The sequence below is a fragment of the Fistularia commersonii genome, chromosome 1, assembly GCF_037954325.1.
Source record: "Fistularia commersonii isolate RoL2024-O1a breed Wild chromosome 1, RoL_Fcom_v1.0, whole genome shotgun sequence".
Taxonomy (NCBI): domain Eukaryota; kingdom Metazoa; phylum Chordata; class Actinopteri; order Syngnathiformes; family Fistulariidae; genus Fistularia; species Fistularia commersonii.
This window is the reverse complement of record NC_141284.1, coordinates 25313551-25521699: the sequence shown is the minus strand read 5'-3', so window position 1 is coordinate 25521699 and position 208149 is coordinate 25313551. Positions and strand designations below refer to the sequence as shown.

Sequence of the window (208149 nt, the reverse complement as noted above, 5' to 3'; positions counted from 1 at the left end):
CTGTGATAAATGCTTTGTTTAGAAACATGAACAAGACAAAAACACATCCCACCTGAAAATATACACCTCGCCAAACCCACCCGGAACATCGCCCCAAACCCTACCCTCCCACAGAAACAGGCTATGGTTATACTTGTCACCTGAAGTTTTCATAAAAATCCAACTCGTCGTGAATCTATACTGCATCTAAAAATATCAACACATACAATATTACATTTCCCAAAGAGCTTATTCATTTAAATGAGCGCCCACATTGTTTTTTCTTTTCTTTTCCTGCTGCGCAGGCCGTCTTCAATCCCTATAAATTGGCTCTTCCTCTTGTTGCAGTTGGAATTTATCCAGATAGCATGGAATTCCAATTACAATGCAACCACAGCTACTTCCAATTCTTCCTATAAGAATGGGAGAGTAATGTGAGAAAAATCCAATTTTTGTGCATCCAGGCTTATCTCTTAATGCACCCCCCCACCCCCCTTATGATTGGATGATAGGAATTGCACTGGAATGACAAGTTTAATCATAGCCATGGCTACATCTACCCCATCAGTGGCCGAGAGTCAATAGTCAAATCAAAAAGACCCCCTGATATGAGTGCAGAGACATTTCCCTTGTGTTTTTATTTTTTTCCAGCCGAGAGGTGCAACACATCTGTTCCACCCAGGCTTGAGGGACCAGAGATGAAGTGCAGCTTCCCAGTCAGTTCAACTCATCTCAGCCAGGCCTGGGAAGGGTGTCCGTGTCTGGGCCATGGGGGAGGCTGGCAGTGGGGGTGGTTGGTGGTCATATAGAGGTGGAGGTGGGGGGGGGGGGGGGGAGGGAGGGGGGGATGGAGACAAAAGGGCTTCCCTGAGGGGTGGTGGATTTAGAGGGACAGCCAGCCCCAGCCCAGCAAGCCAGGGTGGGAGCTCCAAAAAAAAGGGGTAATGGGTCACAGCCTGGAGAGGAGTCCCAGGAGCATCGAGGCCAGGGCGGCTAACGGGGTCACGGACCCCGACCTCCAGCTCGGACCTCCGTCAGTCAGGAAGGGCTCCGGAGAATCGTATCCCGACCCATCTGAAAGAGAGATGAGAGAAAAGAAAAAAAAAAACGACAAAATATCTGAACCGGGAGGGACACGTGGATGGAGCGAATGAGCCGTGGAATGAATTAGAAGGAGAGACGAAATAAGGAAGGTGGGGGTGGAAAGTGAGTGACAAAACACAAAAATTCTCATCCGTCAACAGGCGAGTACAGAAAGAGAGCAGACAGCAGAAAGGGATGGTGACGAGTAAGAGGGAGGAGGAGAAGACGACAGCAACTGAGCTCTGCAGGGGGTTTTAACCAACCTAATTACAGTTTAATCACAGAGACTCGGAATCTGGAACAGCCAACACACACTCTCACACACACACTTGTACACGAATACACACATCCGCACATGTGTAAGCGCTAAAACGCTCACTCTAGTGACAATATTTCACAGATGAGATGGGCTACAATGTCAAACAGATTTCTTTAAAGACATTTAAAAAAAAATCTCCAGGAAAAGTTGTAGGAAAGACAGAATGAGACATAGTATGTTGTCTCAGTCAGTGTGGAGGAGGGGAGAATTTCCTTGCCCCTCGCCTGGAAAACTACGTAGGCCGGCTCGCAGCCTTTTACGAGGCTCTTCAAAGCTGTGCCGTTATCTCGGGAGACGTGCCACTACGCACGTGATTGTACAGTCAGCCTTTGCTTAAAAAAAAAAAAAAAAAATCAGAAAGTTGAACCTTCCTTTTGAAAATGCGTACGGTTCGTTTTTCAAGATAATGCGGGCGTGACATAATGCGATGCGATACCCATGTATACCAATTTTTCTCTCGAGTTGTTTTTAAACGATACGATCGTAGGATGTCTCGCGCTTACGAGCCCCCCCCTCCCTCCCTCCCCCGTCTACGGCAATCAATTTGGGAGACGTTTTCGAAAGAACGTCTCGCTAGCCTGTTGTTAGCCGAGATAAACGTCAGGAAAGTCGTGCTTCGTTTTTCGAGTCGCACCTGGTGAGCGAGTTTTTTTAATTTTTTTTTTTATTTCCAAAAATATGCCGAGTGTTTTACGAGGTTACACTTTTTGCAATTGTTTTATTGTTAGATCGCTCTCATTTGTAATGAACGTATCCGGGGAGCAGACCGATGGGTAATAATATTCAGAGTGCACTTTCAGTCTGTCCTGTTCCCTTCCTGCAAGGACAGAAGGTCTCTCTCACACTCGGGGTGACGTGAGGTGATTTGATGTGAGGAATGCTACACTATGTCTGCGTGCCTGTGCACTTTTTGTATCAGTGTGCACTCCCGCTTGCTCTCTTGTGTGCTTTTCTGCGTGTGTGTGTGTGTTTTGTGTTTGTGTGCAAAGGTGTTAAAGTGTTGCCTGGCTGCTCTGTGAATCAGAGCAGAGAATGTCGCTGGCACATTCTATCAGCCCTCTTATTCCCCCCTAATTTTGCTTTGATAGCCAATCTGGACCTTTGTGCGAGTGTGTACGTGCATGTGTGTGAGTGTGTGCGTGTGCAGTTAGAGCGTGACTTACCTGGAGGTCTGACATACACCTTCAGCTTTAGACATGCCCGCCCCACATGGTTAGGGTGAGGAGACGCTGTAAAAGGCGAAGAAGATTGAAAGAGGTGATTAGTTCAGAGATAAAGCGATCTGTGCTTCTGATTGCACGCGTAAAGTAATTGAGGACATTTAATATACGTTCTTTTTCATCTTGTTCCGAGGACCGCGGTGCTTATTATTGTATTAGATGGTTTGTTGGTTGGTCTCGGGAAAAGACAGACAATTCTGTGACCGAGACTGTGGTCAAATCAAGCAGCGGGTCCCTAATGACTTCTAACCACTCCCTTTTCACTGCATTATCTGTCTCCCCATCTTTGAGTAAACAAATTAAACACAGACCCACTTGGCGCGCACTACGTAAAAGTAGATTTGACACACGGCCCCAGTAATCAGCTAAGATAGGCCATATTTTCGAGGCTCCTCGAGCTAATTGTGAATTCACTCTTATCTAGACTTTTAGCTCCATCCAAAGGCTGATAAAGTGCCCCAGTCTGTGCTACAGAATCTTGTCAAGAAAGTACTGGATGAATTGAAACTCGCTGTGCTCTTGCTCTGGATCCCGTGATCCTTCATTACCATAAACATGAGAATTATAGTTTATTTTGAGTAAATCCCGCATTTACTTCGCCGTGGCCATAAATATTCCCGAAAGCAGCAAATGTGTTGCTATGCGTCGTCATCCGCATCTAAAAATATCCACAAATAGTTATTTTTTTGAATGAAACATGGGGAATATTGTGCCCACCTGTTTGACCAAGTGACTTGAAATGTTTTTTTTTTTTTTTTTTATTTCAAAGCATATCTGCAGTAATGCAATTGGAAAAAATGAGAAGGAATATATTTTTTGTTTTGCTCGACTGTATTTCCCGTACGTCCCTTTAAACGAGTATGAAAACGCGAAGCTGTGAAGGCAATAACCCTCTATTTAATCACTCTCAATCACTTCAGGAGCACATTTATAAAATGTCAAATACAATAAAAACAATTAGTGTGTGGACTTTATTCCCTGGTTGGTGGTTTGGGACTGTTCATGAATATGCAGCCATCTCGTATACGTGTTGTTTCCTGGGCACTCAAACAAAGCCAAACACAATAAGAATATTATCTTACATGATACAGCATTGCAGGACCGGCAACTCGGGTGTGTGAAGAGAGCAAGAATTGAATGACTATTGTCTTGATTTGTCATTCGTACTTTCGCTTAACAGAGTCCTCGTGGTGACATTCACAGCTTTGAACAATAAGAGATTTTCTTACAGTTTGTCTTTTAAAGTTCTCTCAAATCCTCGCTTTCACGCTTGTGAACCCCAGAAAGCATCAGACAACATAAACAAGTCTGTCAGTGATAAGACCACGCTGGGATTCAGTCACACTCGCGTTTATACACCGGAGGGAAATACAGACCTTCAAATCGACCTGATTCAAAAGTCTTTGGAATGGCGACGGAAATCCATGCAAATCTCCCAGGTCCCTCTTGCCGTGAGGTGACATTGCTAACCAGTGAGAAAACCCCGCTGCCCCAGCTGAATGCCAAAAAGCGAGAACATTTTTTAAAAAGTTACTGCGATTCAAACTTCAAAGAGTAAATTAAATTGAATTTGGGTTATTAGTCCCACCTCGCTCGACTCTGAAATGGAACCAGAGACCCTGAAGTAGACGGCGGCCGACACTCTGGACGCTCTGACGCGCACGCGCATCTGTGCGAAAGGAACGTGCGTACGCAGCGAGCAGAAGTGTGCACGGAGACCTATTGGCCTTCTCCCTTGAGGAAGTCTGTACAGGCAGAGCCCAGAGTGACCCTCAAGAGGACCATCATCAAAATCCAAAGCGCACAGGAAATAAATGTGACCCTTACTCTGCCCTCATCTCCCCCTTTTTCTGCCCGCAACTCCTCCTTCCATCTCCCTAGCCGCCCTTCACCTTCGCTACCCTTTCTCCCTTCCCCATTGCCCGATTCGTTTGGCTTAAACGTCTTTGAGTCGTTCAACAATCCTCCTCACAGCACCCAGAAAGCGTGTATAGCCGTTTCCTATGAGGACTTGAGCTTTCTCTCCCGTTGTGCGTCTTTGTTTCTGCTCCCCCACTGTTTCACTGAGAAATGGGTAACACTAGGGGAGAAATGCTAGAAGTGGCCAGATAAATATAACCCCTTCTCTTTTATCCTATCCCCTTTCTCTGTGCCCGTCGATGAATTCCACTTTTGTCATTGTTTTCTTTTTCCCCACTAAAAGTCTTATCGGCTCTCCCATCGCCAAGGTTTCCCAGCACATCCACAATCCAACGTGTTCTGAAAACCCATTGAAAATCACTCAGCCTCATCAGATGGCAGCTGGGAGAAGTAAGGGGTGGAGCTGACCTGTCAACATGTCAGCCACATGACAAACACACACACACACACACACACACGCGTGCTCAAACACACGCGCGCACACACAGCTAGAAACACCCACACCCACAGGTCTGGCTGAAAATCTCCATCAAAGTGAAGTGTCTTTTATTGGACCCACACACTCACACACACAAACACACAGTCACACACACACACAAACTAACACGGACACAAACAAAGGTCTGGAGTTAAAAATGCCAAATGTCATTGTTCCCCATCAAATTTGACCGGAGTATGTATGTGTTACCATGTCAGTGTGTTCATCTGCATGCCAGAGACAAAAAATGCATGTGTAGCTGTCAGTCAAGATGATGGACATGGCCTTTCATGGACTCACAATCACTTGACAACTGACTCTACAACCATCACCACCACCCCTAAACACACACACACACACATACACAACACATGCAAACACAGTCCGATCTTGTAGAGTACACACTAACCTCAGGGGTCCCAGAAACACAATACTATAGTCAGCAACTATCCAGCTCTGGAGGGGCCCAGTCAATCCCTCCTTGAGCCTAAAAACAAAAGTGTGTGTGTGTGTGTGTGTGTGTGCCAAGTGGGAGGAGTGCAGTAGGACATGGAGTGGCTGTTATCCTCACCGCTTTAGCTCCCTTGCTCTCACCTGCTGTGTCTCTGACACTGTAAACAAAAGACTGGGTCTTGGACAAATAAAATCTCAACAAGAAAGATCACTGTATGCATGTTCCCAGATCACTCTATCTATCTATCCATCTATCCATCTATCTATCTATCTATCTATCTATCTATCTATCTATCTATCTATCTATCTATCTATCTATCTATCTGCGTGTGTATTGATATGCGTATATCAATAAAGATAGTAAGAATTGGTTCCCAAAATGCCTTTTTGGTCAGGATCTGAATTTGTGTGAATAAACAGAAAGTAGAGGAAGGGAAATATTTTGAATTTTTTCTCTGTTTGGTCCCGGCCTTGTTTTGAACAGAAAAAGAATTAATGTGATGATATATTAATTGGCAGAGGAAAAAAAAAATTGTCTTCCGTCAAAAAAATATCCCAGTTCAATTGCAACTGCCATCTAGTGTCACATGAATCGTGAGAGGCGAATCCAACATCTTATTCTAAGACGACTAAGGTAGGCAATGTGAGGAAAACAAAGATGGCTCTCTATTATTGACCCAGAACTGTAAAACAGTTACACACTTTTCCCATTTGAATTGAATTAAACACCTGAGTTTATACCAGTAGGATTTTTATCAATAATATGTTGCTAGTTCCATTTTGTATCAATGACCTAAAACTGTTTGGTCATCTGTGGCTATTTTAATAACAAATAAATGTATTACGTGCTGCGTTACTCAAAGGTAAAAATGCAACATCTATGTCTTTTGATGACGATACTTTATCGGCTAATAATTTTGGTTTTATTTTCATTTAAGATTTACACTAGTTTGAAGATGAATTCAATTCTGTTCTAGAGTTTATATCTGGTGCAGCTGACTGTTGCAGACTATTCAATGGTATCGTATGATGTTTTTTTTTAATATGACAATAATTATATGCTACAGAAGTCTAAAAGCCATCGTTGATTTATAACTGGTAAAGCACTTGCGGGCCATTTTACATTCTGGGTACTTTTACTTTGGCTGATAGTTTGAAATAAAATAAATATATTTTTACTCCTCGGTTATCAGCAGCAGAAAGAATAAATTGGTTGAAAAATCGTACGAATGTCTCGAAAAAGGGACAAAACATCAAGAACATCCTTGCTCTTAGCGTTCTATTTCCGCGTTGAACACAAAGCATATTGCTTTAAGGTCGGATTCAGTTTGATGAAAAAAAAAAAACCCTCAACAATAATGTCACACTTCCATGGCAACATGAACTTTTGTCTAATTAATTGTCAGAGGGGAATCCAACATCTCCAGCTAAAAAGTCTAAGGTCAGTTTAGCTGAGCACGCTGCAGTAATGGGAGAAGTGAAGAGAGATGAAATGACGCTTTGGATTTGTCTCCAAAAAGGTCTTCGCTAGAAACCGGTGACAGAGATGTTTTTGGGTGCTTGACTGATGGAAATTAGCTTTTGTTGGTTGAGTTGTTGTAATATTCATTAATTCATTCATGCATTATCTATACCGCTGATCCTCGGGGATGGCAGGGGGTTGGAATCCATCCCAGCTGTCATCGAGCAAGAGGTGGGGTAAACCCTGGACCGATCGCCGGTCTGAGAAGTTTATGGTCTCCAATTATAGCCGCTGCCCCACCACTGCCCTTGTTGTAATACAATGCTGTTATTACTTTAGTAACCATCAATAAATGGGATCTGCTATTTCCACCTGAGTAAATTAATGATGTAGTCGCTCTTCTGTTCTGTGCTTTATGAAGGTCGAACCCAATCGCTTCAGTTAGCTCGGCGAATTGGCCGGACGTCTGAACAACTGCTAAACATGCTTACAACATGCTGTGACCTGTGCATTCGGCACACATTGAAAAAGTAATAGGAAATTGCATCTATATGCAAGACAATAAAACACCAAAATTCAATTTCGTATGAAAATCTTTTGTTTTTCATCTTGCAAGGAAGCTCAATTTTGTGCAGCACAGCACCGCTCATTTGCTTTCTTCATGCCGCTGCATCATGAGCGTGAAGTCTCCAGCAGCATTCACACAGTGAAGCGACAAAAAAAAAAAAAAAAACATTTTCCATCCCTTGAGGGAAAGTTTGAACATTGACAGGAAAAGATTTGAAAGTCAATTCAATGTGCTTTTCTGTGATTACCGACTCATGCGCTAAACTCTACGGATGTTGTAAATCCATCCAACCTATCTGGCACAGCGAGCAGCTGAAAACACAGTTTAAGAGTAATTTGAGGCTTCTATTTGTCCCGTGCCTGGTGGGGGAATGACTGCTTTTTAACTTGGTTCAGAAACAATCTCAGGGGGCAAGGTCCATCTGTGACACTAATACATCACTTGTCAAAGTGAGGAGAAACATCAATACAGCTAATCCAAAAAAAAAGGATTACAAACAACAACTGGTGACATTTTTACCACTTTGCTAAGCGCGCCATTTATGATCGAGACAGAGGGAGAATGATACATGAAGAAATAAAGAAAGTGAAGGGGGGGGGGTGGGTGCAACTGAATGCCCGAAGGTGTATTTTTATGAACAACTGTAGGTGCGCGCACAAGCGGCGGCGACGACGACGACGAGCTTTGTCTGCAAACCCACTCAATCACCTACCGCTGATTGCATATTTATAGTTTACAAATGCATATTGAGCAGAAGGGAGTACAACAATCAAACACAGACACACCTACACATCAATAAGACAAACACAGAGCGTTTACCGCCATCTGTCGCCATGCACACGGACACGGTAACACTCACACACGGCACACACGAGATATGCGCCGCCTCGCCGATGACCTACAGATGTAATAGTACTCGTGTCCGGGCCTGAACTCGAAGCCCAGGGAGAAGGGGGTGAAGAGCTGGAACTTCTCTGAGAAGCGCAGGGGTCCGTCGGGACCGGTCGGACGATTGCACTCCCAGCGCTTGAAGCCGCGCATCCTGTGCTGACAGGAAGTGTAGCCCTCGTGGTTGACCATGAAGAGGATGTAGCGCTCCATGCGACCGTGGGATGGAGGACTCTCATAGAAAGGACAGTAGATGTCCAGATAGTCGTTGATGTTCACCGCCACCCTGTACTCCCCATGCCAGAACCTGCAAGACACAGAGAAACAACACATTCAAATTTGTTTATGAATTTTTATGACCGCACACAGGTTCGGGTCGAAAAAATGCATGGAATAGTTTAGTGAGGTAAAAATGAGATTTTTGACACAAACGATGCAGCCTCTACAAAATTCTGAAATGTAAGAACCTGTGTTGGAATAGAGGAAGTAAGGAAAACTGCATCTTTATGTCGTTTAATCATGCTGAGGACTTGGGCTGTTGTATTCAAGTGAAAGTTGCAAGATGTAACATGACTTGAACTCTTGCGCTGAGGAAGTCAGACATAAGCGTTATAGTGCAAAGTGTGTAATACATTGTGATCACTTGGCGTGAGATACTGATCATTAAGTTTGAAGGATTTGATTAAAATAATCGTGATGAAAAGGAACCAGACGTTGCATTTTCGACCGCCCTCATATATTTACATGTTGGTCCAAGTATATTTTTAAGAGGTGCTTCAAAAGATCATAAAATTGAGATTTTTTTGTCAATCTGACTCAAGTCGTGGATTTCTTTTTTAAACACAAATTTGAAATTGTTGACTGTTGAAGACTTAGATAGTGAATTGTAAAAAACATGCAAAAGAAATATCAGCGTTATGTCAAGCCTTTGCAATGACAAAAATACCTATTGCAAGCGGGTTATCTGTATCCCTGTGATGAGTATACCGGAGTTAAGACCCACTTTGTATTTTTATGAACAATTTTGCATTCTTGCATTCTTGTGTTATGACGCTTGCTGTTGCAATATGACTACCTTGCTCCTGCGCCAGTCGAGCCCTTTGACTTTCAATGAGCTGGACAGAAGACTGGATTCAGACTCCAGATGTTGTGACTTGAGTAAAACCCTTCCGTCTACCACAACGTTTATTAACCGAGATTTTTTTTGAAAAAGCATTTACACATCCCCAAAAGTGTATCAGAGGTCAGCTATAAACCAGTAACCCTGAGAGGTTGGATGAACTACTCAAGGACTTCTGATTATAGTGTACAGTGAAAACATCCCGGAGCGTGTTCTTTACTGATTTAATGAACAAGAGAAGGCCATAAAGATCAATACTGATCCCTCGGGGAAAAAGTTTGCATAATACCTAATTCCCTTTTAATAAAGCGTGGTGAGCTATGCTTCGCTGGGATTATCAGCATGCGTGGAATATAGGGGTTTTCTTGAAATCACAGAAGTCAAAAGCAGTCAAGAGAAGTAGGTCATGCAATGGAGGAGAACACATTATCATCACACCCCCCAAAGCAGTTTATAGAGGCAGCTTTGGTGAACGTCCACTCGGCCCACTGAGGTTGACAGTGTGAATAGAAGTGGGTCAGAGGTTAGTGGCGGAGAAATATTAGTACGCACAGTGTCGAGTGTATACGCTGTGGGGATTTTCCAATCTATATTCCTCCTCCTGGCACCGAGTCAAAGAGCTTGTGAAGTGACTGCAGGTAACATATGGAAATACATACAATGGTGCTTGGTCTCAGTTAGCGTATCCCCTCATCTCCCTCCAGCAGCCTCTGCACATCAGTTTAATACATCGAAAACATATGGCTGCAGTTTTCCCCCTACATAATAGAAGGTCTTTTTATGCTTATATTTTGTTGCCAGCGCTGTTTACACGTCAGCTGGAATGGTGTATACGTTCACAAAGTCACCGGAGTGAAACGACCTCTCGTCGAGGAAGAAAAATGGTGCTTCTTTGAAAAAAAAATCTCATAAAGTATAAAGTAAACACTGTGCTGCAATACATATATATATATATATATATATATATATATATATATATATTATTATTTTTTTTTTTTGTTTGTTTTGTTTGCTGGTCTCAAAAAGATTTGTTCCCACTGAAGATGTAGGCTATTGAAAACCGCTAATGAAATAAATAAATGGAAAATAAATAATAAATCAACCTTGTTGTGGATTTAATCCTAAAATAAAGCATCATAACAAAGCCATTAAAGAGGCTAAACAACCGATGTGATACAATACTTTTCCATTCACCGGCTTTATTCGTTTCATGCAAGTGAAATTTGTGCAGTCTGAAAATGCAAATTATTGAGAACACAACTTTGAACGCTTTCTCCACTTTTGAATCATTTGCTTTATGTACTATCTGGCGGTCCAATATGGATGATGCGTTTGTTTATTTTAGTTATTGGAAAGAAATGGATTTCTAAAAGAAGCACTCCACAGACAAATGTAAATTAAAAGAAAACTGTGCAGTTTAACGTCAAAGTATGTGAGACGGGGTCACATTCTGGATTTATACGACATAAAAAAATCATTCCAACTTCAATCGGTATTTTGTACGACAGTGAATCGATCGTAAAGTGGAGTTTTGATATAACCGCGAGAACTTTATAAATAAATCAGGAATCAGTACTGATTAGCCCCCTCCTCGTGAAACGATCCAATATCTATATTTAATAGATCGCAAAAGTATTGCTTTCAATTGTTTTTGTGTCAATCTGTCTTAAGACCTTTTTACAGTCATTTGTGACACATCGCAAACTATGTTTCTGATGTATGTGATAAAATACTGTAATATCCTTTGAGTGGAAACGTGTCTAGACTACATCTTGGCAAGAACTTCTTGCGGTGCTAGATAATAATACAGCCACTCAACATGGTAGCAATCAATTTACTTTCAAATGCACCTTGTCACACATTTGGAATTCAGGTGCTGCACAATATCAAATTGTGTGCCTCAAAGCTCAGCATTTCTGAGACGCAGGAAAATCTTCTTCAATCAAATAAGCATAAACAAAGCCGATAGTCCGCGTATGTCTATGTCTCAGATGGCTAGCTTGAACTTTTCAAATAAATGTATCATTTTCCTCCCTCACCTTGGCAATAATTGATTGTCTGGGATGAGGATATTTTGGTCTAAGCGCTTATGGTTAGTTGGATATTTAGCTTTGGGACAAATTATCCCAATAACAGCAGTCCTCTTTCTCTCCCAGAGGGCAAATCAGGAAGTGAGTTAGTTGTGAAATGAGTGCCTTCATGCTTCGGTGCTCTATCAGAGCAAGTTTTGCAGGTTCTAAAAGGATCCTTGAACACATCATTTAGAGGCATTGATCCACTGGGGAGCTCCTCTTGGCTCTCTCTGCTCCCAATCAACTCTGATTAACAACTAAAGGGTAAAGCCAGGGAGAGAAACAGAGAAGGAGATATCCAGAATGAGAATAAAAGAACTGAAAAGCGAAGAACGGAGGGAGTGAGACAAAGAACGAAAAGATAGCGGAGAAATGGAAGATACTACGAGCGCGATGGGGACAATAGAAAGACAGAGGAGGGAACGGAGTGGGACCGAGAAAGGCGGATAATGAGATTGCATGAGAAGAGAGTAAAACAAGGTGGGGGGAGCAGAAATGAACAGAGAGGAACGAAAAGAAGAACGGAGAAAGGAAGAGAAGGAGGCCAGCTGGAGGAAGAGCAGATGGAGGGGGACTTTTTTGTCTTTCATTTCAATTTGTATGATGGTGTTTTTTCATCTGAGACAAATGTGCTTTGCCTATTGATTGGCCACTGATATATTTATGGATGACTACCATGTGGCATCTAAATATTCCCTAATTTGGCCGTACAGTGGAGCATGAGTGTGTGTTTGCACTTCGTCCCCGAGATGCATTGCGCAGTTTGTGTGTGCAGTCGGTGAAATGATAGCTTGGTAAAGTGGGTTCCAATGCTCGGGCTAAATGTGTAAGGATATATTAGGTTGTAATAAGCTACGCTGCATCTGTAACAGCATCTGCATTCCTAATATGGCAAGGCAACGGAAAATGTGTGCACGCAGGTGTGCATGTGCACCTGTGTGTTTGCGTCTGTGTGTGTGTGTGTGTGAGAGAGACTATTAACAGTCCATGTTGGTGTGCAATTATGTGTGGAAGAATATGTGTCCCCTATCTCTCAGGCTGTGTGTCATTCGAAATTAAACACACACTGCACTGCCCAAAAAGACATGGAAATGCACTCACACTTAGAGGGATGTCTCTTCCACACAGAAATTATTAGCCTGCGTGAGTCCGTGTGTGTGTGCGCGCACGCGTGCGTGCGTGTCTGTATGTGTTTGTGCGCATGCGTGGGTGTGATTAGTGTAGTACGTTTTAATAATGATTTAATTTTCAGGCCTCAGAGTTGCACATTATTTATAGACCGCATCAAACGTGTCACAAAACTCGCAATATTAAATACATTAAAAACTTTAGTGGGGGAATATGCTTGAACTACTAATACGTGCAAATAAAAATTCAAGAGGTGGATTTCAGGGTTCAGTCTTAGGTTAACTGCATTATTTAATTTTGATTTACTCAGAACATTGTGTTGTCAGGGTAAATAATGGAATGTTAGCCTTAAAGAAAAAAAAAATCCAAAGTTTATTACTTTTTCCACATTTCATAGTGATCTGACACTATTTGCATTGTTTGGGATTTTTTTGTGTTTTCGTGTGATATGTTGTTTCAATATAATGCTGTTTATTGCGGGGATTTTTCAGTTGGATTTGTAAACATGTCTTTTTACTTTGTCACTGCGGTTATTACCTCATCTGCCCTTTACGGCCGGCCACAAACAAGCCTCCTCTTGCAGGACAATAAAATTTGACCTGACTTATCTTCATTTAATTTCAGAAATGATCAATTAATCACCACAGACACATATGGAGAGATAATTCACAATTCTGAGAGCAGTAAACATTGATTAGCGTTGTCTTGTAACGCCAATTTTTGCCACAAGAGGCAACAGCGAATCACCATAATGCAAAAGAGACGTTGATTCTATGCTGCTAAACCTCCCCGAGGCCAAACCCATCCCTCGTTCATTAACCCAAGCTCATTAGCTCTAAGAACCAAAAATAGTAAATTAAGGGTTTCAAGTTTTGGCTCTTGCTAATGAAGTTAGTATTTGCTTATTTTGTGGAATAAGTCTGGACACAATCCTCTGGAGTCCCCGAGTGCACGGGGGGCAAGATCGGAGGCCGCAGACAAAACAGTCTTTGGACATGCAATCAGTCAGAGCAACAGAGTGCATGGCAGAACGCTGAGAATCAATCGTTCTCAGCTTATCGATGATACGATCGATCGGCCGCGTGACGCTTAAATCATGGGAATGAAACACATCTCTTCTCCATAAATGCTGCATTCACCGGTTTCTGTTCATCTAATAGGTCACATATTTGATTAAGGTCACAGCATTGCAGCTCCGTATTGGACTGAAGTCTAGAATTTATCACACAATATGTCACGTAGGCTCGGGGCGATCCACTAAAATTCATATTGCGATATATAGCGAAAAGATACTGATACATTTGTGTGTTAGCTTTCATGCATCCCTTCCTATTTCTGAGCTTCTGACAAATTTCCTCTGTCTCCTCCTGTAAACTCCCTCGCAACCAGAATTGAATCTTTAATGCAGACCGATGACATTTTGGGTCAACAAAAGGGCAGCCAAATAAAACAGTAGCCATTTACATTCTAGGAGTTACATACTGATCAAATGTATCAGCTTTAACATTTGTATACAATCTCTTGCATCAGTCATCCATATGAGGTTGCTGTCAGTGTCACAAATAACCAAATGTTAAATTGTGGTTTATAACCAGTGCCGCTTGTCTCTATCTATGATAGAACACGACAGATCCTGTCGCTAAAACCTATCTGAGATGTCTTGAACAGTCTTTGCTTAACAGCAAAAAAAAAAGATAACCATCCAAAAATACTCTGAACTCACAGTTGCATGCTTTTTTTTTTTTTTCTCCCCCCCAGAGCTCTCAACCACATTTCATCCTCGTGAATGAAGTGCGTTTTTAGAATCGACCTGGCTTTGACCCTTTTCTACCAAATTTTCCCTGACTCCGGAAACCCCGAGCAAAGGTAACAAAATAGGCTGTAGCAAACCCGCAGACAAGACTTTTCCCCTCAGTGCATCTGGATCGAGCGCTGACAATGAGCAAGCAGAAAGCGGCACATTCATAGATTGCAATGTCATCTCTTGGGATTATCTTATTTTTCTGCAAACAATAAAACAATCCCGTGATAGATGTTAGTATACATTGAAACAGAATTGGACACATACGGGCTTTTGAGAAAGCCATAATAAAATAACAATTTACAAATTCCCCCAATGCTTTTGTTAAATTTCAGATCGGCCGGATGAGAAAATTGTATATGCCTATTTATTTTGCCGGCAATGAAGCTTGATTATCTTTCGTTTCCAGATAGTGAAGCTTGTATTTCTAGCCTGTTAACTGCCAATATAATTTTGACACACCCGCGACGTGAAGCTGAAAATGCGGTTCAAGGCGGAAAGAAGGCAAATATTCAAATCATATTTTTCTTATTGCGTTGTCATGAAAAAGATTCTTCAAATGTGCCTGTAAAGCCGCGCTCAGTACATGCTCTTTTTGGATTTAGTTCGGCCTCTTTGGGTCATTTCTTTTTAATACCAACTCAGTAAACTTGCACAATATAACATGACGGTGCGCTTCGATCCCGGTCCTTTGACTTCTAACAAATTTTCCTCACTCCTCCGCCGCAATTGAATTGTCTGGGGAGGTTAGCCGATGCAGCTGAGGGATGCGGATTTGGGCCGCTCCGGCCACAATGAGTTGAAAAGCGCCTGTGTATAACGGTTATCCGGGGCCTGAGAATGTGCGGCTGAATGAAAAATGAAATAGAAATGGAGCGGTGTTAAATGGAAAAAAAAAAAGTTAAATGCAACATTAAGAGAGAGGGGTGATGAATTAAACATTTTCTTTGTGTCTGGGTGTGTGTCGGGGTATGTCTAAGTGGAGTAGAGTGTCTGTGTGTGTGTGTGTGTGTGTGTGGGTGAGGTGACCACTCCTTAGTATTCCGGCACCACTGACTCATCAACATCATCTCTCAGCATGACTGTGATCAAAGCGTCTTGGTTAGCGAAGCCTCGGATGTTTACCATACCTGCCTGCGTGCTAAACAGCATCACGGATCAACCGGCAGACATCAAAGAATGCTTTGCTCTCCTTCCCATTCTCTTCCTCTCACTCTCACCATGTCGCCACTCTCTGCATCCTTGGCTCTCTTTCTGTTTTCGGCAGCTTCACTTGATCTCCCTTTGTCATTCTCTCTGAAGTAGTGTTCACACTTTTGCAACGCCCAAAACAAATATATAAATATATATATATGTATAAAAAAAATAACTGTCCTGGCAGTAACGTTCCAGTCAGAAAAAAAATGTTTTTCCGGACGACTTTCAGAATGAAAGAGAAGTTCAAAAGTTATGTACTGCAAATGGGATAAGGGGTACATAGTATGGACGGTTAGCGGTTCGATTCCTGACTCTGCATGCCAGCGAGGCATTGAGCCCCAAGTTGCTCCTGATGGTCTGAGGAACGCCCAGCATTGCAGCCCCGCCGCCATAAGTGTGCAATGTGTGTGTGTGTGTGTGTGTGTGTGTGTGTGTGTGGATGAACAGAGTCCAGTGTAAAGCGCTTTGAAACTGCAAGCGCAATATATATAATATATATATATGTATAAATATATTATATTATATTATATTATATTATACACAATTTGTATTGGAAAATATTAGGATAATATTTTATACATTATATTATATTATATTATATTATATTATATTATATTATATTATATTATATTAGTGTAAGTGAAGACCGTGTACGGTCTTGAGTGTCAAATTTAAGTGTATGAAGCGTTTTTAGAGGGACAGACAATGTTTGTTGTTCTGGCAAGAAAAATAATGATGTCACAAAAAAAAAAAAATCTGAAAATAATGAATTAAACAAGGTATTTTCATCTTCCTTTTTATTACTCATTCATCTAATGGGATAATAATGTTGTAACAGTTTTGGGACAGTTTGAGGTCGTCAGGTCCAAACAAGGCCATGACTCACTGATGTTGAATTGAATTTACATTTTTTTGGGTTTCAAGTTGTCAAAATTTGTGAGTGTGACTCCAATCCAGGTAATGCGACTCGGTGAGTTAAATAAAATAAAGGTAATTAGTCGACTTGTTTTTGCTCTGATGTGAGCTGATATGTTTACAAACGCGCAGAAGTCTGCGTGCTGATCATTGGAAACCCTGACCTTCCCCCTTTTCACGGAGGCAAAATAATATACAGCATAATTGAATTTCTATTATATTCAAATTCTTATTGCATTACTCTGAGCATATCGGTTGCCATAAGCAAATTGGATTAAAAGTCTACTTATTTTGTTTTATGCATTTGACCTTTGATGCATTCGTCAAACCAAAGTATTATTGAATACTTGATTTCTCTCCTTTCCTAACGGGCTCATTCAAACTTCACTAGTTATTGTTTCTTAATATATATTGTTTAATGTCTCTGTGACTAGTCTAAAAATCCAACACCATAAATCTTTAATACTGAGAAACTTTCTTATTACAATGTATCATTAAATTGTATTATTAACTGTATTAAATATTACTCAGTGATGAGACTTGTTGACTTTTTAGGCAGATATAAAGGAAAATACCTCGACAAACCAGCCACGGGAATTTTACATAATAATGGCATTTGCACAGTATTCACGACATATTATAGCATGTAACTTAAGCATAAATTCTGTTTCAAAGACACAATATTTATAAGACATATTTAATTTGACCCACTGATCCAATATTTTCCCATTTCCACTATTTTGTCTGACATTTACTGGCTACATTTTCTCGCTACAGATTTTGCTAAAGATGCCAAAATACCAGATCCTTCTGAGTTGAGGATCATTTGTTGCCAGATTTTATCGGCTATAATTTTATTATCTTTATTTTTCCTTTTTTTCTTTTTTACATCCCCGACCAATAAACGGCCGTGTCGATGTTTAAGAATGTAAAGTTTACATTCAGCAATTGCAAAAGTTTTTTACTCTTTTCAGCCAGAAAAGACCGCGGGCTGTCTGGTAATGTGTGTGAGTGTGTGTAACTCGTGTTTCTCAGCCTGCTGCAGCTCAGCTCTCTTAAAATGTCTCTCCAATTAACTTCACATTATTCTCCTCTTCTGTCTCTCCATCTTCATCCCCTCCTGTCGTTTACTCGCCGTCGCTCCTTCTTGTTTGCTCCCCTTCCCTCAATCTTCATCTCCCTTCACATCAGCTTCATTCGCTCCCTCTCCCCTCCCTCTTTCTTTCTCCATCACGTTCTTTCCAGGAGCACAGCGGCATCTTTTGACGACGTTACGCTTTCCTATCTTTTCCTCCTTTCTGCCTTTGTGACTCATTGCCTGTTCTGTTCTCTCCTCCTCATCCTCTCCTCTGTCATAACTTTCTCCCCACCGCTCCTGCTTGCTGCGCTTTTATTCCCCCCCCACCACCCTCCCTCCCTCAAAATGAACACACACGCATACACACATGCACATAAAAGACATCCATGCACACACACACACACACACACACTTCCTTTTGCTAAGACTCCTTTAGCTGCTTTTCTCTCAGCATGAGGTGTTCCTTTCACATACTGTCCTCAGTGACTGTGTCTCTCACTGCTGCTGCTGCTGCTGCTGCTGCTAGGTATGTGGGGCAAAGTAAATACATTACCTTCTCCTTTGCAAACAGGAAATCTACTTGTATACCTGCATGAATATTCAATGCTGTCAGAGTGTATGACGCAAAGTGCATGTAGGAGATATTAAAACCTACAGTGCATAAAAAGATATACATGTACGCGGGGATAAACATCAAGGGAAATTCATAACATGCCGATTCATAAAGTGAGTAATTAAATCCGAACCTCAGTTGCACACGAACATATGCAAACAAATCCAATAAATGGATGCATGACATGATCTCACATACTATACAATGACTTCGATAAACACGAAAGATCCCGAAGCCAATTTCGTGTTTTTTTTGACAAGTTTTACATTCGTCATTCCCAATAATGTCTCACATAGATCACCGTGGTGACACTCAGCACATCTGAAAGGTTATTATGTATTTCTACAAGGAGGGCAGGATGGGACCCCTGTGGATTAAGCCAAGAATGTGCCGATCCCTGGTAAATTCTCACACGTGTGCACAAAAACACACGCGCGCATGCACAAACACAAACTCTAGGATCAAAAACATGGCGCCTAAAAAAAAAACCTCACATATCAGACACAAAGCAAATACAAAAACACCCACGCACAAAATTAACATTACAAGCCTTGTCAAAAAAAAAATAAAATATGAATACGGTGGCTTAAATATTTCCCACAAAAGGTAGAAACAGAAGACGCCCAGAGCTAAACAGATGCTGATGGATAGACAAGCAGGAGGAGTTAGTCAGACGGACGAGATGAAAGCGCAAGCGGTGCATCTGACAAGCTGAAAGACAGAATGCATGATATGCTTGTAACGTTTTTTTTTTTCAGAGGGACGCTGGCTATGTTGCAGCGCCGGGTTTGGCAACATCGACAGCACAAACAGTGGTGGGGCTGGATTGGTATCGACAAGCTGGCCCGAAGCAAAGTGAGAAAGAGCCGGTGGCTGGAGTCCAAGCGCACAAGTAGGAATCTCTCACCGCAGACGGGAGGAGAAAACAAGAATAGATTTGTGTCAGCGCCCTGCAGAAATGTCACGTATCCACAGAGTCAATGTTTAAAGAAGGGGGAAGTAATGATTTATTTTCCATTCCACTACCTTGTGCATTCTGTAGATTTTTTTGATGCATTTTTAATGACATTTTTATCCCTGGAGGTTGGGAGACCATTTTGGCTGTCACTCAACATGACCACCCATATTTCGTGTGGACCGGCTGGAAAAGTCTTTAAGGTCTTTGTTTTCTTTTCCTTGTAACATCCAGGGCACGTTTTGCCAGGAACAAATTTGTCCTTCAAGGAGAAGCAACGTTGCTGTAGACCTTGTGAGAGCACTCTCAGGAACACATAAGCAGAAACTTATTGTTTCACCAAATTCAAAACGTAACCACTCTTGGTTTTACTGAAGAGCTAATGCATGCACTATTTACCTTTTATTTGTATGTGAGGGATTTGTTTTGTATATATATCCATACTTATGAGTCCTATAATAAGTTGCGAAACTATCTTTCTACTTGAGTTTATCTTTTTTTCCCAGACATTCTTTTCCCCATTGTTTCTTGCGCTTGCATTTGTATCTCACTTTATTGTCAGAATAATGTAAGCCCCGATGACACATTGCGTTACCGAGCAACAAAGTATAACACCACACGCATATCAAATGAAATGCCACAAGTGAAGGCTGCAGCGCATCAATCCAATGATTTAGCGTTTCCACACAGCAGGACTCTGCAAGACTGTCGCTTCTTGTTCTGTCGGAGCGCTACGTAAACATACTGTTTATATATACACATATATGTATATATAGAGAGAGGGATTGATGGATAAGTAAGTTGTATGTTTGCGTTTGTGTGAGTTTAACATCTATCTTGGCAACATCCCCTCGATGCAATTTTGTGCATTATCAGGTCTTTGGCCAGAAACCATGTGTTATCCCAATAATCTATTCTCATCTGGGTTTTTTTATATCGTGCTAAAAGTAAGGGTAACGTGAGGGTCCTCCGACTGAATGGGCGCGATAAGCTTTCACAGGAAATATTTGCAAACTTCCCTCGGTTTCTGCACCGTTTTTCTCAATTCCTTATATTTGACTGTATATTAACCGTTTGAATAAACTTGTGCTGATAATACCTAGACGGTCTTCTTGGCTCCACCTGCCCAGATCAGGAACGGGTTCAGTCGTCCTCTGTCATGCTCCACTTCCTCCCCTTTTTTGTTTTGCCTTACTTTTTGAACATCCACCTTGCATTAGTCACAGCATCCTCCTCCACGCTCTTTCACGCACGGCTGAGCCTGACATCCGCTCCTCATTATTGTTCCATACTTTGATGAATTGCAGTTTGGTGCTAATAACTTTGGTGCATCTCGCCTCTTTGTCCCCCCCCCCCCCCAAAACGAGCCGGTAAAAATCTAACGGCAAAGCTCTGCTTACAAGGACGCTTCGGAGCAAATTAGTTTATAGGTTTTTATCCCGCGCTGATTGACAGATTAACAGACAGAGAGAATGACAGCGTGGCAACATGATTATGTAACTGGCTGAAAGACTCTCCGGCTTTGTGGCCCACTGACTGACTGACTGACTGACTGACTTATTAACTGACTGTCTGATCGGTGACCGGGAGTCCGTCCATCAGAAAGACTGATTGACTACCAACCTTCCTCATGATCAAACCGTGTGAATGTCACGCCGACCGACTTATCAGCTGTCCGTCTTACTCCGGCATCGCTCTCTGGTGTGAGGATCTTCATCTACTATGGATGACTTGATCCAGATTGATGAGGTGAACTAATCTGTGTAGTTTGGGTCAAAGCGTTTCTGCTGCAGGCTGGAAGTCATAGAGGGCAAGCGAAGCTAACGGGGGAAAGCTGGTGTATAGACTGCTTTGCAGCATCTCTAATGAGTAATTAAACACTTGAATGGAGTCCAATTAAGATACACTATGTTCAAAGGCATACACACACACCGTGCACACACACACACACACACACACACACACACACACGGTGACACCGGCATGTAAACAAAGTCAAAGGTGCACATAAGGGAAGCACACATTTTATACCATAACGATGAGTAAATCAACCATGCACACATTCGGCGGCGCCATCGGTCATCGCAGATTGACTCGGCGGTGACCGATGGTGGTGAGCAGGAGTCTCTTTTTCTCCATGTTTGTCAGCTCTCTCTCTCGTTCCCTCACTCTTTTAACCCCGCGTCCATATGCGGTTTGCGTGCCGCTCATTTTGTTTTTTGAATCAATCCCTTCACCGATTATTCCGAAACAGAAACCGTCTTCACAAATATCTAAACAACCCACGGAGAGTCAGGATGAAAGGAGCCAAAATAAATCTGAACCCAGAAAGAGAAGCTGTTCAAGGTTTTTAAAAAAAAAAATAAAATAATTATGTATCCATTCTATCCACATTCCCTAAAACAAAGAAGGGAAAAAAAAGGGGCCACAGGGAATCTAGACATTCCACGTTTTAACAAATTCACCAAGACATGTCTAATCATTGGCAGATCCGATGTAATACTTGACACAGATCCGACTGGATGTCAAATCACAACCGTACATCAGCGCTCGGAGTCACTGTGCTTTCATTAGTGTGTGACCCCTGAAAGGCTCCGGTGTTATGATTCCTCCTTGTCCAGAGGCAGACAAAGTGGCCTTGGCAGCTCCTCGTCTCCCCGGGATGCAATGCGGTGCTTTATCACACTAACAGTTAGTAATCCTTCCTCACACACTGACATAGTTTTATGTGACATCATTGTCCATTCAGATGCTAAGGTTTTCTGAAATCCCCGCTTTGGCTGCTATAATGTGGGAGCTGTGGTAAGAATAAGAAAAATGGATCATCGTTTTTTTGATTTCCTGTGTCCCGTCTTAAGAAAGTCAACTTCATCGAAAAAAAAAAAAAAACTATGTTTAATGTCCTATATTAAGACCTATAAAACAGCTCTGTTACTCTTCCAAAGATTGTCTGGATTTGAGCATTTCTACGTTCTTGCAAGTCATAAAAGCGTTATTACGTGACGTTCAATCTGATTAAAACGCCTACTGTAGCAACTGAAAATCAACATGGTATAAAATAATCGTGACAAATACCCATAAAGAAACTTTTTTTGAGAAAACACTTTGCTTTCCCGTCTTTTTAATTATCGGTAATTGGAAAAGTGTCTCTCGAAATGATAGCAAAGGGAGTTAGTCGCTTATTAAATATTACTCTAAATGAAAAAGAAGTGCTTCTGTCTCTGTGTCTTCTGGCTCCCTGCCTCCAGCTCACCACATCTTGGAGTAATCCAGCTGCGCTCAAACCCTTCTCTCATCTCTCTCCCTGCCACTGATCTCCCAAAATTCCTCCTCCGCTTCTCTGCTCTTCTCTTTCTCTCTCGCTCAGAATTTCCAAAATGACACTTGGTAAAAATGATAACTCTTCTTGCTCAGTGTGACAGCAGATCATTCTGGTGGGGAATAATGTTTCAAAAAAAAAAAAAAAAAAAAAAAAAAACAACTCTAAATGCATAGACACAGTTAAAGTTTTTTTTTTTTTTTTTTTTTTCCAGTCGAATCCAGCTTGATAGAGAACCTAGATTTGCTCCTTGAAATACACGCCATCTGGATCTCTTTTCAGGTTAAAAAGCACGGCTATCGCAGAGGCTCCCTGCATTCATGGACCGATAACATCCCTGCAAAGCAGATGCAAGACCTGCAGTTAAACTGCACTTGAAAGAAACAGAAAAACGTTATATTTGTTAAAGGCTGAAAGCGACTGAATGGTCAGCGAAAGTGAAAACAGCCCCGCATTCATTGACGATACGGGGGAGAAGGTTCGGCTTGACTGCCAGAAACAAAGAGGCTGCCGGATAAAATGGGCCGGTGATGTTCCGCAGAAGCGTTTAATGAATCTAATATTTCGGTGACAATGAATGATAAACAGCACAATGGAGTAACAAATTAGTCCACCAGGATGATGCGTGTGCTCTTGTTTGATTGCAGATGCTGTGTAGACTGTGTGTGTTGGTCTTCGCCGCGCCCCTCTCACCCCCACGTCCCCAAATACACCAAGCTTTTTCACAGTGGTCAGCCAAATATAACAAACCGTGGAGTTGGATTTTGAATGCATGACTCTGCAGAATGTATTTATGCATCAAAGCATCTTTTTTAAAAAAAACAAACAAAAAAAAAACCACTGCGTGCATATTTACAGTAATGTCTTGTCCAAAAAACTAATTACACTTAATGAGAATCAGATTCATAAAAGCCAGAGTGTAGGAATAGTATACTGCAAACACTGGTGAAATAATAAAGTATCATGGTACCCAAAATCCATCTAAGAGACATTAAGGAATTTCCAAAAATCAATAATCCAATCTGACCCTGATAAAGCTATTGTTTCAAACCCATTACAGACAATCAAAGTCTAATGTGACACATGTAATAGGATACATCTTTCCGTTTTGATGGCTAGTTGGACTAATCAATTTCTGTTTTCTAGAGCAATTTGGTCTAACCAGACAGAAACCACATTCTGTAGCTCCCAGAACATCATTTCCTCTGTAGATAATATTGATTCTAACTCAGCTTTACAAACCATCGTCCTGCCAGTTGCTTTGTTCACTTTGCTTAATAAGTAATGCCACGTTAAAATCCGCGGTTGTACGCTAGAACATGTTTCGACTTTTGTTACATCGCGGTCAGTCAGAGACTCGGTTAATAGACAGCACCACATCCACCCCCCCAAAATTGCAGGATAATATAAAACTTTTTTTTTTTTTACCTCAATTTGACTTTTGCCCTTCCATCATTATGTGTTATAGGCAAATCACTTTTGTCTGTCTACATCCTGCTCCATCGGCCCCTGTCTTTCTCTCTAATCGTCCTCTTCCGTGGTAGCTACTCTTCTCCACAAATCTCCCCCATTATCCTTCCCTTCCTTCACCCCATCTCTCTCTCTCTCTCCCCCTCTCTCTTTTTTTCTCTCTCTCTCCATCTGGTGTCTTTCTATGAGCATTAATCAGTGTGCTCAAGCACCATGACCAAAACAACTCCGCAGAGACTCGCTGCTGCTCTCGGAGTCACTCTACCCAAAGTCTTGCTCAATTTTTTTTTCTTCTCTGAAACAGTCACAGATAGGCCCTCTGCCCCCCCCCCCCTCACACACACACACACACACACACACACACAAATCCATAAACATTAGTCAATCACAGTCATGATTTCAACCTGGCCTCCAGCTACTTTCATCCATCTGAAATACAGTGTAGTGTGCAGGGAGCGGATTTTCATAGAGTATGCTCCAAATATGGGAGGACAAATTTTGCAAAGATGTCCCGCAGTTATGTTTTTCATACAGTTGTTTTGGGTCATCCATCACTGCCAAGTCAATGCAAATCCCTAACTGACTCATGATTTTACATTATCAAATGAACCCTCTGTGTTTATTTATTTTTCAAAATGTTTATTTTATATTATTTATTTCTTCATTTTGCCTGGCAGCGAGCAGAAACACGATGGAGGGTTCAGCTGAATACGCCATTAAAATTCACAGTTGGAATCACATCTGGATGTTCTGAGTCCCACGACATTCTGCAAACATGGTTGTGTTCTTTCGGCACAGCTCCTGGCTTGTTGATAAGGACATTGCCATTTTATAGGGCACAGCTGCAACCGAATAAGTATTCCATCATGGCAGAGGAGCACACATATAAATATGCAACAGGATGTGTTTGCAAACAAATGTTATTGATGTTGTTCTCTGGTTCAGCAATCCTCAAACCAGGGGGAGGATTTTTCCGAATGATTTTCTTTTCCCATGGAAAAACATGATAAGACTTTCATTTTTACATATATATGTAATATTATTGTAAGATATTTATGATGTTCCTATTTTAAAAGTTAAAATGGGAACTGGATTATACCGCTCATTGACAAATTAACTGAAAAAAAAAACAAAATACCCTCAGCCTTTAGGAATACACGCTTTTGTATCTGTAGCAATTTGTATTTTATGCAACCTAACAAGTCATTAAACTGTGAAGACAATGCTATTGTTTAATTATCAAGAGACATAACAAGCAATATATTGACATCATAGACTCATCTGTCCACAAAGCTCCCTGCCCCTAATGCTTCAAAAAATCATATTCAAAATTAATTTTTGCACAAGTATTTATACCAGGGGTCGGGGACCTTTTTGACTGGGAGAGCCATAAAAGCCAAATATTTCTAAATATATTTCATCGAGCGCCATATAGTGTTTTTAAACGTAAATAGATTAAATTTGTCTTACGTTTAATGAGACCTCTGGTGCTGCATGGATTTGTTCGAAGTGCCGCTTTATATTTGACCGTTTCATCAATGCAATTTTATCATAGCATATTAGACATACTGCAGATCCAAATGCAAATTCCTCTTTCCACGCAGCCTGGAATGCACGGTAATAATCGTTTTTTTTTCTTTTCGCCATCTTTTCCGTTACAAGGGTTGACACAAATAAACTAGTCGGCTATCTGATGAAATTAATTTGTTCTCCTCATTTATTTTTTTATCTGTAACTTTATTGGGCTGATGGCGACTCAACCGCTACATAAACTGAATTGAGACGATCCAAATTTCAGTTACATTTCATCTCGTACACAACATTTAACGCTTACTAATTGTCTTAATATCTGCCCGAGCATTGAGAGGACATTTATCTCTAACTGCATGGTAAACCTTTTGGGGCTCTTAAAGAAGTACACATAATTACCACATGGTCCACTAATGAGCCCTAATGTGGACTGAGTCTTTGGGGACACGATTGGACTCGAAGTGCAACGCTGGTTCAGACAGTGGAGGTTATGAAGGTGATATACCACTGAGAAAACTGTGAAGGAATTAAAAGGTGGAGATTTATACTTTTAACACTGCTCTGTATTTGTTACCTCCAAAGTCGTATTGTATTGCGGAAAAAAAAAAAAAACCCAACATGATGTTAGGAGGTGAAAAATATTTCAATGCTTATAACACCTTTTGAATGGTTTTCCCTATACACGCTTTCTGTTACTCACTCTCTGAGGTGCGGGATGTTACATGTCACCCATAAAGACATCATTTTCTGTAAAAATACCTTTGAATCGGTAAATGCACAAAGGGTGTTTTGCATCTAACTTGACCCCCAGTTCTTGTTGCTCCGTGCGCCATCACCCCCCCCTCCCCCCTCCAGCACTCATTTCAGATGTTTCCAGAGACGTTTTACAGTTATTGGATGTAATCTGACAGAGGATATATGCTAAAGTGAGAGAATATTTTTCCACTGCAACTGTCAGAAGCCAGTGTTTCGGATAGCGGCTCCGCTGCCCGATCACATACCTTATTTCGTCTTCAAGGAAATGTTTGCGCCGGGGTACGTATGATCGTCTCCAACCAAAACTCCCGTCCCAGATTATCATACATTATCCAGGGAGGCTGATTAATTTGACTCTGCACCACAGCGTAGTTATGCAGCTAATAACACAACCAACTCCATGAAGGCTGTCTTCGTTGCTGGGTGTCTTTCAAAGGACTGCTCCTGAGCTATTTGGAAAAGGACCAACTTTCTCTTAGGCCAGTAAGCATATTCCATCAGAGTTTTTTGCCAGGGGCACAATCTTTGATGCCTTCCTGTTCATAAATTGGCTGACAATCACGTGACACTGCGCTCATTGATTAGCGTTATGTGTGAATTTGGAGGCGCTGTGCCTTGCATATGCTGTCTTGGGTTTTTAAAACTAACCTTGTTCTTCAATCAGCCATGGCGCTTTTATTTCCAGTTGTTGTGTTAAGATATATTTCTGTGCTGATGATTTTTTAATAAAAAAATCATGATTGCCTCACGCTACATTCTGTATGTTTTCCTTTTTTTTTTTTTTTTATATATGATTGGGTGTAAAGCCTGACACAGGTGATCAAGGTAAGATTGATTCCCTTGGTGTAAGGATGTGGGAGAGGATTTTAATTTTGTGCCTCCACTGTTCTCCATCTATATTACAGCTAGATAGTCAACTGCCGGCTCCAGATTCAGAAGCTCCTTGGATTTGTAAGTACATCAGGAGCTTTCATTTTGTTTCAAAGAGCAGATCTGTGAAATGGCAATAGCCACACTGGATGCTGTGCTCAGCTGCCTGTGAGCAGACATTTTTATTTTTACAATTTTCTTTAGTTAGTTCCCAATACCGCCCACTGACTAGTTACACTTTCATGTGTTTTAGGTATATTTTTTATTGCTATTGACACAGTATTTTGCATAGTACAATCATGATATCTACAGTGATGCCAAGTACATGCTAATGTATATGTATGCATAATTAAATTCGAATGATTGAAAAATACACCTAGATTAAACAAAATTCTTCACAAAGCCTAAATATGGGTACGGAATAAGGGTACGGAATATTTTCTGGAGGCAAAAGGTCTCAACTTGTCTGGAAAAAAGTTAGTATTGTTTAGGTTTAAAGTTTTAGTTGGAAAAAAAGGAGATTTACTTGATATTCAAATGTCTAAAAAAATTACTTGACTGTGATGATAATATATTCAGTTCTCGATGGAAAATGACGTCCAACACACGCACACATATATATATATATATATATATATATATATATACACCCATGCACACAAATACATGTTCCGGGCATGTTAAAGAAATACCATAAGTCTGATTATTTAGTTTTTAGGTTTTGAATCAGTTCTGTACGAGACAAACACAATTATTGTGGTTGGAAATGCTATTGAGAGGAGTGGGGGCAAATTATTTTGCGTAGTCCACACAACATTGCCAACAGGATGAAAAAGTTGACTATCCATCACCTGAATTCTGCTCAGTTGGTGATTTGTTTTGCATGTCAACAACTATAATTTTGAGCACTCGCCGCCTTCCCCCGGTGAAAATATATCGCTGGTGAAAACAGGAGAACCGATGATGAATTGGTTTCCAACTGACACAAAGCTCTCACTCGCACTGGCCTCTGTTTATAATTTACCCATGATCGGGTTGAAATAGCATATTTATGTTAGTTATTTGAGATCAAATCATACGCTCTAGAAACAAACGTCAACACATGCAACCTTCTTACGGTCAAACGCATTAGCTACTCAAGAAGCAGATTTTCAAAATCGCAACACGGCTCATATGTAATTCCGGAGATGTGCGACAACAAGCTCAGGGTGTTACTTGCTTGTAAGTTCCCCTTACGCTCAAACATGCTGCCATGTTAGTTGCATTTGGTTCTCACACATGACAAGGTCGCCGTAAGCAGTCACCCGTACTTCTGGTGTTCTCTTTGGAAACCTCTTGGTGACGAAACACATGCAATACACATGTGACCCTCCTGCAGCCTAACATTGATCAGTCCTGGGTTTAGGCTGTGAGTCAGAGACTGAATCATCCTCATCATGACTAGTCTCAAAAGAACTCCCATCCTAGATGAAATTGAATTAAACGCCACCACAGCGAACATTAGCACCTTTTCTGTATTTTTACAGGATGGAACGATACCGTGTGGGAAGTAGTGTTATGCAATAAGAAAGGGGTTAAAGTTTCAACATTTTATCTTTAAAGAAATTACACAATGCCCGTTACTGTGCTTCTGTTGCCCCCGGCGCACAAATTCAAAAGGGTGAAAGACACATCAACCAAATAGTCAGGGAAGTATCATAATGGCAGCTTTTTCCTTTATTTTATCCTCTATCTGCAGCATATTCATCTCGGGATGATCTTTGCTGTGAGGAGCGACACGGCAGAGCATGGGTTAAGGCGTTAAGAGGATGATGGGTGTTCGGTCTTCTTTTCATTGTGAAGAGACAGTAGAAGCTTTTTTCCCCTTTAAATGGGAACACAGCTTTTCTCCACCAGTGGCCAAACCTTGACCCTCCAACCGATCTAGAAATAGGCATTCGCTGGGGGAAGAGAAACCCACTCTCACAAACACACACATAAAGCCCGCAGCCCTTTCCTTTCACCACACACATGCACTTCCAACCCCGCGCACATCGATGCACGGTGCACGGACACATAGACCGGGACGCACATAGCTCAGGTTTTCGCTTGTTCACTCCGGGGAGAAGGTGAGCTCATATTGTTGACTGCTGAATCAAACTGTGGAATACGCACATGTACACATGGGGGTGCATGAACACGTCAACACACACATTTACACACACGCACACCCTGTAGACATGGATCCAGACTGTTGCTCCATATGTCTCTTTATAATTTTTCTCTAACCCGGTGCGTCCCAGATGATTGGTTCCAGGGGGACACGGCTCTCCGAAAAGACATCGCTCTTGCGCGCATGTGTGTGTGTGTGTGCTTTAGTCTATTTAACTCTTTCAATGGCGATGCATTTCAACAATGGGTCGATGCATTTTTTCCTCTTTTCAGATCTCTTCAGAAGCTTTCGAAAAAAAAAAAAGAAGAGGAAAACGGTAACAATTGAGACGATTTCACTCTCACGGTATCACAACACCGACACGACGCATTTGCTTAACAAAATAAAACTACTGAGGAAACTGTGCGGAGCTTTGCGCGCCCATTCATTTCAGTTGTCACCTTGTTCATGAGGTTCGCCAGTGAAACATGTTGAATTGCACAGATGATGTGATCTCAGAACCCAGTGTTTTAAATAGTGGTCCCCAAACTACGGCCCGGGGGCCGGATATGGCCCGCCCCCACATTTAGCCCGGCCCTTGAACAATACAAGAGATGCATTTTGATTTTTTTTTTCATTCTGGCCACGTAATCGTGACTTTTACATGCATAGAACGTAACATTCTATCCCACCCTTCTTCAGTCAATGTCTTATATGAAATCCCTCCCTCAAAAAAAAAAAAAAAATCCTGGACACACCCCGGTCAGATTAGGTAAGAGAAAAATAGATTCAGAATGCAGGGTATTTAACCTGCAGTGGACAAACGATTGTTTTTTTTGTTCAATTCAAAGAAAAGGCTGTTTGTCTCATCTGTCAAGAAATGAGACAAAGACATTATTCATTAATAATGTTATTATTTATTTTCTACTTTTGTTTTTCTGTCAAGATCCCAGAAAGGGTGCATTTTTGATTATGCGTGGCTTTCTGGAAAACAATAAAGGTTTACGTTTAGACACCTCTGCGATCGTCACACTTTTTGTTACAAACTGGCCCGGCCCCCCGTCAGAGAAGGGAAAAGTTATTTAGCCCTCGCAGGAAAAAGTTTGGGGACCCATTACATTACATTACATTACATTGCATTTGGCAGATGCTGTTATCCAAAGTTACTTACAATAGAGGACACAGGGGCTGCAAATACTCTTGCAAATACACGATACACAGGAAATATACAGAACAGTAAGCTTGGGTTAGTGAGGGTTTTTTTTTTTTTTTTTTTTTTGGACAGACACACAAACGTACACACACACACACACACACTGCATAGCCTGGTTTAAACCTGGTTTAGACCCCTGGTTTAAAATAAGATTCATGCAACAATTTGCTTTTGATGAGACTGTAGCAGCAGACTTAAAAATGTATGTAAACAAAGATCCGCCGCTTTTGCCTCCAACTCCAACTCCAACTCCCGTCTGTTAAATCTATCTCCTCTTCCCCATCTTGTCCTCTCCCCTCCCCGTTGGACCCTGTACTTCAGGCAGGCCTAACAGGAGGAGCGAAACCCGGACAGAACCACCTCCAGCTGGTGGTCGGTGTAATGTAATGGTCGGGGATCGGGCGCCCTGTGCGGCTCTGTATCTGTGGGTGTATGAACAGTTGCGCACTGGGATGCTGTGACATTTGTGCTTCTCGGCTGCACAACTTGTAGCCTTTGCAAAGGTCTCAGCTCGAGTCTCAGGGAAATACAAATGTTGTTTCGGTCAACTTGACCTGACAGGAGCGCATCAAGTGACTGAGCATGACCTCAAAACACTGTGATACTTTTTTTTGATACCTTTTTTGAGTATTTTTTATCTATGATGGAATTAGACATGGGCAGAAAATCATTCACGTCGGTTGCTCTTGATGAATTAAAAAGGGCTCTTTTCCAGCTCTTTTAAACAATGTTCTTAATCCTGCCGTGTCTTTTCGATGTCCGAATGTTCTTACGTTACGTCGTAATATTCTGACGTTTTTAGTGCTTGTTTATTTGCGTAAATTTCAAAGATGAGTTTCCAGTGCTGTTGCGTTACAAATACATTTCTCCGAACGTGAATTCTGAATCTGAATATTACTTTTTAATGTTGAGCGAGATCTTGGAACAGTGTTTGAATGCCTCATATTTTGAAAATTAAAGTAAATAATTCAACTGCAATATTGGTTTGGAGACAAAATTTGGGGATTTATTTATGAGGGTTGAGGTTTTTATTTTTCGCTAAGCACTAAATATCATATGTTGTCTTCTTGCTGACAGTGCCTCTCCTGCGGTACAATTTTAAACAAGCGTTGTAACCGCTGTTATTCTCTTCAAAGGGCTGGTCTTTTTTAGTGCCTCTTCAGTGCTGATTAAAAGTTTATTTAATGTTTCATATTTAAAAAGAAATAAAAAGTATTTTAGGAAAAAAATTCCACTGTGTGGAAAAAAGTCTTACAATCCAACAGAAATTAGATCAAATACAGTAAAAACAGATTTGACTGAAACCCAACAGGAGGGCAAAAGCAAAACTTCATCTCAAAAATACAAAACAAAACACATTTTCCCTCTTGTCTGTCAGCCTTCGGAAAACAACTGCAATCTCCATGTCATGTTTCTTGGAAGTCATGCACACACACACACACACACACACACACACGCACACACACTTGCCAAGAGTGACACACAGACCCAGATCTTATTTTGCATAGATGTTTTTAGTGTAGTACAGTTGAAAGAAAATATTCTCTCAAGAGAAGATGTCAAAAACTTCCTGATATTATTATCTTGAGTAGCTGTGATGAGTTTTCTAAAGATACTGAGTTTTGAGCAGAAGAAAAATATTTGCCACACAGGAGCGTCTTCTGGTGTTAATGTTACGTGTTGCTCCGACTGATTTTATTGAGCCTCACACAGTTTCAGATTTTTAAACTTTATATGTCGTTCACTCTATAATGTCTTCGGAGGTTCCCGGTCGTCTCAGGTTATGGTTGATTCTTGCCGAAATCTTTTCGGAGCAACCGGACTTGAATTTGTTTGAAGATGTCTCTTATTCAGTTCTAACTGCAACAAAATGATTTCGTCTCACTTTACGATCAATGTTAAATGCTTGTGTGGAATTACTTTGGCAAAATCAAAGTGTTTTAGTAGGATATATTTATGTCTGACATCAAACGAGAACGGTTTGGAATTGGAATCATGCCTGTTGAGGTCGAATTAATAACGAATAGTGGATACCGCAGTAATAGATTGTACGTAATTACATATATAACTTCATCAAGAAGCGAGAGACCTGTGACAGCAAGCTCTCACAGAACCACCAACAATCACGACTCACTGTGAGCAAAAATCCAGGATTAAAATGTGCATTATTTCAGCCGATTCGGTGTGATCTGGCGGATATTCAAATTGCACTTAAATAATCTAGAAGAAAATGGATTTTCACTTAGGTTAAAGATCTTCTCATCTCAGAGTTCACCGACTTTTTCATTTAATTGAAAGCCCCCTCCTTGAATACAATTAATTGAAAACGGCATAGAGCCTTAATTTGGAACTAAGGCCCCGTAACTGTGGTCAGCAGTGAGACTAATGGCATTCTGCTCAAACAGAGGAGGCTGAAAAGTGGACTGAGAGTTGTTTGCCTAAAATTCCCTTGGCAAAGAGAGCAGTGATCCTGAGCAGCAAACTTTGCAGTCCTGGTACAAACGGAGACTAAATGGGGGCAGGAGAGAAAAAAAAAAAAAAAAAAAAATCAAGATTTTAGTTCCTAATAGAATGTTGGGCATCAGGGTAAGCTGCATGCCTGAATAATTCACTTTAGCCAAACTGTTGCTTCGGGTTTCATTCATTTTTAATGCCGTCTTTTGATGTTGATTAATTAAGCACTGCTTGCTCTGCTGTTTCGCTGCCGCTGCTGCCTCACACACGCATGCACGCCGTGCACATATACAAACACACCAGTTTCTCGCTATTTTCCTCCTCTCCATCGCCTCTATCCCTCTAAACCGTAAAGCCTTAGCACCCATTCCCCACACCCTCACACACTCACACGTACACACAGTAACACACAAGCATCCAGCCAGCAACGCTGGCATGTGCATACACACAAATTACCGCACTGGTACACTCCCTCTGCACATTGATAGTGTCACACGCATACACACGCACACAAACACACACACATGCACAACCTCAAACACCCCTAAGCCGACCCGAAAAAGTGTTAAGATCCGTAAGTCTCAAAAGTCTTTTCTTTTAACATAGTCTGAGAAGACGATGTGTGTGTGTGTGTGTGTGTGTGTGTGCATGTTTGTGTGTGTGTGTGTGTATGCATGCCTGTGTGTGTGTGTGTGTGTGTGTGTGTAGACAGAGTGATGAGGAGAAGGAGAGAGTGAGTGAGAGAGAAATGGGGAAAATAGGAAAGGGGGTTGCCTCTCAGCAAACACGTAGCGGATTAGTGGAGGTGTGTGTGTGTGTGTGTGTGTGTGTGTGTGTGTGTGTGTGTGTGTGTGTGTGTGGAGGATGAATTCACTGTTTGAGTCTGTACTGTAGGTTACAGCTAGGGGGTTGGATGTTAATTAGAAGACATGCATGCCTAAGCTGCTGGTTGTATATGGGCATATTCAAGTGTGTGTGTGTGTGTGTGATTGTGTGCACATGCACGAACATACGCGTACATGTGCACTCTGAGTCTTTCATGTTTTTCGAACCAATGAAGACAAGCGTAAGTAAGCAGCGTCCAATCAGTGCTCTCAGGTTTATAAATAGAGTTCAGCTAACTGGATCCTTGCTTCCAGTTCTCGCAGCGACCTTCCCAAAGCGTGAATTAATAGTTTGAGTAACTCGGTGAAAAATTCAAGAAAAGTTGTCCTGAAAAAAGGTATTTTAAGAATCTGGAAATGGATGACGGCATGTGCGGCCTCACACACAAATGCGCCTTCACACACACACACACGCACACATCTTAAAGTATCCTTGGTGTGATCAGGGACCAGTTGGAAAAGCAAGTGAGAGACAGTGACATTCTTTTCCACTTTTCTTGACCGGCTCCTCCACATCCCTGAATACATGACGACACCCACACATGCACACACACGGTGAGAGCGATTTGATTTGTTCCTGATAATGAAGTGTCTGCATGAGAGAGCAAGTGAGAGGCCATAACGTGAGGGTCTAAAAATACCTGGCCAAAAAGCTCCCTGTCATGTTACATTGATCTTAGCGTGATGCTATGAGCCCGCCCGATTCCATCAGTATAGCTTGTTACACACAGCTCAGCGCTTTAATAAGGGATTGGGTCAGTGGGGGGAAAAAAGTCAAGATGAGAAGCAAGAGAGAATGAGAAAGGCATAAAAGGATACTTTTGTTTGGATTTTTTACATTCGCTGGAATAGGGCTTGCAAACTTTTAACATCATTTTCACATGATGTCCAAGACTGTATCTTTTTAAGTATAATTTTCGTGACACAACACTGTCCACAAAGTGGAAAGGAGTGTGAACAAGCTTTAACCTTACTTATTTTTGAAATCTTGTATTAGTCTTTACCGTCTGCAGCCCATTAAGATGCACACTCCGATTTAATCATTGTTTATTTTCATTTCGGCTCATTTACTTGTTTTCCCAAGATGTTAGTCAAACCCTTGCAAAGGCATGCAGTTTATGCAAAGAGAGTTAAGCGAGTGTAACTCCAGATATTAGATCTGGGTCTTTTTTAAAAGCAGAGGAAAATATGTAGTCACAACGAATAAAAATTGGGAATCTAGACATGCAGTTCACACTGCTTTTGACAGTAAGTTAATTCAAATTTTTCAGATACATCAATCTTTAAGGAATTACTTGCTTGTTATTTTGCAGGCAGACATGAAAGAAATTGAAATGAAATGAATATTTATTTATTCATTCATTCGTTCATTATCCTGCACTGGAGGGTCACGGGGGTGCCTGGCCTGTCTGGGCTGTCATTGGGAGAAAAGCGGGGGGTTCAACCTGGACCGGTCGCCACATGTGGAGACACATCTGGGCAATTTAGAGTCTCCCATTAACCTCCTGTATGTAGGAAAACCCACGCGGATGGGGGGGGGGACATGCAAACACATAGAAAGGAATCGAACAAGGGACCTTCTTGCTGTGAGGCGGAAGCGCCGACCACTGAGCCACTGTGCCGCCATGAATATTTACGATTCCGCTATTATTTCAGCTTTATTTTGATGTGTGTACATGTCAAGTAAATCACAGCAGTGATCCAAGGGCTGCTCCTGGAGACAGCTGTGAAAGCTAACTGCCTGCATTTCTACAATGTCTGATTCAAAACATATCCAGGACTTGGCAGCAGGAATGTGCTTTGTTCAATTTTGCTTGAGGAATGACAGATAGAAAAAGGTGTACCTATAATGGATGGTACATTTAGTCCTTCGCCATTTCAAGGGAAGAATTGCATTTTATAATCATGTTTTTCTCCAGATCGGCAGCCTGTTGATGACCTGGTGCTTTTGTTAAAAACAGGAAATCGGACTATTATTTCCAATTACACTTTACAAGCTTTTAGACACGAAATAATTTCATGAAAAACCGAGTCATTTCATGCAGAGATCAAAAGTGTTGTTTATTGTTCTTTTCTAAATTCTGAGTTTGTGTTTGTCGATCCTAATAGATGTTTCCTCGGAAATATTTCTCCAGTTGTCTATCACACAGGAAAATCAAGAAATGACGCCACAAATTTGCAAGTAATTGCCCCAAAATAAGCATGAAATCATTCACAAATGTGCAAAGCATTACCCCAAATTACCAATCATCAAGAAATGACATTTAGATTAATGAAAAATGACCTGAAAATTGTCCAGAAAGCAGTCCAGTTATGATAAAAGCGCCACATTTTCTCAGAATTGGTACAAAAGATGAAAAATAAAAATAGCTGATTGCTGATTGTTCTGTTTGTGGGCGCTTGCACGCACCATTTGTACACTTCCAGGATTAGTTTTGAGTCATGAGTCTGATGCACTTAATGTAGGGTTGAGGACCTAAAAAGTTCAAGATTAACTATCCCCAGGGAGGGAGGACAGTCTCCAATTTACCAGCTGGATCCCACATAAGGGCCCTTTAATCTTCAATAATTGCACCATGATTGCAGGTAAAAAAAAAACAAAAAAAGCAAAGAAAAGAGGATGGGAGGTAGTGACATATGAATTCTTTGCAGAGTCTAATCCGAAACATTTCTTTAAAAAAAAAAAAATAGCTCGACCTACATTATCTTTGTATGATGCATAAAAATTCATTATGTCGCCACTGAAGTAAGTGATGCAACCAAATAAATGTCATCAAAACACATCACTGGCTGTTGGTTTAGCAGGCAAACCTCAGCTAATGTGTGGGTTAAAGCGCTAAATAAAAAAAAATTAAAAAAAAAAGCAGTCGTTGCAGGTTAAACCATTTTTTCCCAGGCATAATCACATCACACAATGTAAAAGGAGGTACAAAGGCAAGGCGCAAAGTAGGGCAGAATACTAAACAGCATTTATAACAAGCGTAAAGCAGTTTCATCACCGCGCTATCAACTTTAGTTGCTATGCTCAACTTGTGACTTGTGTGCATTAATTTAAATGTATCCAGTAACACGATCACATTTTGCATGCATGTGATGTTTATCTCAATACATATCTGTATTGTTTTTGTATTGTTCATCCTGCCATTCCGCATCTTGTCTGTGCCTTGTGTTCAGGATACCTTGACATTAAATAGTAATGCAGGTTGCATCACCTTCCATACCCTCACAGACCATCTGACAGCAACAAAACATAGCGGAGCTGTCTCACAACGAGCATGAGATGCGAAATGTATTATTAAAAACAAATATAACCCCGCTGTTGTTTCTCTCTGTTTGTATAGTCACTGCTGAGTTGAAACTTCAGTTTGATTTTTTTTTAACAGATAGCAGTACAGTGATGAGATCAAAATACAAAATAAAAACCGGCAACTATGTTTTTGCATTTGCTGTAATTCTACGTCAGATGGGAAACCCTGGCCAAACTTTTAAATTATATAACCGTGTCATAACCAGTCCATCAAGTTAATGCCAAGTCATGAAGATCTAAATGTCATTTAAATCGATGTGACTAAGCACAAAATTCACAACGTTCGCCACAGGGGGAAATACAACCTGCTCACAGAAATATGAAACGGTGCAACGATGCCGAACGTGGTCGTGACCTTATTTTCTTAGCATGATTCACGTCACCTCTTTTACGATATCAATCAATAGTCAATAGTTTTTGGGTGAGTGTGTGCATCCTGTGAGGGTGTGTGAAACTGCTGGTTGTCACACTCGCTCAATTCCCACATGCACTCATACAAGCGCTGAAATCGGCCGCTAGCGTCGGCAAGGTTAATCACTGTTTAAATCGTTTGTTTAATGAAAGTTAAAGAAATATGTTCTCAAAGGAAACACTGACATGTTTTGGTCTGAAAGACATTTTTATATTTTTTTTGTGGGGCATGCATCAACACTGTGGATATCATTGCGTTTTTTTTTTATTTAAAATGTAAGCCACTTCTTGGGTAACCCATCATTGTATGTATGTAAACAAATGGTGATTTTGATGTTTTTTTTTTTTTTTTTTTTTTTACTTCATTCAGTCTGTCTTGTCGTCCAACACCTGAAGCAGATATAGATTTAATAAGGATATTTCAAAATTATTTTTCAACATAAGCGGCCCCAATAAGTTTGTTCAAAAAGACGCAGTTAAACTTTAGATTAGTAAATGTTACTGTTCTTGTTGTGTGGGATGAAATGGGCCAATGGGCCATGCTTGAGTCTCTAACCCACAGCTTGTGAGAAACCTTAAGTTCAATGCTTTTTTAAATGCACAGCAAGAGTGAAAAATCAAGCTGTGCCAGGAAGGCTGTGTGTGTGTGTGTGTATGTGTGTGTGAGTGTGTAAGGGAAAAAAACTGTCAGGCTCACAAAAATAAGTTTAAATGCTCTTAATGGAGCAGAGCGTGCTGTATCCCTTTGGTGCATGCCAGTAAAAGCTCCTTTTAGGTTTTTCAGTCGCCGTATCTCTTCGAGTCCCGTGGGCCACTAATGGTGTGGCTTGGGAACAGAGTGTATCAGAGGAGAACAGAGAGAACACGGAGATCACACAGGGCTCACACATCACACTGAGATGCAGGAAGACATAGGGGCATACTGCTGACTGATAATGTTGAAACAGAAAGGGTGTGACATGTGAGTGCATAGGTGGAGTGTGCACTGGTGGGTGTGTGTAAGTATGTGTGTGTGTGTGTGTGAGAAGGTGTGAGCGGTCCACTGTGGGGGATAACAGCTGGCATGCTGGGAAGATGCTGTGGCATAGGGGACTGATCATTATGCAGAAACACGGCCTCTACTGTTCTCTCTCTCTCTCTCTCTCCCTCCCACACACACACACACACACACACACACACACACAGTTAAATTGAATCTAAAACGTTGCATGTTTAGAAAATACTGTCACAACCACTTAATGCCTGGAACTAATTATAAATATGCGTAAAATGAATATGCATAATGACGGAACCTCACTTACTCCGATAAAGGAAAAAGCTTGGAAAGCAAAAGCTCCTGTGTTGAGTGTGCAGGTGTGTGTGAGAGTGTGTGTGTGTGTGTGTGTGTGTGTGTGTGAGAGAGAGAGAGAGGGAGAGAGAGAGCTCAAGCAAGAGTGTGTGTGTTCTTCTTTCCCTTTAATCTGCGTATAGGGACAGTGGTGGGAATCTGCACACCATGCTAAATCGATACACTCCTGCCTGCATTAGTATGCCTGTGTGTGTGTGTGTGTGTGTGTGTGTGCGCGCGTTTGTGTGCTTGTGTGTGTGTGTCTTAGTATGCGGCTCAGATACAAAGACAGAGAGAGAGAGAGAGAGCGAGGGGGGGTTACATAAGAATAAAAAAGGACACTTAAGTGGTTTTGACCTTGGGTACATCTTCTCCCCCCCCCCGTCTTCTACTGGCTAAATAAATAAAGTTTATTTCAAGTCTGAACTGTAGACACGAGGGCTTGAGCTGTGTGTGTAAGAACAAGAAGCTGATGCGTTTGTTCATATAGATTAAGAGCCTCAAAGAGAAGCGGCATCAAACCGAGGGGACTCTGGGATTCTCTTTCCCCACTCTCTCCATCTTCATCTTTTTCTCCAATTCTTTCGACTTTTTTTCGGTCCCTCCATCCTTCCCCTTCTGCCAATCTTCCCCTAACCTCCTTTGTTCTGGGGTTGTCGGCCCATTCTTCTGCCCTGCTTAATGCGGCCCGCTTCACTCCGCTTCAATCTATCTCTAAGACGCCCCCCCCCCCCCCCCGTATATCTCCTCATCCATCCAAATCCGTCTATCTCTTACTTAGATTTTTTTTCCCGACCGCACTTCTTTCATCTCGCATTCCTTTTCTGTATCCCTCCTTCCGTCCGTCCTCATCCCTCATTCTGAGTGACCGCTGCTCCCCCAGGCTGTGAGTACATAAGACTGGCAAAGCTCTATCCTCCATCACCCTCCATCTCCCCCTCCTCCTCCTCTTCACTCTCCATCTCTTTCACTTGCTCTTTCGCTGCTGGCAGCATTGGCACCATGACAGTGCTTTCCCAGGGCAAGGCCTTATGTAAACAGCCCCACAGCACCGAGCGGCGTGTCTATGTGCGTACATGTGTGTGAGGAGGAGCGTCTAATTTTCTCGTGAAGCGAAAAAAAAAAAAAAAAGACCGGGACAGAGTGCATTAGTATGTGTGTGTCTGCGTGTGTATGTGTGTTAAGTGGTAGAGACAAAAAAAAATGCCTATTAAAAGCTATGGAGGTCAAAGATGTCGCTATAACATAAAGGTTAGGATCTCTCTCTGCACACGGAGAGAATGGAGTACGTTAACTCGCATTTCTTTTCTTTTTATTCCGCATGCACGTTTAACGTCGATTGAAGATGACAAAGCTCCTGTCGTTTGATTGGATAACAAAGCTGCCTTTTGATTGGCTCTCCCCCGGGCCCGTCCCTGCCACGCTCTCGGACGACCTTCAGGAAAGTTTACCCAACTTTGCTTTGATTTGCCCCCCCCCGCCCGCCGCCCCCCCATTTCCCTCCTCATCCACCAACTCCTTGTCTCCTCCCCCCGTTCCCCCCCCAGATTCCCCAAACAGTCAACAGTCTCTCCATAATAATGAACAGCAGCTCAATCTGTACAGCTGACAAAGCGCAGGAGGAAATCATAAGACTGCCACAGTGGTGCTGCCTTATTGCAATTTCATCTCAATCAGTAGCAATCAGAGCGTCTAGGCCAGAATATTAGGGTCACGCTGCCCTTTTACCGTACAGGACGGAGCAATCCAGAACTCCGGTCTGCAGTTAAGCGCAAGGCTGATGACTGGCAATTTATGGTGCAGCATTTAAAAAAAAAAAAAAAAGAAAGTCCAAAACTCAAAATCACCCGGTCTCACGTGTCGTGATGTTTGGGAACGGTTTCGATCCTGGAAGTATCCACCCGCGTCATTAGAACTTTCTCCCGGGAACTGCGCAGCGAAGAATTTGATACTCAGAATATTCAACTAGAAATCAACGGTTTTGGGCACAAAATGAATCTCAGCAGCACTTCATCCGCCGTCAATTGTTCGTCCGTCTTTCTTCTGCCTCTTTGATTTTTCAAAAGTGTGACTCTGTTCTTCTTGATAATGATGCCCAAAAAAAAAAAAAAAAATGGAGGTAATAGTCTACCTCTATGGTTACAGAACAGATCTGTGAAAATTGCTTTGCTGATTATCCAACAAACTCTTTGTCTCCTTCCACATTTACTTTCACGGTTATTGATAGAAAAGCAGAGGGACGCCTACTGGCATCTAAAGATAGCTGTAGAAAAACCCTTCTAACGCTTTGAAGTGCTAATCGATGCCATCGCAGTTTGAATCAGAGCGAAGTCCTCGGCTACTGCCAATTTGTTGTGGTTTATTTTCCAAGAGGTGTAATCTGAACGTAAGACTTTGATCTACCTCAACCTGGGTCAGCGCCGTGTTCTAACACAACATCTCAGCTGGAGCTTATTAACCTTACCCTTATTTACCACCCCTTATTATCTGACTTTATTAAAGCTTATAGACTACTTCCTCCGTCGTGTTCAATGTCAAAAACCTCAGCGTCCTCTAACCTGGAGAAAATTAGAGTGATACTAAAGGGGCCACCATGCGCGTGCCTGTGCCTGTGTGTGTGTGTGTGTGTGTGTGTGTGTGTGTGTGTGCGCGCTTGGGGACAGAGTAAAGGAGAAAGTGAGAGAGAGAGAGAGAGAGAGAGAGAGAGAGAGAGAGAGAGAGAGAGAGAGAGAAAGAAAGAGCTTTTATGTTCTTATTTGCCAGTGTTCCTGCATCAATTACCCATCTGTGAGCAATTGGGGTTTTGTGTGGGTTTGTGTGTGTGAGTGTGTAGTGAGTGTGTTTCTGTGAGTGCGCGTGCCTCAATTATCTACCTGAGATGAATGTGTGTCTGCACATATCTGCGTCTACACTTGTGTCGGTGAGTGCATGCATCAGAGGATGCATGAATACCTGTGTGCATAAATAAGTGTGGGCAAGCATTTGCATTTGTGTGGTTGTATGCAAGTGTGCATGTGTGTGTGGGTGTGTGTGTGTACAACAACGGGCCAGCCCTGTCTGAGACTGGCAGGCAAAGTTATTCACGGATCACGGCAGACATACGGGCAGACTGGGATTCGACGAAGACAAGCCTTTACAGCTGGGACTGATACAGTGAGATAAACAGATGCAGAAGAGGCCACACACTTAGAGGGATTTGACAGACATGCACTGACACATTTGAGTATCTACCGTCCTCACGGGAAAAATGAATGGATATAAACGCAAGCGCTCAAAAACATCATAAAATAATATTTGAGTGATAAATAAATATTTAGTGGAGATGACATGTTTGAATAGCAAGACAGTATAAGCAAAGCAAAAAGGGGTGGGAGGCAGATGTTTCAAACCCAACTCCTACATTTCAACTGGAGATCTAGAGATTTAGATTGACAAGATCATGGAGGAGAGCCTACGCAGGTTTTTACTGTCAATGCGACTGTAATATTTTTGGGTTGTCGAAATATAGTCGAAGCGAGATATAAATCTGCGTGGGAGTGTAGTGTGTTATAGCTGGACTACGTATCACACATCTATACACATACAGTATCTCTGTTAAGCGTCTGAGGAATAGCCTGTTTTCTGTCGGAAAGTCATGAACGCGAGAATAAGTGTTTTGCGTTGTATGTAAAATAAATCATCTTTTCTTTCTGGAGCGCGGATTTTTGCAGAATTCAACAAAGTCGAACTTTTTTTTTTTTATCCAACCCCAAACTGGACAGTGGATGTGTGTGTGTGTCTTTCTTTTCTAACTCTTTGACATAGCTGTACTACGTGTTATTGATCCTACACAAGGGAGAAATGTCCCACATACAGATGACTTCACGGTTGTAAGTCTGACATCATCTAAAACAGGCTTTATGGAAGAAAAAGCCTAAGTAATAGTCAACAATACCAAAAAACCTTTGTATGGTTATTTCCTTCTATATCAGAAGTGTTGTTGGGCCCTAAAATGTAAGCCTCCGGTAAGCAGAGAGATGTTTCAGTATATTGCAAATGTAGGTACCCTTGCTAGAAATGATACATTTACATGTATTAAAGTTACGCAAGCAACATCATCATCATCTCTCTTCATAAAATAAAGCTGGGTTTTTGACCTCATCCTCTCTCCGTTATGATTTCTCATTGTTGACGATAGTGACGAGTATTAGTGCGATGTTATTAAAGTGTTATTGTTTTGTCGGCTGTTCGGAAAGTTTTGCATAAAGGCGGCAAATAAGGACTTGATGGAGCTTTTCATACACAAAAGATATTCACAAAGAAGTAACCTTTTGAATTTAATGTTGTTCAATATTTTGCAAGGATGAGCTTGTCAAGTTGTCTTGACAACTGGCCAGATAATCAGGTTGAACCCCAAGACACTGTGGGTTTGGCACTGAAAATAGCCGAAATGTTGCGGAGGAATGTCTTTCAAAAGCACCGGGAGCCTGGATGGGTTGATCCGATATGTGCCGGGCACTTAAAAAGTGCTCAGGAACATCGGCTCTTTCATTTTTGCCTTTCGTTAGATGGGAATTGGGAACCGACTCCAGTTAAAGATCTAACTCTTGATTCTCATCCCTAAGGAGACCAGTGTCAATTCCCATCCCCAGCCATGAATAAAGATTGCAGCGGTATTTCGAATGGGGGAGCACTTTTTGTATCTGGTCTGACTCCACATTTTCATACCTCCAGTTACAACGGCTATACAACAAGATAAGTGAGCACATAAAAAAAAAAAAAACACAGGGCTGTGGAACAAGACTGCTGTTCATTTCGGTTTTCGGTTATTATTGTATTCCTGCGAGAGAGGTAACAAGCTTTGCCTTTTTGCGTTGTTGTTGTTTTCACCTCAATCTAACTGGCTCAAAACTGTTGCAGTGTCTCCTCAGGAAACGCGACCATTAGTCATTTCAGTAATGATGATACGTCCATATGGGAGTCATTGGTGAGGCCTCATCTGTCATCAAGCTATTAGGACAAGTTGGAGTGCAGACTTTTAATGAGGACACACGCATATACTGATACCGCAGGCAGCGCGCGCACACACACGCGAAAAGCTTAAAAGATTCACATGAGATAGATTGGTAAAAAAAAAAAAAAAAAAACAACAACCCGAACCCTCGTAGACTGATAACTCCACAGGCAGCTCTTCATCAAAACTAACCTGCCCTTGTGCTCTACTGTTCCAGTTAAGTGGCTCCTGCACACTTTCCAACTGTAACTCCTCACTGACAACCCTATTTCTGCCCGATGCCCCTCGGCTCTCTCTGTAGGTGCAACCGATATGCTTTCCTTTCTCTAAAATCCTTCCACCGGCAACCCTCTCGCCATCCCGCTCTCCCCCGTCTCTTCCCGCTTCTTGTCTCGCTGCCAGCTCCGTTGAATGGTGGGGGGGGGGTGAACGATGCGGCCAAAAGAGCGAGAGGGAGCGGGAGGAGGCGTGCGAGGGTCGAGGGGCGGGTGGGGGGGGGTTGGCGGTTTGCAGCGAGGGTTCCATTCAATATGCCAGCTGTCCTGAGAAAAATACACACTGCATTGACTGGTGTGTTTTTTTTTTTTTTTTCTTTCCTCCCCGAACAAATGTCTCAGATATCGACCATCTTGGTTTTTACCTGTGTGCAGGCTTTACAGACTTAACAGAGCACCCAGAAACAGCTGACTTACAAAAATGTGTTGAGGTTTGCCTTTTTGCAAGACAGGCAATTAGAAAAACCCCAGCTGGGAAAAGCTGGTGGTTAGCATGTGTTGGGTGTGAATGTACCGGAGCGGGAACGGCAGAACTTTCGTTAGCGAGTGATCGATCCCTCGTCGGTCGATAAAACGTTTGCACGGGTGTTGCGTGGGTTACCGCCCACAATCCAAAACTAGGTTAATCGGAGACCCTACTGCCCAGATGTGTGATTGAGAGAGCGAATGGTTGTCTCTATATGTGGCTCTGTGATCAAGCGGCGACCGGTCCAGAACAAAAAAATCCGCGTTCCCCGCATTACAATTAATCTACAATTAATTGTATTATTTTAATTAATTCTAATTAATTATTTTTGATTAATTGTATATAGTCATATTAATACAATTAATTAATCTACAATTAATCGCTTATCATATATCACATAATAGTTAGGGATTTGTTGCATCGTCCCAGTTCCAGGACTTATTAAAAAAAGGCTCAAGCCTGATCTTTTTGTCTTGCATATTTATGTAACCCGTGAATGTGGTTCATGTTTGGGTTTTTCGGTGCATCACTGAACAACATTTTAAACCCAAATCCTCGAGCTGAACGAAGTGAACTTTATCCTCGATGACAGGGGTTTCTACTCCCAGACATGCAATGATATTCAGCAGTTTATTGCCTGATTAAAAGTTATCTAACATACAGTCCCCATAAGATATCAGTGCAAAAAGTGTTTTATATATATATATACATATGTAGACGTAGCTTTGCAGTAAACAGAAGCTGAACAAGTTTTAATCATGAAAAGAATTTCAAACCGAGCTGATAGCTGTCAGACGAAACTTGTTGAACGAACAACTGCACATAAATTTGAAAGAGATGAAAAAGGTTAAGCTGGCTCTTTCGCAACTTTCAATGTAATGCCTGGGTGCCTGGCAAATTTTAAAAGTAAAAGAAAAAACAATTTTGACGGGTGGTCGGGATTCAGGGTTTTAAAGTCAGGAATCTGAGATAAAGTTTTGATCCAAGAAATGTGTTTGTTTTTTTTGATTTCTCAGAAAATGCGATTCGAAAATCAATGTTTGAAATCTAATTATACTGTAATGCATTACATCAACCCCAATGGCTACTAAGACTCACTTAAAGGCTGCCTAGATTGTTGGATTATCATTATCATTTCATTTATTTATATTTCTCACTGACAGCATACTTTGCATTTATACAGAACAATTTCAGGGTGCTGATTACAGTGACTGACTATGTCAGCGAAGTCTAGACGAGGAAAGATGAATTCAGACAAAAATAATCAATGAGGAATGAAGAAAACGATGCGCAGATTAATTGATAATGAAAACTATGTGCGGTGCGGCTCGAAATTTCGAAATCGTGACGCCTCTTTCTTATTAAGATTTCAATATCTCAGATCTATAAAGCAGTGATCTCCAATTTGATATATTTATGAATCCATCATGCCTTTTCTCCTCTTCTCTGTCTCTCCTGATATTTGATTTTCTGCTTATTTGACACTCAGTGGAATTGACTTTAAATGTCTCGCTGTGGCAGGTCATTCTGCTTTCTCTCTCTCTCGCTTACTGTGTGTGGCTAAATTGGGTTTCTGCTCAATATTCCAGGGCTGCTCCTTTCAAAAGATTTCAAGCCCACGCAAAATCGGAGGAGACTCCAATCCAGTCGGCGACAGTAAGACGACTGTAAACCTGTCACGCTGCTGGAATAATTTCAGCAGTTAATTGGTAAAGACCAGCTTGGAGCGGAAATGCCTCTGTGATTAACAGGAGACATGTATTTTTGGGTATTGGGGCCACCGTAAAGCTCACTTATATACTCTTAACACCCGTTAACACCTAACATCTGGCTTCCGGTGTCGGTCAGAAAACAGCATTAGTATCATCGGGTCAGATGATTGTGGATGGATCACGCTGGATTTACTGGACCCAGTTGAAAACGCGAAAAGTGGGAATGCCCAAAAAAAAAAAAAAAAAAAAAGTGTACGCACAGCACATATATGAGCAGCACATTTCTGCACAGCCAGAAAGACAAACTTATTTTCTTACAGTCCACAGGCCAAACTCTGCACGGCCCACTTATGCTGACAGTGCAATCTGAGTTGCCCTCAGCTACCTGCCATTAAGGCCCATCGAGACCCAGTTCTGCTCTAGGCAGCAGGAGTGAGGTGGGGCCCCCCGAAATAAAAACACACCAGCGCTTCCTGCCTTCACGCTTACCGCCTCCTGGATGCTGCTCTATTCTTGTGTATCAACACGAGAGCTGTACTTTCTTATTTAAACACAAACAGAGCACGGGAGCGGCGTGGAGAAATGAGAATTTCCGGTTGTCACTCATGCAGCGATCCGTTCACATCCCCCCAGGTTACTCTGCTCCGAATTGGGCTTAGCGCAGATTTTGCACCGCTCACCTCTGAGTTTTTACTATTAGCCTGGAAAAAAAAAATTGGACGATAAAAGGAAAAAAAAAAAAAAAACATGCGCGTGATCGCCGTGCAGTCAACGGCTTGGCATGCACATATTTTTATAAATTTATTTTTATAAAATCTTAAGTGGAAACTCAACAAGGTTACCGCTTTGTTTTACCAACTCCTCATTACTTTCCTCTTGTTACAGCAACGAAAAAAAAAAAGCAACAACCATATAACATTTCAGGTTTTTTTTATAAAGCACGCTGTGAACTCAATTGTTTCACAGAAAAATGCATGTGATTTCACAGATGGCATTCTGCACCTGGCATTGACGTTTATCGAAAGAAATTGGGAGCGAGATGGAGCGGGGCGGGGAAAGGCGGTGCACCGGCTTATAAAAATATGCTCCCGGCTTCATCCAAAATCTACCCGCTTGTGCTCAGCCTGTACCGTCTGCCCAGGAAGCAAATGAATATTTCAAAAAAAAAAATCGCCCGAACTATTCCTTTAACACCCGGGCCTACAGATACATGATACGTACTTTCAAAAGTTGATGAAAACTTTGACTTTAAGCCCACCCACTCTAGGCAAACATGTGTCTTTTTGTTCATGCAGTTTAATGTTTGAACTTCGAAAAATGTTCGTGCGGTTTGACACAGGAAGGCTGTTTCTCTCATTCACCGCTGAAAGTTTAAATGTAATCACTCTCTTAAGAGGGAGACTGAGAAATGACTTGTGACATCCAGCATATTCTCCAACTACTTCAAAACATGTATTTCGTTTGACATGAGAACTTTGCAGAACTTTGAATTGGAAACCTATTTGCATTTTCGTACCGTCCCGGGTTTGCTCAATTAGGTTAAAGAAATTGGCGTCGCTTTAAGAATTTTAATGTATGCGTTGGAAGATAACTCCAGAACAGTTTCATACCAAACAGCTGTGAAAACATATCGCATTATTATGTAAAACAAAATATGAACATCTAAAAAAGTAGGTCCTCTTCCGCAAAGACTTGTTAAGAGACCTCAATAACTTTCTCAGATGTTTTCCCACAAAACATCCAATAAAATACCCACAAGAGGCCGTGATTCGTGCAGGCTTTTGAAGTTTCACCTCTAGCATGAGAAGAGGGTAAGAGAGAGAGAGCGAGAGGACGGGGGGGGCGGAGGGGGGCACGAGTAAAAATGTTAGAAAAACAAAAAAAATGAAGATTAAGATTCTAAAAAAGAGAGGATAGAGAAAAGGGCACAGTTTGCTGAGTAATTTCCCAGTTCCAGGATTTAATTTTTTTTTTTCTTTTGGTTTCACTTTTCTCCACACAAAGGCGCAGGGAAAAGTAAAACAAGAGACCAAGAAGATGGGAAGGGTTTTGGTGCGAAGCTTCTGTACCTGGGGACCCGCTAAGAACGGAAGCCAGGTTTGGAAATCTTGTTTGAGTTTGAGATAAAGTGTGTGTGTGTGTGTGTGTGTGTGTGTTTACTTGTGTGATGCGTGCGCAAATGTTTCTATTTTGGTACATTTGCTCTGTTTGTGTTCACGCGCGTGCGTGTTTGAGGGACGGGAATAAAGTTTATGCCGGAGATGGAAGAAGAAATTGAAAGCGGAGAGAAAGGGTGAAGATGGACAGATATGGAGAAAGGTGAGGAGCCTGAGAGATAAAGGCGGTAGAAGCGTTAGAGAGCTGTGGAAATGGAGAGGGTGAGCGAGACGGGAGAAAAGGGGACCTTGGGGAGCCTTGAAATCAAGAAGCAGCTAATGCACACATCCATAAGGACCTGGAGCTTCCTCTCCAACTACAAAGAAGTCTGCTGGATTCTCCTTAGAGGATGCCCAGCAGCACTCCTAATACTGTGAGGTCTTTGTTTCTCTCATTTATTCCTCTTTCTCCCTCCCTCTCTCTCCCTCTATACCTATATCTAATCCTCACTCCCCTCTTCCGTCAAATTGCAGGGGCATATCTTTTATTTATTCATTTGCTTTTCACCTCCCCATATCTCTCCTAGCCGTTTTATCCCTTCCTTTTCTCCCACATCCTCCCTCCGTCTCTGCTGGTTTATCCGCGTCTTGCATTGTGTTGCTGTTTGGATTTTGACCGTTAGCTGTGTAAAACCTCTTGTTTATTCGGAGTTGTGCGGCGCGTCGGTGTTGATGATTGTTTACGTGGCTCCGATATTCATCGACACAACCTCGCCTTGGTAAATTGTTAATTTATGTTATTTAGTTCAGGCTTGTATTTGCAATAAATAAATGACTGTTTGCCCCGAAATAAAAATAAAAACCCTCTGCCTTTTCACGATGTCGTATAAGTCCACACACTTCTAATTAATGTAAATATTATTGGTACGGAATAAGATATATCGTAGAAAAATGGCCTAAAAGTCCCACCAACTGTTGGATAAGGACCTTTCCCAAGTTTAAAGGGTGAGATAGAATTCGAAATGAGCCCCGGCCTCGACCTCATCCGCACCTTTGGGATGAACCAGAATGCCGACTGCAATATGGCTGAATGAGAGATCACCTCGCAGCCTGACTGCGGCGCGCTTCTGGAAAGTTCCCATACCAGAGGGGCGGCTGCTTTATCAGTTAGCAAGAATGATACCGATGGAGGCCACAAACAAGAATACCAAAATTACATTGTTAAATCTATGAATTTATGAGTTTATTTCCTGTGCGTCGTGTATTTACAAGTGTATTTGCAGTCCCTATGTCCTCTATTGTAAGTAGCTTTGGATAAAAGCATCTGCCAAATGCAATGTAATGTAATGTAATGTAATGTTATGTAATGTAATGAATTCCTAACTGAATTCCCTCCTGTTTTCCAGATCTTTTAGAATCACTGTGATTTTACTGTAACTTTTGACAAGTGTTTTGTTTCCAGCTATATTCAGGTATTTCTCCGCTAAATTGAGGTCATTTGATATTTCTTAATCAGATGGAGACGATCAGCCGTCTTGGAAAGGCGGTCGCCAGTTGATGGCAGGGCCACACAGAGAGACAAAAAAACAATTCACACTCTCATTCGAACATATGGATAACTTAAGAGTCTCAGATTGCCGGACTACTTGTTTTTTTTTTCTCCTGTGGGAGGAAACGGAGAACCCAGAGGAAACCCTCGCAGGCACAGGGAGGACATGCAAACTGTCAGACTTGAACCATCTTGCTGTGAGACAGTAACCCCTTGGAAAGCTACTATTTTTTTTTACGACAGTATCAAATTCCCTGCAAATTAACTTGTACAAAACATGTCAAGCGTCCATTTGCCATCCCAAAAAACACCAACTGCCTATGTCAGGGGTCGGCAACCTTTACAACCCCAAGAGCCATTTGGACTTGTTTTCCCACACAACCCTTTTGAAAGTTGAAATAAATGAACACGGCATATGATGTTATTTTCGTTTGCCTTTATGCTATGTATAAACCAAAACATGTGTTGCATTTCTTAAAAATCAAAGAACAACTGCAGAGAAAACAAAATTACATTTCCCTCATCTCCATACGGATACTTATGAGCAAAGGCCACGTGTTTATTCTGGAACTGTCTTTCGACATTTGACTTTTTGTTGTTTGTTAGCTTCGCGCTACATATTAAACACATCGGTCAAACCGGTATCGTCAGCAGTGAAAGCAAATGAACCTCCCCACGTCACAATGAAAGTTCTGTTTTTTTCAGACACTTTTCTTTTCCTAGAATTCTCCAAAGCTAGCGTACCCGGGGTTCGAAAAGTTAAAGAAATCGCACACTGGCTGGTGTCGCCACAGGCTGTCACACATTGGCGGTTGTGACACTTCTAAAGAGCGACAAAAAAATTTCAACATGTCATATTCACATGTTACAAGATCGGCATGATCTTCAAATTTTAAAAGACGTTTTAGAAATGAACAAAGGAAAATGAAATAAATTTCAATTAAGTACTCGGGTTGCCGACCCTTGACCTATATAAATGTACAGGAGAACCGTGTCTGATGTTAGCTGTCAGGCAGCTAGCAATGCTAAACAAAAGGCATCACTCACATGGTTTTGGATGTACTGCCATCGGGCTTTGCCTGCGAATACATCCGTGATGAATTCAGAGAAGAAGGGAAAAGGTCTAGCGCGAGTTAAAGCTTTCGAACAAGGCTGCAGTCTCTCGCTGTTTCTCGCGTACCAGTTTTCGGGCTAACCGAGCTCTAGCAATTAGCCGTGAGGTTAATTATTTACCAAATTTAATTCTCCGGGACACGGAGAATTAAATCAGCGAAGAACATTACGCGAAATCACCCGCCATAAAATGACCGAAAAAAAACAACTAGGGATAGACTGAAGCGAATCCTGATGGCTGATTAAGTCATCCTATCGCTCAACCTTACCGGAGACGTACCACTGCGAACGGACCGAGTTTAGCGGCACAAAGAAATTGGAGGAATAAATGAATACTAAGTTATAAAGTTTAGCATGTGAGACACAGGAATTAAACATGAATCCAAATTAACCTTTTATCATTCTATGCTAATGTGCTCACAGACGATGAAATTTGCTATTGAATAATGTCAGATCTGGATCTAACGAGAACATCCGTTACAAGGAGGCCCTCGGTGAAGAAAGGGAACGGTCGCTCGCTCGCGCCCGGCGACTGAGGTCTCGACCGCGAGGTAAATTTCAAACTTTGTCACCGAAGCAACGTGAGACAGAACTGCGAACGTTCCTCTGCTCCCTATTCAGCCGCCCTCTCGTGCAAACGTCGCGTAGACTTCACGAACACTTTTAGGAAAGCGTCTCGATCCCGTACACCTGTACGGGCGACAAAAAACGATAACTTTAACAACCCGAAAGAGCCAGAAGGCTTACACTTTTCACGTCCGAAAGAGGCTTAACAAAGCAAGGTGACGGACGGCCGGAGTTGAAATACGATGAGCCCTCGAGGATTTCAAGATTTTTGTCTGGTCACGGACTTGTAAATAACCCCGCTGATTATCCTAATTCAGATTCCCAACATCCCACTTGATTTGGTTTGCTCAGTCTGATCCATTTGGGTCTCATTGTTTCTCTCTATATCTCTTAATTCCCCGTGTTTCTCTCTCTTTCTTTCTTTCCCTCTATCGTTGTCCTCCTCCTCTTCCGACAGCCCCCCGCTTTTCTTGGTAATCCTAAATCGGGTGAATGGAGATAGTTTTCTCATTCGCTCCCCCGGCCTTTCTGTCTTTTATTCCCTCTCAAATCTAAGGCTTCCTTTTTCCCCCCTCAACCCGACGGGACGCTCATGCGAAACGGCAAATGCATGCCTGTGCACGCAAGTACTCAATGTATGGGCACAGAAAGCCTCGACATACACGTAGCGATTCCCCGAAAGAGCTCTATAGAGGGGGAAATTTGCCCAAATTCCTGCCTCATCCCAAATATTCCAAGCCAAGCCCGGCCCCATGCCTGTTCAATTCCCGCCGGCATCCTCCAATCCTGATCTCTTTTTACCGTCAGAGCATAGGAAGAGCCAATCAGATTAGCCGTGGAGAGGAAATTGGAGAGGTTTTGGCAGCCAGTTGTCAAGCCTTCTTTCCTCTTTCATGTTCTTCTTTCATTTGCACTCTTCCTCACACACTCATATGTACACGCAAGCGCGCACACACACACACTAGCGTTCGAGGATACACACACGCAGGCGACAAGAAAGAGAGTTGCCCTGGGAGACAGAGGCCTGAGTGAAAGAAGGATGCTGGCAGTGAAAGGGCCTGACCCATCTTTTGGCAAAGGAGAGCCTCTCACCCCCCTCTTATGCACTGAAAGGAAGGACTGAACAATGCAGGGCAAAGCATTCTGGGTGATCCCTGGACCCCTGCACGTGCCTTCTTCGGAGGGGGAAAAAAAGAAGCCGGGGAGAGCGCCGCCGGGGTGCGAATATGTGAAAGCAGCGGGGGAACTTCAACCATGGGATTCATATTCTCCTTCGCAGCAGAGACAAGAAAACCTCCCTCCAAATTACGGCTCCTAACGTTGCCGCCAATTTATATGCAAACACTGTCAAATCCCCATAAATTAAGAATTTCTGTCTGAGACGTTTGGCGGAAGATGATGAATGGAGACAAGGGGCTATAAGGTGCGGGAGCCCAAGGAAACAATTAGGCGTTTTACCCCGACGCAGACAGCTCTAACCGGTGATAGCTTCTCTGGGAGGGATGCTTCACCGTACCGCTGACACCTGTCCGCTCCTCTTACCTCCCCGCGTCATGGAGTTGACTGTCGAGCAGGGGCATCAATCCCCGCGGCCCGTGTCACGGATCGATACAGTGTCTGTGTTTTTTTAATAAGTCTAAACGATGCAGTGCCCAGTCAGCCATTAATCAAATGCACCTCACTTTCGTGCAGGGAAGTCTCTCCGCAATCATTTCTGCACCACCCCCCTTCTGTCGGACTGCATTAATCAGCAACTCTTCTGCTTTATTAGATGGAAGTTTTTCTTTACAGAGTGACAAATTGCTTTCCATCATTTATTTTTCTTTACATAAAAAATCATGTAAACAGCAATATTCTCCTCAGCTATTTGGAATAACATGACCTAATCACGAATAGAAGCATAAAAATTGTATTCCGTACTTGTATTCCATACTTGAACTTCATTATCTGTTTTCAATTTCATTTCATTTCAACATAGAACTTCTCTACTTTGCCATTTATAATTTGTTTTCTACAGCTGATATTAGCTGACCTATTTTTTAACTCTCTGTTGTTTTACTTTACTACGACTACAGCAATAGGATGCATTATAATCATTTCAGGGGATCTTAAACGATAAACCAAAAATCTGTAAACTTATATGTAGAAACAATAACAACAACAAGGTTTGAAGGTTGAGTGACGATTTTTTCGGATGTGAACCGGATACGCAATTTATCAAGACCTTCATTAACCGCCTCAATGGCGCAGTTTGAAAATAGAAAAAAACTTTAAATTGAAGTTTAGAAGTCTTTTCTGAAGTTTTGGGAAAGTGCTTGGAAGTGTTGATAGGTATTAGAAACAGTCAGGGCTCCAGAATTGAGCCTTGTGTTACACCAGAGTAAAGAGTAAATAAAGACTTAGCAAATAGGACTGTTTATACTCTATTTCACACACTGCTGTGACTATTTAAGAGAAGAGGTTAACGGGTAGCCCTGTTTTTAACTTCTGAAGAATATAATGTGTAACTTTGTGATTTACTTTTAATAAATCTCAATCCTTGATATAAAATACATTTATTTTTGACAAAGCTGGCAGGATGGACATAGACCTATAATGGTCGATAAGGGATCGGATCATCATCTTTATAATTGTGAAATATCTCAGTCAGCCTCTCTCTATTAAGACATTAAAAGTACGAACTATGGAGTAATCTTAATTTAATGCCAGTTTACTACCAATGGGTTACACTGTTGTACCTTACCTCATAATATGCTACAACTGTTCTATACTCTATATTGGTCAAAATTATATGATGTAGGATTAGATAAAGTATTGTACTCACAACATTTAGATATCAATAATGTCATGATGTATGAAATTATCCATGGGTTTTAGGGGGTTTGTTATACAGTTTGGGGAGAAACCACTTGTAATAAAAAAAAGAAAAGATATACTTGGATAGGAAATAATAAGACAAAGTCCCTTGTGGCTCTACAGACTGAAGGATCCGTTACTTCTCATACACTTGGGAATTTTGTAGAAGTGCAGTCGTCATACGTTACTTCCATGATAAAAGAAGACAGCAATCAGAATTATCCAAACAAAGAACTCCTAATTTAGGTTTCTCGTATCTCCCTCACAAAGTTTGTAATCATTTATGTTTACTTCATCTCCTGTGTTGCAGTTTACCTGTTATTGAAAAAAAAAAAACAACAAAAGATTAAGACCATTTGTGGGGTCGGATGTGAACACGCACATATGGTAAGAACGGTCGTATGGACAGTTTTTGAAATGGCAGACTCAGCAGAATTTATTAAATCATTCCTCATATGATTTTTTTTGTTCTCTATGTAGCTGCTAAAATCACATAGAACTGCATTCTCTTTAATCAGTGTGGTTTCCATTAGTCTGCTTAAATTAAAATGGAAGTTGAGATTTTTGTTAGATAAAGACATCAAAAGCGTACTTTTTTTTTTTTTTGGGAACGTTCATATGAATAATGGAAAAGCTAATCGATTATTTTGAGGGTCAACAGAAGATTTGAATTTTCGTCTCGTTGTAGTAATTACATATTCCAAAAGCAAAGTGTCCCAGCCGGGCAAAGCATTTAATATCATGGTCTTTAAAAAAAGAAGTTTGGATTTAAAATCTTAAGAATCAGATTCTGATTGTTGCAAGGAAAGGTAGAGTTTTGAACTTTGCTTGAAAATGTTATTTAGATGATGTCAAGGTCTGGTAAGTAGAGAAAAAACAGTTGGAAAAAAAAAAATGTCACCATAATATTGAAATCCTTGTGATACAGATTCAGTCATGCTGTGTGGGTTCTGTCATCTTTACAGGCTTAGCTGCTTTAACGACTGATCTGTCAGTTGATGACAGCATCAGTTCCGTGTTTCTTGGTGTGTTTCATTGCTGGAATGAAGTCTTTGCTACCTAAATAGTTCAGAGAAGCGCTCGTAAATCTTGAGCTCTTAACTTAGCATCTGTGAGCTGCTTGGATTTATTATCGAAAAAAAAAAAAAGGACTAATCATAACAACTGATCAAAAGTTATCTACTGTTTTGGTTCAAATCTCCCGAGCAGTGGACTTTTTCAATATTTATAGCCTTCGAATTAATATTCGGTTTTCTCCCCGTTCATTCTCTGACCTTCTGTTCCGTTTCCCGACCCAGACTCAAATACGCACTTTCTCGTGCGAGACCATTACGAAGTGAATTGTTTTTGTCGATTTTGATTTTCCAAATAATCCACTTTCGTCCGTTCCTCCCTTTGCTTTCAGAGTTCCCACACCGAGAGGACATTGCAGGTGTGATTCAAATGAGTGAACTTTCCTCTCCATCTCCCTGAAGCCATCAATTCGGGCTTAAGAGAATTGAAAGCTGGATTTGCTCTCCTGTACCCCTTTCATGATTCCATCAATCCTGGCGGTTGCGGATTTCAGGATCGTCTTCATAAACGCAATGAAATACGCCAGTAGTGTCAGCTCGGTGTTTCCAAATTCAATAGCTTGTGCAGTTCCTTCATCTATTGCATGGTCCCCATGGAAACGTAGTCTTCATCAGTCAAAGTTTTTTTTTCGTTTGCATTTAATCGCTGGTATGGGGACGCGCTTACCAGCGTCGCTGTTGTAGCAGACGGATTTTCCGGCACGGCCGAGGTTGTCTGAGGTCTTGTCGATCCAGAGTGTCCTCATCCTTTGTTCTGATTGATTCAGCCACAGCGGGGTTGGAAGCCAAATTAGATTGGATCCGCAAAACATCAGCAATTGCAAAAAAAACCATCCACATCTTTTAGCACTTTGTCATCCAACTTTTTGTTCAGTCCTCGGAGATGCCACGTATTGAAACATTTTAAAGACGAAATTGGACAATTATTGTCTAAAACAGCGGCGTATTGATTCTCACGTAGCCTAACCTAACAGGAAACAGGATGACAAACAAACAAGAAATGATTGCTTCATTTCACCAAATTTCAAGTGAAAATATTTTTCAGCTCCATTATAATACTATAGCTATTAGCAGATTTTGATCAGATTTGATGATACAAGGCTATCAAACAACAAACAAAGTAATTAAAGGTCCATAGGGTTATTATGTGAGTCTTGAATATAATATTCATAAAAATGTTTTCATGGATTTCTAGTCACCTTCAGAGCTAAAAAACCCTATTGTGCTTTTTAGTGCATACATATCTACACGGGATTTAATTAATTCTATGTGGCGTTATCATCCATCCATCCATCCATCCATCTTCCGCCGCTTATCCTGCACTCAAAGACGTCTGTTTTCTTTCACAGTTACAGAATAAAGAGCAAGAGTCCTTGTTGTTAAAGATGGCGAGCTGTGCAGAAGCAACAAAAGGAGTAAAGTACAGGCAACAGGACAAAACAAAGAGAAATGCTGATGTCTCTCACAAACCAAATACAACGATGAGCGATAAAAGCGTTGCGGAAGAAACCGGTTCTCTGCAGGACAGGTAATTCAGCCCGAAGGCCGTCGTAACTTCTCCTTCACCTTGGAAAGGGAGGAGGAGGGAGTTGGCCGCAGTCTACAAATTCACCAATAAATGACACTAAATCCCACACACAGGTGGACGGTACTTTTACTGAATTTGTGGGGCTTTTTTTTTTTTTTGCCAGAAAAAGAAAGTGTGACAAAGAATATCCGGAGGGCTTTGAGTTATAGACTCACGGTCAAAGTCTGGCCAAAGGTATGTATGAGTCGCCTGGGCCGGCTCTGACCGTTCCTCTCAACGTCTGAAATGCAATTCATTCCTGTAATAAACATAAATATTACATCTGGGGACCGTTTTAGAGAAGTGATTTGAGAGTGGCGCTCACACACAGATTGGAAACAGTGGCAGCATCCCCTCTGACAAATGACTGTTGCCGACAAATTGAAAAATATATGGAATTGCAATCACGGAGCTCAGATTAGCGACAAAATGTCAAAAACGATCACAGGGAAATGATTGCGTATTTCAATAGGGCAGCTTGTATGATGCCAAAATGTGATACACACTCTCAACCACTTGTAATGCTACTATTATACAATAGTATATGGATACTATTCATCCGTATTTTAATACTGACAATTATTACCGCCGCCTGTCCTCCTGTGATGAATTACAAATGATATCTGCGTTATAAGAGTCGGGTGATTCTCGTACAACACAGGAATCAATGGAAATCAATGGCTACATTAAACTCACGACTACAAGGTCTGCATTTTAAATGTGACAAGCGTGTTAAGGTCACCGCGATTCGCAGTAGAGGTTTGACTGCATCGCAGAACCGCAAAGATTGAATATTGCGATATTACAGGATACGCGAGTCCAAAAGGCCTCAGCTGCCTCCGCTTCCAGAAAAAATGGGAATAGTCAATTTGACAGAGTGGAGGAGCGGTGGAAAGCGCGGCTGAGAAGGGAAGGGAAGATGTGGTTTCCCTCTCCATGACGCCCACATGATGGGCTGAGATGGGGAGGGTGGCCAGATTTCCGGAGTTAAAATGGAAGAATACGAGGCTCTGGGCAGGGTATCCATACACACTGATTTTTGAAATTATTTTTCAATATTGACAATAATGAAACATGTGCAGACGCGGATTATTCTTTCGCTATCTTTCGGATCATTCTCTTTTTTGAGTTTTTTTCCCCGAAGCGAGTATACTTTTACGTTGCATTTTAAATGATAGTACATTACTTATACATTTTCAGGGAATTTTTTCTTTTAATCGAGGACAAAGACGAATGAGTAAATCAGTCAAATAGAAATATAAATGTGACATATAAAAACAGTAAATGCACTGGGGAATTTAATAATGAGACATAGCGGAGTATGGTTACAAGGTGTGAAATTTAAGAAAATACTACATTTTGAATACTAGCATAAAAATCTGGCAAAAAAAAGTCAAGTGTTTGGAATATGCAAGACATGATGCGGTAATTTGCAGGGACAAGTAAGAAACAAATTAACTGAAAATCAGCATGAAAGTAAAGTAGTTAAAAGGAAAGTTAGCAATTACAAGAAAATGATTTATTCAAAATAGATATTTATAAGGTTTGATCAGTGATGCTCTGTATAATTAAACTCATCCTAATTATCCTGGGGACAGACTGGCTTAATGTATCCCTGTTGTGTATCCAACACCTAATTTTAATTTAATTAAATTTCAAATCCAAATATCTTCTTTTTTTTTTTTCCACATTCTCAGCTCCATATTAGGGTGACATAACATACAAACCGAGAAGGGAACCTGATGGAGGAAGAGGAGGAGAGAAACATGAGGTAAACAGGTGGGACGGGAGGAGGGAGAGACAAATTGAAAGAACAGGGTGAGAGACTTTCTATCCCACCTCTTGCTGCACTAAGACTCTCATTAGCAGTATTGATTCAAGGCTTTTCAGGTCTTTAGTAGTCAAATGCTCACGGCATACACTCATTTTGCTACATTGCTTGACACACACACACACACACAAACACTGTGGTATTAGGTTGGGACAGGTTATGAAGTACCATGTGGTGCAGCCTTGCATAACACATGAAATTTCAGCTCCATAAATAGCAAGATATGCATTTTTTATTGCTCCCTGCACCGGCCCTCCATGAACGCTACCTGTCAACTGTGGTAAGACGGTCTAAGAGGCTTTACACACAATCTGGTTCATCATTTTCAAAGTTGTTTGAAAAATTCAGTGTTTATCCAACAGCTCAAAGACCCCCTGCAGTGAAAAATGTGTTTTTAGCCTTGTTTTTGGTTGAATGTTTTATCTTTGCCATGTACAACGACGAGGGTGCAGAAAACCTATTTTTACCTTCAGTGATGAAAGTTTCTTTGAGCTTGTTGAAAACCTGATTTTCAGGACGCGGGCCAATGGGCATGATTTGTGAAATCACAAATAATTTGGAGGCCAGTTCTGGTACAATATTTAACTGTACGGCATGGAAATGGGAAGCCTCCAGGTTGCATGCACTCTAAAAAGACTGAGTCTGCGGACTGTTGAATTGATATGCAAAACAAACTGCACAAGATAATAGGTCCTCTTCAACAAACTGGGTTACTGGAGGGAATATTTAAACAAGTTAATGAGTTCATTAATAACTGTCTGCAGGACATCTTTTAAGTTGGTCATTTAGTAAATGCATTCAAGTAATGATATAACTACTTTGATACAAACACATAACACACACTCACAAACACACACAGCTTCACGACAAAACACAGCGACACTTAAAGCGTAGTGATGAATTTGTGAGTGAATTCAAGCAGCGCTATTTGTTAAAAAAATGCAACACCTCCTTAAGGTTTTCCTCATTCCCTAGAATGCACGCTCACACACACACACACAGAGTCACATACAGCTCTCTGTCTTTTTCCACACAACAATGACAGGGCGTTGTCGCCGACTGGGTGATTTCCCAATCGGCAACGCAGTGTGTGGAGTGTGTAAAACAATATTGTGTATTGATCCAGTAAAGGAGCGCTGCAGCGGCATCTAAGGAGGCTTAACAGAGACTCAAACCACATAAAACCAGTGCCTGGTAACCAGCCATCAATTAGGAGGGATGGATATGCGCGCACACACACACACACAAACATATATACATACATACACACACACACACACACACACACACACACACACACACATACACACATACACACATACATACATACATACATACATACATACATACATACATACATACATACATACACACACACACACACACACACACACACACACACGAGAAGCACTCGTTGAAGAAATTTGCTCGCATAATACAAAAAATATGTGGTCATACCAAAAGACACTGTTGCATTGCACCACTATCCATTTTTTTATTTTGAAATATTTAGTCACAGCAGAGTATCTATCTCTTACATTTTAAAAAGGGGAAAATAATGAAGCCTTTGTGTTTTCGTTGCCACCCACATACAAATACTGTGGCATAAATCCATATACTCCCCGGATGAATGACGTACACGTGCACCTATCGCGCGTGCATGCACGCACACACACATGCACCTCAGAGGGGTCCAATGGTAGCTGACAGCTGTTGCGGGTGTTGAGAGACAGAGGTGGGGGTGTGTGTTTTCTCTGAAGTGGTAGACGGCTCTGACTTGAAGGTCTTGGAGGAAGGCAGGAGCTGTGGCTCCCAGCGGAGTGATGCACGGATTGCCTCCTTCCTCTGTTTTGTTCCCCCTTTACTTCACTGGCCTTTCCTCCTACTCCCATCCCCCCTTCCCCCCTCCTTTTTTTTTTCTCACCTCCTCATTTTCTCTCCTGCCACATCATCCCCAAATCAACATGTTTTGTTGTGGTGTGAGCTTTTTAATTGGCAAATTTCTGACTCAGCTCCTTGTGTTTCCACGTTGGAGAGCAGCTGATGGAAGGCTGATAGTATCAGAACGCTTTGAACTCGGTAACCTTGCTGCACTGCAGATGTGCTCTGGTGAATTCTAATATTATCAGAAAGTACAAAACAAATATTTTGGGTTTTCTTTTTGGTGTATTGATTCCACGCGCAAGAAAATACAACAGATAGCCTCACTGAGCCAAGAGATCTCCTGATGACAATTTAAAAAACAGAACACAACAACTTTGGATTTTTTGAAAATCACTTCTGCGCCAACAGGATCAGTTCTGCATTTACTCAGCAAAAAACTGCATCCATGTCACCACGAGGTCAAGTTCATCCTATAGGAGGCACTGTAAGCTCCCTGCAGTTCAGGCTCTTATATAACCGACAAGCAACAGCAAACATTTATGAAAAATTAATGTAAAGCAACCTAAATTAAGACATATGCAAAACAGTAATGTGTTACTTTATCAGAGTGGGTCTAAGGATTAAATGCAGAGATCCATTGAAACCATGCGCGACATTTAAGCTAAATAAATACAAATAAAAGACCAATTCTATTTTTTGAATTCTAAAATAAAGCTGTGATACTTTGATAATTTTCTAAATATTGTATACGTGTTGAGTGTTTCATGTTCAACAAAATGGTAAATATTATTGTTACTACCACTACTAAAATTAATAATAATGATATTAAGAACAACAACCATCATCCTCATCATTATAAGAGGTTTTTGATGAACCTCCAGAATAACAAGGTTTTTATACCTTATCAGGGGTTTAATTCAGTATACGCTTTGTTTTCCTGTTACGCTGTTTGTGTAACACTGGTGCTTGTTAGTTATCAGGTGACAGTGCGAGTTTGAGAAGGAGTGACATTTGCTCGGGGTTGTGTTAAGTCGGCAGTGTGTTGAGTGAAACAAATGACTCAGGAGTGTGATGTGTCATTTCTACTGTGCTTCACATATCCGCGAATAATTCGCCGAATGACGAATGTTTTCCTGACAAAATTAGTTGCTGTGAGAGAATATTCCCTCAGCCACGAAACCATAAGCATAGCACTGAAGGCGCACAAATGCTAAATCTAGGGAGTTCTTAGATCTCATACTGATGCATGTTATCATAATGATATTGATTTTTGTGATCTTTCAATGAGCCACTCCATTAAAGGTCGACGACGCAAATTATTATTGGGTGGTTTTACCCTCACTATTGAGTTGTTACGGGTGAAAAGCACAAAACATGCTGGATTTGGTTATTAAAGGTAATTTGATTATTTAAAAAGTTAAGTGCTATGTGAACCGTGAGGAAGAGGATCTAGATTTTTGCAGTTAAACCAAAAGAATAAAAACTTCCAACTGGTTTTGCTGACTAAGCACAACCACATTTTGAATCTCAAGGTCCCTGCTGTCACAGTTCTGTGCTTCTCTTATAGTTTTGACCTAAAAAAAAAAATAATTGGCAAAAAAGCATTATATAATCACATGTTGAGGAGTTGGCAGAGTCTCAGAGTGCCTTCAAATATAGCTACATGTCATCGGTCAAGTTCAAGCTACAGTTTCACTGCCAGTGACCAGATTTTCCATCATTTACGACTCCACATTAAAAGACAAGATGTATTTCCTGGTTGGCAGCGATGGTCATCTCTTTCCCCATTAGGCACAATGGTTGGCAAGGCAAGTAAAAATGAAAATAAAAATGGGACATTAAAATTCTGCTTAAAAATGCTGTTTTCTGAACTTTTTGTAATTCTTTTTTTTATTGCCTGAAGATCATTAAGAGCATTTTTTTTTTTTAAATGAGAATAGGGGAAGCTACGACCACATAATTTAAGTCTAAATCTGTAAAGTGCGTAAGCTTTGTTTTTCCTTTTAATCTGATCCATTTTGATATATCGTTAATTTCAAGTGTTGTCTGGACTTGTTCGCCATGAAATAATGAATAGAATGAAACGAGATGATCGACATTAAAAGGCTTTTTTTTAGAATATGCTCAATATTCTGGGATATAATCTTAAATGCAACCATGGGGCCGGTATATACATTGCATTTCACATGAATAAAAATCTCTCAAGTCCATGTGAAACCAATAAGCTTCTAGGAAATACACTACCATCATATATATATAGAAAATAGCCATGCTTAATTGGCAAACTTCCAATATTGATTATTAAGTGTTTGTACAAACTCAAATATTTTCATCAGTTCACAGCAGGTCAGCTGAAGAAGCCGGCAAAAGCAAACAGAAAATTTAAACATATGGATAATGATGTTTCAGCCAAGACCCCTCAGGGGAGTTTTATTTCATACCATAATCTTGTGCTCACAGCTCTACTTTAATAAAATATGTCAAACTAGCACCCCTTCAGCGCTACATATTAGAATTACTATGTATATCAGTGTAAGATCTGATGCAACTGCACCATGTGCACTGTATCTCATAGATAAAATAAGACTTTTTATATAAAGGCGCTGTCATAGAAATTATACGAATAAGTACAAATGACCTGTTTTCCCTGTTCTGAGGAGAAAGCCTGATAATAACCGAGAAATGTAAAGTTTCTTTTGCTCACTAGAGTTCTGGGGCGCATGTAGATCTGAGAAGGCTTCAAGTGGACAAGCCAAATTGAGAAACATAAATATTCCTCGCTCGTGCACATTTTCAAGGAAAATCCTAATCCCTCTCCAGCTAGTAGGCCAGTTGCATCCTCCGTCACCGTATTACATATCACGCTGTAAGACTCCATCTTTTTACTGACAACGCAGTCTTTTGGAAGGGAAAGTATCGCATGGGATTGGAGTCCGACTTAAGATCTGCACCAAAGCAAGTGGGTCAAAAAAAAATACAACGCTTTGTGATTTTACCGACAAGACGAGGTCTGGTTTGGTTTAAGTACGAAACTCTTGATTTGGGTTATTAGGGAATGATCAGGGAATTTAGATTCAAATGAGCACAGGCTCAAAGTCACATCTAAGGTTAGATTTGATGGGGAGGAGATAAGGATTATGGGGCCACATGGTCGTCATTACGATGGTGCCGAGGGTTTGGGTGGAGGGTTGGAGACGTGAAGCTCCCTGGGAAAAGTTGAGACGTTTTGTGATTCATTCGTTCGTTCGAGCTGTCCGCAATGAAACTTTCTCATATATTAAAGTTGCATTAAACTCGGATTTATTTGTCTGCCAGTTGCATGGCGTGCCACTTTGAAATGCCTCAAACCTCAGCTGCAAGAGCTGCAAACATATCAAATTAACCAACTTAACAAAACAGAATAACATACTAAAAAAGGTGAAATTACGTTGACCATTTCTCAGGTATTTCTGATAAGGCTTCCAATGATGAAATATTTGCATTCCCCTTTAGGGAAATTGATTTTATTGAATTTGAATTAGGGTAAAAAGAGTAACTTAAGCAAATGATCAATTTTGCAATGGAGACAACTTTTAAAGGGCTGTTGAAAACTGACTATCCACACAGCATTTAAAAAAACCCAAACAGTTTTCCAATGCCTGATCCGTCACAAAATATAAAACATATGATAAAAATGTACTCTTTCATATGAGACAAGAAAAGACATTGGACGTGTTTCGCTGTTTTAACCAGCCTAATGAGTCAAAGGAAAATGTCAGTCTGGAAGGATTCAGTAAGAGCTTGCTCCAGTTCAGTGATGATTTAATAATATTCAATGCGTGAATGAGATAAAACGACTTTCCTCTGTGATCTCCCTCTAATCCACATCTGATAGCAGCAGTAAATACCAGAGCTCACAAATGAGGTCGAGAGGATTCCTGCATCTCCAGTGACTCGTTTTTCATTCAACTTATCTCCCTTGCATCTCTTTTACTCTTCACTCCTGCACATTTTTTTTTTTGATAAAATAAAGAGCCATTTGATTAGACAGAAGTGGAACTGTAAATTAATCCGGAGACACTTTCTTTACCGTTAACCATCAGTTACTGTATGTATGTCCTTCTTCGGCGTTCATTCACACCATCTGAATGCGCTTTCTAAGATACAGTAAGCTGCGACAGATCGAGGGTGTCATTTTTCAATATTCAGCCCCGTGTAAATGTTTTTTTTTTTTTCTTCCCCCTTCCTTCTGTTTGCTGGCTATTAAACAGAAAGCTATTTAGCTACGTTGACAAGGGAACTCTATGCTGGCGGGAGGACATCTCTCTACGGACGTTCCTTTATTTTTTCCCATGCCATCCTGTTACATGGAGTGCAAAGAGAAACTACAGATGTTTTTTTGTTGTTGACATCATCCCTTTGGCTGTATTCTCGCTGCATTTTTCGTCCAAGAAGAACTGTTTGGGCTTCATTTTCATATCTTGGACACTGCAAAGAATAGTTGATATGGTGACAGTTTGCCAGAGAGTTTTTTTTTTTTATTTGTTGGCTATTGGAGGCTTGTTGGCCTGAGTGATGCAGGAACATTATTATGAGGCTCTGGCTTCTTTGTATTTCATGAATGCCCATTCATTCCTGTTGGAGCATAAATGTGTGTATATGTACTGTACCATTTACATCATTGCACAAGATGAGTTCCATATTTGGAGGCGGTCCATCATTATTTGACTTTTGCTCATGAACACCTGAGTAAAGAACGTTTTTATTTGCAACATTTTTAAAATAATACAGAAAAACTGGGTATTCTGACAACTGGTTAAGTGAATTCCCCTTTATGGACCAACATGAAAACCCATTGATGCGCTGAGTTTCGGTCCCAATTCTTCTCTTCAAAGTCAACTAAAATGCCATCATTTGGTAAAATCACACAATTTAACCGGCAAGAAATCATCTATATCTATTTTTTTAGCCATAATTATTGGTGCAAAATTCTAAAGTGGACATGATTATAATAAAACATATTTTCAGTCATTTGAATTATACATTTACAATCCTGTTCAATGCAACTGTGTCAGAATTCATTTAAATAGGAAGTTAATCTAACCCCAGTTTTTTATTTCTTTGTTAAGTAAAAAGAAAAGCAAGACACTATGAGCTTAGTTAGAATCTATAAGTATTAATAATGCATTAATAGAGAACAGAATGAATGATTGTCGTTTCAGTATGGTCGGTTCATACATATTTCAAATAGATTTTAAACCAGCTGAGAAGACCATTACTATCGGAAGTCATTTGTCCGTCATCGCTCGGACATGGAGTGTTCTTCATGTGCAACTGCAAAATCAATATCCCACACAGTGCTCTTTTGTTACTTCACGTCCCTTTATGTCAATTAATTTATCAAACACTGTCGTTACACATTCTCTACTCACCCATTTGTGACCCTGGAAAAAGGAAACTGGCATTTTACTGAGCAAGTTAATTAGTCTCTTAATTAAAAATGACATCAGGACTCTCATTTTCATGAAACAGTAATAACTAATTCAGTAAGGTATGGCAGTGTAATATAGAATAAATATTGAACAAGGAGATATTTACCTGACTAAGTTAATGTTGTGGTGAAAGTTTGGGAAACTTGAGAGTCTCTTCTCTTGTTACCCGCGGTCTCATTTACATGATTTTAGGCAGAATTTTGATGAAAAGAAAAGAATTACCAACTCAGTAAATAGTTTATGGATTATTTGCATTAACTTGACTATGTATGTTTTTAAAAGAAGTGTTTTATAAGATTTAGCCATTTAAATGCAATACAAATGTATTTGTATTAATTGGATTATTTGCTGTAACTTGACTATGTATGTTTTTAAAAAGAACTCTTTTATAAGATTTAGCCATTTAAATTTAGCACCAATTTATTTCCTTTTTTTTATCAGTGCAATGAGATCAATTACATCTAAATGACATCTGTATATGGTGTGTGTGTGACTGAGTGAGTCTGCATGTGTATTTATTTTATATTATTATTGTTATTATTAGCGTTATTATTAATAGTAGTAGAAGTAATACAATGTAGAATGTTTCGTTTTGTTTTCTTTACCGTACTTTTATATTTTAACTGACTGAGTGTTTGTACAAGCAGACATTAAGGAAGTCCTCATATAGCATCGCTAACTGCTCCTCAGCTAATCTGTGATTAGTCCGATTATCTTAGCAGTTAGCTTAGCAAAGCCACAACAGGAGACACATTGATGCGGCTAAACAGAAACCTCAAGACTCCAACATTTTCTTTCAGTTTCACATGAAATTATTACGGGCGGAGAAAATCCCGCTAACAGACGAAGCCAGGGGTTTAGCCTCGCTAGCTGCCTTACTGCTCATCAGTTAAAATGGCCGTGTAGTCCAGTTAGCTTAGCGAGATACACTGCTGCCAAACACTTTTAGATAAACATCATAAATCATCGGATATATTTGTCAAGCTACCCACATAAGCCAGCTTTAGATTTTTAAAAAGTTTCTCCATCTCACACTCTTCCTCCATCTTGCTATCGATTCAAGTGTTTTGTTTTACAGCCCTAAAAAAAAAAAAAGACTTAAATGAGCTTGGAGACACTTTCTCTCCTCGATTTGCTCTCCACTAAACTGAGAAACGGTGCTTTTACAGCGAGCGTCATTGGCTTTGCTACAATCAACTGCGATCAATCGGTCTCCTTGGTAAAAATGTTTTAAAGAAAACAACCCCCAAAGAAATAAAGAAGCATAGATCCCAGGACACGGAGCGGAAATGCTGAAGCTTTGAAATTCCAAACATTGGGGCGGCGCTTATATCTAATGCATTTGTATCACTAGCATTACTTTGATGCAACTTCCCTGCTCCTTTGCTCCCTTCCTGCCATTTATTAAACACAGATACGGCGGTAACTTAGTCGCAAATGAGTGGTGAGACTTTTTAATCAAAGCGTCTCCTGTGTTCATTTCTCTCCGCTTCTCCGTTCGCAACCGACTTCATCACTTAAACCACAGACGTGCTATCAAGGGCTGCGAGGGGATATTTTTTGCCCTTTTCAATTGAAACGTCTCCCTCTGTTATTTTTATTTATTCATTTTTTGACCACCCCTATCTCCGCTCGCTGTCCATTAGCGGCCCGCCTGTCTCCGGCAGTGGAGCGGCGGGCTAAACTGTGCATGTAAAGCTCTGCTCTCGTTTAGGTTCTTTTTCTCTTGACATGGACTCAGCTGACTGTTCCCGATGCTCACTCACCCATTAGAGGGAAAAAGAGCTGATTCTCCTTCTGCAACTCTCTCTCTTTCTGTCTCTCCCTTATCTTTTTGTCTCTACATGTTTTCTCTCTCCGCCTCTGCCTATAGCATTTCGCTTTGGTTCCTCTGCTCTCTCCTCTCAGCAGTACATGTTATTGTAGCGCTTTCTGCCTCGCTTTCTCGTCTGGTTCCCACGACATGTTTCTCAGCGCCTTCAAGTTCTTTCTCTTTTCCATTTCTGCCTTTTTGTTCATTGCAGAACATGTCCCCCTTCCGTTACTTTGCTCCTTGCACCTATAGGCTTGCGTTGTCACCATTTGTGTTCTCTACCCTTTTTCCTGCAACTGCCTCAAAAAAAAAAAACAAAACAAAACAAAAAAAAAAAAAATGCAAAAAAAGTTTCCTTGTGTCTGCGAAAATGAGAACACGCTGCAACGTCTAACGGTGTTGCATTCAAAATTTTACCTTTTGAAAATGTGTAGTGAAACACAAACTAAACACAGTCCCTTTTGGACAAGTATACAGGATCCCATTTTTTGGGGGGGTTACAGGTTTGCCAATCTTCGTCCAGCTTTTTCATGTCATTTAGATGCCAGATCACCGGCTTCACATTGCAAACGCCTCACATTGCAAGTCATTCCAAAGACAGCGACAAACTGCTGCCTGACTTTAAAAAGTCAATCGCAACTTTTATTTAGCTACCCAATGACAGTGTCAAGAATCGGCCTATTGGAAATGTTTGTTTCTCTGTGTGCAGCATGTCGAGGATTTTAAGTGTTTCTTGTCACATTTGCAGACAGGAAACGTGTTTGCCTGCACCATCAACTTCTTACTGTCCACAGCGATTGCCAGCTAGTATGACAAGGTGTTTGGGGACATAGACAATATCTAAGCTGCTTTGGGACAGAAAAGTCCTCAGCCCACAGTTCTGTCCAGCTCGAATTGAGCTTGGACCTCTTCTTGGTCCATTTCTCAAGGGGCTCTGTCCATTACAGTGATCCCTCGCTATAATGCGGTGTACTTTTCACGGTTTTGCTACTTCACAGATTTGCATCGTGCATTGTGTTCTGCATTCTGATTGGCTAGAAAGTCACTCCGCTTCTTCTCTACCTGTGTGTCAATAACATTGCAGTTTTAATATGTACACGTACATAAAACAGCTTGCCAAATTTACATTACGTACGTGCAAGCTCTCTTGCAATTTCTCTAAAACCCATAATGTCGACAAAATGCTCTGGACCAACAAAAGCACCTGCGGCAGGGCCCAAAAGCAAGTGGAAGATGCTATCTATCGCAGATAAAGTTAAACTTCTGGATATGCTAAGGGAAGGTAAAAGCTATGCGGCTGTAGGTCGGCATTACGGAATTAATCAATCTTCCGTTCGTTCCATAAAGAAGGAAGAAAAAAGCATAAGGACGATAGCGGGAATAGGTTTCGCAGCAGCAATAAGGTTGCGGTGGGGGGTGCTAATCTCCGCAATTTGAAGCCTTCTGTTCACATTGATGATTAAAATTATTATTTGACGGTACAGAAGTTATTTGTTGAAAAAAACGTTTCTAAAGTACACTACTTTTATTTGCGAAACAAATGATTGAGCCTGTAAAATGGTTTGTTCTTTCTTTTCAATGTATAATAGAGTATTTAATTGTATAATAATTGTAAAAAAAAAATAAAGGTTATTACTTCACGGTTTTTGCCTATCACGGGTTCTTTTTGGAACATAACCCCCGTGAAAAACAAAGGTATACTGTATATCGCAGGTTGCAAGAAAACAGCTGACCAGCGACTACGATTGTTTTTAAAAAATGGCGTTCCACAGTCCGCCACAACTATCTGGTAATGGGCGTGGCTTATAAGTTTCACCAATCAACCAAGTGCCTATGTCTCTTTGAATGCCAATGGAAAAAAACCTCGCCTCGGGGTAGGAGCTAAAATGGCGAATGTTATTAAAAAAAAATGCCTTGTTCCTGAAAAGGTTCAAGGAACTAACAAAAAAGTTCCTATAATGCAAAAGCGGCAAAAGGTAGCTTAGCAAGGACATAATTAAACATTAACAGCACAATAAAGGGCAGCGAGTCAAAGATGCATTGGGAATGTAAACTTTGCAACTGGACATTTGCTAATTAAAAGTGCAAATACAGGGCGTGTGCGATGAAAGGTAAACAGTCAAGTGTTGACAATCCGTTAGTATTCTGAGGTGTTTCCTGGCTGTTAGATGAGTTGACAACTATCTGGCAAAAAATGTCTCCATGTCCACTTTAAATTCTCCCTGAAAACGAATAGTGACCTCAGTGGTCAGTTAGTTCCCCTTGTTATTAAACTCTCTCATTTTTTTACGATTTTAAAAGACACATCTAGATTGCGTACTGTTGTCTCCCGTCGCAGGATTGCTCCTCTGTCGCACTCAACCCATACCTGAGCAATGAAACGTTATCGATATGTGCTGCGCGTTACTTTTGTTTCGAAGCAAATTTAATTTTGTGGGATCCATTCTGAAATATAGAGCTAGACACAGGGGCATAAATCATTACAGAAAACCCGAGGGAATTAAAGAGTGTTGTGAAAATGCACTGCAGTCACCACCTGGTTTGGGTTTTCTTCTTTTCTTAACTTTGCTCTTAGGACTGTTCTTTGCAGCGAAAATATAAAGGTTGCAGTATTAATCCGCAACAGAACTGCTATTGTTCACGTGTCCTAGAGTAATTATTTGCGTAACACGGATTTGATGGCCTCTGATAAGTGTGACTTTGACAATGGGAAAAACAAACACGGCAACATAATTTGCGGTTTACATCACAGAGCCTCGGTTCCGGCTCGCCTCTTTATTTCTCTCTTTCTAGTTGAAACGCCGGCACGCGTCTGCTCACACAACACTTTCTCAGTATGCTGTATTTGTAACATCTGACAGGATAATGTAGCAGTGGGCTCCGTACTTTTCAACTTCCCCCTCTGATCTGAGGCACCCTGTCAAGAATGTTCAAATGCTTATGCTCTAATGAGGAGAGAAAATAATAACAGACGACACGGGTCAGAGCTTAATACTGTCTCTCGCTCTGACATGTCATTATGAGTGTTCTAACAATGTCGCGCAAACAAAACACGAGGTTTAGTGATCTGCTTTGGATAAACACCTATCTGGTGCCTGGGTGAGCATTTACAGCAGCCCAATGGGAGTTGATTCAAAATAAACTCCAGAGTTGATGTTCGTGTTGGTGAGGGCGAGCGTGTTAGAAATGTGACCCTGGCTCAACGACACGTCAGTAATGGTTTTGGGCGGCAGTTGTGACCCGGGGGTTCAGAGAAAACATCCCAAAACATATTTAATTTGGACGCAAAAACTGCATTTATTGGAATGAGTTTGACTGCCTGTTTGGGGCCTTTTGAAGGATTTGTTAAAATTGCAAACAAAAGGAATGGGGGGAAAAGCAACCAGTAAGTTTTATAGTTGTATACAGAGAATACATTTTCAATTTAATGCAACTTTCTGCTGTTCTTTCTGTTCACTTGCACTGAGGAATATCAAGCATCTTGCGAAATAAATTTTACCATATTGTTTTCCAAAGTTAGGGGGAAAAAGTTTTTGGCAACTCAACCAAATTTTAGCATAAAACCTGTATTCCTGTTGCTGTGTATCATTTTTTTCTCTTCTTTCTTTACTAAAGTACTATTAAGCCCCTATTCTTGAAGTATTATGATCTTATTTTAATCAAAATTTTCTCTTCAATTATTGCAACTTAATTCTCATTTAGTCGTAACTTTACTCTCCCAACGTATGCTGTTTTCTCAAAATTTCTGCCCTTTTATTTTTATTCTATTTATTTACTTATTTATAATCTGACTTCACTTACACAACAAAATGACATTACTATGGTAATATAATTTCTCATAATCTCAATTTTTCCCCTTAATGTGCCTCCCCCACGCCCCACTCCCCTACTCAGGACAGAAAAACAAGCGCCCACCAAATCAAATTAAGTCTATTTGATTCAATTCGGTCTCCGCCATCCTCTTTACTTCCTGCTTTCACCGGCCATTTCCCTGTTTTACCCCACCTTCCCTTCTTTCTCCTTTGCACTTTATGGTCCCCCTACTCTCTCTCTCTCTCTCCTTCCACTCCTGTACCACATCCTCTCCCCATCCCCTCTCCCCAGAGGGAATGACAAAGTGTATGGTTGAGTGGAGAAGAGAGGAGGGTCTTGCCCTCCCAAATTCTATTTCAGAGAAACTTGAGCTCAGAGAGCCATGTCTGCCTTCAGAGAGCAAACGCTGGCCTGCTTTTAGAGTTTCATGAGCAGTGCGGGAGCGCTTGCCACGAGGAGATAAATACAAATCCCCAAACCAATAAATACGGCAAAAGCATCGAAGACTCTGCCAACGCTCGCTTCACTTTACCCTCAGCTACGTAATGAAACGTATAGAACGGTCAACAAGCGAGCGTTCCCACGCCTATACATGATTCATATGAATGTAAAGACACAGAGGTAAACACACTTGTGCACATGAACACACACACGTACTCAGATGACCTGTTCTTTCCGCTTTGCTTCCTTCGCCGTGGTTCGTCTCCTCGGCCTGACGAGTAATGGTGGCAGCACACACACACACACACACACACACACACACACACACACGCACACACACACCAAGAGGCGCATGGCTGGCAGAGGGGGTATGAATTATACATCCTCTCTGTCTCTATGCATTAGATAGAGAGAAAAAAAAGAAGAAGAGATGGAGGAAGAGAAGGAGATAGAAGGACGGGAGGGAGAAGAAATGGCGGCAGTGCAAGGAGACGATGTGTTCTGAAACAGAACATGCTATCTCGTCATGAGGTGAGGGCAGACATGAAAGTTATACCCCTCAACTGCTCTGTAATATTCTACAGTGACGCCCGGAGACAGATAGCTGCATTTGTTTTGGGTGCGTATAAAAGTGTATGTTAGACGCGCACGTCAGGAGCAGGTCCACAGCTGGATGTCGGAATGGCTCCTAGCAACATCTTTCTACTGCCGGGATGCTTATTGGTTAAGAGTTCAAAGGGTTCCTTCCTCTGCAGATGCAGTGGGGAGCAAGAGATGGGAACAAACACACATGCAAACACACTAACACACATAAAACTGACTTATTTGGACAAATCCCTTTCCCCTGAGCACAAATTTCAGACCAGGTTTGTTTGTTTGTTTGTTGGAGGGGGGTAAAAAGCAAGAGATTGAAGCCAAAGTGCTTCAGGGAAATACAAAAGAAGCCTTTGTTTATTTATTTATTAGCATTTTTTTTTTTTTTCTGGAGATGAAAACTGTATTGAAAACACAGGTAGGACTTCCTGTCTGTGACTGACGTCGAAAGTTTTTAATTGAAACCTAACGTAAATTACCAGAAGATACAGCCACTACTCAAAAGGTACAAAACTGCACAGAATAGTAAATATACATGAACACAAATATCATTATAACATCCATCCATCCATCTTTCGCCACTTATCCTGCTCTCACATCACACATCATTAAGAGGGATGCAATCATTCCGTCTCTCATTTACACGCCTGGGCATTCAGGTTCTCCAATGAGCCCGCTGCATGTTTTTGGGCTGTGGGAGGAACCGGAGAGCCCGGAGCAAACTCCACACTGAAAGTCTCCTTGTCAGATTCAAAACCTGCGAGGGGGAAGTGCTTACCACTGCAACCATTATAGGATATATAAAAGCAGTTTTGGCCTGTCCGCTTTTTGCAAGAACCATTGCTCTGATTTAGTTGTTATTACCACAACCTTTTGAGTTCATCTTTGTCATTCATTTCTTTTTATTAATTTTTATTAGAAAGATTAGATTCGTTTTAATCTATTTCTCTCTCTCATTTTCTTTTTTTTAACCAGCCAACCAAATTGGTTATTTTCTTGTCTCCTATCATTGATTCATTAATAGCATAGAATCCACTTCTACCAGAAACAATACATAAGTGACAGATAGAAAAGTAGGCCTCAAAATGAAAATACCTCAAATGTTTAAATCTTAGTGGGGTTATTTAAGCCGGCTTCATGTTTTTATTAGATTTTCTTATACGCTGTTCTATGTTACTGGACCCTCAGATTGTGATCGGTTCAGTATTTCTTTTGTTACCTGATTTGAGGTTAGATATATTTGACAAATCACCCATGGTAGCTTTATCTTCTGTACAAATTATCTTTTAAAACAAAAAAAAAAAAAAAAAAAAAAAACAGATTGCGTTTGTTTGACTGCCCTATCCAGATGAAAAAGTAATCAAACCATCAAATGAAAATAAATGGAGGATTTTTTTTTTCCACAGTTTTAAAGAAAAGAAATTCAAGTTATGAATAATTTAACGTGGTAGAAGATCGAGCCTACCATCGAGAACACATCCGTCGTACAATCGCCACAACACTGCTGGGGCACTCACCCCCGAAATTGCATCATGCAAGCCAAAGGTCTTCATGCAATGATGAAATTGTCTGCAATTTGACATGAGCGTGCAAAACTTTGGGAAAGGTTTTTTTTTTTTTTTTAAATATCACAGAATCCTTATTTGTAGCTCCTTATGCCTATTTGTTTATTTAAGTTTGGAACGCTGCATCAGGAAATTATTATATCCCGAGAGCAGGTAGGCCAGAACGGGGCGGTTGTGGCTCAGTTGGAATTGCAGGCGCCCTTCCAATGGGAAGATTGGTGGTTCAATCCTCTTGTCTGCATTCCACAGAGTCTCCGGGCAAGAAACTTAACCCCAAGATCCTGCAGATGGTCTAGTTAGTGCCTTGAATTGTTGCTCTGCCGCCATTGTTACGTAAATGGTTGAACGCGAGATCCCGTGTAAAAGGCTTCGAAACCCCAAACTGCCGAAAAGCGCTATTTAAGTTGAAACCATTTATGTGCAAAAGCGAAATAACGGAAATATTTAACAAGGACAACTGATGAGACAGAAAATTATATGAACTAAGATGAATTTTTTTTTTCCATTAAAAACTGTGTCAACCTTGTATCTTTAATAAACGACCTATGTCAGTCTGCTGACATTTTCTAATAATTGAATGAAGGCATTGGCAAATGACAATCTCGAACACTCATTTAATATTTTGTTATTTAACAGGTTCATGTCGATCATTTCTTCATGTGAGTTTCAATTTGACCGTAGATAACTGTTGCCTACATCGGGACGGTGTCTTCAATGCAAAATAATTTGAAGAGGAAATAAATGAAACGCCTCCTGGCTGCATGCTAACGCCTGTGTTTCTAAGAATAAGGTGTAGGAGGCAGCATCTACCGACCAGCCTTTGCTGGTGTCGATCAATAGGGATGCTTTCATCGCGCTCTGAGCTTAGAAGACATATGACAGACCGTCACCTTATAACGCACGCGTCACACCGGCAAATTGAAACATGGTTACTAACTTTATCTGGTTGTAGCCAACAGGCTTGTCAAATGTAATTAGAAAACTGTAATTCCCTCTGTACATATTCATTGAAATGAATTTTTACACACATTAAAAATAAATTCATGCAGCGCCAACCACTGCTCCGTCCTCATGTTTGCGCACGTGTACGGGCTGAACGAATTTCGTTCAGAAAGAAACCAATGCCGGGACTTTCTAAAATATAATCTAACTGAAATAATAAGAAAAAAAACACCAATCCTGCACTTAAGGTCACGGGGGGAGATGGAGATGGATTTAACCTGGACCAGTTTCCAGACAAGAAACCTTTTCACTGTGAAGCAGAATAGCGATACCCTGCCTCCAAATAAATATTAATAATAATATTAATCATTTTCAGTCTAGATATGAAACAGTCAAATGTACACTATTGGTCTCTTTGGAAATGAAGCAGAATGTGCCCTCCCATCACACACTGTGTCCCGAAAGCTCAAAGTAATTTAATAGACGGCATAATGTCGATATTTTAAATAAGTTCCCACCCTCCAAACTCAATCTTCTTTTTCGGTTAATTGATCTGGTACATTTTAGTTCAACCAAAGTTGTTTGTAATAATGCAAAGTTAACTTAAAGCATGAATACGGTGCCACTTTTTTTTAGAAGATTGATTAAAAATGAGTTGTGTTGGGTGAGATATTTCAAATCAAAACATTTGTGATATGACTAAAATAAAAAAGTAAATTCAGAGCATAAAATCTACCAACAGTGGACTTGATTTTTCTGTCAACACTTAGCAGTGTATGATAAAAGTTCAGATATCATCAAAAAACACCACTGAGATGGCACTAAGAAACCAGAGTTTATTATAATGCCTGGGAACTAAATGTTGTGGGGAGTAAAAGCGGAAAAACCAGAAGAAAAATGGATCTGTTTTTTGACAGAAGCTTAAATTTTGCCCCCCAGCGTGGCCTGCAGGTGCATGCCCAGCACGCAAAGTCCCAGGATGGATTTGATCTCCAGTGGCTGCCGGGGGACGTTTCAGTTAAATTATTCCAGAACTTTCCCGGTAGGTGTTTGAGTTGATATTCCTCGCGGAACCTGAGATTTCTAACATTTCCGTGAGCAAATGATTGGGATGCAGACGGTGGCAGCTGGTGTCACAGCCGAGAGACACAACAAGGCCATCGACAAACAGGAGGCAAGGTTTCATAAAAGGGAGACGATCTGCTGAGAGCGAAACCACTTTCCACATTATTGACTGAGTTGTTTGCTAAGTAGCTCCCCAGATGCTTTAGTAAGCGTGAGTTTAAGGTCCGGGCGACAAAAGCATCCTCTAAATAAAAGAACCGTACTGTGACGCTCGCAGCCGGCTCTTGTCAAAGACGATAATGAGTTTTATTTATAAATAAAAGAAAACTATAAAAAAATATGGCAACCCGCCAGCCAATGCCGCATCCATGAAATATCGTGACAGACGTCCAGCAATGCATCATTTGCCCCGGCTCACAGACAGCTAATAGGATAAAAATCACAATTTTATGTGACAGCTGCATGCAAATCAGCCGCTTCCCGGTCAGCCGCGAGGCACTGAAGCGCCAGGTGAGACCGGGAGATCATTGAGTCAACATTCAGCCCGAGTCGCCCGCCGTTCATCGCAATGATTCACCTTCCACGTGTCGCAGTGCGATGAAATGAGTTCTAAAAGTTTTGTTTCTCAGCATCGCCGTCACAACTGGAGACGTCGACTTTTGTGCAAAAAACGAAATACATGCAATTCGCGCGAGGTGGAATAGTTAAGGAGACACTTGGGAAAAAGTCTCATGAAACTACTGAATAAAATCAGTTAATGATGAACTTGTAATGGTTCCAATTATATTTACCGTAATTTCCGAACTATTGAGTGCATCTGAATAGAAGCCGGTATGGCTGAAATGTGCACATAGAGTATATCTTCGAGCAGCAAGCGTCCACGTTGTAACATGATATATGTACACAGAGAGATGTTATCGAAACATTTTTTTTTTCTTTTTTACATTCTGGTAATATCCACAAATACACTTTTGAAATGCTTTTTTCTGAACAGGCTGATGAAGATTAATATTAGATAACACAAGGAAAAGTCCATCCGTCCATCCATTTTCTATCTCTGCTTTGTCCTACTCCAGCTAATCGCTATCTTCGTCTTCCTCCTGCGCACTAAAACCATTAAAGTCATCTTCTACGGAATTAAACAGCCTCAGAAATGCATGGTAATTTCATTGGTCCGATGTGACGAGGCCAAATGTTTTGGCGGCATGAAGCTCGAAAGCCCCCCCCCCAAAAAATCAATAAATTAGCTGCATCGTTGTTTAAGCCACAGTAATGCAGCTTCAGGGCGGCACGGGCCAGTGTCTCCCTGAGACGGTCCCGAGCCCGGATAAATGCAGAGGTTTGCATCAGGAAGGGCTTTTAAAAACTTTTGCCGAAACCAAACATGCGAATCAAACCTAACAAACTCGGGTTAACAATGACAACCAGTGGTACCGATGACCTACAGGGTACCAGTGGTACCAGTGGAAATTAGGCTACCGTGGGTCCAAAAAGGAGAGGAGGAAGGCGTGTTCGGAAGCAGAGAGAGAAGAGGAAAGGCAGGACTCTAGGACTGAGAGTAGGAACTTTGAATATCGGGACTATGACAGGAAAAGATAGTGAGTTGGTTGACATGATGCAGAGAAGGAAGGTGGATATACTGTGTGTCCAGGAGACCAGATGGAAAGCTAGTAAGGCTAGAAGTGTTTTATTAAGGAGCAGGCTTTAAGTTGTACTATCGTGGTACTGACAGGAAGAGAAATGGGGTAGGAGGTATGTTGAAGGAGGAGTTTGTTAGGAATGTTCTGGAGGGGAAAAGAATGTCAGATAGACTTAGGAGTCTGAAACTGGAAAATGAAGGTGTGATGCTCAATGTTGTTAGTGGCTATGCCCCGCAGGTGGGATGTGAGTAGCAGAGAAGTTCAAGGTTGAGGTGGGACTTCATCAGGGATCAGCTCTGGGCCCCTTCTTGTTTGCAGTGGTGATGGACAGGCTGACAGACATGGTTAGACAGGAATCTCCATAGACCGTGATGTTTGCAGATGACATTGTGATCTGTAGTGGGAGCAGGCAAGAGATTGAGGAAAATCTGGAGAGGTGGAGGTATGCTCTGGAAAGAAGAGGAGTGAAGGTTAGTCGCAGCAAGACAGAGTATATGTGTGTGAATGAGAGCAACCAGAGTGGAACGGTGAGGCTACAGGGAGTGGAGATCAAGAAGATCAAGTTCTTACGACCAACGGTCCAGAGCAGTGGAGAGGGTGAAAAAAAGTGAAAGAAATGAGTGCAAGCAGGTTGAAATGGGTTGAGAAAACTGTGATGGGTTCTATGAGATAGAAGACTATCAGTCAGAATGAAAGGAATGATGTACAAGACAGCAGTGAGACCAACGATGCTGTACGGTCTGGCGACAAAGACGAAAAGACAGGAGGCAGAGATGAAGATGTTGAGGTTCTCTTTTGGGAGTCACCAGGATGGATAGGATCAGGAATGAATCTATCAGAGGAACGGCACATGTTAGATGTTTTGGAGTGAAGGTCAGAGATGGTTGGGTCATGTAAAGAGGAGGGATAGTGAATATATTGGTAGACGGATGTCGGAATTGGAGGTCTGGAGAAAGACCAAAGAGAATATTTATGGACGTAGTGAGAGAGGATATGAAGCTAGTTGGCGTTAGAGAGGAGGATCCAGAGAATTGGGTTAGATGGAGAAGGCTGATTCGCTGCGGCGACCCCTGAAGGGAAAAGCCGAAAGGAGAAGGAGTTGTTTAAGCCACAGCGTTCAAAGCGTGTGAAAAAAGTAGCGGCTTATAGTCTGGAAATTACGGTATTTGTTTTCAAGGGATTGCTAATTTTAGCAAGGGATGTTGTCGAATGGCCCCTAACAACTATGGATGCTGACTGGATGGTATGTCATTCTAACTATTTCATTCTAACTTGACAGATACGCTCTTCAAAGTTCTTTAAAATATACAATTTCTGAGAAAAGATGTTTATGAGTCCCTCTTTATGGACATTTGGACAACGAAGTTACTGTCAATGTCCTGGTCATTATTCCCCACAATTACCCAAATATCTACATCTAAATAATGTCAGCGTCCAGTTGGGGACCCGCTGTCTGACTGACATGATCTGATATTGATCAACCTCCAAATAGAATATTCAATAGTTTTGTTGAAATGGAATAACTAGAGCACGATGAAAGCACATGACAAATATAAAAGTTTGAACAAAAAATAAAAAATCACAAGGGTTTTCACTCTCTCTCCTTGCGTGTCGTTGTCGATGGAGGTGCTGTGAGTGATATGCAAACAGCCAGTCATGTATTGGAGGTGTTGTTTGGCTGCACCGTTGACATGTGACACTTTAGATGCAACAAGCGTAAAGAGACTGAGCGGTGACAGCGTCATCCGGAACTGTTATAAATCACTGTCCGGCTTGACTGGGAAGAAAACAGTGTAGCTGTGAGGACACCGACAGGTCAGCTCATCTCTATCGCAGTATATTGAATTTTTTTGTCTTATAAGTCAATATTTGATGGGCTGGTGTAATAAACTCACCTTGAAAACAATTGGTGATAAACAAATCCACAGCTATCAAAAAAAAAACATATATGATTATTAATTATTATTAGAATCATAATGATACACTCTCTAAAAAAGTAGTTTAACGCAAATATTTGTATTATTAATAAAAGATTTTTGTTCCAATTTTCATATAATGGATATTAATTTTTGCCCCAGAGACTTGGCGGTGAATCATTTTATTCTATTGTTGCGTCTGCGTGTGTGTGCAGATATATGTGTGTGTGTGTGTGTGTGTGTGCACATGCACGTTCACGCCAAGGCCTGTTTGGGTTGTCTTGGATGCAAGCAGGGGGCTCCAAGGACAAAGAGGTTGGAGACAACGGCTTTACACCACTGCTTTAATTTGATGCCGTCCAGAATGCCTTTCATTTGCCTGCATGTAAAACAAATGGGCGGTTTTAGAGGGGTTTTATTCGGAGGGCTTTCACACAGTGAAACACAATCAGTCACAGAAATTGCCAATTCAATTTACGCCTAAGGGCTGACTAATTTCGGCTCTTGAACTTTGATTCCTATTCTTTCGATGCTTTATTTAGATAGACAAAGAGACCATGTGACCTGCTGTATTCGTCCCCGCTACTCACATTTTATTTATCGATTCGTACTTTCTGACAGCGCCGCATACATATCTTTCTGCAATGCTGATTTTACTTTTGGCTTCGCAACCAGCATCTTTGTACTTACATGAAAACTTCACAGATCAATATTTTCCGTGTAAAACATCTGATCGCTGTTAAATCTACATTTCCAACTGGCCCTGTATGCTTTCTAGACAATGGTGACGTCACAGTCAGGAAGCTTGAAGAAAAGGTGACACAATAATGATTTTGTTTGTGGGGATTTTAATTAGCTAAAGTTTTCACTCCCAAATATTGGCATCTTCTCTCTAAGACTGATTTTTTTTTAATCTGTTTTTGCTTCAGTCTTTTGTCTCTTTTAATAATTGAGATGCCAGCTCTACTCTCTGCCTTCGGGGCAAAGGTAAAACGTCCGCTGCGCAAGGAAAAACATCTGAAGAAATTGTTTTCCTTTTTTGCTCATATATCATGAGGAAACTTTTGACACCTTTCTGCCACTTTGGCACGTGCCCTCTGATTATTTAACCCAGACTCATTGCTCACACCACCCACCGTATTTTAAAAAAACAACATAAATCACTTTTTATTTTCAAAGTTTTATGTAAATATCTTCAAAAGTGATTTGAGGAAGGCTACACAACGCATGACCTGGTGCTCCTTCTAATTTGGAGTCAATTGTGTATGTTAATGCTTTTGAATATGAGACGAGAAAGGGCAAAGTAATGCATAGAACGCGTGATCTTTTTGCAACCGGACAGCGCAGCCCACAGTATTTAAATTAAATAACCCCCTTCTTTAATCCAAACTTTGGAAATCAAGAGCAGGAATCACTGGAACAAATTTCTAAACTGGTATATCGCTTCTACACCTTTCAAAGCGCTTCACACAGGATTAAATTCACCCGTTCACATCGAACTACCATGCAAGGCGCTAACCAGGGAGCAACTCGGGGTTCGGTGTCTTGCTAAAGGGCATTTCGGCCAGCCGACAGAAGGAACCTTGTGTAGAACCACCCACTCGCTTTGTTGTGAAATATTTCTTTTTTTTCCACATCACAAGTGTGATCTGGATACAGAACTTTGGAGTGGAAAAGCTCCCAGCGGGCTCTTCAAGACCTTCTACCAGCCTATGGTAGTCATGGGCGCACTCTTCTTCACTGTAGTGCGCCGGTGGGGCGCTGCCAGGACTGGTGAGGTCAACGGGCTCGACAGTCTGGTGAGGAAATCCCGCTCGGTGGTGGGACTGAACCTGGACCGTCTTAAGTCATTCAGAACTGAACGCTTCGGTTTTTGCGGACCTAGTTTTTGCTTCAGTTTTTGCTGACCGTTCTTTTTGCAGAACGCTTATACGGCCCACAGACTGTATAACAGCGGTCTGGACGGCACACGACTCTGGCTGGAACTATCACAACCTCAAATGCTCTAACACCGTTGTCTATTTTTATCCTTCTTGGTCTCAGCCCATTCGCATCCTGTTTATTTTTGTTTATTTTTTTCACTCTGTTTATGCTCCTATCCTTGTTATTGACATTTTGGTTGTCTATTTTCACCTTGTTTCTTTTTCCATTCTGATGACCATTCTTATCCTTGATGTTGTTGTTGTTGATCTCTCTGCTGTTTACCTTCTTGTGGAGGTCTTTAGCTATCTACTAAGTGTCTCTTTATTTATATTTATATTCATATTTATTAATACTACAACTGTTACACTGCGGTGACAAAAAAAATTCCCCTATCAATAAAAGAAACACACTTGGGGGCTTCGGCGTAGTTCGGGATATGAACAAAACTGAGCTGTTGATGTTTGAATCTAGATTCAGGTGTCTTGTATTACTTGTATTACTTCAGAGAGACTTGTAAATGATCCTCTGAAAGAGAATCATCCCTGACTTACCATCGGCTCTGGTCTGAGTTATCACTATCTGCAGCGCTCGTGAAAACACTCGGTATTTTGTTTCCCCTCGCACGCGGTTCACTCTCGATAAAACACTTCAGCGTGTCCTTGATCGCTAACGCGGGAGCACGTACGTGCCACCACTCGCGCACACACAGTTGATCAGCGGCACGCATACATAATCGATTACGCCCACGCATTCACACACAGCACACATTGCCATCGTGAATCCAGTCCCCGCAGACTTCCCCACCTTGTCAATCAATAATTAATCAATCAAATCTTCAATAATGTCCTTAATTAAACTTTCATGCGACAGGATGACTGAGTGACTTTAATGGAAAAAAATTAATCTTCGCCACCCGGGGTGTGCGCATAATACAACATGCAACAGCTATAGGAGGTCAGGGGCGAGCAGATGTAACTGAGCGGTTCGGTTAGAGACTAACAACTCTGCGACTCGTCTCCGCTAATGCTTTTTAATGAGCTCACTGGAGAGACACCGAGCTGCAGAGGAGATCTACAATGGGGGCAAATGAAGAGTCTCGAGGACATGAAAAGAAGTAGCCGCCGAAAGTGATTGGTGGTAAATGAGTTAAGAGGTGGAAGGAGTGACGGGGGAGTGATAATTACGGGTCCAAAATCGAACCCCCACGTCCTTAAAACAAAAAAAAAAAAAAAAAAAAAGGATGCAAGATTGAACCAGGGGAACGGCGCACCTTGCTGGAAATGAAAAGAGAATAAAATGGCATGAACCATTTTTTTCTGCAAACAAAGCAAATGTAGAGCGCCTAATTATATGAGAAACCCCTTCCAAATAGGCTCTGTACTAGTTTTGTAAATGCCATGCTTTAATTACATCTTATATTAATTTGAGGGAGTTTTCCTTTTAACGTTATCAGTGCAGCCAATTGTCGTGGCCATTGGCTGCCTGATGTTTTTATTTAGTCTCTGATGCAAAAAAAAAAAACTAGTAACCGCAACCTCAGAACCAAAGTGGGTACTAAACATAAATTTCGGTGTTTATACCCAAAATGAGATCAGTGAAAACGGCGCGCAGGCTCACACACGCCGTTGTATAAATACACACACGCAAACGGTAGAGCAGAGGAAATTTCCAGCAGTCAACGGTGCAGCACTAGACACTCCGCCTGTTTTGTGTGGGGTTGACCTATTTTAGGTAAACAAAACATCAATAATGCTTTCCTCAGCAAACACAGCTGTATGCACGTGTATGCAAACGTACACGTGCGAGCAAAAAAAATAAATAAAAAAACAACACACACATGCACACTCATCTCAAAACTCTGCAAGAGGAAGTAAGCAACGGTGTTTGAAGTGTACTTGATCAAACGGACAGTATGCAGCACCACAACCGAACGCCACAGCCCATATTCCTCTCGGCACGGGGAGACAGTGATACATGTCTCCTGTCAATTTTTCTCCTCTCGTCATCCCCGTCTCCACTGTTTTAGTCTATTTTTTTTTCCCCCTTTTTGAATGTTGAATTGGTTTCAAAACATTTGAGCTCCACGCCTTTGCAAATCCCATCGTAACTGCTTTAGACACTAATCCCATTTAGATACAAAAAAAAAGTCAAACTCTTTTTCTTCTATTTCATAAAACATTCTTATCTAAAATTTGAAAAAAAAAAAAAAAACATGAATAAGTTCCTCAGAGCCATATGCATTGTAAGAGATGGCGTTTGCATAAACCATAAATATATTCATGGTTGTACTTTCCATCCTCGTCTCCCGTCGGCGGCGTCACCCGGTCTACCTGTCAGCCACTCGTGTCCGTACATCCAGAGAGGGAAATAAGCACAGACAGTCGCAGTTCCCGAGTAAAATACATTTATTCAGATGCTGTTACCTTCTGTAAGGAGGGCAATAGCTATGAAGGACGTCAACACAAAGCCCAGTGAGGAAGGGAGCCCTCCTACGGTTCCCCCACCTCGGTAATCAGCAACCAGGAGGTGGGAGAGGAAGGGGCAGAGAGGGGAAAACTGAGAGAAGAGCAGCCCAGTGGTCGCCTCAGAACTACACATGAGGCGAGGAAAATTTGCCAGCGTTTGATAAGGCCCTTCAGACTAGTGTAAGATTTTTTTTTTTTTTACCGAAGCCAACACACTCCCTTACCGCACCTAAACACCCACATAAAATGGGCGAGGAGACACAAAGGGTGCCGCACAATTACAAATGGCAGGGAGGCGGTTCCAGCTGCAAACACACACACACACACACACGAAATATTAGGGAAAAAAAAAAAAAAAAAAACGAGTGGACACAAAAGATGAAATGAACAATCATCCTCTCTTTTGTGACACGACGCGTCTCTGTGGCGCGCGCGAGTGAGTCTGGGGTGACGCCTCAAAGAGCGGAGCAATCTCATCAACGGAGTACCTCATTTTCTATTTCCATTCCAAGCTGCCAAAAAACTAATAATGTTCTCACATCTTCTTGCTCCCTCATTTCCCATGGACAGGAAGATCCTTAATGGAGTGCCCCGATTCTCCTCTTGCAAACCTACACAGACAAGCGGGAGGTGGGGAGAGGTGACGGGGCCGGAGGGGCGGCTCCTGGTGGGTGTTATCTTTATTGTCTAATCAAACTGTCTGAAATGTCTCGCCGGCTCTCTAGTACTTAACAACTATGACTCGAGTCCGCCGTTATTTCCGGATATCACTCAACACCATTTAACTAGTTTTGCCTCGGTATTCAAAGCTGGATGACCTATTACACAAATTCCTACCGAGTTAGTCTATTGCCCCCCCAACTTAAGTTACATGCACATTCCACTCCTTTTGTTGTTTTTTTTTAACATTTGCATTTGAAGGCCTGTGAGACGTTCTGAGTCAACTCTACTTGGGCCTGATCATGTGACTTTTCTTTCATAAGTCCGACACTTTGGATTGGCCGGTTGACTCAACATAAACACAGAGGGTTTCGACACTTGACAAAAACCTTTCAAATTGAACCTAGAATACTTAATAAAAAAAAAAAAAAAAAAAAAAACAATGAAATGAATGTATGTATGTATATGGTTCTCAGATGGCTATTTGATTGAGTGGTCACTTCTGACTTCCAACTACTGGTACTTTGGATTTTTGGTGACTGAATTGCACTTTTTGTGAGTCGCTTTGGATAAAAGCGTCTGCCAAATGACTGTAATGAACTTCTAACATGATTTGTTTAAATGTACTATAATGATAAAAAGTAATAAATACATTCACTAAAATGGCGTGCTTGCATGCAAGTTTAAGGTTACTTATATTTAACTTTACGTAACATTGTTCTTCCATTACACGGCGTTCCGTCCAGTACTTTCTACTTCACTGCATTTATATGTCAGCTTTATTTACTTACTTACATGATGACTTCATCAGAAAAAAATGCATGAATATTAAGCTCCACATTAATGAATTACAATATTGAAACAATCTGCAGGGTTTTTTTATAATAAAAACACAATTTACATTCATAACATAGCACAGTCTGAATGAGCTGGAATTTCATATTAATACATTTAGTCAGTTTTTTTTCTCTAAATTATTTACCATTGTTGATTTTTTTGGGGGGGGGTCTTTTAAGTGGGTATTTAAAGACTACATTACTGTTAATTTCCAAACTTGCATGAGTGAAGGACTTGGATCCCGGTACTCTGTCATACAGTCACAGAATACTGTATATTGCAAACATTTGAAATGTTTAGAAACAAAAATGTATTCTGAGTCTGATAAACCAGAATTACGTCTCGTATATGATTTTTTCCGGTCATCCCATCACTCCTCATCACATTACCTGGGATAACGGTGATGCTAATAATAACGGCAGCATTCGTCTGATATTTTGTTGACAATTTAACAGTCATTCATTATGTTTGACTCATGAGGAAGGACGCGGCTCCAAAAGCCGGCCATATTTGTCATAAAATAAAGACTTATTGAGCGGCTGCAACCCCCGAGTGTGTTCCCCCTGTGGAAAACACACTTCAAATACTCTTTAACAACACACAATCATTCCTCTATAGATGACGTTACATTTATGAATATTAAAGTTATTGTTACATGCCTGATAGCATTGTTAGCACCATTGTTATTATTAGGGTGAGCTCATATGTACCTGTCCCTACCGACGTTCGAACACACTGTTCCCCCGGTTCTATCACACATTTGCTTTCTATCTCTTTGTCCTTCTCTCTTTCGAACCCCGGCTGGTCGATACAGAAAGCCGCCTTGCATTCAGCTCGGATTTCTGCTGAGAAAAAGGTAGTGTTTCCTTGCCTCTGAGGGGGGAGTTGGGTTTCTGCAAATAATGTTAAAGAGTGCGGTCCAGACCTGCTCGGCCTGTGATTTGTTGTGATTTTGCAACAAAAAAAAAAAAAAAATCTGACTTGACGTAACAAATACTTGAAGCCGTATTTCATGATTTACTCTTACCCCTGCTCGACAATCACAGAAATTACACGCCACGAGCGAAGTGAGTTTTATTTCTCTTCTTATAATGAAACTTTAGAGAGAGGGAGAGAGAGAGAGACGCTGTTTCCAGCCAACAGGGGGAATTCGTCTAAAAGCTGGTTGCCGTATTTCTATCCTCCACCTTGAAAGAGGCTTCATTCAACTACGACTTCAAACGGGTTTGACTCGGTGACAGAGGGGTGTTGGTGAGCCCCCGTGTCGATATGTCCTTGAGTGAGACACCAAACCACGTCTCTCCTAATGAAATGGTTGGCACCTTGCGCGGCAGCCTTCGCCATCGGAGGGACTCCGAATGAGGCAGAGACCATCGACATCACCGCCGCCCTCATTACCAACATACCAGCCTCATCTGTGACGCTTTATTTTCTTCATTACGATCGACATTATCTGGATTGTAATCACCGCGTCGGTGCAATCACAATTAGCCAGTGTGATCCCCGTCTGAGTTGATGAATCGTCAGCTCCGTTGCATTCGGATTCGTCACTCGCAATATTTACAATATTCATCATTATTTCACCCATCATCTGCATCTTCAGCATAATCATCCTTCAGTTTTCAGTATCATTATCTTCAGCTCACCTTAATCAAGTTCCTTTCTAAGTACAGTGTTATTGTCATTACAATCAACAATACACTAGTAAGCCACCATCCTGCGAGTCAATCTTCCCCATTGTAAAATTAGTATAACCTCGGGAATCATCGTTGCGCTGCACTGCATCCTCACAGTGCCTTTGTGTTCTTAAGCTCATTTGTCTGCCTGCCGACACCTGCGGAGGTGTGGCGTGAAGGCAAGCCTGGCTGCAATTCACCGCACTCTTGGCGCCAATTTGATTTTTTTTCTTAAGCCCCTCAATTTTAGCGGGACTGTACTTCATTAAAACAAAACCTTGTTTTTATCAAATCTGGCATCCGTCTGGTGTTTTCACTGTGGCCCACGGCTATGGTTGCACCAGTCATTTTGCTAACTGTATTTATTATTCAACTTCGGACATATTTTTCACATATATAAAACCGTTGTTGAAGAAAAAAAAGGCAGATGTTGTTATCAGCATTTAAAGAATCAGCTCTATGGCAGGTGCAGTTGAATGGAGACATTTTACGACCCAATGATAGAAATCGTGGCTCATTTTTCTTGTCGAGTGGTTGGCAGGGTAGGGTAACAAATACCTTTGGAAAATAATCAGATTAGGTTGAAATGTTTTTTAATCTAATTAGTAAGAATTATATCAATGTACAGAAGAAGGTCTGCCACCTCACAGCAAAAGGGTCCCTGGTTCGATTCCGACAAGGGGCCTTTTTGTGCCGAGTTGGCGTGTTCTCCCCATTTTCCTCCCGTTTGTCCGGTTTCCTTCCACAATTCAAAAGCATACAGCAGATCAGAAAGAGATCCTTAATTGCCCAGATATGTGAACGAGAGAGTGAATGGTTGTATGTCTGAACACTATATGGCCGAAAGTATCCTCTCACCTGCCTTGACTTGCATATGAACTTGAGTGACATCCCATTCCTAATCCATAGGGTTCAATATGCAACCGGCCCACCGTTCGCAGCCATATCAGCTTCAGCTCTTCTGGGTAGGCTGTCCACAAGGTTCAGGAGTGTATTTGTAGGGATTTTTGACCATTCTTCCAGAAGCGCATTTGTGAGGTCACACACTGATGTTGGACGAGAAGACCTGGCTCTCGGTCTCATTCTAATCAGCCCAAAGGTGTTCTGTCGGGTTGAGGTCAGGACTTTGTGCAGGCCAGTCAAGTTCATCCACTCTGTCATCCATGTCTTTATGGACTTTGCTTTGTGCACGGGTGCCCAGTCATGCTGGAAAAGGAAAGGTCCAGCTCCAAACTGTTTCCACAAAGTAGGGCGCATGGAATCGTCCAAAATGTCTCGGTATGCTGGAGCTTTCGGACTTCCTTTCGCTGGACCGAAGGGACCAAAAACAGCCCCACACCATAATCGCACCTCCAACAAACTTCACACTTGGCAGTCAGACAGGTACCGTTCTCCTGGCAACCGCCAAACCCAGACTCGTCCATCAGATTGCCAGATGGTGAGGCGCCATTCGTCACTCAAGAGAACGCGTCTCCTTGCTCTCGAGTCCGGCGGCGGCGTGCTTTACACCGCTGCATCCGACGCTTTGCATTGCACCTGGTGATGCTCGGCCATGGAAACCCATTCTATGAAGCTCTCTGTGAACCCTTCTTGAGCTAATCTGAAGGCCCCGTGAAGTTTGGAGATCTGTGGCGATTGACTCTGCAGAAAGTTGGTGACCTCTTCCCATTATGCGCCTCAGCATCCGCTGACAGCATCCCTCTGTCAGTTTACGTGGCCTACCACTTCGCAGCTGAGTCGCTGTTGTTCCCAAACTCTTCCAAGTTCTTATAATATAGCTGACAGTTGACTGTGGTACATTTAGGAGCGAGGACTTTTCACGACTGGATTTGTTGCACAGGTGGCATCCTATCACACTTCCACACTGGAATTCACTGAGATCCGGAGAGCGACCCATTCAACAAATGGTTGTAAAAACAGTCTGCATGCCAGGGTGCTTGATTTTATACACCTGTGGGTGATTGGAACACCTGATTACAATTATTTGGATGGGTGAGCAAATACTTTTGGCCATGTAGTGTGTATGTGATTGGCAGGTGACCGATCCAGGGTGAACCCCACCTCTCGCCCAATCCTAATGAATGCTATTGCACGCTTTAAAAAAACTACAAAAAAGGTATTAACCCTCATCAAGATGACCCAAGATAATTCTGAAATAGACAAATATAGCATTATGAATAAGTGTCAAAAACCCCATCAGCAGGCTGGAAATTTCAAATGGTTCTTAAACTTTTGCAAACATAGTATAAGTTACAAGCGCTGGAAATTTGTGCTGCGTATCTTTATTGTGTTTATCGCGTGTCTTCAGGGTCACCACAAGCCATCATCATTATCATTAATGTAATCAACAAAGCATGGAATCATTAAACATGCGTAATTGTCCCTATCACCAGCACTGTCATCACACTCGAAGATTTCATCATCATCATCTTCACAAACATTACCGTGATTAATGCATTTTCGCATTTATGTTTATACACTGACGCATACGGGAGGCTTATCGTCTTGTTTGTGTTTGGAAACTGTAACCTCTAGGCAGAAACGCAGGGACAACCTGCTGGTGATTGAAGAATCCAGGTGAGAATCTGTGGCCCCACGTGAGTTCAAGTTGAAACCCTCATGATGCTATAAATTGCAGAAAAAAATAATAATACTCTCACCATAATTGGACGCCCACTTTCCAGTTTTGATATATATCAGGATATTAGAAAACCACATGTTCAATGCAGAATGCACATTGAGGGTAGCCATTTTCTTTGTTATTTTAAGACAATTAACTTTAACGGTCTAAATTTTTACGACGCAACTGACGTCATAGAAGTTCCGATCATTCGAATTGATTTCATTCAACGGCAAAACACTTCGTCTCTTCATATGAGCATTTTTTTCTCAATGCAAGGTAAATTAAGATATATCAGTTAGTGATTGATATACTGTCCAGCCTGACAGAGAGCATCACTCCTCCGAGTCTCCTTCAATATGTTTATCATCATCACTGTTGCCATGATGATATCGGAACAATCAAATCAACATCATCACAGCCTCCACGTCCACATCCTCCATGTCTGCAGGCGCACCAGATTAGTGGCCGGATTTCTAATGCAGTGCCCTCTGAAACTAGTTTAGAATTAGCTCAGGATTAGACCTGAGGTGAGGATTATTCCCCGGTCTCCAGGGAAAATTCAGGTTCACGTAAAATTGCACATCAACTGAACCCAGAATGACGACTGCATTCTGACATATTCAGAGGGCAGACCCGGTCCTGCTGCTACTCGATCCCGCCGAATTGTATAGCGGCAAAATCCCGAGTGGCGCAACATCTGTTGAGTCAGTCTTATTACATCCCATTAGCGGGGTGTAAAATGAGGGGTTTGTTTATGGTTCTTCCCAATTTGGATCAAACCAAGGTAGCAGGCATCCAAAGCTGGCTTGAAATTAGACAGTTTTTCTCTGCCTTGTCTGATGGATTACAATGCAAATGATTCATTCGCTCTCTCTTTTGTTTGACTCACCGCTCCCACTGTTAGAAAATCTACTGGGGTTTTATTTTTCTTTTTTTTTTTCTTGGACGAGGATAAGAAAAATGATTCTCATTATTGCTCCGCCACATGCCCGTGATATGTGCGCATACACGCCCGACACGAGCCGAGACGCTCGTGACGCTATTGTGTCGTCTCACAATGAGAAGATAATTCCGTCGTACGCGGCACAAACATTTCTGGACTGAACTTTGCTCCCGAACGGTTTGAAAAAAAAACGGGAGGGATTATCCGCCCGGACGTTGCCGAGGCCGTGGGCCGAAGTCTTTACCCGCTCCGATGCCGGGTAGGAACACGGAGGCGATAAGTATTCGCGTCGTCCGGACTCCATCTCATCCCTCCATCTCTCAAGTGCATCGAGTCTTTTCTAAATGCCAAACTTCTCATTCTAAAAGCTGCGAGTGCCAAAGGGCGGCTTTACCGTCCGACGGCGGGCGATGCTAAAGGCCAGTGTTTTCCCTGTAATACTAGCCCCCGGACATCCACCTGCTGGGACCGTCCAAGCATGCGCTTGCATCTGCTTTCTCACCAACCCACGCCACCGCATGTCAGCCGGTGGAACACCTTCCCGACGTACTCGTCCCTCTCCGTCGACTTCCACCGCTACGCCTCTCTGTTTTCCGCTCGACGTCGCTTTACTCTCACCCTTTTTTTTTTTTTTTTTTTTTTTTGGGGATCGAAACCACAAACTCAGCGCCGTCTTCTTGTTTCTTTGGAAATTGAAGTGTCTTTTGTCTTTGTCGTACAGTTTGTCCTTCATATCTACGCACCGACCCCTAATCCTTCAAGTAGACCACTCTATTTCCGTTTCTTATTTTTCTGTTTTTGTGTCTCTCAGGGCGAGACCGAGGCATCGCCAGACAGCGCTGTACGTGTTATTAACATTCTTCGGCTGCCGAATAAAAACACTAAGAAGGCCGAGTCCCTTCAGAGCATCAGGCAGAAAGACCTACTATTCTTTCTCTTGACTAACACAATCGGCACAACCAGTCGGGACCTAAAGAAAAGTACTGGGGGGGAAGCAGAAACAGGGAAGGGGCCGGAATGACAAAGCCCATTGTTTGCTATGTATTGAGTGCAGCCTGACATCTTTCACATTCTTGGCCGGAATCTTGGCCGATTTTATCCTCTCCCATTCATTCCTTCTTTTTTTTTCTGCTAGCCTTTTTGTTCTTTCTTTGAATACCTCCGACCGACAGCCTTCCGTCTCGCAGCTTCTCTCTTTCTCCGGTCGTTCAAACAACAACTCCTGGGATCTCCCCAGGTTGTTTCAGAGTGCTTACATCATCACCGCCATCACCATCATAGTCATTATCATCAACAAACCTCATTAGTATAAGGGAGCAACAGTAGAAGCTGCAGCAACAGCATAATGTCTTCGCTCATTCTCTCGGCTGGCTCCGCCGCATGAACAATCCAATGTAGGGGGGAGTTAAATAAACATTTCATATCACATTACAGATACAGTGGCACACGACTGACATATTAAATAGATCCTTACATTCCCGTGGGCAGATCCTCTGGTGATATTTTACAGCATGCACACATTCTCCAGGACAGGATTGAAAATCTAAAGAGGACAAAAAAAAAAAAAAAAAAGGAAAAAAAAAAAAAAAAAAAACAGGGGAGTGGTCTGGTTTCATGAGCCCTGGGCTTTTTTTTTTTTTTAAGCAAAAACTACTTTGAAAATAATTTCTGAGACCAGGATTACGATTCCAAGGCACAAGCTTAATATCAGAGGGATAAGAAAAAAAAAAGAAGTGAAAAAAAAAAAACTTTAATCCTAAAGTTAAAGGATGATATGGTTACCGCGGAGAAATCAAATCATGAAGCTGGAGATATTTCTCGATCCGACATTGATTTTGAGCGCTTATTATTAAAATCATTTTATGTGATGACGACTGGGTGACACATAACTGGGGCTGGAAATTAGGACACGGGACTGAGCTGCCATCGGCTTTTCATGAAAAGGCTCTCGACACAAGAGGAGGATGTACAGTAAAATAAATTGATTCCTACCCTGGTTAGATCAGTCTTGTTTCATTTTCTAAAAGGGCAACAAGGAGTCGAATTAGAAGACAGGGATGTGACATTGTGACAAATGGTGGCATATTTCCTCTCGACTTTTTCCCATAAGCAGAAGGGCACTCCCTCACCGGTTACTGTTGAGTTTATTTTATGATGACCAGAATTAAAAAGCATTTGCATTTAGCCAAGTCAGGCGGTAAGTGTAGTCTGTCATGACGCTATTTTCTTTTAACTGGGTAGGTATAAGAGTCTTTCTGACATAGGTGGACTCATTTCAAATAAAAAATAATAAAAAAAACAGCTTGTCACAGTGGGAAAAGCCTCAGTATAATTAATCACATTAAAGATGATGTGCCTGTGAGCAGCGTGCAGCGAGTCTGGCTGCCGAACACCTAAATGGGTTATTAATTTCATTGGAACGCTTGTCAAACGTGCGCTGTAAAACAGGTCTAAAATATGAATGAATATTTGGTATGTTTGCCTGATGATTTAACGGATTATTAATGCATGATTTATTTAATGCATATCGCTCGCAATTAATAATGCACGACTCATTTCCGATGTGGCTGCAGAGCTCGTGTGACTCGTTCTCGGTTGTATTTGGCGAGAAAGTTTCGAGAAACGGGGAATCTTTTTGGACAACATGACGAATATGTTTTTTTTTTTAATTAAAATAATCATCAAACAGGCTTGTGCCAGTGTCTGTTTGACTTCCTCAGTCTTATGAAGTCAAGAGACAGCAAGTATTTCATCACACATGACCTACATATAATGTATCTTTGCAGCTCTGCTTTTCAAACCATCCAGTCGCGCTGCAACACTGTTTTCGCTTGTTTTTACATTCGATTGGATGAAAAAATTATTTCGGTAACTCTGCGGATGGACTGATTGTGAGTGTTTGAATCACCAATTTAGCCCGTGGCTAATGCCAGAGGTTTACTGTGTTTTCCTTCAATTGTGCTGTTATTAAGTGCAATAACCCTCTACTACAATCAATAAATCTTGGGCGTCATCTTAAGTATAAATAGCGGTGGCTGGCTCTTACACCTACGATGAGCAGTGGTATTAAAATGCCTGGTTGAACAAGTTAACTCTAGCCATGACACTTATTGGCATCTTCTGCTATTTGGGTCAATGTTCAGGGCTTGACATTAACAACCACCGAGCCACCATTGGCCCGTGGATTTCAGCAGTGTCTGCGGCCGCTAGTCACTTCAACAGGTTGTAGTTTTCGCAAACAGCACCTGAACAAACATCGGAATATGACACCGTGAAACTACATCTTCCGTGAGCACACGCCGCAGGTCCATCTATGAAGCCTTCTTGACATCGCAGTAAACTAAACATATCTGCGTAGAACATGGCGGGAATAAAAAGCAGGAGAGGATGCAGAGTTTTTTTAAATGGTGTGAGAAAACCTGGAAGAAGAAACCGAAAGAGGAAGAGGAGACGACGAAAAAAGAAACGATTATTCGACTAAAGGGGAAGTCAGGATGAGAATGGCTAGTGCATGACCAAGGAGGGAAAGTAATGTCCTGCGTCAATTGCAGGACATAAAGGGGTGAATGAAGGGGGCCTCTTTTGTGATCGGGGGAAGCAATTTCAAAGTTGGAACAATCGAGGACCACGAAAAATTTCCGTCGGTCATTTCCGAAGCACCGCAACCAAACGGTCCCAGGCCGAGCTGGAGAAGACACGGGTGCTGTTTGGCAACATACACGCCGTAGGCCAACCTTTCATTGACTAACGTCATTTTTTTAGCGACAAAATTGTGGCTGGTGAAAATGCTGAGTGGCTTGTAACTTTGGAAAATCACTAGCCGCAGAAACTGGTGAGCAAAAAAAGCTCATGTTGTGCCCTGTAAACATTTCACAATTTGGAATTTGGACCTATTAACCGCCGTAAAATCTTCAATGGTGGCCAAATGGCCTGTAAAGCCAAACCAGTCATAAAGTTGGGCTTCCGAATCAGGACACTGACACGCTGAGGTATTCTTTTAGGGAGAAGGCGATAATTCTAGCTGGGGATATCCATTTTCAAACGTCTTAAAAGGGAGCTTCTGTTTCCCCGTTTCCAGAGAGTTTCTTGAAATTGGAGGAAAGGGTGGCGCTTCCAGTATCTTTTAATCTAAAATTACAGTGGCAAGCATGCTGAGGCATAAAGCAGAAAAAGTAGCTCTTTCACAAGAACCTCGATGACACCAATTTGCCGAATCATTCCGGGACATTCATTTTAAACTCGACTACTTTTGTCCGACAAACCGTTTCGGGCCGGTGTCCAGAAAAAACTGAGATAAACTCCCGCCAATCACTGTTAATCTGTTAAATGACAAAGTTTCGCTGCATTAGGTGTTGTTATGTAACTGCGTCTCCCTCTGACAAGGGGGGGAAAAAGATAATTCGCAAGGTATGAGCCGTCACTGTAATTAAAACTCATTTTCAGTTGATTCGAGAGGCTACGAAGGGAACAAACAGCGCTGGAGGCTTGGTTTCGGCTCGAGGCGGCGACAGTCGAGGCGAACGGTTACAAGGTCCAGCCCTGTAAATCATGGGAGGGACACGTAACCTAATGTAGCACAGAGCTTTGTACATTATGTACAGGGGGAGAGATGTCGCTGGAGGCGGCGTGGACACCACGCCAGAAAAACATGCTAACCCCAGCGCAACAGGGCAAGAGGGGGAGGGATGGAGGCTGCGACGGGCGCGAATAGAGACTCGATAAATAACAAGAAGGAAAACAAGGAAGCGGCTGCGGGTCTGGATGTAAATTGGATGGGAGCGATGTGTGCGACTGCATGTGTGTGGTACAGCTGAGGAAGAGCAAGAGAGCACCACAGAGGAAATCACCAAACAACTGTGTGTTTGGGTGGTTTATGCGCAAAGACTTTTGGTGCGTTCCTTGTAACGTGCTTGTTACTTGTGTGTCATGAATATAGGATATGTGCACATGAGACTTTCTTTGCAAACTGTGTGGATTTTCCCTTGCATAATACACTTCTTCCTCAAAGGCGATGGAGGGGTGGGTTGCGGGAGGGGGTATCTGTGTGTGTTTTCGTCTCCAAGGAGATAGATTCTGTCCCATAGAATGAGAGCGTCGTCAACCATCAGTGCTTCTCACTGACATGGAGTTCCTCAAAGACACAGAGATGAAGAGAGTGGAGAGAGGGGGAACAAAGAAGAGAAGGAAAAGAAAGTCTTTTGAAGGATAAACCATGGGATTAGATAAGGTGCTCCTTCTGGACCACTGAGCCAGCGCTTGTGTGTATGTGACTGTGTACGTATGTGTGTGTGTGTGTGTTTGTGTGTGTGTGTGTGTGTGTGCGTCAAAAAGAGCCCATTGCTCTGAGCACATTAGCCGCACGGGGTGAACAAAGCCCCTAACCTGCAAGCTTTAATATATGCTCCCGAAAGCTAGAAGGGGGCTTAGTGTTTCTGTCCATGCACGTGTGTGTGTGTGTGTGTGTGTGTGTGTTTACATCTGCCCATAATGAGAAAAATGACTGGTATTTATTCATATTAATGCTTGACTGTCTGTCTGATCATATGATGGATACGTGTCTCCCATATTGAGATGTTTACGTCTATGTGTGTGTGTGTGTGTGTGTGTGTGTGTGTGTGAGTTTGCGTTTATGTGAGAGTGCAGTTGTGAAATGGAAAATGGATGCTGGCTCACCCTGCCTTCAATGGGCTCCATTGCACTGTATATGGATTTGTGACCCAAATCTAGCTTCTACTGGTGAGTGTGTGAGCTTGTGCGAGTGCGTTTCTTCTATATTCCTTCCTGCATACGGCACAAATCCTTTTATATGGGTCTGGAAGATTTCCAGATCCTGTTCTAGTATTGCAGTATTGTTGCGATAATATGTCTTATAATACTTTTTTTTTTTTTTCTCCGGGCAACACACACATACTGTATCTCATACTCTCAACAGCAGAATGGACAACACTCTCAGTGTGCAAACGTCGCTCCCTGCCATGACCAAAAGTGGCTGTAACTGTTTGAATAGGATTATCTCTTACATTTTCTATTATCCCTCAAGACTTTGAAAGGGAGATGCCTGCTGAGAGCCTCAGCCCTTGATATCAAGGGTTGGGCCGATTTGTTTTATGCTTCCCCTCTTAAGTGGGAACCTTTGTCTTGCTCATTTTATCAAGCTTGACTTGTCCGTGTTAGTAGCACTGGCATCGAGGTATTCCAAAACCAAGCGGACCAAACAAACAACCTCGGTCCAGAATTGATCAGAAAAGTCAAGAGAGAACAACTTCAACAGAGTTGAACAACAGAGAAGATAAGCAGCAGACACGCAATGGCAGGCAAAGTACATAGTTGGTTGAAGTATAGAAGTCTAAGACTGCAGAATGACTCGAGTCCTAAACCGTTACCTAAGTAAAAGCAAATAAACAAATCAAAATCAAAGTAATCATATATGGAAGACAAAAAAATACATGCAGGAACTGTTTACTTACGATTTACAGTAGATTTTTAGAGTACAGCTATTTTTAGATACTTGAAGCTAACTCGGTTATAGTGCTGCGTCATATTATTTCGTGCATAAGTGTATCAAATATTTGTTAAATACAACCCATACGGCCTCTTTCTCACGGAGACTGTGACCCAGTTCAAAATGAAAACTAAGAAGAAAGTTGGAAAATAATGAAATATTTCATGTCGGTGTTTTTCAAGTAAAAATCGGTCAAATCGGTGCACTGGAGCGGAAAGCACAACTTACTGGTGAAACATGACACGATGATATTGTTCATTCATTCATTTTCTAAACCGCTAACCCTGCACCCAGAGTCCCGGGTTGGCCGGAGCTCATCTCGGTACAACCTTTTACTCTGACGTAGAAGCGATCGCTCTCTTATTCACATATCTGGAGGATTTAAGTGTCTGCACCCCACGGTGCCGCTCATGATAATATTGTATCAAGTGTGTCTCATATAGTCACGATTTATACGCGGCACTTCACCTACAGGAGGACGGACCAACACAAATGCGCCACTACTGCTGAGCGGGGAATAAAAAGTATTACACTGCAACCTTGATTTGGTAATATTAGTTTTATTACATTTCCATGGAAAAGAAAAAAAATTAAATTAGCGAGCTCTTTGCGTTGAACTTTGAGAGCCAAATTGCTCAATGTGGTAACTACTGTATTCTCTCTATATCAATGTGGTAAGATATGTGCCCAAAAGCTCAGAGTGGAGATTTTAATAAATTGTGATTTGGGAAACAAGGACTTTTTAGCAATTTTAGTTTGATATCGATGCAGTAACACAACCATGTAAATGAGACGAGGGGAGACCGATCCAGCCTTTTTTGAAATAATCATTTTCAAGTATTGCCACGCGATTAATGGCCGATGGACTGGATAGAACTCTTTACATCATTTTCAAATCAAACTTAGAAGCAAGATGTATATTTTTCTTTTTTTTTCTTTTTTTAATTTAGACTAATTTAATTTTTGAGGATTTTTTTCAAAAGTAATGTTCCGGGGATAGCGGAGTGGAGTCAGCTAATTGAAAAAGGGATCATAACGGATTTAAAAGCGATCCTCAATTAGTCTTCTTAAAAAGGTATGTAATGTGCCTGTTTTAATGCTGACATGCGGCGTCAGACGTGGTTTTATATATGAAATGAATGTAGGCGGTGACATTGGAAACTAACACCGGCTTCATGTGCAGAATACATTTTTCAGTGACTCTCAGATTTAGGTAACCGTGGCTAAGCACATTGATCCTTCTTTAGGAACAGGCTAATCGCTATGTTACACACAAAATGATTATTACACCTTTGTTGCAAAGCATGGGCGCCAGATGGATCAAGGTCTTTCTGACGGCGGCAGTTTGCAGTTTACAAACAGCTTTTGTGATTTGATTCAAAACAAAAATCACGGTCCCAGGGAATGCTAATAATAAGAAAAAAAAAAAACATCGAAAAAAGTGCACGTATGACACCTGTCGACAAGTGCAATGAAGGTTTTTAGATTTGATGCAAGCGGCATTGCCTCAAATCATGAACGTACCAACATCAGACTCCAGTATTTTTCCAAAGTTTGCATTAGATACTAGTCAGAATTCTGGTTTAAACATTCATAATCTGCCCAGTGCCTGTGGGGATGCCACATCCTCCTCCTACTGTAAGTTAATAGACACTTGGTATATTTTGTGACTTAGCATTTACACCTATACAACTATTTAGTGGCAGCATTGAAAAAAACCTCTGCAGAATGGCTGTTGTAAAATAATATGCCATAGTTGTTTATCTATTTTTGGCATCAGGCTTATAGATATGTTGAATGTTTTGAGGCCACATTATCTGCCAATCTAACCTAAGGCGATTACCGGCTCTTGTTCCTGTGTTTCTGGTCGACAACAGCTTGTTTCTAAATGTGTCTGCTACAGTATAAAGTGATTTGTAACAGATTTAAAGATTATGTTTCAGGTAAGAATTAGAGTTGTACGGGAAAGATGGAAGAAATAAATAAGATTAATGAAGGCCCCTTAATGTATGTAAGACCGAGGTGTCCGGGAAAAGATTGTGAATATAAAGTAAGGACACAGTGCCGCTGCTGTAGCAAGCACTATTTTTATTTCAGGAGAGTTTGAAAACATTGCTCCGCTGTGACTCGTCACATTATGCAGTTTTACACTTTCCCTCCTTTGGACAAAAAAAAAAAAAAAAGAAAGAAAATGTATGCTGGTCCTTAAAGAGAGGAAAAAAACTATTATTAATTCAACAAATTCAAGTCAAGTCGCAATTTGTGACCTTCCCAAGGATGCCTTTTCTCAAGCTACTTCGGCGTGAACAAACTTTTGATGAACACGAGAAGAGACAACCCATCCCGATCGCTCAATGCAAGCTGCGTGCTTGATGTTGTGTGATCAATTAAGACACACAGCTGTTCATTTCCCCAGCGGTTTGTGTCACTTCGCTGCCTCAGACAATAGCTGCTGTTTGGACGTGATGCATTAATGCCTGTATTTAATCTTTGAGCTTCTTATTTGTCGGTGTCAGATGCCTCAGGCATTCAGGCTTGGCATCAACATGTGTTTTGGGGGATCTTTTCACAAACGAGCGGGGTGCGCGTCAATTCACACCAGGCGTTTGAGCGTTTCCACATGTTCGATCTCCCTTCCTGAGTCCACATTAGCGGCACTCTTATGGTCGATCCATTTCTCCCATCCCTCAACCCCGAGCCAAGATTTTTGGACTTATCCCTTATGAATCCATTGGTTGGAAGAAAGTACGTGAGGATAAACTACCGCTTGATTTATTATTTCATGAAATATCCTCTTAGTGGGTTTGGGGTGGCAGCCACTCGCTCATTTCAAGTTATCCTCGGATTAAGAGTGTGTGCGGGGAGGAGTAGACAGGAGGGTGTATCCACCTTGTCACTGACAAGTTGCTGAGTTAGGGCGAATCTTGATAGAGGCGCCCCGTACTCTCGCTGGCCACGCCATGCCAGAAATTTGGGGATCTCACTACCGACCAATCATCTGGAATCAATCGAGCAACTTGGATGGCGTTGAGAGCCGAGGCTCACAACAGCCGCTTTTGGATGGGAGCATTTCTAAGAACGTAGTTCTCAGAACTGTCCAGCTCGAATCTAGCACTAGGAACTCCCCGCCTCCGGGGGGGAATCTTTTAGTTTTGCAATACTACGGGCAGTGAGGGTAAAACCGTAGGGACCGGTGAGGCGAAAACGTCTGCGACCCGCGACTCAAAAAGAAACCACGGTAAAGAAGAGGAAGACAACATGGAAAGCGATGCCACAGCATCCATGTTCTGCCCGGCAAGAAATAACCACGGACCATGAAATGGGTTCGAGTGTTTTTATGTTCTCCCTGCACTGCTTCGCTGTGTGAAAACTGCATTCTTATTCTGGCTAAATTGTTTACGTTCTGATGTGAGCTCTGGAAATCCCTCCCCAAGAGCTTGAACCTCTTTGTTTGTTTGTTTGTTTGTTTAGAAGTTTATTTGGACAGTGTACAATTACATTAAGCACAGAGGCAGAGATGTTTGTACCAGATTGTAGCTCATTGCTAATTTCCATCTGTAGTCCTGGACAATACAAATATAAAACTGTATAAAATAGACAATATATATAAAATATACTGATAGGCAATAAAATAATTATACAATATATAAACAAGCAATAAAATATGTATTTTGCAAATTGAAAGTGCTATTCTTGTAATATTGTTGTGATATTATTACTTTGGTCATCTGGGGGCCATCAGATGTTACCCTTCTGGGTAACATCTGATGGCAAAATACCCGTCTGGCATTGTTAGCGTGAGCATGTTTGGTGCTCCAGAATCCAATTTTTAACGGCCTGTGTAAAGGTGTGAAAATCAGTCATGTTCTTTAGATTGTCTGGAAGCCCATTCCATTCTTTTATGGCTTTACAGGAAAAGGCAGATTGAGAAAAGGCAGACTTTCTTTTAGGAACATTGCAGTCTCCTCCAGACACCGACCTCAGCATTCGACTTGTGAGTTGGGAGCGAGGCTTAATGTGGGTCTTAAGAGGAGGTGGGGCGGCGTTATGTAAAATTTTGTGGACCAGACGGATATCAGAGCACCTGATCAAGTTGTCTGTCCATTTTGTCGTAAGTCATGAGAAACCAGTTTTTAAAAGTGGCATACCGCAAGAAGTATCTGCGTGGCTTGTGAGCTCTACCGATTCCCAAGCACCTACATCCTATGCGTCCCCATGGAAGCGTGAGAAGAAGCCTTGGAGAAGGAGATCAAGTGGTTCAAGGAACTGAGGTCCAGGGTCACTGGGGGGTCTGAATGCACAAAGAAACAGCCAAGTTCCTGAAAAGGCTCTTGGAACAGCAAAATGTTCCTTCCGTGCAAGAAAGGGTGAAAATCAACCGCTGTATTTGGTGAGCGGCGCTCAGGCTTCTCCCTCGTCCCCTCAATAACGACGCAACCTAGAAACATCCCTTTGTATAAAACTTTTTCCAACAAATAACAAAGAAGCTATGAATCAACGCCCCCTCCAAACGTGACACAGAGAAACCCGGTGTGCTAACACCGCTGTAAGTTTGACTTCTACAACAAGTTCCTTTGAACATGGCTGACCTCGCTGACACCGCGAGTGTTACATATTTACATCAAAATGCACAGTCACAATTGAACAATGGGAACGGTTTTAGAACAATTAAAAATGCCTTGAGTCTGTAAATATTGAAGAACAATCAAATATGAATTAACTTTGAATAAGCTCCGGTCCCGGACGCTCTGCAGACACGGAGTCCTCGCACCGACACTTTCCAAAAGGTTTGAGAACTTTTTGGCAGTGGGTCCTGCAGCACTTTTTTTTTTTTTTTTTTTTTTTTTTTCCCACGCTGCGTTTATAAATCTGCAGCCGCAAGCCAACCGTTAGTTTTTGGTTCATCGTGTTTCAAGAAAGCTTTCTTTTTTTTTTTTTTTTTTGTTCTATTGCACTCTGCGATGGAGTAAGTAACAGAGAGAAAGACAGTCAGAGAAGAAAGATATCGACAGAGCCGAGCGAGCTCAACGCTCTCTAGACAGTCGTGCCGCGCAGTGTAGCGCAGTTCCTCGCGTTGCCTTCTCCATACATCATCGAGCTGATTTGCATAATCTTGTAAGGACTTTAGGGTGCCGTCAAAAACTCAAAAGAAAAAAAACGATGGGCTGCAATAACGTTTCACTCCACAGAAGGGACGTCTGTGGAACTGAAGGTGCTGCGTTTCTTTTGCGCGTAGAGGTTGCAATGTCAGGTCTGACATAGGACGTGACAGACAAAGATAGAAATATACGGCCCTGGATGACGGAAACCGGGATTATCCGGTAATTGCTTTGTGAAATTGGATGATTTCTGGATGTTCCGCGATGAATGATGTCAGCTCAAGGTTCTTCACAAGCAGCGCGGGACAGGCTTCACTCTGTGCAGAGAGCGGCAGGATTGGCAATGACAGTGCTGAAGGGTCTGTCAGGAAGAAACTAGCCTCACCACCAGGGCTCCAGAGCCGGGATTCATTGCTTTAGTGGAAATGCATTTTTGATGTGCCCCCTTTTCTGCATCAACCTGTTAAGTTCGACCCTAACGGAAAAACAGCAACTCTCCATATAGGATAAATATACCCGGTGACGTTTGCGGTGTGCATGTGACTTGTATGTGAGACGGAAGGAGCTCGGAGAGACAAAGAGACAGACAGACAGACAGACAGAAAGCGAGAAAGGGAGAAAATGTTCCCCCTTGCCTGTTAAATATTTGAGGAACCCTCTGTAGAAAAGTGATGCAGTCAGAGGCAGGCCTGTTAGTTCAGTGTGTGTTTCGGTATGCATGTGTCTGTGTGTGTGTGTGTGTGTGTGTGTGTGTGTGTGTGTGTGGGTTGTGCGCGTTGGGTTCATGCAGAGAGAGAGAAAGAGCGAGAGACAGTTTGGACCAATTCAGCCGTAAGCGAGCGAGGAGGGAGCACTTTCAGTGTTTATTTATCTACCTGGGCGGGAGGTGGGGGGACGAAAGCTGATGAGGGAGAGAGAAAAGGAAGGGGTGAGAAAAAAGAGAAGGGGGGGAGAGTGAGAGAAAGAGAGTGAGATAGAGGGAAAAGAGAGAGAGAGAGAGAAATGGTGAGGGAGTTAGCCAGGTTGTCACAAACCATTAGACGGACGGACCCAGTGTTCTCTTACCCATGCCAATGAGAGGCCTGGGCCAAAGATGAGCGCGTATGTTTTGTTTGTGTTAGTGTGTGTGTGTGTGTGTGTGTGCGTGTGTGTGTGTGTGTGTGCAACTCAGTGTGTTTATTTTTGTTTATTTATGCATGTGGGGTTGTTTTTTTTTCTTTTTGCACAAGTGCTTGCAATTGAGGGGGGATCGAGTGTGTATGCGCACTGGCACAAGTCGGTGAAATTAGGGGGAGAAAGGTAAGGCTGAGAGAGAGAGAGAGAGAGGGAGAGGGGGAGAGAGAAAGAGAGAGAGAGAGAAAGAGAGAGAGAAAGGGGGAGGGAGAGAAAGAGAGTCTGTAGACACAGATGAGGAGGGGATGCAGGATGCCCCCATTGTCATAGACAAAAGCAGCTCACAGCGCCAGAGCAAACAGCGAGCCTCCACATGCATGTGAACCTCCATTAGTGTGTGTACGTGCGTGTGTGTGTGTGTGTGTGTACGTGCCCGCGCTTGCCTGTTGTGAAACGCATCAATATTATCAACATTCGCTCAGCACACAGTTGAAAGCAGGGAAGGCATTGGATGAGAACGACAGAGCTGCTTAAAGATTTTTTTTTAAATCACACCGAGAAATGCGCGCACACACACACACATACACACACACCTTTGGGGGTTTATTAACACTCACTTGGGGTTGGAGCTGTTCCAGTAGACAGCGTGTCTGTCAAATATGATCTTCTCCTCCGCCCACACGGACACCCAGTACAGTAGGGTCAGCAGCACCACCTCCATCACACACCTCTGCCCGAGCTGGTACAACATCATAGACATCCAGTAGGAGCTCCTCTGTCTCTCTTTCACACACACACACCCACACACACTCTCTGGGGGGGCTCTCAGTATGCCGCTGCAGGTGAAGAAATCCTCGCTAGATCATTAATGTCCGTCCACGCTTCTTTGGACAAATCGAATCGGTGGTTCACGGATCGTTAACCGGCTTGATGCGATTTCCAGTCACCCGGTCGCATGTGGGTGTCGAGTCATGCCGGGATTCACCTTCGAACTCGAAAGAAAATTTAAAAAAAGGAGGAAGGAGTAAAAAAAATGGAAAATGGGAGGGAAAAAAAGACAGGGAGATGTTCATGTTATTTAAAAAAAAAAGCGCGGACTCGGCGGGTGCGTCTCCTCCTCTGCAGGCGCCCAAACTTTTTGTGCCATTACGCGCGGGGAGAGACGCGCCGCCCGGATGAGGCGTTCTCGGTCTCCATCACTGCGGGTTCTTCAAACTCCAAAAACGCACCGCCGGCGTGAGTTTGTATCTGGGATGCGGGCGTTCAAGATCGGACTCGAACCGGCGTCAGCCTTCATTCTTGTTCACCCGCAAAAAAACGGCGCTGGTGTTGTCCGCCTGACGCACGCCTTCCTCCGGCTTGCGTCTCCGCTCTCCGAGCGACAACCGGGACGCGCCGCGCCAGGAACCTCTCCTCCCTCACGGCCGCGCCAGGAGACCCGGCCGGGGCGGACGATCGCGCTCCTTCCCCCGCGTTTTCTGTCCACTCTTCACGCACAGTGACCCCGCGGCGTCCCCGGGCTGCTCCCGCAGCATCTCAACTTGCCGATCCAACCCCCCCCCACACACACACACATATACACACACACAAACACCCCCAAACACACACACACACACACACGCACACTCCTTCGTCGTCGTCCGCGTCACGTCACGCCGATCTCCGGAGCACCCGCTGACGGTCACGGGTTTAATCCGAACACGCTGCCATCACGCACCTATATGGCGCCATTCAGCATCCACTTTGATTTCGTGGAAGTAACCCACGCCTCCCCCCGTCCTCCATCCATCCATCCATCCATCCATCCCTCTCTCTCTCTCTCTCTCTCTCTCTCCCTCTCTCTCTCTCTCTCTCGCTCTGAGTGGGCAGGGCTTAAAAACCGCGCTCCGCCGGGACTCGCGGCTGGCTGACTCATTGCGCACCGGCTCCCCCACCACACACACACACACACACACACACACAATTACAACACCTGGAAGGGACACCTGGGAATAAGCTGAATAAGCTCACATGACAGGTGCATGAAGTGCGGCTCGACTTGTTATTAATCGTAGTTAACTTGCGTTAACGTAGGTTGCGGGGCGAGAGGCGAGGGGAAAGTTGCATCTTGTTTGGAAGCTGCGGGCTGGGAGGGGTGGGTGGGGGTGGGGGTGGGGGTGGGGGGGTGAGGGTGTCTGATGGATGGCTGGAACAGTTGCTTTCCATCAGAGTCCATTAAGGCCCGAGAGGCGCCTGATCTCGAACCCGGAGAAAAAATCTAGGGGGAGTTGAGTCCACCCACCCCCATCCCGCCATAGACGGAATTTATCATTCCCACTAATTGTGTCGTGACCCCCCCGGCCCTCCACGGGGCCAAATACAATTTACACACTCGACAAGAAATGAAACTCCAAACTCCAAATCCTATTTGGGGGTCCCACAAAAAGGACGCTTTTCCATAAATCACAGAGGATGGGGTGGAGGGTGGGGGTCTTGCCCCACCTCACCTCGCCGCCTCAATGAGCTCGACATTTCTGCAGCTCTTATCGTTCCCCTTGTTCGGATCCTTCCCACTCTGTCCTAGATTTCACTTCGGAAAAGCGATGCCTATAATTTAGGCTGCACGGAACCAGACAGGGGAGGGACCCGTGCAGCCCCCTTAACCCAAATACTGTTGCAGTTGTCCTCAACTGATGAATTATTCAACATCCGTCTGAGGCCTGCATATGTAAACAGGTGGATCGTCTCCTGGTGGCTTTTTTTTTTTGTTTTGTTTTTAAGGGATTGACAGCCACTTTAAACCAAAGACGCACATCAGCTCAGCTCGAGGCGTTTTTTTTTTCCTGTTCTCTTTGAAACCATGTCTAAATCACACGTAGGCTTTGTAAGTCAAAACACTGGCGGGTGGATCCGGATAGAAGAGGCACGGTTAAGTGATCTTAAATCTAAAACATGGGCATGGGAGTGACCGGCTGGACACATGCCTTTCCTAAAAGCCTGAAATACATCTGGTTATGTTCCGGGATTAATAACGAGAAACATACGGTACGTCGAAATAATGGCGGTTGAGTCGGTTTCAAGCCGGTGGGTAAATAACCCACGGCGTGAAATGGCCTCCAACTACTTAGCAGGTAAAATCTCATTTTTTGCCATCGGCTAGAAGGATCTCAGATTTAAAACACACTCTGCAAGAAAATCCAGCTAATGCAATCCTGGACGGGGTCAGTCACGAAGGGGGCCTCCGCACGGCCTCCACCTGCGACCTCGTGTCGTTCGAGGTCACGGACCGCGGCCGTTTCAAAGGCCCGGCAATTGAACTCTGCGAGTTTGTGTTGATTTCTCAACCCCCCCACCCGTCTCATCAACCGGTTATTTTTCATCCCGTCGCATCAATTCCCAACAATCATGTCATGCCGAGCCAAGATTTTCAGACATCTGACAGCATTGTTCCTGACAGCTGTCTATTCCGGGGATGAAACATATCAGAGATTATAAATCAGACTGATATTTTGGAATCGCTTGGCCACCGCGCCCCATTTACCCTCTATCGGGATTGTATTTGTGTGTGGCCCTTGGTGTTTGCTTGATTAGAGACCACAGTCCCTGATGTAAATAAATGTTACCAGATGTGGAGGGATCTCCGCCCCCACATGGTTTCGTTTAGGCCCAGGGCAGACGGTGCCGGATCAGACCGGGGGAAGATCCCCAAGGGTCTGAGTTCGGCAAACAAACGGAGAGCTTGAAGAGTACGGTTACACGGATTTCTCACTCAACTGGTTAAGAGCGCTGTGTTGTTTTGAACAGAACTTCTACCGACGACGTTTTCTTTATTCCGTTTTTCACTTGAATCCGGCGCCGACATACTCCGCCTGCTCTCGCCGCGTCCATTGCCAGTTTCGTTTTTTCAAATTTGTCCTGACGCGTTGAAATTAGATTAAGTACCGAATTTTGTGCGCCACTGATTCCAGGAATTTGATAACCCCGAAAAACATCATAAATCTGCACTTGGATCATCTTACTTTGAATTATCCTTCCACCCAATTATGCAATCTCTTTGCATTTCAATATATTCCAAAGAGGATTCGGCGTAGACTGCTCTCTGCTCCAAATTACTCCTGGTGCAGAGTGAAATACTAAGATGCTGCAAGTAAACAAGGGTCTGTGCTCTCAAAACACCATCAGAAGTGCAAGTTCTCGCCTCAGTCTTTTTTTTTTTCCACCAGCAGGGATGAACTGAATTACAAACATCTCGATATATACTTCTTTAAACACTTTCAGTGGGACTGGTTGAGAGCGTCTGTTAAAACTTGAAACCGGTCAAACCAACCATCCATTAGATGTGTTTAAAGTCTTGGCAGGCATGGCGGCATTCTTTTGTACCGCTTTTCATAAGCATCCCCAGAACTTAAATGTCAGCCATGCAGCTGTAACCGGCCAAGTTAGGATCTGCTTTTACCATGAGCTTCAAACGAGTTTGTATGCAAGATAATAACAGAAGTTATACATGTGTAGCCGTGGTGAAATTCAGCAAATTAACTGTGATTAAGACCACCCACAGAGCAGAGGATCAATATTCTCATACTGTGATAATTTACCATGGGTTTTTTTTTGTAAACTGAAAAACTCATTTTACTGTCTAGATCCAGACATGGATCTAAGTCTGGTGAACATTTAATTTTTTTTCCTTTTTCGGCTCATTTGGCCTCCAAAACATCATCTCTTGTTCAAAGGAAATTCCCAAAAAATACACAAATATAAAAGGGACCAAAAGCTGTCCATTTCAATTTAAGCTCCATGTGTGGAGACAGTTTTTGTGTCCAACATGTGCTTTTCCAATACCTTAACATTGTGCTGCATATTGAAAAAAGGGGGCTTACTAATTTCCCACGGTGCACCCAGTAAGCAAACTCTGAAATCAGTGCAAAACCCAGCTCTTCTAAACCGCAAAGATGCCACTGGACTCACTTCTACCTTTCTCATTTGTCCCCCCCCCCCTTCGTCTCAGAGGCAAGGCATGATTTGAGGTTAATCCTTTCTTCTGCTCTGTGAGAAAGTCAGACAAGAGAAAAGAAAAAGTTATACAGCTAATGCCAGAAAGCCTATGGAGGCACTTGAGATTAAGCCTCTAACTATTGACATTGTGAGTGGCAGGTAAAGTCACTTCAGTATGCCGATCCATTACGACCAGCACAGAGCAAGACCTCCTCCTAGTGGTCTAGGGTGGGTGTAACCATGTAGCTGGTCTCTCCTCAATCACCTCCACTTTTCATATCCAAACAGGAATAGGTGTGCTCATGTTTTATAATCATGTTATGATACTGTGATTTCCTTTTCCCCATCGTGACTGGACATAAAGTAGTTAACTAGACCTGCTCATCTGAAAGGTCAGAATGTGAGCGGAGTAAACTGGATACACACTGATTCCTGAACATGGAACTACATTTAGTGATACCACTTTGCTGGGGTTTTGTTTCTTTTATATTCCTGGTTATGTAAGCAGGGGTCAGATAATGCAATTTCTAATATGGAAAGCGATGCACCTGGATTTGCAAACCTTCCATTGGTCAGAATATGCTGGTATAAGCATGAAGAGTTTCCATCTTTCCTACATGTTACCATCCACCAGGAATCCATGCTGGGTAAAAAATTGTAGTAATAAGTAGGGTTTGTCTGTTTCTGGCACTGCAGCCAAGACCACCGCCTCCTTTTTGAAAGCACACTTCCTGGTCTGAAATGCAGAAATTTTCCCAGTGTTAAGCTTCAGTTTAAAGTGGGTCTAATTATTTGCAACAACTCTGGGCCCAGGTAAGAGGTCAGTTGAGTTTTAGATGAGATGAGTAAAAAGCTGGAAATACAGAAGATTTTAAAAATAAAAAAAAGCCCATCAGCAGTAAACAGGATGGGAAGTGTGGAAAATGTTACAAGATGTTAACCAACAGAGTATCAGCTCCACAGGAGGGAAAGAGACAGAAACCAAATGAGGCCAGATGAAAGAAGAAACAAACTTAAGATTTATTGAAGGCAGCGGAAGATGCAAGAACAGAATGGCAGGGGTGGTGAGGGGGCATATACAGAGACACTTGTGTGTTCAGATTGGTTTAATGTTTTTGTGTTACAAAAGTTGTGTTTGTACAGCTCCAGGGAGCTTAATAGGTCTGTACTGTATTTTTTTTTTCTATCAAAATATACATGTTTTGGATGTAATGTTGATATAATCCAAATGACTTTGTGGTACAAAAACATGAATATATACAACCATCGACCCCTGCATCATACAATAACCCAACCCCGCCCCCATATAAAAGGAGAAAAATAAAAGCTTTTAACAAAAAATGGAAAGGCATATAATCTTCTAAACAATAGTTTTTTTCTAAAGCCATCTCTACCAAACAGGCTCTTTGCAACGTGGATCAAATGAAAGGGGTGCAATATACAGTACAATTTGTTACTTAAAACAAAGGTATCTGAAGCCTTTTGTGAAATAGCAGGAATGTGAACAACCCGGTAAGAAAAACACTACAAAACAGCGGGGGTAAAAGATACTTTGGTCCTTAACAACAATAACCGTCTGTAGCTACATGAAATTTCATGCATAAATCATCTTTTACAAAAATAGAGAGAGCGCATCTGTATCTGGTCCAAGACTACAGTGGTTGAAGCTGTGGAAACTGGTGCTTAAGACACTCAGGAATGTGACGTTTAAGACTTCAGCGTGACGGTGCCAACTTGGACCTATCATTGAGGAAAAGTGCACTAAAGAACCTGACTGTGGCGCAAACACACACACAGTGTAATCCTGTTATCCTGACTTGTAGGGAAAAAAAACTGGGCTGTCTTTTTTTTGACACAGTCCAAGACGGCTGTTATGATCTATTGACAAATGCCTCCCAGCTGCCCTCTCACAGAATATACCTGAATATAATGGAGAAAAAGGCATCTTTGTAGTCAGGTTTTAAAAAAGTAAAGAAAGATACCTGAAAGATAGGTAAACAAAGTCAACTAACCTGGCCAGTGAGGATCTCAGCCTTACGGAGTCAAGGCACTATGAAACTGATCAAACCCAGCCACTACATATAGTATCAGTTAAGTTTAGAAGTGATACATGTAGATGCTAACATTAAAAAAGGAAAGATAAATGAATATATAGGTGTCGTCATATAAATGAACATTATATGGTTAAATAAGGCTCCACAAACACCGATGTTGGTGGGTGGGCACTGTAAATCAGGATGGCTAGATACAGCTCTACTCTTGCAACAATACACCTAACAGAGCTACATCACTTAGCAAGGATATCAGGCACCTATCTGACTTACATTCATGTTTCTACATACATATCACGGGGTATATATAGATACAATCCTTAGATAAACACTTTAAGAAGAAACAGAAGATAGAGTAGGCCACTCCCCCCCCCCCCACTTTAACAATGCTGGTACATACTAAAAAGGCATTTTAAGACCGGTCTTTTCCAAAATGAAGTCAAGAGTTATGCTTAAGGCAATCTGGTTGGGGCAAAGTAAGGCACAGGATTCTGACAGAATGAGTTCCTTACTACAGATAGTGGTACAGGACCCCAGAAGAAAAACATGCGAGTACTGACAACATGATAAAATAAAAAGGTTGTCCAGAAAATAAGTTGTTTGGTGGTCCTTGAGCCAAAACGAAATTCTTTGTCTAAAACTATTTCTGACTGGCCAAACAGGTTCAAAGTGGCATTTCAAAAACAAGGCACGCACACATAATCCACGCAACTATAATGGTAAAAGGAATGCTGAAGTGTGTCCGGTGTGGATATGAGTCATCCACATATACATCTGTGGTGGAGGTGACTTTAAGCAATTTGGTCTTAAGTGACAGTTTATGAGCTGCACCTACTTTACCTTCAATTAAACAATTCGTTGTAAAATATTGCTCCCTTCCCACAACTCTACATAAATCCTTTTTTGATTTGGGTACCAGCAACTTGTTCAGAGTTGCGAATTTGATCACACTTGCTTCGATTTCATTTGTTGGTTAATTGGCCAGGCTTTCTTTACCTCGCTCCTTATGCTTGAGTCAAAGCCCAAGTAGAGGGGCAAAATATTTTGTGCACAGCAACATACAAATGTAGCAAAGATTCGAAAGGAAGCAATCAGCAATGGCAAGAACGATAACAGGAAAATGGTCATAGTTGAGACAGTTGCCTGCTATGGAGGAAGTTTCCCTTGCTTACTGCTGCATTTTTGATGGTCAGAGTTACAGACGTAATGCCCAAGAAAAACCCAATGTTGACACCAATATTGAGAGGGGAAAAACATATTACCTTATACAAAGGTGGAACAAACCACGGTTAATGATATACCTTTAGTTAAATGTTTGTCTCTAGTATTCTAAAAAGATTTTAACCTTGATGAAAAACCAGAATCAGTCAAAACTGATACCCAAAAACCATTGACTGAGAAGAGAGCAATTTTCTACAAAGAAACTCAGCTTTAAATGTACGATTTCCACTGAAAGCCACCTCGACAAGAGCGGCGATCAGATTGCAATAGCCTTGAAGGGAGCAAAGGCACTCAGATGGTGGACTTGGAAAAGGACACTCGAAGATGGTGGTTTTCTCCCAGATCGTGGTTGTGAAACTCGATCAGAGACTCAATTGCCTCCTCGACGGAAGCCATCTGGATCAGGGCCATTTTACGGTCTTTCCTGAGGAATAGCGACAAGTGTTATCAAAGTCAGACTTTATCTACATTTGTGTGGAAAGCTTGCTCATCCGAATGCAAAGAAACAGGTCGAGGAAGCAATTAAGAAAACTTACTGAAAGAACTTGAAGGCTTTGACTGTGGCCCCTGCACTGGCAAAAAGCCTTTTGAGGTCTTCCTCCATCACAGAAGGCCTGTATGAAAGGAGGGTGATAAAGAAAAGACACATTAAAGTAAGCATTTGTTTTATTTTCATGTGTCTATGTAATCATTTATTATGATGACTACTACTACTCCTTTCAGTATTTCCCTTCAGGGGTCGTCACAGCGATACAACTTTCTCCATCTAACTATTATCTGTATACTCCTCTCTGACACCAGCTGCCTTCATAGCCTCTGTCACTACGTCCATATATTTTCTCCTTGGTCTTCCCCTCGACCTCCAATTCCATCTACTATCTAGATTTCCCTCAACCTGTTCTCTGCTCTCACTACAGATCACAATGTCATCTGCAAACATCACGGCCTATGAAGATTCCTGTCTAACCTCATCTGTCAGCCTGTCCATCACCACTGCCGATCCCTGATGAAGTCCCACCACTGACTCACAGTGAGCATACATGTCCTGTACCAGTCTTACAGACTTCTCCAGCTACTCAAGACTTCCCCACTATTCATCAGATATTGTCCAGGAGGCCATTGAATAATGAGCAAATATTTCCTTCATAAGGACATGGACAGCAGATATAAATACATGTTTTTGATCATTCTTTGCTATATAATTTGTTCCTTTCCTCAATTTGGTATTAGTATTGAATAAAGACCTTTACATATCACAATAATGATCTCATGCCCAATAATAAATATATAAAAATGCATTGAGGTAACGAAATCAGTCAGACCTTCAAAAAGAAAGGACAGATGCACTTAACAAGGTTTGCATAAACAACTCACGGTATGTTGGAAAGATGGAGTGTTGCAGAGGGTGGGAAAATGTTGGAGTAATTTTTTGACCCAGGCTTCTTGAAACGATGCAGTGGCGAATTGCTGTAATCCTTTGTAAGGCCCTGGTCCTCATGGCCTTCCCTGGGCAGCTGCACTGTGGTGTGTTTTGACAGTGTCACACGCATAGCCCTGCCGTGAAGACGTTGGCCATTCAGGTGATTCATGGCTACAAGGACATTGGAGAGGAGAGTCAGTCATTTCATTAAAGCACAAACCGTTGAGGCATTCCTCTTTAAATTCTGGCATGAGCCCCAATTCGCTAAGAGAAGGGAACTGGAAAATTCTGCATTCATTAAATATTTTCGAGTCAGATTCTTTAACAAAGTCCTATGATCTCAGAGGACTCCGACAAGGAGTATGTGATAAGTAATATGAAGTAAACTCAGATCAATGAAAAGAGGAACATCAGAGAGCAAAATGCCATTATCGTTTTTTTATAACTACCTAGCTGAGCCTGTGTGCCATCAGACATCTGGATCAGAGCATTCTCCTTTTTATTGAACAGGATCTTGACTCTCATCACATCGCCATACACACCTAAGAGAGGAATAAGACGATATCAACATAGGAGTGCAACGCAACCTGCACAGGTGCCAAACAGCCAAACACGGCAAGAAAAACAATCAAAACCATTACATCAGAAACAATGTTCTGTTACCAAATGAGTACTAGATGATTAACATGAACACTACTGTCAATTTTTATAGTCCGTATTGATTCTCAAACTAACATTGCACTTATCTTGCTCAACTGTTAAGAATTAAAACCAAGAGAGGCTAGTGATTTTATGTGGAAATCAATGATCTAAAAAGGGAGTTTTTCTCATTTTAAAACAGACTGATTACTTAATAAAGGAAAACTTGATTTGTCAATCAGACTGAGGATCTAAGAGAAACACATGCAGGAGTAAACTAACCATGCATATACCTACTTTAGAGAAACTGCAAAAGTAATGTAGTGACATGATCCCAGAGACATGTCAACTCACAATAACTAAGAAGGCAGCAGCACTTAATTTTTCAGTCAATCTTTGCACAAGATCTTTGTTGCATTGTATTTTATTACTAATGTGACCAATTGCATATTTGTTTAAATTCAAACTTTTTTCTTGCATTTTGAAATTAGAAACCAGGATTCTGAATAAAAACCTCTGACACACTTTCCAGTCAAGGCAGTTCTCTCTGAAGATTAACCACTTCAATGCTGGACTGCAGACAATAGAACTACCTCTCGAGACAAAATCAAGTGTTGCTGCTTTGTTTGTTCTGACTGTACTTTTCTCACACAAACCCACAAACAACAAAAACAGGTCATACAAACCCCAAAAGAGACAACCCAACCCTTCATATCCCTGTAGCCTGATGACAAGCCATCAGTGTTAAAAACAAAGCCAACAACATGAGACAAGACATGCCCACCTTGCCAGGTAACAGTAGTAATAAAAAAGGAGATGAAAGGATGATAACGTACCGAAAAGAATAAAGAGGCAGTGTGGCGTAACGATCTTTAGAGACAGCAGGGGGAGCAGCGGGGCGGGGGGGGGGCCGGGGGCAAAGGGGAGAGGGAACAGGGTACAGGGGAAAAGAGACGGAGCGGAGTGGAGGACAGTGGAGTGGAGTCGGGACATGTCCGCAGGCCACAGGCAGCGAGGTCCACAGGAAGGCCACAGTACCATGGAGGAAGGAGAGTCATGAGGGACGAAGAGAATGTGGAGAACAGGACAAGAGAAGGATTTGACAGCATGGAATAGGAGAGAGATGAGATAGGGGGATGACAGAAGGTGGTGGAAAGACAGGTGATAAAATCGGGGGAAATGTGCCAATGTGTTTATTTTGTGGTTGTGTCCAAATTTGGGTCAATGGATGGGGGTATGGGATGGGGTGGTGGTAAAAAGGAGTGGTTGTAGTAGTAACAGAGGGGGTGAGGACGACAGGAACAATTGGTCATGGGGTGTGCAGTCAGTTGGCCAGAGTAGGGGGGGGGGTTAAATAAAAAAGAGGGAGACAGAAAAAGGAGAGAGAGAGAGAGAGAAAAAGGAAGTAAAAAAACAAGGTCAGTATACACAAAGAAATGTAGTGCTTCAGACAGTAGAACTGGCTAAATTAAAATGCACTGTCACTATGGGAACACTAGGAGAAAAAGAAGAGAAAAAAAAAGATTAACAATGAAATACAGAAAAGGACAGAGACAATATGTACTTTTAAATTACATCCTATGTTTTATCATTAAAATTACAGTGTATATGGGTCAGTCATCTGTATAACAAATTCCATAATCCTGTCCCAGCTCCAAATTAACAAACTAGACTACAAGTGTAATCACTGTGAGAGACATGCAACACTATCTGAGAAAAATGCCCTAATAATGCACATGTATTTATGAGTACAAAACAAGAAAAAGTAATATTGTCTCTTCAACAACTCAAGAATGATTCAACTAATGGACATAAATGAAGAAATGTAAGTTTTAAAAAAAGAAGTTAGTGTATTGAATAAACTTAAAATTCACAGTGAGCAAACTGGCAGGTCAGAAATGCAGCAGGTTTGGTCAAACACAGAGGTCCTGAAAGAGAGGTTTTGATGACCCCTTTAAGCTAAAGACAGCAGTATGGGTTTGTCAGCTTGTCTGTCATATGGAGATGGTGGGAGATGGAAGGTAAATTTAATTGTTTTTTTTTTTTAAGATAATGGTCCATGAACTGTATGTGTAAGTAAATTACAAAGCTACTTTTTAATTTTTTCTAAGCATTGACAGAGACAGGCTGCAGCGAAGTCATACAGTGAGGGTACTGACCTCAGGGTTGAGATTGCTGACCAACAAAACATTGTGTCCCGCAGAGGCGGTGAGCCCTGAAAGGCCAAGTCGACTGGCAGCCGCCGCTGCAGCTGCCATACTTGTGTGCCCCACACCCAGAGATGCCAAGGCACTGGGAATACCAGGCACTGAGAGGCCTGAGAGGAAAAATGCAATTACTTTTATAATTACCACCGTAAAGGGTACTGGCAGATTTTATATATAAAAATTCAACTATATTCACAAAGACATCTCAGTTTCATATCTTAAAAAGGCAAATATCTAAGTATTGTGCATGTAATTAGATGTATTAATGTACTAACCTGCGGCCTGCTGGATGGCAAAGGTTGGGGGGAATGCATGAGCTCCACCATAGGGAGAGGCAGATATTATACCTGGTGCAGCTAGAACAAAATGAAAATCATTTTTCCATATTTACATTTGACAAAATTAAAATGTTTGGAAAACTGAGGGGTGAGGTATTTCATATCCATTACAGTTGTAAGATATAATTGCTGAGATCTATTGTAAATTTACAATGAGTGATACACTTTGACACAATCAGAAAATATTCTAATGTTGAACTCAAGGTGGTGCAGAGTGTCACACTGAAGTGGATTATAATGAGAATGTTAATGACAGGGCCCCATCCCCCAAAAAATATAAAGAGCACCCCTCAGTGTAATGGTGGAGTTCAACCCCTACAACTGTTAATGAGCAACTGGTAAAGTTATCTTTGAACAAATTACATTGTACAAATATGGATGATAAAATGGCCACAGATTACATACATCCTTTTGACATTGGTAATTGGGATCAGTACAAATACAGATCGGTTACCAAATGCAGCAGCCGCCATGGTCTGATGGTCAATTGAGGGCTGTGAATCTGCAGTGGGGAGGTCTGGTCGGGTGTAGTCCCTGCTCTTGTCATTGTTGTACTTGACATTGAGGCTGGTGAGCTTGGAAAAGCTGATTCTTAGGGTACAGCAAGCGTTGTAGATGTTCTGTCCATCCAGAGACTGAGACAGGTTGACTTGCGTTAGATTGATGTGAATACTTTCCCCACCAGTTGTTAGACAATCATATTTAATTATATATGCACTGGCTTTTCACTCTGTTCCCCTAAAAAATTAAGTCACAATACATTGCACTGCTTGCACAAGTTACCAATTTTGCATGCTGAGCTGTCATGCCATCTGCATACTGGATCAGAGCCTGAAACTGGTTGTTCTTGGTGAAAGTGATAATCTTCAGCACAGTGCCAAATTTGGAGAAAATCTGTGGAACAGAAAACCATAATTAGGCATGTCAACTAAAGATGAAAGAAAACTGTACTCTATTTTAACTGACAGACGATAAAAGCAAAAATATTACAATGCATAACTGGTTCATCCAAGTCGGCAAGCTACAAAATTGCCCTTCACCCAAAGCTGAGGGGTATATAACATGTGCATGTAAATGTGTGAAAAACATCAGGAAGTTTACACTTCAATCAAAAGTTGACCATACCTGATGAAGTACATCCAAGGTGACAGGGTAGAAGAGGTTTTCCACAATGACTCGGAGTACAGGACTTTGGCTTGTAGGTCCTCCCAGACTGGCTGCATCTGCCGAAATAGCCATGGTTCCCATCCCGCCACCGTGGAGTGCATTGACAGCCTGAAGGGCTGCTTGGGCACGCTAAAAAAACAATCAAAAAAAAAAAAAAAAAAAAAGAAGGAACGGAGAAGATACACCGCATAAATTGAGTAAACTCTGTAAATTAGAAAATGTAATGAAATGTAAAATTAAATTACTGTAAGTTAGCATGATGACGTCAGTGCTCTTTCTTACCCTTATAAAACAAAGCCTTTCAATGCAAACTCACAACAATAAATCAAATTGAAATGTGACAAAAAATTCAACTTGCATTTACATAAGCAGGCCCAAACAATCAAAATGAAAAGCAAATGTGAGCAAGTGAGTGAGACCAGACACTTACCACTTGGTTGGGAGAATTATCAGTCTTCAGCTCTTTGTGGGTTGAGTATTGCATGTAAATGGGATGGTTTCTGATGACAGGGGTCACAGAGGAGTAGTAGCTCACCATCGTCTGTGCACATTCCTCACTGTTTAACTCCAGGAATGCCTGCAGCGGAGAACCAGATTTTGCCTTATAGCAATTGCTTCATACCATCAAAATGAACAGGTACTTCATTGAAGCTATTTCCAATTAGGCATCACTAATAATTCTTTATATTTGTAATTCTCATAGCTCATCAATGGTCAAATGCTCGGAATCTTCAGACGACTGCCAATACAACATAATCATTAAGACAATCTGCAATCAACTCCAATTTAACTGCTGTCTTGATAACATCAGGTTTACATTCAAACAGTAGGCTTTAATATAATAGCTATAAATATAAGCAATAGTTTCATTATACGAAAAAAAAGCACCACAGGTTACTGGTAACACTACCTGCAATTCAACTCTTACCTGGTTTTTCCCTTTCAGCATCAGCAAATTGGTAACTTTCCCAAAGGGCAATCCTAGGCCAATAACTTCTGCCTCATTTATGTCATTGGGTAGCTTGCGTACATGAACCACACGTGATGGAACACCAGGACTGCGGACGTCACCTTTGAATTTTTTGCTGTCGTTGCCATTGGCTGCGAGAGAAAACAGAATCAGATACAATCAAGGAAGGAACGGCAGGCTCGGGCTCTTCTTGAATAATGGATTGATCACCATGACAACACAAACAACACAGACAGGATGAGCACTTCAATAAAAAGAGGATTCAGTCTTCCATGGCAACCCCCCTACCTGAGTTCATGATATAGGGCCCGTTGGATATGCAGGAAGAAAACAGTTCGTCGGATCCCCTCTACGGACAGAGACAACAAAGGCTCACTTCAATGCTTTCACCAATGAGAGCACAGCATGGCAGGTGGAGAGCACAGTGCTCAAGTTACCCAGCCATTGTGTGATAAAGCAGGAAGTAATCTGATAGCAAAAATAGTTTAGGAAAATGTGCTTGAGAAAGGAACTCCACCTTCTTCAGCAGGAAGAATGAAGTGACCGTGCTTGTCAGCAGGGAAACTGAGTCATCATATTTCACATTTTCCTATTTTTCCCCATCAGCATTTCCATAAATCTACTGGGGCAGGTTATTTTCTAGCTTAATACTTTAAGTGAAATTAGATAGAAAACAGTCTAAATGGATAAAAACTATTAAAAATGCTACACTTGACCAATTAGCTTTCCTTTTTCTTCAGTTGCATTTGTGTTATGTTAAGTGTAAATGAATGAATGCTATGGGCTGAATGAAATGGATGAAAATGAGACAAGTACATTCAAAGTATGAACCTATTGTCTTCAGAAACTTTGCATCCTAGTGCTTTAGTATATATTGTTCTGTTTAAGGCTGTTCTCACGGCCCTGTGTAATGAAGTATAGCAGTCACAAGAAGTGGCTCAGTAGCCCTAGTTCTACAACACTACAATGAAGGTCCTGTTCAGGGTGAGACTAGGGGCATTGTTACATTGCAGTGCACAAACATATGGAACCCCCGAGGACTCTCTGGGAAATGAAGAGCCTTAGGGCATTAAAACAACCAGTCATGCAGGTTTGCAAGCATTCTTCTCCACCTTGTGAATACTAGCCTCTCTTTAAACAGGGTGGACGATTCTCAAACAATTTGCGATTTTCAAGTAAAAACACAAAGAGGAATCAATACATTTCTAGGATCACTTGGCGAAGCCTATGAAAATTGTATGGAGAAAGTTTGAATAACTGAGGCCACAAAGCATTAACAATCATTAAAAAACAACTGTTGGTTTAGTTTACTCTGCCACTTTAGCTATGTGCCGCACAAAGAGGATTAGCAATCTCAAATAAACCAACAAAAGTAAACAAGAGCCTTTCCCAGGTTTTCAAAACAACTAGAGCACCTAGGGCCAAAACTGAAACAAATGATACTAAACAAATACAGTACAAATGGCTTGTGTTGAAAAACTCAACACGAAGTAAGACAGTTGTATAATGCAGATTGACCTGCCATAAAGCCAAGAGAGCCATAGGAAGTGGCCCCAGTTAGACTAAATGTTCTGGAGTTGGTGGTATCACACTATCAGTCAGCAGACCAACTCATAACAGGAAGAGCAGCAAGATCAGACCTGATTCAAGAGTTTTGCTTAACTTCCTCATGGGGAGTGATATTTACTACTCCATAGCAGAAGACTCGCTCTCTCCTCCCCTACTTCCTCATTCTAAAAATGGCCAGAGACCGAAGAGAAAACGGTGCAACAACAATGTGCCAATGGCTTTAAATGGAATGTTCTGACAGTGATACAGCTTAAATGTAAAGTTTTAAGATTTGGGAATAAAAAGTGTATGGTGTAAGCTCATTCCAACATTGTCAACCAATTCAAAAAATGGTTGCTGACTTATTCACATCCCATGCCTGACAGTGTAATAGTAGTCTTCAGAGTAAGATGACACATGGCAAAGCCATGTGCTGAAGCTGTTAGGTAGCTCCACGTTTCTTTTTGTCATGGTCTAGCTTATAAGCTCAAAAGAGGAACATTGACTGGAGGCTATTCTCCTTCAAACACGAATCCGCACCTGGTTTGCATTACTTTAAGGGCGAAAAATTCTTGTTCTGAGTCTTGATGATAGTTTTTACTCTGTGGCTTCTAAAGTTGCTTGCAGTTTACATTCTCCTCTGGGTTGGTGGGTGGTATGACTAAAATGAATTGCATAGAGTTGCTAGAGTACAGGTAGGGACATGTTTGTTTTGTGATGAACCTTCACCAATGGAGGGGGCAGGGAGCTGTGCCTCACCAGGGGGCTGAAGGGGGGAGATTGGAATGTGACCGCGGAATGCCAGACGCTCTGCCCAGACGAAATAATTACAGATTCCAGCAAGGCAGAACTCCATAACTGCGCATCATGACTACTGCAGTCACCAAACTCCGCAGAGCAAGCATTGTTTTGTCAAGAATCAAAAAGCAAAGACAGAGACTTGGGGTCATGGTTTCATCAACGTGTATCCGCTATAATCAGTAACAGTAATGAGGATGTTGTACATGATCTACAAAAAAGCAAAGGCTGTGCCCCTATAGAAGGTGTGGATATCAAGAGAGCTTTTTAAACAGTGGGAGGAACTTTGGTCAGGGGTGGGTGTGGGAGGATGGTTTCATCCCAAGTTGTCTTCAATTACACAAATGGCACACACTGCCTGCGGCCCCGTTAGGATTAAGTACCTAGGCAGGCATTTTATTAGGGCTGCAAGTTAACAACTACTTTGCAGGAAAACTTATTTTTTTGTAAGTTCTAACACATGAATAACAAAGCAAGGGGTGGTCTTTGTTGCGTAAGCACATGACACTGTCATCACTAGAAATGATAAGATCCAATCTTTACAGTGGGATAAAGAGCTAGACAATACTGTACTGATTTGTTTTGCTGGCACGGGCTGCGTAGTCTTGTGACAGAAATGAGAGTGGATAAATATCAGAGAGAAGGAAGGGTTTAACAACATACCAGAAGTACCAAAATTGGTAATAAGGGAAAAAAGAAAAAGGAGGTTTTTATTTCCCCAAAACACAGAGCCCAAACAACAGTCCCACCAGCACCGGAGGTAATCAATCATAAATGATTTAACACGTATCCAATCCACTGTATTAAGATTTGCTGCATTTTCCATAGGATGGCATATCAATTGCAAGGCATAAATGTTTCAATATGAAATAACTTTTTTTTAACACACACACAAAAAAACTTTGTTTAAAATAAGGACTCAGTCTGTCAAGAAAATCTGTCCTGTCCCTATGGACAGCTCTGGAAACAAGTACAAACATGTGAATACAAGAAACGATCAGAGCTATTTCACTGAGCTGCTTGTGTGACCACAGTTCACACACATTGAAAATGTAATCTTTTAACAGCTATACCTAACATGCTCATGACAGTGATGACATTTAATTAAATGCTTATCTTTCCACGTTCTATTTGGTTAATGGGGGAAGAGTGGAAAGATGAAGAGGTGACAAGAGAATATGGCTTACCTTTGTGCCAACTGATATGTCATGGACACTGCTGGGGAAGAGAAACCAAGATCATTGGACGTGAAACAATCCAAAGGAAACAAAGGTAGAGTGAAATAACAACTGGAAAAATACAGCTCTACGAATCATTGAATATCCTACAGCATGAACACATTCTGCATACAAAAAGAACAACCGAAACCAAATCGACTTCCTCATTCCGAGATGAGAACTCATTTTTGAAAGCACCAGCGAAATGTGACAATCTTTGGTTACTCGTAAAAAACATGTTTGATATACTTACTCAATTTCAGGGACGTAGCCGGATCCCAGAGGGTACAAGTCAGCGTCTAAGCGGCTGCAGTGTTTGACAATACAAGGGAGCAAACTTCAACATACTTGGCACAAATAATGAAGCGACTCTGTAATGTATCGAATTTACGATCAGGGCATCGCTGGACCGATCCAATTAATAATTAAGACATCGGAACTCAACTGAACGCCGAATTTACAAATTTGGTATAAATGTTAAATCTATATTACGCAGTTTACCGAAGCCTTCCCCGTCTACGGTATCCGGAGATAAGATCTCGGTTTCAATCAACGTGAAATGATCGGGCCAGACATCTTCAACATGGCCCTGGTTCTCCACAGACAAATGAATGCGGAAATGAGACACGTTGCTTTAGCCTCGGCTCGAGTTCCCGTGAAACGAAGTTAACCACCGTAGTTAGCCTATGTTAACTAACGACTGTATTCGCAAAGCCACATCGAATTCCACTTCTTTTTCGTAATTATCAAAAGTGCGCTCTTTTCCTCCCTCTAACGAAGTTATGGCCGATATGTGTTCGTCGCGCGTATGCATAGACATAAATAAAACAATTATTTGAAGGTTCACGTAACTAACGTTTGCTAGCAGTAGCGACTGCTAGCAGCTGCTAGTTGGCCTGCGCTCTTGCTAACTGTTGCATGTTTTGGTGGGAAAAAATGTTTTCAAGTTAACTTCTCCGACCCACCGATGTAATAAAACACAAACCCCAAAGGTAACACACTAACGAAGAACTGGAGTGTGAATAGAAGCTGTCCGGCTAAGGTTGTCTCGTATAATTAAGTCTTAAGTGTGGCTCTTTTTTACTCACCCGTCCATTGCACAAGAAAAAAACTGCAGGTCTGAAGCAAAGGTAGGGCGGCAGACTTGCTTGATTTTCTTACAAAATGGCTGAACGTACGGAGGCGAGCGCTGATTAGTCCAGTCTTTTCCAAGAGCAAAAAAGGGGCGGGGACGAACGTATAATCCTGTCTCTGATTGGACAAGACGGCTATCATTCTGTAAAAAAAAAGAAGGCCGCGGCAAATTTCCAGAAACGGCTCATATGGAAATTACGGAAGTTTTTCTACAAAAAGCGAACTTTGAGTCAGCAAATTCGCGATTACAGCAACGTGGTCGACGTTAGGCCGACGGGAAAGTATTCTAAAACGACGGGATTTGAGGACAACTTTACAAAATGTATTGTTTAACCGAGTTCCAAATGATAAGACACGTCATCGGTAAATAACAGTAATCTCCATTAACTTTGTGGCTCGACAACACAATGTTACGTGGCGTGACTCGCCTTCAACATCTAATTTAATTGTAAGCAAAAATATTTCTAAACGCATTCGCAACCTAAGTACAAGAAACGGATATTTGTGATATATATATATATATATATATATATATATATATATATATACACGTTGGTAACACCAAGTATGGTAAGGTAAAATAAGTGCGTTGAAGTAGCCTGTGTACAGGGCTATGTATGCCTTGAGTACACACTTCACTTTACATTATGGAAATAAGATTGTCCAGTTCCTTATCCTTTTCCCTAAATCCTCCTAAAAGGTATTATCTGTGTCGATTTATTGTTATTGTTTGGGCCAACTCCATATTTGCATTTTTGGTGAGGTTTTTACTTTCAGTTGATATGCATGTAGAATCTTTTTTTAAATTTTTTTATTTTCTTAAGTCATAATTGAGATCCTTTTTTGTAATTCTATTATTATGGTTTTCTTTTTTTAAGGGAACCTAATTTCCATCTTTAATGTTGGAATTATCTTGAGACTTTAATCTGTGATCTCAGTTTAAAGTCGGAATTTACACACATTTGTGATGACAAGTTTGTAGATTCCAGTGACTTTTAAGTTGGAATTTATACAATTGTGATGACAAGTTTGTAGATTCTAGTGACTTTAGCTGATAGTGCGGCAGGGATGTGTAATGGGGCATCTTATCTCCCAAATTCTAGTGGCCCTGATTACACCACACGTGTGTTGACAGACATATCAATACCTGATCATGAGTGCAGAACAACCTCTGTCATAGGTTGCGGCTGTGTGGGTGGCAACGCTCTACACCGATCAGCTTAAAAACTATCCTGCTCCATGGTAAAGCCTGCAACACTTGAGTTCGAGAGGAGAGAATTTATATATATTTTTTTTTCTTTCCTGTTGGTTTAAAGTTTCTAGTCAATTTGGCTTCCGATTGATTCAAAAAGGACAGTTTTAATGATCAGGTTCAGTTTTGAACCAGTTCAAAATTTAAGCAATCGTTTAAATTTAGCATGAGATTTTGAAGTTTGAGGAAATAAAATCAAGCAGTACAGGCTTGAAGGTGAAAATCTTCCTGGTAGTAGTACAAAAAAAAGTGGTCAAAGCCAAAGCGTACTTTTAATTTAAGACATTTACACCACCATAGACAAATAATGATTTCATGTCTTTCCACAATTAGAGGAAAGTCTGCTCGTTTAGATCTTACACATTTTACACGAGGCCTTCCATTTCCATTGATTTTTGTTTGTGTACACTTTGTGCTTGTTCGCCAATAAGTATTGTCAGGGGAATGACCTAAAAACAGCACAAAGTATTGCATTTTCCCATGAACAGAAACGACCCCACTTCTTCTTTTCATAGCAAACGGCATCCCAAGGATAGGCAAACTGAAAATGCATCTCTCAAACTTAGTTCTGTAACTGCTGTCAAATAAAATGATATGATTATTTGGTAGCACATCGGTTGTATTTTGGATACCTGACCCTCCCTTCTTCTTTTATTCTCCCTTCTTCTGAGGTTTTATGAATGGCCTATTTAAATGCCTCTTTGGCTGGCTGTCCCAGTACACTCATGTCTCACATCAGAGTTAACCCCGCTCTCTCTCTCTCTCTCTCTCTCTCTCTCACACACACACACACACACACACACACACACACACACACACACACACACACACACATAATTTCAGTATTTTCAACCATATTGCAATGTAATTGCCTTCCAAAATAGTACATGTAAGCCCTCTAGTGGAAGCTAAAGAGACCTGCAAAACACTGACCACGGTCGCCAAAATACATTATTCACTGTTGTGTTTTAATTATCCTTAATAATACAACTTTTTAATTTTACCACAAATGGTTTGTATGCTGCTTTTCCTAAAATTAAATCCAATCATTTCAGTTCTTTTAAAATTAAACTTCCTTTGAACTGCCAACATCTAAGATGTCAGAAGCACTCAGGTGATGGACTGCGGGTTCACAAAATACACGACATGCGTACATTTGCTTAATGACATTGTCTTACTTGCTGTAAACAAACAGATGTTTTATTCAAGATTCAAACATTTAGACGACTACAGAATAGATGAACAGGCATTGGTCTAAACACAAGGTTGCTTTTCCTGCTGCTGCTCCAGAGATGCACAATTAAGCAAAGCTTTATCTCACAAAGTGCACATGTAGTTATATGTGTCCATATGCATGTATTCATATGCACACATAGGTACATGTGTGTATTATGTTTGCAATGTACATAAAAATAACACGTTGAAAATATTTTGTGTCTATCAACTAAAATAAGATGTTTTCGTGGCAACTGGACCTGAATCTCTTCTCTTTGAGACTTCTCAACCTGACTGCGGGGAGTTTTCCGTATATACGCAGATAGCATTTAGCATGCTGGCCAGAGAAGATAGATGGTTAAAGAGAGGAGTCAAAGAAGTAATCTTTTTCCAAATGGAAAAAAATGTCTGAAAAGAGGAGGGGGCCATAGGCATAACGTTTCACCCACATATAACGTCATACCAAGATCCATCCTACACACAACATGTCTATCGGCACCCTCAAAAGTACCCAGGAAGACCCAGCACCTAAACAAGTCCCCGGTGACAACCGCCGTCGCCTCAGTCCTAAATGATCTAACGCATTTCTCTCAATTGTTTCACATGATCAGAATTTTAGCTTACCTCTTCAAATTTTAAGGGCTTACACCTTTCGATCTTCCAATCACAGAGTTCAAACTGGCAGTTTTAAGGAAATCTAATATTTGGTCCCCTGAATGACCCTCCAATTAGCACAACCCCACTCAACCTTGTTTCTGCAAAATAACTCTCGTTAACACAACAAACCGCTGTAACTTAGACCAGCCCCCAACCCTGATGGTTATATATGGAAAACTCCCCACAGTTCAGTCCAACTGAGTCAAGTCCAGTCACCGCGAATAAGATTTTGCCAAGGATTAACTATGGCCTGGATGACAGAATCTCCGTAGACATAAAATACAATGGTTTGCCAATATCAGTAACACAATTCAATAATTAAACAATGTACATAGAGTTATTTTTTGCGAGACATCAACATTTATGTGCATATTAACTTTCTGAGCTGCAACTGTTTCTAGATTGTGTGGAAAATATTATAAACATATGTAAAATGACCCTCCAGATTAGAAGGCTATGTTTCCAGTAGGCCATCATGACCAGAAGCAGAGCAAGAAAAACTCCTGTCTAAAATGGTGGCAGTCCAACTGGCTGAAACAGACAAAGGCACCAACAATACACAGATCGTCATCTTTTAAAAAAAAATACACACATCAAATACAATATACTGCCTTGCAAATAGGCCATAAGAAAGAAAAAACATGAGTCAATAGACAAAGAGGAACTGTACAAATGGAAAGCATAGACTATATTTTTCATCCCTCCCGCCTATTGGTCTCTTTTTTTAGAAAGTCAGAAGTGATCATTTCTCTGTTGGTATGTCCAGGCAGGGCTTGAGAGAATGAACCTGGCACTGAAGGTTGCAAAAACTAATCCAAGAAGTATACAGGAGGCAGTAGATTCCCATAGCTCTCCTCTCACCAACCAACATCAAATTGAGTAAGACATAAGAGAAAAGGATCAGTACTTGGTAGATGGTAAGTTAGAGTAGCACCAAACTTCAGAGGTCAATTTTTTTTTAACTGTGTGTCTCCAAGCATAGAAAGTGGGACTGTGATTTAGGTTTGAAGATGACATGGCATGATGAAAAATTCATGGTAATGCTGAAAAGGGGAGAGACAAAGAACCCTACCAGGAGTGGAAACATTGGTCGCTTGTCGTCAGTGACTCAGACCATCCTTAGGCTCCAGTGTCAGCCAGACAACATGTGGAGACAAAGGCCAAAATTTGATACACTAATCCTTGAACTGCTACAGGGCAGGGGTTCCCAAACTTGTCAGGCGCTGAGCCCCCAAATTAAAAATCTACAGACTTATTACTTCCAATATCCACACAGGTAATTAATAACAGATTTATATAATAATAATAATCAATATTAAATATACATCATTCTAATTAATAATAGTCAATTAAGTTATTAGAATTCATACTTTTTCACATAAATATTGACAAACTGTCAAATAAATGTCACAGAGAAAAAGATTGTTAAGGCATCAAAGGTCATGCACAAGCACTAATAGGATTATAGTCATAATCCGCTAAAATTAAATGTGACATTTACTGAAACATAGATATTCCTGTTTTAGACTATTTGAATTTGATTTTCAATGTATGGCTTGAACAAGCTTTTAGCTAAAAAGAAAGAAAAAAAAAAATATTTGGAAATTGTCTTGCACTTCCCTGCCGAGAACCCTTCCTCCTAGTGGTCATAGCCAGAAATGCATTTCATAAAGGCAAAATTATTTACCCAAACATCTTGCGATAACTTCAGAAAGAAGATGCACATATCCGCTAATATATATATTTCTAAATTACGTTAAATAGAAATGTAAGTCAAAGAACATCTTGGAAAATTAGAAATGCATTATATACTTAGAAACTTCAAAAAATAAAGAAATAAATACGAAATTAAGCTATTCTTTATTTTACTATTAAATCATTTCTTCTTCAGATGACTTTCTGAACCCCTGGCCTCAAAATGAAACCTGTGACAACAACTTAACCTTCCTTGGGGGAACCCCTGCTGCACATACATGGCTTGTACTGTTTTGGCCTACTCCCTAGACCCCCTCCATTGCAACAATTTCCAAAACATTTGACTACCTGGGTACAACGAAACCATCTGTTTCCTTTAGATAGACAGTAAAGATTCAAGATCTTCCAGGATAATCTGTGAAATAGCTTTCCCTTTCCTGAAAATCTGTTAAATTCCATTTGGCCCAGGTCTCCAGTTCAAGCATCAGGGGTTAAACTGGGAGTGAGCAGGACAGAAACCAGCAACCAACCAACACAGTTAAATAACAGTAGCGACAGATTTTATTTGGTTCATAAACAGACAAGGCGGCTTTGCTGGGAGGAGCTGAGCAAACTCAACTTTTCCCATTATGATGGAACAAATCCCAATTTAACCCCTGGATTACATTCATGTGAAAATGATAGCGCATATAGAGACCAGTGACAACATTGACAAGACAGTCCAAAAAGTTGCAAGGCTTCATGCAGTGCTACGTCATTAGATTTACATTGACTCTACTGTTGAAAAAACCCCAAAATGATTAAAGAATTTCTAATTGATGCACAATGGTTTGTCGCGCCATTGATCATAAAATAACAGGATTTGTTTTTTCGGTTTAAAAAATACTAAGGCTGTGATATTCATGTACACGTGTCATATACAGTGCTAGTGAGATGTTAATGCAGTTTTCTTTATGTTTTTTTTTCTAATCTGAATTTTTGTCTTTCAGTTTTGATTTCTCATAAATTATCTGTAACTATGCCAATTATATATACTGTTACTGATAAAGACTTAAAATGAGCACAAATGTGTCTAAGGAAGCACAGACAGTTATGATTGTAATGCAAATCAAGTAGAGTTCCGAGATTACATGCAGCTCATGGTTTGAGATGATTTTGAGAACCAAAACAATAAATACATTGTATAAAACATAATTTCATATCCATATATTAAAATACTATTTCAAATAATATCTTAGACAATATTGCAATATGAAATTGACTGATAAATTATTGATAGGCCTACACAGAGAAATACAGAATCGTGAATCTGTTTCCTTCATGTTTGCTTATATGGACAAAATTGTTTTAATTTTCCAGGTTTACCCAAAGGGCAGCAGAATGATCCAGAGAGCTAATACATTTCTTTTTTTTTTCCCAACAACTACAATGAACTTACAGTACACAGTCCCATAATAAAGATATACATACTGAATACAATATAAATGTCAAGACAGAAAAATAGAAAAATATCAATAGAAATCAAAAGTCAAATACATGTCAGAGAAAGTATACAGAGTAAAGTGTACTTATGAGTCTTTGTGGTTCTTGTAGCTGGAGCTTGCATTGGCTCTCATTGTTGGTAAGTTGGTGGGGTAACGTTCGTTCAGTTTTGTCTAGTCCTGACTGACACTCGCACAGACACACACACACACACACACACACACACACATGCGTATGCATGTACACACCCCAGTCACATGTGCACACAAACACACACCCACAAGCGCACATATAGACGCAAAGCTACGCAGACTTGCCAATAGAGACACATGCAATCAGTGGCAAACAAGCCTTCACAGATGCATGTATGTCTTCATTTGCACAGACTCAGGCTCACCCACATGAAAACACCTACCCACACATGCACACATACGCTCTCTCTCTCTCTCTCTCTCTGACACACACACACAGCCACACGAGAGCACACACTCACACATTCAGCTCACATGACCGTGCAGCATTTGCAGGTCTGTTTCTTCTCTTCCTTTTCTTTCTCTGCCTCCTCCCCACCACCATTGGCCTTTTCTTTCTCTGCCATGCTCCCATTGGGCGGGGCCTGCTCTTCGTTGGCTGCCTCTCCTCCTGCCTTCCCTTCCCCATCCTCAATGACAACAAACTCAGCTTTAACGTTGCCGTCCACCCCTTCCATTCCCAGAGCCGTGCGGGCCTCCTGCTCCTCTTCCACGGTCTTATAGCCCATGAACACCAGAGTGACAGGGTTGTCTGCACTAGCTTGGTCAGGACTGGGGCCCAACAACTTGGCCTCAATTTCCGTCACTTCTCTCTTGGGGGTCTGACCAGTGGCTTGCACTACTCCATTTTCACCTTTAGGGAGCAGCAGAGTGTTGTTGAGAGATTGAGAGATTGCAAAAGTAAAGAAGGTGGTCAGGGTTACTTTGAGACAAAAGAAATAAGGGAAATATTATTTTAATGATCTCTGGCTGAGAAGACAATTTAATAGAGCAAATGAAGGGGCTATTAATAGCTCGCCCTCTCTTCCATCTTCCAGACATTCAATCCAAGTCGCCATGGTTTCCTCTCTGATCTCATGTTGCTATGGGTACTGAACTTACCTCCATTTTCTTTTGCCACACCCTTATTGGCTGGTATACCCGTCTCCAGTTCCTCAATCTCTTGCTCCAGCCTGAATCGGAGACCAACGATTAATTTCCAGTTTCCTCATAACACAGAACTTACAAATAGAAAACCTGAAAATTCAATAAACAATATGATCAGTTTGTTTTTAAAACATATAATCACAATAATTATATCCTAAATCCCCAATTAATATGCAGCCTTATATGTTTTAAAAGTATGTAGAATTAATGCCTCATTTGAATGAGACCAAAGGTAATGAAACAACAATTACCTCATCCTACAAATAACCCATATGTAATATACTCTGATCACAACAGCATAGCAAATGATGGCAGACAGCGACTCATTATGCTTCAGTTTAAGTGTCAATACAGTGTATCCTCTTTCTAGCCTAAATATATTTTTGAATTAATTTGTCTTTGCCACATCATAATACGGGAGGTTACCATGGCAAATCCTTAGGCACGGTAGCGCTCAAATGGTGGTGTGATTAAACATTGAGCAGGTTGTCAAAGATGTATACTTCTGTTAATAATCAAACAAGTACACTGAATTACAGTACAGGTTGTGTGTGGTGTAAACAGGGAGAATTAATGTGTTCCATTACCACTAGTTATTCTTTTCTTTTTTTTTGCCAAGTAAGCCTGTAATGTATCAAGCTGATATCTTTCAGAAAGACAAGACTTTAAACATTCATAAAAAACACTGTCAACAAAAATATTAACAAGCATCATAGATTAGACTAATTAATTGTGACTATCATCAAAGGGAAGTATCATTACATATCATTATTTAATTGGAACGTGTTTTAGTGACATTTGAAATTTATAGCTTACCTATTATACAGTCTTTCATTCACTTAGCTAAGTAGATTCATATAGGGTAAACGTAATTTTTTTTTAATGTCACAGAAGGAAAACCAAAGCGCATCTCTATTATTTTGTCATGGCAAACTGTCAACCATTCCAAAATCAGCATATTCCTTTCAGTGAGTCTATATCTATATCTATATCTATATCTATATCTATATCTATATCTATATCTATATCTATTGTTGAGGCTTGGAGGGAATCTAGTAAATTTAGTATGCTGCAGTTTACATTTTAGAATTGACGCTGAGAAATTTAGCTCTAACATGCGATGCTTTTTTTTAATTTTTCATTTAAAAAAAACTACCATCTGAATGGCAGTTACCCCCAAATAAATCAATCATTTGAACAGCACGTATCAAATTTGAGACATAGAAGCTGACCTGAGGATGACCTGCTCCAGGAGTTTAGTCTTCACCTCATCCTCCTGCAGACGCCTCTGAGTCTCCTCTTCTGCAGGGGCTCCATCCAACAACCAACGCTCCCTCAGGGCCTTCGACTGCAAGGGGACATAATAACTGCAAACATGAGCTTACAAAGGGCAGTGATATTAGGCAACACATTTTATCTATTTCCTCAGTTTATCAAATTGCATAGAAGAAGAGAATATACTCACTTAGTGTCTCAAACACCTCCACGTGTTTGAGTGACATCTATTTGTCACCTTGAAAACATCTGAATTACATTTGATCATGTTTCAAGAGGAGCTGTTGCTTAATTCACTAGCAGCACTGAATGCTAAATGGATCATTTTTTTACTGCTTTTTTTTGTTGACCTACTACTCAAAGTTGTCTCCAACATTCACATTCACAAACGGTTGGCAGAGGAGGCGATGCAAGGTGCCAACATGCAAACGCATTCACACAAATTCATTTATAGCTGACAACATGGCCTCTGGGGGAACCTGTAACCCTTTATTTAGTAGACTGGCACCCAAACGATGCTGCCTTCACTTAAATTTAGTGAAAACAGAAAGCTATAATCCTTAATCTCTTTGTATATTTTCTTTCACGACAAAAGAGCAGACCTTTAAATCTGTCCAGAAACTGTGAGACATACCTTTGAAACAGAATTTTATTATCAATATTGATTGATGTTGATGATTTGACCAGTGCTCTTCTTGTTTGCATGCTAAAGAGCCTTGAATTTGGGATTTTTTGGTAAATCAAATCAATAGCAAGTTTTTCTTTTTTTTCGGAATACATAGTTCCCTTGTTCTTTGTCTTTGAATTGGGTATCAGTATGTTTGAATTATATGACTCTGTGAAGCCCTTTGAGTGACACCTTTGTACTTCTATACAATATAAGTAAAGCTGGCTTGGTTTTTACAGAGAAAAGACCTTAAACTAAGCTGAATCAGAAATCTATCTGTGGGTTCATTCAGAATTTCTCTCTGCTCAAAATTGCCACTCAATATTTTTGTCACACTCTGCAACACCTATCAATTTGTTTGCAAAGTAGACTTTAACATTGTGCCAGAGCATTATTTGCTTTTTTCAATGAGCTGAAAACCCAATACTGATGTATAATTCTCCTGTGAAGCATTAGGCTGAAATCCAACAAGTAACTAGAAAATAAGAATAAGTCTATTGCATCAATTTGAACTTCCATGATACTAGATTCCTTTACCCTAAACTGAACAGACTTAGCGGCAATCAGACTTTCTTCCCTTCATCAAATTCCAAAAAGTTTTCTATTCTTGTTCGAACTACCAGTCTCGATTTAGACCTTTTTTTTCAGAAAAGGTATTATGAAAATCTATATTCAGTATTGATTTGGGATAAATGTAGTATTTGTGTTGTTTGTAGCCATTGGAGCATGTATTGAAAATGACGACCCTGAGTGGTCATTCGGAAAAGTGCTAGTAAAAAGTGCTTGTTTTCACAAGTTGGACTGGGAATCTGGACCTGTGCTTCATGTGAATTCCACTGCAGTGATGCAACAAGAATTTCAAAAGCAAAACTCCCCTCTTTTTTTCACTCCTCTCCCTCGACCCCCACCTCTTGCTCTCTCATATACATCTCTATCTGCATGAAGTTCATGAACTCTTTGGGTTGAGAATGGTATGCTGAATGAAGTTGCAAATCTGGATGGCCACAATTTGTTGCCTATCTTTGTGTGTTCCCTGTTTTTCTGCTTCAGCTCTCAAACTGAACAGTTCTGCTATTGAGCAGTTCAGCTCCAGACACCCAGCTGTATATGACACAAAGACACACACACACACACACACACACACACACACACACACACACACACACACGCACACGCTGAAATTCAACACTCTTCCCCAGACCTGCATGGTCTCATAGGTACTCAATCTAAAAACCCTTTTTCCCTCTCAATAATGTCTCAAAACTCCGTCTATCTCTCTTGCCACACCCTACCACCACAGTGCCTGACATCATTTAATGTACTCACTCATGCAACACACACACACACACACACACACACACACACACACACACACACACACACACACACACACACACACACACACACAGACTGCACGAGCTGGTGTAAAGCTGGAGCTGAAGTTATGTGTCTCTTCATTGTTCTTCGGAGTAAAAGCTGCTTACGTAGCAGACAAAGGGCGGAACTGCTATATGGACACACACATAGACACTTACCCCCCCCCCCCCCCCCCGCCACACACACACACACACACACACACACACACACACACAGATGTTTAAATGTCACACTGAACTGACTTACATTAAAATCCCATACACATCAGATTAACTTCTACTCCCACTTTAATTGAAAATGAAGTATTCTACCAAAACTGGATGATTTACATAGTGTTGTCCATTATTCCTTTTTAAATAGGGCCTGGTCTCCACCCAGTGACACTGCAGACAGATTTATGTCTCCGCCACATGAATAATACAAGAACACACACATTGCAATGGAGTGGGAATGATAATTTTGCAGTCTCCTGTTCCACCTAGTAATGATGCAAAACCTTATTAAACTCATTTACAAAAGTATAAATATTTCCTCTTAATCTACCCTTTCATACCATAACAGTATAGTTTTCCAATACTGTTTTGTGTGTGTATAAAAAAATATGGCATGCTAATTGGTGAGCTGGTGCTTACAGTCTTATTCTGTTACTTTGATTTGATGTGGTAATGGTTATTACTGGCCATTTCCTTTAGTAACATCTTTCATTACGTTCTCCCAATTATTTGGGGGTTGGCATTAAGCTGTTTTAACGAAGTGACCGAGCTGCAGCTTGCAATATGGTCTGAAATGCTCATTTACAACAGGACAAAATGCATTTCTCACATTGTATGACCTCATCGCTTCATTTACTCTGCACTGTGCAGGCGCTAGTCTGTCTATGGGATCGCATATCTGTGCCATTCAATGGTGTGGCAGGTACACAGTAATAAAAACAATATGTAAACTGAGACTTTTATGAGGTTTTCCGCATGAACACTGGCTATTGAGAAGGACCTCTTGCTGTGGCTAGCACGAAGGGCTTTCTAAAGCTCCTGTACTGCCTGATTACACTGCATGTGTCTGTGCATGAAAGCAGGGTGCTATGGGTGTAAGAGGTGTTTCCTGTTGGTGGGAGTGGGACAAAAATCTGTTTCCTCTGCCAAAGCCCACTGCATTGTCTGGGGCTTCTGTGTTCTTTTATGGACTAACAATCGCAAATACACACACGCAATACAGATAGACACAAAAGGTTTGCTATGAAAATAGAAAAAGTGTGAGCATGCTGAAGCAATTGGAGTGACTACTACTGCCACAAACACACATGTGCGCAAGCGCACACACTCCACAACCTTTGCTATTATCTGTGACCCACTGAATTATCCAGGGCTGAAATAGCTTTGATACCGCTGACACATGCGCTGACAAAAGCCTTGGCTCTGATATAATAAGAGTGTCCCCTAGTGTGTGCAGATCTGAACGTGTGTACTTCAGGGAGTGTGCACGTGTCAGTGTGTGTGTGTGTGTGTGTGTGTGTGTGTGTGTGTGTATAAACAGCTTGTTGAGGAGCTGCTGGTGTTATCTGCTGTTCATTCTGAACATTCCGTGACAGCAACAGTCAGAGTATCTCACCATGTGGGTCCGATTTAAAAGGAACTGCTGAGTGTGGTGTTGTTGGCTCGCCACTGAAGTTTGCTCACACGTACAGTGTGATGACCAATTAAAAAACAGAAGTAATTAGCATTACCACCAGTAGCTTGGGTTAACTTCATGATGGGGCAGTTGTTATTTACATATCCATCTTATCAAATTGAATGCTTTTGTGCACTTTACAATGAAAGGGAACTATGTTTTCATAATATGTCAAACACAGTATGATGATAGGTTTGATACTGCAGCTCTGTTAATGTAAGGAAAGGGATAAAAACATGATCCATCGGGATTGCGGTTGTGACTTTTAAATATTATTATTTAAATATTATTTTAATAATAAGAAAATTGTTTTAATCATTTTATTGTAACTGTTACACTGTAACATTAGCCACAGAATAAATAATGATTTGTTTCACAGCTTGCCATTTTATCAAAAGTTTTACACAAATACACAAATGAATTGGTAAATTAAGAAAAACAAGAACCGATTGTGATGTCAAAATATTTATATATCTTGATCAGCTCTACATAGTACTGTCTTTTTAACGGCACTATAAGTTCAATGGAGTGCACATCCTTTTGTCCCCAACAGTAAGGTCTTAACTTTCAGATTTTGTAATTATAGCCCTGACGAACTTAGCCAATACAATACACATCATTCTTCCTCATCTATCTTCTTTCCAGCTGTCTGCTATTGTTCCTTTTGGTCGATGAAATTGCAGCCAGTATGAATAGTAGGAAAGTCTACAATACATCCAACTTTAGCCAAGTTTAGCTCATGAGCAGATACAAATTGCTATTATAATATTGCTGTAACCAGGGTTAGCGTAGAGATGAATTTAGAGAAACACACAAAAGAAGCAACACATGTCAGAAGCAATGCCTAAATAACACCTGTTAAATCTTTGCCCACGTTAAAGTTCACTTTGTCTGAGGTAGAAATTACAGCTGAAATGGAAACATGTGTTCCAAACCCACTAATATGCACATAACATTTACTTGGAAGTAAATGTGTTGGTGAATGGGATCACAGAGGCTTTGCAAAGATTCAAACATTTTTTTAGACTGAATTAATTAAAACCTTTGGGTCTCACAGATGTAATAATAATACAAAAGGACATGAATTAGTTGGAGTGTTGCATAATTTCCTTGTAGCCCAGATGACACGTAGGGAAATAGAGTGCTGTTAAAAAAACTATAAAACGATAAAAATAAATGGCATCTCTTTCCTCTGCTAAAATGAAACTGGTTTCATTCATAGAAACGTTACTGTAAAACCTGGGTATTTTCCCATTTAACACAGCCAATTATGTATTCATTCTAACCAAAAAATGTTGGCGATTAAGACTGAAAAACTTTATTATCGTCAGACACACTTTCTTTTTAGAAGTTCAACCCAGTATGCATGGAAATTAATAACTATGGTAATCAGTTTCTTTAGAGTTGGTAGTGGGGAGCTTGAATTTACCATGTTTTTCAATTGAGTGATCCATTGGTTATTTCTTTTCCGACATTTGCCAGGTTTGCTTGTTTTTTTTTTTTTTTTTAATAGACCAATTTTATGTGACAGCAGGAGTATATTTCTTGAGTTAAGTATTTTTGCACAGATGGTTTCTAGCAGATAGGCTGTCAGTGGGCCCTTGCTCTACTTTTCCATTCGAGACTCATGCAGCATAGAGTCCTATCGCGATGCCGCAGTTGGAAGAGACAGCACAGGGAGTGAGATCAGACCCGACCTCTTTACTTTGCTGCTTTGGGAACTTCGCTCACTTGGCTGTCCCAGTCAAAAAAGAAATATGTACACATATCTATTTACACATATTCTGCCATGTCTTATATTTGCCTAGGATGAATGCGTTCCAACGGCAGATATCATGCTTGACTACTGGAATGACCAACAATAGAAATATAACTGAAATGATACACTGAATAAAAGACAGGGCTTTAAAACCCAAACCAGAGGTCTGATTTAGCTGAATTTCAAATGAAACTCGGATACTAAGCCTGACGATGACATTGCTTTTGACTTAATTAAGTTGCCTATGTTGGTAAGAATGGTGAATACTGATTTTATTTTAAGAAGATTACACTTGAAGGCCTAAATATAATCACTAATACTCACTTGAATTTCTCTCAGGTGACGTAGAACATTACTCATCATCTTTCCATTAGTGTCTTGATATTACTCAAATAATGGAGGAATAGAGAAATGAAAAGCAGGACAAAAAAATCATTTGTACAAACTAAAACACTTAAAATGCAGTTGAGTAAAAAGTGATGTAATGGAAGGGCTTATTTTTGACAATTGGCAGTTGACAGCTTTTTTGATTCAAACTTAAGAGTCTGAGGAAACTATGTTGAATCTAGAGCTGAAGAAGTAGTTTGCATTTCCAGGAAAAAAGAGTCACACTGTTGCTGTACTTGCTTAAAGCCAGATTCCAAACTCTAAGTGTTATCAAACATGTGAAATCTTACTTCCAAACCTCATTAGGCCTAAAGTATTCTCACAGGTATAATGGTTTAGTCTAGACAAAGGAAAAGGTTTTTCCCACAAGCCATCACTGCTAAATGTAAATCCATATAGCTCCTTACATATCTTGTCATGCAAAACAATAGCTCCTGATCATCACTTTCTTTATCATTTTAGTCATCTAATTTCCTTATTTTTGCATTACCTGCTGACCACATTGTTCATGTGGATTATCACCTTGCTACTTAAACAGACACTGCACTCTGCACTTTTACATTGTTTACAATTTTCTGGTCGGGCTATTGTTTACCTTGTCAGTACTTATTGTACAGAGCTGTCAACTGGAGTCAAATCGCTTTTATGTGTGAACATATTTGGTAAATAAAGTACCTTGAGATGCTGGAGCTGCCGTCGGTCATCATCCAGCTGCCTCCTCTTGTTTTCAATCTCTGTCTGCTTCTTCCTTTTCTCCTGTTACCACAGGCAGATTATGAATAATATATAATTATATCATGAAGGGGACACAACAACAATGTGACCATTAGATTAGGGATTGACAAAAGACAGCCAGACAGTGAAAGTAATGTCATTAATAACATATGATGCTGCAGTTATTTGTTCAAACTGATGAATGCTATTATATGACAAAATTGCAATGCGACAATACTTTCAACATGACATGCATTTTCTGTTTATTTATTTATACATATGTATATGAAGACACGTTGTAAAAAGTGTGTACGGGACTGAAGAGCACCTACTATTTAATTGACTTTTTTGTGCAGTGAATTCCGTATAGAGAAGAATCTAAAATTATTATGGAGAATTAAAAATATAGTAATATTGAAACTAACACAAGTCAAATGTGAGATTTGTTAATAATTCTTTAAGTAAGCCATTAGACAGAACATTTCAGATCTGAATTGTAATAAAACCCAATCCATGTACTATTTTCAATAATACAATACCCAGCCCTTTTTAAATGCTAATAAATAGAAGGGAAAACTGAATACATTAAAGCGTAAATATTCAGTTAATGGAACAGTTGGAACTGCGACTGTTCCAGATAATGGAACTGAAAAGTTGCAAAGCCACTCAAAGTTTGTGATGCAGAACTATAAAAACAAACAAAACTAGACTAAAGATTTGTTGCGTATTTAGTGTACTTTATAACTTCACTACCTGAAATACTTATAACACCATTTATTTTGTGAAAAGTCACAGCACTACTGTAGTGTTTGACTACTTGGCTCACTCTTAAGTTGAGCTGCCACAACATGTTAAAAATATTTCAATTGTCCAAATAAACATCTGTAATCTTATGGCGTATAATGATTTTGTATTATCACTTTGAAAGCCATCACAAAAATCCAGTTCAATTTTTTTTTTTCGGTCAATGTGTTTACAAAAACGTAAAAAGTCCTCTCAAAAATGTTTGTACCAGCAATTGTTAGTGAACTGAGAAAACACTAGTCTGTAAAGACCTAGAGTTTATGGGTGAGTGTGCTGGTGGAAGGGGTGGGGTCACCGCATTACAGTTGGACGTCCCCTAATGGTTGAAGGAGACGGGATCTAAAAGGTTGCGGCATTAAGACAAGCAGTCTGATCTTGACAGCAGGAAAGACTGGTTGTTTCCAGCCATCAGCGTGTCCTGATGTGTACTGCGTGTGCTCATCTAGATTGCCTCCCTGGCTTTCTGAGGATGGATAGGTGCAGACAGGACTTATCCTCTTAGCCCACTACAGGAACTTTTCTTTTTTTGGCTCACTTCTAATAGAGTGCTTCATATATAACACTTAAAGTTACTTAGGTCAGACTTAGGATTAGATCTGAGTTTGGGACGGTGTATAGCTCTGGTTTAAAGAGACCAGGATATGTATTTGGTTCATGATCATATGAAGTATAGAAAAACAAAACGCGTATGTGTAAGTGCATAGAACCTACCGCGATGACCTGGAGTCTCTCCTCTTGTGACACCTCAGCCATCCTGATGGGGAGAGAAGTGGCGCAAGTTTTTTTATTCACATATGAGCTCTATTGTCAAAGAGTGACAATAACATTCCTCAAGCTTGGCCATTTCTCGCAGGCCCTGTGCCTTCTAAAGAGGCTTCCTGGTGGCTGAGGTTAAATACATTAAATATCTGTCTGTTTGCACCAAATCAGTGTCTCTTTCCTGTCAGGGGGAGACAGTAAAGCAGGCATGCTAATGTGCTATCAGGGCACTGCTGGAGATTCCTGCTCTAATAGGTTCCAGACAGGGGCTGCGGGACTGAGGATGGACGGAAGCAGAATCGAAGCCAGGGGGGAAGGACTGTGGGTGTTTTGCTCAACTCAGAAAAAAGCCATTATTGTATCGTATTGCCTGTGAAAAATTCGTATTTTCCAACTCTTGTTCCATCTTTTGATGTTGACTGCTGGCATTATCATTGTTATAAAAATAGTCCATGACTCCTGAAGCAAGTACACCATCAGTGATGAGTGTGAACAAAAAGACTGAAGCCAAATTATGCCATAGGGAAAATCAATTACAACCCAGGTTGGTGTGATAGTGTTACTTACATTTTAACACATATGTTAATTCTGTAATATAATAAGACTAAGAAAAAAATCATTTGACAAAAATCAAGGTATTTATCTAAAATGTACTGATTTTGGTGTCAAATTGTTTTAGCTGCTCCGTTCCCAAAAACAGAAAATGACTTCTCTGATCGACCTGTTTAGCCCCTAATATTTTTTCTGTTTTGTGCAGACTGAAGGGGGTCTATGTTGCATACACATCAACAGCAGTGTGGTCTTTCCAATATCTGAGAAACTGTATCTAATCTGTCTAAATTGGTCCACAAAAACATCTGACGCAGAGTAGGGTGAGTTACTGTGTGCACATCCACACCTATATTTAGAACAGGCACTGGATAAAAGAACTAGTGAGGATTGAAAAGAATGAATATCTGCATACTGGATTTCAGCTCTCAGTGTTTAACTCTGCAGGCTCTTGCACAGGCAAATGACAGTTATGAAGGAAATACTGCGACAATTATCATAATTAACTGGCATCACATTGACATCAACGTAAACAGCCAGAACCAAAAACATTTAACAATGTCGTTAACCACGTGCACATTCACAAAAATAATAATTCATCACAACGTTACTTAGTAAGATACAAATTGAATACAAGCGGACCCATGTACATCTCACCCAAAATCAGGATACTCAGTAGCAAAGAATTGTGTTCATTTTTTGATGATTATTTATTCATTATAAATTTCTTCGCCCTAAAATCCAGTGTGCAATCATCCATTACCTCAAAAAACATGAAAAACAAGACCACACTGCATTGGCACCAGAAAAATGTGTACAAACTGTTTGATTGTGCTATTTCTTCGGATGACCAGTCAGGACACATCCTATAACAGTGAGAATCTGTTGGTATCATTTCTAAAACAAACATTTAAAAAAGCCTGTTGTAAAATATCTATGCTTTGCATCTCACTTGTGTTGGTCTTGGTGTGAGCAGACTTTGAGTCGGTATGATCACTGGAATTTCATTTCATTTCTAAACATTAAGGCAAGAAGTTCACCCCTCCTGACCTGCACACTTGTCATAGACAACAAAAACAAACGACATACATCTTTTAGTACTTCAAAGTTCATCATCTAATTATTTTGACAGGAAAAACTTTTGGTTCATTATTGAAGGACATTGTGTCATACGTTACACACTAACACTCTTTCTGCTCTCCTAATAAGACGCCGTCACATGAAGACCCTTGGGTGCAAAAGCAAACCCGCAATCATCTGATCAATCCCCTGCCTGCACAAACACAGACATGCACACACACACACACACACACACACACACACACACACACACACACACACACACACACACACACACACAAGCTGTCTAGATTAATACTTTCTTTTTTTCTGCCTTTCTCACTGATCAAAAAAAAGGAGTGGTTCGACAGCACATGGCCAGCAAATATTGTGACAAAAAGCATACACCTTTCCTGCTTCTATCAATAAATAAATACAGGAAGTATAAGTGAAAATTTCATTTACCATCATTCTATTACTATTATATTGTGAAATGGCAGTACTGATAATCTATTTTCTTGCCCAGTCTCCTTCCCAGCTTGAGGGATGCATTAGAGGCCTGGCTGTTAGCTGACTATGCATCTGAGTACTCATCTGAATCAGTTCATCAAGTGAAGGAGGTCTGGAGGCACCAGCATTTCTCTGCTGTTATTAGATGACTGACTCTCCTGACCTGGCTAAGGTCACTGATGAGCATCATAAGAGGAGAGGTGAAGGTGGCCAAAGCTTAAAAGTGACAGTCAGAAACTACACAGACTTGGACTTGCAGCATAATCTCATTACTGTGTGCTGCTCCCGTTGTAAGTGTTGGTGGTGAACAAGGTGGGACATAATTTCTTACTTCACCGACATTTTGGGAGAAACACTATAGCAATTGAACAGTGATAGCTTAACAATTTTGCCTAATATATAATGTTCAGACGTCCCTCATCAAACTAGACAATCCTGACCAAAGGGTATTTTGAATCAGCTTGTTTGCTGCCAATTACAAACTTACAAATGCAGCGATTAACTGCATTCTTACAATGCTGTAAATATCATTTTAATATCAAGGTGTAAACTATAACTCAAACGTTGTTATTTGGAATTCTCAATCACAACACACCTCTCATAACAGCAAGTTTGCGACCTGCATTAGCCATCTAATGAACCATGTACCTAATATCATATCTTATCGACTGAGTGGACGTTATGGTGGAGACAATTTAATATTCTGATATGAATATTATGCACAGTGGCTATGTAAACTGATCATGTCCTATTTAAACAACTTAACATGGGGGGCTCGGATGCTTTTACAGTGCTGGACACTTACCCCATTTGTTGTTGTGCTCACTCTACATGTACGATTCAATTAAGCACTGTCAGGCACGGTGGTTTGTAAATGTTGGTATAACTATTCATTCACAAAGCTTTCCTAAACAGTAAATATGTTTTATGACGTGTCATTATGATATGCTTTTAAGTTTGCCCAGAAAACATTTGGTCATTTGGTTAACTGCAAACTGAACTAAAGCATGGTTCAAACACTCACCAACCCATTGTGCCAAGTTTTAAACAGGTTATTCATTTACGCATTTCAAGTAATGTTTGTTTCCACTGGGATTAAAGCAATGTTACTGTGTCTTAACCCCAGTAACCACTCTCAGAGCTGTTAGTGGTAATGTAAAGTCTTTCATGGTTGCTACAAGTCAAAGAATTGATCCAAATTGAAATACCTGTCCTTGAAAACTAAATGTGGTTATTTAACTTGTATGCTACTGTGTGCACTTAAAATGCACTCTCATTAATTATGGACAAACCCGGAGAAAGGAGAGCAGACACGTCCTGTAGACAGACATCTTCACTGCATGGTTAGGCCAATAATTACATTTCTGACAGGGAGAGGAAGACATCTAGAGAGGAAGGCCATTGTTAAAGTCAAGACAGCTTGAAACAGATAAACATAGCTTGACAATATCAGTCTCGATCAGTTTTTTTGAGAGAAAAAATAAACCTACGAGCTCCATACTTTGACAAGTGAGATTTTGTCAGTATCTTACAAAAGGTCCACATCAAAAAGAAGTAGGGAGACACACTTATGTCTGGCGATATTCCCTATTAAGTGCACTGTTCCTGTAGCATTTCCAGGAACACATTAACAGTCTACATACTCCCACCACGGCCTAATAGCATTGTGTTCTTGATCCTCTGGCATCAGTAGTCACTTTACACTCTTAAAATTGACACTCAGATGCTCCACACCAGATTACCTTAATGCCTGTAGAGACCAATGGTCAATAATCCTTTTCAGCATACCCTGCGTATGGGTATCATGATGGCTTGAAATCCAACTTGGATTGAAAACTAAATCCTTTTAAGGTCCGGGAATGGATAATTTCATCAAATGGACAGGCCAATTCTGTAAAAGTTGGGTTTAAAGGACAAAATATTTCAGAAAAATTTGTCATAGATATTGGCCTCAGAATATCACAAGCTCTGTCTTTGTTTTCAGTACATGAATCTGTCTTATTGGAAGAATCGTCTCAGATACTGAACTAAAGGAAATTATCTGAGTGTCTGAGCAGTTATAAGGCACAGTTTAATTCTACTTTTGAAGTTGGTTCTCTTGTTTCTGTCTGATTCTTAGATATTTTGTCAGTAACTTTGGGCAATATGAAAATATGTCTGAGAAATCCTCAGACACGTCCTTGTCAATTCTTTTCATGTTTGCTTTTATTATGTAAAGCACTTTGAGCTACACTTTTAGTGTAGATTTGCTATATAAATTAAGTCTGACTGATTTTTTTTTAAGTTGTACCGGTTATTTTAACATAAATTCCACCCAGTTTTTGAGCAATTTCCATATACTTTTTTGTGAAGAACTGTGGTCATTATCGGTAATTGGAAATAGCTGATAATTTCTTGCCAAATAAAAGACTATAATAAAGATCTATGTTTGCTCTTCTTTAATCATTGCATGTTTCATTATAGCATTTACTCGATGCGATGTTTCTAATCATATTATGAGTCATGTCTGGTTGATGACAACACATTTGTGCATGGAAAATTTAGTGAGAAGAAAATGATTCACTTTTCTTTCTTAATTTTTGAATACATCGATATCATCATCGTTTGAAGGTGATACACACACCAGTCATAAAGTTTGTGAGAATATTATTATTATTATTGCCAGACATCTGTTCAGGATGTGCTATAACAGGGAGACTGTTATGGCACATAGGGACTTCCATGAAGGTCTGAACTTTTCAACCGATTTAAGTGCTTGAGTTTGCTCTTGCAAACTGAATGACTATGGGCAGGAAAGTAGGAACGCAACTAATGTATTCCCATTTTAAATCTCACAATCACAGGAATAGAAAAACTTTGCAAGTATATCCTGATCTGCTCATCAGACACAGAACAGCCAAGGGACATCTTTCCATCTGTCAAGCAGGAGTGGCAGAAAACAGCTAATCTCGGATTACTGTTAACCAATACCACAAAAACCTGTAACAGTGCCTAATCGACACATTTGTAAAGGTATATTGAGTTGTCTCACGGCTTGTTTACATACATCTTAACATCTGTAGATGGTGAACCCGTAAATGCACTCAGTTGTTTATAATCAGATAGGACGTGCTTTGAGTGGACAAGAAAGCCTGACATCTATTCTAGTTACTCTAAAACAGGGCACGTAAAGTCAATGTGCCACATTGATTAAATACTTGCTCTTTCTATTCTACAGAAACAAACTTTCCAGTCATGTATTGCCTCTCTGCACTCTTTAGAATCCTATTTCGATGGTCTGTATTGCCTTATGAAAGGACATGTGTTCAGTCAAGTGTTAATTCCCAAGAGCAAGAACATTTGAAATATTATTGTGTTCCTCTAATGGAACTCTCCATCTTATGCATGTGTACATCCATGCATATGACCCACTCGTGTGTGTGTGTGTGTGTTTGTGTGTACGCGCGCACACGAACACGAAGCAAAACAACAAAACAAGAAAGACACAAGAGAAGAAATGAAAAATCAGCAATAAAGCCAGATAGTTTTTTTTAGAAATATAACTAGTTACTGTTTTTCATCAATTACTCTCAGTTAAGATGAAAATAAGGGTGTTGGATTATTCTGCACAGCCACCAACCACGCAGAAAGAATCCCACCTCAGCTGATTGAGTGCTAAGCACAAAATTTCACCCTCCATATGACTGATGACTGTTAAAATGACTCTTGAGTTTAATGACCACAGGCCTCTATTGGAAAGGAGAGAGACTTTGAAGGAGGAAACTAATCTCAAATCCCCATCACAATTTAAGTTGGAGTGGCACTTCTCCTTTCCTCTACTCCCCACTTCCATGTCTTCCTTCCTTCTGGCAAAAAAGCACAAAGTCAACAATACTCCTACCTGCGTTTCGCCCAATTACACCACACTCTCAAACATAAACATCGATTATAGCGAGGACATAAACTGACAGAACGCAATCAAAGTACCACACCTATGAGCCAAAAGTCAATCTTTAACCTACTGTGAACATAATCTCAATATTAACCCTTTCCTATTAGTTAAGGGTCTTAAAAAAGTGAGGACTAACCAAACTATCCCAAGATCTCAGAATCTCCTATGTGAAAAGTTTTGAATCCATATTTGTCCTCACAGATGTAACGGTTCTAGTACAGACACACACACACACACACACACACACACACACACACACACACACACACACACACACACACACACACACACAAAACACACACATGTGCGCACACCAGCACACATACAAGCAAAATAAACGGTGTCAAACATAAACACTACAGTGCCAATAAAAACTGAAGGAAGTCCGCTGAGGTCACATGTTAGTATTTCAGGGGTCAAAGGGGAAGAACTCTTCTCCCTGTAGGGGTCAGCCATAAATAACAACTCTATCAGTACAGCAGAGAGCAAACCACTGAGAAAAGGACAAACACGAGGCCACACACAGACTGACACCGACAGAGTTGGAAAGGAAGGCCAAAAGTAGGTGAGGTCCCTGTGGTCTCTTGAGTAAGTGGAGGCAACAAATGCTGTGAATGTGTAGTATGTCAAAATATAAATCTCATAACTCATATCAACAAAGACAAGAGGTTAAACTATTTTCAAAATCATAAAAAATATGTCAGAAATCTTGCTTAATGCAGTGGAAAGTTCCTTTCCATTCTTCCCTCAAAAGTCCTCTATCCCCACATCAGCCTTTTGTTCTCCCACTCTGATATGAGCCCTGAACACATTTCCCCTTTGCTGGGGACAGGAAACGCATTAGACACTGTGGCCTCCATAATCATTACAAATTAGTGTTTCAAAATAACAGCATTTTATCATCATTAGACAAGTATAGTTACAGGTTCACAAAAACAAAAAGTGGCTTATCTTCCTCACATCTACCGCCTTACATGGACTCTGTCCATGAAAGATTATAAATGATTTTTGGTCAAAATAATTAGTGTTTTCACTATTGTTTGACCATCAAACAATCATCTGAGGTGCACGATGAGGACGTGCTCGCTGGATGGATTGAAGCCCTTGAAAACCCCACGCACGATGAAACATTCCCACCCACTTTCAGCTGTGAGTATCCAGTTGTGCAGAGGCTATACAGAAGGTGGAATTCTCTCTTGTTCCCTCTCTGTTTTGCTCGCAATAAAGAGCCTGTCCTGATTTTCCATTGTAAGCGGCTGGATGACCAGGGAGAGTCTGAGTTAGAATACATGATGGCCAGGGATGCTGTGTGCAGGATGGCTGGACTACGGACTTGGACTTCATCCACAAATATATGGGTTACTCTTTTACATCTATTCTAACCTGTAGGGAAATCGACTCCAGATTATGGTCTGGCTTCGGTTTGCAGCAGAACAATTTATACTAACTCCCTTATTTACAACATTTTGGTTGCTAGAAAAAAAAAAAATCTAATTTGTTTCTCAAATTGTCGTGCAATGTGGTCTGGGGTGCCATTGATGAAAAAACGGGAGTCAGAGTTGGAGGTCTGATGATGCTGACGTTCTCTTTGGGAGTGATGAGGATGGATAACATCAGGAAGGAGTCCATCAGAGGGACAGCACATGTTAGATGTTTTGGAGAGAAGATCATAGAAGCCAGACTGAGATGGTTGGGTCATGTACAGAGGAGGGATAGTGAATGTACTGGTAGACAGATGATGGAATTGGAACTGGCAGGCAGGAGGTCTAGAGGAAGACCAAAGAGAAGATTTATGGAGGGAGTGAGAGAGGATATGAAGCTCATTGGTGTGAGAAAGGAGGATACAGAGAATAGGGTTAGATCGGGGTGGGCAAACTACGGCCCACGGGCAACATCCGGCCCGTTGGTCTTTTTAATCCGGCCCACCAAAGGTACAGAATTTTTACTTGATGTGAATGATTGAATTATTGGCTAAAATGAATGTGGGAGCTCAAACAGGAGATTATTTCATTTTGGGAGCTACTTGAGAATTTTCCTGAGCTAAATGACACAGATTGGCTTTGTGATTTAGCCTTTACTCTTGACATTCTGACACACATGAAAGAGCTGGATGTGACGCTACCAGGGAAAAACTTGTTTGTGCATGAAATGCAAGCAAACGTCAGAGCCTTCAAAACCAAGCTGGTTTTATTTTCAAAGCAAATGTCAAACGAGTCTGATATGTACTGTTAACAAATGCGTTTTTTTCTATATGTAACGCAGCTTGTGCTGACCCAGTCCGTCCGTCAAATTTTAAAAGACAACGCGGCCCCTTAGCCAAAAAGTTTGCCCGCTCCTGGGTTAAATGGAGGAGGTCGATTCGCCATGGCGACCCCTGAAGGGAAAAGCCGAAAGGGAAAGAAGAATGTGAAAGGGAAAGAAGAATCTGGGGTGGCAGTCGGAACACCTGACATCAATCAACCACAGCCAGTCACCGGGCGCTGACTTTTTTGCAGGCGAAGACAACCATTCAATGGGATGGCTGACATGGAAAACGTTGTCATACTGTGTGGTTTGTGAGGCCTTACACCGCATGGTTTACTGTGTGGGAGTTGGAGTTGCTGACTCTAATGTGTTTGTTTTCAGGTAGTGAGGATTTTGTTTGGTAAGTTCTCCTTACGAGGACTCTTTTTTTACTTTCTCCGCATCAGCAGCATCAGCCCCTCTTTCCTTTAGCTTTGTCTCTGTTTGTAACTTTGCATTGTTTCTTACATCCTTTGATAAGTATATTTGATAATACCAGTTCCATCTGGTTTTATGTTGCTTCCCCTATTCCTCTCTCCGAGCCAGGATGTAACATGTGACAACACCGAACAGCACCATGAAAGTGTGATAAAAGCGAAAGCCTGTGGACATTACTGAAATGATTAACAGTTACAACCCCATCAGTCACAAAAGTAGAGGATTTTTCTTGTCAAAGATGTTTTTTTTTTCTGGATATCTACCTCAGATGGTTTTGTTAAACAAACCACATGGCCCCTTAAATTCACAATGGCAATTGTAGGCTTAATACACGACCCCTGTGTTATTAGTCTGTAGTGTTGCATCAGTAGAGGCCTCACTGGTAGACAAAGGGCTCAATCATATTGTAATGAAGATTATGGCTGAGAGAAAAGAATATTTTACACCGCAGTATCACCATCTTCCCCAGCCTGCTGTGTTGCTGTAAAAAGCGAGATGTTTCCCCAATACATCTTGAGTGCCTTTCATGCACACTTCACATGCTGCCATCAAGAATACTTTCATTTCCAATATCAGAAAACCCTGTTAATGTCACTGTTTCAGATTCAAAATGAATTGATTCAAAGAGTGATCTTTTTAACCAGGAGTTGATCTGAAGTGATTTCCCTGTTCAATCCTACTTAATTTGGTCTAAACTGCCTTAAAGCTACTAGTTTGGTTTTCATTAATACTGAAAAGTGTTTCATGAGTGTTTTATGAAAATTACAGCACCAGAGCCAGGACTTGAGGAACAAGACAATTATACAGAATGCAGTTTGTGTGGCTGGGATTCTATGTGAGCACATTTAATGATTTTTTCTAAATTCTCTGCATGAAATTAAACCTGATTGGACTTGTTTTGATTTTGCATGAATAATTGTTATAGCCACAAGGGGAATGGGCAAACATTTTGCTATTTGGTTGACTACGTACTCTCAGTCATGTTTCTTTTCTGTCAGGAGGCTCAGGGAGCAGGGTTGCTGCTTCAAAAGTTTTGCTTTGTTTTGTGTTTCTTTTGTGAGGTTGAAAGGAATATTAGCTCTGAGGTAACAGATCTTTGTTTTGATAGTTTCATTTTTATTCAAGCAGCAAAGTGCAGCGGACTTTGCGGCACCACAAGGGGGCTCAGTTGTATTTTTTCAGTAACAAAAGAATATAGCTGAACATCAAAAACATTGTCTGAAATAAGACTCTCAAAGAGATCAGAGTGATATTACACATTCTTTGAAGCTTTTTAATTTACCCAGTGTTTTTGTACAAACTGTTTTAAACCATGGCACTGAAAAATAGCACCATTCTTCCCATTAGACCCCAAACTGTGTTTCATTACGTAAATTAAAAAGAAAGAAAATGAATAAAAAGGGTCACATTATCAGGTGTCTTATACCTAGTATTTAATTTTCTTATTTTTTATTTTTTGTAAATATATGAAGATATTCACCTCATGCATTTGGTACCTGAAACTAATTTTGTGGTTGTGAGTGCTATTGCCTTGCACTTCCTGAAAAAGTGATAATAGAAATAAGAAAATATTAGTTGCATCAAGTAACTTACCTTATTTCCTCTGATTATTAGCATTATTCATTTTTGGAATGATGACATGAAAACGTTTCAAAAAAGATCTGTAAGAGTATCGACTCAAAAAATTTCTCAAGCATGGGATCATTAAAGTACATCTCATCTCATTTTAAATATGAATCCAATATGACTTTGAATCAGGCGCCAACGCCAAATAAATGCAGGATTCTAACCATCTCCCTTTTAATTGTCAAAAAAATCTGCCTTGTCAGTCACTTCACGCTGGTCCCTAGTCTACCCCATCGACCTTTCCCCCTTTTTAGTTGCCTCTGTGTTATTCAGCATACACTTAATATGGCAATCCATCCTTGGTAATAAGTGATGGTGTTAAATAAATCCATCTGGCTTTATGTTGCTCACTTTACCGCTAGAGCATGCGGCCACAACACAGGATTATTGCTTACATTCATTATTGCACTGCTATTTTAAAGAAGTGAGCACTCAGTGACAGGCTGCAGAAATATTTGTTAGCGTTTCATGGTTTCATGTCATTTTAAGAAAGCAGTAGGCATGATAAACCCAATTTTCAAACAGTACCTCACTGATGCATTTACCTGCCATTGAACTAGCGAACAGCGGTGCTGTAATGCATAAAGACAAGCAATTTAGTGTCTCCGATGCTGAGATGTACTCTGTGTTTTTTCATTTTTCAATCAGCAATTTCCACATGTCCTTAGCATTATTAGACCGGCCTCTCAGCATTAACACAGGAAGCATTAGACCAAATAAGAGTCTTTCCTTATGGCACAATCTGAATCCCAGCTCTCAAGAGGTTAAGGAATTGTTTATGCTCTATATTTCTGTCCGTCAGTCTCTATCTCTCATCTCTTCACTTCTGTGATCAGAAAACATTTTTCATGTGAAAGGCAAGACTTAGTGTTCATTTTGCTTCATATTGAATGTGAATGTGTGTGTTTGTGTTATAGTTCAGGGTTATTTACAGCTCAAAATCCCCTTCTGCTTCTTATCAATAGGCCTTTTGAAATGATCTCAGCAACAGCACTGATGATCGTCATATGAGTGTGTGGGCATCCGCGTGTTTCAAGCAGCAGAGGTGTATAAGAACACATACACACATATGGAAATGTGTGTATGTATGACATATTTGCCTCTCATATAAAAAATGACTTAGTTGCTAAAAATGACAAACTGTTTATCTGAAGATGAAGTTTTTGCTGGGAAACAGTAAAAAAAAAACCGAATACTATCTTGCCTTATCTGTCATGACAAAACAATAAGGAGGGGACTGTTTTGAAAGAAAAATTGAAAAAAGAGCAAAAGTGACTACCCAAGAGGAAAATAGGAAATAGAGTAACAGAAAGAGTAAAAAAAAAAGTCAGAGAGGGCTGGATTGCCCTGCATTATCTAATAATATCTCACATCTACTGTCGAGCCAGATGTTCTTCTTGAATGCTGCATAAGTTTCTGTGCAAGCTTTCACACCCTCTTTTCTTCTACAATGCCATCAATGAGCAAAGAACTGAAACAGCATTTCATTATTTTCCTCCAACTTTTTTCAAACTTGTCTACCAATCAGATTGACCACTTTATGATTCTTAAATGCTTGCTAGGTCAGTTGAGGTACTAAACTATATATCTATCATTCTGGGATGACGAACTTAGACCGAGATATGAACCCAGGAGACGGCTGTCGCCCCCTGATAATGATGCTGTTGCTACCCGCTTCAACACTGAAAAGCTGGCAAAATGCAGTCATGTGACAGCGGTGATAAAAAATAAATTATTTTTGGTGACACTTTAAATGTCAGTTAGTTAGCCTTTCCTTTACAATGATAATATGCAGGATAGACATTAGTAACAATTTACAGTGACTATAATGTCATTCACATTATTCAAATCATCATAGCAAGTGGTGCTGATATACAACAACCAAGTCCTGCTGATACACTTACCAACTATTTACATAAGGCAATTTATACAGTGAATCATAGAGAAATTTTGTAGGTTTTAGCGCAAGATTTATCAATACAGCTGTAAAATTACACAGGCTACCAGCAGTATGAGAACAAACAAGCAAATTTGATGTCACTTTATATTGGGATACAAACTGAGCCATGTGCTCTGGAAAATCACAATCAATTTTTAATGCGATTTCTTTCTAATTTCAATTAATTTCTTGCTCATTATCAAAATGATTGATCTTTGATATATCCAGCCAATTGAGCATTTCACAAAAATATCAGGATTCTCCATGAAAATAGTACTCAGTAATATATCAGTCAACGACTGATCTCTGGTTGTAGACTTAGCATTAAGTACTCCTCAGTATTGCTCTGCTGCTTGTCCTCAAAAATTGAAGTACATCTATATTTGGCATTGGTCCTCAATTTACCGATTTCAAAAATCAATAACTCTATTTAATGTTTATTTCGTTCCTTCAGTTAACAGAATTATGTAACATAAGCTATGTGTCAAGCACTCTCACTTCCTGAGGATTTCTGTCGGAGGGATTAGAGCTCCCACCAATAACTGACGAGTCATTCTGACAGAAATTTATGATTATGATGCATATTTTTTAGCAACAGTCTGAGATTATGGGTATCTGGCTGCAAGCGTCTTTCCACTCTCTAAAAGCAGATCTATCCCCGGCTCCGCCCATCTGGCCCGGAGACTGCCATCAACATACACAATGTACACACCATCTATCCTTTTGTTTCTCTCACGAATACAAAAGCAGACTAAAATGCACACAAAAGCAGAATATACAGCACGATGCAGACGCACAGAAGCATACAAAAACACACAGAAATGTGAGTGTCCAGAGCCGTGAGCCTCTACCGGGAGTCGCTGACAAAACACTAAGCAGCATGACTGAAGCCTCGGGAGGACTTTACACGTCACGCTGAAACAGCACTGGGGATGTTATAATTGCAATGTGAACATGGCAAATGCCACAGATTGTCTTAATTCATACATTCAGTCATGTGCAATGAGGGTGCACAAGGTTTATGTTATACATTGTATTTGCACAGCGTGTCCCTTCAGTTACCATGTACATGTGTCAAGTCAGTAACTTGCTCTATATGCTAAATACTGTTCTCATTCCATTGGGATCTTATTGTATTTTCTATGATCCGCAGCTATTTAAGATGCTCACACATTACGATGCTTCTCACCCATTTGTATGTAATTATTTGTTGCTGAAGTATTACAAAATAAATGTTGTAAAATGTTGATTTTAAGGCTGTGTTTTGTTAATACTCAGTGCTTAATTATTAATGGCACGTGTTTCCCTTGAGTTGGGAAAACGTGACATTTGCTGCCACTTTGGAAAGACTGTCAAAATCTACACCATGAGTTTGTAACCAAACACTGACCCATATCTGTATGTACGTATGTTATATATATATATATATATATATATATATATATATATATATATATATATATATATACAGTTTGGAGAAATATTATAGTTTGAAAATTGACAGAGCAATTGACTGGATTGGCATTCAAGCATGGCAATATGTCTGATTATGAAAAAAACCTTTATAAACCACATAATTCCAAAAATTGTTATGTCCAGCTGAGACTGCTCTGATTGTATTATTTACACTCTCAACACAGCTATTCCCACCACTTTGGAGATTACCTCTTCAGCAAATTAGATGATGGTACGATGGGGGATTCTATGAGCAGCGTCCGAGGTGCTGTGGGGCCACAGATTATTTTTAAATCAAGGTGTAGGCAAACACCTGCTATTTTGGAGGCACTTGGATCCCCTTTGAGAGGTAAGTGCATCCACCATCGAAGGGTGTTAGCATCAATACCCCAGACACAGAGCTTCCTTCATGATTTTTACACTATTACTATCTGGACAGAAGCTGTGAATCCTGAGTGATCACATGTTCATTAGGGCTAATCTATCTGGGACTCGTCCTGCATTATTAGTACCATTATTAGTAACATTCTCCTTAACTAAAACTTTAGCAAAAGAATCACCAGCGATTGAAGCTTAACAATGCCGTTTTAGGACTTTGGAGACACTTGAGCATTTTCATGCAGTGCATTTAAAATAAATGCTACTCCTAGGCATTAAAGATTTTGCTCTTGGAACGGCATGATCATGCATGGTTTGGTCTAAACTGAAATGTCCAGAAGAGAGTACTGCACAAGCAATCCGCTTAAACACAAACCAGTTTTAGACAAACACAACCAGTGGTGCCTAGGGAGGTGCAGGAGGTTTTCCTATGCAGTGGAGGGAAAATAAAGAAATTGCTATTACACAGGTCAAATCAAGCAATACAAACTCCACCTCATGAATAGCCACGCGCAGCAGGTCCAAAACACAGCCCCGAGTGTTCATTTCCCACTGCATCATTTGCCAGCTGGCAGACATCCAATGCATGGCCGTGATCAGAAGTCCATATCTTTTACTTTCTGTGACAACAAGCTAATCAATGAACTCATCTGCAAATTAGTTTCGCCACACAAATGAATGACACAGCTACTTTCACACCCTGTCAGCCAGATCAATCAACGATAAAATGGCACTTTAAAGTAAAATCTGGACACAAACAAGGTGTAAAAGAGGTCTATTTTCATTTCAGCCTCAAAAATATGATTGTCACCGTGTCTGCAATCAGTATTTCTGCAATCAGTTACATCTGTTACAATGTTATAGAAGTCTGCTTGACTGGAAGAGCAGTTTGACGAAGAACTCAAAGTCATTTGTCCATCGACGTCTTCCATTTAATAGTTAGACAAAACACTTTTTTTAAATTTTCCTCACCATGTAAATACGACAAAATACTAGTCTTGGAGTGATGCCCCTTTTGTTACATCATCACTCTCACATCTGGTGTGAAATAAAAAATGATGTGATGTCTTGCTCAACATCACTTGTGTAGTGAGTGCCAATTGTTTCACACACGCTGTAGCTCTTCTTAGTTTTGTTTTATTCTAAGCATATCTAAGAATGAAACAAGTGTACCCGCAGCTGTTCTGCTGAATAATTGATAGAGCTAATGCCCTTTTTCTGTTTTCCAGGGTGCACTGACTCCCCCACTGAAATGCTATGGGTGTGTTGTGTTTAAAGACCCAACTGTCATCCATGCACTGGCTGGTCTTGTCAAAGATGTTGTCCAAAACAGTGTCTGGGAGAGGAAGACTGATCAGACGACCAAACAAAACAGAACACAATGTCGCACAGTCTTTGTCCTCCCCTTATTCCCCGCTGTGGCCAAACACAACAGATCAACAGCAAAAAAAAAAAAAAAAAAAAAAACATTAATGGGAATGGATTCTATTGATATTGTTCTATTCAGAGACAAGAATAGAAAGACAACACATACGAGCCTACGTGATATTGCAGGGATGCTGAAGGAGCCGGATTACATCACGCACTGGCAGCCTCGTCTGGATTTAATTCCAGCAAAAAGTCAGCCTGTGTTAGGGATGCTCGGTCCGATCCCCTGCACCGGGGCCCCGGGGAAAAAAAAAATTCCAGACCCGCGTATATACCGGCCAAGGTTCATCGCCTCCTGCGCGCCATGTTGGAGCAAACCGCTCACATCACAACACGCACAACATCCCGCTCCTCCTCTCCTCCAAAGCCCCGTGGGTTGTCAGCATCCCCCCTCGTCCACGCAGTGACATGCTGTCTTCACGGGAGAATGTGAGGTGGAGGAGATAAAAACAAACCTAGCAAGCTTCTCCTCCGCGCACACACAGATCGATGTGACATGATGGGTCTTCTCGGGCAACCGCGTAAACATGTCGTCCGGTTACACCTGTCGGTGTCGCGGCTTCAAAACTACAGGCGGGCCTGCCGGGCGCGGAAACCAAAATAACGGTATGACACAATAATGCTGGGGTTTCTCCCAGCGTCGCTTCTGCCTCACCATCATTCCGTCGCTGGACTTGACATTTGTTTGTTATTATTTATTTTGTGTTTGTTTATTTAAAAGGCGGAAGGATACTGCGCGCCGCGCACTGATCCAGAGTTGTCAACCGCGTGTTTACGCTAAGGAATTCCACTTCAAGCAGAGCAAGCTAGGTTTTTATTTTGCTGTTTTCTTTTTCTTTTAATTTTCCCCTCCTCTCTTCCCAATCCCGGGAGGGGGAGAGAGAGAGAGGATGCTGCTGCGCTGCTGGACACCCAGCTTCGGTTTAAATCACCGTGAGCAGGTCAGTCAAAGGCGAAAAAGCAAACAAACCGGGCTCACTTAACGGCAAATCACGACTCACCCAGTTGCGGATCCCTTTAGCTTCCCGCCGCGGACGTCTTCCAAACTAGGCGTTTATCACTGCGCGTCAACCGGGAATATCTCGACACCCCCCCTTTTTTTTTTTTTACTCTTTCTCCTCCTCTTCTTCTTCTTCTTCCTCCTCTGACACCCCCCCTACCCGACCCCGTCTGCCTCCTCCTCCGCCTCCTCCTCCGCCGCTGCCGCCGCCGCCGCCGCCGCTGCCGTTAAGGTGATGCCGTCGGGCGAAGTGGGAGCGCGCGTGTGCGCGCGCGCGACTTTTTTGTTTTTCTTCTTTTATTTTTTTTCTCGCGAGAAAAAGAGAGAACGGGAGAAGGAGAGACGCTCGCCTTCGGGATTCTCGTGGACGAACTGGGCGTCGTCGGAAAGCAGGTTGTAATGTTGTTAGTGAACGGTGGAGGAAGAGGGGAAGGGAGGGAAGGAGGGAGGGATGTGGAGAGGAGAGGGAGAGAAGGAGAGAGAGAGAGAGAGAGAGAGAGGGAGGGGATACGCCTCCCTGACTCGCGTAGATAAAAGGGGCCCTGGTTTTAGCCGAGAGGAAGAGGAGGAGAGTGGTGGTGGCGGTGGTGTCCTGCTCCCTATCGAGTCCTGTCTTATCGTGGAGAGAGCTGGCTTAGCGAAGCCTCAACTTGGCATCAAATCCAATTCCTTCTTGGTTTCCGGAGCCCACGTCTGCCACCTCGTGGTGGGAAGGCTCCAACGCCGAGGCTCCACTGGATGGAGTTCTCACCAACAACATGCATGTTGTGTGTCGGTAGATACCATGTACGCCAAAATACAGGGAATCCCATATGCATCGAAAATATCTTATTTTCCTGTTACCTTTTCCTTCACAGCAAATCACGCTCTGTCTAATCCTATTCTCTGTATTCTCTTCTCTCACGTCAACCAGTGATGTGCGGTGAGGTTCATGGCTGGTGAGGCGCTGACTCCCTTGAGGCAGGAGAACCACCTGCCTCACTTAGTGTCTCTTTGCAGCCGTTTTTTGATCGCTCAGCACAAGAAACTAGTAACACACAAAGTTGTTGACACTGTACATTGGAAATGTAGTTCATATAACAAAAGCGGTTAAACATTTTAATAGCAACATACAGAGAGACAGCAATATGGTCTCCAGCAGTCAGCCATCATTGTGCAGTCTATGTTGAGGCTCAGCAGTCTACAGCCTCACCACACATCTCTTCACAGTATTTGAACAGTAAACGTGAAAATCCATCGATTAAAAAATCTGAAACTGGTGAAGTTAAATGAAAAATACCTTTATAGTGCAAATCACTTACAAATATAACTTTCTTTTCTTTCCAAGATTGGCAAGTGAGGCACGGCCTCTCCTGCCTCCCCTGACTGCACATTGCTGACATCAGCGAAGTTTATGTCCTCTTACTACATCCATAAATCTTCTCCGTGGTCTTCATCTAGACCTTCTACATGGCAGTTCCAACCTCAGCATCCTTCTACCAATACAGTATATTAACTATTCCTCCTCTGCACATGATCAAATCATCTCAACCTAGCCTCTCTGACCTTCTCTCCAGAACATGTGCTGTCTCTCTCACGGACTCATTCCTAATCCTACCCATACATTGTCACTCCCCAAGAGAGCGTCAGCATCTTCATCTTTGCTATATCCAGCTCTAGCAAGTAATGAAGGAAAAAATGCTTCATATTCAATATTATTATTTCTCCAAATGGAGTATAATACAGTTCTGTAATATCTATGTAAATCTGTCAATCGTTTTTTCCGCCATCAAAATATGTTACACCTGCGTCTAACGACCAGCAGAGGGCGAATTTGTTCCAGATTTGCTCCTCTGGCTTTCTCAGTTGACCCCCGAGGTGTCAGATACATTTATATTTCTTGTTGGAGGTTGTACCAAATATTTTGATGTTTCTTGACACGAAAGTGGATTTTCAGCATGAGCTCACCTTAGTGATATTTGTACCTTTTCAAATTCTCTGACTGGAATTTGTAGGTCTGCATTGATGGCAGTTCAAACAAGCTACATAAACAAAACCATCCTATTAATTGCTTGTTTGCTCTCAGATTTGTACTTATTATGTCACTAATTAACCTTGTCCAGTGACCCTGTCTAGATTTTAATCAGTTATGTTTTATGTATTTGCACACACAAGTAAGAGGGCAAATAATAAATAATTGTATGTTTAAGCAGAAAAAAATGAGCATGGAGGCACACAATGTCAAGAACAAAAGCCATCAATTTTGTAACAACAGTTACTGTTCATATACGGAGTACCAAAGCAGCATTTTAAAGTGCATTAGCTCATTTAGTTATAACGCCTACAGAGAGGGACACTTGCTATTTTTAATATTGAATGCCAAAAGTTTCAAGTCAGTGTATTGTACTGCTGGTGGTTTGGTAAGCTGATTGCCCTTGCCTTCCTCTTTTTTTATTGTCTAATTGATACTCAACGATTTCCTTTCTTAAAGCTATAACAATGAATAATATCTCAATTTATCCAGTTAAATTTTCAGCAAAAACATTTTTATCTTTAATGAAAGTATGGTTCCACTACCTCACTGCATGAAGATTTCAACAATAAAGCAGAGAAATGTTGTTGTTTTTTTTTCCATCATATTGGTTTTGCTGTAACAAAATGTTACATTGTTAGGTAGATGCAGTTTCCAAGACTACAGATGAGTAGTTGCATGTTTATTCATTGTGCAGTGATGCTCATCCCGACAATCGGCACAATATTTAGACCCATACAAACAAAAACAAAAGACTAAAAATAACCGCTCGTTCCGTCTACTTCGGGGCTTACCACTAAATATTATTTACTGTTTGCACAGATGTCCTCTGTTTCTGCTCCTGTAGAAGGAAGTACGATGATTCAGTACTGATTCATTCATGCATTCATTATCCATACTGCTTATCCTGCACTCAGGATAGCGTCAGCTTATCCCAGCTGTCATTCGACAAGATGCAGGTTCACCCTGGACCGGTCAGCAGTAGATCACAGGGCCACACACAAGCCACATTCACACGTCTTGGTAAGTTAAGGTCAAAACTGATCAAAACTGAGGACCATCTATCGAGCTGTGAGACAGAAGTACTAACCATTGCACCACAAATTCAGTGACTTTTAAATTATAAGACATCGGCCCAATCTATGGTTTATTTATAATTTGTTCTGCAATGTGGATGTCGCTATGTCATTTTGATATCGAGAGAAAGATTCTCAGTCTCACTATTTTGATAGTCAAAGATGCCTGCTTTAGACTGGAAATTTATGTCAAAGTACATAAAGGGATTTTGCGCTGGCTAGTGGTAGCAAAAGCAAATTACACTAATCACTTCCGAAAGACTGACTCACTCTGGAGTGCATCTAGGTCAAAAACGTGAGCAATATAAGGAAATAATCAGTTGGTATATTAAAACATTTTCATGCCAGTTATATAAAATTAACTTGCATACATACCCATTTGGTTATGTGGGGGGACTCTTAGCCCGATAAAATCAAAATGTTGTACTTAAAAAGCACATATATATACTGTATGAATATATATATATATATACACACACACACACGCACACATATATATATATATATATATATATGAATTCTTAAAACATGTAATGATACTGATACGGATGATATAAAATATAGGATAAAAATAAAACATATATTTTGGGGTTTAAATGCAAAACAAAAATAGAGTGGTGGGAAAAATGTCATTATATGATTACATTTTGTTATTGTTATTTCAATTCTCCCAAGGGATATAGAACAATTATTTCAATACTTACCAATATTTTCTGTAGAGTATTCAACACAGCATAATAGTATACAGTATTTACAGCTTGTTGCTTTTCTTTAAAAGGGTGGGGGATGACCACATTGTTTGCAGCCTATAAATGGTTCTTTAAATATTACTGAAGCAAAGAAATTTCCTAATTCAATAATTAGCAATCATTTGACGGCGTTTGTGACTGATGGGACATCTTCCGTTATCATCTGACTGCACACTTTATTGCAAAAAAAAACCCTAAAACTATGGCCCCTTTATGTTTGAGTGAGAACAAACGTCTACACTGAAGTATTTGTTTATCTGCATTCATTTATGGCTGAGATGGCGGCTCCTCCGTGGATAGATGTTTAAAAGAGTAATATGATCTAATGGAACTTCAGACCCTTGCCTATAATAGACAGGCAAGATAGGCTATGGATATGGTCAGTCTGTATTGTCTGGGGATTTAGAAAGAAGGGGGTTTAGAAATAGTAGAGTGGCTGAGCAGATTTGGAAACGGTTGAAGGATTTCAACCTGAGTGCACTGAGAGCAAATACATTCTTTTTCTTTTTCATCTGCATCACTCTCTGCATATCAAATTTCTTATCTCTCTCTCCCTTTAGCCATTTTAACGGCAAATCTTTCTGCATTTGCGAATATGACACACACTCACACACACACACACACACACACACCCACGCATCTGCAGGGAGCAGTCAAGAATTAAACCAAACATAGGGGGGTCTTTAAAATGACAGCCTCCTTAACCGTGTGGTTGTGTCACAACAATGACATCACACTAAACACTGCTGACAGATGAGGGTCTCACACGTTCCGATGGTGACATCTCTCGGAGGACAAAAAAAAGAAAAAAAGATCCTTAACAAACAGAATATTGAAGGGAAGCTGTTTGGTAAGTGTCGACCTGATTGTAAAAGAGGCTACAAAACACCTCAGCTTGTCTGTGATGAGAAAATGACATCATTTGGGAAGATGGCCATGCTGGGCTCTGTATGTGTGCTTACCTCTGCGTGAACACAAACATGTCACCGAGAGGGGTTTCGGTGGATTTTTGTTGTGTTTATTTGAGTCGTGGGATAGCGTATGAGTGTTTGTGTGTGCATCTACGTGCGTTTGTGGAGACTGACTCGGAGCCCCTCTGGGTGAGCTCAGTACCGGGGTTCTTATCTATTTCTCAGAACCATGAATAAACATCACTGGAATAAAAATTGCCCAAAATAAACATAACTGAGAGAAATTTTGTGGGAGGCGGGTGTAAATCCTCGGCAGGAGAAAGTGAATGGATAAGAGGGGGAGTGTGGGGAAAGGAGGGAGATGAAAACCAGATTGAGGTCTAAAGGGGGAGTCTGCTGGGCCAGAAACATACAAAATGCTTTATTTCTATTTAGTCTGTTGTTTGTCTTTTCTCTGTCAACCTGTATGTTTAAAATGTTCCTCTGCGATGCTGCTGGCGCTGCAGATGATTTCATATTCCCTCTGCTAATATGCTCTTGTGCCTGGTATGTGGGTGTATGTGTGTGGGAGCAGGAGAATTTTTTTAGTGTGTTTATATTTCTTCGTTGCTGGCGTTTGTAATGAGCTGTTTCAGCAAAGTACATCAAAAAAAAAAAAAAAAAAAAAGATAATGCCTTCTCTCTAATCCATTTCACCTCATCTCTGACTAATTTTCTCCATGTTCAGATTCGCCATTTTCTCTCCGTCCTCCTGGCTCACTTTTTAAATTCTTCTTATTCTTCTCTCCGGGATGCCACCCCTAAAAACACACAAGAATAATGAGCCATGCTCTGTGTTTGAATGTGTTTAATAGTCCCGTCTCTTCCACGTTTTAATACAAACACAAATGCACATCAGCCTCTTGTCGAATCTGTGTTAAATTTGCGGGGAATAATGAGGGTCACGCGGTGTTGGTCTCGTTATAAAGGCATCGACATCAAACAGTCACCTACTGTTGATACACACACACACACACACACAAACACACCCGGCCACTAATTCTCATGTTTGTTCTCAAGGAGTGGACGATTTTACCATCCACAAACTGGAAAATTGTCTGGGGCTTCTGCAGCATCTTCCAGAAAAAAAGCTCTAAAAGTGAGGTTGCACAAGGAGCTAAAACCTGAAAGCTACACCTTTACATGATTAATGCAACATATTAGGGTGTGAGGTAATTTAGTGCGGCTCTTTAGGATTTTTCAAATATTTATTTTTTTCCTTTTTGTCCCGGTTGCCGGTCGATCTCACGGCCACACATAGAGACATACAACCATTCACCCTCTCACTCATGTCATATAGAGTCATACAACCAGGGATCTTCTAGCTGTGAGGCTGGAGCGCTAAACACGGTGCCACCGTGCAGCCCTTTTGTCCGTTTTATATTTTGCAAATTTTCCGGCTATAACATTGACTCGTAAAAACCTTTCAGGGATTTTTGTATTTTCATCTGTTCCTGTAAATTTCTCATCATTGTTCTCCTCACACCATGCCACATCGCCGGGCGCCGTCCCAAAGCCATAACCCAGCCCGCTATGTGAGCGGGGCGTGTGCGTTTGTCTGCGCCTGATGGATAGTCGGGCGTTAGAAAGAAAAGTATTTGTGCTTCAGAAATACACGGATGCGAATGAATGTAATGTAAATTTCTCGCTGTCCACAACGCGGGCTCAGTCAGGATTCCACAGGCCCTCATTATGTTCTTCTTTTTCTGTCTTCTTTTTTTGCCATCGCGGTGATTTGCCCTCCTTTGGTGCGGGTTCAAGTTGGCATCAGATGTGACAATGTGGTAATCAGTGGCTGTCATGCAGGTCAGCGAATATCAATGTGAAGCCAGTGATCCATTCACACTCAACCCTGGGAGTCACACTGGAGTGACAGCTATTTTACTCCTGTCTTTCAGCCATTAGGTCACTTGTTCTATGTCCCATTTTTTTAATTTACTGTGGTTTTTCCAAAATACATTTTGTCTTTTGCCACAAGTGAATTTTTGCGGTTTCTTCACACCACCAGGGAGCTTGTTATTCTTTATTTTGTATCTGTTTTTTAATTTTCTGTACAGCTCATCCTGCCTTGTCATCATGCACATGTTTAATTCACGTTCCATTCCCTCATTGCTCCATATTTTTGCACCTTTGATTATTCATTTGAAACCGTCTTTCCAATTTATCCCACTGACTAATTTCTGTTTTCAGTTCACTCCAGATCTTCTTATAAGCTTGATTTTTTTTTTGCTTTTCTTTTCTGTTCCATCATTATTTCTTCCAATACTTAATTATATATTTTTTTCATGTTTCTTTTCATCTTTGACGCCTTCCTCTTTGTTTGTTCTCCTTTACCTTCAGTCCATTTAGGGGTGTCTGTTCACGTGTTCACCCTTTTCACATACAATCTTTCGTTCCTCCTTCACGCTTCCTATGTATTTTTTTGTGTCTTTTCTTTCGCCCCACTACTCCATTCCTCCCTCTGCTCTCCCTTCCCTCCCTGCATGTCTGTTGCTCAGGCATCTCCATCACTCCGCGTTCAGATCTTCAGCGTCTGATCCATACCTGTTTGATGCCGCGAAGCGGCAGATGAATATGATGAATGACCACCGTGTTAGAAAACACACCTAAAGAGGCAGATACATCGAGACCAAGTTTGACTGAGCCTTTGTCTCTGCTCTCCTGCTTGTCAGTGTTGTGCAGTGGGATGGATTGCAGGCGCGAGTGACTCTGAGCAGTGTCGCAGTGCTGTGCTCATTAAAATGATCCTCCTATAACCACTAATTGCAAGTGGATTAACAATGTGAGTGCCTTTTAAATTTCACAGTAGCTTATTTGCAGATTTGGTAAAATCTCTGCAAGGCATTTGCAGAGGTATGGTGTTTGGCTGCTGTAACATGTAATGTGGCAGTGTTTACTAAATGTTTGTGTGTGCGCTGACAGACATAATATTCTCTAACATGTTAACCGTGGGGAGGAGTGAATCTGGGTCAGAGGGTTTTAAGAGTGCGCGATCATCCTCTACCAACAGCTTTCATAGGAAACGCTGGCACGTGAAACATGCAGAGGGACGCAAATGATGCTGGAATGGACGGGATCCTTCGACACACTTTGATTTGTTGTATCCACCCACAAAAATAAATAGGTGTGAGAGCAATGAAGGAAAGATGGAGCTCAGAATGCATGAAAGGGGTCAGACATTTCAAGATATGCATATACAAAGGTCCTCCAGCGCGTGCACACATATATGCACGCACACACACACACACACACAGATATACACCCAGTCCCAGACCCAATTAGTTTGGTCTGATAACTGTGTCAGTATATTACTAGTCATTGTGAGGCCTTCAGGGTATTGAAGTCATGTACTGTAAAGTCTTAGTCATGCATGTAAGGCCACAACCGCGTCAGTTAACTCATGCTGAAATAAAGTGCAACTGTCCCCCCTCTCCTCTGTCATTGACAAAGCCCACAAGGCCAAAAATAGGTGTGAATATTGTGGGTCATTGTTGCTGGAACTCGAAGAAAGGTTCGTTGCAACAATGAAAATTTACAAAGAAAACACGGGGCACATTCAAGCTCATTCACGAAGAGTCACTCTCGAAATGAAAAGTGTGTATGTACAGTATGCGTGTGCAGAAATACAAGGCTTTCATGCGGCAGATTAAACACCAAGTCAATTTTCCAGGAAATTTTAAGACACAGATTTATTTTCAGATCCTCTGCCATGTATTTGAATTAATTTGCTCCCCTCTGAGTTACTGTTATGTTGACTTGAGGCAGGTGGACCCAAATGTAGAAAATAAGCAGCTGGAAACTGTAATTGCAGAATGTACTTTGGCAAACTAAAAATACTAAAAAACAAGGCGAGAACAGAGAGGAATCCTGAAAGATAAACACAACTCCAAGTGGGAAATAGGTGAGACTTGGAGGGGTTATCAGCACTGTGCAATGAACATTTTGTCATTAAACTAACATTTTCAGAAAAGTCTGGAATAAAACTTCCCACGGGATAAATCCAGCGACTATATTTCATAAATAATTTATAGAGACTTTAAATAATTCAATCAGAAAAGTGGTGTCTGGCTAGTTTGCTGATGTATATCTTTTAAATACGGGTATTTAAAAAGTGTTTTTAAGCTCTTGGTGATGTCTGAAAATGATATTAAAACCTGATTTTTTACAATCAGGACAGGTTTGTATTTGTAGGCTGCCTCATGGAGATCACCTCCGCTCATTTTATCCAGTTTGCGATGGCTCCACTGTGGCAGCGAGACACAAATCTCCCGTCGTCACAGAGACCAAGTGTTTTGATCACCGAGTGGGTCGAGAGGAGAAGAGCCAATGTCATGTTGGCAACATTAACCGGTAACCTTTCTTTACAAACCCTCTCTCCGCACTCTCAGTCACAGCATGTCCTCCGTTTAAAAAAGCACAGACAGTTGACGGCCATCATCTGACACGACGCAAGAAAGCGGGATCCTTTGATAGAGCATGAAAATGATGAAAAATGTACGGCAAATTTGTAGTCTGTTTGAAATTACAGATAAAAGGGCACTGAAAAATGATCGCTTAGATAAGGTTCATCCAGCATTTCAAAATGTACACGCGCCCGTCCCTCATTTCACACTTTGTCCCATCATTTATTACTCAGGATCGGTCTGGTTCTTTGGGTTGTCTCATGTTCACACATACTGACTTATTCTTCTCTTGGTCTCAACCAACGAGGATTTTCAATTTTAAATGAAAATAATTAGCGTCAAAAAGCAGCCCCTATTTAACCTATTATTTTTTTGTCCTTTTATTTGTCACTGTCACTGCAACACCGCCAATTCTTTTACAAACCAATGCAAGAAAATATATGTGCAAAAGTCGAGAAACCAATCGTCAGGGTGCACGTTCTGAAGGGAGTGCTAATTATGAAGGCTGGGATAGTGTTTGAATTCCATACATGCCCCGTGTTTTTGGATGTGTCTAACATCAGGACCGTCATGCCTCTGGTATAAAATGTTCATTTTCTCCGAAAGGTAATTACACTCTCATCCTGTGAGTAACTGACAAGTTGTACCATATATCCATCTTTAGTTCATTTCCTGTTTTGCTTTTTTATCCGGCTCGCCAAACTGTTTTCTTTGAATATTTTCAATATTGAATTTAGAAACCCCACATTTTTTCCTTTTGTTTAATTTTGTATGGAGGATTACATACAAAATAATGTCGGTATATTTATATGATCATTAACGATTTTTGTTAAAATAGTTGAAATAAAAAAATAAAAAAAATAATTTAGATTTAAATGTTCATTTTGTTCCATTTCCATTATACCTAGTTGGCCCGTGCATAAAAATTGAAAAAGAAATGTGGCCTGCCAGCAAAAATTATTGCCCGTTCCTGTACTAGAAGTTAAGACTTTAAAAGAAGAGTGCCAGGACTGAATTTAAGATAAATAAGAAAAAGTACAAAAAAACAATCCCACCAGAAAGAGACTTGTGTTGCCACATTAGATGAGCCAACGACCTGGCAAAGTGTGTGTGGGTGGAAGAGGAGCCAGGGGTGAAATAGACAAACATGGCGGTGAAGCGCTACGGCAGTGGCAGTTTGTAAACAAACAGCAGGAACAAGGTAATAAACACGAGCTTCTACCGGAGAAAAGGGCCTCCAACACAAGCCAGTTTGTCACCTTGTGTTGCCACGGCCAGCGGGAACATACTCTGGACGCTACGGGCATTAAAGTGCACAGCGCTAGACATGAACTCGGAGCCACCGTGTCTTTTGTGGGACACAAAATGTCAAACGCTGATGTCCGAGTAGCATCACCAGCACTTCTGGCTATAGATAATTGGAATTCAGTGAGCGATTTGGGTGCGATTTGGTTGAAATTCCTGAACCCTAACCTTCCCATGTGGGTTTCATGGATTTGTTTTTAGCTCTTATGAGAATTTGATTCATTCATTTTGTTTGGTAAATGCTATATCAAAGTGGCAACTGTTTTAATGCAATTCATTTTTTTTTAATTTTTTTTAGCAAAAAACATAATTACCATTAGGTTGAGCAAGAAGGTCCTTGGTTCAATTGCGGCAATGGAGGGGCCTTTCTTTCCAGTTCCAGTGCAGGATAAGCAGTCTGATGATGAATAAATGAATGAATGAATAAATGAAAACGGGCAAAAAGAAGAAAATAAATCTCTTGAAAAATCCTAAAGTTCTGCACCAAACTACCTCACACTCAAATATGTCGCATTCATCACGCAATGGTGAAGGTTTCAGATTTTAGCTTTTTGCGCAAACCTCACTTTTGCAGCTCTTTTTTATATTTATTTTTAATGTCCAAACAGCAGTGCAGTGGTACTCCGGACAAGTTTCCAGTTTGCAAATGGTAAAATTGTCTTCTCTTGGGAAGCAAACATGAGAATTAGTCACTGTGTGTGTGTTAGTATGTGTGTGTGTGTGTGTGTGTGTGTGTGTGTGTGTGGATGCCTCAATATGACTTGTCAATGAGAGAGTGAATGGTTGCATGTGTAGCACTTGAAAAAGCTTGTTAAAGATGTAGTTACACATCTCCGCCGATAGATGCCCCTAAGGGGGAATGAGTCAGGGGTCAAAGTGCACAAAAACCTCCTCAGTTTGGCACAAAAACCTCCTTAGCATGGTACAAGGATTTTGTGTATGCTTGATCTGACTGGAAATAGGTCAAAAAAACGATCCGTGTCGCACCAGCTTGTAGCGGTAGCTCTCGCACACTTTCCCTGTCTTTCCCTGTGAGGTGAGTAAAAATCTCGGTGAAACCTCCAAAATGTTACACCACTCCAAAACCAATAGGTATAAAGAAAAAAAAAGGGTCTGTAATCACTCACCACATAATGCCATTTTCAAATTTATTTCTTTAACCATCGAGCATACAAAAAGTCCTTGTACCATGCTAAGGAGGTTTTTGTGCCATACTGAAGAGGTTTTTGTGCACTTTGACCCCTGACTCATTCCCCCTTAGGGGCACCTATCGGCAGAGATGTGTAACTACATCTTTAACATGCTTTTTCAAGTGCTACATGTGTCTCCATGTAACACTTGGATAGGCTCCAGCCCTCCCGCAACCCTGAATTCAGGATAAGCAGTATGGTAAATAAATGACTGAATCATTATCATCAGCATTATTAGCTAATCACTATGTGAAGAAAGTGTTCATATTTAAAAAAAGCTTCAGTGTTAGCAGGTTTAAAGAGCTGCCTACAAAGTCTGTCTGGTAGGTCGGCGAACGGCCGTATATCTAACGAGGATTAATAAGCCCTTGTGAGACCACGTTTCATTTACTTTGGATCCCTGGATGAAAATTCTAAAAGCTGGTACCCAGCGGGGATATGAAACCATCATGTTGGCTTTCTTTTGGTAATTGGCGAAGTCCTGCAAGGAGGTTATTAAAACGGTGGTTCCTAAGCCATTTCGGCAATAGAATCTTTTTAAAAAAAATGAACTGTTAGCGTTAAAATTTTAATCAGTCCCAGCAGATGCTATCCTGAATGAAATATCTCGGATAAACTCTTCATCCCCGAAAGGGATGACGTTTTGAAAAAAACGGGGAATAGGATCGCCTCTATTGAAGAAAGCACAAGTGATTTGATCCCAGTGACCCTTTTGAATCCCATTTCCTTCTTCTAGAATGGACAGTAAGCAGAGAATTGGGATATTCGCTCCCAAATCCCCATCCCTCCACGTGTAAAGGTTCCTGAGGAACTGGTAAGATGGCACTGAGTACAATGAAAGTGACAAAGTGAGTAAGATAAAAGTAGGGCTTTGGATAAAAGGCTTTTGGGCAGCTCTGCAGAGGTAAATCAGAGCTAAAAAGAATGTCAGCAGCTTCCTCTGGACAGAGCAAACACACACACACACACACACACACACACACACACACACTCGTATACGATTGAAGATAGCTTTGTTTGCATTTTGTGCTGCCTCTCCCAGCTACCCACATATATACGTTTGGTTGCGTTGCGCTTTTTCAGCGAAGGAGGAGGAGGAGGAGGAGGGAGAGACATAGTTAGATATCTAGAAAGAGAGAGAGAGCAAGAGAAAGAGAGAGAGCGAGAGAGAAAAATAGAGAGAGAGAGAAATAGAGAGCTATGTTTGGTATGAGTCATGGACTGTCTGACTGTCCTCATGCCTCAGTACACCATCTGCACCTCGGATCTATTCTCTGCAGCCCTGGACACACACACACACACACACACACACACACACACACACACACACACACTCACACACACACACACACATATACAGAAACAATCATTGAAACATGTATATGGAAACTGATGCTCAGTCTCAATGGAAACTTAACTTGCTTTCTCTTCACACAAAGAAGCACAAAATTATTATCAAGGTAGGCGAGCCGTCTCATACGTAAACACCTTAACTCAGGAATTCAACAGCCAACCATACCCACTAATGATATATATATATATATTTTTTTTTTTACAAAAGCCTTTACACACCCTCATTCAGTGAAAGCTAACTCCAGCCCCGCAGGTCATCTGGAATTGAATGACGTCCTCACAGAATTCATTAGAGAAATTTGACACTGGCCTACAGAAATGGAGCGCAAACATGCGCACGGTGGGTTCGTCTGGCCGTGCGCTGGGTGTTAAAGCCAGCATGCGAGTATTCATTTGCCAAGAATCAATGGAGAAGATCATTTTCATTACAGCTAAAAGCTACTCGTTCATTGACCCTCTTTTTTTTTTTTTTTTCATTTCAAGTCATGTCATACGGTATCTGCATGCCGCTTTCAAGTAACACAAAATGAAACCCAGTTATGAAGTCTTCTTTTATTGAATAAGATTATTATTGTAACACGTCAACACAGATAAAAAAACATTAGCCCATTAAAAAGGACTGCAGAATAATAGTATTATTAGTTATGAAATTTTTTTACAGTCAAAATGGGAAAGCAGTATGAGAATCACCAGCACTAAAAAAAATGCAGAATGTTTCGTTTTACAAAAATAATAGTGCACACTTGAAGCGAAAAAGTTAAAAAAAGACACACTCGTACACACATGCAGCACAAACTGACGAGTAACTTTACCTACCATCTCCTCCACAGAGGAGGTCAACTACCAAATACAACTTGTTCCATTTACCAGCAATTCCACCCATTCCTGATCTTACAAAATCAGTTAGCTAATCCTTAGGATAAAGAAATTTTAATCTTAAACTCAGGCTCTTCACCCATGTGTTTATGATTCCTTATTTCATTAAAACATTATACAAAATAAAGCACTTGTCAATTAACAAAACTAATAGAAAAACAGAACCTGAATGAAATTATGAGGTACTGGACTACAACTTTATACAACAACGTATCAATACGAAGAGGCAGAGGTAAGCAGTGGGAACAGCCATTTATGCACTCCAGAGCCAAAAAGGATTATTCAAAATGACTTAATTTGTTCGACCAACGACAATCTCACAAGATTATGAGACACAGAGACACTGCAAATCTGTATCTCAGATGGTGCAGTGAAATTATTTGAGTTTTTCTTTTTTTTTCCCTGAAAAAAAAAAAAGTGACCGAAACAATACAAACATGTGAAAAACAAAAGTCAATATGAGGATTTTTGTTATTTAAACTTTTCAGGATTGACACCTAGTTTGCAAAGACATTTTAGTAACCTCTTGATATTTTCAACGTTTTTACTGGTTTTGACAGTTTGACCCGACCATCATGATTTTTTTTTTTTTTTTTTTTTTTTTTTCATGGATCGATTAGTTTTAACAGAAAAAAAAAAAAAAACCTTGCAGAACCACCTTCTGTTGAGACAGAGATTATTTAACTGTCTGTAAATGATAGCTTTTATAGTACACATCTCTAAAAAGATGATATTTGATGCCAAGGGCTTCAGCGGAACCCCAAGGAGAATTATTTCAGACTCCCCTCCAACATCCATTGGCTTACAAGAGCTTTGTAACATGTTACAGATCATTGGTTTGCTACCCGGCTGCAACTGAATTGTTGGGGATTTCTGGCTGCTCTCATTGTGTCATTTTTAGTCAAAGCAACAGCCTGTTTTTTGAGAAGAATCTCCCAGCAAGCCCACCTGCTCATCAACAAACAGCAAACAAACACCGTAAGCTTCCCCGCTCAGGAGGAGCAGGTGAAGGAAATCACAGTATTTTTCACCACGGTATCCATTGCTCAATGCACACCGGTTGGAATGATAGATAAGAACAAAAATGACCGCAATTGATGCGGTATTGAGCAAAAATGATGACAACCTGGGGGGGGGTTATTGTTCGTGACGAAGTGTATCCGCGAGAAGTTCACGTTTTTGCTGCCGACCATTTTTATCACCGACGTCTGACGAGCTCACATTTTGATGGGAATTGTGCGTTTAAGTATAGCCTGTCCCTGATCTCAGCGGACTTTCACACATGTGCTGGAAACCTGAAATTATCTCGGCTCTTCGCGGACGAGATGCATGTTATATTAAACATCAGAATAAATCTGTTCGCGCATCAAACGGTCTTTATCTTCCCGGTTATCGAGTCTGTTTTATTGTCCTCTGAGCCGCGAGTGTGTCTCACAGCAGAGTGTGTTGATGAGCTTGTGATGTGACTGGAACAATATCAAAACACCGCTGACACACACCCCAATACAATCTAATCTGGGAACTCAGTTGCTTTAAATGAAACACGGCGCTCTATCGGCGTAGTTTTGAAGCGATTGCGAGCATCAGGTGGGAAAAGCCGTCACTGGTCTATGTCCATTTATGTTTTCTGACAGTTTATGAGTGAAGGATGTTCCCAGGCGTTTTATTCGGAGGTCAAAAAGCAGAAGAAAAAAAAAAAACAAACACCCCCAAAAAACCTGGAGAAGAGAAAGCTGCTGCTGCAGAGGAAGGCTATGCTAATGTTGTCAGGTTTTGGTTAAGTTGAGTGGCAGTTTATAAAGCACAGCAGTCACAGAGAAGATATTTGAGAGTGAGCAATATGTATATGAAAATATTTGTCTGTTAGTTAGAAGAGGGTGCTTTGGCACAACCAACATTCTCTGTAGTGGTTAATTCCATGATGTCGTCAGACTGTCCTGATAAAATACAGATCTTTTAAACTTAGCAACGACCAACTGCTCCCGGTCACAATAATATCGCACCACCTGAGGTATTTTTTTTTTTTTTTTTTATCCCTATGGATGAAGATGGAGAGGCGTCGGTGTGGAACTGTAAACATTACCAGTGTGTGAATTAACAGAGGCTGAGAAGACGGTGAGATCTGAAAAACGATGGCGTTTCCGAACACAAATGTTTTTTTTGAAAGACGTTGAAACGGTTATAAATAAAGTGGTGACACCAGAAAACGACGGCATTATTAGAGAGCGGTAATCACTGAAGTAGGGACTTAAGAGAGAGAGCGGTGATTGAAACAGAAGCCAATTAGTTGCGTCCTACTCGCACCTGCCCGAGTCGTGATGGCGCGCACGTCGGGGGCGTCGTGCCGTAATGCGCTTCTCGGCCGGGCAGCCGTCCACCGGCATCGCGGTCACCATTGTTCAATATACAGACGTTAATCTCCTTTGTGCTGCTTGAGACTTGGTGGCGGGTTCTGCGGATAAAACAAAGACAGACCGGCGTTCCTGCTCATTGTGCTGCGAAGCACATTGCGCTCGCGACGCTTTAGGAACAATTCCTTCTCTTCTCCATTGCCTTTCTTGCACAAAACAGTAATCCATTAAGTGACGTCTGTATCTGGGTGCCCGACTGTGCATGATCGTTCTTAAACCAACCCCTTCTCTCGCCCCAGAGAGAGGCAGAGTCTCCTAAGCTGTCTCTCTCGGGTGGATACTGACAGATTTGCTTGGCATAACATATAAAATTCCCCATTTGGTTGGTTTATTCAGAAGGGTAAGCAGACTTTCATGCATTTGTGGCTTGTGGCTAATACTCTTGAACCTTTTGCTGAACCTAACACTACTGCTTTCTTTTATTCTTAGCTGTTTTGGTGCTTTGAAGCATCGGTTTTAGACAAGCAAATTCTCTGTGTGTCAGAGTTGGCAACCTCAGACAGCTGCAGTAGTTTAAAGAGTGTTAGGATTGCCTGTGGGTGTTGTGTTTTCTCTGTCTTATTCCCCCTCTTAAAGGGAACTGGATTTGAGCAAATCCCAGACCGTTCATTGTGATATTTCTCTTTCAGCTGCAGCCTCTTCCTGTCCTCTTTTAACGTGTCTTTCAGAAACATAATGTGTCTTTGAGAAACATGGAGGATGTGCTCGCCGCAACAAGAGGTATCCAAGGGGTATGAAAATCACCTTGCATTTTTTCCCGTTTCTTTGACGTCCCCTTTTCCCCCGTTCTTTGTGCAGTCAGGGCCGTCAAACCCCCTTGGGCAGTATGTATAAGCGGGGAAAAACAGATTTCCCGCCGCGTACGAGAAAGCTCCCAGACCTCCGACTCCGCCGCTTCCTCGGCTTCAGCCTCTTGACTGACGCCGCTGTTCTGGATTCAAGGTCTCTGAACCTTTTTTTTGTCATTTTTTTTTTTTTTCAAAAGTCATACGTCTCTATCCACCTGCCACATCTTACATCTGTCTCTCTCAGCTTAGTCTTCTGATGTACAATCACTGATATGACATCGACGTCCGTTCTCCTCGTCCTCAACTATAACATCCTCTCGTTCTGCATGGCCTTGTAGTAGTGCTCCTGCTCGGCGTGGCTGCGGGCAGAAACGGAAGGCCGGCGACCCAAGGTGGAGGAGCGGGAGAGCATCTGACTGTGGCTGTCCAGCAGTAGGTCGGGGTGGGGAGGAGGGGGAAGCATGCTGGAGCAGGACGGGTGAGGAAGTGGCGGCACGGAGGAGGGGAGCGGCGGAGGAGGCAAGGGGGAAGTGGACGGGTGGCAGGAGGAGTGAGGGGACGGGGGCATTTGGGAAGACGGGTGGGGAGGCGGGAGCATCTGGGTGGAAGAGGGAAGCGGAGGCGGGGGCATCTGGGAGGTCGGGTGAGCCGGGAGATGCACGTGAGAGGAGGAGGGCATTGTCGATGAGCCGGGGTGCGGCGGGGGTGGCAAAGGGGAGGAGGACGAGTGAGGCGGCGGCGGCGGAAGCGGGGACGATGACAGCTGAGGCGGTGGAGGGAGAGGGGAGGAGGAGGAAGGGAGAGGCGGAGGCGGCGGCTCCGATCCGCCTTCGGCGCTTCCGCTCGCCGAGGAGGAGCAGAGAGAGTCTGTTTTCACCGGGAGTGTCCGGTAATCGCGGTAGTGAGTGAGATTTTCCTGTCGCTGCAGAGCTCCGCGATGTTTGTCCCCCGCCGCTTCGGCGCTCATGAAGTTACCGCTAATGGTGTTCCTCCACTCCCAGGGCTTGCCGTTACTGGCCGACACGCGGACCACCGGGTGGTGCGGCGCGTGAGCGTCGATGGTGACGATGCTGCCGCTGCCGGCGATGCTCCCCGGGTTGCTGCCGCCGCAGCTGTCGCGATCGGAGGGGATCCGGTAATAGGGCGACTCGGAGCAGTTGGACCCCCCGCCGGAGGAGGAGCCACCCTCCGATGTCTTGGTGGAGGAAGAGATGGTGGTGTGGCCGTGCTGCTTCGACATAGCTATGACCTGCGGCGGGAACACAAATCACAGAATGTTTCCACATGAGAAGAAATAGCTACATTTACCCGTGAAAATCTCTCTAATTAACGGTCTTCTTCCTCATGGTATGGTTTCCGACAGTTAGCTCCAGTGTTGGAGCCGAGTCGTTTTGAAGACGCTTAAATCTTTTACAATTACCGTTTAAAATATTCATCAAAGTCTTTAAATTAAAATGCCTGAAGAGTCACGCGGCAATTATTCATTCTCAGTCAGCTGACTTTTTTTTTTTGAAGTCATTTAAAGGCCATTCTTGACCTTTAATACGATTGGTAATAAAGCTTTCAGGACTGTCATCGCAACCGGCGCCTCTTTTTTAGTCAATGGATGTAAAAAGATAAAAGAAATAAATCAAAGTTCAAAACAAGCTGATCATGGATTTGTGTAAAATTGTTATAGCCCATAGATTAGCGAAATATTATTATATTGAACATTATATGTAGTCATAATTAATTAATTCTATTGATATTCTATTTCAATTTATACTTGTATTAATATATTTAGATCTGATTCATTGTGGTTATACACACAGACAAAAACATATATTCCTATGCTGATACTGCAAAATGTTTATTATAGGCAATGCTACGGGTGAATAATAATAATAAAAATTATCATGTGTGAATTCACCCGGCCGCTATGAAAATGTATGTCCCTCTGGGATTGACAACATGTAACCATCTATCCATTTAAGTCTGTTAAACTGTTGTAATAAAGAGAGCTGGAACAGTTATTATAGTGAACATTACAAACAGAAATAAGTTGTCATAAGTCAGTATTCATCCCATTCTATATATACATACATAAATAAGTTTAATTTTTAGATCCATCTCATTCTGTTACCACACACACACACATTCCCATAAATGATTATGCTGATGCGACAAAATAATGTTATACTATGTGTGAAAAAAAAAATAAAAGAATAAATAAATAAATAATAACTACTACAGCAATAATAATAATAATAATAATAATAATAATAATAATAATAATAATAATAATAATAATAACAATAATAATAATGTATGGACTCACAAATTAATTTCCCTCTCTGGGATGAAAAATCTGTCTCTCTCCTTGTCTGTCTTCATGTCTCTGTTTGTATCTCTCTCTCTCTCTATGTATCTATACCACCACTGCTAAACAGGGAGGAAAGCCACGCAGAAACGGGTAGAACATGCAAACTCCACAAGGAGGCGTCCCGGTCAGGATCAAACCAGGGCCGTATCCTCCACAGAACCTTTTAAAAAGACTGAATTCCAGCTAAAATTAATGATTGTGCCTCAATGGAAGCATTTATATTGGAAACTAATCAGTGAAACACTCATTCTGCCAGTGTTGTTCGGCTGTGATTTCACTAGCAAAATAAATCATAGATGTCCTGAGCGCCCTGTTTGGCAGCTCTTAAATCTCCTCTCTTTTGTGATCTACAACTCTCAACACTGGCCCCGTGCCACTCTTGGTCTAGTGACTTCTCAAAATAATGCGATTACAGTGATTTGCAGATATGAATTCACTCATCTCCATCTCACCTGAGTGACTCTTTGCTGGGGGGGAGGCTGGCTGGGCTGTGTATTGGGCACCCGAGGAGTCGAAACGGCGATGGGCCCCGTTCCCGGCTCCTTCGCCCCTCCTCCCTCCGTCAGCGACAGCCACTTGGCACGGGTCTTGGCGCTTTTGGGAGAGACGGGCGGTGGCCGGATGGCCTCCTCGGGGATGTGGACCAGCGGCGGCGCCACGGCCATCCGAACGGCGGCCGGCGTGGCGTTGCCCTTGGTGGCTTGCACCTTGGGATAAAGAGAGGAGGGCATCCCGTGGTCTCCTACCTCTCCTCCCGCCGCTGCTCCCTCATCTCCCGCTTCCCCATCTACCGTTTCAATCCCCTCTTCCTCGTCCCGGGAGCTTTGACTGCGAAGCTCCAGCGAACGCTGCTTCCACTCTGACACGAGCTGCCGGGACCTCTGTGGGTCTACGGGCACATGGAACGTCATGTGGCGCTGGGTGGGAACCTCCTCCTCTGAGGGAGAGATGGGACTGTTGCCGTTGGCCACTCTGGGTAGGGTGTTGCTGAAGGTTACCATGGTTTCCTTCCCCATGGGACCCCGGGTTGCCAGGAGCTCCACATCAGCGCTCGCTCGTTTGAGGGAGGCCAGCGACGCTTTCTCTCTCCTCACCTTACTGCGAGCTCCGGAGCCCAGCGCCGCCCCGAGCTCCTCCCTGCTCTCTGACACCCTGGGAGTTTTCCTGTACAGGGAGTCGTGGCTCCGCTGGCTCAGAACCCTCAGGCCGTCCTTGTGCTGCGTCGGGGCCAGTCTAGACGGAGGAGCGTCTTCTTCTGACGCTTTGAAATTTGCCACCGCGTACACAGCCTGGGCGGAAACACGAGGACAGAGGAAGGAAAGGGGAGTCTCTCAGTGTGGTTGCAATACAGAATTGAATATGAAGACACATTTCCTTTTACTCTTTCTTAGGCGATAATGTTGATGAATATGCAATGCTCCTGTTTTTTTTTTTTTTTCTCCCGGTTAAATCTGAGGTCAGCGGGAATCACCCTCCCCTCCAACCCGAATTCACGTCTAATGCGGTGGGGAAATGCTCCCCTTCATAAAATAAAAGAGAGAAAAGGAGCGAGAGGAGGAGGGAAGCATGGAAAATGGTAAAGACAAGTTTTCTTAAATTGAAGTGTGAAATTGTTCTAAAGAATTCTTATCGGATTATTCTCTCGCTCGCTCCCATCTTTCTGTAATAGAAAAGCGCTATATATAGCTGCCAAAAAAGTGCCGGGAGAAAAAAGAAAAAAAAAAAAAAGGTACTGAAGCGACGCAGAAAGGAGACATGAGAACAAAAAGAGGCATTTGTTTGCACATGCTGTGACAGTGTTAGAATAAAACAATGGGGCGATTCAGCCACAGCAAAAAAAAAAAAAAAACAACAAAACCACTTAATTTGAAATAGAAATCTATTTATGTGCAATCTGCCTTTCCCACCACTCCTAATGCCGACTGTTTACTCCACCCTGAGGAGAACATTCCCTGGCAGTAATTTCACTAAATTGAAGCCTCAGAACAGGAAATCTGTCTTCAGATGTATGAATTTCGCCATGTTACATCATCACTAAATGAGTAATTTCAATTCTTGAGATTTGAATTCTGAAAAGATTGAAGAGAGCTCGTCTCCTGATTGACTTCACATTCCCACACTAACCAGGTAGACGCCGATTCCGGCTCCGATGACATAACCCACGTAGACGTCTATGGGGTGACTGCGGTGTTGCGTAATCTGCGTCAGTCCGGCCAGGCCCGCCGCCATGCAGAAGGCGAACACCAGCAAGGGTTTAAGCAGCTTGGTTGTGTTGCTGATGCTGGCGTTGAAATACATCTGTGGATGAAGACATTAGCAAAAACGACACGGTGACTGCAACACGGAGTATGGAGTGGTATAGTAATGCTAAGTTGAAATATAAAATGATTTTAATAGAGGCATTACATGATGGCAAGTTGAACATTGGTACTGATATTTTTACTGAGGCTAATGCATGGAGAGGACGCATTTACAGCGGCATCCGCAGAATGCAGAGTGCTCATCAGTTGCATGAAACGGAGGACAACCTGACTGACGGGAGTGCCAGCTACTCAGAAATATACATTTTAACAATATTCCCCGTCTAGAACTTTGCATAAAAGGCTCGCTTTTATCGAACACAAGATAATTTTATTCGTTGTTTTCCCCCGTCTATAACTAAAACCTTTTGAGCAGAGTGCCTGTACACAAAAAGTGACCCGGGTCCTTACATTTCAAAGTTACCTTTGTGGTAAAGTTATTCATTCGGACTCATAATAATTTCCGAATCCAGGAGCAAATGCAAACAAGGAGCAAATGTGTGACTGTGGGAAGCGAGAGAAAGCGAGTGATATCCAAACGTCTGAGCGGTTGCAACTCTCGCAACACCAAACAGCTGCTTTCCTCCTCGTCTCCTGCCTATTCTCTCATCCGAAATCTGTCTGGTGAGTTTTAATGAGCCCACACTGGGCTCAGTCAGGCAGCAGTGATATGGCCTGTAGCTTGCAATAGCCCTCGGAATAAGACAGTGCATGCGCTTGTGTGTGTGTGTGTGTGTGTGTGTGTGTGTGTGTGGCTGGGGGGGGTGCACTGAGTGACAGTACCACTTTGCCATACAGTTCACATACCACTGCTGTCAGCATCGGCCTCAAGAATGGCAAGAATTAAAGTGATATATATACTGTATATACAGAGACAGGACAGAAGATGCTGAAATCTGGCCTTGAAAAGACAGATCCTCTTTAGTCAGTGTGAAATCGGGTTCTTTGGCACGCAGAAACTCTGCAACCGGTCACGGAGCCTGTGCTATTAAACCAACATGGAAAAGCAGGACTCCACTTGATTTTTCCATTCGAGTCCGTATGGATTTGTAATTGAAATGCAAAAGCAGAAAATACCTTCCAAAGAAAAGCGAGTAACAAAAGTTTGTCAATAAAGGACGAGCGCAAAGCAGTCCCTTGTAACAAGCCGAAAAGCCCAATAATAGCATTTAAGACTAATAGTAAAACCATTTGTGAGTCTTCCTTAACAATATGCTACCATTGTTAAAGAACTAGAGATATGTCACACAAACATCCAGTGAAAAACAAGTCTGGCAAAGACATTTACCATGCGACGCTTAAAACATTGTAGTCAAGTCACAAGAAAAGACACAAATAAAAGGAAGTGCTTACAGAAATATAGACCGCAGCGAAGCCGGAGAGTGTCGCATGCTGTGATGGAAATGTTTTCCTAAGGGAGAGACAAGAGTGTTAGGTGTTAAAGAGTCAGGGCTTCGAGTACAGATAAATGTCTCGGTGTGAGCAAGTCAGTAATGTTTCATGTGATTTTAAGTGGAACTGAAACACTTATATTCCCTGGGACTGTTGTACATCTGGCACTTGTAATCCATGCTTAAACAGATATTATGAGAAACAGTATATCACTATCAGAGGGACTCTGAGTCCGAGCGGAATATGCGGTATAGACAATGAATAAATGATAAAAGTGTCTCCTTCATATCATAGTACTATTTTTTTGCGATCACTTTTTTTTAAATATAAAGAAATGTTGCGCTTCTATTCTGTGTACAGGTGCATTGTTACATTTTTCATACGCTTTTCAGGGTGAGTTGGCCGTTGAGCATACAGGACTGTCTCAGAAAATGAGAATATTGTGATAAAGTTCTTTATCTTCAGTAATGCAATTACAAAAACAAAAATGTCATACATTCTGGATTCATGAAATATTGCAAGCCTTTTATTATTTTTGCTGATTATGGCTTACATCTTAAGAAAACTCAAAAATCCTATCTCAAAAGATAAGAATATTATGAAAAAGTAATTTTTGTTTTTTAAAGAACTTTATCACAATATTCTAATTTTCTGAGACAGTCCCGTATAGGTCTCAGGCGGGAATTCGGTGAGAGATTCTTCCAAAAAAAGCTGAGAAACGTTGAGTTTTGAATTACATTTCTGTCAAGTTGACGTTATTAAGGCATCGGGACACATTATTTCAATAGAGGAAATGCAAATATGCCTTTATAGTAGGATTATCCCAGTATCAGCAGTGTGTTTAGCAGAAATCCTTCTTGTTTGCGTTCACTTATAATTCCTGCTTCGTAGGCTTGTCTGACCGATGTCTGTCTGTTTCACGCTGAGCTGCCGAGGGGGATCGATGAAAGGCCTGCCTCGGCCACGACACCTGCATGTGGCACGTAGCAGCTGACGGTAAATCTCCGTTAAAAAAATAAAGCAACTCACGAGGCCACGCTAGAGAGCACTATCTAGCACCCGTATACAAATGTGTTAAGTAGGATTTATGATAAACCACATTTTGTATGACAGTCAACAAAAAAGCCCTCTAGCTGTGATGAAGTCGCAGATTTTGAGGGCTGAGCAGCAGGCGGCTGATCAAATCCAGTTGAAAAAAAAAATAACAGATGAATAACTTGGAAGGATGCGCTGCGGCTACACAGAGATTTTGGGGGGGATGTGTATTGTTCTTGCAGGCGGAGAAATATGATGTGCGCGTCGAGGGAAGTGTGTGTTAGGCTGACGTGCGTGTGCGAACGTTACCTTGCTGATATAATGGCATACTGGTCTTTCCCCATGCATATATCCTGTGTGATGTAAGCATTGTTGTCACATGACACTCCCGGTGCGGTATAATTGGGCTGGCAGACGGTGAGGAAGAAAGGGGTGTGGTAACCAGTAGCTAACTGGATGACATCTGTCACTAGGGCTGTTGCCAGGAGACCAAACACGTGAACACCTGAGGGGGGAGAGAGCAGCGGTGAGAGACGGCAAGGTAACCTTGTTGAATGAACTGAAAGCCCCTGGCAGTGTCACAGAACTGGGCTCATAGTCTGTCAACACCTGCAGTTTGGGGAACAATGTCGAATTTGCTCCGGCGACCTGAAATACTGTAATACCACGAGCCTTCAATTTGTTACATTACAAAAAGTGGAATTCAGCAAGGTGAATTAATTACTCGTTACACTCCGGAGCTCAACGTCTGCCTCAAGATATTTACAATGGAGTTCAAGTCATGCCTCTTCCGTTTTAGTCACCCTTCATTTAATTTACATAATTAGTTTATTTCCCTTCTTTAAAAAATGGATTAAAATTGGGAGCTCAGCCGTTAAATGGAATAATATGTGTGAGAGCAAACTTATCTCCAATTTTAAAAAGACAAAAAAAAACTTAAGAAAAAGAAAAAACAAAGAGAGGATTTAATGTACAAGTGTCCTGGAGACCTTGAACTCGTGACTTTGCTCCTGATTTGTGTTTAACTCCTTCAAGATGCAAATTTCTTACTGTATTTCATTTGAAATGAAAGAAAATAGAGATTTCTGGTACTGTAGATCAGCGGTCTCCGACCTTTTTTGTACCAGTTTTATGCATGAAAATGTTTCCGCGGATCGGTTAGAGTAGGGTTAGAATAATAAAAACTTTTGTCAGTTCCCAGCATTTAATCTGAATACAACGATCACACATTACATCGGGCAATTACAATAAGGCGGAGGCGGAAAAAGTCGTTTTTTTTAAAATAAGATCCGGAAAATCGAATGAAAAAATAAAATAAAATTTGTACCAAACCCATTTTTCTTTGCGCACCAGTACCAAATGATCCGGTACTGGTCTGGCCCCCGGGTACTGGGGTCCACTGCTGAAGAGAATTTCAATTTAGTGTTGTTATAGCCTTGTAATGATATGCTCTCCTAAGGCTTGAAAAGCTAAACCTGCGACTTGAACATTGTTTTGAACAACTCGAAGCCACTGCCTGGAACAGCCTGAGAACCGCGTCGGACCTCATCACAACCTGCTTATTAGTATAACTGTTTTTTTCCATGCTATTTTCCTGAAACTGAGCAGGTTTATGATGGACTTTTCCACATCATCTCTGACTCAATATACAATAACAAGGCAAGCAGGCCCATAACTTCTTGAAATTTTTTGATGAACTGTATCCCTAAGGCTAAATCTACTGGGTCCAGTCGGGTCCTTCGGGTTTTGACTTTACTAAGGGACCAAAAGTGTGCAGGGAAAGCAACCCCTTGCACTGCCATCCTGCAACCCAGACGCATCGCACCATAAAGTGTTTTTCCGGGCTTAATTGTACCAGGTTGGAGCGCCCGTGCCCTCGTTACCCGAAGGTGATAGTAAATGTGCTCAGCGTGGTCTTCTGTTACCCATCTGCTACAAAATTCAACATGTTCTGTTTTCGTAGATCCTCTCCTGTGTAACTTAGTAGTAATGAATGTGCATTTGGAGGTACTGCTAAGTTTCAATTAGCGCCAATCATTCTGGTCATTCCATTTCCCTGAGCCTTGCCAAAAATATGTTCTCAGAAAATGCTGCTCAGTGGATATTCAGATTTTTTTTGGAACAAACTCAATTAATTTTTCGTGTTAATTGTCCATTGAAATTCCGCTGGATTCGTTTCCGTGACAGTAAAACCAGCTCTATTTTCCCCTAAATTTCACATTGCAAATAAGTTAAATCACCTTGCTTCCTCCCTTTAGCGTGAACTTCAGAAAATCCTCTTTTCTTCATGCATAATTCACTTTGTCTGGGGTAAAATTGATGAACTATTTGCTTGAATAAGGAGCTGAGAAGGTCTGCCTGATGAAGTGATGGCTGACTACATGTATGTTACTCTATACAGGAAGGAACATTTTTCAATAGCAGCTACTGACCTCAGCCCAAGATTGGGGCGGTACAGCGGTGAATGGTAAATGGTCTCCATTTAAGGAGTGTTTTCATAGCGCTTTATACTGGATAGCGTTCACCCATTCACACACACTCAAACACCAACATCCGGATCAACTTTGTGTTCATTCTTCGACATGCAGACAAGAGGAGCTGGGATTCAAACCGTCAAGCTTACGTTCGCCCAGCTGATCCACAGCCGTATATCACCGTCGTAACTCTTTTCTATAGACATTTTATTTTTTTTTTAAAACAGGAAATCCGAAGGATGTTCCAAAAGGGATAAATGTCTCGTCTAGCATCTGAACACTGTTGCGCGGAGAAAATTTTTCATCTTTGTGGGATTGATTCGAGCGTCATGCAGAGAGTGATTAAAGCATTAAAAGCTTGTGCTTGTGACCCTATAAGATAAGCATGGAAGCATATTTGGTGTAGATTAATTAAGTACTTATATTTAATATTCAGTTGCTCCCGAGCCTTTACTAGCCTGAATAGCGGGCTTCAATTTTACTTTGTGCAGATGAGAAATTGCCTTTCAATCCCCGGAAAAGTAATGCATGGCTGTCGACCTGAGAGCCGGCTCCTTCCAGGACGATTAAAAATTGTTGGGCTTGTCGCGACGCGAACAAAATTTAAATTGACTGAAATGGTGAAAACATTCTGTGAAACCCCGTTCATTTCATGGAATACATAATATTAATTATGATGACATTAGCTCACTGATCTTCTCAACCGTTAGCTTACACATCCACACTCTTCACCATATAATCAGCTTTCCTGAAATGGCCTCATTTTTACCCCGTGTTGTACATTAATAGTCTTCCTATTGACCGAGCAGTATGTTTGTTTCTGCATGAGTTCCCCCATCTTTGTGATGCTTATATGACGGCAACGTCGGCCTCGGTTACTGGAAGTGATCGGAAGATTCCTAGGCATTCAGATCAAGTTGAGAATGACCTCATCCATGGTGCACAGCCATGGGACGCCTAGCAACATCTCATTCTGCACATATGTATTGTATAATCCAATTCTTTATATTTATATATATATATGGACTTTCATAAGAAGATTTATGGACGTAGTGAGAGAAGATATGAAGGTAGTTGGTGTGCGAGAAGAGGATACAGAGAATGGGGTTAGATGGAAAAAGTTCGAAATGCCGAAGAAGCCGAAAAGAAGAAGATATATATGTACTTTCATAAATCCACCTTACTCCATAAATTCTGTATCAATCTAATTTCTAACAATATTTATTCCTATGCTGAGAACACTTTTTGCTAATGCTACCTCTTAAAAAATGTGAATGTACCTGGAAGCTATCTATCTATCTATCTATCTGTCTGTCTGTCTGTCTGTCTGTCTGTCTGTCTGTCTGTCTGTCTGTCTGTCTGTCTGTCTGTCTGTCTGTCTGTCTGTCTGTCTGTCTGCCTGCCTGCCTATCTATCTATCTATCTATCTATCTATCTATCTATCTATCTATCTATCTATCTATCTATCTATCTATCTATCTATCTATCTATCCATCCATCCATCCATCCATCCATCCATCCATCCATCCATCCATCTATCTATCTATCTATCTATCTATCCGTCCATCCGTCCGTCCGTCCGTCCATCCATCCATCCATCTCTCTGTCTAAAGGATGAAGCAAAAACTGCAAACTCTCCCTATTAAGGAAGTGAAAAAGAACATTAGCTGGACGCACCGACAAAGCGAACAGTTCTTCTTAGGAAAGAGTTAAAGCCGCAGCCTCCAGCACTGATGCTGCTCTCGGACTTGGGACAAGTCTTCAGCTTGGACTGCATGCAGAACATCAGACCTTCCCCAATCATGATCTACAGGGAGGAGCACAGTAGACAATGACAACAGGAGTCTAAAATTTATAATCATGCAACGTCAATACGTCACTATATCGAACAAGGAAAGAAAAAATGAGAAACAGCGCAGAAAAAAGTAAAAAGTGCTATTTATGTCAGATATCCATTCGTGATTTTGATCTGTGGAGAACACGAGCGGCGGAGATGGGAATGAAGGCAAGGCGCTATTGAGTAGTGATCACTTTCAATCAGAGTGATTGATTACTTTTGGAGAGGTCTGCTCCTTCTCGTGCTACTGATGGATTAGATATGTCTGCATCTGTGTCTGAGTATGTGTGTATTGATTGGCAGGCGTGTTCGATGGCATGTATTGGAATGCCGGGTGTGTATTTATCAATACGTCTATTGATGTGATCCCTTTCTAAAGGGGGATTAAATTTAATGTGTTAAGAGAACCTACACTTTTGCATATTTGTGTCACCTATGTTTTGTCTCAAATGTACATTGGCCCAGGAAAAAAACAAAAACCTGGACACAAAACTATTATGTTAGCGTTCATATACATATACATATACATATACATATACATATCGTCACCCTCTTAAAATAATCGCCTAAGTAATTTTTTCAGATTTTTCAGGAAACACAAAAAACTGAACCATTTGACACACTCTTGACATAGGCAATTTCTACTAAAGGGTTAAAATGGCACAATCTGTTTAACTGAGGATGTAGGCAATTTTACCAGAGGTGGTCAGCATTATGAGGAGATGATTTAGGCAAAAAAAATATTTGTCTAAAAAAAATGACTTAGGAATTATTTTAAGAAGGTGACGATATACATATATACATGTAGATTATTTAAATTCGCATTTATGGAGTATCTTTTCAAAGAGAAAGTAGAGTCAAACCAAATTTAATCAAATTAAACAAGAGCCATGGTCTGGACTGATAGCCGAATAGTAAGATTTCTGTTTCCTCATCCACATTTTAAGCCGGGGAAGTCTCAGAAATATGTTTTTCAGCCAGTTAAAACTCAAAAATAAAATCTCCCAACCAACCCGCCATCGATTTCAGCTCTGATTCTTTGATGTGTCGGTGTGTGATGGACTTACCGATGCTGCAGGACCGGCAAAGGCCAAACTCAGCAACATCAACAGAGGGATGAGTTCATCTCCTGTTTCCACGTAAGGCATGGATAGGTCACGGTCATAGCAACGAAAGCCGACCATTGCCGGGTAAAGCACATCTGTCAGCTCCAGGAAGTACAGAGAAACCAACGAGGACAGGACGATTGGGAGCTGGACACACAACCGCCACCCGCACAAGGACAAGGACACAGGAAAGAGAGACTAGCGTTTAATATCCATTTGTAGAGATGGGTCAATATTACACTACATGATCCACGCTTTAAAATGCACAAACAAAGATGAGAGTGACAGCGGCGTGACGCGAGCGATACCGCTCACGCCATCAAAATGGGCGATTCATCGATCGAAGAGTAATACCTCGACAAAATAAAAACACGGCAGCAGCGTCATGCTGTCTTTCGGGGGTTTCTTCTTGGCTTTGTTTTTCGGGGACGTCATCTTGGGGTGGGCCCATTCACAGGCTGTCGGGAGAAGGGATTTGAAAAGAAACGTGAGAAAGGAAGCCTCACTTTTGAATGCTCACGCTATTAGTGGTTCCGTTCTATCGTTTCCCAAAACTCCACACTGCCCCTCCTTTACTCTCTCATGCATCCCTGACGCACTGGTGTCCTCCGGTTCCAGGATGCCACACACGAACACACAAACGCATTAGTGATGCATCTATCTTTGGGGCCCCTTTTAAACTGTATGAACCCAAACTTGGCTCTTTCATCGAGCTCACCAACATTTTTGCAACGATGGCCTCGTTGCAAAAATGGTAGGGGTATGTACACGGTGTGCTCAAGCAGAAGTACAAATACTTGTGTAAGAAAGAAAGTATTAACTCTGCATCCTTGGGCTGTGAAAGAAACCGAGTGTGTGAAATGAAAAAGTACCGACTTTTGAACCTGCTTTTTCTATGCAAAGCTAAACCTAATAAAGGACATTTATTTGTGCAGGCCAGTTTTTAATGTCAGTCGCAGAACTTATAATACAAATGTAATGGAAAAATACCCTCAAAGTGCTTCTATTTTTTTTTTTTGTTTCATCCATTTCTTTATTAAGGTTTGAGTCTGATTCTCCCTGCACAGTTATATTCATCCTGAGCAGAGACTGAGATTCCTTGCTCGTCTAATGAGTTCGATATATGCATGCATATTTCTGCATGTATCCGGGGGACGGTCTCTTCTATGTTTCATTGTCTGTTCCTTTTATGTTGAAATCCGTCTCGATTTCGGCACCTCTTGGAACAGAAGGCATTAAGTCAGCCCCGATCCCAGACTAAAGAGACCCCGACGATAGCTAAAGACCCACTTGCTGCGGATATTTTGTAGCCCTTGGATTCGAAATCAGAGCCTGGGGTGCAACCGTCTGCCTTTGCTATAGTTACCCGCAGACACAAATAATTTACACATTCAGTAAACACAATCAGTGTCTTACTCACACCCAGTCAGGCAGACAAATGCACACACACACACACACACACACACACACACACACACACACGCAGGGATATTAAGATGCTGTCTGCGTTGAGAAAGTGAAGGTTGGGTCACGGTGCCGTCAGAGCGAGAGCGTGCAGGGTGATAGGAAGGTAGATGCAGAAGTGCAGATCAGCAGAAGGAGACAGAACAGCGAATAAAAAAAGACGCGCAATATGTAGAACCAACAGCCATAGTTCTCGGAGATAAAAGGGCAAACTGAGCGCGTGTACAATAAGGCGGGGAACAATACTTCAGTCAGGAGGGCTTGGAAAAAAGGGAGAAATATGACTCGTAATACTCAGAAGGAATTTTTCAGTGTCAATATATATTATGATAGACATGAAAAAGGTGTTAAAAGTCACGTGCCACGTCTCCGGAATCAGGCGTGGCGTAATTTCACAAACATTCTACTGAGAGAAAAGTCACGGTAATGCAAATGTGCATTGTTTTAATGTAAGAAAATTCACAATTTTCTATCTATCCATCTGACTTTCAGTATAGGTAGAATAAAAATGCAATAAGTAACAACAAATCTTCAATGGCTTCTTTCTGCCAGAAAAAGGAAAACGAGCCGGGCTGTCAGCGAAGGGTTGAAACATAAAAGAGATTTAAATGGAAGTCTTTAATTTTTCCAAAGGGTTGTTAAACACTATATGTTATGGCATCTGTAAACCGGAGGCAATCAAAAGGCCTTGGAGAGAAGTATAAGCCAAGGGCCCAAATGGAAAATCAAACAGAGTTAAATATTCACAATTCTCCCCACTGAGCCTCATTTCTCTGCCCGTCTTTCGAATTCGTCCCGACTTCCCGGTTGAGTCGTTCTCTCCCGCCCCGTCCATCTTTTCCATCTATCCTTCTCTCATTTTACATTATCTTTCCGGTCACCTTGAATATGTCACAACAAAATCACTTTACTCACTTTTTCCCATTCAAATCACACTCATGCCACCCATCTGATCTGTTTTACTACCACAATCAATGGTGTGCTTGTTCACTGTTAGCCAGTTTTAGGTCTTTATTGAATTTGTAATATAAGTCACACATTGGCTTGATGTGTTTGATGTGAGAATATAATTTCGCTAAGGAGCCTCTGGAGGGGTGGGATGGTCCGGACTTAATGGAATTTTCATTGAAACCCGCTGCATGAAGACGCTGATCCACTTGAAAGGGTTGAATTTCCATTTTCAATCAGACACACATGTCATCAAACTACAGCAGGCGGCAAAACTTTTAAATATCAATATAACTGGAGTTTAGGTCGGAATATTGCGCGAGGTTCCAGCTGGGCTGTTGCAGAGAGAATCACAAATCACAAGCTTCCTGTTATTAATCCGTATATTTGCAAAGATTTGAAGAATTTTGAACAAAACGCAATTTCAATCTACACAGCAGAGGTTATGATCGAGTTGTGATTCGCTTTCTTGATCTGTTACGTTTTAATTTCAACATCACTTTCTCGCTGGCATCTCGCTGGGCGAGAGGCGGCGTTCACCCTGGACCGGTCGCCAGCAGATCGCAGGGTCACATGTAGAGTCATCGAACCGTTCATTCTCACAATTGCACGTCTGGTTAATTTATGCTCTCCAATAAACCTCCGGCATGTTTTGAGACTGCGGGAGGGAACCGGGGAAACCCGCGTGAAACCCACGCAAACACAGAGAGGCCCCCTGTCGAAACCAAACCAGGGACTTTCTTACCTTGCTGCTCTTGTTTTTTAAATTGATAAAAAAAAAGAAAAAAAAAAAATATATATATATATATATATATATATATATTTTTTTTTTTTTTTTTACTCATTTAGGTCATTTTGGAATCACAACTTCCAAATCTCCCCCTGGCCTGTCAAAGTGTTGTTGAGCAAGACACTGAACCCCTAACTGCTCCCCTGGTGCGGCCGTGATGGATTAAATGCAGAGGTCAGATTTTGGTGATGCTGTTCTGTATGTATAACTAAATGTGACTTAATAGATGCTTTCTTCGTAAAAAAAAAACAAAAAAAAACTAATTGTATGTATACAGTCTCTCTCTCTCTCTCTCTCTCTCTCTCTCTCTCTCTCTCTATCTATCTATCTATATATGTATATATACACACACACACACATATATGGATGTATGTATGTGTATATATGTAAAAAAATATGTATATACAGCTCAAAAAAATAAAGGTATAAAAATTGTTCTTTACATCGTTGAATGCGCTGACAACAAAATCATACAAAAATTATCAATGGAAATCAAATGTATTAACCCATGGAGGTCTGGATTTGGAGTCACACTCAAAATTAAAGTGAAAAACACACCACAGGCTGATCCAACTATGATGAATTGTCCTTAAAACAAGTCATTCACAAGTGATTTCACTGAAGTGAGATTCCCTTGGAGATACATTGTGTTCTTTAACTGGATCAAGCACAAGGCCCTGACCCTGGCATTCAAAACCACCTTAGGAACAGGTCCAGCATATCTGAACGAAGTGATAAGACCTTATGCTCCTGGCAGAGAACTGCGTTCCTCTAATACAAACCTACTAGCAGTACCTTTTGCTCGCTCTAAGCGATCTCAGGCAAAACTGTTCTCAGTTCTACTACCTCAGTGCTGGAACAAACTCCCGGAAGCAACAAGACTAGCATCATCTATCTCAACCTTCAAGAAACAGGTAAAAACTGTTCTCTTTCAGGACTTTTTACTGCGCTGATGCCCCAGATCAGGTTAGGCAGCAAGTTAGGGTATGCAGTGTGTGTGTGTGTGTGTACGTTTGTGTATGTCTTTGTCCCAAAAAAAAAACACAAAAAAAAACAAAAAAAAAACTCACTAACCCAAGCTTACTGTTCTGTATATTTCCTGTGCATCGTGTATTTGCAAGTGTATTTGCAGTCCTTATGTCCTCTATTGTAAGTCGCTTTGGATAAAAGCATCTGCCAAATGCAATGTAATGTAATGTAATGTAAGATCAGAGAAGCCAGACTGAGATGGTTGGGTCACGTACAGAGGAGGGATGGGGAATATATTGTAGATGGATGCTAGAATTGGAGGTCTAGAAGAAGACCAAGGAGAAGATTTATGGACGTATTGAGAGAAGAGCATCCAGAGAATAGGGTTAGATGGAGGAAGTTGATTTGCTGTGACAAAAGAGGAAGGAGAAGATGTGTTTATAAATGTACAGGACTGTCAGAAAATTAGAATATTGTAATAAATAATTGTAATTTATCTCCTGTAATGCCATTAAAAAAACAAAATTTACTTTTTCATGATATTCTAATATTTTGAGATAGGATTTTTGAGTTTTCATAAGATGTAAGCCATAATCAGCAATATTAAAATAATAAAAGGCTTGCAATATTTCAGTTGATTTGTCATGAATCCAGAATCTATGACATTTTTGTTTTTGTAATCGCATTACAGAAGATAAAGAACTTAATCACAATATTCTAATTTTCAGAGACAGTCCTGTATATATTCGTTGCCTCGTTGTCACCTGTTGTTTCAGTTTGCCTGGGTCCTTTTTCTCCATCGTCACCATCTTTTCACGCTTCTATCCGTGCAAATCCATGTCTCTCCATCACCTCTTCTCCCTCCATCTTCTCCCGTTTCCTTGCACCTCTTTCTTTAACCCTCATATTTTTGCTTCATCCTGCTTCCTGTCTCAGCTTCTCTTTCTCTCTCTCTGTCTCTCTCTCTTTCTCTCCGCGATAAGAGGGCCTGACCCTGAGGCTGTGTGAGGCACAGAGAATCAAAGACTTCTACAGCCCTAATTTCCATGACCGCCAGAACTGTATTGGGGAGGAAAAGAGTAGAGGACTGAGGACAAGATAAATGGAGATCAAAGACGTAAAGAAAAACAATTGGGGAAAAACAAAATGTAGAAGTGTGTGTGTGTCTGTGTGTGTGGGTGTGTGTGTGTGTTGAAAGGGTAGAGGGCGCAGAGGAGAGGGGATATTGGGATGGATGGTTTCCAGTGTTGAAAGCAGCTTAGGAAGACACTGGGACCCTGGTCTCAATCTCTCATCCGTTTGGTCTCAGAGATCTCCTCCAGTCAGTACTTAAACCTCACCCCTGCTCACATCGCACGCAATCACACACACACACACATACACACACACACACATACACACACACATATGCGCCTCTTTGCTGAAGAGAGAGGCTTGTTTATCTGTCACAACAGCATTTGTCCTTTGGGCCACTTCATATGTGTGTGACTTCAAAATGTCTGCTAGGCGCTTGCGCATCATTCAAGTGTCTGTTTGTATAGTCAGAGCATCGTATGTATTTTTGTGTGTGTGTGTGTGTGTGTGTGTGTGTGTGTGTGTGTGTGTGTGTGTGTGTGTCTAGCCTGCAGTGGGCAGGAACAGTATGTCAGTCTGTCTGACAGTGAAGAAGACTCGACATCATTGACCACCATCACAAGAATGCGGGTGGGGTGTAAGAGTCTGGTTTGCGCAGAATCGCAGTCTTTTCCTTTTAAATTCAACGATACATCATTCTAAATAAATCTGCGTGTCCCCGATAGATCCGGTGTTATCTGCACAGATTATTCTGATGAAATCAGACACGCCATCACTGAGCAAATATTTTAAACCATTATTTCATTAACTGTATGTTTTTCTAATTTTTACGCTAATATCCAGGTCATTCTTGATGGTTTTCCGGTAATTTTTTTTTGCAAATAATTCAAACCGTTACGCAAATATTTAGGAGTTTTTTTTGACTGATATTGTTGTAATTATTTCCATTTTTTTTTATCTAATTTTATCTCAATTCTTTGTAAATGTCTTTCTGTTGATGAGGGTTTATTTTGCTTTTTTTTTGGGCTGAATTTTTGTTCCCTGTTCAGTTCATTTATTTATGTATTTTTGAGGCCACTCCAAGTTTGCCCAGCGACAAATGTCATCTATTTATTCCACTAGCCAACAATTGTAGACATCACAAAAAGATTAACCAGATATTATAATCTTAGTGCTTTCATATCCATCTTTGATTATAGGCATTAAAATAGCGCACAACAACACTACTGTTATTACATTGCAGACAGATTTTTGATCATATCCATATATATTTCTAAACATTCATGCAGCGACGTAGCAAATGATAATCTCTGCGTCGGTCAATCCAATTGCTTTTGTTAAAATCCAATTGTTTTTGTTAAAATTTTAAATTACCTGTATATTTCGGCAGAATTTATGTCAATAAAGTAAACTCTGAGCAACAACTAAATCCAGTTGTCTTTGCTAGCTGACGGTCTCAAGGCACCTGCTATTTTTCTGTTAAAAATACAAAATGGTCATAATAAGATTCATCAGTAGTCACAAAAGTGTTTCCCTGTGACGGAATATAATCGTCTTTTCTTTTGGAGGCTTATATTTGCATGGACGGAGGGAATGACGTCTATTTGCGACTACGTGGGATAAACATCAAATATAGTGACGGTTATGGTAAACGGTCTTAAGTTAAAGAGCGCTTTTACGCGCGGCGGTTTCTAAGCGCTTTGTAGAAGATAGCATTTACCCACTCATACCGCAAAACACCAACATGGCCATCGGGAGCAACTAGGGGTTTGAAGTCTTGCCAAAGTCAGCTTCAACATACAGAAAGGGTGGGAATCCAACCTTGCAGACACGGCGGATAGAACTAGATTCCGGTCAGTATCAGTGACACCCATAACCAAACATCGACTTCGTAAATTGTAATTTTCTTTTCTGAATTTGAGGGAGAAACAGAGCCCTGGATCTCAGAGGCCCCCAAAAATGGAGAATCCTCCTGCCGATGTAGTTGATATGGAAGCATCACGGATAAATAAACGCTCTGTTACTGGTTGGAAAAATCCTCGCCGCAACACAGCGTGGAGTGAAACCTTGACATTAATTCTGGAGAAACGGGGAAATCTAGTAGCTGTTTCTGACAGAAAATACTCCTGTTGATCGCGCTACTTTTTTTATGGTAAATAGATACGAAGGAATAAAACTGTAACTACAATTTCCGTCTCACTTCTTGTCAATGAAGACTCATGCTGTATTTCAGTGTCTAAATTTGCAGGAATAGTAAAAACATTGCAGTGTTACTTGAAAATGCTAATAATTACTTGGATATAATACGCTTGAAATATTAGTTAAAATGGGTGAGGGTGGTTTTTTTTTTAAACTGATTTTCAGTTTTACCGCAGCTTATTAAACACTCATGGACGTTACAAGCAGGTCACGTCTTTTATCATTCTAATGATGCAATTAACTAAACAAATCTAACATCTGACAAATGTCCAAGTTTTACTGTCCAAACAACATGGCGTGCTTTGAATGCTAATATCTGTTGAGTGTTTGTCTTTAATAAAAACACGGCTATCACTTTCCAACCCAAACCCAACTGGTGTTTGCAAAATGTTACATTGACATAAAAAAACCAAACAGACAACATTTCTCTGGCTTGAAAAAACCCTCAAACGTCACCTGACCAACCAATATGGTCAATCGCATTTCAACCGAAACCCAACCATTCAGATGTATTGGGTTTGTCTATGTTTTTTTTTTTTGAAATGTTAAATAGACAAAAACACAACAACCAAAAAACATTTCTCTGGCTTAAAAAAAACCCTAAAACATCCCCTGATTAACCGGACTGATAACGAAACCCAACCATTCTGATGTTTGTTTGTTTTTTTGGTGGGGGTTTTCAGAATGTTAAATCAACGAAAAAAAATGTTTCTCTGGCTTGAAAAAACGTCAAACATCAACCGATTGACCGAAATGGTCAATAAATTTTCCAACCGAAACCCAACTGGTCCGATGTTTGGTTGTTTTTTTGGGTGGGGTTTTTCAGAATGTTAAATAAATAAAAAAGAAACAAACAAACACACACAAAAAAACGTTTCTCTGGCTTGAAAAAACGTCAAACATCACTCAATGTACCGAAATGGTCAATCACTTTCCAACTGAAACCCAACCATTCGGATGCTTTTTTACTGGATTTTTTTTCAAAATGTAAAATCGACAAAATAACCCCAAAAACCTTTCTCCGGCTTGAAAAACCCTCAAACATCACCCGATTGACCGAAAGGGTCAATCACTTTCCAACCGAAACCCAACTGGTCCGATGTTTGTTTAGTTTGTTTTATCGGGGGGATTTCAAAATGTTAAATCTGCAAAAAACAAAAAACAAAAAATTTCTCTGGCTTGAAAAACCCTCAAACATCAACCGATTGACCGAAATGGTCAATAATTTCCAAACCGAAACTCGACTGGTCCGATGTTTGGTTGTTTTTTTTGGGTGGGGTTTTTCAGAATGTTAAATCAAGAAAAAACAAACAAACAAGCAAACAAAAAAATGTTTCTCTGGCTTGAAAAAACGTCAAACATCACCCGATTGACCGAAAGGGTCAATCACTTTCAAACCGAAACCCAACTGGTCCGATGTTTGTTTAGTTTGTTTTGCTGGAGGGTTTTGAAATGTTAAATTGGCAAAAATATAAAATAAAATAAAAATATTTTTCTGATTTGAAAAACCCTAAAACATCACCCGATTGACCAAAATGGTCAATCACTTTCCAACCGAAACCCAACTGGTCCAATGTTCGTTTAGTTGTTTTTGGTGGGGGTTATTCCAAATGTTAAATCCACAAAAAAAAGAAAAGTTTCTCTTGCTTGAAAAACCCTCAAACATCACCCAATTGACCGAAATAGTTAGTCACTTTCCAACCGAAACCCAACTAGTCTGATGTTTGGTTAATTTCTTTTGGTGGGGGGTTTCAAAATGTTAAATCGCCAAAAAAAAAAACGTTTCTCTGGCTTGAAAAACCGTCAAACATCACCCAATCGACCGAAATGGTCAATCCCTATCCAACCGAAGCCCAACCGGTCTGATGTTTGTTGCTCTTTTTATCGCTGGGGCTTCTCAAAATGTTAAAGAAACAAAAAAAAATGTTTGTCTGGCTTGAAAAACCCTCACACCTCACCAGATTGACCGACCCATATCGCTGAGCATGGAAGCTGTCATGACTACATCATCATCTCAACAGCAGAGGAAACACTTCCGCGTTAGCACGCTTTAACATGAACGTGAAGGGACGGATGACGCGGACAACCCCCCCCCCCCCCCTCACACACACACACACACACACACACACACACACACAAACACACACTCCTCCACGTCCAATTATAAAGAAAGTTACAAAGCCCTTCCTCTGCAGGGCCCTCAGCACCGCACACACAGGGAGCCAAATGCGGGATCAACCTATTTCAACGCTTGCAAAATGCGAGTTTAATTAAAAAAAAAAAAAAAAAAAAAGATAAAAACCGCAAATTCCCCGTTTGAATATCCAATTGGCTTTAAAAAAAAAATAATTAAAAAATAAATAAATAAAATCGGAAAACTAGGTGGAGGCAGATCCGGATGGTGTGTTGATAAGGGAGCAGTTACTCCACCGCACGCAGGGATGTGAGATCATCAATAATGGAAATGTGAAAACCATGTGCTTTTTTTTTTTTTTTTTTTTTTTTTTTTTGGTTTCCTTTCCCTGCTCAGAACCGGAGATGCGGCGGCGGCGGCGGCTCGAAACACCCAGACTAACCCATCCACACTCACCTCCTCTGTCCCGGGGGCTCCGTGAATTCACCGAGTCCCGTCGCCCCCTTCCCCCCCGGCGTGGTCGTGCGTGCTGCTCCAGTTTGGCGTTTCCCCCTCTCCCCTCCTTCCTTTCTCCCTTTTCTTAATCCATCCCTTCTTCAGAGTCACCTCGAAATCCAAAAAAAGCTCGTATGTGTGTGTGTGTATGTGTGTGTGTGTGTGTGTGTGTGTGTGTGAAGAGCAGGGGTCTATTCTGGGATGGCAGGCGGATGGATGGGAAGAAGTAGGGGAGACCCGGAGAGGAGAGGAGCGGGGGATGGCGAGGGAAGAGGAGGAGGAGGAGGAGGAGGTTGCAGATGGTGGGAAGTCCAGTTTCCTCCACTTGCTCTTGACGCGCTCCTCTTCCTCACCTCCCGGTTTCCCGGGACTGGACCGGCACCGATTTACGTGCGTCCTCCCGGTTCCGATCCTCCTCCCGTTATTTCCAGAAGTCCCGCCGCCGGTAAATAAGAGACACTACAACCGCTCATTTTCCGTGCGAAGCATCCGTCTAGCGTTTTTTTTTTTTTCTTTTTTTTTCGGGTACGCAGTCAGCTCCTACACACACACACACACACACACACACACACACACACACACACACGCACACACACACATACACACAAAGGCATGGGGTGGGGTGGTGGAGGAGGCGAGTAAAGGGGAGGGGGGGTGCAAGGGGAGGAGAGTAGTGATGTGTGTGTATGTTAGTGTGTGTGTGTGTGTGTGCGCTTATGGTGGGGGGAGGAGACAGTCTGGTCCACACACACTCCTCTCTCGCCTTCCCCTGCTGAATTCCAGTTTCGGGGCTACCGCCGTGAGACGACCAAGACAAAGGGCTGGATTTAGGAATTTGTGTATCTGTGTGTGTGTGTGTGTGTGTGTGTGTGTGTGTGTGTGTGTGTGTGGCTGATGCGCGTAGAAGCGATCGGGTGGATATGTGAGAAGAAAAAAAAAATCATTTTTAAGCAGGAGGTTGTAATTCCAGTGTAATAACCCGCGAGTTTTATCTTTAACCCAAAACTTAAATATTCATCAGTCGCCTCCTCTCGGCTTTTGTTTACTCTCAAAGGGTGTGGCGAATGTCTCCGACCACCGTGGGACAATCCGGACACCGCCTCCCTCCCCTCCCACACCTCGGATCCGTCGCAGCCCCCACGCCGTCCACGCACTTGCGGTTCACCGACTCACCGTGAACCTGCGTGGCCGCCTTTATTTTATTTCCTTTTACCGCACACGTGTTGGCCACATGTGGCTGCAGGAGGTTTGGTGGGTGGGGGATCTATCTCCTCCGTGGGGGTGGGGTAACACGCAATCCCTGCCACGCACAGGATGGATGGACTGAGGAGGTGCGGCACAGGAAGTCTCCGATGGTTAAACACTCATTGAGATGTTTGCAAACGGGATCCCCCCCTTTCTTCTTCCTCTCCTCCTCCTCTTTTCCATCCTCTCCTCTCCATCTCTTGTCATTTGGCTCCGTGTCCCTGCTTGCTGCTCATGAATGAGGGCGCCCCATTTAGTGTTGATACTGTCTCTCCAGTTGCCAAGGGAGTTTTCTCTGGTTTTCATGGGATCCATCAGACTCCCTTCAAGGGCCTGTCTTCTCCAGAAGACCAACACCCCCCCCCCCCCCACCCCACCTCCCCTTACCCTCCCTCCCTCCTTATTCCAACAAGACCACCACCTCACCGATAACACCCAAGGGTTGGTCGCAGCTGGCAAGTGCTAATAAACTCATCACTCACACTGCCTGGCTGCTATTTACCTACCAGACAAAGCGGCGGCGAAAGGGGAGGGAGAGGCGTATGAGGTGGCGGCGGTTGAACCCTCTTCTAGAATGCTCAATACTCCATCAACGTGCTTGAATTACTACGAACACGGTCGCCAGTGAGGAGCAGGCAATCACATTTCCTTAAGCACTACTGGTACAATCAGCTGTGAATGGTAATTGGTTGCTTGGGGGTCGGATGGGGGGGGGGGAGGGGGGATTCATAACTTTGATTAAAAAAAAAAATCTTTCTTGGCAGCTGCTGGTTGTATGTGCACAAATTCACTTCTCTAATGGATGACCGTCTCCTCCTCTATTCAGATCTGGTGAGAAATGTGCGCGCCCACATGCGGACGCCCACACATATGAATGTTTGCATCACTAATGCAGAGGATGTGGATTCGTGCAGTGACAAATACGTGCATTTTAGCCTTAAAGGGGAGAGTTAAACCTAAAATAAACCATTTAGTCATGATCTACTCACGCCGAGATGAGGTCAAGTGAAGTTCTCCGGTCCTCAAATCTGTGGATTTTTGCAGGAAAATTATTTTTTCCCCAAATATCCCCAAACTGAGCAATTAGCAACATCGATCAATCCTCTGGATGTTAAAGCCGATTCTCGGCCAAGGGGGGTATTAGGTTAAAAATAAAGGTTTAAGGGAGCAATTTCAGTAGATGTAAGCATTCATATACAGGGCTGTCTCAGAAAATTAGAATATTGTGATAAAGTACATTATCTTCTGTAATGCAATTACAAAAACAAAGAATGTCATATATTCTGGATTCATGACAAATAAAATTAAATATTGCAAGCCTTTTATTATTTTGATATTGCTGATTATGGCTTACATCTTAAGAAAACTCAAAATATTAGAATATCATGAAAAAGTGATTTTTGCTTTTTTTAATTTCATCACAGAAGATAAAGAACTTAATCACAATATTCTAATTTTCTGAGACCATCCTGTATATTGCACTGAGTCACGAATGTTGTGATTTATGTTGATTTTGTGGGTTTAGTTTTGGGTGCAAGGATTTTTTTTTTTTTTACCTGGAATTGAGCGGGAACATTTAGTTGTATTGCAGGCTTGCGTGGCGTGGCCTTGGTCAACAATGGCTATTGCTTTTTAAATGGACATTTTACCGTCAACCAGGTGTTTTCCCGGACTAAACCGCTACTACCGTATCTTCTGCACCTTAAAACGCACCAGATTGTAAGGCGCACCTTCAATGAATGGCCTTTTTTAAAAAAAAAATCATATATAAGGCGCACCGCATTATAAGGCGCATAGAACAGAAGCTACAGTAGTGGCTGGGGTTGCATTATTCATCCACTAAATCAGTGTTTCCCAACCTTTTTTGAGCCACGGCACATATTTTACATTAGAAAAATCACACAGCACACCACCAAATAAATATGTCAAAAACCTTAGTCTCAATTTACTTTGTGTGAACTCTAATATATCTAATATCTGTAGATTCGTCAAGTTGCAATGCAAATTTCCCACTGATGTGCAACTTTTCCAGAACCCTTTTTTTCAATGTCTGAAGACATGTCATCAATATGTCTGAAAATGGTATTATTTGAGAGAACTCGGGCTATTTCTTTATCAACGTCAGAGCCGAGCATTTCTTCTACAATGATTTTGCCGGCAGGTAGTATTAATGTTTTGCTACGATGTGTGGCTGTTTGGATTTAGAGATGAGTTCAGCAACTTTGCAGCAAGCTTTCACTGCTTTCTCACTCATCCTGGTAGTTTTCAACAATGCTGCCTGTTTGTTTACGCAGATACAAGTACTTTTTATTTTAAAAATGTATCACGCTAAGCGTCACTAATCACTCTGATACACAGATGCACAGGTTAATTCACTACCCGTTGCCATCGAATGGGCACGCTGCCCACATAGACATAGGAAGACATATTATTTGCGTTGGATAAATAATTTTCGGACCAATCAGGTGAAAGTGGGCATTTTTCCACGGCACACCTGATGATCTCTCACGGCACACTAACGTGCCGCGGCACAGTGGTTGGGAAACACTGTCTTACATCTTAAGAAAACTCAAAAATCCTATCTCAAAATATTAGAATATCATGAAAAAGTTTTTTTTTTTTTTTTTTTTAATTGCATTACAGAAGATAAAGAACTTTATCACAATAGTCTAATTTTCTGAGACAGTCCTGTACACACATATAGATCCAGCCATCTATTGTCTACTGCTTATCCTACTCAGGGTCGTGGGGGATACTGGAGCCTCTCGCTGCTGCCAGAAAAAACGTGGAGAACGTATATGTATATGTATTTACATGTGAGGTGAGGGTACAGCCTGGCCGACCACAGGACAACATAGAGATGTGCAACCATTCACTCTTTCATTTAAACATCATATAAAGATAAAAAAACTATTCATTCTCTCATTCATCCGTATGGTAAATTGAGGGAGGGAGGAAACCGGAGAACCCGGAGGAAACCCACGTAGACACAGCATGTAGAGGTTTGCAATTTTTACTATAGGTACTTTTCAACTGTGAGTGACGAAACTGAAAGAAAAATCCAGAAAAACACATTATATGATTTTTAAGTAATTCATTTGCCTTCTATCGCATGACACAGGAATTTGATCACCTACCAACCAGTAAGATTTGCTGCTCTCACAGACCTATTAGTTCTTCTCTCAGAAGCCCTCCAGTTCTCCACTCATTGCCCGTATTAATTACACCAGCTTGAACTCGTTACTTGTAAAAAAAAGACACCTGTCCACACACTCGGTCAAACAAAGTCCAATCTCTCCATGATGGCCAAGAACAGAGAGCTGTGAAATGACATCAGGAATAAAATTGTAGACCTGCACGAGGCTGGGTTGGGCTACAAGAAAATAGGCAAGCAGCTCCGTGAGCAGGCAACAACTGTTTGCACAATTATAAGAAAATGGAGGAAGTTCAAGATGACGGTGAATCTCCCTCGGTCTGGGGCTCCATGCAAGATCGATGATCATGAGGAAGGTGAGGGATCAGCCCAGAACTGCACGGCCGGACTCAGTCACTGACCCGAAGAGAGCTGGGACCGCAGTCTCGACGAAAACCATTAGTGACACATTACGCCGTCATGGACTAAAATTCTGCAGCGCACGCGAGGTCAAACCTGCCCAAGCCAGCACATGTCCAGGCCGTCTGAAGTTTGTCAATGATGAGACAAAAACTTTGGGTCTAAACTCCACTCGCTATTTTTGGAGGAAGAAGAAGGATGAGCGCAACCCCAAGAACCCCATCCCAACGGTAAAGCATCATTGCAACAAAGGTTTTTGTAACAAATGCTTACTTCTGTTTTTCTGATGTATCAAATACTTATGTCATGCAATAGAAATCAAATGAACTACTTAAAATTCATACAATGCGGTTTTCGGGATTTTTGTTTTAGATTCTGTCACAAACAGTTGAAGAGTACCTTTGAAAAAAATGACAGACTTATAGTTGCTTTGCAAGTGGGAAAAGCTGGAAAATCAGCAGTGTATCAAATACTTGTTCTCCCACTCTATGTATATATATATATATATATATATATATATATATATATATATATGTATACAGGACTGTCTCAGAAAATTAGGGTTAGGGTTAGGGTTAGTTCTTTATCTTCTGTAATGCAATTAAAAAACGCAAAATACTTTGTCATGATATTCTAATATTTTGAGATTGGATTTAAGTTTACTTAAGATGTAAGCCATAATCAGCAATATTAAAATAATAAAAGGCTTGCAGTATTTCAGTTTATTTGTAATTAATCCAGAATGTATGACATTTTTGTTTTTGTAATTGCATTACAGAAGATAAAGAACTTTATTATTTTCTGAGACCATCTTGTATATACTGCTCAAAAGAATAAAACTTAAACAACAGCTGTTGTAACTGTAAGTCAATCACGCTTCTGTGAAATCAAACTGTCCACTTGGGAAGCAACACTGATTCATTTTGACTCGTTTTAAAGACATTTCATCAAAGTTGGATCTGCCTGAAATGTGTTTTTCAACTTTAATTTCGAGTGTGACTCCAAATCCAGACCTCCATGGGTTTGATTTCCATTGATAATTATTGTGTGATTTTTGTTGCCAGCACATTCAAGTATGTACAGAACAACGTTTTTAATAAGAATATTTCATTCATTCAGATCTAAGATGTGTTATTTTAGAGTTTTCCTTTATTTGTATACCAGTCGATCATATGGCAACACATAGAGAGGAAACCGACGCAATCACGTGGCGAACATGCAAATTTCACACAATCGGAATCAAACCGGGGACATTTCTCGTAGAAAGGAAGCGCCAACCACTGTGCCGCCGCTTCTTTTCTTTTGCAAGTGTTTTGCAGTTAAATCCCTATTCATCTGTCGTCGCACCCCAGGTTTCCCATTTAATCCAATGGAGGAAAGATGAATTTAGTTTGAGAAGTGGCAGATCCTGGATGATAAGGACGTCAGAAAGAATTAACCACAAGGCAATCCTGGAGGATGCCGATGTTATAGAGGTCAAAACCTAATCGTTTTCTCAGTGCGGTGATGGGGTCTGATAAAACGTAAAGGATTTAGCAGATTAAATAATTAAAACTTAGATAGCTTGCGAAATGGCTTAAGAAAGCTAGTGGGAAAAATGCCTGATCTCATCACCCTGCATTTCACAATTTTTCAGGCTCACTCGCTCGGCACGTAGAAGGGAAGATAAAGCAACGCTCGCTGTGCACTGGGGAATCTTCACGCAACTTTAGCTGATTTAAAACCTGGTTTCATTCCAGTTGGTATTTAAAGGTGCCCTATAACCTATTTAAAAAAAAGCCAGGATAGTTACAAGGTACCGGCTTTGCAAACCACCGTTTAATGATTGTGCTCAAGAGTGATTGTTAGCACTCTGTGACTGTGTTAAAATCACGTATGATAGATTTAAAAAAAAAAAATCACACATGCATGCGAACACACACCCGGGTATTTTTTGACGCATAGGCCCAGTTTTTTCCTTTCCTTGGCCTGTTTGTGCGTCTGTTCCTATAATTTTGGATTTTTTAAGTTCATTACCGTTGTCTGATCGCATTTTTTATGTTAATGCGAATGCACTTAATGTAGTTCAAATTGCGTGTCAAAAGCTATTGCTATTTTATGACACGCCTGCACACACACACACACACACACACACACACACACACACACATGCACAAAGGCATGACAGTTTCTCGGTCAGGTGGAATTTTGCATTTGGATGGCTTTACCCATCCATCTATGAAAGCCAGCATGAATCTGTGATTGGTTTCAGATTGATTTTTTTTTTCTTTTACGACCCGCAGCGCACTTGACGAAGAGCCAATTGTTTATCTTATTTTTCCACAACAAGGAGAATCCGAGCATGTTTGAGCGCAAACTGATAATTGATTGGTTTTTATCACCATGTGATTATTTCCATCTTATACCGTCTGCTTGATGTAGTAATGCTAAATCATAATCAGCTACTCCCATGTCTTTCATCACTCTCACAGCGCACACACACACACACACACACACACACTCTGACGCCTCATCTGTATTGAATTTTTTCTCTTTTTGCTCTATCAGTTTCAGTTCTCCTTTCACTCTCGGGTTTCATAGAAGTACTCGGTGTCCTGAGCTGCAGCAGACAATAAATGACATTGTGAAGAAAAGAAAAAGTATCAATTGTACTCCGATTATGTGGCAGAGGAGACAGAAAAAAGGAATAATAATAATAAAAAAAAAAAAACGTTTCCCATCGAAACATGATCCGCAAAGGCACCACGGATGAAATGTGACAACAACTTGCTCAGCCATTTTTTATCACATCTGTTATTTCAACGGATGACGGTGTATTTCACGCAGAAATATCTCCAGGTAAAAGGCCAAATGATAATATAAACAGCGATCATGTGGCGAGGCCTCGTCCCCCTCGCGCCCCGTGAAAGGTTTCGTGATGTAGTTCTTTATGGATGTTTGTTTTCCTCACTGCGTCTTCAAGCAAGATTCAAGTGCCACTATGTGGTTGTAAGTTGTTATTACACAACACTTAGACAAGGTTGTTATGCCCTCGGGTGAATTGGTGCTTGAACCTCTCGTGAAGTGGCCTGAGAAACAGCATCGCTCTCAGGGTTTGGGCCTGAATGCGTCTTTTTTTTTTTTACCACACAGGGGGATTGTGGGTAGAATTTGCAATGAGAACGAATGATGGCTCTGGGTGCTAATCCCGGGAAAAAAATGCTGTAATCTATGTCGAGATTGTGCTTTTAGCGGGGAATTTCTTGATTATTTTCAGGTCTTTTCTTGATTATTTGTTTCATGGAGAGATTTAGGTTATTTGTGGATTTTAGGCCAATAAGTCCTCATAAATTTCAGCGTAACCTTCCTTTTTTAACATTGAATTTACCGAGATTGTGAAAGGGGTTAAAAAAATAAACACATCGAATTAAAATAAACTTTCGATCAATGATTTTGCTTTAACTTAAAGTTTAAAACATCCCCCCATTATTCCTGTTACATATTGATTCTTAAAGCTCCATTGAAGCTCAGCTCTTATCAACACACACACACACACACACACGCGTGCATGCGCACACACACACACACACACACACACACACACACACACGCACTCATCCGGAAAGCAATAGTACCTTTATGCTTGGTAGAATGATAACACACTTTCACTGTGACATTAATGTGGCAATATAATCGAGGTGACGAGGCCTGAATTTATTGTTTAATTTAAGGGAGAGGATGCGAGTTAAAGGGTTTATAAATGAATCCAAAGGGATGTGCATTGATGAAAGGGACTGCCTGCCCAAAATAAAAAAAGATAACACTAAACATAATACAAAGAATGCAAATAAATAAGTATATAAAGATTTATTTTAAAACATGAGAATGAGCATTATGATAAAATCTTAATAAATGCGGATATCATTTTTCATAAGGGGTAGATTCAAAAGTATTTCTCGATATATCTGATAACTCTCTCCGTAAAGGTTTTAAAATATGTATTCCTCATAGACACCATGGCATGTGAACACAACCACTTCACACCACAGCAAGAATTGCAATGTTTAAATGTAAACCATCATAGAAACCAGAAGTCAATATCGGCGATATCAGTCGTGTATATCTCAAACTCACATCCCGAACATCTGTTTATTTCTTTAGAGTTGACAGCGCCATCACAATACGGTAAGGTGACACGGCACAGAGTCGTACTGGGGTTTGTTTATAAAGGCCTTATTTTCTTTAGGTCACCTGTTGCTGCAAGAGACAGGACATGACAAAACACGGTTTACATCTGTATCTTTTATCGAAGGGTAAAAGCCCCTTTCTTGATTTCGCTATTTTGCCTCCGCTTGACCTCCATCCTCATCTCAGATGTCCATAGCCGCGGGAAGCTGGGACTTAGCTTCCTCTAGTGGTCGATGGAAAAGTTGCATGACAATCTGAAGATTTCAAACCTCTTGAGCTTCTGAGAACCATTCAGTTCTTATATACAGTATATATAAGATATATATATACTACATGAGTATATGTATATATATATCTTATATAAGATATATAGGTCATAGAGCCACATTAAGCTGTTGAGAGTAAATTCAAATGACTTCTCATGGCGTGAATAATCCATGCATATTATGCAAATATTTATAAGAAATATACCCGGACGTAAGGACTCCGGTCTCATGACTTGGACCGAGTCAGACTGAAACAAACAAACAGACAAATAAAAAAAGCCTTGAATCTATGCCGTGATTTAAACTCCGGTATCTTGCGTTTTCGTTTTGATTTTTCCCAAGCTCAAAGGTTATGAAAAAAGAAAAGAAAAAAAGAAATAAAAGGTTTGGTAAATGACTCTATGTACCTGATAGTAGTTTGTATATTAATGTTATTTACTTGTGTGAATTGTAACTTTTTGTGTATGACATCAGTGCGGGAAGGTCCCATTTATATTAGATTTGAATTGAAATCAATTGCTCAAATAATTGAAACTGAAAGCGAAGCGGGCCATGCAAAGGGCATGTTTTGTTTTTGTTTTTTTGGAATTCTCTGCAATGTTACAAGCAGCCACATTAAAAAAAGGCAACTTTTGATACACCACAGTCAGTATCACTCCCTTGCGCCATAAAGGGATAAACTGCTACAGACCAAAAAATAACGCAAAAAGCACATTTCATTAAGTGTTGTTGTCACTGGCTTAAAAATGTTGACAAGGCATTGTATATATACAATGCATACAAATATATATGCATATATATGAAGATATATCTATCTCTCTCTCTATATGTGCACACATATAGATGCATATATATGTAGATATACATATACATCTATATATATATATATGCATATATTTAAAAGAACACAGTAGAACTTGTGTTTTTTCAGAACTGAAAACCAAATCTTCAAACTAGTGACTTGCCTGTATTGATGGCTTGACCTCCGGTGCAAAATAATTGAAGGCCACCTCCCGAATTCTCCCTCCGTGTTTGCATGTCTGAGGACGGATGGCCCGCAAAGTGACACCCTTCTGCTGCATGGTATAACTCGACCCTCTCTTAATAACTATTACATTTATAACTTTTATTCTGTAGTTTTCATTGATTTTGTCAATCCGGGCTTTTACTTTGGCGATCATCTCAGACACAACATCACGCGGTGCATTTTGGAGATAAGCGAACCTGCAATCCGTGAGTCCGGAGTGCTTTCGGATTCAAACTGTTGTTTGGAAACACAAGAACGAGCTATTTTCTTAAAACTAAAAAGTCTGTCATATCCTGCCTCGGCGTTCAGTGGAAACTTTGTGGTGCCATAAAAAAATGACCGCTTTAGAAAGTTCGCCAACAGCGAGAGTGGAGATTTTTAAATATCAGCCCATTGTGCCCCAAAACACGCTTTGTTATCATTCACATTTTACGGAAATCACGAATCTATATAACGTCTGTATTTCATTTATTAAACGTAACCTCTTGTGGGTTACAGTTAATTTTGCTATGTTAACAGTGAGTGTTATATCCGGATTAGGCCACATTTGCTTTAGCTGTGCTCTTGTCGTTGTCGCTCGGCGTGTGCTTGCAGGTCTCTGCGGCCACTGAAGCGTGGAGAGAAACATTTGCTGCTTTATTATGCAATAAATTTGAGATTTATTGTTGGAAAGTGCACTCGAAAAAAGGCTTGTTTGAAGGAGACGGGCATTTTGTACTGCCGGTAAATGAATGTGTAATTTCAAATAATAAAGCGTATTGGAAAAACAGCTCAGGGCAGGGAGCCACAACTTTTAAACAGTGGTTTACTAGTAAATGAATATTTCTTTGGAAGCGAAACATAATTTAGAGTAATGAAGTCTCTTTTTGTTTTTTTTTTTAATAATCACACGTTTGTTTCCCGTGCGATAGAAAATGATTTTGAAAAGTTTTGTCCTCATGTTCGTTGTGTGAAAGAGTTGTTGTTGAAAAATTAAAATCCAGAAATCCATTCTAATTGGCTGCAGAGTAAAGAAATGAATGCCCCCTTT

At 41.2% G+C, this 208149-nt stretch overlaps 4 protein-coding genes across 7 annotated transcripts; all 4 read right to left on the bottom strand.

Annotated features, from left to right (window-relative positions):
* Nucleotides 1-843: 843 nt before the first annotated feature.
* Nucleotides 844-105788, bottom strand: efna2a (ephrin-A2a). The gene is made up of 4 exons (XM_086156618.1): nt 104622-105788; nt 8385-8677; nt 2545-2610; nt 844-1053 (listed from the first exon to the last, which is right to left on the bottom strand). Exons 1-4 carry the CDS (start codon nt 104762-104764, stop codon nt 929-931), a joined length of 627 nt encoding a protein of 208 aa, XP_086012744.1. The 5' UTR covers nt 104765-105788; the 3' UTR covers nt 844-928.
* Nucleotides 105789-109970: 4182 nt separating this feature from the next.
* On the bottom strand, nt 109971-123714 carry ptbp1a (polypyrimidine tract binding protein 1a). Of its 3 annotated transcripts, none has more exons than XM_086156594.1 (16): nt 123640-123714; nt 122805-122858; nt 122522-122552; nt 119277-119337; nt 118947-119119; nt 118449-118595; nt 117977-118147; nt 117635-117745; nt 117306-117486; nt 116789-116860; nt 116466-116623; nt 115143-115176; nt 114117-114209; nt 113622-113838; nt 112784-112861; nt 109971-112671 (listed from the first exon to the last, which is right to left on the bottom strand). In XM_086156594.1, the coding sequence occupies exons 1-16, from the start codon at nt 123645-123647 to the stop codon at nt 112539-112541; spliced, it is 1722 nt and encodes a 573-aa protein (XP_086012720.1). In that variant the 5' UTR covers nt 123648-123714; the 3' UTR covers nt 109971-112538. The 3 variants fall into 3 exon arrangements, with proteins under 3 accessions (XP_086012720.1, XP_086012702.1, XP_086012711.1); XM_086156576.1 differs by having other exon boundaries at nt 116789-116869; nt 123640-123713; XM_086156585.1 differs by having other exon boundaries at nt 116789-116869; nt 122522-122549; nt 123640-123692.
* Nucleotides 123715-129047: 5333 nt separating this feature from the next.
* On the bottom strand, nt 129048-157577 carry palm1b (paralemmin 1b). 2 transcript variants are annotated; one of them, XM_086156603.1, is made up of 6 exons: nt 157172-157577; nt 140527-140569; nt 138973-139053; nt 132397-132512; nt 131120-131190; nt 129048-130871 (listed from the first exon to the last, which is right to left on the bottom strand). In XM_086156603.1, the coding sequence occupies exons 2-6, from the start codon at nt 140566-140568 to the stop codon at nt 130489-130491; spliced, it is 693 nt and encodes a 230-aa protein (XP_086012729.1). In that variant the 5' UTR covers nt 140569; nt 157172-157577; the 3' UTR covers nt 129048-130488. The 2 variants fall into 2 exon arrangements, with proteins under 2 accessions (XP_086012729.1, XP_086012734.1); XM_086156608.1 differs by lacking the exon at nt 157172-157577 and adding an exon at nt 138235-138287 and having other exon boundaries at nt 140527-140564.
* A 13171-nt stretch (nt 157578-170748) lies between these two features.
* On the bottom strand, nt 170749-197197 carry plppr3a (phospholipid phosphatase related 3a). Its single transcript, XM_086156565.1, has 9 exons — nt 196823-197197; nt 187143-187246; nt 186750-186935; nt 185523-185652; nt 181681-181876; nt 180298-180355; nt 178769-178942; nt 177097-177933; nt 170749-175531 (listed from the first exon to the last, which is right to left on the bottom strand). The coding sequence occupies exons 2-9, from the start codon at nt 187221-187223 to the stop codon at nt 174587-174589; spliced, it is 2607 nt and encodes an 868-aa protein (XP_086012691.1). The 5' UTR covers nt 187224-187246; nt 196823-197197; the 3' UTR covers nt 170749-174586.
* Between the last annotated feature and the right edge of the window lie 10952 nt (nt 197198-208149).

Excerpts from the sequence above, each read along its gene's own strand:
- palm1b (XM_086156603.1), bottom strand. The coding sequence starts at position 140,568 with ATGGCTGAGGTGTCACAAGAGGAGAGACTCCAGGTCATCGCG. Across the intron at positions 131,191-132,396 it reads CTGGAGCAGGTCATCCTCAG|GCTGGAGCAAGAGATTGAGG; the intron begins GTCAGCTTCTAT and ends TCTCCGATTCAG. Across the intron at positions 130,872-131,119 it reads TGTGGCAAAAGAAAATGGAG|GTGAAAATGGAGTAGTGCAA; the intron begins GTAAGTTCAGTA and ends TGCTCCCTAAAG.
- efna2a (XM_086156618.1), bottom strand. The coding sequence starts at position 104,764 with ATGTCTATGATGTTGTACCAGCTCGGGCAGAGGTGTGTGATGGAGGTG. Across the intron at positions 8,678-104,621 it reads TGGAACAGCTCCAACCCCAA|GTTCTGGCATGGGGAGTACA; the intron begins GTGAGTGTTAAT and ends TGTGTCTTGCAG. Across the intron at positions 1,054-2,544 it reads GGTGTATGTCAGACCTCCAG|ATGGGTCGGGATACGATTCT; the intron begins GTAAGTCACGCT and ends TCTCTCTTTCAG.
- plppr3a (XM_086156565.1), bottom strand. The coding sequence starts at position 187,223 with ATGACGTCCCCGAAAAACAAAGCCAAGAAGAAACCCCCGAAAGACAGC. Across the intron at positions 181,877-185,522 it reads AAGAACTGTTCGCTTTGTCG|GTGTTCACGTGTTTGGTCTC; the intron begins GTGCGTCCAGCT and ends CTCCCCCCTCAG. Across the intron at positions 180,356-181,680 it reads TATGCCATTATATCAGCAAG|GAAAACATTTCCATCACAGC; the intron begins GTAACGTTCGCA and ends TCTCTCCCTTAG.
- ptbp1a (XM_086156576.1), bottom strand. Across the intron at positions 119,120-119,276 it reads GCCCTATATCATGAACTCAG|CCAATGGCAACGACAGCAAA; the intron begins GTAGGGGGGTTG and ends TTTCTCTCGCAG. Across the intron at positions 117,487-117,634 it reads CAGCTCAGCATGCAAAATTG|TCTCTGGATGGACAGAACAT; the intron begins GTAACTTGTGCA and ends AACCTGTCTCAG.